The sequence below is a fragment of the Cervus elaphus genome, chromosome 10 (assembly GCF_910594005.1).
Source record: "Cervus elaphus chromosome 10, mCerEla1.1, whole genome shotgun sequence".
NCBI lineage: Eukaryota > Metazoa > Chordata > Mammalia > Artiodactyla > Cervidae > Cervus > Cervus elaphus.
In genome coordinates this window covers 50,748,509-51,033,617 of record NC_057824.1, presented here as the reverse complement: position 1 = coordinate 51,033,617, position 285,109 = coordinate 50,748,509, and the positions used below count along the sequence as shown (strand labels likewise).

Here is a 285,109-nt window from a genome sequence, read left to right as displayed (position 1 = left end):
GCTTCTATTCTGACACCTCTTTGTTTCAGAACAAATTTCGCTTGTGCCGAAAGAGGCCCTGAAGCTGTCTCACAGCCTCAGATGACACCTCTTCCTTGATCAGGACTCAAAGTCTGCCCTGGGGACATTCCAGGTCTGCAGTAGAGAAGAGGGTAGGATGAGGAGGGGGATGGAGGGAAGACGGCCCACACTTTTCAGCATGTCCCGAGGTTCAAACCTGTGGCTTACACAGACTGGAGACCAATCCCAATGTTCCAACCTGGGCCAGCTTCCCATCCTCTCTAGGGCTGGATTTCCTCATATAATGTCTTCATGTGGGATGCTTCCAGGAGGAAATGGGAGGTACTGGTAAAGCATCAGCCTGGTGCCTGATTATATTATTAAATAGGGTCCCATCTCTATCACCACCTCCCCCAGGAAGCCTCCTCTGACTGCATCCACTGCCGAGACCACCCTCCCCTACAAAGCCACAGCATCTGCTGGCTGCAGCCCTCGTTTCTCTCTTCATCACGGCTGCCTTATTTTATTCCACATTTCATCAGTTGCATGCAGAAAATGCTAATTCTGTGGGCTGGCCCCCAGGGACGGACAACACGCAAGCTCTGAATCTGTGATGAAGCCATTGCGCCTTTGATGGAAACAGAAGATGAAACGCAGTCTGACTCAAATCCCGAGGAGATGGGAGCCCGGCATGCAATATTTAAACAGCCCTTTCATGAAAGGGAGCTACCCCAGCTCTTAACATCAATGTTCGAGAAAGTCAGACTTGATTTCCAAACTCAGACTGATGTTTGGGTGCATTTCGTGTTTTAAATACTCATTTCTAGCGCCTTGATATTTTCATTCATTTCCTTTCAAGTTTTACAAGCACAAAGTGCTATCATCAGATGCTCTGGCGGGAGGCAGGACACAGGAGCGGGGGGGACTCCGCGCATCCTAAGAGAGAATTTTATTGTCCCTGTGAGGGCAGGGACACTGACCCCTCTGACCTGGAGATAGGCAATACCGGGGTATGGTTTGCACTAAGCCCAAGCTAATTGGTGTAAACTGGATTCAGTGTGGGCTATGCACGTGCTCAGTCTTGTCTGACTCTTTGTGACCCCATGGACTGTAGCCCGCCAGGCTCCTCTGTCCATGGGGTGCTCCAGGCAAGAATACTGGAGTGGGTTGCTGTTTCCTCCTCTAGGGGATCTTCCCCACCCAGGGATCAAACTGGCATCTCCCATGTCTCCGGCATTGGCAGGTGGATTCTTTATCACCTGCACCACCTGGGAAGCTCGTGGATTCAGAGCCGCACACTGTTCTTCTCTCTCTCTCTCTTTCCTCCTTTCTTTCCACTTCCTTTTTTCCCCTAACAACTTGATTTTTAATTTGTTTATTTTTTAATCGGAGGGAAATTGCTTTACAATATTGTGTTGGCTTCTACCGTACAATAACCAAATCAGCCATAATTACACATATATCACCTCCCTCTTGAGCATTCCCCCACACTCACCCAGCTAGGTCATCACAGAGCATCAGGCTGGGCTCCCTGGGTTATAGGGAAACTTCTCAGCAGCCATCTATTTTACACACAGTAGTGTAGATACATCGATGCTATTTTCTCCATTCATCCCACTCTCTCCTTTCGACTCTCCTTTAATTGAGAAAAAACTTTCAATTAAGTGGACAGATCTAAGTGCCCAGGTGGGTGGATGTTTATGCATGTGAGACACTTAACTGCCACCAGACGAAGATGTAGAACATTTGTTGTCCAGGAGGGACTTCTAGGTCCCCTCTTAGTCAGCATCCCTGTAGGTAACCACCATCCTGACCTCTGTGGCCTAAGATTTATCTTCCCTGGTTTTCAGCTTCATATAAGTGAAGCTTGACAGCATTTCTGGCACTGACTACATGTTCATAGGAGAAGCTGTGTCAGACAGGTACTTATTGGCAAAGGTGACTGTGTTTAGAGATAAAAAGTTTGCATGTAATTTGCCATGTATCACATTTGAGAATTAAACTCAATACAGTAATTTTTACTGCTGCCCTGAGAACATCATGTGTTTTCTGGAACAAGCTTAGCACACAGGAAGTCAATAAGCCAACCTTCCTTCAAACGCAGGCAAGTATGCAATTTATTGTTATTTCCATTTAGCTGAAATGTTATTACAGTTACAAAAAAAGAATCCTAGACCTTAAGATCTGAGCTTCTTTCTAAGACTTTATTCACTTATTTATTTACTTATTTGGCTGCACTGGGTCTTAATTGCAGCATGTGGGGCTTTTAATTGTAGCAAGTAGGATCTAGTTCCCTGACCTGGGATCAAACACGGCCCCCTGCATTGGGAAACGTGGAGTCTCAGCCACTGGACCACCAGGGACGTCCCTCAAATGGACTTTTTAAAAATCTCAAACCAAATGACATTTTACATTGGAAAAGACTAATTTTCACATAATTTGGTGATCATCCATCTCTGTAGCTCAATACAAATGCTCATTAGTCATTCTGTAATAAGCTGGAGTCAAAGTTTATCTCTTACAGTAAACATTGCAAATGAAAGGGGTGATTTCCTTTTAACAAAATACTCCATATTGCCACACCAAAATTACAGAAATAATTGGGAGTGTGAGAAACACTATTTAATCATGGCTGATGTTCCGCCATGAAACACAATCCTTTTACTGAATTGTGTTTTGGGGAATCCAGCCGACCCTTTGGCACCGGAAAGAAGGATTTGCCATAAATAAAAGCTCCAGGTCAATTTCACTTAGCGGTGAGTGATTTCTTTCCCACGTCACTGGATTATTAAAGCTGAGATTTGTGTTTCATCTCAAGGCAGGAAATTAATCACATCACGTACCAGGACTCCATGTAAAGGAATACTTCGTGTGGTCCCATTTATTTCAAGAAGGAAAATGTAGTTAAGCATTTAAATTAAATAAACGGATTGACGTTACAGCAATTACCAAGGAACGACTTTTGTCACACAGCAAAGAGAATGCATTAAAGATATGAACATCTGTCTCTCAGTTTAAGCACATCATGTGTCAAAATTCAGGAAATGACTTTTTGTGTTCTGGCGAGATTCAAAGAAATGGCAATATTAACAGAACCCACTCGTAAATACAAGTTTCAGAACTGTAAAGAGGTTTGGACTTTTTCACCAAAGCATAAGGTTTTGGCAGACAAGATCCACTTCTCTATAATGCAATGAAAGCAGGCTTCTTGTTAGTTATATATTTTGTGCTAGTAATCATTTGCACTATAAGAGTATCATTTATGTACTAAATCCAAGAGCATTGTTTTGTGTAGCAGTTGAAATTCAGTAATCTCTGGGTTTCCTTTCAACTGCTACACAAAACGCGCTGGGATTTAGTACACAAGATGCAATGAAGTTCACAGGCCAGTGATGACTTTTTAATTGAGCTCAAAAGTCAGTTTTTGAATTGGCTTGCTCGAAATGCCTTATCAACAACAGATTTCTTTTCTGGGGGAAAATGTGATTCCCACCTCCACCCCCTAGGGAAATAGCTTATGTTTATTAAATAGCATATATATATATGACCAGCCTGAGGACCGTGGTCCTAATGTTTACACCTACTCTTGCAATAATTTCACTGGAAAGCTTCTGCCTGCTCCAAGGGGATCCCTGTTCTGTTCCCCACAGTGTCTTAGCCCCCTTTGAGGGATCACTCTTTCCAAACCTTCTCAGCTATTTCTCAGTATTTGACTATTCTCGGCTTTCCTTCAGCATCTCTGTGTCACTGAGGCCGCGCTCTGAGTTTCTCCCAGCACCCTCTTCCCCATTCTAGTCTCATGAGCCCCTTGTCCTTGGGGCTGGGAGCCTGACTATTGTCCAGAGGAGCCTGCTTCGTGCAGTCCCCAGGAGATGAAGGATTATCTCACATACAGACACTTGTGCTTGCTGGCGGTAAAGCAAAGCTGTCCACCAGAGTTTGTTGGAATAAACATTTTCTGAAGCACTGAAGCTTGCCCTTTGAAATGCCTGTGTGTTTAGATCTACTACGGAAATGTTGCTGGAATGTGGTATGTATTCCCCAATAGTCTTGGGACTGTAGCTTAGTCTTGTGTAGCCAACATCTGATTCTTGTCATCTGATTCTTGTGCAAACTTGTCACTGGACCAGCCTATGAGGTGGAGAGGTGGTGAGTGTCTGCTCCAAGCTGAAAACACCATGTGCATGTGACATTGGGTCCTGATTTTGAATTTTCCTCTGTAGGTACCCATCCTGCGGGCAGACATCCCATCTCCCTTGCTTCCCCCCACCATTTTATTTTGCTGCTTCTAATACCTGGGGACTGGGAAGCAAGATAACTGAGGTTTGTTAGCACTTTTTGCAAAAAAAAAAAAAAAAAAGGTTAATAGCATCCACGTAAGATTCTGAGCCATTCTCCAAGACTATTATTATTATTATTATCATCATTATCATCCTTTGCCTATGTACCTTCCTCCACCATCACAAAGAATTTGAAACATTTTGTATCCTTTCACATATTTGTAATTGATATCTAAAATGTTTCATAAACGCAAATGGTTGCAAAGGATAAAATTTCCTATGCATTGTAAATATTCACATTTTAAAAGGAAAAACTGTATCATACTTGTATCATTTGCAATCTGATACTTCCTCATGACCCCAGAAGCCAGGCTTTGGATTTCCCCCAGTGAAGCCTAATGGCCACGGTCCCTTGTCATTCATTTGGAAGATACATAGACAATTTCTATTCTAGCACAAATTTTATAACTTTCATGTCTCTCCTTGAATTCACTTCCACTCCATTTCCCCCACAGAATTGTATTCTAATGTAATATATTTTAACGCTTGAAAGTATTTTATTAATCACCCTATTATAATTCTCTCAACAAAAAGCCAAGAAGTTGAAATTGCATTTTTAAAATTACCTGTGATCATAAAGCTCTGGAGTTTAAAAAAAATTGTTTGATTTCTATTTCAAGCTAATGGTGTAATTGTGAGTAGCGAACCTATCAAAGGGCTTCCCTGGTGGCTCAGACAGTCAAGAATCCACCTGCCATGTGGGAGACCTGGGTTCCATCCCTAGGTTGAGAAGATCCCCTGGAGGAGGACATGGCAACCCACTGTAGTATTCTTGCCTGGAGAATCCCACATGGACACAGGAGCCTGGCGGGCTATAGTCCATGAGGTCACAGAGTCGGACACGACTGAGCGACTAAGCGCGGCACACAGCACAACCTATCAAAACCAATTCACTACACATTTTTATAAGTAATTATTAAGCATAAAAATAAAATTTAGAACTGCATCTCTCAGTAAGTTAGATGGGGGTTGTCTTTTTTCTCCCTTGGCTGTTAGTTCATGTGAACATTACTCTTGCTTTGATGGGCCGGAATTCAGCATCAATTTTTCAATTTTTTTAAATATAAGCTTTAAAAAGTATGTTGGTTAGTCACTAAGTTGTGGCCGACTCTTTTGTGACCCCGTGAACTGTAGCCCACCAGGCTCCTCTGTCCATGGGATTTCCCAGGCAAGAATACTAGAGTAGGGTGCCATTTCCTACTCCAGGGGATCTTCCTGACCCAGGGATCAGACTTGTTTCTCCTGCACTGGCAGGCAGATTCTTTACCACTGAGCCACCAAGGAAGCCCTTAAAAAAATATACAGGTTCATAAATTGAGATGGGAATGGAAGGGGGTTCGTTTGATGATTCGAACTCCTTCAGAGTTGTGTGCTGAAATTAACATCATGATCCATCATCAAAAACATTTCCGTCGGCTGGCGACGTCAAATGGCCTTATTTCAAGCGGACTAAAGCTCGGTATCGGAAGCACTCTGATCTGCACTGTTCTCCCTCTGCACTGAGTACGGGTCCAGGTAGAGGCAGAGAGACTTTGCTTTATGCTGTGAAACGGGAAAAAGTCGTCTTCAAAAGGCATGGCTGATAAAGGAAATCTTCCTTGCAGCTGCCTTCTCAAACAGAACAGTCCAGGAAACCGATTCCCTCAGAGCCCCTACGTGTCCTGGTTAAGACGAGGGTGCAGGAGCTCCTTGAAACTTCGCCTTCGAACACCAGCCAGGTGAGCACTTGGATCGATGGGGGACTGCCTCGCCTGGACCCCGTCTGCTCTGTCTCCAGGGCCTGCCCAAGCAATTCGCCGGTTATGGGAGGGAAGACGTGATGCTGAATGGCGGCGGATTGCTGGACTGGGAAACCCACCATGGCTGTCACCACGCGAGGCCCAAGCTAATGATTAAAGATGGGAGGCCAAGCAGGCGTTGCCTCTATGGTGCCAACCATCAGCTGGCCTGGGTTTTCAAGTTGTTTGTTTCTTTAAAAAAATAACTTTATTTGTTTTCGACTCTGCTGGGTCTTTGCTGTTGCATGGGCTTTTCTCTAGTTGCAGAGAGCAAGGGCTACTGTACAGTTGGGGTGTACTGGCTTCTCACTGCTGTGACTTTCTCCTTGCAGACCACGGGCTCTAGGCGTGCAGGCTTCAGTAGCTGTGGCTCTCAGGGCCCAGAGCACAGGTTCAATAGTTTCGGTGCACGGGCTTAGTTGCTCTGGGACATGTGGAATCTTCCTGGATCAGGGATCAAACCCTTGTCTTCTGCATTGACAGGTGGATTCCTACCACTGAGTCACCAGGGAAGCCCTGGAGATGTTTCTAACAGAGCTGCTTGGCGACTGTCATCAGCAGAGCTGAAACCCATTTCGTGTATCGATTAGCTTATTCACGTGTTCATTTCTTTATTCGTCGTCAGTGGAAAATGGGGCATTCACTGGGTTTCCGCCTCCTATGTTTTCCCCACCTTGAACTGAGCACTGGGGGAAACCAGGGTGAGGACCGAGGGTCCCCTGTCTTCAGGGACCTCACCATGGGGAAGGAAATGCAGGCAGTTTAAACGACAACCCCCACCCCCTCTTTGGCATGGAAATCCAAGTCCTGGACATGGCAGGAGAAAAGGAGATTCAGGATCTGGTGGGCTTCTTGGCTCTTCACAGTGGTTGTTCTAGACAAGGACCCCCGTGTCTTCCCATTCAGACACGGTGGGAGGTTGGGAGATTCAGATCACCAAGGATTCCCCAGACTCTGACCCTCACCTTCCAGGACTGTGTCTCCTTAAAACATGATGTCAGATAAGTTTCAGATGGTTGAGGGGCTCCTCCCCCAGTGTTCCTGACTACGGGACCTCCCCAGGTGGGTGCCCCTTGGCTCCCCACCCTAAACCAGAGCCTAACGCTGGGCTTTGTTAGCTTATGAGATTTACCCAACTATCCCTGTCTTCTTGTCTGTCTGGTACTGGGTTGGCTGAAAAGTTCGAGTTTTTCTGTAAGACGTTATGGAAAATATTTCTGTAAAATAAAGAATTGACTTTAAAAGCTTCAATTAGTTGAGTATTTGCCACCTGGCCCCAGGGTACAATGGGTTTCAATCTCTGTCTCTGTCTTTCTCTCTCTCCCCTCCCCTGCTTCTTCGTTTTCTCCTTTTTTCTTTTCTTTTGAGACTAGACTTATGGAGGCATAATTCACAGACAATAAAACTCGCTCTTCTTCTCGTGCATTTCCATCTTGTGCATTTCTGTGAGTTTGGACAAACACCTACAGTGTGTAACTGCCACAGTCAGGATATAGTATATTTTCATCATACTAAAAAATCCCCCCTCATCCCTCTGGAATCGACCCCTCCGCCTCCCCCGTCCTGGCAACCATGGATGCGTTCTCCAAGCCTAGAGTGTTTCCTTTTCCAGATTGCCCTATAAATGGAATCATACAATATGTTGCCTTTTGGGGCTGGCTTTCTTCACTCAGCAGAATACATATGCGATGTCACGTCACGTATGTCCCACAGATTGTTTATCTCATCCTCTGCTCGGGGATCTTGGGGTTGTCTCCAGCTTTCCCAGTGACGACTAGAACTGCTGTGGAAATCAGAGGACTGAGGCTTCATTTCTCTTGGACAGACGCCCAGGATGGCACGGCTGGGTGGGATGCTAAGTACGTTTCACTTAGTGGTTCTCAACTGTGGGTGACCTTGACTCTTAGGGGACATCCAGGGATGCTGGGGTCACCTATGATTGTCACACCTGGGGGCCAGGGCAGGGTGGGGGAGGGAGTGATGCTAAACATCACACAGCACACATGGCAGGCTCCAAATAGAAAACCACTGGGCCCAAATGTCAATAGAGCTGAGGGTAATAGGGACTTCCCTGGCAGTCCAGTGGTTAAGACTCCACGCTCCCAATGCGGGGGACCTAGGTTTGATCCCTGGTTGGAGAACTAGGATCCCACATGTTGCATGGGTGGCCAAATAAAATAAATTTAAGAACATTTCTTTAAGAAAAAGAAAGATGAAGAAGGAAGTCTAGCTTTAACTTTTTAAGAAGCCTCCAACATGCCTCCCCAAGTGGTGGTATGATTTTGCACCAACAATGAGTGTTCCCATTTCTTCACATCCTAATCAACGTTTGATTGTTTCTCTCTCTATTTAAGATGTGAGCCCTGCTAATAGGTAATAGGAGGTGTGTCATAGTGTTTCCTTGTGGTTTAATTTCCCTGGTGACTGATGATGTTGAGTATCTATTTATGTGCTTATTGGCCATCCATGTACTTACTTTAGTGAAGTGTCTGTTCAAATCTTTTGCCCATTTTTAATTGAGTTGTTTGTTTTCTTATTACAAACATTTTTAAAATTCTTTAAAATTTTTATTTAAATGTAGTTGATTTACAATATTGTGTAAGTTCAGGTACATAGTAAAGTGATTCATACATATGTATTCTTTTTTATACTATTTTCCTTTATAGGTTATTATATGATAATGGATATAGTTCCCTGTGCTATACAGTAGGTCTTTGTTGGTTATCTATTTTTTATATAATACTGTGTATATGTTAATCCCAAACTCCTAATGTATCCCTCCCCCTTCCCTTTTGGTTCATTTCAGTTCACTCACTCAGTTGTGTCTGACTCTTTGTGACCCCGTGGACTGCAGCACGCCAGGCTTCCCTGTCCATCACCAGCTCCCAGAGCTTGCCCAAACTCATGTCCATTGAGTTAGTGATGCCATCCAACCATCTCATCCTCTGTCATTTCCTTCTCCTGCTTTCAACCTTTCCCAGCATCAGGGTCTTTTCCAATGAGTCAGTTCTTCACATCAGGTGGCCAAAGTATTGGAGCTTCAGCTTCAGCATCAGTCCTTCCAATGAATATTCAGGACTGATTTCCTTTAGGATGGACTGGTCGGATCTCCTTGCAGTCCAAGGGACTCTCAAGAGTCCTCTCCAACACCACAGTTCAAAAGCATCAATTTTTCAGCACTCAGCTTTCTTTATAGTCCAACTCTCACATCCATACATGACTACTGGAAAAACCATAGCTTTACTAGACGGACCTCTGTTGGCAAAGTAACGTCTCTGCTTTTTAATATGCTGACTACGTTGGTCATAACTTTTCTTCCGAAGAGCAAGCATCTTCTAATTTCATGGCTGCAGTCACCATCTGCAGTGATTTTGGAGTCTGAGAAAATAAAATCTGTCATGGTTTCCATTGTTTCCCCATCTATTTGCCATGAAGTGATGGGACTGGATGCCATGATCTTCATTTTTTGAATGATGAATTTTAAGCTAGCTTTTTCAGTCTCCTCTTTCACTTTCGTCAAGAGGCTCTTTAGTTCCTCTTCACTTTCTGCCATAAGGGTGGTGTCATGTGCATATCTGATGTTATTGATATTTCTCCCAGCAATCTTGATTCCAGCTTGTGCTTCAAAGGGTAGGTCAAGGTCCCTTTTGGTAACCATGAGTTTGTTTTCTATGTCTACAAGTCTATTTCTGTTTTGTAAATAATCTCATTTGTATCACTTCTTTAGATTCCACATCTAAGTGATATCATCTGATATTTGTCCTTCTCTGACTTACTTCACTTAGCATGATAATCTCTGCAAGTAAAACAAAAAGTGTTAGTCGCTTAGTCATGTCCTACTCTTTGCGACTCCATGGACTGTAGTCTGCCAGGCTTCTCTGTCCATGGGATTTTCCAGCAAGAATACTGGAGCAGGTTGCCATTCCCTTCTCCAGAGGATCTTCCCGACCCAGGGATCAAACCCAGGTCTCCTGCATTGCAGATTCTTTACCATGATAACCTGTACTATAGACATTTTTTTATTTCCTTCCTTTTGAAGTCCTGTACCTGTGAGGCAGATTTGATAACTCATATTTTATATATGAGGAAATGAGACTGTGACATCACAGGCCACGTGGCTGGCCCCAGGTTCCTCTCCCCCTCCCCCGGACCCCTCCCCGCACCCAGGCCTGCTTGTCGTCTGAGCTTGTGCTCTGAACCAAGATCAGCATCCAATTCCTTCCCTCCCTCCCCCTCCCTCTTTCCTTCTCTTTCTTTCCTTTTCCCTCCTCTATCCTTCATTCTCTTCTTTCATTCTCCTTTGGAAAACAAGCACTTTCTTTGAAAAAACAAGAAGGAAGGCAAACCAGTTTTTTGTTTTTTTTTTTTAAAGGAAACAAATTCTGCCTACTTTTTGATGAATGCTGGCCTACTTAGCTCAGGGGAAGAATTTGAGAGCAGAAATTTCTTTGCTTTTCTTGGCCAGAACTCATGCCGAGATGTTGGGGGGTTATATTATTATTTTGACAGAGCCAAGAATTACTTGGATGAAAAATGGGCCCCAACTGGAGTGGGTACGTGATTTCATGGCAGGAACCGAGGGGCGAGGTTACTGAGGGCTTGGCTAGACTGGATTCGGATTAATAGCTCAGCTTCTGCTTTCTTGCAAATTTGAGATATTGGCTGTGTTTCCTTGGCTGTGACTTAATAATTGCAACCTGGGTTCTTAGGAAGCCTGCATTCTCCTCTAAATGAGCAACATAAAAAGCTAGTTTCCAAATACGGGCAGCATGAGGTACATTGAGCAGAGTTAGCGTCAGAACCTCATCAACAACAAAAGAAAGAGGGGCGCGCTCGGGCTCCTGCGTGGCAGGGCTGCTGGATCAATTGATTCAATAAATTTCCCAAAGGATCAGGGTCTCCAGTTCCATTGCTCACACGCCATGATGCCACCTGTGTAGGGCCAATGACCCTGGCCCCTTCTAGGAAGAACCAGGAAGGCACAAACATGCAGGGTCGGCTCTGGGGCCTGTTGTTGCATGTCAGAAGCCCCCAGATCTCCCTCCTTCTTTCTCCAATCCACTTCCACATTGTTCATTTGCTGGGACTTTCTAATGGCTATTTTCTTCCTGACATCAAAACCAGATGTCTTTTCCAACACCAGCCAATTCTACAGCTCTCCCCCTTACCAACTGGGTGTCTCAGAGGTTAAGGACCCAGCCCCACAAGACTGCCACTGGCAAATTCTAGGAACCAACTGTACTTTTGGCCAACCGGTTGTATAAATCCAGAAGTTTCCATGCCTCCTCCTCAGATTCAATGATTCACTAGAACAACTCACAAAACTCGGGAGAACACTTTGTTTACATTTACTGGTTTACTATAAAAGATATAAGGAAATCTATGGCTGATTCATATCAATGTATGACAAAAAAATAAATAAATAAAAATTTAAAAAAAGAAAAAAGAAAAAAAAAAAAGATATAAGGAACTGCCAACGGAAGAGATGCACAGGGCAGGTATGGGGGAGGGGCATGGAGCCTCCATGCCCTCCAGGTGCACGTCCTCCCAAAAGTCAACAGTATTCACCAAGCCAGAAGCTCACAAAAGTTTTGCCGAGAGAGAAGGACGGAGGGCCACCAGGCCCACACGGCTACCAAAGGCTGGGACCCAGAGAGTAGAGTCACGAGGGTGGCCGGGCGCAAGGTCAAGAGGGTCGGTCAGTCCAACTGCCATCAGAGGCACCCGGAGTTTGGTCCTGGAGCGCCGCCGTTGTGGCTGACCCTAGGGAAGAGACCGGCGCCTTAGAAGCCAGCGCAGAAGGGCCACCAGGAGCCCTGCCCCTTGGAGGCGGGGCTTCCCGGCTCTGCCCCGCCCCCGCCCCCGCCCCGGCGGGCAGAAGGCTGGAGGCAGGCCGTCACAGTGACGCCTGGGGCCTCTGGGCTGTTTCACCCCGACCCCGACAGAGGCTGAAGACCCCACGGGAAGCATGCAGACCAGGGCCCAGGCGACTCTTTCGGAGCCCTCAGCGAGGCTGCTCCAAGCCCCCCACCATCCAGGCTCCTGGGGAACCAGGGCCTGAAAATACCATGACTCATTAGCTTTTATTTTTAGTTTTATACCACAGAAGATGTGCAGTAAGGAGATCAGCTTAAATGTCTCGCTTTATAAAAAGGCTGATGGGGAGTAAAAGGGCGGTGGGAGGGGGTGGGGGGGTGGAGAGAGGAGAAAGTCAGACAGACCCGGACAGAGATGAGAAAGAAAAGAAGAGACACATCAAGATGTGAGCAAAGATTTCCTCCAAGTGTCAAGATTAGGGATAATCTTAAAATATCTTTACAAAGAATATATATTATTTTTTATAATCAGAAAAGAGTATGTGTTCAGTAAAGACAGAAGGCATAAGAAGGTCTGAGAAAGCCCTCCCGGATCAATGCTGTGCAAGCCTTCAACCTAAGTGACCAGCCTTGCAGCAAAGAAGACCACCTTGTTCTCGGGAATTTCAGAGAAAGTTCTGGAACCACCACGGGCCACAGACATGCCCCTGAAACTGAAGCGGGGTGGCCGTCAGCCTCCAAGATGGCGCCCGTCTCTCTTGCCTCTTGATGTTTATACCGTGTGACCCCTCTCTCCACAAACAGGGCTGATCTGTGTAAACAAGAGACTGTGGAATAATGGAAACAATAATGGAAATAATGGAAAGTGACTTCTGGTTTTTTTTTTTTTTGCTTGTTTGTTTCTGATATTTATTTATTTGGCTGAGCCGGGTCTTAGTTGCGGCATGTGGGATCTAATTCCCTGACCAGGGATCAAACCCAGCCCCCTGCATCGGGAATGCAGACTCTTAGCCACTGAACCACCAGGGAAGTCTCTGGAACATGACTTCTGGGGCTAGGCTATAAAGAACGTTGTAGCTCTGCCTCCTTCATCTTAGATCTCCAACTCCCGGCAAAGTCAGGCATGGTGTCATGAGGCCACCCAAGCAGTCCCTGTGGAGAGGTTGTCGTTGAGAAGGGCTGAGGCCTCCCACCAACGGTCAACACCAGCGTGTCACTCACACGCGTGACTCTCCCAGCTCCAGCCAGGCCTGCAGGTAGACAGCAGGCCTGGCCCGACCACCCGCCTGCAGCCTCGTGAGAGACCTGGAGCCAAAAGCACCCAGCCAAGCGGTTCCCAAGTTCCTGACTCACAGAAACATGATGTAATAGATGTTCCTTTGTTCTTTTAAGCCGCTATTCTGATGTAACTTTTCATGCAGCAACAGATAATGAATACAAATGACGCCTTTAATTGGAAAGGCCCTGGTCACAAGCTTAGACCCAGAGCCAAACCCCAGGCCTGAACGGGAAGGAAGGAACAAGACATTGATACCGATAGATGTTATGGTGCCTGAGGAGACGTTAAGGGGAGGGGAGTGAGGGCAATCAGTGCACGGGTAGGATGCGATCCTGTTTTACATTTTGCTGTCTTTGTCAGTGTGAGTATTTTTTTCATTACTTTTAATTTAAAAAAAAAAAAACTATTGCATTCAAATGTTACTTATCTCAATTGCTGAGTTCAGGGCACCCCTTAAGTTGAGCATCTGAGGTGAGTGCCTCACTCACCAGACCCTAGCCCTGGCCTTCCTCTGTGGTCAGGCCCCACTGCTGCCCCCCACCCCTCAGGCCTAAGTTATCCTCCTCTGTGCTTGCCTGTGGGGGTGGGGAGGGTGATAAGTTGCCCTGTCCGCTCACTGTGGTCACACGATGGCTGATCCTCCGCGCCCTGCACGGCTTCTGCATTTGATTATCAAGAGCTCTGCGGTCAAACGTGGCAGCCGTCGGCCGCGTGAGTCCACTGAGCTTGTGAAAAGTGGCCCGTCCAAGCTGAGAGGTGCCCTAAGTGTATAAAACACACCCGCGGGACTTCCCTGGTGGTCCAGTGGCTAAGGCGCCACCTCAGTGCAGGGGGCCTGGGCTCAATCCCTGGTCAGGGAACCAGATCCCACGTGCTGTGACTAAGAGCTTGACTGCCACAACGAAACATCCTGCATCCTGCAACTAAGACTCAGAGCAGCCATGTAAATAAATAAATATTTTTTTAAAAGAGAGAAATTTCTGATTTCCAAAGAGTTGTGGCGTCTGCATTCATTGAAATGGAGCCTATATCCAGAAAGCTACAGCAGCTCCTACGGTCTCCTGGGAACCACAAGAAAAGTGAAACAAAGTCATTTCCACATGCCCTGCAAACAGTGTGGTGTCACTTTTGGGATCTATGAAGGTGGCATGTGGGTGGCCCCCTGAGTCGTGGGGAGGAGGGCTCCGTCCTTCCCGATCCCCCGCCCCACTGAGACCCTCCCCGACAAGAGCCCCTCTCTGCGCATCCACGTCTCCAGCCCTGAGCCTTCTCACTCTTCTTTACCTTCGGGACTGGGGGAGGTTGAGTCACACTGAAGGAGCTTGACAAGATGGCTCACCGATGTGTTTTATTTTAATAATCATCCGCACCAGACGCTCCACCAGTGAGACTGCTCGCTTGAGTTGTGATCAAAACAGCAACTGGAAAGTCACTTTATTAAACCATAGATGTGCACCACAAATCACCACTACATTAGCCCTCCGCGGAAGCTGCGCAGAACCCTGCCTGCTGCTTTAACTCGGCGAGGAAGGGAAAGGTAAGGACACACTTGGAACACTGGCTCATCAGGCTTTAAAAACCCCAGCGCGTCTGTCCGACCTACCCCGTTAGGCGTAACTGACACATGTGAAGCTGAGAGCTGAGGCTGGAAGTGAGAGGCGCCTTCGGTACCCGCCCAGGCTGTGTTGGTCCCCGTCACAGCCCGCCGGTCCTCGGGTCCTACTGCTGGAGACCAGAGTCAGCCAGTCTCAGGACTGGCCACATCAGGATGCCCATGTGCGTAACACCTGCCTTGGAGCAACGACCATCTGCAGACCTACGCTGCAGACCAAGCCAGTAGCCCTTCCCCAAGGTGTTCTTGAGAATTCCTTCCTCTCTATTGGACTCAGTTAATTTAGCTGTAAAATGGGGGGAAATCAGTGGTTTTCAAACTGCGCCCCATGGAACCTTAGCAGAGGCACCTCAGCATCTCCTGTGGTGATCCAGAGGCTCCAAGCTCTCCACCTTGATTTCCACCCGAACAATTATCATCATTTTTAATGTTTACTTTTATCTATTTATTTGGCTGTTCCAGGTCTCAGTTGAGGCACACTGGATCTTGATCTTCATTGTGGCATTCAGGATCCTTGAGCTGCAGCATGTGAACTCTTAGTTGCAGCATGTGGGATCTGGTTCTCTGACCAGGGATTGAACCTGGGCCCCCCTGCCCTGGGTGTGGAGTCTTAGCCACTGGACTGCCAGGGAAGTCCCCCACCCAAACAATTCTACCTTTATCTGTTTTGTACGTTGTGGAGAAGGGAGGGAGAGATAAAGGGAATCTAAACCAAAACCCAAAATACACTCGACTTCATTGCTTCTGAGGACGTTTCTGGTTCTCTTCTCCAGGAGATTGTGAATCCGGGGCCTTCAGGACAAGAATATCAGGGGAGGGTCACCTCCACTGCTGGTGGTAGTGTCCTGTGACTCGTCTTGCATCCTGGTCAGCCCGGCGCTTGTGGTTTGTTACCATGTCTGACCACTCGTGTTTTCCCTGCAGAGTCTGGCAGAGTGATGAAGGTGCTTCTATGTCAGTCTTCAGTCCCACGCTCATGGCAGACATCACCAATCAATTTCCATTCTCGATTGCTGAGCCCAGATTTCATTCTTCTCATCCCAATGCTCCAGACAGCTGCTGCCAATTGACATGCAAAGGCATGCAAGATACAGCCTATGTGCCTTTCTCCTTGCCTTCTTGGTAAAAAAAAAAAAACTCCCTGAAAATGTGAATACTGGCCTTTCTGTGACCTGACATGATGCTCTTCAAAGCATCTCCTTTCTTGTTCAGAGATAAGCTTAGGGAAGATGAGTCTGTGCTGGCCAGTCTCCAAGATGGCCCTAGTGGTCCTCATTCCCTTGTATTCACATCCTGGTATGGTGAATAGAGTGGAACTGTGCAACCAATAGGATGCTGCGTAAATGACCCAGTGACTTCAGACTCCAGATCATAAAAGGTACCATGCCTCCCACCGTGCTCTCTCTTGGATCCCTTGCTCTGGGGGAGACCAGCCGCCATGTTGTAAGGATACTCAAGCCACTCTGTGAGTGAGTCCATATGGCAAGGGACTGATGCTTCCACCCACACCCAACTAACTCTTCATTTACCTGCCATGTGACTGGGCCTCCAGGGAGCAGATTCTGCAGCCCCAGTCAAGCCTCCAGACAACAGCATCACCAAAAGACTTGTTAAGTGAAGCTCGTGAGAGACCCCAGCGCCAGACTCAGCCAGCTAAGCCACGCTCTAGTTCCTGACCCACAGAAATTGTGTGAGATGATACCTATTCCTTCTTTAAAGCTGCTAAATTTGGGGATAATGTGTTATGCAGCCATAGGTAACTAATACCTGAATTCACACCTGCTAAGGAGACCCCAGCACAAAGAGGGACACCGTGGTGACACCCTGCCTGATCACGGACTATCACAGGACGATCTGGCCCCAAACAAGGTAGGATGTGAGTAAGAACACAGAGTTTTTTGTTTTGTTTGTTTTGACTGTGCTGGGTATTTGTTGCTGTGCCCGGGCTTTCTCTGGCTGGGCAAGCGGGGGCTGCTCTCCAGTTGCAGTAGTGGCTTCTCATTGCGGTGGCTTTTCTTGTGGAACACAGGATCTAGAACTCAGTAGTTCTGGCTGTTGGGCTTAGTTGCTCCGAGGCAAATGCAATCTTCCTAGACCAGGGATTGAACCTGTATCCCCTGCATTGGTAGGCAGATTCATAACAACTAGGCCACCAGGGAAATCCAGTGGGAGTTTTTCAACACAGCTTCAACTTACCCAGTAATTTCTCACTGTGGTGTTTCTTTTTCCTTCTATCCCTGCCCAGACAAGCACAACTCTGACTGTATTTATTCATCAAAACCAGAAGTCTCCCACCCCAAGAACTAATCATCTAAAATCACAGTGATGACCTCCTCCCCCCTCAAAAAAAAGAAAAGAGACTGAATAAAAGCAAGAAAAATACACATTTTGGTTTCTCTTCACCCTTTCCCTTTTTATTAAAACACTTGTCCATCACGATTATGAATCTTGAACTCTAATGAGCCACTGGTATTACCATTGTTTATTACTTTTATGTGAGATCTTTTTTTTTATTATTTGTTTGGGCTGAAGCCCAGTCATAGATTTACTGCTTTCCTCATGACTGGTCTTAAAATATTTGATTTCAGCTGTCAGAATGCAAATAACTCCAGATATCCTCGTTAAATGGAGACGCTGAGGAGGGTTTTATTGTTGGGAGGAAAATGGTGAATAAAGAATGATGCTGATAACATTAAAATGGTCTCAGTTTTAACAAAAGAAAAAAGAAGAAAGAGGCTGGAAAAGAAGGAGCAGGGAGGGGAAAGTGGTCGTAGCTAAAAGCCTGATCCATTTCATCTTTAAAATCTAGAGAGCCTCCTCCGTTTAGCCCCCTTTTCATCTGTCCTTGAAGTTTAATTCCCACCTTTCTGGTCTGTCTCTAAAATGTCTTCCCCACAATAATTTTACTTGGAGAGGGAGGACCCACCTGACCCCACAGTGTGTTCAATCAACAGACTCTCTGACAATTTCGGGGGATTCTCAACACCCAGCAGCCAGATCTGTGACTGCCCTCTCACCCCCGGGAAGGATTGCATAGGCCATAGATGCTACGCAAATGTTTGCCAAGTAACAAGTGACAGTTTATCAGCATGTCACCAACACGACCACGTTGGAATCCTGCCTGGACCTGGCAAGGGAGATCTTACGCCCATTTCACAGATGAGGTTATTGAGCTTCCCTAAATCTCCCAGCATCACAGGCCAGGTGTTCTTACCCCAAGTCCCGGCCCTTTCTTCTGTATCACAACAAAACCGGAAGAGTGAGGATGGAGTTGAAGATAAGGTGCGTTTGACATTGAGAAAGTCACAGAGAGGAAGAGAAGCAGGTGCAGTCTCTGTGACTGGTTGGTACAGCCTGGAATCTACGGACATCCTGCAGAAACACCCCGTCAGCAGCATGCCGCCTCTTCCGGACGCCTGCCTGCTCTAACGTCAGGGTACGCTGTTGGCTTCCTCTGATGGCAGCGTCTTCGATGCTGACTGCTGGGGAGGCAGGGAGAAGGCAGCAGGGCCCCCTTCCAAAGGGTCAGCCCAATCACCCACTGCTCCCTGCCCGGACGTCTTCCCCCCAGCACCCCAGGCAGGGTTGCTCCCAGCCTGGCAGCACACTGGGCTTACCTGGGCAGGTTTAACCGAATACTGACGACGGGGTTCTGCCCCAGAGAGTCTGGGATTCAAACGCACAGCAGGGGTTGGGGGGAATGTCTGCCCCCAGGGAGAGGTGGTCACCTCATGAAGCTGGAAGAACATTCCAGCTTCATGACCCCTGGGAACCCTCATCTCCTGTGTGTCCTGAATTGGCAGGCGCATCCTTTACCACCAAGCCACCTCTGAGTTTTACCGTATTTCAGTAATTTTCACATTCTCGCATTAGTCAGGATAGGAAAGGCTTTGCGCACTAACAAACTAATCCTCATGTCTCTGACGTCTCTGACTGAATTAAGATTTTGCTCAGTCGTGTCCGACTCTCTGCAACCCCATGGACTATACAGTCCATGGAATTCTCCAGGCCAGAATACTGGAGTGGGTAGCCTTTCCCTTCTCCAGGGGATCTTCCCAACCCAGGGACTGAACCCAGGTCTCCCGCATTGCAGGCAGACTCTTTACCAGCTGAGCCACAAGGGAAGCCCAAGAATACTGGAGTGGGTAGCCTATCCCTCTCCAGCGGATCTTCCCAACTCAGGAATCGAATCGGGGTCTCCTGCATTCCAGGCGGATTCTTTCCCAACTGAGCTACTAGGGAAGCCCAGGCAGGCAGGGCCAGAGGAGTGGCCAGATGAGCTTTGCTCCGCGCAGTCACGCAGGGATCCAGGCTGACAGAGGCCTCCCAGTCACTGAGATGGGGAGGAAGGCAGACTGGAGAGTCACCCCATCTTTTCAGGGCCTCACCTTGGAAGCAACCCCCGCCACTTCTTTTCCACCCGGGCTGATCCTACAGCCCGGCCTCACTACAAGAACGCAACTTCCGAGAGCTGGGACAAAGAGATGAGCAGGAGATTGGTGAACTCGCGTGTTGTCCACCCCACTTCCTCACCCCCTTTTCCTTTCTAGCTAGAACATGGAACCAGCCAGTGCACCCCACTCAAAGTACCTGCTGCAGTCAGGTGGGTCAGTTTGGCAGAGATCCAATTTGAACCTTTCTGCTCCTTCTCATTTCTTCCAGGGGGACTGACTTTTGCCTGAATGAACTATTTCTGTAGCTTATAGCATTGCTGGCAACAAATGTTACAGATTTCTGTGGACTTTGCTACACTCCTTATGCTACGATTTTATATCCAGACACGTATTCATTTTAAGGTTCTTTATTTAACCAACTTTATGGCTATACCTACAAGTTTGAATGGGGATGGGGGGGTAAGTTAATCTGATGACAGTATCTTTGTTTGATAGTATACTGGTGCTTATACCATCAGTTGAGCTGATTTAACAGAATTTATAATGTATTCAGCAGTTGATGGCTTGAGCCTAATTGAACACAAATTTATAATGCCATCCAGTGTTGTAATTAAAATGTAAAATTAGCTCATCAGATACAGTGTACACACACTCTCTCACAAGGCCATCGGCGGCCTTCGTTTTGTCTATGGTCAATTACATTTTCAAAGTGGAATCCTCAGAAGACTCCACCAGATGAACGGACAGGAAAGGAAATCAACCAAGGACTTGAGCTGGCTCTAAATTGAGCAGGAAACACTCGGAAAATTGTTTTCAAACAAGGAAAGACATTAATTTTCCCGAGGTGGTGATTTTGGAGTGTGATTAATCTTCCATGCTATTTGGGTTATCACAGAATTATGGGAGCTGGCCACAAGGGGTGGGGCAGGGGTGGAGGGATTGAATGCATTAAAAAAGAATTGTCCGTGTGTCTCTGTCCAGAGTCCAGGTCATGCAAGAAAGAGAAAATAGGACCTTCCCCACCCCCCCCCAAACAAAACAAGTCCTCAATGATGATCTGCAGACATAGATAATCATTAATTCCAATTGGTCTTCTTGCTATGTGGTGATTTACCTGTCGTGAGGGCATCTTCAGGCTTAAAATTACATTGTGAGCCTAGAAACACCCCTTCTGTAAATATTGTTAAAGAATAATTAGAGATAGAAGGGAGCGATGCTGGTGATGAGGAAACCATTCTCACCACAGGGCTCATGTTTGCCTTCTGCCGTGGTAGAATAAAGGAGCCCTTTCTTCAACTCGGGAAAAGCACAGGAAGGGATAAACTAGTCGTGGGACTTCTTGAGTGTTCCCTTTTATCTGGAGGCGTGAACACCTGTCTGTTTCAGGAAGGGGCTCTTCCACCCCAGCCCGTCCGCGCCTCTCTCTCCACTGCCCCTGGTGGTGTTGGGTTGTACCTGGAGCTAGCCAAGCTTAAGGGTAAGACCCCGAACTTCAAGTTCAGGGGATTCCCTCAAATCTCCCCCAGGTTCTATAATTCACTAGAACAAGTCACAAGACACAGGAATGCACTGTACTCACAACTACAGTCTTATTGGCACAGAAGGATGCCCTTGAGAACAAGCCAAACGAAGGCTTTGGCTTTGGCCAGGTCTGGGAGGTGTCCAACGCTGAAGCTTCCGCCGCCTTCTCCCCAGAGTCCTGACACTGTTAACCCTCCCGGCCATGCTGTGTGACATACTCTGAGTATATTGACAACCAGGGGTGCTCATCCAAACTTCCACGTCCAGAGTTCTTATTGGGGTTTCAATATGTAGGCGTGATTGAATCCCTGGCCACAAGATTGAATTTCCAGCCCCCTCCTCAATCCTCCGAGGTCAAGCTGATTTTCATGTATCAGAGCTCCAAGCCTCTAATCGCATGGTTAGTCTTTCCATTTGGCCAGTACCCACTTGGAGTCATCTCTGTATAACTTAAACTACCCTGGGCCCCCCCCCACACTTCACCTCATTAGCATAAACGATCGCCAGGTGTGGTCTGAGGACCCCAGCTTGAATCCCAAAGAACCTTCTCTCACTTGGGAAGCTCCAGATGCTGAGACGTTACCTCTCGGGAGTCAGGACAAAGGCCGACCTCTCTTTAGGGGAGACAGAATTTCTTACTACACAAAGTGGCATCCCCCACAGAGGGAAGAATAGCTGTGTCTGATCTGGGGTCACCTTTGAGCAGACCCACCCAGAGATGCCCAGATATCCGGACCCATCTCCCCAGGACCTGGATTGGTCCACATGCTCACTGGCTAGAACCTGCTCCATGCCAGGTGACAAAGAGGAGCCTCCAACTCTTCACTCGGGGGCTCCTGAGATGCACGTGCTTCCCCTGAGAGCACCTACTCCCTGGAATGGCTGGGCTGGGTGGGAATGGGGTCTCCAGTCTGCAGTGGGGCCTTTCCGTGGGGAGCCAGGCAGGGCATCAGGGTCAGTGCCCAAGTCGGAAGCCCCCTTAAGCCTCAGTGGGCATCAGCTTGGTGTGGGGTGTCACCTGTCACTTTCGCAGTTGATACAGGTTTCAGGCCTCCATAGTGAGGGTAACTGCTCCAACAGGAAGCCCACCGGGGGTGTTCACGGTAAAGGGGCAGCCCCCGGCTGGGGGCGCCCTCTGGGTGGCACAGGCTTGCAGAGGGGACACCCCACCCGGGCTGGCTCACACAGAACTGAGGAAGACCAGACCTCACCAAGGAGAACAGCGCCACTTCCCTGGGGAGACTGGTTCTTGGTTATCTTCACCCTTCTCTCAGCTTGTCATAGCTTTTATTTTACACAAGCACATCACTCCCCTGTGTGCGTGCCAGGAGAGACGAGGGCCCCTGTCAAACGGACCTCACCCCAGAGGCTAGTGCCACGATCCACTAGGACTCAAGTCCCCTCCCATCACCAACGCCCCACCAGGCCCCCAGCAAGTCTTCATCTCTTACAGATCCGTACCAAGGTACCGCAGACTTCAGCTGCTTAAACAACAGAAACTCGCTGTCTTAAAGCCCTAGAGGTCTAGGTGTCAGCAAGGTTGAGTCTTGGGGCCATGAGGGAAGGATCTGTTCCAGGCCTCTCTCCTAGCTTCTGGAAGTTCCAGCTTATGGTGATGTAACTCTACAGTTTCACGGGCTGTTCTGTGTGAGTGTGTGTGTGTGTTGGGGCGTGTTGTGTATGCCTGTGTCTCCATTTTCCCCTTTTGATGAGGCTACCAATCACATTGGATTAGAGCCTACCCTAATGACCCTTATTTTAACTCTGTAAAGACCCTAAGGATTTCAAAGGTCACATTCAGAGGTAGGGGACTTAAGAACATCAACATGTGGGTGGGGGAGGGGAGCCCAAATTGAACCCATAGCACAGTGGTCCCCAGCCTACATCGCAGCCTCCCCTGGTGGCGACTGGAGCCCTTCTTCCATGGAATTGCCTCTCCTGTGAGGCTCCTACGTGCCTGCAGACAGTTCCAACCTGCCCCGTGGAGAGGCGGGCGACATCAGACATCAGGGCTTTTATCCAGGCCATTGTTACAGATGGCGCCTCTGAGAGCTGTGTTTTAATGCCTTCTCAGCACCATCCCCCCCACACTCCCCACCTCTCTCTGACCAGAAGCCTTGTGTAATCAGGGGCTCCACCAGCTGCCAACCCGGAGGGAAGGCGGGTATCTATGATCATCTGAGATGCGGGGAATGCGGGGTATTAATGGAGGAGGGCACACTGGCAGAGCAGGGGGAGGCGCCAGGTGGCCAGTCTGCGTCCAGCCTCGGACGTGCCTGCAGACACGGCAGCAGTTATGATTCAACCAGAAATCAGGTCCCTACTCTCATTCTTGAGAGCCCCCTGGACTGCAAGGAGATCAAACCGGTCAATCCTACAGAAAATCAACCCTGAATATTCATTGGAAGGACTGCTGCTGAAGCTGAAGCTCCAATACTTTGGCCACCTGATAAAAAGAGCCAACTCCTTGGAAAATATCCTGACGCTGGGAAAGACTGAGGGAAGAAGGAGAAGGGGGTGACAGAGGATGAGGTGCTTGGATGGTATCACCGACTCAATGGACATGAGTTTCAGTAAACTCTGGGAGACAGTGAAGGACAGGGAAGCCTGGCGTGCTGCAGTCTATGAGGTCGCAAGGTATCGGACATGACTTAGCGACTGAACAACAACAAAAAAGCCCTCAACAATATGGTTATTCTTTCCTGGCCTTTTTCACAGGTGATATGGATGCATCCTGTGGGCACATCACATGAGTGTGTCCCGCCCTTATTCCTTCTTGATTTGCAAATACACACGCAGCCAGCCCTTGCTTCTGCAGACCATAGCTTGGAATGGCCAAGAACTGTACATCTGTTCCTAGTACTCACCTGAAGAGTAGGTAACTGTGTTCTTTTAATGCCCCACATTAATTTCTTGCTCCTCAGATCGTGGGCTGAATGATAAGAAGATAAACTAGACGACTTATATTTTCCAGCAAACACGAGTACCTCATGCCTTTGAGCCAGGCTCCTCGGCGCCTCTGAAGGGCTCTGAAGGTCATGGGCCCTGAGGACTTGCTCTGACGTGGCAGCCAGTCGTATAGCATGTCCCCAAATCTGGCTGGGATAAAGCCACTCCCCCCACCCCACCCCCAAGCTATGAGGATCAAGCTGAAAGACAATCTGTCAGGCAGACCAAAAAAAGTCCTGGCTACCGCCAGTGCTGGGTCAAGGGCAGCCTTGGGCGCGAGGAGCCCCGGCCCAGCAGCTGTCCGGCACGTGGGTTGGGGTGGAGGGAGCAGAGGATGGACGGTGTGAGTACAATGACAATTGTTGTACTATCATCACCGCCGTTCCTCACTGAGGGTCTGGACCAGGCTGAGCCCTCCATCCTCATCAGCAGCACCTTATAGACGAGGAAGCTGGCTGGGAGAAGTGAAGTAACCAGCTTAAGGGCAAGGTCAAAGCTGCCATTCACACTTGGTCTTGTCTGTTCCCAGCCTGGACTCCATCCCGCATTGTGCTCACAGCCTCCCGCCGGGAGTCCAGGAAGAGCTGAGCCTGTGACCAGCTTCCTAATTACTTTTCTCCCACCCCCCCACCCCCCATGCGTTGTAACAACATGCACGAGACCCCATCTGCGGCAATGTCTCTCAGCTCCCCAGCACGCCCTGCACCACATGCCTTCATTAAGCAAGCTAATTACTTGCCAACTTGAGAGCCTGATCAGGCCTTCTGTGGGGGATGCCTCTGGGTCTGCTCTGACCCCAGGAGCCCCAGGGCACCCCTGGCTCCCATGTGGGACCCAGCCTGGGGCTGTCTGAACATCCCATAACCCCCCATTCATCATCTGGCTGCAGACCGGCTGGCAGAAGGAGCCTTAGTCTGGGCAGGGATGTCCGTAGAGCCCAAGCCGCCAGAGAAGGAGCGTGTCTGAAAATGCTTTCAACAACAGACATGCCTCCTCTGCCATGGAAATAGCTCTTCTCGTTTGCTTTGCACCTACCGTGTGCAGGCCGGGGTTGGAGGCAGGGGCCTCCGAGGTACCCATATAAGAGCACTTGGGTTTGGCTCTAGACCCCAGACAATGCCATTGTCCGTTCCTTGTAATTCCACCCCCCACCCCAGCAGGCTCAACCCTGCTTCACTTGTCCAGACTCCCGAAGTTCCTTCTGTAATAAGGATGTATGTGATGTCTGCCCACAACAGTCACTCAGCACTTCGCAATTTACAAACTCTTTTATATACTAACTCACAGGACTCCTCTCTGAACAATCGCGCACCCACTTTACAGATGAATACACTGAAGTGGAGAAGAAGGAAATATATTAGAACTCTTCTGGTAGCAAGTAACAAAGAGACTCCTAGGTCAATTAGATTGGGGGGAAGTGTTACAGCTTGGGTTGCACAATTGTAGATTGAGGAGTAGGGTAAGATGGCTTCAGATAGAGTGAGATCCAGGTGCTTAAATGAGCCATCAACAGTCTCTCTGCCCTCAGTTCTTGACTCTAGGCCCCTCTGGGCTGGCTTTGGTCTCAGACAGGCTCTGTCCTCACCATGCAGAAGGACCAGTGGCCACTCCCGGCTTCTGTCCCATCAGTGATTCACCATGCTGGCCCCTGCCTTCCTGCCCTCAGCACCTTGTTTGAGGACTCACAGAGACCACCCCACCCCCACTGCTGACCTGGCCCAGCTGAGCTTGCTGGCCCAGGCTCCCTTAGACCACCCTGCCAGACGGGGCAAGACCTGAGGCTCTCTAGTCCCCAAGGATCCCTCCCTCCCACTGCCCACTCTGTCCACACCACCGACACTTTCGCTCCATGCCCCGCCACTGTGCTCCGCTCTGAGTCCTGCAAAGAACTTGCACGGAACCCTCCCTGACTGCAGCCGAGGCCTGCCGCCTTCCCAGCGACGTCACAACAAGCACCACACAGCCTAATGTCCTCTGTGCATGAGTCTACGCTCCCCATCAGGGCCCAAGAACTCTCTAGAACACGCCTGTTTTGAGCTCAGCTCCTGCACCCCCTCGAAGGCACTGGCACTCAGCCTTCTGAATGAACGGGCTCATGGTTGATGAGCGTGCCGACAGAGGCAGCTCTGTGCACACACTTGAGGCCACGGGCAGGACTTCAGAGGGTGCCAGCCAGCTGGGGCTCTGCATGGCTCCATCTGGGGGTGGGGGGGGGGGAGTGGGGACCTTCCAGCTCACATGTGTGCTCAAGAGGCACCTCCATTTGCAATAGCTCCCCAAATCCTCCAGCCAGGAGCCCCGAGTGCATGGTGAGTGTCAGTCTGCAGGGTGGTCTCCGAGCACAGAGCTCCACTCACAACGGAGGGTGAGCCAGCAGCCTCAGCAACAGGGGGCACGGGAGCCACGTGTAGGCTGAGGACTGCACTCAGGGAGTGGGGGCCCTTCCCACAAAGGCTGTGAGCTGCCTGCACCACCCCCCATCCCCACCCCCATCCCCAACACCCCCCCATCCCCACCCCCATCCCCAACACCCCCCCACACCCCACAGGCAGACCCTCCCTGAGGCTGGAATGTCTGGCAGACAGCAGCTAACACAACAGTTTCTGGAATGCATTTGCATTTGTCTGTCCCTCACCTGACCCTCCTGCCAACGCAGGACACATAAGAGAAGCGGGTTCCATCCTTGGGTGGGGAAGATCCCCTGGAGGAGGGCATGGCAACCCACTCCAGTATTCCTGCCTGGAGAATCCCATGGTCAGAGGAGTCTGACCGGCTATAATCCATGGGGTCTCAAAGAGTTGGACACGACTGAACCGACCCAGCACACACACACACACACACACACACCTTACACACACACACACACACACACACAGCCTTTACCCAGAACGTGGAAGAACTTGGGGACTCAAACTCGGCTCGCGGCAGAAACCCGACAGATGTTCGTGGAAGCCAAAGTGCCCCCGATGTATCGGCCCTGGCCCCGCCTGTAACACCCACTTCTTCCCCTCCCTTGCGGTTTCCCCCACATGGTCATGAGGCCAGAGGCCGCAGCACAGGCCGGCGTGGCTGCCATGGCGTGGGAAGCAGGCAGGCTTTCCCACTGGCTGCCCCGCTGAGATTCGATGGTGTGGACAGAAGTGGACATTAGGAAATATTAACGCCGCGATCGAGGGTACTGGGGCGCAAGCAGAGGAGGTGGGATTCCGGACGTGCTCTGAAGGGGGCGCCCTTGAGACTTGCGGATGAATTCAGGGAAGTCAGTTGCCGTGAACTCTACTTCGTAGTCCTTTGGAAGACAAACAAGGGAAGGAGTCAAAAAGGCAGGGGTACCCGAGAGCCTGCAGTTCCAGGTCCGGTGTGTGTCAGTCGCTCAGTCGTGTCTGACTCTTTGCAACCCCTTGGACTGTAGCCCACCAGGCTCCTCTGTCCATGGGATTCTCCAGGCAAGAATACTGGGATGGGTTTCCGTGCTCTCCTCCAGGGGGTCTTCCCAATCCAGGGATCGAACCCGGGTCTCCTGCATTGCAGGCAGACACTTTACCGTCTGACCCACCAGGGAAGCCCCCCCAGGAGTTGAGGGAGGATACACTTAGAGGTCGCTGATGAATTGATGGCTTTGAGACTCACCGAGGCAGGGGCGAGTGTGGGAGATCCTAACCCTGAGGCCCAGTTACGAGGTCCGTGGGTTTGGGGAGAGGTGGGGTCAAGACAGAAACCAACCCGAATGGTGTACTTAGTCGCTCAGTCCTGTCCGACTCTGTGCGACCCCAAGACAGAAACCAACTCGAATGGTGTACTTAGTCACTCAGTCCTGTCCGACTCTGTGCGACCCCATGGACTGTAGCCCACCAGGCCCCTCTGTCCATGGGGATTCTCCAGGCAGGAACACTGGAGTGGGTTGCCATTTCCTTCCCCAGCGGATTTTCCTGACCCAGGGATCGAACCGGGATCTCCTGCATGGCAGGCAGATTCTTTACCACTGGGGAAGCCCCAACCTGCCTGGTGGGAGGCAAGCAGAAGAATGTTTTCCCAGGAGGCAGAAGTAAGCTACCGTGTGGCTTCAGAGTGGAAGCTGGGGGTGGGGGTAAGGCAGGAGTTAGGGTGGGTAGGGGGATGGGGATGAACACATTGGATTTAGCAGCGGGGAGCTCCTGGGGCTTCGGGGAGCTGCTCCCAAGGATCGGCGTGGGCCAAAGCTACCTGGAATGGGTATAAGAGATGGGAGGGGCGGGGGTTGGTGGGGAGAACCCGCGCCTGGGGAAATTTTGTTGCAAAGCGGAGCCAGAAGAAGGGCCGGAGCTGGAGCAGGAAGCCGGGCTGGGAGGAGAGGCTTTTCACACCGCAGGAATCCCGCGCCCCCGACTCCCCTGCGCATCCACAGCGCGGAGTGCGAAGTCGTGCTTTTACCAGACTCAGAAGTAACTCCAGACGGCCTACGAGCCTCACCAACGGCCACCCCCGGACAGATGCCGCTCGCCCGCCCGCCCGTGACTCCCTGGCGCAGATGCAGGGCCTCCTGGCAAACCCGCGCCTGCCCCCCGCCTCCCCCGCCCTACCTAACTGAATAATTTAGGCGCTATTCTGAGTTAAAACCAAAGAAAGCAATTAGGAGTGACTAATTCCTCGAGAAATTTATGTTCCCCCAAACGTCTTGCTGGTAACAATGCTGGAAGCCATTTATCCCCTTAATTTCAGAGGCGCTGCTTCTGGAAGGAACTCTCCGGCTGAGATGGTCTCCTTTGTTTTTTTGTTTTTTTCAGGCAGACCCCCCCGGGGGAGGGGGGACAGGGTGGGCCACACGACCCCTGGAGGGACGTCCAGACCAGCCTCGGGGACAGGGGCTGGTTCGTGAGAGACGGCATCACCCATGGAGCCATTCACAAGGCCCCCTCAGAACTTCACAGTTGGAAAGGCTGGAGGGAGGGAGGGTGCTGAGCTGAGCTCGATGGAAGCAGTGTGACATCTGAGCAGGTCCGGAAGGACCAGGGGTTTCAGAAAGGTGACAAGAAACTGCAGGGTCTTGAGGTGAGCATGAAGGATGTTCTGGAAGAACATGAGTGGGGCAGGAAGAAGAGATGGAGGGGTCAAGAGGGGAGAAAGACTGCTCCCCCAAGCCCCATCTCTGACCCTGCAAACCTGCCCCAGCTCCCCAGAGAGAGCCCTCACCTACTCTGGACCCCCAGCCCCTCATCCTTCCCTGACCCCAGCCCTGTCCCGACTGGACTGGGAGCATCTGGGTCCCTGATCCCAGCCCTGTCCTGACTGGACACTGGGAACATCTGGGAACATTGGCCTTTCCCTGGCCTAGACACTCTCGCCAAGTGGGAGTCTGGGCGAGGTGGTATCTAACAGAGGAACAGCTGGTACAAAGGCCCCAAGGTCCCACATTCCTCCATGTGTTCCGACAGCGAGGAAACCAGCGGAAGTGGCAGGACCTGGGTCTGATCCATGTGCTCAGCAGTGGCCTGGCACACAGTAGGAGCCTTAAGGATGGCAGGTGAATGAATGGGGAGGGCGTAGATAAAGAGGTACAAACATGTGGGGAGATGGCCCCTGTCTATCACGGTGGCTGTACGATGCTCTGGACCTGAAATGTGCCCCCTGCCCTGCTCTGAGCATGGGGTGGCCATGGCGTCTGGCCTTCATCCTGCTGAGTTCCCTCCGGGACTGTCGGGAGCTGGGTGTCAGGATCCTGATGATGAACCCAGGCTGGTGGCACCTGCCTGCCTGGCACACAGGCACTGCTCCCACCCAACACGGGGCCTCGGCCTCCTCCTTTGTAAGATGGGGAGGCAGGGGGCATTCCAAAGTGAAGTCTGAGGTGGGGAGAGGGAAGGTCTCAGAGAATCTGGCTCTTGTGATAGCCCTGTGGAGCAGAGCACATTTCCTTTCAGAAGAGATGGGGGTGGCAGGGACCTCCCTGGAGACTCCAGAATATCTTGGGGTCACCCTAGGGAAAGCACTAGAGACAGAGACAGGAGCCTGGGAACCCCGTCCCCAGTCGCAGGCTCTGAGCTGGGGCAGGAGGCAGAAGATGGACCCGCCTCCATCCCGTGTGAGAAGCAAGGGCTGCAGAGATGGACCGTGAAGGCTTCCACCCAGCTGATCTAAGGGCTGCTTCATTCTCTCCAAGAAGAACCACGTCCCAATCTGCGAGGGGCCCATCGGGAGGGAGGGTTTGATTCCTCAGTAAATGAACCACCTCACCGTATGGAGCATCTGTTGCATGCTGGGCACACCCTCACAGGCCTCTTCATTAATTCTCACGATCCTGAGGTAGGCAATCTGTTTCTATCTTTAAAAAGTGGGAAATAAGCTCAGAGAGGTAGTGTGACTGCCCAAAGGTCACACAGCAAGGGAATGACTAAGTTGGTATTCAGTCATTCTCTGGCTCCTAGTGGATTCTACCAACCCACTGCTTGATATCTGCTCCTGAATCCTGATCTCAAGAAATAAAAGTTTTGAGGTTGGAGAAAATATTCAATTTTCACCTTGAAAGAATGAGTTTCCCATCCCCAGAGTTCAAAAGGGCTTCAGTTACTCTTCCTACTGTCATATTTCCCAGGAGGAATCAAAGGTGCTAAATTTATTATGTCTAACGTGAAATTTATGGTGTTTAAAGCGACTTCTCGAGCATCCCAATAAAGGCTCTGATTTATAACTAACGCATTGTTTTAAATGCATTACAAATGATAAAAATCGAGCCTGCCAATGCACCTCAAGAGAAGTCATATTAAGGGAGGAAAAGAAACGGTGAGGTTAGATGTTGCATTAAAAGATAGAGTGATGGATTAAGGCCCAGAGTGTGAATTTAGTGTGACTCTCCAGAAAAAAGTTGGGGGGCAATAAATCCAAAGTGACAATCTGTGTACAGTGGACCAATATTTGTCACTTTTATTATACTTTGTTCAGAATTGGTGATGGGTCATTATTTAGACACACACACACACACCCCAACAATGCTCAATAAAGCTCCGAAGTGGAAGCTTCTTGTGCTAAGGATACAGGCTAACGGACTTCCCTGGCAGTCCAGTGGTTAAAACTCCATGCTTCCACTGCTGGGGGCACAAGTTCAACCCCTGGTCAGGAAACTAAGATCCCACATGCCCTGCAGTGCAGCTCCGCCTGCCCCCCCAAAAAAGGGGAGGGGGATACAGGGTAAAACCTCAACTCCAAACCACCGTATCAGCTCAGAGGACATTGCATAATGGAAGATTCTCCCTGTCATATTCAGAAAACATCCCAAACCCAGAAAATGTGGGAAAGGCTCTCAGAGGGTCCCCAACCGTTCTCAGGAAGCAAGGGGAGGGTGACACCCACATCTTCCGCGTGGTGGAGCCCCACCCCCACCCATGTCAGCATCCTCCTCAATAGCAATAACAGTGACGATCATTGGAGGGTCTGACATTTCTCCTGGTCGCTTGTTCAAAGAGCTTCTGAGAGCAGAGGTGGCTGGAACCCAGGGGCATGCTGGCTTTTCTTCACCTTGGGAGGTCACAAGTCCATGTCTCGATCAGAGATGCTGGGCTAGATTGGATTATTGTTCCCAACTCTCTCCTCTCTGTAACTGGATAACAGATTCATGCTCTCTGCTCTGTGACTTGCAGTATTTTTCACTGTGGGTGGGATACACGTCCCTGCCGGAAAGAGACAACCCCCTTAGTCCCAGTCCCAGCCCCCTAATCATATATGTCATGTAGGTAGCACCCCACTCTGCTTTCTATTTTAGGGTAACTCCAATCACCTCCTAATCCACCCCAGGCCTGGACCTCCCAAGAGGCTCACAGGAAACCTCCTTCCCCCAAGGATGTCACTTTGATTGACTATATTTCTGTTCCCCCAGATTCAAGCTTCTGTCAGTTCTGTCAAGTGAGTTTCTTTGTCCTAGTGCTTTTAAAGAATCCTAGAATTTCTCTGCCAAGGTTCCCCGTGGAGCCCCAGACCCAGACCGTCTCATGAGATGTTTTTAGAACCTACAGAGACCTGTGGAAGTGGGGCAGGGCAGGGGAGACGGAACTGGAAACCTAGCCAAAAAGTTGTCCCTTCTCTTTCATTCCCTCCACTCTAGATTGGCGTGTGGCTAATGAGAAGACTATTTCCTGGGGGCTCCTTGTGAGCCCTGCCCCCAGCATGCTCATTTTCTGTGTGGTCTCCTCCCATAGACTCTGGGCTTGGTCATGCGACTAAGCAGAGTCTTGTAGATTAGGGCTGGCACTCTTGGATGATTCCCTCTTGAAACCCTAACCTATCCTGCAGGCAAGAGAGATCTGCCCAGCTAGCCCTCAGCTGTTCCAGACATCCCAGCTGACGCGCCAGGCATGCGGGTGAAGCCACCTGGAAATCTTCAACCCCAACCAAGCAGCTGCACGAGGAATCTCAGATGAGATCAGCGGAAGAGCCATGCAGCTGAGCCCAACCCAGGTAACAGGATAAATGATGCTTGTGGGGTGGTGTGTCACACAGTGTGATGGATTGAAGTATGTCTGTGAATTTTTCGACATCCCCTTGTCCCACTCATCCTCAGGCTTAGCAGAGGGTCCTCACAGGTCCTCTTGAGGGTCCCTTCTTAAGGGAGACCCATGGTCTCTCCTCCCATCCCTGTCCTCTTAGAGGGGACAGTAGACAGGGTGGTTTGCGGGGAGGATGTTTTTCCAGATATCCCTCTAGTCAACAGGATCTCTTGGGAACTAGAGGGCTCTTTGATTCCACCTTTCCTGGAGCCCCCCTACCCTACCTACTCATAAGCAGAAAAGATCTTGCAGACAAATGCATGTACACCCATTTTCTTTTCATCCCCCGCTTTGAAGGATTTATTTCCCTGCTGGCAGAGGGATGTCCATCGGGGCATCACAGAAACAGACTCGGTGTTGACCCATTCCCCCCGCCAAATCAGTCACTTTCATCCGTCACCAACGGGAAGGTTTTCATACAAACCTTCCAGGGAAGGCATTCTGATCACAGTTCACAAAACTTCAGTCGTTTTCCCTGAACCCAGTCATCCCACTTCCAGGAATCAACCCTGAAGATACACGTCCAACAGGATGACAGAGAAATTCTGGGAATTGCAGCAGTGTCTGTGGAAACACTCACGGAACAGAGAGCTGTTGAGAAACCTATGGTCTGTTCACACAGTGGACGCTATACAGTTGTCAAAAAAAAAAAAATTAAGATCTCTATGTCCCGATGTGGAGAGAGTTCCAGAATGCATTGTTAAGTTAAAAAAAAAAAAAGATAAGAAAACAGTATGTACTGTGGAGTTATTTTTTGTGTAAGAAAGAAAAGGAAAAGAAATACATGTACACTCGTATCTGCTCATTTTTGCAAACAGAAACACCGGAGGATATCCTCAAAATTAATGAAATTGGTTACCGACGGGGCAGCTGTAGATCGGGTACTTCTCTGACTGAACCTTTTAAATACAGTTTTCACTTTTGTGTCAAAAGTTAACAAGGTTGGGGGAGCACGAAATGCCTAAAAATAACTAGGAACATAAATGAACCATACTGTATGTCAAACTGATAACATAACTGTACAGTGGAGATTTTTTGAAAAAAATATTGAATAGTTCAGTTACTCTACGTTTTTAAAAAATTCCTCACTAGCTTCTTTAATGGACCAGGCAAGCCTAGTCCGTCACGGACATCCAATAAAAGCTTTCTGGGGTGAATGAATGAATGAATGAATGAACGGCTCAAGGACAAAGCCAGGAAGCTAAGAGTCCTGCTCTCCCCTCAACTCGGCGGTCTCTGCCCTTCACAGTTTATATAGCAGGGCTTCCCAGGTGGCCCAAGTGGTAAAGAACCTGCCTGTCAATACAGGAGACCTGGGTCTGATCCCTGGGTCAGGAAGATCCCCTGGAGGAGGGCATGGCAACCCACTCCAGTATTGTTGCCTTGAGACCCATGGACAGAGGAGCCTGGGGAGCTACAGTCTATAGGGTCGCAGAGTCGGACGCGACTGAAGCAAATTCGCGTGCACCCAAGGTCTATTAAAAGCAATTTCATATCGCAAAACCGAGCCACAGGTGGTTTCTGTGGCCCACACTCCTGCGCACCCTGCCCCCAGCAAGATTTTAAAACCCTCCCCTTGCTGACTTCTTGGTTCCCCTCCTGCCTTACCCGCCTCCCATGGAAGACTTTCCTTAATAAAACACTTGCCGTTTTATGTGTTTGCTGGGGCTGCCGTCAGGCTGACAGCTTCCACAACGGACATGTAAGTCGGTTGTGGAGGCTGGAAGTGTGAGGTTGAGGTGTCAGCTGGGGGGTTCCTTCTGCAGCCGCTCTCCTTGGCTTGTGGACGGGGGTCCTCATGTGGCCTTTCCTCTGCGTGTCTCTGTGCCCAACTGTCCCCTTGTTGGAAGGACACCAGTCGTCCTGGACGAGGGCCCACGTTCATGCCCGCATCACAATCATCTGCAAAGACCCTATTTCCCAGTTCACAGGGACTGGGGGTCAGGACCTCAACATCTTTTGGGGACACAATTCAACCCCTAACACTTGCATATGACCCTGACTTAGACCAGTGCATTGCTGACTGCTAGCCAGGACTGTTGCAAGAATTAATTATCAATACACATCAAGCATGAACCACAATACTGGGGACAAAGCAAGTATATGATTGTTTTTATTATTATGATTGTTACATATTGAGGCATGGTCTCCACTCTCATGAACATCCTACTGCTGTGTGGTTGAGACCATTCACTATTCACCTGAAACGACCACATTGTTTATCGGCTATACCCCAGTACAAAATAAAAAAAATTTTTTAAATACCCTACTGCTGGCCCCTGAGTTGGTGCCATCCCACCTACCAGTCAGTTTTCATCCTGTCCTCAATTGTGAGTGCTTACCAGGCTCGCCAGTCCCATAAAACAAAGCGAAGGTCTAGTTTTGTGTCTCTGAGCTTGGAGGAGGCAAAAATCACTTAGGAAAAGATTAAAGCCAAGGAAGAAAACGACCCACGCCACAAGGACAAAGGTTACCTCGTCCTCAGAATGCCAGCAGCCTCACCCCTCTGTCAGTAGATGCGATCATAAAAAGTTACGACCCTCCAGAGCCTCCTTGTCATATTACAACTATGCATGGGATCTAGCACCGAGGAATGCCCAAGGAGGAGGCGCACGTGCTGAGTTGGCAGGTATCAGGGTCTTAAGGGATGGAAGCAGCGAGCTGGCGTTTTCTACGCTGCTCTGAAGTCCGGTGGGGGTGGGGGGGAGTACAGCTTAGGAGGAGGGATGGGGGCAGGGAGGGCTCCCCTTTGAGCGCAGGCAACACACGAACTCGTGGCCATTTTTGCAAGTGGCCCAGGCAGGTGTCCATACGGGTCCACCCAGCAGGCACGTGTCCTGGCCCCAGCATTCAGTCGCGGTTTGAGCACCGTGGTGGAGACCGTTCTGCTTTTCCCCTGGTCAAATATTATTTCAAAGTCGCTGGAGAGGCGGGGCGGGGGGTGGGCAGCTCTGAGCGTGCGGCAGGCGGGGCCGCAGCTCTCGGCTTAGTTCAAGGTGCAGAGGTCCCCCCGCGCCCGACGCCAAACGAAATAATGCATTTGTGCATAAAAAGAGAAGCTCAGAACAAAAGACCGAGAGCACTGCGTGCCCCACTCTTGGCCTTGGTGATGCTTGACATTTCTGGGAAATGAATTTAGCGCAAAACCCAACAATTCAAAACGTTGCGCTAAACAACCGATGCAAATAGAAGCGGTGGGAGAAGAAACAACGGTGAAGACGAAGCGCGGCCTAAAATAGTCCGCGCGGGCTGCTGCGTCCACGCGAGCAGGGGGAGGCGAGTTGTCAAGGGAGCTTTATTACAGCAGAGACAGAGGCAGGCGCCAGGGCGGGCTATTGAGAGAAGTGTGTGCGTGCGGGGGCGGTGGGGGAGGAGGAGTCGTTCTGAGGAATTCAGATGTATCATGCGTAAACTTCCGGAGAACGTCCAGATTCCACTTCCGATCCCCCAGGGCCTGGCCGCTGGCCAAGCCGTGACCACCCTGTCCCACGGCCGATCCCACGGGCCCCGCCTGCTCAACCTGTCCAAAATGGACTCAATGCCCCCAGCACAGCCGATCTCACTGCCTTCACCATTCCCCACCTCCCCCTTTCCCCACCCCCATCCAACCTGCTTCCACCTAGAGGCAGCGTTGGGCCAGGAGGATGGATAGGCTTGGAAGCCGCCCTACCAGGGGTCTGGGTTCAGATCCTGCCTCTGACACTTACTGGGCTTCCAGGTGGCCGTAGTGGTGAAGAACCCGCCTGCCAATGCAGGAGACGTAAGGGACACAGGTTCCATCCCTGGGGCGGGAAGACCCCCTGGAGGAGGGCATGACAACCCATTCCATTATTATTACCTGGAGAATCCCATGGCAGGTTAAGGTCCTAGTCATGTCTCCTTGAGCAGGTTCTTTTCTCTGAGTCTCAGTGTCCCCTTCTGTGAAATGGGTGTAACAGCCACACCTGCTTCCAGTGACTTCAAACTTGTCACAGTGGAGAGCTGCACCTGCTCAACACAAACTACTCGAAAATCGTTGACTATTGCTATCGTTATTATTAGCACCTCATTGCTCTCAAATAAGCCCTGTTTCTCTGTCCCCGCTGTGCCTTCCTGCAGAACTGCTAAGACCACCTCCATTCATTCATGCATCCCTCCCCTCTCCTCCCAGCAGCCAGGGAAGAGGCCAGCAGGTGGGGTCCAACCCTGGCCGGGGCCATCCCTACCCCCCATCTCAGAGGGCTGAGGGACGGCCCATGCCCTCCTCTTAAGACCTTTCCAATCCTTCCCAATCCCTACATACTCTCACCTTGGAGGCTGTAGTTTATTGAATGTGTCCCCCCAAAATTCAGGTTTACCCCAAACCTCAGACTGCGACCTTACTCAAACACAGGGTTTTTACATGCGTCATTAAATTAAATTCAGCTCACACCAGATTCACGCTCAGGTGCTCAGTCGTGTCTGACTCTTTTCCGACCCCATGGACTGCATGCAGCCCGCCAGGCTCCTCTGTCCATGGGATTTCCCAGGCAAGAGTACTGGAGTAGATTGCCATTCCCTTCTCCAGAGGATCTTCCCAGCTCAGGAATTGAACTCTCATCTCATGCATTGGCAGTGGATTCTTTACCACTGAGCCACCTGGGAAGCCTATTAGGGTGGGCCCTAAATCCAAGGACAGGCATCCTTATAAGATGAGGAGAGGACAGAGAGAGACACTCAGAGAAGGCAGCTGTGCATGGACACAAAGACGGGAGTGATGCCGCCACCGGAAGCTGGAAGAGGCCAGGAAGCGTGCTCCCGTGGAGCCTTTGGAGGGAGCGCGGCCCGCCCACACCTTGACTTCAGACTTCGGGCCTCCAGAACCATGAGAAAATGAATGCCTGTTATTTGAGGCCAACCAGTTTGTGCTTGTTTGTTCAGCAGCTCCAGGAAACTAAGACGAGGCCATTGCACCTCATGAGCACCCGTGTCCCTCATTAAATACCGTTTACAGCCAATAACATAGGAGTCAAACCACGTCCCTGCCGACTAGCAGCCCTCCATGACATTTTGTAGATGTTTCATTAAATTTGTATTGATTACGATTTTGCAATTTCTTTTCTGTATTTCACAGCCAGTGATGGCTTTTGCCAGGTTTCAAATGTTTTCTCAGCCTTTGAAAAGCCTACCGCCCGAGGGCCCCGTGCCCCTGAGGCCTGGTGATGGAACACCCCACCCCCCTCACTGCCCTCCCTCCTTCGTGCCCTGAGGACCACAGTCAGGTGCCCGGGGCCTGACCCCTGCAGAGCCCCGTAGAAGTTTGGCCGAGGGGCATGGGCTGCAGGTCAGCGGAGACCCTCTCTAGCCCCGCTGGCCTCCTCCAAGCCTCTGGAGTATGGTGGAGATGGAGACACTGGGAGAACAAAGGTCAATGCCTGACCTTGGGGGCAGCCCCCAGTCTGCCCTGCCTCCCCTGTGTTGATTTCCCTCCCCCACCCTTGGCTCAGCAGCCCCCTCTTCGCAGCTCTCCCGGGCCCCCTGAGTTTCTGCCCGGTCACCATGTGGAGGGCCCCTCCCGCCCATCACCCCGCTTGACACTGACTACGTTCACGAGATCCTCGGGGAAGCTCCAGCCACATCCCTGCAGAGCAGGGTGGAGGTGCACGGTCTGGCCGCTCATGGTGCTTCCTTCCCCCCCGGCAGCCGGGAGCCCGGACCCACTCTGCAAGAATGGGGGCAGTGTGGTTGCAGCACCCCACTTCCTGCTGCGGTGGGAGGACCCCAACCTCTCCCCTGGGAGGTCAGGAAACAAAGCTGGGGGTACGCCTGGAGCCATGAACACCTGCTCAGGCAGAATGGAAGCGCACCCTCGGTCTGAGCCAGGGAAACCGATGGCAGCCCAGGCGATGAGCCCAGCGCGGGCTCCGTGGGCTCCCTGTCTCTTCATAACGAAGTGTTCTGGCCTGGCCTGCTTCATAGGTGGCTGAGCAGGGATCAAATAGCACCTGGAGTTAACTATTATTTGGCTCCCAAGCCTTCTCCCCTTTCTCCCTCCTGTAGCCATAACTCTCCTAAACATTATCTCACTGTCTATGTATCCTGGGCGTGCTCCACGCACCCAAGCAGTGATGGAGTCAGGGTGTCCTGGTAAAGCAGAAGCTGCGGGTGAAAGGTGAGCCAGCCGGGTTTGCCTGGTCCTGCTCTTCTTATCCTTGCATCCCAGGCAGCTTTCACCTCCATTCATCCTGCATCCTTCCTTGGGCATCTCGTCTGCCCCCTCCGTGGACCCTGGAAACTTCCCCAGCACCCCCAACACATCTCCCAAGGGACACCTGTCTGCCTGTCAGCAAGCCAGGGCCTGGCATGTGGCTGGACGGGGCAGTTGCCCTTAGATACCTGCAGAGGGCATGAATGAGGAGGGTCCCCACTCCTAGGAGGAGGCCCAAGCTACACCCAGCAAGTGAGCCAGTTTGCTCTCTTCATTGCTGACTTGGAGCCGTCACTGGTGACCCGTGACCTCCCAGAGGGAGACCCAGAAACCCAGATCCCAACGACCTCAGGACTTAACCATCCAGTCTTTCAGGGCATCCACCTGTGTGAGGGCACCCGCATCACCCTCGCGGCCCTGCACTGCAGCCATGGGACAAGAATTACTTCTCTCACCTGGGTGCCACCCCCTCCACCCCCAACCCAGGCCATTTTAATGGATTCCACTTGTAAACATGGAGACAAACAGCACCTAGATGCCCAATCTCTACAGCTCTTTCCACTGTAAAGCCCCAAGACCTCAATATCTACGCTACCTTTTAACTTTCTTTTAACTAAGAATTAGCTCAGAGGCAATTGCTTCCATCAAATTGATGCAAATCAAGGTGGAGTAAATGAAATGTAAAGCAAAATTCGCCCCGAAACCGCTTCCTTGTCGCCTTTGAATAATAGGATGACAAAGCAACTATTTGATCTCTCGGGCTTAGAGTTTTTATTGCTGGACATCTCGAAAGGAGATGCGATTATAGGGCCTGTTTATCAAAAAGATTAAGGAAATCGAGGAATGGGAATTGGTTTGCAAGAGTTCTGGAAATTATATCAACGTGACCCTCTAGGTCTGCATTTTTCATGCTGTGTCCAGCAAGTTTCTCGCATCCTGCAGGTTTCCCTCCTCCCTCCCAGCTCCCCAGATCAATGCTCATGAATAAGGTTGATCCAGAGGGACTGTAAGAGCAAGAGGCCACAGAGAACCCCTGCCTCCCATCCCAGGACAGAAGGATGGAAGCCTGGCCGACCCGAGGCAAGGCTGGCTGGCAGGAGAAAGACTTGTTTTCCTCAAACTGTGTTACCAAGGATACGGCATCCAGTCCTCCAAATCTGAATGAAAGAGCCTGGTTTCCGGTTTTTTTGTGTGTGCATTTCATAATTTAGAATATGTTTGGTTTTCATTTGCAACCCGGCCTGCCGGCCCATCCTCCCCACAGCTCTGCAAACTCACCCGTAATGAACATGAATAAATCAAACCTTCTCAGCTCCAGCTGCCACACGGGGAGGAATTTGGGGGTGTCGGGATGATCAAAGGATTCTCCTGGTTGGGGGTTCTCAAGACTTCCCCGGGGACTGTTACTCCAGGGACTTTTACAAAATGCACACTCTTGGTCCTCACTCCCAGGGTAAGGCCCAGTAGGTCTTGTGGAAGTTCCCTGGATGGTTCCGGGGCACACCCTGCTTGAGAACCAAGTCTAGCACTCCCACTTCCGGTAAGGCAAGGGAGGCCCTATGGGGCTGGGGAGGGGCACGGGGAAGTGTCCGGGGACAGGTGGCCATTAACAGCCGCCCCCGGCAGTGCAGGGGGGCTGGGAGCAGAGGTGCTATTCCTGGCTCTGCCTCTTGTCAGCCCTGTGACCTTGGGCAAGTTACTTGACATCTCTGTGGTCAACTTCCTTAGCTGAAAAAATGTGGGCAGTACAGCTTGTCTTTTTGCTGGGCTGGGGAGAGGCTTATGGGAGATCACACCAGTGTCTATAGGATCCCCCTGCACCCCCGCCACCAGCTTCCAGTGTAACTATGTCCAGCACGTGTCTCTGTTGAGCCTGCACCATAATGAAGTGGGGCCTTGGAAGTGCCGCACCCCAAGTCCCCAGGGCTTCTGCCTTAGCTGGCCACTCTAGACGTCTCCTGGCATGGCCATCTCTGGCCCCATCTGCCCTCCAAGGGGCAGCGAGCCATCCAGGATGCCGGAAGGGCCCTGGCTGCCCAGGCCCCCCTGCTTGATTCTTTCTGAGTCTGGAGATGTACACACAGTTTCCCCGCCTTGGCAGCTAGAAGTGACATCTTTGCACCCACAGCCCCTCTGTCAAAGGCTCTGCAAACCCCACGAATGCCTTTCTGGAAAAGAGCTCCCCACCTTGAAGGCTGTTTTAGTTTCCTAGGCTGTCATGACAAATGGCCACAAACTGGGTGGCTTAAGACAACAGGCATTCACCTTCTCACGGTTCTAGAGGCCGGAAGTGCAAAGTCAAGGTGTCAGCAGGGTTGGTTCTTTCTGGAACCTCTGAGGGAGAATCTAGTCCACGCCTCTCTTCTCTTTGGAGGCTACCATCAATCTTTGGTGTTCCTTCCCCGGCTTGTAGAAGCATCACCCCAATTTCTGCCTCTGTTGTCACATGGCTTTCTTCCCCCGTGAATCTGTCTTCTGTCTCTTGTCAGGACACTTGCCATTGGATTTAGGGTCCACCCAGTGAATACAGATGATCGCATCTTGAGATCCTTCACTTAATTGTATCTGCAAAGACCCATTTTCCAAATACCGTCATATTCACAAGCACTGGGGGTTAGGACTGAATATTTCTTTGGGGGGCTCACAATTCAACCCACTGCAGAGGGGATTTCGGGTTTCCCCAGTGGAAGAAACTGTCTATAATGCAGGAAATGCAAGTTTGACCCCTGAGTGGGGAAGATCCCCTGGAGGAGGGCATGGCAGTCCCCTCTGGCATTCTTGCCTGGAGAAGCCCATGGACAGAGGAGCCTGGCGGGCTACATACAGTCCGTGGGGTTGCAAAGAGCCTGACAGGACTGACGCGACTGAGCATGCCTGCACAGGAGATTTTTAATTCCTGTATTTTCTCAATTCTTCAAGGGTTTCACATTTTAATGTTTACATCCACAAGTACCTTACAAACAATGCAGTATTTCTGCCTGCCCTCAAGCTGCTATTAAATCGGTGGTAGTTGTGTCTTCTCTATCATGAACGGACATAGTGCTGGTCAAAGGAAGCTCTTGGGCCTCCAGGTTGGGGACCGCTTTTGCTGGAGACTGGAGATGGAAGGGCCCAAGGCCAGCCGGGCATCTCGTCCTCTGCCTCAGCACGGCCACTTGCCCGCCAAGGTGGGGCACCCCAGATTGAGACTCCTCGGGGCAGGGGACAGCTTTGCTTTCTCACCACCACTCCTGATGGCTGTTAGTTCTGGGGCTAGCACCCCACAGCCTACAGCATTCCAGGCCCAGGGAGGTAGGGGAAGCAGGGGAGGGCCCTGCAGCAAACCCCGCAGCAAGTTAACTTTCCACTAATTCTCTCATTTGTTCCCATCACCCTTCTCACCCCAAGGGGCTCACTTATGACCCTTTGAACCCCAATGGTTAGAAATGTCATGACCTCAGAGAGGACCCCACTGTCCCAAGCCACGTCCCTCCCTTCTCATCCCATCATGTACACACACAGCTAGTCCTTCTTGACCCTGACAATTATCCTCATTTTGCTAATTTTTTTTGTTGTATGTTTGTGGTTCTTGCCAATCAGGCTCTAGCTTCATGAGCACAGTGCCCCCAATCTGCTCATTCATCTCAATTTCAAGCACAACCTTGACTCTAGAAAGCACCCAGCAAATGACTGAATGAATGAATGAGCAAACGAATAAGTGACTTCAATCCACAAGACACCCCCAGGAGAGATTTCACAGCCCAGGACGCTGAGCTCAGGAAGGTATACCAGACGGGGAGACCATGCAGGTCTTTGAATGGGACTCCAAAGTCTTCCTAGCAACAACCACACAAGCTCATTAGACATGGCCGGCCATGCTGTCAGAGCTGATCCACAGAGGGTCCCCATCAGGAGAAGAGCAGGCTCAGTGTGGTGACACTCAGCCCCGCTCCTCAGGGTCCAGCCTGGGGGTCCTGGACAGGAGACCCCAATGTGACAATCTCCTTGCAGATCACCCCCCCACACACACCCCACAAGAAAGACCAACCCAGCTCCTCCACACCGATGTTCTGGGACTCCTGCTCCCAGCTGGTGACTGAGGGTGACAGGGTAGGAGATGGGGGCTCCAGACCCGCCCACAACAACCTCACAAGCCTCCCTTTAAACCTGCATGGTGTCCCATCAAACCTGCATGGTGTCTAGAACGGCTCCACCCAACTTGCTCTCCTACCCTCGCACCTGCCCTCGGAGTCCACCTTACTCTGTGGACTTACTGCCCTCCAGCCTTTCCTGACACTCTCCCCAATTCTTTCCCCTGGGCCTTTCTCCAATAAAATTCTAGCAGGGTCTTGACATCCACTTTTGAAGGGATCTGGTGTGTATGTGGGGGGGTGTCCCATCTGTTTCTGAGGGGATCTCTAGGGCCAGGGCTCCAACTGTCCTTCTCTGTGGGAGCTGGGGCTGGAGACAGGAAGCCCTGGCCAAGTCCCTCGAAGCTGGCAATGTGCTGGCAACTGCGCTTCCTGGTTGCGGGTGCGAGAAGGGAGAAGCTTGCAGAATTAGAAGCTTTTAAATTGCAAGTGCTAGCATTGGACTCAAACGGGCTGCGGCATTATGAAAAATGAAAGGTTCATGTATTAAAACTGAAACTGGAAAACCCAGGGAGGTTACACTCCTCGCCCGGCTGATGCAGGACTCGAGCCTACACTGGTGCCCGGCGCGGGGCCGAGCAGCCACAGGGAGGCGCTACCTTCCAGTAGCAAGACTGCGGCTTCCAGCTCAACCACTGGGCGGGGCGGGGGAAAGCCCGTGTGACATTGCTATGCTTCTGATTGGCCTGACCTGGGTCACATGCCCACCTCTGACCAATCACTGGGGCTAGGGGGGAATGAAGTGCTCTGATTGGCCAGGCCGGGATCACGTGTCCATCATGGGCCCGCCAGGTGGCGTTTACCTGCTGCAGTCCACGTGGACCACGAGTGGAGTGCAACTACCTATGGGGAAGGTCAGGATGCTGGTGCTACAAGAGGACCTGAAGGATGGCAGCACTGTCAGCCCCGCTGGGGGAGCCCCAGGCCCCACAGGCGCCCATTACATAGGGTCAGGGCTCAGATAGGGGCAAGGACCTGAGCCGTCCCGGTATGTTCCAGAACTTTCTGGAGCCTCGCCTACCTCCCAGATCAATGGAAAACTGTGATCGTGAGGAGAGTTGGGATAGGGGAGGCTGTGGCAGAGACGGGGTTGGGCTTGAGGATACAGAACAGATATGCAGAGTCAGCACTAAGAAGGAAGAGAAAGGGCTTGGAGAGGAAGGGGGTCCGAGCGGGGCCCAGCCAAGAAGCCCCAGAGTGGATAGTGTATACACATCTGTTAAGACTCTGTGAAGCGAATAAATAAACGAGGACCCCTAGTCTAGCCAGCCAGGTTAATCTTGATAAATGAGTCTACACCCCGGGGCTCCTCATCTGCTCAGAATCCACAGCCACCTGATATTAATGTCTCTTTGATGCCTTTCACAGCTGGGTCCTAATATTTCCTGGTTCGGGACAACAGGGCATTTGGATTTTTTTTAATGGCAGAATCTAGAAGCTAATTAGGCCATTACTCTTCAAAGATTTAATTTGCTTTGATGGGCCAATCTATAATTATATTTCCAAACAGCTTCTATTTAATTACTGCACAAAATGAATGAGGTCCTTGAGCAATTTGCGTCTGATAAACTCACCTCCTGTTTTAGTTCCTGAGACAAAGAAAGACAGAGGGTGGGGTGAGGGGGAGAAGACAGATGTATGGGGTTGGGGATGGGGGCTGACACCTCTGGAGGTAGGTATCCCCCAGGAAAAGTGTTGCTGGGATCATGTGGCTGAAACCACAGGAAGGACCGTGGTGGGAAAGATGAGGCCTGCCTCCCTCTGGAGGGAATCAACAGGTGGTCAGGGTGTGGGAGGGTGGTTATCACCAGAATGGAAGCCCCAGGAGGGCAGAGATTTTTATCTGTCTTCACTGCTGTTGTCCAGGTGCCTTGAGCAGAGCTTGGCGGCCAGTAGGTGCCCAGGCAGCACCTGTTTAGCAGGTGCATTGTGTAGACCTAATGGAAGTCGAGGTTCTGTTGCAGAGAAGGCAAGTTATTAATTTACACCCTGGCCCTCTGACAACTCATCACCTAGTGAATCTCACAGCCCCCAGGGCAACTGTGGTCAAACAGCTCAGCATCCATTCCCCCCTTTCCTGGGGATGGCTCTCTCGTTTCATCTTGAGGGGCCACCTTGCCTCCTGAACTCTGTCCTGGTGGGTGTCATGAATTGAATGATGTCTCCCCTCCCCACAGTCACATGTTTAAGTCGTAACCCCGAGTTCTTCTGTGTGTGACCTTTCTGGGAAATAGGGTCATTGCAGCCGTCATTAGTCAAGATGAGGTCATCCTGAACGAGGGTGGGTGGGCTGCAATCCAATATGACCGGTGTCCCTATAAAAAGGGGAAATTTGAACGCGGACACAGATACACAGAGAGAAGGCAGGGTGAAGACTAGAAGGATGCTGCCACAAGCCAAGAAGCCGAGAGAGAAGCCTGGAACGAGTCCTCCCCTAATGCCCACAGGGAGGAGCACAGTGCTGCTGACCACCTTGGTCTTGGACATCCAACCTCCAGAACTGAGAAACAGTGCGTTTCTGGTGGTCAAGCCTCCCAGTTTGCAGTGCTTCTTTAATTTATTTTTTTAATGGACTCTACTTGCTTTATAGTGTGCATTTCTCCTGCACAACAGCATGAATCAGCTACACATATACAAATATCCCCTCCATCCTCAGCCTCCCTCCCCCGCCCCCGCCCCACCCCTCTAGGTCATTGCAGAGCATGAGCTGAGCTCCCTGAGTTTGCGGGATTTTTCCCAGCAGGCCTAGCAAACACCTACAGCAGGAGCGTCAAACCCAACGCCCTCACCTGCTGCAGCCAAGATGCTGGTCAGGGGACCCCCCTCCCTGAAAGGTGACCCCCATGGCCATCCGTGAGCCCTGGCATTCTCCACCAGCTGGGTGAGTCTCCTGTGGGGAATTTCTCTCCTACCTCCCCCCTTGAACTCTCTGGGTTATTCCCCCAGAACCTCCTGAGAACTTTGCGGGGCTTTCTGAATTCAGAATGTTTTTTTATCTTGCTGTCAGTCAGATGCGCCTGACTGACGTCAGAACCAAGAGCTGTCCCTGGAAGCCAGGTCTCCAGGCAGGGACGGGGCGAAATCTCCCTGCCTCCCTGCGCAGCGGGCTTGCTCACGATGGAGTCATCGGCTCCCTCCTGTCCCGACCACACACGTTATTTCGCTCATACAGATCACGTGACTGGACCAGGGGATGCTGCAGTGAGTAAGGCAGCAGGAAGGGAGATGATTAAGTGAGCAATTTCAGTACAGCAGGGTGGGCGTTGTGACGAGAAGAGAGGGCGTGGGCGCTCAGATGAGGGGCGCCTCACTCGGGGTGGGTGGAGTGGGTGGTCAGAAACGATGAGAGAGCAAGGCTGCCAGTCAGGAGAGGATGGAGTTGGGGGGACCCACTGTCCTGGGACTGTCCTGGTGGTAATGTTGAAAGTCCCAGGTGCTGGGAAGCCCCACGCAACAGGGGGAGTCGGTCCCTGAGACAGGGCAACCAGGGGATACTTTGTGACTGGAGTGGAGAGAAGGGGTTAGGTCCTGAGTGGCCAGGGAGGTGCTTCAAGCAGTGAATCTGAGCCTTTCTGGGGTTGGGGGTGACAGACCTGCTCCAAGACCCTGACGAGCACTGTGGACGCGTGCCTCCAACAGGTATGTGTATGTGTATGTGACTGCTCACTCATGTCGCTTTTCTCAGGCACATGGACGCTGTTGGAAGCAGCTTCACGGTTTTTGCAGATCCTTGAGGTCCAGCATGCCTCCCATCCATTAACAGCCCAGCTCCTCAGGCCACCTGTCCCTCCAAGAAGCCCCCCCTGTGCTCAAGGTGATTCCCAGGTCAGCTGCATTCAAGTCAGTTTATACCTATGGCAAGTAGGTAGTGGACCCAGGGTTCAAGCTTGGGTAGATCTGATGCCCTGAACATTGCGTTGTCTACTGTCTCGAGGCCTGATGTGTGTGTGTGAGAGAGAATATGAGAAAGGTATTCATCACACCCCTTTTCATTTGAAGACAATATTAACAGATGAAGGAACAGCCTGCACTTGACTGAAACACGAATGTGTAAGCAACTGTGTTCTATTCCAGAAGCTCCACCGAGGAAGTGGAGCCTGATGTGCCTTGATGGATTCTCAGGGCAGCTGGACAGTGCCCTCTCTTCTCCAAGGGGAGGGAGGTCACCAAGCCTCTGGCTTTACCAGCAGCATCCAGAGCCCAGGAAAGAAACTGCGTCATTAATCGTGTCCATCATGACACTTGGGCTTCCCAGGTGGCCCAGTGATAAAGAATCCACCTGCCAAGGCAGGAATCCCCAGAAGATTCCCCTGGGTCAGGAAGACCCCCTGGAGAAGGAAATGGCAACCCACTCCAGTATTCTTGCCTGGGAAATCCCGTGGACAGAGGAGCCTGGAGGGCTGCAGTCCATGGGGTTGCAAAGAGTCCGACATGATTTAGCAACCAAACAACAAGAACAAATCATGACACTGTCTCCAGGAAGCAGACAGGTTGGAACAACTAGGAAAACACACAGTAAATAACACAACCCAAGAAGGGAGGGACTTTCCTGCTCTCTCTGCAGTGTGACTGGTGGGGGTGGGCGGGGGGCGTTGATTATTGATGGAGTTTCAAGGTCTCTGGAAAAAGAGACAGCAACATTTGGGGATCCCGGGGAGGTGGATGTCACAGGCTGAAGATGCTGGAGGCTGGTCTGGAGTGATTTCTGGGGGTCCTAAAACTGACATGACCTATAAATTACACCAATAGAAATCCCCTAAGGTCAGGCTTTAAAGCACTCGGAGTTTTCGCAGCCAACAGCCAGAGGCCTGGCATTCATCAGCGGGGGCTCGGTCTGGACCGCAGATGGGCCCTGTCTGTGCCAAAATAGTGTCACTGCCCACAGTGCAAACCCACTTGCTGGGATGAGACAGAGCTGATCTGGCCCCAGCCCAGCCTTTGAGCCAAGCCACTGGCCACCATCCTGTGTCCCGGACTCTCCAGGGACCCTCCCTGGCTGGTGCTTCCCTGCCCCGAGCAGGGCCGTTTGGCTCGGACGCCGGCCTGGCTGCCCGGCCGTCAATCTCACTGCCTGCGATGGATGAACTAGGAGGCGGAGGCTTCAATCCAGCCCAAACAGTAACCAGGACCACAGGTGGTGCTTTCAGGGGGTAGCCAGAGGAGAAGCACTTTAGCCACAGGTCAAAGTGGAGGGAGACCCAGGCAGACTCAGCTGCAGCCTCACCAGCCTGGAACAACCCCGGGAAAGGAACGGACCCCGCTGGAGGTAGAAGGGAGAAGGCAGCAGCCGCTGGCTCCCGCTGGCGCTTCCAGACCATCTCGGGCAAGAGTCTGACCTCATCCTCCCCATTCTGAACGTCACCCACCTGCCTGGTCTATTAGAGAGACTAAATGACGGGTGATGGATTATTTTGCTTGGTCCACCATAACACACAAACGCAGACCGAGTGGCTTACACAACAGAAATTTATGTTCGCGCAGGCTGGAAGTCTGAGATCAAGGTGTCAGCAGGGTCGGTCTCCCCTGAGGCCTCTGTCCTTGGCTTGTGGACAGCTGTCTTCTCTCTGTGTCTTCACGTGGTCCTCCCTCTGTGAGCCTGTGTCCTCGTCTCCTCTTCTAAAGACACCAGTCATCTGGATTAGAGCCCACCCCAGTGACCTCGTTTTAACTTAATCTCCTCCTGTCTCCAGATACAGTCACATCCTGAGATACTGGGGCGATAGGACCTCACTGTGCGAATTTTAAGTGGACATAATTCAGCCCGTAACAAATGAGATGCTGCGTAGAGGTGCCGACGCAGTGAAGGTGGTTAATAAACTGAGGCGAGTGTGATCCGGGGCGCCTGAGAAGGCAAGAGGAATTCAGAAGGTTGAAAACTCTGCCGAGGCCCAGCGCCTTAGCCCTTCTCTCCGTGGGAAAGCCGTCCTGGTCTTCTGCCATCTGTCCTTCCAAAACCATCGGCAAGTTGGCGACAATTCTCTGCAGCGGAAACACCACCGAGGCTTTTGGGGTAACATTTCAAAGCTGGATTTCAGTCGACGTGCCCTCCAACCCCACCCCAGGGGCCTGGGTGAAGGAGAGCAGGCGTTTTTTGAGTCCAGACAGTGTGATGCATTTTACTGGGTGCTGCTCATGTGTCCTGCTGTAAGCGGTTTTGTCACCAGTATCTGTTCACTGTGCACAGAACCGGGCTCTTGCCCCGACTAAGCCACCCTGTTGAATAATGGAATTATTTCCCCCCCCGTCCTGCCTGGAGGCTCTCAGTAGCTGCAGGATCTGGATTCTTCAGAATGGAGCAGAGGCTCCCCGCTCCGGCTCTCTGCCTCCCCAGTCTTGAGATTTCTCCCGAGGAGCCTTCGGGTCACGTTGCTACCCATCAGAGCTCCTTTCTTCTTTCCCTTGGAAATCTGATGAGATCAAAGGGTCAGCTTTCGCCAGCAACGCCTGAAGACAGCAAGAAGGCAGACAGGCCTCAGCCAGCTCCACGCCCCCGCGCCACGCGGACGCCGATGCCTCCGGGAGGAAAGGCTGGGCTTCTCCTGCATGGGGCTCCCGCGCCCCTGCAGATGCGCAAGTGGCAGTCCAGGTAAGAGGTGGATGAATGCCTCCAAAATGAACACAGAACCGCCATACAACCCAATATTTCTACTTCTGGATCTATAGCCCGAGTAACTGGACAGTTAATTGCACACACGTGTTCACAGCAGCGTCGTTCACCGTAGCCAAAGCGTGGAGGCAACTCACGTGTCCGTGGACAGATGAATCAAGTGTGGTCTGTCCACCCAAGGGAGTATCACTCAGCCTTACATGGGAAGGGAATTCTGTCGCAAGATAGAGGCACCTTGAGGACCTCATACTCAGTGAAATAAGCCGGTCACAGAAAGGTAAATACGGTAGGATTCCACTTACGCAAGGTCCTTGAAGGAGTCAGATTCATAGAGACAGAAAGTAGCAGGGTGGGTCCCAGAAGCCGGGGAGGGGCAGATGGGGGGTTCGTGTTTAAAGGGGACAGAGGGTCACTTTTACAAAAAAAAAAGGTCCAGAAATGGATGGTGGTGAGGGCGGCACGGCAGGGTGCCGCTGAGCTGCTTACCTGAAAATGGCCAAAACCGTACGTATTCTGTTACGTGTATTTACTAATGGTACAGATGAAGCGGCTTGGAAGTGGTTAAGAGGCGTTGCTCTCCCTGGAGCAGGTAGGATGGCCCAGGGGGCACCCTGTGTCTGGGCAGACCCAGGGCGAGGTCCCAGGTGTCCTGGGCTGAGCCGCCCACTCTGGAATCTAGAAGAAGACCCCCCTCCCACCCCGTCTCAATAAACCCCCAGGCCCAGAGTGCTCTGGGCCCCTGTCACGTGAGATTAAATTCCGAGATCAGGGCCCCAGGGGGGTATTGAGGCCAGTGCCCACAGGGAGGCCCGGTGGCTGCATCTGACCTTTGTGTCCAGCTGTGACGGAGGCCAGTGGAGGGCGTGAGTGGTCCAGACCAGTTGCTGCATGAGGGGACTGAGGCGGGCAGGGCAGGGGACGCGGGGTCTGGGCGGAGGCTCCAAGGACCGGATGTGGCCGTGGAGAAGGCCAGAGCCCCTCTGCGTCCGTGGGGTCCTTTTAGGGCCACGACTTGCAGCTCAGAGTGACCTCGGGCCTGTCCCTGCCCATCCCCAGATTTCCTCCTCTGTCACACGAGGGCGGGAGGTCGCTAAGGACTGTCCCAGAAAGACGACGTTGGCGGATCTGTGTGGAAACAGCGTGTCCTGAAGGTGTGGAACCTCAGAGCCAGAGGAGGGTGGGAGACGCCTGGGTGGTCACCAGGCCAGCGCTGCCCAGTGACCTGGAGAGCTCATCACAGGGACTGTGGGCCCTGCTGCCCTCGAGTTGGCTCTGGGGGCTTTGTGGGGGGCCCTGCTCCCCGACTTTGTGGGGGCCCTGCTCCCAGCTTGAATGTCCCTCGCGACGCTGCTGAGCCTGGTGTCTCCCAACCTCTCACTTCCCAGGTGAGGCCCAGTTAAGATGAGGGGGGTCTCAGGAAAGGTTTCCTGAAAATGAATACACTGGAGGTGGCAGGTCCTGTTGCTTTCATTTCCTGGGATCCAAGGCCAGGCGGGAGGTGGGGGGGAGGGGCACATGGCCGGTCTAGGAGCCATCCCTATCTTCTGTAGCATCCTCGTCGCCATGACAACACTAGCCACCAGCTCAGGAGGTGCTCTGGGCGCCACTGCTTTGCATGTTACTTCGTATCTTTTTGGGCTCCCCTGGTGGCTGTCGGTAAAGAATCAGCCTGCAACATGGGAGACCTGGGTTCGATCCCTGGGTTGGGAAGAGCCCCTGGAGAAGGAAGTGGCAACCCACTCCAGTATTCTTGCCTGGAGAATCCCATGGACAGAGGAGCCTGGCGGGCTACAGACCATGGGGTCGCAAAGAGTCAGACACAACGGAGCGATGAAGACCATAAGACAGCCTTTCTAGGAACTTGCTACTGCCTCCATTTTATGGATGAGGACATCGAGGCTCAGAGAGGTGGAGAGGTTGGCTCCGGGTGACACAGCAGGGAAGAGATGGGGCCGGGAGCTGAGCCTGGGTTAATGCCACACATCGCGTAGCCCCGCAGTTCAGAAGTGGGCATGGCAGGTGGATGACAGGAGGGGGGAGCCCGGATCATGGTGGAGGTCAGCCACCGGGCTCAGCAAACACTGCTGGTTGAGAAGCCCAGGAGCTGCCCCTGGCCCCGAAGCAGGGAACGCAGCCGCCAGCCCCTGGATCCAGCAACCAGCAGGGGTGCCACCTCCAAGGCTGGCACATCCTCTCATGGTGAGCGGCAGGGGGGCCACTCCTAGGGGCCGCACGCTGGGCACCTTCCCTCAGCCACCCCCATCCATCCCTGCTCCCCGTTGCTCTAGGCTGGGGGTCTGTCCTTACCCCCCACACACAACCCCGCCCCCGGAGCTGCTCGGTTCTGCCCACAGGGCTTGGCCCAGTTTCCAGACCTCCCATGGAGGCACAGAAGGCGCTCAGCCGTTCCAGGCTGGGTCTGAATTAGGTTGCTGTTGATGTTATTATTTGGGGAGAAATGTTCATTTCCAGCCCCCACACTGTGCACACAGACCTGGGCCAGAGTTGATGTGACTGATTCCAAGGGGAGGGGGGCGGGAACTTGATTTGATTCCTGTTCCAGGAGGGAGGGGTCGGGCTCCAGCCTGGCTGGTGGGCTCCAGGGGCTCTGGCATGTTGGGTGGGCTCCTGGGGGCTGGGGAGGGGGGAGTCAGAGGGGAGCAGACAGGCGGGCTTGCCCAGGGTGGAGATTTGGAAACCGAAGCAGGGGGTCTGGGGGGGCCACCCCTCAGGTGTGCCTCCCCCGAACCCCGGGCCCAGTGTCAGAGTCCCAGCCCTGGAACAGGCGGTGGGCATGGAAAGTCGGCCTGACATGAGTCCCAGCCACAGGCTCGGGGGGCCAAGGACCTCGGGTGAGAAAGCAGGCAAGGTCTTCCTTCTCCTCCTTCAAGGATGGCTTCGTTCCTCCAGCTCCCCTCCAGGGGAGACCCTGGGTCTGTGCAGGTCTGCGCCCTGGATGCAGAAATCCCCACCCTTCAGTGGTGTCTGGAGTCCAGGGCCCTGGCACCTGCCTCCCAGACACCCAACTGGACCGCACGGCCCCCTGCAGACAGGTTCATGGGCTGGGTGGGCAGTGAGATACACACTCCCTGGCAGGCCTGGCCCATCATACCCTTCTCCACGCTCCCTCCTTCCTCGGCTTCCAGGGCTGTAGGGGAAGATGTGACGTCCGAAGGAAGGAGCCTGGGTCCCTGCGTGACCACGTGGAGCAGAGCATCCACAAAGCCTGCTTCCAGCTGAGCCAAGAGTGAGAAGGAAGCCTTTCAGTGACAGTGGGGAGCCACTGAAGATGGGGCTGATCCGGGAGCTGCTTGGTGCCTCATGGGGGGCCTGGAGGAGGCAGCCGGAAGGAGGGCTTCCCATGGCTCCGGGAGCAGCAGAGGCTTCGGATGAAGGAGAAGCAGGAGGAGGCCTTACGGGGGGCACCTGAGGACCCCAGACCTACTGGGGGGCTGACCAGGGGTGAGGTTCCACAGGACAAGTGAGGCAGGAGCCTGCAAATGGGAGGCCATTGTGGGGACCGGGGACCGGGGCGGGGCTGGGGCACTTCGTCGTCCAGCAGACAGGAGGGGCCCCGATCCTGCAAAGGTTTGTGGGTCCAGAGCCTTCCCCAAGTGTGGCAGGTGGGTGGAACAACTGAAGACCCTCGCCCTCAGTCCCTGATGTTCTAAACATGGGCCGAGGACAGAGGAGGGGTCCTCCCAGGTACAGGCAGCAGGGCCAAGCCCACAGCTGGTCCAGAAACGCTCTTCTCTTCAAGAGCACACATGGGGACTTCCCTAGTGGTCCAGTGGCTGTTCGTGCTCCCAGTGTCAAAGGCGGCCCGGGTTCGATCCCTGGTCAGGGAACTAGATCCCACATGCCGAAACTAAGAGTTCATGTGCTGCAGCTGAAGCTCCCACGTGCCGCAACTGAGACCTGGTGCAGCCAGATTAATTTATTATTTTTAAAAATAGAGCCCACGTTGGCCAGTCCTCTGTGGGGCTTCCTCTTCTGAATCAGGGTCCCTGCCCCAACTTGGGTTAGAAGGGAGGGTCTTATGCTGCCAGGGAACTGAGCTCCTTGGCTCTTCCACCCCACAGCCAGCCTGCCTCACCCAGCATCAGCCTTCGCTGCCCTGCCCCATCCTGACTGAGCCTGGAGAAGGAGGGGTGCGCTGGGGGCGTGGGGTGTGGAATGGGGATGGTACCCAGGTTGGAGGAACAGAGAGCCCTTCCAGATAAACCAGGTACCAGAAAATGAACGTGTCCTCCTGGGAAAGCCGTGGTGACAGCAGGACAGCCCATCACAGAAAGAGATGTTTGAAAGTTTAAAAGGTGGTCTACTTCCTGGATCTGTCACCCGAACATCTCTCCATGCCCAGGGTAACACAGCCCTTGCAACTTACTGCTTAGATGCTCCTAGTGATGAAGCACTCACTACCTCAAAAGGAAGACGTTTTAGTCAAAGAGACAAGACCAAGTTATTTGTCCTTTCTGAAAACAAATGCTTCTTGCCAAGCAGAGCAGGGGAAGTCTCTCTCGGTTCTGGTGAAGAACAAGGGCTCTGGACTCAGACTGGACAAGTCCCAGCTCCACTTCTCACCAGCTATGTGTTGTTGGACAAGCGCTCGATGTCCGTGGACCTGTTTTGGCATCTCCTTTTTTTCAATGGATGTAATAATTGTACCTTCTTCACAAGGCTACTGAGAGGATAAAATGAAATAACCCATCTAAAGTACAAGGCACAGTTTCTGCCACTTGGCAGGTGCTTGATAAATGCTAGGGATTATCACCTGACTCTATGAAATATAAATCCCTTAAGCCTGAAAATAGGGATCTAAATCAAATTGGAGCTTGGCCTTGTGGAGTCTACAGACAAGAGTTTCTGCATTTACTCAGGGAATGAAGGATTCTTGGGATTCCCCCACAGGAGGTTTCCTGGAAAGATATGCGGTGAAGCTTTTCAAGTCTTTATTTTGAGTCACAAGAGTGACCGTTACTGAGCGTTCATCTCCTGCAGGTCAGTGCTCAGCACGCGTTTTTAGAATCCTATTCCATCCTCCATGGGCTACGTGAGGCTCCAGGGCTGTCCTAGCCCAGGTTTTCTAGAAAATAGAACCTGAGGCAAGACTTCAGTGCTAACAGGTTACTGGAAGGTGCAGTCCCAGGGCGGTGAGAGTGAGGTTGGGCAGAGGAGACAGGATGCAGGAGACATCACATAATGATACGCTTCTGGGCCGACCACTGCCTCACCCATTGCAAGAAAGGCCCCAGGGATGTCTCCCAGTAGGTTTACAGCAAGAAAGCCAAGCCTCAGAACGACATCTCCAAAGAAGGAAAGGAGAATTTATCCCCCAGCTTCATCCCATCTCTCCTCTCCTTTAGACTAAGTTGGCCCAGGGGGACTTAAGTGCCCCCCCCACCAGGTGCATCACCAGGTACCTTTAGGTGACTGTAGGGGGAAGCCGGGGCCCTGCTCTCCCCTGCAGGGGGTCAGGACAGGTGACGGAAGAGGTTACAAGGGCAGCAGCTGCAGCAGCAACCTGGGCTCCCTGTGAACAAACAGCGCGGTCCCAGGAGAGCAAGGGGCGGCAGAGACCCAAAGCGGCATGCGCAGCATCCTTCCCGGTGGCTGTTCCACCCTCGCCCCCAACTTTGCCCTTTCTTTCTTCAAAAATGCTGCTTCCCTGGCGGTCCAGTGGTTGAGACTTTGCCTTCCAACACAGGTGGTGTGTATTCCTTCCTTGGTCAGGGAGCTAAGATCTCACATGCCTCCTGGCCAAAAAAACAAAACACACACAAAAAAACAGAAGCAATATTGTAACAAATTCAATAAAGACTTTAAAAATGGCCCACAGTGGGGGAAAAAATCTTTTTTAAAAAGCTGCCAATTATATTCCAATAAAGAAATGTAAAAAAAAAAAAAAGCTGCAGAGAACAGCTGCCACAGGGTCCCTTGAAATTCGCTGTGAAGAAGATGCAGCAGATTCTTGGGTTGGGAGGCTGAGCAATCAGGATGGGAACACCTGCTCCACAGGAAACTCACTTTGGACACCTCACCTTGACTTCTGCCTTCACATGGCTTTACTTGTGTGTATGTGTGCATGTGCGTGCACACATATGTACACACCCATGTGCATCTGGGTCTCTTCCTTTTCCACAAGGACACCAGTGACTGAGTCAGGGGTGAAGTCACGTAACCATCTGCACCCAGCTCTCTCATCCACGGCTTGGGCGCTGTGCAGTGTCCTGAGATGGCCCGGATGAACCATGTCCCCCAGTGTCAACGCCCTCTGGGGGGTCCTTCCCTTGGTGGGATGGCAGCTGTGTGCCGATTCCAGGTCTGGCCTGCCCCCTTTTCCGCTTCCTCCCTCTTGGATCCTGCGCTTTGGGGAGCTCAGGACCACCACCTGAAAGTCCAGGTCCCCCTCCCCAGGAGCATGATGTGGAGAGAGGCCAGACTCTTGTACCACATGGAGCAGAGAGACGCCTAGCCCGGGGCCGGTCTCGCCCGCGGATGGCTCCAACCCAGCCACAGTCTGATGACAACATGAGAGACTTGAAGTAAGATCAGAAGAAGCGCTGCCCTGCGGAGCCCGGCCGGCCCACGGCCCCGCGAGAGATAACAGGAGGGCAGCTTGGGGTGGCTCCTTATGCGGCAACAAGTAAGCGAAACAGCCAATGGGCACTCTGCCTCCATAGGGCTGAAATCTGCAAAAGGAAAAAAACTCCCGTGAAATGTAATGGGAGGTCCATTCAAGAAGCCTGTTTGAGAGTCCAGAGCAAGGCACCGGGTGGGGAACGGGGGTGGGGGGCGGTTTGGGGAGGGGGTGGGGGGCGGTCGCTCTCATTTCCTGCTCCGATCTGCTGTCCCCTCTACGATACTCAGAGCTAAGGACTGTGGGCTTGTTGGAAGCAGCAGGACCCAAAGAGATTGCAAACTTGAGGGCTCCGGTGAGACCCCAAAGGCAGCCCTTAGGAGCGTCTGTAGGGACACAGGGCTGGGCTGGAAAAATGAAGAGGGGCAGCCCCCGCCCACTGGAGCCAGCTGTGTCACAGAGAGGCCACTCGGCCCAGTCACCCGGCCCGGGGCCTGGCAGGGCCGCAGGGAGCGGCCGCAGCCCACACGCAGCCCGGGAGGTCGCTACATAGACCGGGCCCAGAGAGGACACAGTCCTGCCCAAGCTTGCACGGCGAGACAGTGGCATCATCTGGCCTGCTCCTGGGCCCTGGTCCCCATCCAGGGCCCCTCCTGCACCCTGACTTCCCGGCTGAGGTTGTCCAGGCAAGAGGAGTGGCCGCCTGGGGCACACACTGCAGGCTGGACCCGGGCAGAGAGAGAGGCAGGAGGGCCGCCCCCACTCAGCATCCTGTCCCCTCCGGCTGTGAGCGCAGCTGGACGCGGTTTGACTTGCTGTCATGGTTGTCATCTGCCCTGGCAACAAGCCAGGGCTGTTACATGAGTGCCGTTGCCATGGAAACCATGAATCAGGGCCACACTTTGCACAGCCAGACATGCGAGGGGCTCTCGGGGCTGCTTCTCTGCCAACGGGAAGGGGATGCCTCTCCTTACTCGGGTGGGGGGAGGGGGAGGGTAGAGGGAAAGGGAGGGGCCTGCGTGGAGGGGCGGGGCCGAGTGGAGGGAGGGGCGGGGAGGAGGGGGAGGGGCATGGTGGGGAGGAGACAGTGAGAGCGACAGAGCAGCCCTGGGACCGTCTTGGGGGCTTCCACACCCAGACCACAGGGCAGAGGGGTGGCTGCTGCTGAGCGCCCAAATCTGCCACTTACTGTACCCAGGAAGTCAGACTCCCAGAGACCAGAACCTGGGGTTGCTCCCAAAGATGCAGCCTTTTAGCAACGATGGGGAATTGGGGTTGGGGGGGGGGCTCTGGATTGTGGGGTTCCACCTGAGAGGCCAGCCAGCACATCTGTTGTTCCCCCAGGGTGCACAGAGGTTTGGGGACCTGCCCAGGGTCACGTGGTGGGGTCACATGGAGCCAGGCAGCCTCTCCCAGGCTCTCACCATCGTCGGCGGGCCTGCCAGCTCCAGAGGAGCTCAGAGCCACACAGGGTCCCCCCACGTGGCCCGGGCCCAGCAGAGAGCATCCCAACCCCCACACCTGCCCGGGCACTCGCACTGTGTTGGTGAGTGAGCTGCCGGCCTTGCGGCAGGCGCTTGGCCAGGGCCCCAGGTGAGCCCATGCTGACCTCGCCACCATGCCCTGTGTACCCTCCTGCCCCCGGTCCGGAACCTCACCCTTCCTGGAAACAGGGCAGACCCCACCCCAGGGAGGACCCGCCGCCTGCAGACACCCGAGTCCACGGGTGAGCTGGAGGTGAGGGCGGTGGGCCCTGCTCCTCCTGGGCCTCCGTCCTCTCAGGTCTTTACTGAGGCCCCCTGCCAAAGACCACAGAGCTCACAGAAGGGACAGCTGGGCTTTGAGCCGATTGCTTGGTGATGACAGAGCCGTCACAGCGGTGAGCCACCCAGCCACTGAGCACAGGCCGGGTGGCCGACCACCCGAGGGAAGCGTGACATCGGTCCTCCCACATCCGATTCCTGAAGGCTGCTGCAGACTGCTCGGCTGCCGCTGGGACAGGCCTGTGGGTGCCCCAGAGAGATGCAGGATGCCTGGGGCCGGAGGGTGGCCACCAGCCCCTTCTCTGACCACAGGCTCCTTGGCTCCAGAGGTGGGAAGGGGCAGGGGGCCGTGTCCCTGCTTTGGGCTGCAGCCACTCAGCTGGAGGCAGGTGCTCCAGGTCTTTCTGCTGGTTTGCTGAGTGAGCCACCAGAAGTTAGGTGAAACCTTCAGGGTGCCAGGAAAGAAAGCTGAGCGTTGCAGGCTGGCTTCCTGGGACTGGTCTTTATTGCTACTCCTCTAGCCTCAGGGATGAGAAGAACCAAGGGATACTGGAGAGATGGCTGGAGGAGCGCTTTCTCACCGCCCACCCTCCTGGCCCGGGGCTGAGACCTTCGATCGAGGGATGAATAAAGCCAGTGCATGTCCACTGGGTACTCGTAGCTCTTCAGCCCCGGAGCTGGGCAGGCTCCTGGAGCTGAGGGACCCTCCCGCTTCCAGTGCCAGAGGCCTGGAATCGGCAAGCCCCTTCCTTTCCTCAGTAACAGACAACCCACCTGGTCCAGCCCCCGCTGTTCTCCGGGGACACATTGAGAGTTGGCGGGGTGGGGGGGGTTACCCCTGCAGCCTCAGTGGCTGGGGCTGGAGCTGATCCATTCCCCCCCGACCTCCTGTCAATGAGCCTAAAGCCCAAATCGGAAGTTTTAACATATTCCTTAATTAGAACCTGACTTTGTTCTCAGCTGCCCACCCGTGCGGGCCCCAACAAGACCAGGCAACATTGTTGTCTGTATGCTTATGAGACGGATTCCACTGGAAGGGCGCATTCCAAATGAGATTACATCTTATACATGTTTAATGTACTGTTCTCGCCATTTAGAATGCGGGTCTATTAAAATAGCGGGGAGGGAAAATTGACTCTCAGAGCTGGGTGCGGGGAGGATAGATCACTGGTGAAATGAATAATATATTAACAGAATAATGATGTTGCTCCTCATATTAATCGTATAAATCACAGGATTCTCAGGCTGTCGGCAGAAGTTAAAAAAAAAAAAAGCCGATTTCTAGTTTTCCAGAAGACAGAGGCCCATGGGGGTGTGGGAGCTGGCTGCCTGGTGGCCACATCGGATATGAAATTGAGGTTTTCTGGATGCTCTGACGAAGCTCCCAAGGACCTGAGACTTCCCCCTGGAGGTGTGGGAAGGTTGTAACACAGTTCCAGTCTGCATCCCTTACCAATGCCAAGGGTGCAAGAAATATGAGTGAGATGTGGTCCCCTGCCCACTGGGGCCAGAGGGGCAGGAATGTAGACAGAGGGCTCAGAAGTGGGCCAAACCCACCCACCACTGGGCCAAACCCACCCACCACTGACTCACGTGCGTGCGTGCTTAGTTGCTCAGTCACGTCCGACTCTTTGCGACCCCGTGGACCAGATTCCTCTGTCCAAGGGATTCTCCAGGCGAGACTACTGGAGTGGGTTGCCATTTCCTTCTCCAGGGGATCTTCCCCACCCAGGGATTGAACTCGGGCCTCCTGCACTGGGAGGTGGATTCTTTACCATCTGAGCCACCAGGGAAGCCCCACCGCTGACCCACATAGCTGTTCTAACAACTGCCAGGACCACATCTCACCTGGGCGATCACCAGCTGGGTTCAATGCTGGGTCATTGAATGTGCTCAGGGCAGTGACCCCCAGGTATCCATGGCGGGGGCTGGCCAGCATCTGTGGCTGCAGCCTTGCCCCCCTCCCACTCCCATGTTCCTGGCAGGGACCACATCTGAGTGTGGAACTGTGCCCAGCAGAGCCAGCCCCATCCTGGGAAGATGCAAGGGGCAGAACTCAGGCATCAGTGGCCTGTGAGGCAAAAAGGTCTCCATGGCAACCAAACCCCGCCCCCAGAGGGGGGCCACTGGCTTTGGTTTTCCAGACCCTGGGAGAGCAGCTGGAACCCACAAGCTGGAGAAACAGGGGTGCAGACCAAAGGCTTACTGCCCTGGATCACAAGCTCCCCAGGCACCGCTGCCTGCCCGGGCAGCCGTGGAAAGGAGGTCAAAGCCCGGGAACCCATCTCCCCCTTCCTCCAGCGTTAGGATGGCTCTTAAAGCCTAGAGCCCTGAGGAGGTCTCAGCCCTTTGTCCAGAGGGCAGTGAGCTGTGACGTGGCAGGGATGCTAGACTCAGGCAGTGGGAGCAGGGTGCAGTAAGGAATCCTGAGTGGTGTGTCTCCAGGTGGAGGAAAAATGAAAGCAACCCTGGCCTCCTGTAGTTCCCCCCCGCCTCGGGAGGTTTCAAATGCCCATCCCTGCTAGCCAGGGGGGGGGGGGGGGGGGAGGTGCCTGACCATCAGCGTCCCCAGAGATGTAGAATACATCCCAGTGCATGTAGTTCTGTCTCCATGAAAAATAGGGGAACAGGGGCTCAGAAAGGACACCAGCTGTCCCCCGGCGAGGCCAGGGCAGAGCAGGAGGCAGAACACAGCTGTCCTGGTTTCCAGACCAGCCTCATTGTGCTTCGCCAGAGAAATCATCCTGGGAGATTTAAAACCTACCAACGCCCAGGCTCTTCCCCAGGCCAGTGAAGTCAGGGTCTCATAAGTTTCCCCAGTGGCTCAGCGGTAAAGCATCTGCCTGCCAATGCAGAAGACATGGGTTTGATCCCTGGGTCAGGAAGATCTCCTGGAGGAGGAAATGGCAACCCACTCCAGTATTCTTGCCTGGAGAATCCCTTGCATGACGGAGCCTGGCAGACCCCAGTCTATGGGGTCGCAAGGAGGCGGACATGACTGAACACAGACACGCACAGGCAGCAGCGTTGGGATTTTGTCAACGTCTATCACTGGGCAGGCGGGTGGCTCTGCTGCTCAATCACCAGCCTGCCCCCCAGCTGGCCTGATCTCTTGGCTGCAGAGTTCTCAACAGTATTTGAAAACACCGCCTTAGACGAAGCAACTTACAAGCCTCTCCTTGCAGTTTTGTCTACACCAGTCGCTTGCGTGGCAGACTGCCTCTCCATCGATGGCTCCAAGGTCACATCTAAATAATCAGAAGTTCTCTACTAGTGGAGAAACATTCCACTTCCACTTTTTCTGGGCAGCCTTCGATGAGTTACCCCTCCCCAACACATGTACCCACCATCCCCCTCGTGGGGGGTTAGTCTCTCTCCTCCGCTCTTCCCCAGGGCCGCTCCTGGCTGCCCTTCGTCCAGGGCACTGGGCATCTGCGTCCACATCACCTCCTCCTCCCACCCTCCGCCATGAGCTCCACACCTAACTCCTTCTCCCATCCCCCGACCCAGAAGTTCTTGACCAAGTGATGACCATCAGATGAACTTGAGAAATGAAGATGAAATGCTGAGACTTCTCCACTGAGGGCTTTGATGGACTCTGACCTGCCCACCTTGATGTCATTGTCAAAGAAGGAGCTTTGAAAGCTTCTTCTTTGGGGAACTGAAGCCCTGTGCACATCTGTGTTCTGAAAAGCTGTGCGCTCCTACCTTTGGGTCGTTTTAAGAAACGTCTTGGGGGCTTCCCTGGTGGTCCAGTGCAGGAGGTCCCATCCCTGCATGCCACATGGTGAGCACCCCCTCCCCCACAGAAAAAGAAAACACTCCACTTTCCTTCACCCTAATTTACACAAAGTGCTTTAGGGGTGCTGTGGACTAAATGTTTGTGTCTCCCTACCAAATTCATATGTTGAAATCCTAACCCTCAATATGATGGTATTCGAAGGTGGGGCCTTTGGGAGCTCTTTAGGTCATAGGGGTGGAGCCCTCATGAGTGGACTGGTGTTCTTTTAACAGAGACCCCAGGGAGGCTTCTCTGGCGGCCCAGTGGTTAAGATTCCGAGATTCCACTGCAGGGGGCGTGGGTTCGATCCCTGGTCAGGGAACTAAGATCCCACATGCTTTGTGGCACAGTCCAAAAGAAAATAATTAATCAAAGAGATCCCAGAAGCTCCCTCACCCCTGCACCCACGTGAGATGGCCGTCTGTGACCCAGGAAGCAGTTCCTCACCAGACACCAAACCTGCCTTGATCTTGGACTGCCCGGCCTTGGAGCTGTGAGGAATGAACTCACATTGTTTCTAAGCCTCTGGTCTCTGGGAGTTTGTTACAGCCGCCTGAGTGGACCAAAATGATGGGTCTACAGAAGACAGCAAGCAGCTGCGATGCCCCCCAAACCACAGAGGCTGTGTCAAGTCCTCGATGGAAATGTAAAATAGCAGAGGCTTTGAATGGTCATCGGAAACTTACTCCCAGGCCAGCAGTGATGCCGTGGGGCAAGGAGAGCTGAAAGGGCAAGGTCGTTTTTTTAATCCAGTTTTTATTGCATGTATTTATTTACTTTTGGCTGAGCTGGGTCTTGGTTGCTGCCCGCCGGCTTTCTCAGGGTGCGGGAGCGGGGGCTCCTCTTCGTTGCGGCGCGTGGTTTCCCGTTTCAGCGGCCTCTCTTGTTGCAGAGCACGGGCTCTAGGCTCACGGTAGCTGCACCTCCCGGCCCTAGAGCGTCTGAGTGCAGTGGGCATGGCTCACGGGCTTAGCTGCTCCATGGCATGCGGGGATCTTAGCTGCCCAGTCGGAGACCTAACCAGTGCCCCTGCATTGGCAGGTGGATTCTTAACCACGGGAATGCCAGGGAGGTCTTGATTCTGGTTGTGCCGCTTCCTGGCTCCACAGCCCTGGGCTCTGCGTCTGCCTCTGCACTCACACACCTTCCTCCAGAGGCTGCCCGGATGCTTGGGAGTGGGGCGGGTGGGGTGATGGTCTGCATGTGCAATGACTCCAGGGGTGTAGGGGGCTCCACCAGCCAGGATATTTGCAAACACCACCCACAGGCCGGCCTGCTTTCTGGGGAAGAATGAGAAGTGGAAAAGGAAGAGGAGGGTGGCCTTGGGGGCCTGGGCTGTTGTACAGAAAGCCCCGCTGGGATCCAGGTTGCACCTGAAAGTGTTTTGAAGGTAGACAGCAATGGCAACCCACTCCAGTATTCTTGCCTGGGAAATCCCATGGACAGAGGAGCCTGGGGCGGGGGCGGGGGGTGGGGGTGGGGTTGGTGGTTTGGGGAATTACAGTCCATAGGGCCGCAAAGAGTCAAACATGGCTAAAGTGACTTAGCGTGCACACATGCAATGTAACATTCTAGGTCTGTTTGAACATTTCCTGCAGGCTGGAATTGAATAAATGAAGGAGGGGCATTCTATCCCCGTCTCATAAAAAAGCAGCACGAACCAGACTCAACTACTCCTGGACCCATGAAAGGTCTAATTTCCATCCACCTATAACTTTATTAGGCTCCTCCAAGCTATTCATCAGACAAGCCTGTCTTGAAAAATGGTGTGTAGTGGCTTTTATTAAAATGTCTTCCCCGTGGCTCACGCATTAGGTTTTATGGTCCTGCACACAGATCACATCAGCCTTCACAATGGGAAAGAGCCGGCTCCCTTGCGCTGGGACCCACAGAGGTTACAGCAAGACCCTGGGAGACCAGATGTCCGGTCCCACCGTTTTTTCCCCCCATACATGGGCCTCAGTGTCTGGAGTGGGTCCTTGTTGCAACTCCAGGAGTTTGGGTAAAATTTTCCATTGAAGTGCAGCCAGCTGACTCTTATGTAGCACCAACCCAATCCCCAACTCCCAGCTGCCCTGCCCTTCAGACACGCGCTGGAGCCAATGTGTATTTTTGGAAACTGGTCCCTGGGTGGAGCCTGGAGAGTTTGGATAAGGGGTGGCCAGGCTGCTAAAAGACTGTGATGCGTGGGCAAGTCCCGGGAGCACAGGGCTTGGCCAGTTGTGAAAAATCCGGAGGGGGAGCGACTAGACCGATTGAGAGGTCAGTGGTGGAGCTTGGGGGCGCCTAACACCACCCGCCCTGCGTCGGAGGATGGAGGGGCCTTTGGACACATCTGCAGGTCTCTGCCTCCAAAAAAAAAGTCCTGAGGGAGCAGGTGGGAACTGGCCAGCTCTGAGGCTTTGCCACTGATAGAGCAAATGACTGAGGCTGAGCCTCAGTCTTTTTACCTGTAAAATGGGGCTCTCCATCCCACCACCCCCCCGATCCCTGCCCCAGCCATGCTGCTGGGTCATTGGCAGGGTTAAAGCAGACAGATCTCAAAAAGCATTTAGTGACAGGCTTGGCACATTGGAAGCCCGGGGCTCAACTGGGATGTGTTGACAAATGGATGTGGTGTGTTTGAAAGACAGAGAGAGGTTGGTCCAGGGTCACCTGCGGGATTGGCCTGGGACACCAGGATGACGGAGCAGCCATCAGCTGAGATGGGAAAGAGGAGGAGAAGCAAGTCACAGGGGACCGAAGCTGAAAGGAGGGGTCCGTCCCCAGTCTGTTGGGAGCCCATCTCAGGAGACAGGAAGAGGGGTGGAGGGCAGGCGAGTGGGAGATCCAAGGACCACCCCCATGCCCACTGCCAATACCCATCTGCCTTCCAAGCACTTGTCTTCAGGGAGGGTTGCCCAGTGGAACCCCCTCCTCAGAAAGTCAGGGCCTCCCGCTCCTGCACCGGCCCGCGCTCCTCAGCGCATGTCTCAGGAGAGAGGTAGCGCCTTCAGAGAGGTGACCGCCATGATACCACAGCCTGAGCCTCTAACAGCCAAGAACCCCCTAAGGGGGGCAGTTGCTACCTGGTCCTGCCACCCACCTTCTCCCCGATGGGGCTCCCCATCTCCTGACTCAGCCCGAAGCCTGCTTGGTCATTCTGCAACAAAAGCCCAGCTCTCCTGGTAAAGAACCGAACTCCTCTCTCTCCAGAAATAAACTGTATACGTCTGCCTGCCTGTGGCCTCACATCTTCCTCTCCCTTCTCAGCACGAGGCTCGGGCTCTTTATAATTCATCAAAAAGGCCACACAGAATGAGCTCCGCTCTTAACTCTGCAGCCAGGGCTGTCAGCTTACTTTTTAAGAACCCTTACATCTGTGTCATCCAGAGTCAGGTGTGGGGCTGAGTTGGCACCGCCCTCTTCCTGAGGATCAATTCATGTGTAAGGGGCTGGGCTGGGGGCTTCCCTAGAAGCAGTTTCACAGAATCCTCTTGACAGCGCTGGAAGGAAGGTGCCTGCCTGCCCATTCTGCAGGTGTGAAAACTGAGGCACCATGAGGTTTAGTGTCTCATCTGAGGCCTCTTGGCAGATGTCCAGTAAAGAGTCAACCTCATCCAAAGAGATGTCTGGACTTTGCTCTCAGCTCCTAGAAGGTGATCTCTAAGCCCTTGAAATGTCCTGCCCAATAATAAGTGTGTCTTTCTGGGGGGGTCTTAGACCATGTCAGAAAGTCCAACGACATGATTTAGGGTGGGGACTTTGAGCCATCAATGTCAGTTTGACCTCCAGAGGGGCTGGCAACCAAGCTCAGCCACATCAGAAGTCAACCACATCTCGGTGACGGAGTCCCAGTAAAGACCCTGGACCCCCAGCTCGGGGGAGCATCTCTGACGGTGTGTCTGTGTGTGTTGCCATGTCACTGCCGGGAGATGTTAGTACTGTCCACCACCTCACTGGGATGGGGCATCCGCCCGCCCTCCTGGACTCTGCCCTGGGCATCTCTGGCCCTTGGCTGAGCTAATCTGAACCTTTTGCTGCAGTAAACCACTACCACTAGCACACGCACCTGGGGCTTCCCAGGTGGCGCTAGTGGTGAAGAACTCGCCTACCAGTACAGGAGACAGTAAGAGACGTGGGTGCAATCCCTGGGTCGGGAAGATTCCCTGGAGGAGGGCATGACAACCCACTCCAGTATTCTTGCCTGGAGAATCCCATGGACAGAGGAGCCTGGCGGGCTACGGTCCACGGGGTCACAAAGAATCAGACATGACAGAGTGACTTAGCACGCATGCTGCATTCAGGATGCTTTCATCCTGAGGACCTTAACTAATGATGTCTGCACAGGCTCTGTTTCCAAGTAAGGTCACATTCTGAGGTTTGAGTGGATATGAATTTTTTTTTGGCAGGAGGACACTATTCAACCCACTACCCCGGCATCTCCCCTAATAAGATGCGATCTTGATATCTGCCAGTGGACCCGCACTAACACCCCCTCTGTGGGCCGGGCATCATGCTAGATGCTAGAACTATAAAGGTGGACCACCCAGGAGTGGCCCCCAGCCTCATGGGACAGAAGATTTGGGAAGGGGGCAGGTGGGGAGGATCCGGTGGGGGAGGAAGTGTATCGGGGGCACTGGGACCCCCACCTCCACCCCACTTCCCTGCTCCCGGGGAGGGGATCTAGCCCAGAGGAAGAAGCAGCACGCCTTGGCTTCCAGGGTGCACATGTCCAGGAGGCAGTCGCATGCATGAACATGCCAGGGAGCCTCTTCCTCTTGCTGCCTCTCTGGCGCCCGAAATAAATGAAAAAAGAGACATTCCTGGCAGGGTCTGCGGAGGAACTCCACGGCAGGAATGAGAATTGGCTGCAGCCTCCGAGAAATCCTCGCCTGGGAAGGGATTTCTAGGACAGCACACCTCGAGGAACGGAAAATGCCAGGAGTGAGGCTGGGGTGGGGGTGAGGCTGCTGCCCAACCTGTCCGCATGTGCCCACACCCCCGCCCGCCACGTGCACACCTACGCAGGTGTGTGCACACCTGTGGCCGGGCGTGAGGGTGCGGGCGAGCGTGGGAGGCCAGCCCAGGGCACACAGCACGTTTGCTTCCGTCTGCCCGCCTGCCAGCCTCTCCTGTCACCACCAGGCCCGCCGACCAGCTGGGGTCACCTTGTCCTGCTACGTCACCACGAAACTGGCCCTGGCCCCCATCCAGGACCCGGGAGGGCCGCCAGCCTCCCGCCGCTCCCCGGGGATTCTCTGCAGGCCGACATGGCTCCGGGCCCGCCTGGCACCGAGTCCCCGCTTTCTCTGAATCCTCCATCTGCCCTGTGCCAGCAGTCCTTCTCCTCCAGGTGAAACGGTTCACACAGCTTCAGGGACTCACTGCCACAGAGGGCTCTTTTCCAGGTTCCACCACGGCCTCAGTTACTTAACATTTTAAAGCAGATCTTTAATTCAGTCACTGGAAGATTTCTCATTGTATTTGGAAGAACTATTTCCCCAACTGTTGTTCGGTCTCTAAGTCGTGTCTGACTCTTTGTGACCCCGCGGACTGCAGCTCACCGGGCTTCCCTGTCCTTCACCATCTCCCGGAGTTTGCTCAAACTCATCTCCACTGGGGCAGTGATGCTATCTAACCATCTTGTCCTCTGTTGTCCCCTTCTCCTCCCGCCCTCAATCTTTCCCAGCATCAGGGTCTTTTCCAATGAGTCAGCTACATTTGATGAAATCTAAGGTCAAGGCGGAAGATGCTTTAGAGGAAAGTACACACACCAGCAAGTGAACACACAGTAGAAAACCAAGAAGGTAAACCACCTCCCTAACAAACGGTATGGATTACATGCTGGGAGGATGATACTGTGTGTTAAAGAAAATAGATGAGTGAAATCATCCGGCCTGCTTATTTCCATTTTTTTTACTGTGGACATTAGAACATGTAAAGGTACACAAGACTGGCTTCTCCGGTGGCTCAGTGGATGAGTCCGCCTGCCGATGCAAGAGGCATGGGTTCGATCGCTGGTCCAGGAAGATCCCACGTGCTGTGGAGCGACTAATTCCATCACCACAACCACTGAGCCTGTGCTCTAGAGCCCAGGAGCCACAACTACTGCGTTCCCACCTCAGCTTGTGCTCCGCAACGAGAGAAGCCTCGGGGTCTTTTCCAATGAGTCGGCTGCACTTTATGAAACCTAAGGTCAATGAGAAACACTCCAACTGCAACTAGAGAAAAGCCCCCACTCTCCACAACTAGCAGAGCGATGAAGACCCAGCACAGCCGCAATAGATAAATAAATAATTCTAAAAATATATATAAAATGACACAGGACTTCCCTGACGGTTCAATGGTCTGGACTCCACGCTTCCACTGCAGGGGGTGCAGGTTTGATCCCTAGTCAGGGAACGAAGATCCCACATGCCACTCGCTGTGGCCAGAAAATAGAAAAAAGAAAAGGTAAAATAAAATGAGTATGTGCCTTGAGTGTATTTCTAGGGCTTGGAGGGATAGAGAGTGAGCTGAGAGGTCGGCAGTGGGTATAGAGATCTTGTTGGCTTGATGCTGGTAAAAGAAAAATTATTTTTAAAGCAAAACAAGAAAAATTTTAAACATGAAATTCTCTCTCTGCCCCTTTGAGCCCCTGCCCTCTCCCTTTTAGTGAGCATGGTGCACCTGTATTACATATTAACTAGGTCTCCTTAGAAGAACAGGAATGCCTACTGACCAAAAAAAAGAAAGAAAAGAAAAAGAAAAAAAGCAATTTCCTCCTAACACCAGCGAGATAACTCCTTAGGAGATAACAGTCCTTTCTCAATTCTGTAAGGGGTCACAGCAACCCACAACTCACCTCCTTGGACTATATAAGTTGTTGATATGTTACTTTGATGCATAACCCTTTGTCTCAAACGCTTAGATAACTGTGTCTTGACCTCTAACTGTCCTAGGAGTGTTCTGAAAGACTGTCCCCCCGCCAGGTTATAATCCTCAAGTTGGCTCAAATAAAATTTTCCATTTCTTTCTTAGATTGACTATTGATTAATTTTCGTGGACAACACAGTTGGAACGTCTGCCTGGGTAATGGGGAGCCACAGCAGGTGTTGGAGCAGAGTAGTGGCAGGTGGAGACATCGGTGCCCAGGAAGATCCCTCTGACGGTCACTTTGGGGGAAGTCGTTGTCACCGAGGTCAGTAGACATGACCGTGGCTTGGATTAGGATGGTGGCTGCAGAGACGGAGAAAAACCGCTTGTCTCCCGTGTAACGGGGCTTTGCAGACATTTCATGAGAAACTTCTGCTCTTTATTTTCTTGCACATTTCCTAAAGATATTTATAACCATCCAAAGGTATTTTCAACAGGAAAAGGCAGGAGTCCTAATTTCCCCTGGTGGCTCAGTGGTAAAGAATTGGCCTGCAATACAGGAGACACCAAAGACATGGGTTCGATCCCTGGCCTGGGAAGATCCCCTGGAGAAGGGCATGGAACCCACCCCAGTATTCCTGCCTGGAGAATTCCCATGGACAGAGGAGCCTGGTGGGCTACATTCATGGGCTCGCAGAATCAGACATGACTGAGCGACTTAGCACAGCACACAATTTCCCCAAGATCCGCATTTTCAGTGTCTCCCAGGGAACTCATCTATCATGGAACCCTCTGAAGACTCAGTCTCTACAAAGTGTAAGCTAACTCACTCGGACTCCAGTTCCCGTCTGCCAATTCCTGGGCTGACCTGCAAATTCCATCTCACTGTTTCCCTTAGGTCTCTGGTTTCTTTTTGCCAAAATGTCTGCTTTTATCTCATCAGCCACCCCCCCAGAATGTACAGGGGACTGGAAAAGTCGCTTGGGTGGGCTTGTGTCTGTTCCAAACAGAACTGGAGCCCTCGTCCTAAAGAAAATGGGAAGAATGGTGAGTGGGCAGACAACTGGTCACCTCCACTGAGAAAGTCCAGGGAAGAGAGGGAGGGAAGGGACCACCAGCAGGGTACCAAGGAGGGAGGGCGGGAACCAAGGAGAAGAGCTTAGGGCTTGTAGGTTTCAGGGAGGACCAGCGGCTGCCCAGGACCCAGTGCTGCTGAGCGCCGGGCGGGATGAGGGCGGAGCACTGGGGGCATAATGCCTGGCTCTCAAAGATGCTCTATAAGTGTCTGGTGAATAACGTGGATTTAGCCACGTGAACGTTACTGATAACCTTGGGAAGACCAGTTTCAGAGGGGAGGGGAATGGGAATTCTTGCGAGAAGTTTGGCTAGGAGGGTGGGGCGTGGGCAGAGCCAGAGAGAGAATGGTGGAGAGAAGGATTGTGTGGTATTTGGCTCTGAATCCTAGCACCTGGCATTATTATAATCACACCAGCATGCACGTGAGAAGACTAAGGCTCGGGACTGACTAAGACCAAGAGGTGGGGCGTTCCAGGTTTCCGGGGGGACCGAGATTTCAGCCCGAGTGGGCACAGCCCAGCGGGTCTCCCCACCCCCCAACTCTCTCCCTTTCCCACTCCTTCCCTGCACCCTATGTTTCTTTAATGAGCAGGCACTTTGATAATCTGGCCTTTTAGGAGCTAAACAAACCAAAGCTGCAGAGTTTTATTTTGTTTTGTTTTTAACAAAAGAACTCATTGAATAAGCAATGGGCTTTTCTGCAGCTATTTTTAAAGATGGAGCTGCAGGCAAGGCTTCGAGGAAGATCACAGAGGGCGACCTTCTGAAGGTCACCCAGCACTTGGGGGGTTGGAGGGGGTGGGGAAGCCAGAGGTGACCCACAGGCTGGGGCCCATCAGAAGGCGGAGGTCCTGAGTGCGGCTCCTAGAACGCACCTCCATCTCGCGTGGCCCCCGGTCCTTGGCAGTGTCCCCAGCCTGCTCCTTTCCGACGGACTTTGTGACCTATGACATCGCTGACCTAGCAATGACCAGCACCCTGGGCTGCCCGTGATCCAGAAGGGGGGGCTGTAACCCCACCCCCTCCACTGTCTCCACACCTTCCTTCCTCCTCCGGGCCCCCACCTCTACCCCACAGATGACTCTTTTTATCAATTCGCCCCTCACCTCTGCCCGCCCCCCCACCATGGACATTGCTGCACGTCCTGGTACCTCGTCACCGCACGCACATCGGATGCCCTGTCCCACCCTGGGAACCAAGACCTCCGACCTGCTCCCTGCCCTCCTGCAGTTCCAAGGTCGGGGTCAACGTTCCTGGGAACAAAGGGCTCTCACACACATCCCCACATTTAATTACCAACTACTTCCAAGACATCATTTCCGGGGAAACGGAGGCTCAGAGAGGTCAGCGGCTGCATGTGCCCTGGTGGGATGCAAACCGGAGCTCCTTCCATCTTCGTGGTTCCTTACGCGGTGCGAGGTGCTCCTTCCCCCTCCACAGAGCTCTGGTCCAGGGGACTTGGAAGGTTCTGGAACTCCTTGTGAGCTTATGTCTGGGATGTGCTGCCAATGGTGTATTGAATCACATCCAGGTGGGGAAGCATCACTCCAGCTTCTGTGTGCCCATGACCCTGACTCCCTAGGCCTCAGTTTCCTTGGCTGTAGACTGGGTTGATAATATACTAGTAGTAGTAGCAGCAGTTACTGTATATTTTTAAAGTTCATTTTACGCTGGAGCGTGTGTGCTTCCCAGCTGGCACTATGGGTAAAGAATCTGCCTGTCAATGCAAGAGAGGCAAGAGACTCAGGTTCGATCCCTAAGTTGAGAAGATCCCCTGGAGTAGGAAATGGCAACCTGCTCCAGTATTCTTGCCTGGAGAATGCCATGGATGGAGGAGCCTGTTGGGTCACAGAGAGTCGGACATGAATGAGCGGCTGAGCGCGAGCACGTAGCTGATTTAGAATGCTGCTTTAATTTCAGGTGACCAGCAAAGCGATTCAGTTATATTGAATAAGTATTTGTTGTTGTTGTTAACTTGCTAAGCTGTGTCTGACTCTTTGTGACTCATGGGACTGTAGCCCGCCAGGCTCCTCTGTCCATGGGATTTTCCAGGCAAGAGTACTGGAGTGGGTTGCCATTCCCTTCTCCAGGGGGTTGAATACGTGTAGCAGTTACTGTTTCCTAGGTCCTAACCACGGGGCACCGGGCGCAGAGTCCCCTAGGTTGGCACCGTTATTTCCCCCAAAGGAGACAGGGAAACCGAGACTCAGGAGAGGGAAATGACTTAACCAAGGTCACACATTTGCAAAGATTTGAACCCAGGCAGCCCCACTTGGATGGTCTTGCGGGGCTGTTGGGAGGATGTGAGAACCTGGGAAGGGGTCTTGAACCCCCGTTTCCGCTCTCAGTCCAACTGCAGGGCCTTCCCCTCCCCCTCCTTGGAGCCCTGGCGCCCCCTGGTGGTCGGAGAAGCCATTGCGGCTCCACCTCCGTCACGGCCGCACCTGGGACAGGTGGGTCCCTCTGGAAGCCCGAGGACTAGCGGCTGGGGAGCCCAGCAGGACGGGTGGCAGCCGACAAGCCGGGAAGTCAAATCCCAGCCCTGCTGCCTCACCCTGGCTCTGCAACCTTGGGCAGAGATATCACTCAGGCAGGAGACACCACTGAGTGATCCATTTACGTGTCCTTTTTGTTGCATTTTCCCCTTCCGGGTTCCCAGAGAAGAGCAGGCCTCTGAGTTCCTCTGCCTCCAGGTCTTTGTATCAGCTAATCCTGCCTTCTGGCTTGTATGGTGAATGCTGACCTAGAGGCGATCACTCAGGGCCAACCATTGTGGCAGCCGGGGCGGGAGAGGGTGGATACTATCCAGCGGTGCCGTGTTCCCAAGAGCCCAGCCTGTCTGAACACAAAAGCACTTTTCCCAACAACGTAAGCTCCCGTTTAGAACCTAAGATGGGCGAGTAGGCTTCTGACATCACCTGCTCAAGACCTCCTGAAACCTACATTGAGTCATCAGCAACCGTCTCCCAAGAGTGTTAAATAAAGATAAATCCAGACTCAGGAAGACAGACTCTATTCAAAAGGATCAGCCAGTGGAGACGAGCAGTTCAGGTCGTCATTATGAGTCAAAGAAAAGGATTTCAAGCATCTGTGTCTGGCCTTGGGTTCTCATGGGCAAACACGGGGGGAGGGCGAAGAAGGGTAATTCTTTGCAATAAGCCATCTTCCTGAGTGCAAAGGAGGTGGGGGAGGGGGCGTCCCATTAACCTCTGTTGTTTCTTGGGAGCTCAAGCCTCAGGTTAAAAAATCCAACGTTGTCAAGAGTGAGGGCACTATTGTCATTTGTGGGTTGAACCTGAAGGGAGGAAGAATGTTAATTGTGTCCAAGGTGAAATATAAGAATAAATGGATCACAGGCAATAACCTTTTCCCCTCATACGTGTTAAAACCTGGCAGAAGTGTGTGGGTTGCCCTGGGTAGAGCTGGTGGTGATGCTACAAAAAAGCATTCCATGCCCTTTGTAGCTCCCCTCCGCCTCTCCCACCTTGAGCTCAGAATCCCAGAGCATCTCCCGGGGAAGCCTGGGGATCTTCTGCCAGAAGAGCCGCCCGTGGCCAGCAGGACCCTCGCAGCTGTGGTCTGGGATGCTGGGCACTGGCCAGGTTTCAGGCATGTTCCCCAGGCAGAATGTGAAGAAGAGGCACCAGCTCCTGACAGCCCATGGCTCTTTCTGTGTTGCCCTGGGAGCCCTTGAGTGTTTTAGAACCGATCCCAACCTGTTTGGGGCCAGGAGGCTGTGGTTTCTGTTTGAGACAACACGCAACACCTGCCCCACCCTCCTGGGGGTGCGGGGTGGGGCCAGGAGTGGCCCAGCTCCCATCAAACACTCGTTGGGGGTCTGGGGGTCTGGGGGGTATTGGGGATCAGCTGGAAAGGACAGCCAGAGCTGGAGCCACAGAGCCTTCCAGAGGCCTGGGCGTCCATCGCTTGCTCTGCAGCTGGCTTTTAGCACCCCCTGCTGCCGGTTCCTGGAAGCACACTGGACTTTGGGGAAGAAAATGAAAGGAACGCAAAGATGGCATTCAAATTAGCCGTCTGCAAGGGAGGCAGGGATGCAGGGAGGCTGCTTGCTGCCCCGGCCTCCACAGTCCTAACTCACCACTGACTTGGACTCTGACATGTGCCCAACGTGCTGGGAAAAAAGGACATGTGTTTCCGGGTTCTTCTGGGCCCCTGTGCTGGGCTTGTCAACACTGCCCGAACATTCTCTGAATGACTGCCTGGAAAATGCTTTTATTTTGTTGGGGAAAAAAATGAATGAAATTCACATAACATTCAATGGGTCACTTTAAAGTGAACAATTCCGTAGCATTCAACGCATTCGGAATGTTGTAAAAACTTTCTGTGGTTTCAAAACTTTGTTCACCATCCCCACCAATGCCCACTACCCATTAAACCCGGGGTCCCCAACCTCCAAATTCTAATGCTTGATGATCTGAGGTGGAGCTGATATAATAATAATAGAAATAAAGTGCACCAAAATGTAATGTGCTTGAATTATCCCGAAACAACCCACGCCCCCCCCTCCAACCCTGGTCCATGAAAAAATTGTCTTCCTCGAAACCTGGTGCCAAAGAGGTTGAAGACAGTTGGATTAAATAATCCCTTCCCCAGCAAAAAAAAAAAGTTTATCCCAATATATGTCCCAGAATGTGGTGACTCGCCTAACAGAGCTCCCAGCAGAAGACCCTGTGATATTAATATATTAAATCATGTTTACCATTAAGTCAGAAACATGTCTCCTGACCCTAACTAAACGGTCCCCTAACCCTGTTGCCAGTTGTATATGTACATATAAATATAATAAATGTTATTCCCCATATTTTAAAAAAAAAATCCCTTCCCATTCCCTCCTCTCCCCTCCAACCCCCAACAGCCACCAATCTGCTTTCTCTCTCTATGAATTTGCCTGTTCTGGACACAATATAAATGGAATCATGACACATGTGTAGCCTTTTATGGCGGACTTCTTTCACTGAGCATAATATTTTTTAGGTTTATTCTTATTGTAGTGGCATCTCATTAGTTTTGAAGGCCGAATGCATTCCATTGTGGGCCTCCCAGATGGCGCAGTGGTAAAGAATCTGCCTGCCAATGCAGAATACTCAGGAGATAGAGATTCAATCCCTGGGGCAGGTTGGGAAGATCCCCTGGAGGAGGAAATGGCAACCCACTCCAGTGCCCTTGCCTGGAAAATTCCATGGCCAGAGGAGCCTGGTGGGCTACAAAGAAGTTGCATGGGGCTGCAAAGAGTTGGGCATGAGTGAGAGACTGAGCATGCATGTGATATTGCGTTGTATGCATGTAGCACAGTTTGCTCATTCATTCCTCTGTTGATGTATATATGTGAGCTCTTTCCACCTTTGGGCTCTTGTGAATAGTGCTGCCATGACCATTTATGAACAAGTATCTGAGTCTCTGTTTTCAGATCTTTTAGGCCTATACCTAGGGGTGGAATTGCTAGGTCATATGGTAATTCTAAGTTCAGTCCCTGGGTTGGGAAGATCCCCTGGAGGAGGGCATGGCAACCCATTCCAGTATTCTTGCCTGGAGAATCCCATGGACAGAGAAGCCTGGTGGGCTACAGTCCATGGGGTCGCAAAAAGTCAGACACAATTGAGCACACATGCATACATGGTAATGTTGAACTTTTTGAGGAACTGCCAAAACTGTCTTGCAGTTTACATTCTCACCGGCAACGTACGAGTATTCCTGTGTGTCCACATCCTTGCCAATACTTACTGTTTTCTGTTTCGGTTTGACTGTTTTGTTTTCAGTTACAGCCATCCCAGTGGGCATGAAGTGGTTTCTCATTGTGGTTTTGTGTTTCCCCAATGACTAATGATACTGAGCATCTTTTCCTGTGTTTATTGGCCATTTGTACGTCTTCTTTAGAGAAATGTCTATTCAAGTCCTTGGCTCATTTTCCATTTGCGCGGTTTGTCTTATAGACATTGAGCTGTAAGATTTCAGTCTTTATACAAATTGTGCAACACACAGACCCTAGAGCTTGGACAGGTTAAGTCGCTTGCCCAAGGTCTGGGAGCCAGGCCAGGACTCAGGTCTACACCTCACCCCTAAAGCTAAGTCGCTTTAGTCATGTCTGACTTTTTGCGACCCTATGGACTGCAGCCTGCCAGGCTCTTCTGTCCCTGGGATTCGCCAGGCAAGAATACTGGAGTGGGTTGCCATTTCCTTCTCCAGGGGGTCTTCCCAACCCAGGGATCAAACCGGCATTTCATTATATCTCCTGCCTTGGCAGGTGGGTTCTTTACCACAAGGGCCACCTGGGAAGCCCACCTCAGCTGCAGTTAGATTATTTTTGTGGCTGGAGCTGTTGGCTTGTGCTGACCTGCGGACACCTCAGAAAAGCTATTAGGGAAGGAAGAGATGAGAAAGAACAAAGCTGTTCCTCTTCTGAAAGGACTTCTCAAGGGCAAGTGTCCTGGGGATGCCGTCCGTCCCGGAAGGGGTAGGATGTTCTGGAAGCTGATTCCCAGGTAGGCTCCTTCGGCTGTCAGTGTGAACATGCGCTTATGCATGTGGCGTGTGCCTGTGTATTCACAGCTATGTGGGTGCCACAGCTGCCAGGACCCACGCCCTCCGTGGCCCTTGTGTTCCTCTGGTGCCGACAGGCTGCCCTGGAAGGAGCCAACTGCAGAAGCAAGGCTGAGAAGGGCTGCCACCTGCTGGTCGCCTTGGGCACTGCAAGCAGGTGGCCCATGGGGACCTGACACCTGGTCTCCTGGGTCAGACGCCCCCCGAAGGATCCTTCTCTCTGGGACAAAAAAAGCAAAGTCCCCTGTCACCCCTGTGGCCCCTGAGGACTGCCCCAGGGTACAGCTACAGGGGTCTGGTAGCCTTCTTGGCACCCTGAGCTCCTCTGCAGTCAGATCCAGTCATCAGAATAAATCAGAATGTTTTTGAAAGCATAATAGTAAATAATAGGATTCCAAAGGCAACCAGTTATCAAAATAGCAGTTGTAACGTATGTGCTCAGTGAAATAAGATCCAGCGGCAAGTCTAACAACAACTGTAATTCTGAAGGCATAATCAGCATAAATGTCGTTCTGAGAGATTCACAATTGGAACGCGATGTGAACGCATTTGTGGCTGTCACTGATGGCAAAGCCACAGAAACTGCTGACGACAGTTTCGGGCCTATATTTATGACCTCGATTTGATTAAAGGTTTCTAACAGCGGAGGTGTCATTTCTCCCATCCAGGCTGGTGAATTCTCTCCATGGGTCCCTTGGGAGTCAGGCATCCTCAGGTTAAGAGCCCCTGAGTGATCCTGCCTGGTGGTCCCAGCTGCCCCTCAGCCCCTTAGCCAGGTTCCAGCCCAGCTGTGGCCCCTGCTGTACCCTCCATGAACAAGACCTCATCTTAACCTGATCACATCTGTAGAGCCTCTTTCCACAGAAGTGCCCATTCACAGATGATGGGTGGATATGAATTTAAGGAAAGTCACTATCCAATACTTTGGCCACCTGATGCCAAGAGCCAACTCACTGGAAAACACCCTGATGCTGGGATAGATTGAAGACAGGAGGAGAAGGGGATGACAGAGGATGAGATGGTTGGACGGCATCACAACTCAATGGGCCTGAGTTTGAGCAAGCTCCAGGAGTTGGTGATGGACAGGGAAGCCTGGCGTGCTGCAGTCCATGAGGTTGCAGAGTCAGATACGACTTAGTGATTGAACAATAATAACAACAGCTATTCAACCCAGAATAGATGAATTCATCTACCTTGCCTTGGAAACCCGCTTTAATTCTATCAGGCTTAAACTCTCAGAAACCTTCTGAGACACCTGGGCATGTCTGGGGTGATGGGCTTCTTCAAGGAAAACATGGCTCTTAACAGGTACCGGCAAGAATACATTCAGTTGCTTCTGCTCCTGACATGCTGTGGTCACTAGAACCCGCAGCCTCTCATTAGCCATGGTGAGGTCCCTCCTAGAACTGTAGGCTGCTGGGAATAGCTGCCCAGCCCTTTTGCCACCTGGGGCTGGGGAGCAGGTGTAGGGTGAACTAATACAGAATTCTGACAGTTCTCAGACAGAGAAGGAGAAATATCATGAGACATCCCTTATATGTAGAATCTAAAAAGAGACAATACAAATGAACTTACAAAACGGGAACAGACTCACAGACTTAGAGAACGAACTTATGGTTGCCAGGGGGGTGGGATGGTTAGGGAGTTTGGGAAGGTCACGTACACACTGCTATATTTAAAATGGACAACCAACAAGGACCCACTGTATAGCACATGGAACCCTGCTCAATGTTATGTGGCAGCCTGGATGGGAGGGGAGTTTGGGGGAGAGTGGATCCATGTATATATATATATATGGCTAGTCGCTATGCTATTCATCTAAAACTATCATAACATTGTTAATTGGCTATAACCAGGTGCTCATTTGCTCAGTTGTATCCGACTCTTTGAAACCCTAAGGACTGTAGCCCACCAGGCTCCTCTGACCGTGGGATTTTTCAGGCAGGAGTACTAGAGTGGGTTGCCATTTCCTCCTCCAGGGGATCTTCCCAACCCAGGGGTCTAACCCACATCTCCTGTTTCCTGCATTGCAGGGGGATTCTTTACCTGCTGAGCATCGGGGAAGCCAGGTGGCGCTTGTGATAAAGAACCCGCCTGCCAATGCAGGAGACATAAGAGACATGGGTTCAATCACTGAGTGGGGAAGAGTCCCCTGGTATGTATAGCAACTCATTCCAGTGTTCTTGCCTGGAGAATCCCATGTACAGAGGAGCCTGGTGGGCTACAGTTCAAAGGGGTGCAAAGAGTCGGACACAACTGAACGACTAAGCATGCAAACTTAATCTCTTTTCTCAAACCTACCCCTAAATTCTAGTGTTTGAACAAAGTTCAAGAGGCCCTGCCGGAGACAGGAAGCTCTCACACTTGAGGGTGCACTGGGGCTGCCCCCCTCCCAGGAGCTGTTTCGGGTGTGGCACGGGGCCCAGGGAGCAGCATTTCCAAGTTCCCAGGTGCGGCCTATGTCCCACCCTGACCAAGAGTCACTCCCAGAGTCTCAGACTTAAGAGTCACCTGGGGGCGCCTGGACCACCTCCGGGGGACCCTCAGGAGCCCGATCGTCTGTGAGGCAGCCTAAGTGGCAGTGTGAGGACCACCGGTCCAAACCCAGACCGGAGCCCCGGACAGCGGCTCCATCCAGTGCACCTGCCGAAGAATGTGATGGGGACGTCCTGCTACATCCAAGAACCTCTCCTGCCACCTGCAAGGCGCAAACGTCCAGGCACGGAGAAGGAAGAGACTCGGCCACCCGCCCCGGGCTTGGCTGTCGTCGGAGCACACAAGCTTTATTCAGCAGTAACGGCAGTAGTTATGAGTGTGAGCTGTACAACAGTGGGGACGCTGTCTTCAGCGCAAAGTCTCAGAGCAGACAATTACGGCGACAGAGCTCGGCCTCCGTGGCCCTGCTCCCTCCCCAGACAGGCCCAGGGTGCTCCCCACTCCTGCATGGTTGGATGGGGACCCGATCGTGGGCTCCCTCTGTACCCATGCTCTCTGCACATGACCTGACTCCCCCAGGCTGCTGGGCCAAAGGGAGAGGGGTGGACTGGTCCCCCACCCTGGGCTCCATCCAGTCCTCTTCCCTCTCAAGGCCACCCTGGGAGCAGTTAAGGGGGCGAGAACTCTGTCCCCCACACAGGGTACCCAAGTTCCCCCCATGGCCTGACTCTTTCTTCTGCCGCAAAGCCTCTTTCTCAATGCAAGTTGAAACAGACTCAATAAAAGAAAGTGCTGTCTACGAAGCACTTCACACTCACAAAGCATTAGCCCTGCCCCCCACCCGACCCCCAGCAAGCAGATGGGGAACAGGGTGTCCTTAGAAGGGGACCCAGGAGCCCCTGGGAGGGGGAGGAGCCAGGCCCCGGAGCTGTCAGGGCCACGTGGGAAAGGTCAGGCTTCCTTTTAGCTCTGATCAATGGGACGGCTCAGCAACCAACTCACTGAGAGAGAGGAAGTCGTCTGAAACATCTGGGTGACGTCATGCACGCTTATCCCTGTATGTAAGACCTTTCGTGATGTAGCCCTGAATTAACCATCTGTGAGCTTTCTCCTAGCTCTCTGACCTGGGCAGGGCCACCTGGGGGAGGGAAGTGTGAACCCCAGATGGACGGCGAATGTGCCAAATAAGGGAGGAATCGGTGAGGGGCAGCGGGCACTCCTAGGAGAGAACAGGGACCGAGTCCAGTGCTGGAATCCCACTTGGGGGCCTCCTCAAAGGCAAGGGGTGGGGCGGGGCTGCCCGAGAGGGGCTTCCGACCATATAGATGGATGGAATGGCTGGGAGGTGGGACTGAGCCGGTCTTGTGGAGGCGGCTAGACTGTACAGATGGATGACCAGTCAGGGCGGACGGCCCCGCACTCATGGCGTGCACCAGTCTGCCCCCGACACTGCCCCAAATTCCCGGGCAGCAGTCAGTTAACACTGAAACTGGGTTTGGGGGCGGGTGGCGCTCAGACCGTGTAAGTTTTGACGGACTTGTAGAGGGGAGGCAGCAGCCCGTGGTTCTCGCGGACGACCTCCAGGTACTCAGATGGCGTCTCCAGTAAGAAGGGCCCACAGCACATCTGGCAGCAGCACTTGACCCCAGTGGGCGGCTCCGGGTTCTTGTCAGACATGGGGGAAAAGTCAAAATCAGCCACCTATGGTGAACAGAACCCCGTGGGCCAATCGCCCTCCCACCCACCAGGAGCCCCGTGAGGTGGCCTTATGAGCTCAGCAGCCCACCTGGGCAGCCTCTTGCAAGCTCAGCTGCCTGGGTGCAGCACGCACAGAAACACCTTTCGGACACTATGCGGTGCTTCCCTGTGCCCTTGGCTTTTCTGCAGTCTGGGTTGCCCCTGCTTTTGGCTGCCCTCTCCTTTACCAGTTCGTGGGCATGGCTGGCGGGCCACGGGCAAGTGGAGTAGGAGGTAAGTGACATGAGAAGCAACCAAGTTTATCAATGGGGCCCCAGTCATGGGTGCTTCATGGGTACGTCAGCCCCAGCCCTGGGGTCTTGCTCTGACATCCAGACCACCTCTTAGCCCCCCACATCTGGCCGCCCCCACCGCCCGCCCTCTCTGCAAATCCTCTCCTGTGAAGGCCAGGAGTCCAGCCCCACCCTCACCCCACCCCCACTGAGCACCCACCTCCACCATATCCTTCTGGTGAGTAGCATTCCTCAGGGTCATGTACATGATGAAGGCCAGCATCATGGTGATGAGCGTGGCACACGGGAAAGCAAAGACAGCCGGCTGGATGCCTGGGAGGAAGAGAGGGTGAAGTCATGAGCTTGGGCAGTCAGTGCTGAATACCAGCTCTCAGGGTACAGCCTCGGGGAGAGAACAGAGCCCGCCAGAGCCTCTTCCTTCTTTGTGCACGTGCATCCCAGTAAGGCAACTCCAATAGGCAAATCCAGGATTTCACAAAACCCAAGGAAGGGTCTGTCGGGGTTTTAAAGTGATACTTGGCAGTAACTTTCAAAGGGTGCAGCTGAATTTCCCCCCAGAGTGTGGGCTGGACTCATAGTGACTTGCTCCTAAACAGCGGCAGAGGACAGGGGGATGACGGACAACTTCCAAGCCTAGACCACGAAAGACCCGGCCGCTTCCTCCCGACTCTCTTGGGTGACTTGCTCTGGGGAAGAAGGCCAGAGCGTGAGGACACCCAAGCACCCCTGTGACCTCCGGCAGCTCTGGGCTTGCTCGCTTAGATCCTGTTGCGCGGAAGCCACAGGGCAGAGCAAGAAGAGCCCAGCGGGTCCTGGGTTCAAATCCTGGCCCTGCCCAGGTGACCTGACGGTCATGCTGACCCACGAGGCGGCCGTGGAGATGCAACCAGGTGAGGCGGGCGCAAGGCAGGCGACAGCACGGGTGGGTTCCTTCTCACCCTTCCCCCGCTCTCCTTCGGGTAGAGACACCACCATACACCAAAAGGATCTGTCTCCGAGGAAAGGCGGCATGGATTACCTGCAGTGCCAGGTAATCCCCCTTCTCCGCAGGATTCAGAGGATTCCAGGTGATCAGTGCCCAGGAGATGCTGGGGGAGTCAGGGCCCAAGGCCCCCAGAGATGCCTGCAGGTCAAAGCGTCTGCCTGGCACACAGGGTCAGCCAGGGCCCAGTGCAGAGCATGGAGTCGGCTCAAGTAGGAGGGACTGGGGAGACAAGGGGGCGGTGATCACGTCTGTGCATTGCTGGGCCAACCTTGGGGCAAGTGCAGCTGGCAGGGAGCATCCCCTTTAGTTCTGCACAGGGTGGGACCTGGCTGAGCATCTGAAAGACCATCCCTAAGGCCTGGGATCCTTTCTCCTCTGTGTAAGAAAACCCTCGTCGGGGGTCATAGAGGAGGAGCCCCTGGAAGTGAATGCGAGGACCTGATGCTGTCATCAGCTAACCCCATGGCTGCAAGTCAGCGGCTGGACCGTGTGACTGTTTGGGGAAGAGGACGCCAGGGGGTTCGGCTGGGTGCCCGGATAAACGAGAGAGGCTGCACCGCACACATTCTGAGCTGCCCGCACTCCCTGGGAGACTCCCGACAGCCCAGTGAGGCCAGCACGGTCGCCAGCGGAGATGCTTGTTTTTGGTAGAAGTGAAAACACGGAGACGCAGGCGATGGGGTGGGTGTGACGGCAGCGAAGGACGGAGGGCTCGTGCCAGGGACAAGGGTGGCAGAGGTCACGTGTGGGAGGGACACCGCCCACCGCCAGCGGTGGTGGCAACATGAGAGCTGAAGTTGGGATGATCCCGGGGCAACACGGCACGGATGGCGCCGGTCCAAATGGCGGGTGCCGGGGCTGGGAGCAGGGGCATCAACAGCGGTGCTGATGGCGGCCAGGGTGGTTGCTATGGCAGCGCTGACTCTGGCTCGTGAAGATGCTGGAAGAACGGTCCGTAGTGTGTGGTGATGGTGGCCCTGGTTTTGGACAAGTCGCCTGGCGACAGCTGAGTTTGCTGTGGTTACGGCTAGTGGTGCTGGTGTTGCGGGTGGTGTTGGTGGGACTGATGGGGGCTGGTATGGGGGGGCTGGAGCAGTGGCCGATGGCGCTAGAGTTTGGTGGTGGTGCTACGGGTGGTCAGCCATGGTGTTGATTGGGGCCGGCAGGGTTACCAATGATTCTAGTAATAGTGGGATTGGCTGTTGATGGCCACGGGTGGACCAAGGGTGACTGGTTTTTGCTGGGAGCAGAGGCAAAGTGTCACTTACTAGAGGGCCACACCTGGACCTTGTGGTACTGGTGCGTCTTGCTGATGACGTTCTCAGCCTGGATGCTGAAGCAGTAGTCCCCGGGATCCCGGAAGATGTGGGTCAGGTTGTAAGCTGTGCTGTCCACTGCCACCGGGAGGCATTCCCCTTCCTCCAGCGGGAGGCACTCGGGCTTAAGACGCCAGCACACATTCAGAGGGGGGCTGCAGGGAAACGGGGGGTGTCTTTTCAGCAATGGCTTGCCAAGGGGTGTGAGCACAGACCGAGTCCGAGAAAGGTCAGGCAGTCATGAACTTCAGTGTTCTTTCTAGGAAAGAACACCCAGGTGCCCAGGCCTCCAGGGAACATTGTAGTATATAAGAGATGGCCTGAGACTCCAAGAGGAGGCCAGGGCAGTGACAGACAGAGGGACATGCGCAGACTGCTGGACGAGGCGGAATGCATGCTCCAGTGACGCCCTTGGTGTGTCAAGGGGACAGAGAAGCACGCTTTCAATGAGGAAGTCAGGGAAGGCTTCCTGGAGGAGGTGGCGTTTGAGTAGGCTCTGAAAGGATAAGTCGGCTTTCTATAGATTTGAAGGGGTGAGGGCATTCCCACATTGCAGACAGCCCCACAGGGCCAGTGCTCCCTCCCCTGGACGTTGAGAATGGAGTCATGCTGTGACTCTCCCACGGCCCAGTTAAGGGTGGGCTCATCACTCCATGTGCTCCCTGACTTGGGGCCCCTCAGGGATGAAATCCAGTGGTCATGTGTGGATGTGAGAGTTGGACTATAAGGAAAGCTGAGCGCCAAAGAATTGATGCTTTTGAACTGTGGTGTTGGAGAAGACTCTTGAGAGTCCCCTGGACTGCAAGGAGATCCAACCAGTCCATCCTAAAGGAAATCAGCCCTGAATATTCATTGGAAGGACTGATGCTGAAGCTGAAACTCAATACTTTGGCCACCTGCTGCGAAGAGCTGACTCATTGGAAAAGACCCTGATGCTGGGAAAGGTTGAAGGCGGGAGGAGAAGAGGACGACAGAGGATGAGATGGCTGGATGGCATCACCAACTCGACAGACATGAGTTTGAGTAAGCTCCAGGAGTTGGTGATGGACAGGGGAGCCTGTCTTGCTGCGGTCCATGGGGTCACAAAGAATCAGCAACGACTGAGTGACTGAACTGAACTGAACTGAAGGGATGAAACAAGGTCAGGAGCCTCTGAGAGGGCGTGTGGACAGGACCACAGATCAAGCACAGTGCGTTCAGGGCTTCACTCACCTCCCCAGGAAGTTCAACGTCACTACCATCTTTTGGAAGGTCTGAATTAGGGTGGGGCCCAAAACTTGGATGCCTCGAAGGGTTTCTGAAAGGCAAAGAGGACAACCTCGTTACACCTGGTGGCTGACGACAGCTGTCTCAGGGCTCCCGGGGTTCCCAGGCTGTGTGACCACCACCCTGTCCTCTTGGCCCTCCCGAAGAGCGGGTCACAGGTCACATCCAGAGTCCTGCTCCCAGATCAGCAGCAGACACTGGAGCCGCTTAGACTGAGACCGCTGGGGGAAGCCAGCAGGACTCTGGTGAGCAGGACCTGGGGCTGGCTTAGGATAACCACCTGCCTCCCCATCATCTGTGCTGTGTGGGGGGCACGGGAGCGCACCCCGTTAGCTTGACTGAGAAACAGGCTGCAGCTGCCCCAGGGCCCCGTCTTGACAAGGCCAGGAGTGGCGGGCCTGGGGGCTCCCTCCCGGTGTAGCCAACTGGGGCCGTCCCATCCCCGACAGGACGGTCCTTGACTAGAGGCCGATGTAGCCGGAAACAGAGAGTGATGGGGATGCGTCCGATCATGGCACAGGGTCTGGGCTCTGCCACTCGGTGCCCCCTGACCTCCTCCGTGGCCTTTAGCGCCCTCTTAGAAGTAGGGAATGACACACCCCTCTCAGGGCTGCCAAGGGACCTGAAGAGGGGCTGTGCCAGCCACTCTATATGTGATCCAGCCCTGGAAGGAGTGGTACCCAGGGCACCTCGACGAGCCAAATGCTCAACCCACACCAACCCCCCGAGACTCACCCTGCAGCTTCAGCGAGGTGGAGAAGTCACCCGTCTTCTGCAGAATGCCCCTCCCGGCGTCCGATGTGACCTGCTCCCACCCTGCCACCACCTTGACCTTCACGGTGAAGGAGCCGATGATGGAGTAGTTATAATAGACGGTACCATCTCTGGTCACCATCTGGGTGCTGTAAGAGGTCGGGGAGGGGAGAGATGACGGAAGTGATCCACGTGACTTTTTAGGGTCAGCGGTTGGGTGTACAGTGACACATTCAGACCAGTGTCATTTTGCGAGCAAAAATGTCACCTCAGCAGCAGTCCCCAGGGCCAGCCAGGGCATGAGGTCAGCTGACCTGCATGGGTGGGGTGGATGCTGGCCATCTTTGGATTTGTAAGTTACAGGTAAGAAGACCTCTTAGCAACAGGTACCTGTCACCTGCCAGGAAGTGCCCTGTGGCCCCAGCCAGACCAAGGGAAGACCGTGTGTTAGATAGAGATGATCTGGGAAGGGGAGAAGTACGAACTTTGGAGCTAAGATAAATCTGGCTTTGAATCTCAGCTCCAAATTTCCTATCTACATAACTCTCAGCCTTACTTTTCACATCTGTAAAACAGGAAGAATCATGCCTCCATCATAGGTTATGACTTTTTCCTCTACAATTACCCGAATCACTTTGAAAGAAACTTGAGTAACAATAAAGAAAATATTTCTGTTGATTTGTTGATGCTCTTTATATATGAAGTTCATCGAACCTTTACCTATTATATATCTTCCAAATATTTTCTTCCAGTTTAACCATTATCTTTTGGCTCAACTTGCTTCTTTCATTTCAAATTTTAAATCTGATGATGCCAAACTTAGCATTTTTTTCCTATGCAGTTTCTACCTTTTATTTGTATTCTTAGAAATGCCTTCCCCCACTGCCAAACTATTCAATTGCAGGGGATCATTGTCTACATTGCAATCTAGTCCTGGTTTGTTATGTTTACTGTTTACTATTTTAAATCTGTAAATTTGGAACAGGTTTTGTTAAGGGTTAGACTGGCTCACACTGGTCCCCAGGGACCCCGAGTTTGACACAGAGCAGGTGTGCAAGGCATGTTCGGAGTGAGAGTGAGCAGGTGAAGATGACGGAGTACACAGCACTCCGCACAGGCCAGGACTCTAGGGCGTCAAAGGGGGTCAGAACATACCCGTCTCCGAAGTCCCAGCTGTAGAGGAATGAGGCGTTCTTGAAGAAGTTGCTGGGGTCGTGGAGGACGAAGGAGACTTTGAGGACTGTCTTGGTGAGGTAGGAGCTGGGCCAGGGCAGGGAGGTGTTCTGGGTGACCACAAGGTTCCCCACGAGGAACTCTGGGAGGGAGAAACCACGGGAGGGTGAGGCCCCCGTCCCCAGGGTGGAGGAGGGCAGAGCCATGTGCCAGCCGGCAGGGCCGCCTCTCCCCCACCCCGCTCCTGACTGTCACCGTTGTGGTAACAAGAGGGGACCCTGCAGGTCTCCGAACACAGAGCCATGTGCCCCCTCCGAGGCCCTGCCCCAGGCCAGTGGGTGCTGGCGAAGACTCACTCCCTGTTACACATACAGTTCCGCTCCTGTACCCCCTTCACCAGGACTCTGAACTTTCTGGCACAAGAGATGCCCAGGACTAGAAGGAAACGGGCAAGCTTTTAAATCGACTCTTGGGAAATATTTCAAAGTATTAGATGAGCCTAGGAAAAAAATGAGCATTTCTACTGACCACATTTGTTGTTATTTAGTCACTAAGTCATATCCAACTCTTTTGCAACCCCATGGCCTGTAGCCCACCAGGCTCCTCTGTCCCTGGGATTCTCCAGGCAAGAATACTGGAGTGGATTGCCATTTCCTTCTCCAGGGGATCCTCCTGACCCAGGGATGGGACCACATCTCACACACTGCAGGTGGATTCTTTACCACTGAGCCCTCAAGGAAGCCCATTGCCAAGTACACGTGTGTACGTACCACATACATTAAACAGAGTTGATCCAATTGGTCATAGAATTTCATTTTGATGTTTAAAAACTTACAAGCATGAGGACTCTCCCAGGCTAAAACACACTCTTTGTAAAGATCATTATTATTATAAATTATATGAGTATTCTTATGGTTGCATACTTAGTTTGTCTCTACTTTCCTCTGTTACCATAGAAACTGTGATGAACACCTTCGTGCATAAACCATTACCCGAATGGAGGTTTATTACTTGAAGATAAGTTCTTTAATAGATTGTAGGGACTTCCCTGGTGGTCCAGTGGCTAAGACTCCACACTCCCAATGCAGCGGGTCTGGGAACTAGATCCCACATGATACAATTAAGAGTTCCCATGCTGAAGCTAAAGATCCTGCATGCAGATAAGACCCAGTGCAGCCAAATAAGTAAGAAGAAAAAATAGACTATAAACTCTAAGAAAGCAGGGAGTTCTTAGAAAGAAAGAGAAGGGAGGGAGGGTGTGAGGGAGGAAGGAAGGGAGGAAGAAGGGGAAAGAGAGAAGGGTGGGGGGATAGGGAAAGAGAGAGAACGAGGTGAAGACTAAAGCAATTTACAGCCATTGACACATATGGATCAGCTCCTCTCCAAAAGCGTTGTATTAATTTACAGCCCAGTAGCAAATATGCACTTTGTGTCCATTTTAGCACAACTCTGCCAGCAGTGGGTATTACCATTTTCTGACCCTTTGTTAACTCAACTGACAGCAACTGAGAACATGGGTCTAATCTGCCTGTGTGTGATGGTTGTGATGCCCATTTTCTCTGCCCCAAGAGCCTGAAGGCAAATCAGTGAGGAGGGAAGGTCCTCACCAGTGATGGGGAGGACGAGGAGGCTCCTGGCCACAGGCTGGCACATCCCACAGTCGGCAGCGGTGACCCAGACGGAGACTGGGAAGTCCCCGGGCACGCTCCCCACGACGCGGATGGTGGAGCTGAAAGCCTCGTCCGCCTTCCCCGTGAGCAGCAGCGGCGTGTGGATCCAGTGGAAGCGGTAGAGGCTGGTGCTGGCGGGCAGGGCCAGGCTGCCGTTGTCGTCGGCCACCAGGCTGGCCGTGATGGTCACCTCTGCGCCCGTGGTGGCAGGGCCATCGGTGGTGAGCTGAAGTTCATACAGGCCTAGGAACCCAGAAACAGAGACTGTGTTTCAGGTAGAGGGCATGGCCAAGAGCCCCACTGCCCCACGCTGGGTGGGTGTCTATTCATCTTACGGGTGGAGACACTGAGGCAGGTCAAGGGACAAGCCCAAGGATCATACATTGCCACGTGGAGATTCAAACCCAGGCCCGGCTGACTCCAAACCCACACTCTTGCCAGTGTCTCAATGTATTTTCTTTTCTCATGCCAGCCACGCAGGGCCTTACAGAGCGTGAGTCTGCTGACCCAGCCATGCTTCTCAGCTATAAAAATGACCATCAGTCCACGTCACAGGAGGAGCCACTGCAGCTGCTGCCCAGAACGCACCCCCCCCCATCACCCACTCTTTGGGGCCGAGCTTTACATGTGAAACAAAATTCCAAGTTGAAACACAGAGCTGAATCTGGACCCCCTTAGAGGCCGCACGCCTTGACATGGCAGAACGAGCCTTGGGAGGAAGGGTCACCGTGATGCACCCTTCTCTTTGTTCTCTGTCTGCAAATCCATAAACTGAGAGCCTCTAGATCTGAGCCACCTGATACGGTTCCACTAGCCACGTGTGGCTCCTGAAGCTTCAATCAAAAGGAAACAAACATCAAACCCACTTTCTCGGTCACACTGGCCACGTTCCAAGGGCTCAACAGCCGCATGTGGCCAAGGGTCATGAGAGTGGACACTGTGGATACAGATCTTTGTTATCACAGAAAGCTCCACTGGACCACACGCTCTCAGGGACCTCCAGGGTCTCGGCCGGGGCCAGCGCTGGAGCTGTCTGATTCCAGCTGGGTCCGCTCCTTGGGGAACTTGAACTGACATATTGGGGATACAGCTCTTACAGGGAACCTGGGAATTAAGACTTGCAGGTTGCAAGCAGAGAACAGGGCCTGGGGACTTCCCTGCTGGTCCAGTGGCTAAGACTCTGCACTCCCAACGCAGGGGGCCTGGGTTCAATTCCTGGTCAGGGAACTAGATCCCTCATGTCATAACTGGAAAAAAAAGATTCCTCATGCTACAACTGAAAAAAAGATCCTGTATGCCACAACAAAGAAGACAGATCCTGTGTGCCTCAGCGAAGACCTGGCATGGCCAAATAATATAAATAAATATTTTTTTAAATAAACAAATATTTTTTCAAAAGAGAGAGAACAGGGCCTGGTGGGCATGGAATGGAGTCCACATAAGAGGCCTTTTAAATAATACTCCCCAGCCAACCAAGACCATTCAGTCTTACACTGAAGGTAAGACTAATTATAATCTGAAAATACAGAAAGGTATAAAATTTTAAAAAAAAGAAAAGTTTTTAAATAGTCAGCAATGATCCCTCTTACTATATTTGGACATTTCCTACTATTTTTTTCAAATGATGCTTACTCAGAGATTATTCCACTGTTGTTGCTGGTTTTCCATATCAAGCATCTTCCTAAGTTATTATTCTTCACCTGCTCTAGATAGCTGCAGATTTTTATCATACTCATGGGTAAGATTTTAAAAATCAGGTTTGTTTCCATCATAAACGTTAATCCAGGGACCTCCCTGGAATCTTCAGTGGTTAAGATTCCATGCTCCCAATGCAGGGGGCGTAGGTTTGATCTCTGGCTGGGGAACTAAAATCTCGCATGCCACACAACACATCACAGCCACACACACACAAAGTAATACATACGCATAAAGAGTATTAGACGTGTCCTATTACCCTACCCACCCCCTCCCAAAAAAAAACAACAGCTGCTAACAGATTAAGGTCCTCCGGCTCTTTTTCATGCACTGAAGTTTCAATTTCGTCAGAATCACCCTCTGCACACAACTCTGCATGATTTTATTTCCACACGGCAACACATCAGAAGGATGTCCGCGGGCATCCTAACGTGAACTTCAATGGTTGCAAGATAATCCCTCAAGCAGGTGTATCTGAATTCCCAGAACCCTTCCCTCTCGCCAACAGCACTACTGCATGTCTTGCAAACTCTTTTCCTGCGATTTGGGTTTTCCTCTTCAGGTGCGATGTCTGAAGGGCTTGCAAGGTTAGAGACTGTCCAGCCTGTGGCAGGGCAAACCTGGGCAGGTGAAGTGACAGAAGGAAGGGAGGAAGGGCCACGACACCCCCCCATCATTTCAGTCCCTCCCACCTCTCCCTTTCCCGGCCACATGCACCCCCTCCCTTGGCTTCTGGTACCCCATAAATGCTGACAGAACCCCGGAATAGTGACTTCAATTCTACTAAGCAGTAATGTAGTAGCTACTAACCACATGCCATTACGTTTAATCACTTAAATGTAATTAATACTAAAAAATTCAGTCCCTCCATTGCACCAGAGCTACATTTCAAACATTCAAGAGCCATAGCTCTCCCGGACAGCACAGATGGAAAATATATCCTTCACCATCCAAAATTCTGTAGGCCAGGAATGCAGCAGCAGTTCCTAGCCTTTTTGGCACCTGGGGCCAGTTTCGTGGAAGGCAATTTTCCCACAGAGCTGGGGAGGGAGCGGGATGGGGATGGTTCCAGGATGATTCAAGTGCATCACATTTATTGTGTACTTCACTTTTATATTTATTACATCAGCTCCACTTCAGGTCATCAGGCATTAATCCCAGAGGTTGGGGTCCCCTGTTCTAGACCCCCCAGCTTTCTCCCCTCCCAAACCTACCATTCTCATTACCTGTCATTCTCTGTCTGGCTAGAGGGTCCAACTGTTTCAAGACCCAGTCCCTGGGCCCCTGCCACTCTCGCTGCTCCTCTCCATCACTTCGAACACCACTTGCACATGTGTGTGTGTGTGCTCAGTCGTGTCTGACTCTTTGCGACCCCATGGACTCCCAGGCTCCTCTGTCCATGGGATTATCTAGGCAAGAATACTGCTGTGGGTTGCCATTTCCTCCTCCAGGGGATCGTCCCAACCTAGGGATCGATGCGTCTCTTGCGTCTCCCGCACCGGCAGGCAGATTCTTGATTACTAGCGCCACCCTGGGAAGCCCCCGTCTGGTGGATTACTGCTCCATCCTGCCCGCTGACCCTTGGCCTCCAGTCCTGCCCTGGTCTCAGCCACCCCGGCAAGCAGCTTCCGCACAGTTCATCTGACCACGGGCCAGCCTCCGGGTAGAGGGAATCCACGTTCATGTCTTGGCACATCCATGCTGTAGATTTAACACTTGCTCTGTCCTCCATAGCCTCAAGGCCTGTGCAGATGCTGTCCCCACTGCTCTTCTTCACCTAGATGTCTGTGGATATAACTTCTTCCAGGAAGCCCTCCCTGACTCCCACCCCCCCCCACCTCCTCTTCAGCGCTCTCCCAACAGCTTGGCACACAGCATACCCTGGGTTGGAATAGACATTTCCTCGTCTCCCCTAACTGCACTGCAAGCTCCTTGAGGGCAGGACAAGGGTCATCCCCATCTCCTCCGGGCCTAGTCAAGCACCAAGAAGGGGCTGGACACTGCGCTGGGAAGCGGCACCTGGAGAGAAGGGTGTGGCAGAGGGACCTGGCACTGTCCAAGGAAACTCTTCATCCAGGACTGAGCCCCTTCCTTGGGCCACACCCCACAGCTCTGGGGGGACCCAGAAGTACAGGACGTGTCCCCTGCCCTTAGGGAGCTCGCGAGAGACCTGTTGATTCAGCCAAACTGGGAGGTGAGCTGGCGGGTCCTCTGCTGGATCCCATTCACCCTGCGACACTGTGTCGCTGCCCCCAGCACGGACTCTGTCTCCAGCCTTTTGGTCACTAATGTTATATATCTGTTCCGAATCCCTTTTAGTGAGGTCATACTTTGAATTATAAAGTCATCTGGGCTAGCACTGCAAAAGGGACCGGCGGTGTCTTAATCCCAAAGAGAGAATTCCAGACATAAAAGTCTCTCCAAGAAAACACAGTGTATGGCTGAGTCCCTGTGTTGTCCACCTGAAATCATCACCACGTTATTAATCTGCTATACGCCAAGATAAAATAAAAGCTAAAAAAATAAACTTTCAAAGATTCTTTAAAAAAAAAACAAACCACGGTGTAGATTTTACACTGGGGGACCTGAGACCCCAGGGGATAACGCTACTGCCTGGGGTCACAGAGTAAATCCACACTGCCCCAGGCTAAGTCCCTCTGGCTGGGGGGCAGCCTTTGGCCAGGCTGCCACAGACAGAGGTGCTGAGATGAGAGGCCATCTCCACCCCTCCCCCTCAAGGAGAATCTCCGCCTCTCCCCCTCCCAAGGAGAGGCACGTGGGCCAGAGCGAGGCTGGCAGGTGGCAGGGACATTTGGCTGCAGCAAGACGGGCGCATGTCAGCACGATGATGACTACGAGACGACGCAGACCGGTTGCCAGGGGAATGGAATCAGGGGGGCAGCCAGCTCAGCTGGGAGGAGGGACAGGGTGGGGGAGGGTAGGGGATGTGGCTCCAGCAAACAGTGGCCCGGCTCCTGGGAGCCAGCCCCTCCACCACCTATCCAGATGCCTAGACTCCAAGGGCAGTTTTCTCAGGCTTGTGTTTCTGTTTTTGTTCTTTTAAGCAGGTACTTCACAGCCCCTGAGTGATGCTGGCCCTCATCTTCAGGGTCTCAGAATTGTCCCAAATCTGAAATGGACCACGAAGGCTTTGCCACCTGTGGCTGAAGGCACCAAGCCCAGATTGGGTAACCTACCTGTCGAAATCTACATTTCCCGTTCGGGAGCCCAGGTGCCCTGGCCTTGGAGTCCAGAGCAGCCCAGGCCAGGGTTGAGGGGCCCCACAGGCACCCCAGTGGCCCAGAGCTGAGAAGGCCACAGCAAGACGTGAAGTGGCAAGAGCCACAAAGCTTGACCCACGGAAGAGCGCCCACCAGCAGGCTCCCTTGGATTCCACCTGGAACATGTACATTTTCCCTGACCACACAGCCTGCAAGGGCCCCAGAAGCTTCTAGAAAAGGGCTATGTCGGCCTTTGCACCTTGCACATGTTGTCAGCCCAAAACACTTCCCAAAGTACCTCTGAAGTGTGAACAACACAACCTGGAATTAATGAACGGTCCAGGACACAGACTTCTGACTTCAACCCTTGGTACAGGAAGCATGCCTGAGTCTGACCCAGATCTGGGGAAGCTGCAAAAGGGCTTCTGAATCTTTCTCTCCTGTGGGCTTTCCCCAACTGCATCTCAACTGTTTTGACTATATCATGGGTTCAATAGGCCAGGCTGGGAACCACATATGATTTCCAAAGAATTAATCCCCTCCTACTTTTTTTTTTTTTTCCTGGCAATTTAGGCCACACTGATCATTTCTGAACACCTGTAAACCTAATGGACAACAGACCTCATTTCTATGTGAATAACCAGGGAGAAGCAGATTATCCTGACAGAGCACAAAATTCTCTTAACATTCACTCCTAAGATGCAGGGTTTTTACCTTCCCTTGTGGCTTTCATTTCACAAGTTAGGATTCAATCTCTTCTCTCTACCGTATTTTGAAGGGGGGAGGGGGCATGATGAACATATTGGATAATATTGAATAGCTGCGTTCAATAACATTGAACGCACCCAATAGCTGCCAACTGTCTCCTCCAAACTCTCCAACCTGGGTCCCCTTTATTTTGTCGCCAAAATGGGGCAGAAAAGTGGGGTGCTGGCCTTCGGGCGGTGAGGAAGTGGGGATGCTAGAAGCACAGCCCCGGGGGACACGGAGTGGAACCCAGCGGAACCAGCTCGGGGTCCATTTTGGAAACCATTCCCCGAGAGGAAATGGCAGGCTGGCTTCCCAGGCTCTGAAAATCGCATCCCCCCACCCACCACCCCGAAGCCGACACGAGCTGGGTGGCAAGCCTCTCCCGATAAGGCAACATTTGGAGGCAACCTGGCGGCGCTCCTTGGGGGCTGTGGCGTGACGACCGACCCAAGCATCCTCGGTCCTCCCGCAGCACCCTCCCCCACCTCCAGCGGCTTCGAGGTTCCCAGGCTCCGGGATGGAGGCCCCGGCCACCGCGCCATTCCTAGGGCAGGGCCGATCTGGAGGGAGCAGCAGAAGCGAGGGGCGCGGGGACCCCCCAAGTGCCAGCGACTTCAGGGGACGGGGTGAAAGGACAGGCCCGTCGGGCCGTGCTCCCCTCCGCAGCGAGCAGCCTCGGGAGAGGAGGGAGGTGAGCGCAGGGCGCACGGCGCCACCTCCGCAGCGCCGGCTCCCGGCGAGGCCGCCGGCTCCAGGCCGCCCTGAGGCCCCTGCGCGCAGCCGACCAGGGAGGGCGGCCGGCCGATCCGCGCAGCGCCTTACCTGCGGCCACCCTAGCCGGGGCCAAGGGCAGGAGGCAGGCTAGCCAGAGGATGCGGCCGAGGCGCGGCCAGAGCGCCGGGGCCATGGCGGCGCCGGGAGCCGCTGGAGCGCCGAGGGGACGCGGCTGGACTCGACTGCGGCGGCGGCCGCCGGTGGGGCGCGCGGCGAGGGCGGTGCGGGGAGGTGCGGGCGCGGCGCCGGCTCGTCCTCGCCTCGGATCGCGGAGTCTCTGCGCGTCGCCGCCGCCCACAGCCCTCCGCGCCGACCCCGGCCCACGTCAGCCGCGTCGCGCCCCCTCCCCGGCCCGCGCTGCACCCCGCCTCTCTCCGCGATCCTCCCGACTCCCCCCGGGCCCCAGCTCCTCCAATCTGCGCCCCCTCCTCCCTCCCGCCGCAGCGCCCCTCCTCTCCCCTCGATCCCTCCCGCCGCCGCGCCCCTCCTCTCCCCTCGATCCCTCCCCTCCCCGGCGCCGGCTCCTCCAGTCGGCGCCCCCTCCCCGCCCCGCGTCCGTGCCCGCGCCGGGCGACTCTGACTCAGCGTCCCCAGAGGCGCGCGCGCCGCTGCGAAGCCTCCAGAAAGGTCCTTTGGGCTCTTTCTCCAGGTTCCCTCGCTCATGACGCACACGGTTTGGAGATGCTGCCCTTCCTTCAAGAAACGCTGAGGAAACACCGTGTGCCCGGCGCTGGTCGGTGGACCCGGGAACGCCTGTGTCCGTCCAGAGAGAAGGACTCGAGCGCAGGGGCCCGGGCGCAGGCGCTGGCGCTGGCCGTTCCTCTGTTTACCTTCTCCGCACCTGCTGAAAAGTGAGGCTTGTGTCCCTGGGCCCACAGCGCTGTCAGAAGCCTTGCCACACTCAAGACAACCGCGATGAGAAGAGACCAGGCCTCTCCTTGGACACTCCTTGGCCCAAGCAGGCGCTTCCATCTGCCGTAACAGGAACAGAGCATGTGTTTTCTGCTAGAAGGTGGCCAGCCTGGCTGACCTTAAAGGCTGGACACCGGCAGCCTGAATTCTGGTCCCAGTTGGGCCTCCCTTCACCCTTGGCAAAGAGGGAGAGTTGGGTGGCACCAGGGCTGCAGAATGCGGGCCGCAGGGGAGCGAAGGCACTTCCCCGGAGTAGCTGCGGGGTCCCCAGGGGATGAGGGGGACAGATTTGAGTGAGTCCCCTTAAGAAAGTTGAAAGTGCTAAACAGATGTCACTCACTGGTGGCATCAGTCACCATCGTGGGGACAAATGCCGGTAGACTTTGCATTCTCCCTGAGAGCTCTGTGACCTTGAGAAAGTCACATAACTGTCCTGGTGCCTCAAGTCAGTTTTCTTTAAAATAAGAAAAATAATACCCCATGAGACTGCAGTAAGGGTAAAATGAGTGAACACATAGAACAGTGTTTGGACATGTGTTGTTGTTTAGTCGCCAAGTCACATGTGACCCTTTGCAGCCCCACGGACTATAGCCCACCTGGCTCCTCTGTCCATGGGATTTCCCGGGCAAAAATACTGGCCTGGGTTGCCATTCCCTTCTCCAGAGGATCGTCCTGTCCCAGAGATCTCACCTTCCTCTCCTGCTTTGGCAGGTAGATTCTTTACCACTGAGCCACAGAGGAAGTCTGCACTTGGACATAGTTAAGTGCTCGATCAGTGCTGGCTGTCATTATGAGAATTGCTTAAGGAATTGGGGGAATTTTGCTTGTCCATCAGGAATTGAGAAGAACAGTGTGCTTGAGAAGAAAAGAGTATGTTAAGGTTATAAATTGTTTCAAATATTTAACTATTTCACATTATTCAAATGTCTGGCTGTTAGTGGCTTTTAAAATGTACTAACTGCAGAACTTCCTTGGTGGTCCGGTGGCTAAAACTCCATGCTCCGGAGGCCTGGGTTCAACCCCTGGTCAGGGAACTAGATCCCACATGCCTCAACTAAGGGTTTGCATGCTGCAACTAAAGATCCCACATGCTGTGGTGTAGCCAAATAAATGTTTTTTTAATTTAAAAAATTAAACTGACAAATATGTTCTTTAAAAAAAGTAAAATTTACTAACTGTATAAAAGGAATAATAACATTTATTACTTTTAAAAATGTGTAACATTACATTGGGTAACTTCACAGCCGCCATAGTCAGAGAAACCACCTGGGAAGGCCACCCTGAAGCTGATGTTGATCTGAGTCGTCTTTGTCTAACTTCTCACACGTATCACCTCCTCCAGAAACCTTCCTCCTTCTGGGCTCTCACAGCACCTGTCTTTTTTTAAGTGTTATTTTGATATTTATTTCCTTATTTCTGGCTGTGCTGGATCTTCATTGCTGCACAGCCTTTTCTCTAGTTGCGGCGAGCGGGAGCTACTCTCTAGTTGAGGCGCACGGGCTTCTCATTGCGGTAGCTTCTCTGGCTGCAGAACATGGGCCCTAGGTGCACAGGCTTCCGGAGTTGCAGCAGGCAGGCTCAGAAGTTGTGGCTCATGGGCTTAGTTGCCCCAGGCATGTGGGATCTTCCTGGACCAGGGCTGGAACCCACGTCCCCTGCATTGCAAGGCAGATTCTTAATCATTGGGCCACCAGGGACACCCCCTGCACCTGTCTTGAGGTACATTCTTATTGCTGAGAATTTTTCTAAAGCAGGTGTATTGGTCTGTTGTCCCTAGCAAAATAGTATAATTTTGTAACAGAAGGGCAGCAGCCATAGTGTTCATCTTCCTACCACAAACCCTCATTGTCCTTCATTGGAAATGTAACTGTGGGAAGTGGGGGCCCCTGATCTGATAACAGTCACCCTAGATCGGCTCTGGAGAGGCTTTTGGGGTTAAATCCTATGGTAGTTTGGAGGGGGCAAAAGGGAGTTCAGGGTGATCTCTTTGTTGAATTCATAGTTCCAGGCCTAGACCTCCACTCTGCCAGATTTTCTGCTGGAATTTTTTGACCTCAGGACACCCAGTCACCCTGTTGAAACTCACACAAGACCTAGGGAGGATTTATTGATTCATCGGGGGGAAGGTTCTTCATAGGGGTGGGACCCTCAGGGCCAGTCCAACAGGTAATCGGGGAAGGAGAGAGAGGAAGAATGGGTTCTTGGTGACTCTCAAAATGCCAGGCTGGGGCCCTGACCCACTCCACGCGGGGACCACTTCTGCAGACTGCTCATGCCCACCGACTGAATATTTTGGGGCTCCCTGTATTCTCTGTAGTGTCCCAGCTGATCCTGCCCTATGGGTTCATTCAGGGTACAAATTTATACATTTGATTATGCACTGAACTGTATCCCTTGAAAAATTCATATGTCAAGGCATAGCCCCCAAAGTGACTGTATTTGGAGACAGCACCTTTAAAGAAGCAACTAAGGCTAAATGCAGTCATAAGGGTGGGGCCTAATCCAATATGATTAGTATCCTTATTGAAGAGGAACAGACACCAGAGATTGATCTCTTGAGAGAGCACACAGTGAGATGATGCCACCACAAGCCAAGAGAAGAGGCCTCAGAATGAAACCTACCTTGGTGGCACCTTGACCTTGAACTTCCCAGTTGCCAGAACTATGAGAAATAAAGTTCTGTTGGGTAAGCCACCCAGTCTGTGGTAGTCTATAGTGGCAGCTTAAGGAGACCAAGACAACATCCAATGGGCAACAGAAATACATTGGTAAAGAGAGACAGGAAGGGAGCCTTCCGTCTAGGAGGGGGAAACAGATGATAAATGAGTAAGTAAGAAACTTCAGGTTCTAAGGAAAATTCCAGTATAATGAGAGATTGGGGGGCAGGGGTGATGGTCTTCCTACTGGGCCTTAAGAAAGGCCTCTCTGAGGAGATGACATTTGAGCTCATCAAGGATGACAAACAGCCTGCTTTATGCCTTTGAGGGAAGAATATTCCAGGCAGGAGAATCAGCTGCCAAGGTCCTAGGTGGACAGGATGCACAGCAAGGCCATTGTGGCTGGAACACGAAGAATAAGGTTGGAAGGTGCACAGGGCCAGGGGCTGAGGATAAGCTGAAACGGTTATCCTTTGGAGGGTTTTAAGCAGAGGAGGGGTATGATATCATTTATTAATATATGATAGAGATGAAGTTGACACTGTCCCCAACTGCTAATTCAGGAGACAGACAAGAAAACAGGCAAAAATCATAGCAGCATGATGAGTACTTTTAAAGGAGAAGCTAAGGCCATGGGAAAGTGGAGGAATTTTGCCAGTGTTATCCCTGACCTAACTCTAGGTCTTTATCACATGCAATTAAACTGAAACTTATCAAGGGATTTGTCTACAGCTGCTTCTTTCTTGATTACCACCCCCTCTCCCTCCTGCAAACAATATTAAATGACCTTGGCTAGCACACTGGTTCTAGCCCTTAGATTTTTCGACTTTCCCCTACCTTTTGGGGGTGGTGGTGGTAGGAGCAGAGAGGATTTTGCTTGCAAGTGGGCAACTTCTTTCATGGGGGAAGGAGTGTTCTAACTCACTTTATTTCTCCTGGGGCAGAAATAATTGGCACTAAATACCAATGCATCTATTTACAATCCCAGGTGCTTCAGCTAAGGTTTGTTCTTAAGAGGCGACATTAAACAAAGCAAGAAGTGTGTCTCTGAACAGGATATCTTGCAGGAATTGCAAGCTCTATTTATTACCAGGTGTGAAATGTATCTGTCTGAGAAGGGAACACAAAGATTTTGGTGAGTTAGTGATGATAGTTGGGGGTGGGGGGGAGTCACGGGGAAGTACTGTCAAAAAAAGGAGGTGGAGCCAGGTCATGGAGGTCCGTCAGATCATCCCTTGGCGCTCTGTCCATCTAATACGCTAACCACACGTTTCCAAGAACAGCTCATCATTCAACCACTCTCAAAGATGGGAGTCATAGGTGAGATCCGACGGTATGTATCTCTTCCAGGACCTTTAGGTCCAGCCCACGCCAGGGCGCCAGGGCATCAGGGCCTTCGCTCCCTGTCATCATTGCTCTGGTCCAAGGCCTCCGCCTCATCTGCGGTCTAGCCTCAGGGTGATGGAACTGCAGGAACTGACCAGGCCGGCCACCTCCAGGCAGAACACCTGGGTTGCCCTTTGCTTTCAGGGTCTCCGTCCGTCTGCAGCCTCGGTCTTTCCCAAAGACCCTCCTTACCTCCTCCCCCTCCCCGGGCTCAGAAGGACCCCCAGGACGCCGGCGAAGGAGAAAACCCCGCCCAGCCTGCCACGTTCGGTTCAGGGGTGGCCTCTTCCCAGGCCCGTCCGCCACCTGCTAAGGGTGCCCCCACTTCCCCCGCAAGCGTCCCTCCTCCCCAGCTTCCTGGCTCCGGAGAAGACATTCAGGGCAGAAAAAGCCCAGAGACGCCGGTCACCTGCCTGCCCCTCCCTCCCCGGCCGGCAGCCCCGCCCCAGCGGACGCAGGCTTAAAAGCGCCCGGCCGTGCCCACCCGGGCGTGACGCCCCTCCCCGCTCCCGCCGCCCGCCCAGGCCGCACCCACTGGAGGGCGGTGCGCCCGGGCCTAGTCCTCGGGCGGCCGGCGCGGCGGCTTTAAGTGGGGGCGGGACTGCGCGCCGCGCGGCGCGACCGAGACGAGGGCTCGGTCGTGGGGCCTCTTCGGGCCGGGGCTTGCGGGCGGCCGGCCGCCGAGGTCGGGGTAAGTGCGGGAACCAAGGCGGGGCTGCGCCAGAGGGCGGCGGAACTGCCCCGGGAGGCGCGCGCGGCGGCGGCGGTTCCGGCGGGGCCCGGGCGTGAGGAGGCCTCTGCGGGCGCGGCGGCCAGCGGAGCGACGGAGAGAGGCTTCGAGCGCCCCTGGGGTCCCTCCGCTCCCCACACCACCACACACCGGGGCTCAGGCCGGGCGGCGCGGCCGGCCCGGGAGCGGAGCGGGCAGAGCGCGGGACGGAGGAGGGCGAGCGGCGCGGGAATTGGCCCTCGGCGCCCGCCGTAGCCCAGCGCTGGGAGGCGGGCGCTGGGCGACCGGGGGACGGTGACCCAAGGAGCGGGGCCGCGGGCCGTTTGAGGCCGGGGCGATAAGAAAGGCGGGCTTGGGGGGGCCCCGTGTCCCACCCCTGCACCCCCGGGCCGGCCGGGCTGCTCTCGGCCTGCACGCAGGCGCCTGGCTCGCCCCGGCCGGGCGCACGGAGCGAAGGTAGCGCCGTCGACAGCGCCCCTTCTGGCCCGGCGGGGCGGGGCGGGGCGGGGCCGTTTGTCGCGAGCGGGCGCGGCGGCGGCGGCAGCTCGGGGGGCTCCCCCCCACCCCGAAACACCCCGACCCCCAGCCCCGAACGTGGGCCGGGACGCGGCGGCGGGACCCGAGCCAGGCTCGCACCCTCGGCCTCCGGCTCTTGGAGCTGCTCTCCAGCCTGCAAGGTGGGGATGGGAGGTCTTCCCCTCAGGGGCGCCCCCCAACCCCCGGCCCGGGCAGAGAGCGAGCCTGGCCCCTCGGAGTCCCGGAAAATGGGAGAGTTTGATGCCTTCGGTGGAAAGGAGGGGGGATTCGAGCCTTTTAAGAAGTTCGGGCACGCACGCCCCCCCCCCCCCGCCCCAGCTCCCCAAAGTTTCTTAGGCAAGGGGAGGGCATGACCCCGAATCTTGGGTCCCCTCGGGGGTGGGATTGGGGTGGGGAGTGAGGAGGAAGCCTGAAGTCGGGTCTCGTCCAGTGCGGCCGGCGGGATCCCCTCCGGTTGGTTCCGTTTAGTGCCTTCTGCCTGGAGCCGGCGGGCTACGCGCTGGGCCGGAAGGGGCTCTCTCTTGTCTCTGGGCGGGAGGGGGTGGGGGTGGTCCCCATCGCTTGGGGATCGCAGAAGTGGGAGCTGCTGGGTAGCGTAAGCTGGGAGGCAGGGCCGTGGAAGAGCCTGCAGAGGAGTTCGTGCTGTATTTGTTGAAGGAAGAAAGAAAATCGAGTCCTGAAACTGCGCCTTCGTGCAGAGTGAAACGAGCCGGGTATTCACGCAGGGAGGATGGATAAAAAGTTGGACCAGGTTCTTAGTAGGGTTCTTAGTACAGGAACCAGGTCTGTTTCTCCACCTGGAGTTGCAGTGCTCAAAGTGTGGTCATCCACACCTGTTTCCAACTCGCTGAGATGCTCTTTGGAAGCACCTGTGCATTCATCCCAGGAGCGTTTCCTGAGTGCCTAAAGTGTGCCCAGGTGGGGACAAAATTTACAGCTTCCCAGGGCTCCTCTCTGCCTGGTGCTTGGGAGTCCACCTTTGGTACCTGGTGATTTTAGTGCACTGTGAAGTTGGGGTCACCCAATGCAGAGAGGGTCCAACCACAGTCAGCAGACCACATACAGCCTGGTGGCTACTTTTATGCAGCACAAAAACTGAAAATGGTTTTTACAATTTTTTTTTTTTGATAGTTGGAGGGGCATCAAAAGAGGAATAATGTCTCATGGTACAATTCAAGTGAAATTCAAATTTCAGTGTCCATAAGTCAAGGTTTATGAGTTACAGCCACACTCATTTATTTGCAAGTTGTCTATGGATGTTTTGTGGCTATAGCAGAGCTCAGGAGTTGTGACAGACCACAGAATCCAAAATATTTACTATCTGGCTCTTTACAGAGAGTTTGCTGACCCCTTGCCTAGGAGAAGATGGACATACTCTAGGAAAGAAAAGCATCTGTGTATAAAAGTCATGTTTAGAAATGAATAGAATGGACTTAGTAACTTTTACTTTCCAAAAAAAGCAGAGAGAGTCATGTGGTTTTCTGAATTAATGGCAAAGTATTTAGATTAACACAGGCATTTAGGTAAGATTTTCCTAGAGACTGTGAATTTATGCCCTCAATAAGTTAAGCTAATCATGTGCTTCTTTTCGTAGGCTGGGCGAACTTATGGACATGATACTTTTCTCTTGAGAAACAAACGAACTCAAAAGAAAAATGGCGTTTGTTGCAACACAAGGGGCCACGGTGGTTGACCAAACCACTCTGATGAAAAAATACCTTCAGTTTGTGGCAGCTCTCACAGATGTAAACACACGTGAGTTGATGCTTTTTGTCATTAAGAAATGTGTTGATGTGACACCTTCATCTCAGTTTAGATGATGCCCACACTGAGATAAGTAGTCACATTAACTTTTTTCCTAACTTCCCCTTCTCTGGCTTGTGGAGAAGCAAACTGATGAGCATTGCTGGCTGGAGCTCCAAAGAGGCATGTGTGTGTGTGTGTGTGTGTGTGTATGTATGTGTGTCCTTGTCTGTGCATGCACACGTGTGTGTCGGAGTACGAATGCGTGTGACTGGTTTTAGGGAACTAGTTATATGCCTGCTTTTGGACCATGACAGTCAAACTGATAAGATCTGATTGCTTCTCTTAAATTATTAAATCCAGTAATTCTTAGGAACACCCTTAACATAATTTCAATTACCTGATCATTTGTTTTGTTATTTACAGCTGATGAAACAAAGTTAAAAATGATGCAGGAAGTTAGTGAAAATTTCGAGGTATGAGCTTTATATTTTATACCTTTTCACTTTGAGATACATACTCAACATGTACTTTCCTACAGTTTCCTTTGTAGTCTTTTCGCTGGTCACCGGAAAGTCATATTCTTTGTTAATGTAATGTGTTGTATTTCAAAATTGAAATTTGAAAATCTGTACAGTGCTGTCCACTGTCTTCACACTAGTGATAGTTGAGCCCCAAACAGTGTTGAGAAATGTTGTTTTGTTTAGGTATTTGGCCTTTTTTTCACTTTTCAAATACCGTATACCTCTTCTAGGCGTATGCTTTCAGAATACACTCAGACTTCTGTTGTAGATTTGTTACGTTAAGTAATGGATGTTATGTTACTATGTGGAATGAGTGCTGGCTTTCAGTTTTGGCTCTCCTGTTTATAACTTCTTCGAGACTCAGTTTCTCTCTTCTGGGTCTTACATTCTACGATTTTATATTGGTTGCTCAGATTCTATTCATTTTTCTTGTCTTTTCCCTCTTTGTTCTGTGATCTGTCCTCAGATTTCAATGGCTGTTTTCTTGTCATTTCCAATCTGCTATGCTATTTTTAAATTTCAGTTTATTTGTATTTTTTAATTTTAAAGTTTTAGTCACTGTTCTTTCTATAATTTCCATTTGCTGCTTCTTTAGATGTCACTTCTGTGCAGAGATTCCTCATTTTCATTTATTGAGACCATATTTTCCTTTTATACTTTGAACATATTTATTATAGTAAGTCTCTGCTAAATATAAAATCTGGGCTCTATCAAGGTTGATTTCTGTTGACTATAGGTCACGTTACCTTGCTTCCTTGTGTGTCTGGTAGGTTTGATTGTAAACCAGACATCGTGCGTGAAATGTAGGGACACTCGGTTCTGTTACCTCTCTTGGAAGAGTTGATATTTGTTCTGTAGTCAGCAGTGCAGGTGCTGGCCGATCTCAATGAACTTGCGGAGGTTTGGTTTTATGCTGTGCTAGAGAGGGTCTGTGGGAAGCCCAAGGGGTTTCCCGAGTCCCTCTGACTTGGTAGGATTCAACCTCCGAACCCCATCTCTGTGTGGCTCTCACTGGAGATTGATTTTAGGCTTTGTTGGGTTGGGGCTAAACTAGGCCTTCCTCGGGGGCGTGGTCCTTCGTCAGCTGAGTGTCTGAGGTGTCTCCAGGCGTTTAGGTCCCTGCACTGTGTCGAGGCGGGACCCGCAGTACCCTCTAACTTTGCTAGACCTCTGACGTCTCTTCATTTCTTAGTCCTCAAGCCCCAACTCCCTGGCAAGCCTCAGGTAGTCTTACCTTCCCTCACCAGAAGTACAGCCCAGTGGTCTGTCCGGGACTCTGGGGAGACCATCCACACCCCCATTCTGTAGTTCCTTCTCCTCTGGGGCTTTGCCCTGCAGATTCCAGCCACTTTCCAGGTGCCTACCCTGGGCTCCGGCCTCCTGAGCCCAGTCGGGAAATGGGACCCAGGCTGAGAGTCGAGGTGGGGCGCGGCTGATGAGTTCCCCCTCTTCTGGAGATCACGGCCTTGCACTGCCTCTGGTCCAGTGCCCAAAACTGTTACCTGTATTTTGTCCAACTTGACGGTTAGTCTGGTGCCAGTCAGCCTCATAGGCCAAAGAGAAAGTGACTTTCTTGTTTTTAATGCGGGGATGGTAAAACCTTTCTCAAAGAGCTAATGTGATTGTTAGGGACAAAATGTTTCCTGGCCTCTGTCATTTGCATCACTAAACATGAGATGAATGTGAGTGGGATTGAACCCGATACCTTACTATCTATAGTAATGGATGGTATTTTTGTTTGGTAGGGGAATTGTTTGGTTTTGTTCTGTGTTAAATAGATGTTTTTAAGAACGTGTTGCCTTGTACTGAGGTGGAAAAAAAAATCCTGAGATATTTAGAGATTGAGCAAAAGAGCTTTCTCTTCCACCCAAGCTATTAGTGCAAACTGTTTAAAAAAAACAAAAACACAGCACTTAAACACTGAAAAAAGAGGTGGGAGTAGAACAGGAAAGGCCTGCATTCTGCATTTTATTGACAGAACCATGGCGCTCAGAGGTTTACCTGAGAGGCTGAGATCACAGCGCCGCCTGTGATGCTGGAGGAGTGGCAGGTAGGCCAGGCCTCCTGGGTGCAGGGGGCTCTTCCAGTGAAGTGTCTCACCCCTTCCTCTCCTGTTGGCGAGAGTCTGGCAGTTAGCAAGTCAGTTCCCTCTTCGGTCTCAGATGCATTGATGAAATTAGCAGAATGAAAAGCACTTGGGGCTTTTCCAAATAGTGACTTTTGAAATCTATTTGATAGACATTTAGCTTAAATGAAATTCAGAGAACTGAGTCCTTCGAAGAAGGAAACACTTGGAATGACCATCAGAAAGTAATTCTAAATTAGCGCCACTCCTATCCCAGAACTAAATATTTAAATGAAATGAGTGAAATGAAGACTGTGCAAGGGTTTGAGGAATCTTAGAAATTCATTTCATTAACCACTTAGGGATAAGATTCCAAGCCAAGTAAGTATCATAGGGGCCGTCTCTCCTGACAGAAAATAGAGAAACGTTCAAGTTAGAAATCACGGAGAGAAAAAAAAAAGAAATCATGGAGAAAATTCCTGTGGATCGAAAAGCTGTGGGCTGAGTTGGAATCCTGGCATAATAACTGAGCAACTTGTTGCATCTGTCCTGTGGGGGAAATTTGACACTTAAGATGCTTTGAAAGCTGTGGAATCTGGATGGTGTGTGCTGACGGGTCGATGAGCTGGCTTTCTAGATAACCTTGATAGTGTTCCAACTTGACTCTTACCCTCTTTTCCTTGAATCCTTGAATATTTCATAAAAGTTTCATAAAAGTTACATGTTGGGGATGAAAAGTGACAAGCTCAGTTCTTGTCCTCAGTGATTCGCAGGCAGCTGGGGGAGGGGCTGCCAGCTCCTGGGGGTGCCCCCTTGCCCAGCGTGCTGTGGGCTCAGAGCCCCTGGAGTTGAACTTGGCCCTGGGAGACCAGTGCTCGCGTGTGTATTCCAGGAAATGGCGGCTCTTTCTTTGTTCCTGTGGCGGCACACAGTTTTCTGGGTTTTGCCTGTATTTCCTCCTTCATAGATTCTCAGGCAGCAGGCAACCCTGGACCTGTGTCCTCTGCCCAGATCAGCGTCTGCAGCGCCAGACACATTGAGTTGCAACCCATGGGCTTCTCAGACTCATGACAGTAAAAGCTTAGCGCCTCCCTCTTGTACTCCCATCCCTGCCACATGGAAACTTTAAGAAGTTCAGTAAGTGCCTTTGACACTCACACGTTCTCATCAGTTTGTGCCTTCACACGTGCTTTTCTTAGAACCTTCCCGCTTTGTCCGTGTTAACCCCTGCTGGCCTCTTAGGTTTTCACATCCACATCCCTTCTTCGGAGGGTGTGCTCTGCCATTGGTTCCATCCACTCAGTCAGGCCTCGTTGTTAGGTTCCCGTACCCTGGCGCTTCCCCATCATAATTCTGTGTTACCAATCGTTTCTTGATTACCTGTCTTCTCCACCACACTGCTGCCTCCCCCGACTCCAAGGACATGAACTCTGTCTACCTTCGTCCTCGTTTTATCCCCGTTGAGCACGTGATAGGAGTGCAGTTGTGTGTGCTGAATGTGCAGGTGAGGCCTTCAGGGGGAAGAGGGAGGAGCCCTTGGGTGTTAGATCCTCGTAAGCGGACTCCACTTCCCAAAGCTTTGTGACTAACAGTCAGCAGGCTCCGAGCTTTTTTTTTTTAAATCTGTGAAATGGACAAAATACTTAGTGAGTCATGGTGAGGATTGAGTGAGGAAGAGTAAAAGGCACAGTGTCTGTGAAGCACAGGCGAGCTGTAAGTAACAGTGAGGGGACGCTGAGCATTTACCGTGGGCAGCGCGGAAGGCTTTCCGTGTACCAGCTCATGTGCTGTTCACACCGTTACCTGAGGCAGGAGGTGATAGCCTCTTCACCGGTGGGACCCGGAGGCCCAGGAGGCCAGGGGCCTGTCCCAGGTCTACACTTGCTGAGTTGGGTCTGGACCCTGCCCTGGTCACCATCTGACTTCACTGTCTCCAGAACGCAGTTTCATTTCCTAATCTCCTTTTAACACCCGTGATGTTTGTCTAACTCATACTAACCTAGAGTTTTCCATTTTAGTGTGGTCAGGCTCCTCATTCTCCAGATGAAGAGATTCAGACCAAGTCCCCTTAGAGGGTGGCAAAGTCAACCCCGACAGGCTCCAAAGTATACGTTCTCCACAGCATCAGCTTTTCTAGGCTGAGCAGTAAATTTTAGCATTTAGTTCTCTTGAATTGGATTTCAGAAGCAGCAGTCAACTTATTTCAAACTATGTTATCATTAAAGCATCTGAAAGTTTTAAAAATGCTATCAGCTCTCCTAAAATGTTTCTTGAGATGATTGTAATATGTGAATTTGCAATGGAATTATACGTACATAGACCTTAACAGCGGTTTTCTTTTCTTTCTGCATGATTAGAATGTGACTTCCTCTCCTCAATATTCCACATTCCTGGAACATATCATCCCTCGATTCCTTACGTTTCTTCAAGATGGAGAAGTTCAGTTTCTTCAGGAGAAACCAGCCCAGGTAATCTGTTCAAGAGAAGAATGTCCTGCTGTAGGGGTCCCAGCCCTTGTGATTGAAAACAACTCAAAACGCTTAGGGCTGCCCTTAAAAATGAGAGAGGTTTTGTCGGATAAGGGTCACTTTGCCCACGGCCATTGCCTCCTCAGGCAGCTGTCTTGGTTTTATTTCCCCATGGCCATCTCTCTCCACACTTGCCGGCCAGTGCGCGTGTGTGGGCTGCGTGTTGTAGCTGAGTTCACACATGTGTACATGTGGGGGGAGAATTCCACCCCATGCCTGACGCCCAACTCTAACCTCACACTGTTTTCAGTTCCTGTAACTGCCCGCTCTTATCTACACCCCCACCTCCTCTTTGCACCTCCCCCACACACTTTGACCTTGATCATTTTAAAACAGCCCCATCTTTTTTTTTTTCCTATAAATGTTTCAGCTTGTATCTCTTAAAGAATTTTAAAAATTACCTCAGCACCAGTGGAAGTGAATTGCTAAATGAAACATTCTCGTGTGGTGCCAGCTTGAGCTGTACCTCTGAGTTCCGTTTGAGTTCTTGGTTCAGTAGACAAAATCACGAAAGCCTGGCACAGCCTGCGATACGGTCAGTCGTTCAGTCCGAGGTACCTGGAGAGCCCGTCCCGGGAGCTGAGCTGAGACCATGCAGGGAGATGGCCGATGAAGTTTCATTGGTGTTCTGCTCTTTCTGTCTTAAATTCACACCCCCGCACTCGTTTTTGTCCTTCTGCTGGCAGTGGTCATGAGGTGTGGAAGAAAATTTGGCTTACTTGACTTAGTACACAGCTACGGAAATACTGAAAATACCAGTTTGTAGTACATGCTTGGGATTACATTTAAATAATTTATAGGACTGTTTGTAAAATGGGCTCCATCTTGTAGCACGGTGGCTCCCAGTGCTGGGTGCAGGCGTGTGTGACACTTGTAGGATGCAAAAAATTATCTTGGAACTCTTGGAAGGGTTTCATATTTACCCTTTGTTTCTCCTCAACAGCAACTGCGGAAGCTTGTTCTTGAAATAATTCATCGGATACCAACCAACGAGCATCTTCGTCCTCATACCAAAAATGTTTTATCTGTGATGTTTCGCTTTTTAGAGGTAACTTTGGAGAGTTCTTTTTATTTAGCCACTTTCAAAGCTTTTAATGACTTTCTTACAGTAAAATCCTGTGTGTAAACAACCGTTTCCCTATCAGTGAAGTTCTGTTTCACAAATAGAAGTTGTCTTAACTGCCTGTTTTCTCCCACTTTGCCAGCCAGATTACTAAGAAGGATTATTTAATGAAGATCTTCCTTTGAGTCACTGGGGGCTTGGCTGACATAGTGGGTGGTGGCTGACAGAGTTCGGGGGTCTGAGCTCGGGGGTCATTGGCTTTGCGCCTCTGTGTTTGTATGGCTGTCGTGAAGAGTTGCTCAGATTCTCGGGGTTAATCCATGTGGTACCTGGTAAGCTAGCCTCTGGCATCGTTTCCTTGCTGTCCTCAGTCTTGACATGTTTAGCGTTCCATCGTGCTTCTGGGCCCCTTGGGAAGATGAGCTCTGGGGGGTGTAGCATTGAGCGCAGGCCCTGGCTCTGCCCGTGTGCGGGCTCCGTCACATCAGCCTCATTCCTCTCGCCCTGAGCCTTGGCTTCCTCTGTTGGGATGTGGATGGCACCCCAGCTCCCATGGTGTGTGCCGCGTTAGCACGTCCAGTGCACCTGGGGTGCTCAGCTGTTATTCTGGCAGTCTTTGCAAGCAGTGAGACGTGTCTGTCGTTAAGACCTTGGTTCATAGTGTGACTTGCTGGTTACTCATCTGTTGACTCTGGCAGAACCTACAGGTGGGAAATCGTCAGCTGGTCCACCGGAGGCCACCAACACGTCCTGTCTGGGTCGGCTGTGTTCTGCGGGTTTATCAGTTTTCTGCAGATCACATCTAAGTGGGTTGGTGGAGGGTGTATATGTGAAAAATGCTGAGGAAATACTATTTAATCTTTTTAGTAAGATAAGTTTTCAGTAATATAACTCTTCTAAATGTATTTTTTTTAAAGACGGAAAATGAAGAAAACGTTCTTATTTGTCTGAGAATAATTATTGAACTACACAAACAGTTCAGGCCGCCCATCACCCAGGAAGTAAGTGTTTATTCTGATGGCATTTATGAAGTGCACTGATGGATTCCTTCTGCTGTGTGAATTTTTCACTCTGAGTTTCCTTTCTTTTTTCCCACCTTACGTGTCTGTAGGTTTTATAATTCAACTGTGGATAGCATATCACATCCTGATTGTTTCCCTTCACTTTGTATGTATGTTTCCCAATCATGAATGTTTTGTAAAGTTAATTTGTAATAGGTATATGATAATCTTTTACAGTTTTGGATAGTTAGGGCATTTCAGAGTTTTTATCTTATGACCGTAACCTAGTATTTGTTTACAACTTAAATTACCTTGTAGACTGAACGTTTAGAAGTAGGATCCCCAGGTCACAGGGGTCACGTTCGAACGCCTCTGAGCCCACTGGTCCCCTGTGTCCAGAGGGCTTCAGCAGCTTGCGTGCCTCGGTGCGCGCGAGTCTCCCTGGCTCACTGCCTCCAGCTTGTGGTGTTACTACTTTTTGAAAGGCAAGACGTGGCATTTATTATCATTTTCATTCCTTTGCTCTCCCTGAATTAGAAAACTTGTTTTCTGTTGATCAGTCTTGGTTTCTTTTTCTTTTTCTGATCTGTGTGTTCACATTCATTGCCTATTTGTATCTTGAGTCTGGCATTTTTCTTGCCTGTTTCATGGGATCTTATATATGAAGACTATTGGTATTTTTCTTACTGTAAGCATTTTCTGTTTACAGATATCTTTATATTGTCTTTTTTTTTTTTTTTAGATTCATCATTTTTTGGATTTTGTGAAACAGATTTACAAGGAGCTTCCAAAAGTAGTGGTATGCCGTTTTTTATATTATTTGAATTTATCATTTATATTCCTTCCTTATTCCAAAGGATTAAAGGAATAATTGGAGGGGTACTGATTTTACAACAAGGAACATTTAGTCAGAATCTAGGTTGATAAATTGTTGCTGTTCATTTGCTAAGTCGTGTCCAACTCTTGAGACCCCATGGACTGCAGCATGCCTGGCTCCTCCGTCCTTCACCGTCCTTTACCATCTCCCAGATAGCGGTTTATAAATTAGCCACTTGAAAAAGAGTCCTTTTGGTTTCATTGTTTAAATACTGTATTTTTACATAAAAGCAGTATATTCTTGTAGAAGTTTTGCATTGAAAAAAAAGGAAAACAAATTGTCCATAATTATCTTTTTACTTGTAAGCAACCATTGACGTTGCTGTTTCCAGTTTCACTTTGTGTTTTGTAGAGATGGTTTGCACTCACAGTCTTGAAGGTTTTTGGGGAGTGGTGTATACTTGCAACATTTTTCTATGTCATTAAAATTTTTCCATATCTTGAACTATTTCTGAGCAGGGCCACTCGTTCAAGTGTGTGGAGTGGAAGAGGAGCGCCCCCTCGCTCCCCGTCCCCCCCTCATTGCTGGGACTAGCCGTCACAGTGGGGAGCGTCCTCCAGGGCTCTCTCTGGCAGTCTGGCTCTCTCTGGAAGTTCTGAGTGACCGATAATTCTGCCGTATTCGTGTACTCTGACCTTCTCCCTGGTTCCCCCCATTTTTCAATTCATTGCTACCACAAATAATGCTGTGGTATAAGATCATTGTCCATAAACGTGTTTGTTTCAGAGTTTCTACTGTAAAGGTTTTTTTTAAGCTTGAATTTTTTAAAGAATTAACACATGGGAAAATTGACCTTTTGTTTTCTAAGGATTTTAGTCTGCTGCTGCTGTTCATTTGCTCAGTCGTGTCTGACTCTGCAGCCCCGTGGACTGTAGCCCACCAGGCCCCTCTGTCCTCTGCCGTCTCTTGGCGTTTGCTCCGGTTCATGTCCATTGAGGCGGTGATGCTCGTAGTGTGTAAAACTTACATTGCCTCCCAAGTTACCAAATTATCAACGTGTCAGCTACCATTTTGATCAAAGAAGAGCTGTTTTTCTTACGAAGCTGTCTTTTTTTTTTTAACATGAAGCCCAAATTCCACTGAGAACAAAGCATGCCAGTGAGGTCCTTCCTGGCTTTTTATTTTATTTTTTTTTTCATTTATTTTTATTAGTTGGAGGCTAATTACTTTACAATATTGTAGTGGTTTTTGCCATACATTGACAGGAATCAGCCATGGATTTACATGTATTCCCCATCCCAATCCCCCCTCCCAGCTCCCTCTCCACCCCTTCCTGGCTTTTTAAGACGTCTTGTTCTTGGCTTCTGTTCCATATCTGACCTTATTTAGGAGACTGGGAAGTTAATTCAGTAGGGACCAGCTCCTGGTTCCTCATCACTAGAGAGCTGGGCTGCATCCTCCTGCTTCACTGAGGTAGCAGTCTCACGTGGCACGCCTTTCCTCTTCCATCGGCCAGGAAAAACTAGTGGAGAGTGCTGTGGGCAAGTCTGTTCTCCGCTGGAGGTGGAGAATGTGTCGTATTATCTTCATGGTTCTGAGAAAAGGGGGGCTCCTAGTACTGTGGGGTTGGTGTTGCATACGTGGGCAGGACATTGAGCACCCCCCGCCCCACGTCAGGCGTGTTTTATTAAGAGGAATGTTGTGTTTGACTTTGGGAAAAATGACTGCTATTCTTTTTCTGTAGAACCGCTACTTTGAGAACCCTCAGGTGATCCCCGAGAACACCGTCCCTCCCCCAGAGATGGTCGGAATGGTCACGACGATCGCTGTGAAGGTGAACCCCGAGCGTGATGACAGCGAGACGAGAGCCGTGCGTGTCTCCGTTGTTCCGCTCCTAGCTTTGCTTTTATCCGCGTCTCCTCCCCCGATAGAGGAAGCCTGAGCTCTTGACTTTTTAGACCACTAAGCTTTTTGTTTTTTTTGTAAAAATTACACACATGGAGACGTTTAAAATAAGCAAATAAATGTGTGCGCACAAGAGCCTCACTGATTGTGCTCTGTAGGTGTGCACGTGAAGTCGCTCACTATTGATGCAGAGACGCTCAGAATCGTGCTGGAATCGGGAACCAGAAGGAGCAGCTGACCCTGCGGGGGGCCCTGGTCTGTCCTTAGCTTCAGCAGTAGTGAGGTCCCTTTAAACTACATATAAGCCTGTAGTTCAGTGCCTGCCCATGTGGGCTCTGGGCATGGAAGTTCTAGAATGTTACAGCCCCGCCACTTGCATTTTCTCATTGTAGGAAAGTTCATGAACCACGAGTTTTGTGAAGGTAACACTGTTATTTTCTGCAGCTCATGTGTTAAATCTGTAGCACTTGCCACAGAGGGGATATGTATTGAGTATGTACTATGACTGTGTTCTATGATTAAATCAAGACAATCACCTGTATTTGTTCTACTGCAGTGTTTTGCAGACTTTCAATATGAGCTAAGATAAATAGGAAACTGCACTTTAGTTTCTAAGGAACAAAGCTTTCATTTCTTCGCTCTTCCTGAGTTAGGAACTTCTGTTTATCGGTCTCTGTGTTTCTTTTCTCACTCCCCTTCTCCTATCCATTCATTGTCCATTTGTGTTTTGAGGCTGATATTTTCCTTACCTATTTGAGATTTTATGTATTAAAAGACTTATTTTTTTCTTATTTATTTTAAGTATTTTTCCTGTTTATAAGTACCTTTGAATAAAACTAGGTACATATTTCTTAGTGTTTTTCTTTTGAAAGTGAAAGTCACTCAGTCGAGTCCTACTCTTTGTGACTATGTATAGTCCATGGGATTCTCCAGGCCAGAATACCGGAGTGGGTAGCGTTTCCCTTCTCCAGGGGATCTTCCCAACAGAAGGATCGAACCCAGGTCTCCCACATTGCAGGCAAATTCTTTACCAACTGAGCTATCAGGGAAGCCTATAACAGATTAAAAAAAAAATTTTTTTTTTTTAATTTCTCCAGTCAATTGAATGTCTTTTTTTTTTTTTTTTTACACTATTTCATTTAATCCTCAAAAGAATCAGCATTTTCATTTCACACAGAAATAACATGGGCAACACCCGCTGAGCACTATGGTAGCTACTTTATATAAGCTGCAGCTGCTACTGCTGCTAAGTCACTTCAGTCGTGTTCGACTCTGTGCGACCCCATAGACAGAGCCCACCAGGCTCCCCCAACCCTGGGATTCTCCAGGCAAGAATATTGGAGTGGGTTGCCATTTCCTTCTCCATGAATGTCTTTTTGACACATTTTCTTGAGGATTTTTCTACAAGTGATGACGCTGTAAAATATAAAACCCTTTACATTGAATGATAATTCTTTGCTTTGTTTTCAAAATATTTTGCTGCTTTCACCACAGATAATTGCAGAGATGAGTCAGTGTTTTCCCTGCCCTTTATTATGACCGGGTGGTGCTCAGCAGTGGGACAGTGATGGGGGCTATTTTAGGTGCCAAGGTGGTGACCACAGTCCTCTGTATTCCTCTCTTCCAGCATTCCATCATTCCCAGAGGATCACTTTCTTTGAAAGTGTTGGCAGAATTGCCCATCATTGTTGTCTTAATGTATCAGGTATGCGTATTTCCAGTAGTTTCTGGGTTTTGGGCTTCTCATTTTACTGCACTTTACACACCTGCTTTACTGTGGCAAATAGATGTGTATGTTACACGTGTGCCGAGTAATGAATCTCAGTGTTTTTGCTATGCCAAATTAGTTTGCTGTAATCAGAGTGAAGAAGCATAAGAATCTGATGTGTTTGCTTTTAGCTCTACAAACTGAATATCCACAATGTCGTTGCGGAATTTGTGCCCCTGATCATGAATACCATTGCAATTCAGGTATCTGCGCAAGCCAGGTGAGATTTCTCGGCCAGTGACGTGGCCGACCGCCGTCGCTCTTTAATCCAAATGGCTCTATACTTCTCGTCGTCATTTGTGAAACAAGAAACTTAGATAAAATTTTGGTTTAACTTGTATGTATTTGTGGCTTTCTGAACTTAAATTTTGATGATGATAGTAATGGTTTTTTTCATTCCTTGTTTCGGAAAGATGACATGCCCCCTTTGTCCTTGGTGTCATGTAAATTTAGAACTGTCATCAGGGCTTCCTGTCCTCGATTTCAGCTTTGAGATGTTCCAGGCCGCCTCACCTTCAAGCCTGTTTTCCTGCTGCCCCTCTTGGCATGAGGGCTCGGAGGCTCTTTTACCCCATCACCCTTAGTCACTGCCCGGGCCAGGCCCTGTGAAGCCTCTCAGCAAAGCATCCTCCCTGACCTCACGGCATTCCTCCTCAGACCCTTATCACTTGTCTCTTGACTTGCAGCCTGGACTGGCTCTGGGTCACTTGAGTGCAGGATCTAAGGGTGGATCCGCTCTGAGAACCTCTGTGGCACAGGTCTTTCATTGCTCAAATAGGTGCCTGCCTTGGGCAGCAGGCGGGTCGGTCTCCCGTTGACTGTTGGGGTTCAGGTTACCCAAGGGCCTGGTAGAACGGCCTGCTTTATGTCTTTAGGGCCTCCTTATGTTACCCAGAACTGCGTAAAAGTGTGGGCACATTGACTGTTTCTGCTGTGTAGAAGTCTACCTTTTGGGCTTGGTAATTACTGTAGGTGATATAATGTCACCTAAAGAACTGAGAGCTAATGTTGTCAATTTTACCACTTCTCACGTAGGCAACATAAACTTTACAACAAGGAGCTGTATGCTGATTTCATTGCTGCTCAAATTAAAACGTTGTCATTTTTAGCTTACATCATCAGAATTTACCAGGTAAGCGCATTGACTTCTGTCTTAAATCAGGTTTGCTGAGATACAATTTACAAGGAGTAAAGTTTACCTTTTGTGGGTGTATAGTTTGCTGAATCAACAAATACATACCTAACCACCAACCAGTACGTCAAAATATAGAACATTTCCATCCTCCAAAAAATTCCTCTTATGCGTACATGGTCAATTTTGTCTTCCCACCTCCCGTCTGTGGCAAACACTGGTTTGTCTTCTGTCCCCATAGTTTTTGGCCTTTCCCAGAATGTCAAAGAGATGACATTTTTATATTAGTAAAAAATCTGAATTAGATGCCCTTTGATATTTTGGTCAGCTTGAGTTATCGTGAATAACTTCCTGAGATGCCTCAGAAGGCAGATGTGACTTGAGCTCATTCTGAGCTGATTAAAGGTGTCATTCGTGACTCACGTCGATGGGATGACTGAGTGAAGAATTTCGTTTTTTAACTTCGAGGTTTATTTCTCCCTCCTTCCCTGTAACAGGGACATTGTTGAAGGACGGAAAGACGCAGAAAACAAAAAGGGCCTCCGTGATCCCATTGAACTACTCCTGTGTCGCCGCCTCTCCCAGCAGGGCGGCAACACGCAGACTGACCAGACTTTTGGGCTAATGCTTGTTTGTTACTTTCTGAGGGTCCTCTGAGCCAACTGTAGTCCTACCTGAAATTTTTTTTTGTTTTAAAGTTTGTAAAACTTGGGTTTTTCTCAACAGCTGCCCACCGATGTAACTGCGTTGCTTTCCTCTCCCTGGTGCAGGAGTTGGTGACTAAGTACTCTCAGCAGATGGTCAAAGGAATGCTACAGCTGCTTTCAAACTGCCCGGCGGAAACCGCGCACCTCCGGAAGGAGCTGCTCATCGCCGCCAAGCACATCCTCACCACCGAGCTGAGAAACCGTACGTGCGCCCGGCCTCTGCCTGCCCGTCTGCACGTGGGCTGGGCCGTCGGCCCGCTCAGCGTTCTGGCTCCGTTGACCTCTGCCTTGCTTATTGCTGCTCTGACTGTGTTTTCTCTCCTGTGTCTCCCCTCTTCCCCTCTCCCCCTCGTTCCTCTCTCTCTGAAGGCCTCTCTGTTTCACCTGCCCCCAGGGTTCTTGCTTTATCCCTTCAACAATTTCATAATTAATGTGACAGTCTCCTTAGCCCAGTTTGCAGTCTGAGGAGCTCTCAGTATGTTTCTGCCTTCTGACTGCCTATCTTTTGACACTGCAAATACCCATTTGCTTTTTCTGACTCACAGCCAGCGAGTTTTAAAAGGTGAGAGGAAGACAGAGTTTTCTTTTTCCATGCTGTGAAAATGATGAACAGTTTTACACAGAATGTCTTAAAATCTGTTTGCTGAAGTGACTGAGTCGCGTCTGGAGTGACTGACTTTGGGTTTTCCGCCATCTGAGTAATAGCGACTTTGGAGGTGTGGTGGGGAGCCACGCAGTGGGAGGCTTGTCCGTGCTGAAGTGCTGACGGATAGAAACCTTTCTCATGTTTGTTTGGTCACCCCCGACCCAGCAGGCAGGGTGGCTCTTTATCAGGCACTCTTTTGGGGCCGTGAAGCTTGGTTTCAGTCTTGTTAACTCTACAGAGATCAACAGGTTTCCAAGACACTACTCTCTGAAGTTAGGTTAGATGTTTGACTGGTTGAATTCAGCTTTTAGAGGCTGCTGTTTTTTTTCTTCCAAACAAGATTTCAGATATTTATTTTGAAGCCCATTGTTAGTTTACATAAAGTATCCTTATTTCTCCACGATGACCAACTTTAAGATCTTTAAGAAGGACAACTTCAGGGCAGTGGATAAAGGGGCATTTAGGGACTACCGCCCCCTTAGGTGGTCGGTACCAGCTTTCAAGGACCCTGGACTGAACTGCCATGAAGCACTGGGGCAGGTTCCCCGCCAGGGACACGAGGCGCACGGCTTATCTCTGACACTGATGTGTGTGAGGCCCGTGGCTGGCGTGGCCCAGCGAAACCAGCATCTTGGACTGAAGCATCGTGTGTGCACTCCTTCCCGCTTTCCCAAGTCTGGGTGGCTGGTTGGCGCAGAGCTGCTCCTGTGGACGCACCGTTACGGGACTTGCTGGCCGCCTGACTTGTTTAGTGATGTAGGCCATGAATGTTTGTGTTCCAGAGTTCATTCCGTGCATGGACAAGCTGTTTGATGAATCCATTCTGATTGGCTCAGGATACACCGCTCGGGAGACTCTCAGGTATGATGGTAAAGCCAGCGCTGGGGCCAGGGATCCGGCACTGTGTCAGGAGCGCCTACGAACGTGGGCTGTGGGCTTTTCCTCTCCCATTGGATCGAGAATTGCAGGAAGTTTCAGAGATGCCTCGGTTTGCTATGTGCCTTGGCTGAATCAGAGTCGCTGTCTTGATTTACACTGTAGGTAGAGCTGTTTGACTAGTGTTGTGTTTTTGTTTTGTAAGTAGGAGATGTGACACATGACCTATAAGGTACTAATTGACAGGCTGTTTGTATTTGAGCAGCAGAGCCCCTTCGGGGCAGGGCCCAGCTGTAGGTGGTTCTGCTCAGGTTAACCAGGTGTCACGGTATGAACATGGAGGTGCGTTTATGTGCAAGAAGGCAACCATCTTTTTCAACTTAGAAAAGATTTGAGCAATAAGACAAGACTGGAGCCTTTCACTCCTACAGCCGGGAGGAGGAAACGGGGAACGCGGGACCGGGTGCAGTGTGCCCAGACCAGCCGTCCCGCCGCCGGTGTCCCTGGGGCGGTGGAGCTGGTGGCCCGCAGACGGGGCCAGGGCACGCCGAGACGCGCTAGCGGAGGTCTCTGCCCGCAGGCCCCTCGCCTACAGCACGCTGGCCGACCTCGTGCACCACGTCCGCCAGCACCTGCCCCTCAGCGACCTCTCCCTCGCCGTCCAGCTCTTCGCCAAGAACATCGACGACGAGTCCCTGCCCAGCAGCATCCAGACCATGTCCTGCAAGCTCCTGCTGAACCTGGTGGACTGCATCCGCTCCAAGAGCGAGCAGGAGAGCGGCAACGGGCGCGACGTGCTGATGCGGATGCTGGAGGTGCGGCTCCGCCGCGCCCCGCCCCGCGCGCCCCGCGCCGCCCAGCCCCACCCCGCGCATTCTCCCCCTCCCCGCGCTGTGTGTTCACCGAGCACTTGACCCGCAGTTCACGGCCGCCTGGTCGCCCAGCTGGGGCCTGGGTGTTTAGACTCCCTGGGTTCAAGTCCCCACTCCCTCATCAACTAGCCGAGGGTCCTGCGGCGAGATGCTGGACCCTCTCTGCTGGCCTGCTCGTCCCCTGCTCGGGACAGTCACGGGCCACCTCCTAGGACAGTCAGGGCTGAGGGAGGCAACCACGGGCGTGCTCAGCACTCTCCTGAAGGACAGTCTGGAGTGGTGTCTCCCGTGACGCTGTGTAGCCCAGCGCTCCCTTGTCCGTGAACATCTCTAGGGAGGTGTCCAGTGCCAGGTCAGGGGTGGGCAGTGTGGGTCATGGAGCGCACCCAGGGCACGTCCCAGCCCTGCTCATCAGCCTGGTCACCCCCTGCTTCTCCCTGGGGGAGGTTCCTCTAGTAACTCGGGAGGGGAAACAACCGACTCCAGCAGGTGGCTTCCGAGAGTCTGTTCTGTCCTCTGGACAGGCGCTTGGCCTGGTGAAGAGAGTGACTTGAGTCTGCCTTCCACCTTCCCTTCCTGACAGGTGTTTGTTCTCAAGTTCCACACCATCGCGCGGTACCAGCTCTCTGCCATTTTTAAGAAGTGCAAGCCTCAGTCTGAGCTCGGGGCGGTGGAGGCGGCCCTGCCCGGGGTGCCCGCAACCCCTGCAGCCCCGGGCCCAGCCCCTTCCCCAGCCCCCGTCCCCGCCCCCGCCCCGCCGCCGCCCCCACCGCCCACGCCCGCCACCCCGGTGACCCCAGCCCCCGTGCCGCCCTTTGAGAAGCAAGGCGAGAAGGACAAGGAGGACAAGCAGACGTTCCAGGTCACGGACTGTCGGAGTCTGGTCAAAACCCTGGTCTGCGGCGTCAAGACCATCACGTGGGGCATCACGTCGTGTAAAGCTCCTGGTGGTAATCCCGCTCCTGAGTCGCTTAGATGTGTTCGTCCTGGGTGGGGTGTTGCTCCCGGCGACTCACTGTGCGCTCTTTTTTCCAGAAGCTCAGTTCATCCCCAACAAGCAGCTGCAGCCCAAAGAGACCCAGATTTACATCAAGCTCGTCAAGTACGCGATGCAGGCTTTAGACATTTACCAGGTGAGGCCACGCCCTCAGGCCAGGCTCCTCTGAGGATTGAGGTGCTGGTGGCAGCAGGAGTCTCACCAGGGTGGTCTGCTACTGATGTTCCCGGGCTGAGTTTGTTCTGTAGCACAGGGTTGCGTCGACGGTGAGAATTCTCATGTCAGTGTATTTTGAGGGGCAGGTGGTATAAAGGGAATGCAGTAGAAATGAGATTTAATTTTACTGAATTTGTTACTGCTAACAAAGGTTTTGGGGTTTTTTTACAAATTTTACTTGAGAGTAGAGAATTTAGAAGATGGGAGCGGGTGGGCAGTAGACATTTGTCTTCTAATTCAGGTACTCTTTAGTGCGCAGCTGATCTGGTCATGAAATGGAATATGTTCAGACTTGGTTTTGATTCCCGTGTGGTTTTTTCCTCTGTGCAAGGTTCAGATAGCAGGAAATGGACAGACATACATCCGAGTAGCAAACTGCCAAACGGTGAGGATGAAGGAAGAGAAGGAAGTACTGGAGCACTTTGCTGGTGTCTTCACAATGATGAATCCGCTGACATTTAAAGAAATCTTTCAAACCACAGTCCCTTACATGGTGGAAAGAATCTCAAAAAATTATGCTCTTCAGGTATGACTGACGCTCCTTTCTTATGTTCTTTCAACATGTGTCGAATACTTGGTATCCCTTTTATTTCTGAGTAACGTGCCTAAAGATAGTGCTTGTAGAGCAAAATTTATAGAGACCTGTTCATTTCAGTCGCTCAGTCGTGTCCGACTCTTTGCAACCCCATGGACTGCAGCACACGAAGCTTCCCCGCGCATCACCAGCTCCCCGAACTTGCACAAACACATGTCCATCGAGTCAGGGATGCCATCCAACCAGCTCATCCTCTGTCGTCCCCTTCTCCTCCTGCCTTCAATCTTGTCCAGCATCAAGGTCTTTTCCAGTGAGTGAGTTCTTCACATCATGTGGCCAGAGTATTGGAACTTCAGCATCAGTCCTTCCAATGAATATTCAGGACTCATTTCCTTTAGGATGGACTGGTTTGATCTCGCAGTCCAAGGAACTCTCAAGAGTCTTCTCCAACACCACAGTTCAAAAGCATCAATTCTTTGGCGCTCAGCTTTCTTTATGGTCCATAAACAGAACTGTTAGGCCGTAGTAAAAAAACAAAAGTGTTTTCAAAAGCTCAAGGTATTTTGGACCAGTTCTTTTCATAGTAGAAATTAAGTATGTGCTAGACGTAGGCTCTTGGTACTTGACAGTGAGGGTGAAATGACAGATTTGAGTTCTTAAAGTGAACTGTTCCACGCAACGCTCAAATCAATTTTGGTGGGTTTTTTTTTTTTTCCTTTTGGTGGATAACTCATTTCTGGAGTGTCTGATACAGATTTGATTTTGTAATTTTGAAAAGTTGATTGCTTTTTCTTGCAGCTGCTTTGTGGACGGGGTGATTTTTGTCACGTGCATTTCTCGTTTTGACAGATTGTTGCCAATTCCTTCCTGGCAAACCCTACTACCTCTGCTTTGTTCGCTACGATCCTGGTGGAGTACCTCCTGGACCGCCTGCCAGAGATGGGCTCCAACGTCGAGCTCTCCAACCTGTATCTCAAGCTGTTCAAGTTGGTCTTCGGCTCCGTCTCCCTCTTTGCAGCTGAAAATGAGCAAATGCTGAAGGTAGAATCAGACCCAGGCCGTGCGTTATGTTTGGGGGGTTTTTTGGTCGTTGTTGTTTTTTAATACTTTTCATCTTGAGCAGAAACTGCAATGGCTCTTTATATTTCCAAACCCAATAATATTAAATTAATAAATGTTTACAACTAGTTGGAGCCAAGAGTGGGAAACACTGCAGGCGTTTCAAAGCAGAGCTGCTCCTGGTTGTTTGCTGACCCAAGATGAACACGTGAGAACTCTCACCAGCAGGGCTTGTCAGTAGTCTCGGCACCACTGATTTTTCATTTTCCAAGTCATTTCTTACATGAACCACACAAGTAGGGTAGGAGCACATCGTGTTCTTTTAAAAAAAAAAAAAAAATCGAATGACACAAAAGACTTGAAGAGGAAGGAACATCCGACCTCTCAGATCTGACGAGAAGTGGTCGGCTATTGAACAGTTCCCGTCATATCCCCTTCTTTCCCAGCACATCGTGTCGTCTTGTGTTCGGCACACAAACACCCCATTTCAGGACTGTTTGTTCGTTTTTCCTCTGAATCAAGGACTGCAGCCAATTTGTGTCCGTGTATTAAGGCCATCTGGAGGGGTGTGTTTCCTGACGCACTCTTCAGCACAACTCACCCTGTGCGCGTCATGGTATCTCGTCAGTTACTTGATGCCAGCAAATGGCAGAAGCCAGTGCGTGCTTACAGCAGCCACTGAAGGCAGCGCATGGAACAAAAAACCTTATCAAAATTCTCTTCTGCTGATGGCAGGATGTTTTAGTTTCTGCAGAAAGCTGAGTATTACCAGTTCTGTCTGAAGAGAGATGTTCTCCTGTAGGGGGAAGTTTGAGAATGTTAAGGAGATCCATTTTCTTCTGAAGTAAATGTGACATAAAGCACCAGTAATTTGTGCTTGTGTGAGACATTTTCCTCCACTTTTTCTGTTACGTAGTTACCAGTTATCAACAACCTTGATGTTACTTCTGAGTTGGTATAAAAAGACAAACTTTCAGAAAGATATAAAATATTTGTGTTTTTTGTCCACATAGTTCAATATCTTCAAATAATTCAGTTTTTGCCTGTATTAAGGGGACAACTGTATAAACCAGCAACCAACTCTTAGAAAAGAGAATAAAGCCTAACAGACAAGTCTAATGATGAGGTGTCTGAATATTGTTCAAGAGATGTTCAAAGAATAATTTGATGGAATGCTTTGTCTTGGGACTAATTAATAGAGATGATTTATCTGTAAAAGAAAGAATTCATGCCAGATACAGTTACAAATGACTATACTGATAGTTTGCAGTTAATAGTTCACTTTAAATGTGCCTGCAGAAAACCTCACATCAAACTTAACCTGTCGCATGTCAAACTAGGATTTGAAGTACCAGATAAAAAGCTAACCTATTTTAAGCTGTTCATTAAACTTTAAGCTAATAAAATGGTTTCTTAAATAAATACTCATGAACAGAGTTTTTGATCAAGTCTTCTAAAACATTAAGATCTCGAACGTCTTTTGAGGCTTTTCCCAACTTTACCTGTGCAGCATGTGATCGGTAGTGAAGTTTCTATGCCTTGGGGTTGCTGTTTGTGTTTCGATAGTTACTAGGAGACCAGCTTCTTTCATCTTGTTTGATTATTGAGTCTTAGGAAGGAGGGACTGTTCACAAGAGCTGCAGAGCCAGCAGGCCCTCCAGGTCCTGCTGCAAAGTGTCTGCAGCATCGCCTGCCTACGTGTTAGTGGTAAGATAGGAACCTAGGAAATGCTGCTTTCACAGCCAAACTGGGGGGAAAGCTACCTGTATTTTAAGAGAAATTAATTTCGATCAAATGAAAGTTGGAAAGATTCTGTTTTGTTTTTCTTTTTGGAATAAGTTCATCAAGATGACCTTCCATTCCTCCCTTTGTGCAGTGAACCCTCCTCCCTTCGGAGCCTGTTAACCTGCTTTTTCTCCATCCTGCAGCCTCACCTGCACAAGATTGTCAACAGCTCGATGGAGCTCGCCCAGACGGCCAAAGAGCCCTACAACTACTTCCTGCTGCTTCGGGCCTTGTTCCGCTCCATTGGGGGCGGGAGCCATGATCTCCTGTATCAGGAATTCCTGCCTCTCCTCCCCAACCTCCTGCAAGGTCAGAGCAGTGATCCGGTTGCCGTTGAGTCTTGTGTGCTTGCGTGAGTTTTGGCTGACCTTGTTTGCTGGGGTTCCTCCTCTGCACCTGGTCATGGTGAGGGGACGTGTGTGTGTCTGTCTCTGTGTCTCCAGCTTTAAAGGGGTGGGTACGGCTCCCTGCTCAGAATTGACTGGGAGTGGGAAGGTCTTCGTTAACCCCAGTTAGGACATTTTTGTAGCATTTGGGAAGCAATTTTAGAGAGTGGTTTAGTAAGATCAGGGGATCCCTAGATTGAAAGAGAACAAGAAGGCAAAAAACAAGTTATAAAGCTGATATAAGCCATATATATAATATATAAAAATATGTTTGTGTTTTTATTTACTTGCTAAAGTGCGTAGACAGGATTCTTTCATTCCTGTGGATTAGGAATGCTTTCAAGGCTTATAGCTAAAGGGGATCTTGAGTCCAGTGAATGTTCACAGGTATGAACTGAGTAGACACACTGTCCTAGGAATTTTTTTTCGGTTTTTTTTTTTTTTTTTTTTTTGTAATGGTGAGCTTTTGGCAAGGGATTGAATCTTCTTCTGTGTTTTCTTTATAAATTCTTTCAAGAGAAGCCATTTATGGCGTAATGTGCCCAGAAGGTACCTGGGAAACCCTTGAGCACCTTGAAGGTAGTGTTAGTCACTCAGTCCTGTCCGACTCTTTGTGACCCCACGGCCTGTAGCCCACAAGGCTCCTCTGTCCATGGGATTCTCCAGGCGAGCATACTGGAGTGGGTTGCCATGCCCTCCCCCGTGCTGAAGGTAACGTGGCCCTGAGTCCCCCCGGAAGTGCTTAAGGAGGCCCGTAGGCGGGCTGTGTTGTCTGTATTTGACCTGACTCCAGGCCCCCCCAGCCTGCACCCTCTGCTCCGGTCGGTCTCACGGCCCTGCCTGCAGTCTCCCCAGCCCGCCTTCTCTCCCTCCTGGGAGCGGGGCCTGGCCCCTCCCTTGTCTCCCTGCCCCTTTGGTTCTGAGTCTGGTGCCGCCGCTGTGTGCTGCCCGCCTCACGGGCCGTCTTGCTGCAGCCTCGGTGCCCGGGACGCACCCTGTCCAGGGGGCGCTGTCACCTGCTTTTCTCTTCCCAGCCGTCTCTCAGGTTCTGTGGGCAGGTCCACATCTGATGTTTTTCAGGAGAGGGCCTCAGTAAAGACTCCGTTACCTTCGTGAAGCCTCGTGAAGAGTGTATGGGGCCCTGAGTTTGTAAGAAGGAGGCTCCTCTCATTTACAAAATCCAGAAGTGTATTTTTTTGTTTATCTTAAAGCATAAACATCAGCTATGGTTTACTGGAAACCTGAAATGACATGCAAGCTTGTAAGCCTCAGACTTGAGATGAACACGTCACGTTGGAGTCTGTTTCTTTCCAGATTGGGCTTATTTACTGGAGAACATAACGTTAAATACCTTGTGTAGCATTAACTAGTCCTACACGTTAGTTCAGTCAATGTTAAGTAATATTCATCACAACCTAAACTGATTACATGCAGCCTGCTGTTGTCACACGATAGACGGAAGAGGCCTTGGGTGCAGTTACAGAATGGGTGCAGCAAATGTAACTCTGGGTGGAGTTGTGTCTTGAGGCGGATGTTTACAGAGAGTGGGCCGGTGGCTCTGTGTGTCGCCTGGGTGCCCTGGGCGGTACCGCCCCCCTCGTGCGGGGCTCAGCGTGCTGCCGTCCCCACGCAGGGCTCAACATGCTGCAGAGCGGCCTGCACAAGCAGCACATGAAGGACCTGTTCGTGGAGCTGTGTCTCACGGTGCCCGTGCGGCTGAGCTCGCTGCTGCCCTACCTGCCCATGCTCATGGACCCGCTGGTGTCGGCGCTCAACGGCTCCCAGACGCTGGTCAGCCAAGGCCTGCGGACGCTGGAGCTGTGCGTGGACAACCTGCAGCCCGACTTCCTGTATGACCACATCCAGCCGGTGCGCGCAGAGCTCATGCAGGTGAGCACGTCCCCGCCGGCAGAGGGCGCCCCGGGCCCCGCCTCCTTCCCGGGGCGCCGGGCCGATTGTTTCAGAGGGGTTCCAGAGGCGAGCTGGGCTGCCGATGGAGCCTTTGCCTGGCTGCGGGAGGCTTCTGGTGTACAAAGTGGTGTGGAGAAACACCATGAGTGTCGAGTGGATACTTGTTTTGCAGCATCGCTCCCCTTTTGGAGGGCTCCCGCAGCGTCGCGTTCTCTTGAGGTTGATGGCTTGGGAAGGCAGGTGTTACATGGCTACCGCTGTTTCCAGGGAGACGCGCGCTCTGTCTGAGGGTTCCTGAGTTACACAGTGCGGAGGTGCACGCTTGTAGAGAGAGAGAGCCATCTGGCCGCCCCCGGAGGGAACAGCAGAAAAGGAGGGTGGGTTTGAACCCATGTTATGTTTTGTGGTCATTAGCGCTCTGTGTGGGGTTGTCCCCGCGTGTTTTGCTGATGGTGATGGATTGTACTGCGGTTGGTGAGTGTTAGAGGTCAAGGCTGCCTGTTGCTTGCTCACCCACCCGTTTAGCGGAGAGTGTGTGGCCCCAAGTCAGGGTCCGATTGCCAGCTTCTGTGATGGGCATGTAGTCACTCCTGAGATGCAGGATCTCTGGACGGTGGACAGAGCAGTGACCTGCATGCGCTTGCCAGCGCCGCAGTTTAAGTCTCAGGCTCCATCCAGGCGGGAGAAGACAGTGGGAGGTTGGGTGGGAGCTGCCAAGGCCAGTCCTGTGGAGGCCTGGCCAGAGAGCAGGACTGTTGGTTCTGCAAGGTGAGCCTGGGTGAGCACCGTGTGGGAAGAGGAGGCAGGGCTGGGTTGGGGACCTCCTGCCCGTCTGTGAGCAGAACAGGCTGAGGGAGAGACCGCTTGGGGCCACGGCTGGCTTCTTCCCGCCTGCTGGACCGCTGGCAGAGGCCCGTCAGCCCGCCGAGTCCCTGTGCGGGGGTGGGAGACTGGACCCCCATTCCCAGGCCACCCCCTCCCTGGAGGCAAGCAGACGCCCCTCTCCTGCAGTGCTTGGGTTTTGGGTGGGCCGATAGGAACATAAGAGAAACTGGAATTTTGCTTAAAGAAGAGTTCCAAGATTTTATATTGATGATCGCTAGACACTTAATACCTGGCCTTGTTACAGAGGATGTGTCAGAAAATAGATTTAAAAAGTGAGCTGTGGCCGCTTTCAGGGTTTATGATGATGTCAGTGAAAAAAGTTGGGAAAATCACAGTTATTTGAAACAGTCGAGTGCCTCTCTCCTTTATACTAACTGTGAGCACGAGGCGCCCAGTAACTCGTTTCTCTTGTAATGCCGGTCCCGTTACAGTCCCAGTGTGCCCTCCTCAGCATCCTTTCTCACAGCAGATTTGAAACATAGAAGGAAATTTGTGTGTCATGTTTGAGTTATAAAACCTGATAGCAGTATAATCCTGAGGACACGCCGTCTAATCCAGGGTCGAGGACTTCACGGCAAGTGTGTTCCTGTCTGCTCCCCTGGCCCGTTGTGTGTGTCCATCCAAGCAGTGTGCTGTTTCGTTTCCTTGCTTTGAGCTCTATGCTGTTGACGACTTGCTACCTCTTGTATTCCAGGAACACGGAAGAACATTTATATGTGTATTTTCTGTCGAGGCATTCAGTTTCTTGGAAGGACACACAAAACACTAATACCGGTTCCCCCCGAGCCGAGAGCTGTGTGTCTGGGGGGCCGAGGGGAGGGGCGTCTTCGCCGTGTCGTCCCCCCAGAGCTTTTGCGTCGGGGCTGGGGGACTGTGGGGGCGCCCTGTCTGCTCAGAGACCGACAGACGCGCGCTGACTTGCAGGCTTTGTGGCGCACCTTACGTAACCCCGCGGACAGCATCTCGCACGTGGCCTACCGCGTCCTTGGGAAGTTCGGCGGCAGCAACAGGAAGATGCTCAAGGAGTCCCAGAAGCTGCTGTACGTCGTGACTGAAGTTCAGGGCCCCAGCGTCACAGTGGAGTTTTCTGACTGTAAAGCGTCCCTTCAGCTCCCGATGGAGAAGGTAACTGCGTGTGTCTCTGGGAGCGTCTTAAAAAAGAGACTGCAAGTTCCATTTTAAAACATTTAATTTCTGTTCAGAAACATGGAAATAGAGCCAGTTCCTTTGGGGCGGGAATTTCTTAACCCAAAGAGCAACAAAGTTTGCCAGGGCCCAGCTTGACTGGCGAGGGCTTCTGTGATGCCCAGAGGCCAGTGGGGGGCACTGCCCCCGAGGACCTGCACCCTGGGCAGGGCCGTCCTTCCTGACGGGCGGGGGGTGCCACCCAGCCAGCCTCACCCTTGCCCTTTGTCCGCTCTTATGCCCAGCGGGTGTCACGTCACGGGTGATGTAGAACCAGGCTGATGGCGTCCCTGTCTCACCCCTCGCTCCTGGGTACCCACTTTCCTCCCAGGCTCCCTCCAGGGGCAGCTCTGTCAAAACCAGCAGACGGCGCCCAGCGTGTTGCAGAGCACTCAGCCGCTTCTGCCTGACCCTTACTGAGATCTGATCCCCTCACCTCACTGACCCCTCTGGGCCTCGCACACTCAAGGTCGTATTTATCACGGTCCGTGTGGTCGCATTCGACTTTGCCTTTTTATTACAGGACTCGCCCTCACCGCCTGCGTTGCAGCTTTTGATACCACGTCATTTTGGACTACTTAGCTAGCCGTTAACATGGTGGGCATTTTGGGGAAGGTTTTACCGCACGCTTTGGCATGTGTCCGAGTGACAGCCGCCTCGGTGAGCCGCACACTGGCTGCACGCTGAGCTCCCTGCAGGCCTGGGCCTGGCCGTGCCCTGTGGCCGGGACCACTCAGCCCTGCCCGAGCCCGGCTCGCCCCGCCCCGTCCTGTGTATTAGAACTCCGCTCTCCGTGTGGGAAGTGGACGCACAGCAGCAGTGTCTGTGATTTTTTTGTTTGGTTTTGAGCCAGACTTCACCGTCCGTTTGTGAGGAAGGATGCCCACTGTGGGTAGCGTCTCTCTGGAGCTGTTTCTGGTGTCTTCTCTCCGTCCACCTGCCCCCAACCTTCTCAGGCACACGCATTGTCTCTCCACTCCCCCAGCCCTGCCCCGCAGACGTGTGCCCTTTTTAATCTCAGCTCCTATCTCAACCTTTATCAAAGTACTGGTCACTAGTTTCCTTGTAAGAAAATACAACTAAAATTCTGTCTTTACCTTGAAAATGACCATAGTGACCGTTCTGTGAACCCACCAGTTCCACATCTTAAGTAATTTCCTTAAGTTAGGACTCTGTTTTAGCCCTGTCAGTGCAGGGTTGGCATTAGAATGCAAACGATGATTTTCACTTGACCTCTGCACAGACTAAGCAGAGCTAAAAGATCCCTTTAGAAGTAGTTTTTCCCCCAGGCAGCTAAAGCAGGGAAGAAACCAGATAGTGAAGACACGCCTCCCTGGTCCTCAGGAATCCCATGCTGCTCCTGGGACCCTTCCCAGCGGGTGGCACCTGAGGGCCCTGGCAGCTGGCGGGGAAGGGCCAGGCTCAGCGCCTGGGCTTACAAGACAGCAGTTGCTTCTGGCATACCGTCCGTCCTTTGGTGGGGAGGGGACGGTGATCAGCTTGTAGGTTCTGTTGATAACACAGTTCCCCCTCCATGGTTTATGACTTGATGCTGAGTGGGTCAGAGGCCACAGGAGAAGAGCTGGGGGCGAGGTAGCCAGAGGCCGGCCTCACGCCCTGCCTGCGTCTGGAGGGTGGGCCTGTCCCCGTCAGCCCCTCCCTGGCTCCTCACTGCGTCTGGAGGAGACTTCAGTACAGGTTAGGCCTTTGATTTCTAGGTGTGTAAGTACCTTTAACATTGGCACCTGAGCCGTTAAAGACTTAAGAGTGTTTTTGTGCGTTATTCTTCCTTCCCTGCCTTCCTGGCCCACCTATAGGATAGGATAAGACGTGTATGAAGCTGTGTAGGTTTTCTGAAAAATTGAAGTAAACCCTTTCTGAAGAAATTAGTTAAACCTTAGGAAAGTCATCTCAGTTTTGAACTGAGATGACTCAGACTCTGGTTTAATCCAGCAAATCTACCACAAGAGTCCTTCTGAGCTCACTTAATTTCTGGAATTTCCCATCAGCCGTTTAAGCACAAAATCTGTAAACCCCGCTTCACATTTCAGTTTGAGCCACATCTGTTGCCTCCCCTGGAGGCTTCATTTGGTGAAACCTGCTCGCCTGTCTGCAGACCCACTGCTGTCTTCAAGAGTAGACCTGCTTCGAGCTGCTTCTGGGTGCTGCTCGTGCCTCCAGCAGAGGCTTTTCAGAATCACGATCGCAGCACAAACCCCAGTTTCTGTGCTTCTTTGCCACAGGCCATTGAAACGGCTCTAGACTGCCTGAAGAGCGCCAACACCGAGCCGTACTACCGGAGGCAGGCGTGGGAAGTGATCAAGTGCTTCCTGGTGGCGATGATGAGTCTGGAGGACAACAAGCACGCGCTCTACCAGCTCCTGGCCCACCCTAAGTATGCTCTGCCCGGGGACGGGTTGTGTGTCTTGTTTCAGAGCATCAGGGGTGGTGTGCCTTCCAGATCTCTCAATGTCGGAAGTGTGTTCTTTCAGGTCAGAAGGACACGCTGTCTGCTCAGCCATGCTTCTCTTTAGAGACAATGGAAAGAGCTTGGCTGCTTGAGAGGTGGTTTCTCTCAGCACGTTGAACGTGCTGCCGTTCTGTGGTTTGCCTGAGTCGTTGGCCTGTGCTCACGTTAGGGGAGAGCACGTGTGGTGTCTCTTGACCCATTGGCTGAAGCCATGCGTCGTGAAACTTGTCACGTTAGATTCCATGTGTTGCCGAAATTAAAGCAGAGAAGTCACTCAGGCCCGTGCAGTTGTACGTAAGTTCCTTGTGGTAGGATCGTCAGCTCTGGACTCGAGTGTGGTGACAGTGAATTTAATTGTTGCACAGCTTTACGGAAAAGACCATCCCCAACGTCATCATATCACATCGCTACAAAGCGCAGGACACCCCAGCCCGGAAGACGTTCGAGCAGGCCCTGACCGGGGCATTCATGTCTGCAGTCATTAAGGATCTGCGGCCCAGCGCCCTGCCCTTTGTGGCCAGCTTGATCCGCCACTACACAATGGTGGCGGTCGCCCAGCAGTGTGGTAAGTGACCCCAGATGAGCCGGGTTGAGGTCTTCAGGGACTTCGTGTTTCACAGGAGCTGAATTTGGCTGATTGGTTTTGGACTGTTTGCTGGTTGTCCACTCAATCCATTGACGCAGAGAGTTGGTGTTTCAGCAGTGGGTGCTGTATTCACTTGAAAATTGTCACCTGGTTTTACGTATAAAATACTAATACAGTGGCTTTAATGTTTTGGCCCTCTGTTTTTCATCTCGGGGGCTGAGTACTTTTGGACCCTCTGCATGTAGAGCGGTGACTGTGTGTGGTCGTGCCCCCTGTCCCCAGTGGTGTTTGCCAGGCCCAGTCCCATCACCGCTTGCTCCGGTCCCCCAGCTCCTCCGTCTGCTCCTGGACCCTCATCCGTGCCTTTCCCCTGCCTGGCCACTCCTCCCCTCCGCTCCAGGCGTTCCCAGCCTCTGGGTGCCGAAGGACCTATTCTGTTAGTTTCTAGTCCGTTGCAGACTAGCGGTTTGTAAAAGACAGTAATCCTGTCACTGCACCGCCAGCCACTGTTCCCGAACACTCAGTCTGTTCTGCAGCCGCTCCCAGCCCAGCGCCGGTCAGCGGGCGTGACCTCTCCAGTAGCACTTTGTGTCCTCAGACCTCTCACCCTGGGACGAGTAGCTTTCTCCCAACGCTGCAGAAGCCCCCGCCCCCACCCCACCTTTTAAACTCTTCCTGTCCGAGCAGTCGGCGCCGTACAGTTGAGCGCTGAGCTTGTTTCCCAGGGTCTGCAGACCCGCACGCCTCGGTCACTCCCACCGCACCGCGGGCCGGTGCCTGCCAGGTGGGGTTCATAGCTGGGTGCCCTTGCTTTTTCCTATTTGTGCGTCAGGAGCGTCCACAGCATAACCCGTAGTCATGCCCACGTTGTGCTTCTTGACCTGGGTAATGACTCTCTTCAAGGAAGATACCTGATTATGGTTCTCACTTTAAACAGCTCTGTCCTTGAGTTGTGATTGAGAAAATCTGAAAGTTAACACTGTGTAAGGGAGTCAGTTACATTATAACTACTTAGTTTGTAAATAGTTGTGGTTTAACAGAAGTTGGTCAAGTACCATGGCTGGCTTTTATTAAATTCCTAACCTCAAGGGAAACGGGTAGTTTGCAGTTGGAGGCGCTAAACCCAGCCCTCCCGCCTGCCGTCCGCTCTCCTCCCAGGCCCCTTCCTGCTCCCGTGCTACCAGGGGGGCAGCCAGCCCAGCACCGCCATGTTCCACAGCGAGGAGAACGGGTCCAAAGGGATGGACCCCCTGGTCCTCATTGACGCCATCGCCATCTGCATGGCGTACGAGGAGAAGGAGCTCTGCAAGATCGGGGAGGTGGCCCTCGCCGTGATCTTCGACGTGGCGAGCATCATCCTGGGCTCGAAGGAGCGGGTGAGGAGTACAGTCTGGGTGGGGCCGTCTGTGCCCGCGGGCAGCCGCTCTCCGAGTCCCGGGACCTGGGGGCACAGCGAGCGGTGTGCGTCTCTTCCAGGCGTGCCAGCTGCCCCTCTTCTCCTACATCGTGGAGCGCCTGTGCGCCTGCTGCTACGAGCAAGCCTGGTACGCGAAGCTGGGCGGCGTGGTGTCCATCAAGTTCCTCATGGAGCGCCTGCCCCTCACCTGGGTGCTGCAGAACCAGCAGACCTTCCTCAAAGCGCTGCTCTTCGTCATGATGGACCTGACAGGCGAGGTAGGCGGGGAGGGGTCGGCGGGGCCGGGGGATGGCCCCAGACCCGACCACATGGGTGCAGGACGGTCACTTGCCTGGGGAACAGTTAGTTTGAGACAGTTCTGCAAGCATGCTCTCCAGGAAGCTTAGATTTCACTGCTGTTGCTGTTCCGTCACTAAGTCGTGTCCGACTCTTTGTAACCCCCATGGACTGCAGCAGGCCAGGGCCCCCCGTCCTCTACTGTCTCATGGTGTTTGCTCAGATTCACATCCATTGAGTTGGTGTTGCTAGCTGACCATCTCGTCCTCTGATCTCGCTACAGCATCTTAAATGAAAGGACAGATCACGGCCCTCAGGTTCACTTTCTCTGAGACTCTAAATACTGGTCAGTCTTGATAAACAGTCGCTGGCCAAAGGACTTGACACAGTGGTCCGTGAAGGGAAAACCACTTCTCAGTTCTGCCACAGGTTAAACACTATGCATGCCGCAGAAGTTCCTTTAGGAGCCACATTCTTTATGAACCTTTGTGTGGATGTAGCACAAACAAGTAGAAGATGGCGGGCATCGCCTGTTTAAATTTGTTTGGTAAACATGAGGATCAAGTCTACATACGTATTTTCTTCCTGAATGACAAACAGCTGATCTCTAAGCAGCAGGGTTAGCTACCGGAGTACCTTGAGGACGACACGAGGCAGTCTTGACGCCTTAGCTGGTGTGTGAGGGGCATGGGCCCGCAGTGGCCGCGTTTGGGGCAGGCGGGCGGGCTGATGTGGGTGCTGGATGCAGCAGCGCCCGTCTTTGGTACTAAGGAGTCCCTGGCCTGCAGGTTTCCAACGGGGCGGTCGCCATGGCCAAGACCACCCTGGAGCAGCTTCTGATGAGGTGTGCGACACCCCTCAAGGATGAAGAGAGGGCGGAGGAGATCGTGGCGGCCCAGGAGAAGTCCTTCCACCACGTGACCCACGACCTGGTGCGGGAGGTCACGTCCCCGAACTCCACCGTGCGGAAGCAGGCCATGCACTCTCTGCAGGTGCTGGCCCAGGTCACCGGGAAGAGTGTGACCGTGATCATGGAGCCGCACAAGGAGGTGAGGCGCCGTCCCAGGCGCAGCATCTGCAGGCTTTTTCCTCCGTCAGCTGTGGGTGTTCATGACACGGAACTTGTCGTTTTGTATCTAGTGAGCTAAGTGCTGTTACACGTGCTCATTCTGATCTCAGGTTTGCAGATGGCAACGTCCTTATATTAACGCCTGTGTTGGTGACTGTCAGGGGCAGAGGCTGGTTTTCTGGGCCTGATGAGCATGGCCTGGTCTCATCCTTGTTTTGGTTTTTGCTGTTGTAAGAGCAGTTGCTCTGGACCCCGAGGAGTGGAATGTGTCTGACTGCGTCTCTCTCCATGACCCAGCGTCAGCGTTTGAAGTAGCTCCTCCCTTTCCTAACTGAGGGATGTCTAGGATTACCTGATCTTAGTTACGGTTTTTAGGTTGCTAACTGGCTTAGGGTCTTGCAGTGAGAGGTGTTTGCTTTTTGAGGGGCGGCCGGTCAGCGGTGCCTCCTCCATGCCTCCCCCAGGTCCTCCAGGACATGGTCCCCCCTAAGAAGCACCTGCTGCGACACCAGCCCGCCAACGCCCAGATCGGCCTGATGGAGGGGAACACGTTCTGCACCACGCTGCAGCCCCGGCTCTTCACGATGGACCTCAACGTGGTGGAGCACAAAGTGTTCTACACAGAGGTAGGGGCCCGGCCTGGGTGGGGTCGCCCACGTGTGTCTGGCAGCCTGTCTGTGACGAAGACGGGTCAGGCAGCGTCCAGCGGAGGCGGGGGCAGTGGCCGCAGGGAGCCGGCCGTCGCCTGGCTCAGCCCCCTGCGCAGGTGTGTTACATCTGAGATGGGGGAGGCAGGCATGTGTCTGAGATGCCCAGGGAGGTGGGGGCTGCTGAGTCCTTGGAGCGCTGTTTGCCTTTGCAGGGAGCTTGCTCTTTAGGACCTTGAAGTGCGTTTTAGAGCCAAGACTCTGCCATCCTCCTCTGTCGCACATGTCAGCAGGCCCCCAGTTTATTGAGTTTATGAGACTTGAGTGTGCCACGCCCTGCTGAGAGCTGCCTTCACGTGAGCGCCCGTACCTGGCTCCGGCAGTACCACGTGAGGTACAGACCCTGAGCACTCTCCTTCCGAAGGTGCCAGACCCGGGCCTTAGGGTTTGTTAGGCACCCGGAGCCCAGAGCAGGTGAGCTGGAGAGCTCAGGCTGGAGCCGCCGCAGCGCGTTAGACCTGGCCCCTCACCACGGCGCCGCCCTGCTGGGCTCTCGCTTTGTCTGCTGGACTTGACTTGCCCCTTGACCCCAAGATAACAGGCAGTGATGGATGGTACCTTCCACGTATTTGTCACTGTCAGTATTACAGTGTGGGCTGGTACTAGACAGTGCTGAATAGGAGCTCAACTACAGATGCAGTCAAATCATAGATATTAACTTAGACTCAATAATGGGCTGTTGATTAGCCTAATTTGAAATGGTTACAAGATGTGACTTATTCTGGAGGCATTGTCAGACTAAACTGAGCCAGAAGTCATAAGGAAGCAAGTTCCTTCCTTGTCCACACCAAGTCTGAATTTCCAGCTATGAAAAAACTTGCCTCTTGATTCTTTAAGTCCCTTGTTTTTACTTGGACATGAGGTCATTGATCGTGTGTTCTAGCTTTGATTTTTTTTTTTTTAATACCTTGGTTATAGCCCTTATGTAAGTTGTCCAGGATGTCAGTAGAAGGGGAAAGTAGTAATAGAACACCATATGTAGTATTTTAGGCAGTAGATATATAAATGTGTACTAGTTTGGCGAAATGTCTGGAAGACTAGCTGCTGGAGTATCTGCGTTATATAGTATTTCCAATAAAGTACTTCCTTCTTATGCTTCTGTGTGCTTGAAAAGAGAGAAAAAATATTACTGCTCAAACACTTGAATTACAGCGTGTTTATTTCTTGGGCCTTGGCCCAAGGCACTGGGAAACGTCTGTGAGCAAGGCATTGTCCCCCAAAAATGGAATTTGCATTTAGATAGAGTGATCCTCTGCGTAAAGAAAAAACAGGATGGTATCAGAGCCCGTGAGAGACTGCCAAAGAATTTATTTCACAGAGGTTGACTGAGTTTTGCTTTAGAATAAGGAAGTCCAGTGACATTTTGATACTGAAGTGCTTCGGGATTTGGGTTAGTTGGTTAATCGTGTTGTGTGTGGCTGATGGTCGCGTCCTGTTACTTGCAAGGTCTTCTCGGTGAGAGCAGGCCGTGTTAGGTCATTCTGTCTCTTGCAGCTCTTGAACTTGTGCGAGGCTGAAGATTCGGCTTTAACAAAGCTGCCCTGTTACAAAAGCCTGCCATCGCTTGTGCCTCTACGGATCGCAGCCCTAAGTAAGTTCACGTAAATCTGAAACAAGTTAGTGGGCATGGAAGTGGGGGGGACGACGGCCTTTTTTGTTGTCTGACTTTTCTGACTCTCTGTGGTTTCTAAGGGTAAATTTAAAAAAGTTGTTGGTGTGTTTATTAGGCTGCATAGTGAGATGTCATTGGACTGTATAGATTGCTAGGATTTAAGTAATTATTTTACTCTCTAATAAACTGGACTTTACTGTGTTGTAAACTCTTTGTAGCTCTTGAGGGAACTGAACATTTCTCTAAGGTGTGTCTCTTAATTTCCTGGTTTAAGAGTGTCATCACACCACTCACATCTTGCCATTTTCATCTGAATCAAAGTATTTAGATCTTTTTAGACTTTTTAATGATTTAGGAGCATTTGAGACTCCTGCTGTCTCCAGGCTTTCATTAAGGATGTCAGTCATCATTGTTTAGCACAGGAATTGTACATAATTTAGGAAAATACACTACTTGCCTTCATACTTAGAACCAGTCATTTCCTCCTCTTTGGTAAATCCCAGTGGTTAACTTTGTCTCTTGTTGACTTTGATACACTTAAGACTTAATGAAATATTGCCAGAATCCTCCTTGAATTAGAGGTAGAGGAGCTGAGAGGCAGAGCTCAAGACACGGCAGGCCAGGGTGAGGGGGGACGCAGGGGGTCTTCTCACCCCTCCTGTTGGGGCTCCTCTCTTTGGGGCATCCCTCACGCATTTCACGTGAGCTGGAACATTACTGCTTAACTAACCTGTAATATACAGGCTCCAGTATGTCCTTGTCCTGAGAATATTTGTGTTTCAAAGCCTTTGATCCCCCCCTCCCCGCATGCTGGGGCACGGATGATGGAGAGACACTGAGCTGTGTGTCCGTTTCTTCATCACAGAGCCTGAGGCTCAGCCCTCAGTGTTAACACAGCGTGCGTGCGCCCATGGGTCTGCCGTGCCCTCACCTGTGAGACATCTCGGGGGCGGGGTGTCGTTGGGGACCCCCCTCACCCTTGTTTTCATATTGTTTTCCTTTTCACGCCTCCATTTATCTGGACAATAAGATTGACCGTGGGCTTTCTGGCAGGCTGTTACCTTCTTAGATCATAGTTATAGGTAATAGTGACCCTGTGTAGAAGCCCATGCATTCTTTTGTCTTTCATGAAGCCGGGTTATTAGGAAAGAAGTCTAATGACCTATGTGTTTGTTGGTTGGTAAAGCCTTCAGACCAGGACGTTGCTGTACGTTTTTCAGGTAAATAATGAAAATAATGTTGATTTCTCTCTCTAAAGATGCGCTTGCAGCCTGCAATTATCTTCCTCAGTCCAGAGAGAAGATCATTGCTGCGCTCTTCAAAGCCCTGAATTCAACCAACAGCGAGCTCCAGGAGGCCGGAGAAGCCTGCATGAGAAAGGTGAGTGGGGCTGGGCAGGTGGGAGTTCCACACTGAGCTCATCCTGCTGACCTTGTCTGTATCTCGGGAGCCTGCCTGTGTGGTTCATCCCACCCCGGAGTGTCATAGCGTTTCTATTTCATAGCCATCCTGAACCCTTGAAAAATTAAACAGGAATGCCCAGTCCTCCTCATTTCATCATAAACTTCTAGGATATATGTGGTTAATGCTGCATTTTCCCGAGCAAAGCAGAAACTTGCTGCTAGACTTGACTGTGAGTTCCGGGTAGTGTGAGGTGTACTCTGGTACCTTTTTCCCCTGTAACCTTTCTCTGTTAATAGTTTTTAGAAGGCGCCACCATAGAGGTAGACCAGATCCACACTCACATGCGCCCGCTGCTGATGATGCTGGGGGACTATCGGAGCCTGACGCTCAACGTCGTCAATCGTCTGACCTCGGTGACCAGGCTCTTCCCAAACTCCTTCAATGATAAATTTTGTGATCAGATGATGGTAAGCCAGACGTGTATGATGAACCTGAAAGATCAAACTTTTTTAAAAAGTGAATTACACTCACATGACTTACAGCTCAGAAGGTGTGGAGGGTGTCCTGTGAGCAGCCTCCCTCCCATCCCCACCCTCCAGCCTCCCAGCTTCTCTCCGGGAGACAGCCAGTGGGAACAGTCTCCTGTGTGTCCTTCTAGAGGTGGTTCCCGTTTGTCATGGGACATACGTCTCTTTGATTACTTCCCACAGAGGGAAGTGGGATCCATCCATTCTTCTTTCTTTTTACATTTACTGCCCCGTCATTCAGACGGGTATGCGAAGCACCTCTTCATCCTTGTCTTATGGCCACACAGTGTTTCATGGCGGGGACGTGCCAGACTGTACCGCATCTTTCCCTGCTGGTGGCCATCTTGATTGTTCCCAATCTTTGACCTTTGTCAACAGTGATGTAGTGAAGAACTTGTAAGGGCTTTAGAAATCCTTTTGAGTTTTTACAGTTAGCAAGGAAATACAAAAAAAAGATCTGTTTAAACAGTGTTTAAACCTGAGGAGTAAACAGATGGAGAGTTTCAGCTATTAACTGTGTTTTGCATTCTGTAAATAAACACTTATAAATAATTTAACTTTACGATTTTGCAGTATGTTACTGCAAACACGCATGTTTTTTATGCAGCTTTTAAGCCTCACATGCTGGTTTATTCCTGTCTGTAGATACCAAAGAAATGAACCATGGCCCAAATACCTACCTGGGAATTGATTGGTCCTAAAATTTTTAAGTGATGCCCTAATAGTAGAGTGTAATGTAAGTGAATTCTCCAAATTGCAAGGCCCCTTCCCTTTAAGCTTCCATGTATGATACAGATATGTACCTACCGGTCTATACGCATACGACCTGGAACGCTCTTCCCTCTGCTTCCCTGTTCTGGCCTGGCCGCCTCTGCGGGGCCCTCCCGTCGCTGGTTCCAGCTCCTGTCACGCGGCAGGTGCCTGAGTTTTACCCCGTTTCCCCTGCTGTGAACCGGAGCTCCACAGGGTAGGGTTGCTGTCTGTTTGGTCACGTCTCTGCCCCGACGCCTCGCCTGGCTGCGGGCTCTGGGCAGGCTCGGGGGACCGCCGCGGCACCGAGTAACTCTTGTTGGAGTGACCGGTTGCAGGACGTTTCCTGCTGTGTCAGGGTGAATTCAGCCTTCCTGTTTATAGAACATAAGCAAACGTCAGTTACTCTCATCACTCATTTGGCCGCGCTATTTCAGTAATTAGAAACACTGCTGTTCTCACGTTGAGTAAGTTGGGAATTGATCACCTATGGGTTTTCACCTATTTTGGAACTGAGATGCTCCCGTTGTCAAGAAAAAATGTCTAAGGATGTGTTTTTTTCCAACAGCAACATCTGCGAAAGTGGATGGAAGTGGTGGTCCTCACCCACAAAGGGGGCCAGAGGAGCGACGGAAATGTGAGTGACTCGTTTGTTTCCGGGGGCAGCCCCGCCACCGGGCACTGCCGTTAGTGATGCGAACGTCGGAGCCATGCTCTTAATTAAATCCCGGTCAGAGGTTTAGTTGTGTGTGACTCTAGTCCATGTAACCTGTTACACATATTTTGTTAGCATTACATTTTGGCTTTTATTTCTCTTAATCATTGAACATTCCTTTTTGTGTTTCTTTAAAAAAATTTCCCTTTTGTTCACGTTAACACGATGTTTTTGTTGATGAGAATCCTGGGAGGCTGGGCATGTTAGTATTTCACCTTTACTAGCTTTTCTTTAAAGTGAATAAAGTGTGCTTTCTGGACGGTTCTTGGCAGCTGTCGTTTGCACGGGGGTGCAGTGCTCAGCTGCTGTTTCCACTGCTTTCCGCCCTCATTGCCTCACAAGCTGAGCAGAGGTCTTAGGCCTTCATAAAGCACCGAGGAGAACGTGATAAAGCGTCACGTGAACCCTGGCACAGGTGTTCTCTAGGTCTGAATCCCCCACCCCAGTTGTTTGCCCAAAGGCCAGATGGCCCGTACTTAAAAACATGTCTTCTTTTTTACAGTTTGGAGGGAAAACCACTCTAGTTAAATCATTTAAAGGATCCGACGTGGGTCGCTAAAACTTACTTTGTCTGTTACAAATGAATGCTTCTTGCTGTTTTGACTATAATCTTACTCGCAGATGTTAATACTCTTTTAAAATATCTTTTAAGTTGATGTCTGTCCTCTCAGTGGGCTGTGTCTTCCACAAGCTCCTGTTCCGCCCCGTGGAACTGCAGCAGTACCCCGATGAGGGGCTCCCCGAGCTCTGCAGAGGCCTCATTAACGTGGCGTTCCGTGCTCCTGTGCCAATTCGTTGGATGCTGTGTTTCATCCCAGCTTGCATTTTATTTATTTTGGCTTTATTATGCTTTGTGTTAACCATTCTATGTCAAGGTGTTCTTTTTATGTGAGTCTTGTTTCCTGCTGCTTCTAAACAGCCAACAAGCAAAACTGAACCAGGATTTTAAACTTTCTTTAGGCGTGTTAAACCATCCATGACCTCTTTGAAGGTTTGTTATTTATATGTATCGGGGAAGAAAATCAGGAAATCCTCATGGGGGACAAGCGGAGTGTATTTGAAAAACCGAAGCGCTTGGGAGCAGGCGCTAGTGCCTCTCTACTTCTCTTCCCCAGCTGTCATCTGTTAGGCGTTTTTGCTCTAAATTTTATACTTGTGTTTACTGTTAACTGTTAATTCTCTGAAACATTAGGCAATTTTAGAATAAACGTTAAAGCCCTAGCAGGTAGATGAACAACTTCCATTAGATCAGAAAGATCCCACAGACTTTCAGTGAAGCTTACATGGTGTGGGGGTCAGTTGCACAAGGAGTGGGGCATGGGCACTGGGAGTTCGCTCAGCAGTGAGCGTGTTCCCGAGAGCGTCTCGCTGCTGAGGGACTCAGGCTGTGCACTCGGGGGCCGCGGTGTCTGCGGTCCCAGGCAGAGTGGCTGTGGTTTCTGGCGTCAGCCCAGAGCCGAGCTTCCTGTCTGCTCTTGACCCTGAGGGCTTTCAGTGGATGCGCCACAGACTGAGGAGCAGTTTATTTGGTTGGATTCCCAAGTAACATTGCCCAGTTGAGAAACTGTAACTGATGATGTGCTAGAAGTTGAATAAAAATAATCACTCCCCATGACACCTTTACCCCTGATGATCCGAGCTTTGCATTATCTTTAGGAAGGTTTACCACATTAGGAAGGTTTACCTGTTTGGCGTTGAACTTACAGGGGAGAGCTCGTGACCACCTGTTACACACACGTGCACATGCACACAGCTTCACTTTACAGGATAACCCAGATGTCCATCCAGTGGGTGGTGTCGTGGCCTGTGGGTTCTTCTGAGCGTGCAGGCCTGAGACATGCCTAATTGATGGGGATTAAGCTCCCTGGTTCTTTTCCAGCTTCAGCTTAAAATGTCTTAGCCCTCACAGAAAATCTTGAATTACTGATTCTAAACAGAACAATTTTTTTAAATGTATTTGCTTACAGCAAAGTCTTACAGTTTCTTCCCCGGACAAGAATTCCAAAGCCCTTTGTTTGTTAAATTTAGGGAAGAGTACACTCCCCATGACGCCATCAGAAGAGACGTTTTGACATCTGAAGGGTGGAAGGTGTCTGTTTTGCTGTTGTGCATCTGTTAACTATTGTGTGCTTTCTTGACAATTGTGTCTTCACTGTCTTGTTTCCCCCAATAACCCTGACTGTGTTTTTGAGTGTGCGGGAAGTTCTGTGTAAATAACATAAATAGAAAAAAGATGATTTTCCTCCCCATCCTCAGGAGAGCATTTCAGAGTGCGGGAGATGCTCCTTGTCTCCATTCTGTCAGTTTGAGGTGAGAACAACCTATTAACAGTCAGTTTATGACTTGCACTGTGAAGAACAGTGTATTATTTTCCTTTCTTTTTTGTTCTGTTTACCTTTGCGTTGCCTTTTTTCATGCTGTAATTTTTGTTTTGGTTCAGCCTGCCGTGGAAGGGGTAGAGGTGAGAACCAGTGGAGGTGCAGGAGGGGTTGTCCTCGTCCTTGGTTTTGCCGTGACTTGTGGTTCTGTGGTGGACGGAGTGTGTTGTGCCTGAGTGCAGTGAGCGTACTTGTCTGTCTGTGGCGGACCTGTATCAGTACCACCGTTGCCGTGAACTGTCCGGGGGCCACGCATGTTTCCCGTGAGGACCTTTTTAAGCCAGTTTCTAAGTTCTTCTGTTTCCCATACGCTAGAATCGCCACATCTCAATTTTTCTGATTCCCTCGGGTTTTTGCTCTCATGCCGTTTGTATGATCTCACACATCTAACAACCTCTTGAGACACTGCAAAGAATGCAGGAGGCCTGTTAGAAATTGGGAGGCTTAGTTCCTTCTTGCCCACGACTGGCTGAGCAGCTGCCTCACACGGCCCTGCCCACACCCAATCCCCCGTGTGTGTCTCCCGCGCACAGCGCCCTCTGGTGGCTGGGGAAGGCGGCGCAGCCCCGCGCCGCCTCTTCTGTAAAACGGGGGTGGTAACGCCTGTCATTCCTGCCGCCCCTCTCGGCGGCGACGCCAGGGCCAGCAGTGGTTCCGTGACAGGGCTTTGAAAACCAACGCCTTGGAGAGGAAAGTGCCATTTTTAGAAGGTTATTCGAACTTGAGGATCGAACTAACTTATCCTGCCCCCAAACTCAGAAACACTGGAGACCGGCACCCCAGGGGAGGCCGGGGGTGAGGTGAGCTGATGCTTCTCTGACCCCTCACGTTTGGCCTCTTGGCTTAAAGAGGCGTTCTGAGCGCTCTCCTCTGCCGCCGGGACCCGGTGTCCCTGACCGGCGCTGACCATCCCCGTTTTACCGCAGTGGGGTCTGGGTACCCGGCCCCCCACCCACGAGGGACATCAGGGCGTCTTCCGCCCCCGTGGCCCGAATGGCGGACCCAAAACCGTGGGAACTGACGCCGAGAATGCAGAGTCGGGGTGACGGGGACTGGTCACCGAGCAGTCCACTTTTCACGTGGTTCCGGGGAGCAGTTTGTCAGCTTTGTTTCCAGGCCTGCTTGACAAATTCTTAGTCCCACAGTCAGTCACTTATTTCCGCTGATAGTTAATTTCCGGGGTAAAGACTTCCCGTATGTTTTGAGGACTTTGTGGCTGAGCTTTAGGGGCAGCAGAAGTCTGTGCCCTCAGAACTTGCTGCACTGGGGAGACCCCATGAGGTCACGGCCACGTCGGGGACCCCTAACGCTCAGGTCACGGGCATGACCCCCCCCCCGGGGGGGGGGCTCACCTCGGCGGCCCGAGAGGTCACTCCCGACCCTGGTCAGTGTGCGGGCACGCGGACGTGGCAGTGTCACCAGCTGTGACCCCGCCCTCCGCTGAGAGCCCAGGGCAGGTCGTTTCCTCCGGCCACAGCTGGAAGCTGAGGTTGGCGAGTTGTGGCTTTTTCCATGTTAACTCTGCTTCTGCTGACGAGCCTTGCGAACGTAGTAGAGCCTAGCAGGGTCTGTGGTGACGTTGATGCCTCTGGCTGGCGCGATGAATTGGCCTGTTTTCTAACTTCTGGCTTTCTCCATTAGGAGATGAAAATCTGCTCTGCCATCATAAACCTTTTTCATCTGATCCCAGCTGCGCCCCAGACTCTGGTCAAGCCTTTGCTAGAGGTCGTGATGAAGACCGAACGGGCCATGTTGATCGAGGTAAAGACCAAGCTCGGGCTCGTCTCGTTCTTCCTCCGTCTTCGACAGGCAGTGTTTTCAGGGTCATGTTTCAGCTGGGTTAATCTAGCAGGGGAAGGTGTGGGGTGTTCATGCTGGCTTACGGGGCGTGCACTGCACTCACGAGGGGAGAAGGTGCACACGGAGCCGTGGGCGGTCACTGGAGCAGAGACGCCTCAGAGCCCCGGAAGGTGCAGGTTTCACCACGTGTCTTCCAGGCTGGCAGTCCCTTCAGAGAACCTCTGATCAAGTTCCTGACGCGCCACCCCTCGCAGACGGTGGAGCTGTTCATGATGGAGGCGACGCTGAACGACCCCCAGTGGAGCCGCATGTTCATGGTGGGAGCCGGGCTGGGGTGTGGCTTGACAGTCTGAAATTTTTAGTTCACTGTTGAGGTTTTATTTTTCTCTGATATAACTTGAGCATTAGAAACATTGTCGCGTCCTACTGAGAAAAGCTCAGGTCCGGGAATCCTTCTTTGCAGGACTTTGATCGTAATGGACGAATGAGCTGCTCAGATTATGAAAACCAAGTGTCTAAAAAGCACTTTCTAAAGAGAGTACTTTTGTAGTCTTTTTATTTTTTTAGTCTACTTCAAGAGATTTAGGAAGAACCTTAGAGTTTATATCATCTAAAATAGTTTGTGGGTTTTGATTAGCCTAAAGCAGCTCTTTGTTTTGTTTCCAGAGTTTCTTAAAACACAAAGATGCTAGACCTCTTCGAGACGTGCTGGCGGCCAACCCCAACCGGTTCATCACACTGCTGCTGCCCGGCGGCACCCAGACGGCGGTGCGCCCCGGCTCGCCAAGCACCAGCACCCTGCGGCTGGACCTGCAGTTCCAGGCCGTCAAGGTAGCGCGGCTCCCCACACGGCTGGTGCCCCGAGCGTGCCGTTGGGACGCAGGGGGCGTCCTGCCGGTGTCCTCACTGTCTCCTCTCTGACAGATCATCAGTATCATCGTTAAAAACGAGGACTCCTGGCTGGCCAGTCAACACTCCCTGGTGAGCCAGCTGAGGCGCGTGTGGGTCAGTGAAACCTTTCAAGAAAGACACCGGAAGGAGAACATGGCGGCCACCAACTGGAAGGAGCCCAAGCTGCTGGCCTACTGTCTGCTGAATTACTGCAAGTGGGTGCACCCGGGGCCCGGGGCCCCGTGGGCTCTTCCTGTGCCGTGTGTCACGGCGGTCTCTGAGTGTGTGGGCACGGCCTGTAGAGCGCGGGCTGTGGCTCTGAGCGGCTGGGGGGCAGGTCGACGTCCTCGGCAGTGACGGATTGGCTGTGGTGTCACGTGCCCTCTCCTTCGAACACGCAGGAAGAATTACGGAGACATCGAGTTGCTGTTCCAGCTGCTCCGGGCCTTCACCGGTCGCTTCCTCTGCAACATGACCTTCCTGAAGGAGTACATGGAGGAGGAGATTCCCAAAAACTACAACATCGCCCAGAAACGGGCCCTGTTTTTTCGCTTTGTGGACTTCAATGACCCCAACTTCGGAGATGAGCTGAAAGCCAAGGTGGGTCCCTCTGTTGCTGCAGGAGAAGCCACGATGCTTGAGCTCGTTTTCTCGGGAGCCAGGGCGCTCTGCTCATGGTCTGCTGTGTCTTTCCTGACATTGGAGGAGCAGTCTGGGCTGTTTAGGAAGGAAGTTTCATTGTTGAGAAACATGAGGCAGGTCCAGCTGTGAACCTGTGCTGACGAGTGGTGTGTTAGTTCCTTTGTTTTTATAAAACAACTTGTCTGAGGTGAGAAGAGTGACCGAGTCTGCTGTCTCTTTTCCTCAAGTTGTTGACCTGCCTTTGCAGTTGCCACTGGAAGCAGACAAGATTGCTCGCTGCACCCTGACTGAGTTCTGACCGGATGCTGCAGCAGGACTGCGCTGGTTCTGCCTAGTGAGAGCGAGCGGGCCTGGCTTTGTTTTCCCTCTCCTTCATTTTAAAATTTTTTTGTAGGTTCTGCAGCATATCTTGAATCCTGCTTTCTTATACAGCTTTGAGAAGGGAGAAGGAGAGCAGCTCCTAGGACCTCCCAATCCAGAAGGCGATAACCCCGAGAGCATCACCAGTGTGTTCATTACCAAGGTGACATCACAAACCACGCACAGCGTGGTTGGGTTGATTGAAATAAGTTGGGTTCGTTGAAATAAGGTGACATCATGATCCACGCACAGCATAGGAGGGAGGTGTGTGTGTGTGTGATGGGTTCATTGAAATAAGGTGATGTCATGAACCACATACAGTGTGGGAGGGGTGTGTGTGTGTGTTGGATTCATCGAAATAAGGTTATTTCCCTGCTTTCATTTTTCATGATTGCATTCATTTTTACTAGTGAACTTATTAAGGCAACTTCACTGTGGAATCACTTAGCTTTGCCACGTTAATTGATTTCAGTGAGGAGCAGAATATGTCACATTGAAAACTCACATGTCGCGGTGGTTCTGCAGAAATCCCTATTGCCAGTCAGTGGTGTTTTCATGATCTTTTTGCAAAAGAATCTACTAAAAGCTGGTGAGAATGTGAGACTGGACCCAGTTGCCACCGTGACCCTTTGCTGCTAAATTCATGAAACGCTACGGCAGTGGGATGTCTGAAATTAACTTGGGTCTTGGCTCGTGCACAGTAGCGTTTGCAGGTTGCACGAGTGAGGCTTTGGGAATCAAGTGTTCGCTTGAGAACTTCCCATGGTGCTCTGTGGTCAGGCTGGTGCACTTCACCAGCGGATACTGAGTTTGCCTTGAGGCGGTTGGGCCGAGGCCGAGTGTGTGTGCACGGTTGCTGGTTGAATGCTGTGACCATGGACCTTCACTCGTCATGGGCCTTCACTTCATTCCTTGTGTGGCCCATGAATTACCGCCTTTGGGAAGAATAGAGTAGGTTCCTCACCCCCCGGCCTGGGGTCCAGGTACAGGGGAGGCTGTTCACAGGACATGTGGCCAGGCTTTCCATGGTCTTTGTGTCTTAAGACAGGCCTCCTCCTACAGTTTTGACCCCAGCCCCATCCTCCTGGGGGAGAACTGAGCCCAAGGAATGGTTTTTGGTCCACACACTGATACTTGCCGTGTGCTGGGCGGCTGTGGGGATGGAGACCCAGACTCGGGCCCTGCCACGGCCTGCCCTCTGGGCTGCATCCTGGAGTCACATGCTGCCTCTTGGCACCAGTGTGGGCCGGGAGTTCGAGTGTGGATGAGGATCGATGGCGCGAGGCAGGCTGGCGCCCCCGGGAAGGGCCTCTATGAAGCCGCAGATCCAAGGGCGGGAGCTGGGGGCTAAAGGGCCCCCAGTGACGACACAGCTGTCGTGGAAGGCTTCCGGCGCAGGTCTGAGAGGCAGAAGGTTGTGAGGTTCTTACTGGACAGTCTGGTTGGTCTGTGACTCCACTGAGGCAGGTAGAATTTTCCTCTGTGTACATTTCTCTTACATCCGTGAAACACATGGAGGAATCTGTCAGACCCTTGATTGTATGGAAAAGTGTAATTTTTTTTTTTTTTTAAGAATAGAGAATTTGGGAGTAGGTCACATTTTCTAATAATACTAAAAAACAAGTTAATAATTGTTGACTAGGGAAAAAAGGTCAGTTATTGGAAATTGAGAAACTCGGTCTAATGTGTGGGAGGGCTCAGACCCCCCCTGCCCCCTGCATTCCAGCTTCTACACCTCCTCCCTCTTCAACACTGAAATAAATTCAGCAAGTTTGTAATCTGTACGTAATAAAGGAAAATTGATGTGATGTCATTGAGTCCATCCCCATAAAGTTTAATGCTATATGTGTGTAGAGGGTACATGTATATGAGTGAGTGTGTGTGTGTGTGTGTAGGCGTAGATTGCCAGCTGACCCTTGGGGAGGTATGAAGGTAGCGGAATATTATGTGTATAGAGAGCGTGCGCAAAAGTGTAGGCTTGCTGAGTGACTCTTGGGAGGTATGGAGGTAGGAGAATGTTATGTGTATAGAGGGTATGTGGGGGTGTGTGTGTGTATGCGTGCATGTGTGAAGGCATAGACTTGTGGAGCGCTCCTGAGAGGTACGGAGGTAGCAGAATTGTACATGTATAGAGGGTGTGTGTGCACATGTAAGTGTGTGTGTGAAGGTGTAGACTTGTGGCGTGCCCCTGGGAGGTAGGTGTCTATAGAGTGTGTGTGCGCATGTGTGAAGGCGCAGACTCGTGCGTGCCCCGCGAGGTGTGTGCCTAGAGTGTGTGTGTGTGCGCGCGTGCGTGTGTGAAGGTGCAGACTCGTGAGTGCCCCTGGGAGGAATGTGTATAGTGTGTGTGTGTGTGTGTGCACGCGCGTGCGTGTGTGAAGGTGTAGGCTTGAGTGCCCCTCAGAGGTGTGTGTCCAGCATGTGTGTGCGTGTGCGAAAGCGTATGCTATAGTGTGTGTGTGTGTGTGCGCATGCGTGTGCGGAGGCGCAGACTCGTGTGTGCCCCGTGCAGCAGGGGGTAGCAGACCCAGCAGCGCCTCCGGGTGCCCACGCCCACAGGTCCTGGAGCCCGAGAAGCAGGCGGACATGCTGGACTCGCTGCGCATCCACCTGCTGCAGTTTGCCACGCTGCTGGTGGAGCATGCGCCCCACCACATCCACGACAACAACAAGAACCGCAACAGCAAGCTGCGCCGCCTCATGACCTTCGCGTGGCCCTGCCTGCTGTCCAAGGCCTGCGTGGACCCCGCCTGCAAGTACAGTGGGCACCTGCTGCTGGCCCACATCATCGCCAAGTTTGCCATCCACAAGAAGATCGTCCTGCAGGTACCGGCACGCGTAGCCTCCTCCCGGTTCGTCGTCTTCCCCGGTGCCTTTACAGAGGCTCCTCCTGCCGTTGTCTTGTGACTAAATCCTCCCCCATGATTCATCCTCACCCTCCCCCACCCCTGCTCTGTCCGCCCGTTCCTCTCAGCCTTGCTTTTGAAACAACACGGTGTCTGCTTCATCCACCCCCCGCTCCTCTGCCTACTGCTGAAGGTGTGTCTGTCCAGGGCCCCAGCCCACTCGTTAGATGCAGACAGACAGCGGGTATTCTGGGGTCCTCGTCTCCTGACTCTGTCCGGGTGGATCATCTCGAGCACGTTCCCAGTGTTGCTCAGTGGGTTTGGGCCTTGATGTCAGGCAGCCTGGGTTTCTCCTGCTTATGAGTTCCGTGACTCTGACAGAGCTTGTCCCTGTCTGTGTCAGAGTTCAGTGTGATCCTACGCTTGAGTACCTAGCTTGTCTGTCCCACTGCGCAGCCTGTTGGGGGCGGCTCTCATCCTGTCCTCTGAGTCACACTTGAGTGTTTCCTCTGACCCTGCCCTCCTGGGAACTTCTCTGGGCCAGAGACCCCCCCAGGCACCCAGGCTTAGCAGGCCCTGTTGTTTCCGGCCTGTCCACGATCTCTGTGCCTCGGCCGCCTCCGTGCTGGTCACGCTGGAGGAGCTGGGGCTTGCGCGTGTGTGCGTGTGTGTGTTTCAGTCGTGTCCGACTCCTTGCGACCCCATGAATTGGAACCCGCCAGGCTCCTCTGTCCATGGGGGTTTCCCAAGCAAGAGTACTGGAGTGGGTTGCCATTCCCTCCTCCAGGGGATTTTCGCGACCCGGGGATCAAACCTGGGTCTCTCTCAGATTCTTTACCATCTGAGCCTAGTCCAGCACAGGCACACAGCAGGTGCTCAGAAAACATTAGAGCAGACATTTTCATGGATCAAAACTTAATGGAAGAGAAACTCACTACTACGCGCTTTCCTAATAAGAGAGCTCCAAGGAATTGTTTAAAAATTGTTTTTGCAGAAATAACGCCTTGTTTCTGAGTGACTGTTCTCATCTCGCTTGTTAAAGCCTTTTATCTTTACTGAGAATTTCTGTCCTGTCTCAGGTGTTCCACAGTCTTCTCAAGGCGCACGCCATGGAAGCACGCGCCATTGTCAGGCAGGCGATGGCCATTCTGACCCCGGCGGTGCCTGCCCGGATGGAGGACGGGCACCAGATGCTGACCCACTGGACGAGGAAGATCATCGTGGAGGAGGGCCACACGGTCCCGCAGCTGGTCCACATCCTGCATCTGATCGTGCAGCACTTCAAGGTGGGGACGCGCTGCGGGTGGGTGGGTGTGGAGGCCTCAGAGCGGATACTGATACGTTCTCGCGCATTTGCTTTGAAGTTTCCCTCGTCTTTCATTTTTCTGCAATAATGAGGTTGTCCTCATCTTTCAGTGAAGGTATTTCTCCTCTATAGATTAGTATGAGTATGTGTGTGGCTTTACAACATGGAAATTGCTGTAGTTTAGTGGATGTGTCCAAGGTGTACGCTTCTTTCTAAGACAACATTTTTCTTGTAAGTACACTTGATCTTTGAACAACAAGGGTTTGCACTGTGTGGATCCACTCATATGCAGATGTTTTTCACTAAATACATACTGTAATATTACATGATCTGCGGTTAGTTGAATCCATGGCGGTGGAACCATGGATAGAGAGGACTGACTGTAAACTCTATAGTCTAATTTTTGACTTCGTGGAGGGTGGGCACCCCAACCCCTGTGTTGTTCAAGGATCAGTTGTATTCAGTTATCTGTGAATACAGGCGAGTTGTTACTTTAAGGTGGGAAGTAATGTCATTAATTCTTGAAGAGGTCACTGGCATCTCCTTTTCTATAACCAAATCACCTTCTTCTTGTATTTATTTATATGTAGATTATTTTTCATAGATTTTTGGGTGGAGGAGAAAGGATTGAATTAAAAGTTCGTTCTTTTACAGTCAGCTGTTTAGAATTAGGAATTTGCCTCTTGGCATGGCTAACTTTTATGACATCGTCTTAAGTTTAATACATGTCACCAGACTTGCCTACCTAACAAGAATTCAGTAGTTCAGCATTTTTTAAAGATGGTCCTTAAAAGCTAAAACACGCTTTTGTATTGGAACTCAGTGGATGAAGGGGGCGTGGTAAACATACTTACAGAAGGCGCTGAGAGATTTCTTAGCTTAAGTCACGGTTCAGAATGCTCGGGCGGAAGGCTGGGTCGCGTGCTGAGGCAGAGGCGGGTCGCGTGCTGAGGCAGAGGCGGGTTGCGTGCGCGTGCCCGCGCGCGTCTGGTGCGTGCGCGTGCCCACGCCCGGTGCGTGCCTGCGTGCGCCCAGTGCGCGCGCCGGCGGCCCTGGCGTGACGGCCCGTGTCCGCAGGTGTACTACCCCGTGCGGCACCACCTGGTGCAGCACATGGTGAGCGCCATGCAGCGGCTGGGCTTCACGCCCAGCGTCACCATCGAGCAGAGGCGGCTGGCCGTGGACCTGTCGGAGGTCGTCATCAAGTGGGAGCTGCAGCGCATCAAGGACCAGCAGGTAGGGCGGCAGCGCCTCCCGCCGGCCTTCCCCGCGCCTCTCCCCGGAGCGCGAGCGGCCGAGTCAAGCGCGGGTGCGTCTCTTTCAGCCCGATTCAGACATGGACCCGAACTCGAGTGGAGAAGGCGTCACCTCCGTCTCGTCTTCCATCAAGAGAGGGCTGTCGGTGGACTCCGCGCAGGAGGTGAAGCGCTTCAGGACAGCCACGGGCGCCATCAGCGCGGTGAGAGCGCAGGCGCGGCCCACCAGCGGTTCATTCATCCGGACTCGGAATGCGGGCCGGGCGCCAGCACCACACCCCACCAGGCCGCACCCCCGCTTCCTGGGCCTGGTTCCCTTTCAGGGGTGGCTCGGGCCCCGTTCCTTCTCTGTGACAGCTTTGCTCGTCCGTCTGCCGGGGGTGCCCTGGTGTTTAGTACAGGCGCCGCCGCCAGGCCGCGCTTCTGAGAGCGCTCTCCCCGCGTCTCCAGGTGTTCGGGCGGAGCCAGTCTCTGCCGGGCGCAGACTCCCTGCTCGCCAAGCCCATCGACAAGCAGCACACGGACACCGTGGTGAACTTCCTCATCCGCGTGGCCTGTCAGGTGTGGTATCCGCGCGTCTCAGGTTAGGGGCCTTCTGAACGAAGGCTGCCCGGTACACTCAGCGAGTTCAACGGTCTGCCTGTTCGGTCAGAAAAGAAATAGGCAAACCAGGTCTGAGAGCTCGTCTGTAGTAGTTTGTCCCTTTCTTACCAAATTTGATTTGTTTAGTGACATGCTGATGTTCCTGAAATCTGCCTGTGTTTTATAATAGGATTTTTTATAACTTTTTTTCCCATCAGTGTGATAAAATAGTGGCTATGTTACAATTAACAGCATGTTGGTGGTGGTTGGTGACCCTGGGTTGGATTACTTGACTTTCCGGTGGCCTGTGTCCTGAGGGTGTGGGGATGACCAAGCCCACACAAGTAGTGGACAACATTCAGTGGTTCAGATGCCTTGTAACTTGCATTTGTTTTGTTTTTTTTTGTAACTTGCATTTGTTTACCGTTCACATCAGTAACATATTTTCATGCCATTGTTGGCAATCTTTCTGAAACTTTTCCTTTTTGTATTTCAAAGAAACCCTTGTAAATGAGAGTTCCCTCACAAAGTAGTTTTACAGCTATTAAGAAGTAGTGTACACTACTTCACAACACTATCGAGGATCTCTAAGTCCTGGAAACAGGCTACCCGTCTTATCAGCCGATCCGCCCCTGAGCACCGCAGCGTGCTGGGCACAGCGGGAGAGGCCCTGATGCCGCCCCTTCAGTCACACAAATGAGTGCAGGTCACCGCTGACCCACTGTGAGGGGGCGGGGTCCCAGCGGAGGCAGAGGCTGGGTGCGGGGTGGCCAGGGCAGGCGAGCGGCCTGGGCCCTGTGTGCAGGGTAACTCGGACCTCACCCCAGTGAACTTCCAGGTCAACGACAACACCAGCGCGGCGGGCTCTCCTGGGGAGGTGCTGTCCCGCCGGTGTGTGACCCTCCTGAAGACGGCCTTGCGCCCAGACATGTGGGCCAAGTCGGAGCTTAAGCTGCAGTGGTTCGACAAGCTGCTGATGAGTGTGGTAGGTGCGGGGCCCTTGGGACAGGTGAGCCCCAAGCCCGCTCCTCTCCGCTGGTCCGGGCCCTCCCACTGCTCTTCTGGACGCCGGCAGAGGAGGGGAGAGCGCTGTGCTCCCCAGGTAGAGCTAGGAGTCTTGGAAGCAGAGTAGTGCCCTTGCCTTTCACAGACTCATTTCTTAAACCGACCCACCAGCTAGCCCGGAATAAAACATGTTTAACTGACTTAGTCAACAGTCTTTAAAATAAAGTTGAGTTTTTGAATACAGATTGAATAGTAAACACAGCACCGTATAGTTGGGTTTTAAGAGAGAGCCCCAAGTGCCGATCTTTTGATGGCTTTTTGGGCGTTCTTGTTCCTGTAAAAACTGCAGTCCTGTGATTTGTTCGGAGGTTGCAGAAGCTGCTCTCTTGCCTTATCCATCTTGTTACCAGGACACAGTTCAGTTTGTGTAGGTCTCTGGTGAAACCTGAAAGCTTTCCGTTTAAAGATTTTAAAACCTGTGGTAAAGGTCTATTACTTTGTGCTGCGAAGATGAGTGTTGCTGCTCAGGTGTTTTGCAAGGCCCCACAGGTGACCCGTGTTAGCGGAGCTCCAGGGGGAGGCCCGCTGGGCCCGCAGGGAGTGCTTTGATTCCAGCCTTCGGCTTCACTGCTGCATCCTCTGCAGATTTCTTGCGTCTATTTCTCTTTGAAAGGTCAAATTATTTTCCTATCAGAGTTAGTCAATTCTGATTGAGTTGACTCAAGCTCAGCCCCTTCACAGGTTCATATTTTCCAAGAGCAGTGGGTCTGCTCATACTGACCTCTGCCTTTTCCCCAGGGTCCACCTCCGAATAGTGCACACGCAGGGCGTGTGTGTGTGAACCACAGACACGAGTGTCCTGAAGCCAAACTTAAATCTTTATTGTGGACCTTGGTGCTCTGTTCTCTGTTTTATTCCTTTTTTTTGTTTGTTTTTTAGCGGTGACAATATAAGTTGATTTCACTATACACAGTTTCCGGGATACTTCCTTTTGGAAGGATGTATGTAGTTGAACTAAAAACATGAGAGGAGAAAAGCAAAATTCATTGCAACAGTTGCCTTTTTAAGCCAAATACTAATGTTTTTCGTGAACTTTTTGAAGGAAGTTTGACTAAGTACTTTAGGTGAATTTATTGAAGGGAAGATTGTGAAATTCTACTGTATTCACAGAATATGGTGCTCCTTTATACACCTGATGTGCTCACCCCTCCGTGGCTCTGGGTTTTTTTTGGTTTCACCTCCTGAGTGCTCAGTGGCACGGGGCTTGGGTTTTGCCTGCCCCCTCCTGTCGCCGGCATTCACGTGCTGTCTCATCCGCGCATGGCCCGTTTCCCCCGTTGCAGGAGCAGCCGAACCAGGTGAACTATGGGAACATCTGCACCGGCTTGGAAGTGCTGAGCTTCCTGCTCACCGTCCTGCAGCCGCCGGCCATCCTGAGCAGCTTCAAACCCCTGCAGCGTGGCGTGGCCGCCTGCATGACATGCGGGAATACCAAGGTGCTGCGGGCCGTGCACAGCCTGCTGTCCCGCCTCATGAGCCTCTTCCCCACCGAGCCGAGTACGTGGCTGTGGCTGTCTGCGCCCCCCTCTCTCTCTTTTCTTTCGGCCTGGCTGGGTGGGCCCAGAGCTTGTTACTGAGAGTGCTCCCCCCTCCTCTGCTTGCCATATGAGCCATTTTATCATCCAAGCTTTTTTTTTTGTACCACGAAACTTTCTTTTTAAAAAAGGAAGGTTGACATAACTTCACAGTCAAAGTCTTTGCATTACATTTTTTGGTCCACTTGGGAGATAGTTTTTCTTCATCAGCTAAACATTACCGTTTCTGTAAGGTTAAAGGAAAGTTTGATTAAAGCATTTTGGTCAAGCATTGAACAGCTGGCAGGATAGAATTTTGGCATGTTTTTCGTGTGTTTAGGGGGTTGAGTTGAGGCTCAGGGACATGAAAGGTGGTCACTGAGCTCCGTTAACTGGGAGCCACGGTTCCTGGGGTGAGGGTCAGCGCAGGTCCCAGACGACGAAGCTCTGTGCTGGCCTAGGGAGAGTCAGCATCTCTCAGAGCCGGACTGGGCCTGCCAGCTGGACCCTGGCCCCACAGTCCCACTCCTGTTTCAGGCACTTCCAGCGTGGCCTCCAAGTACGAGGAGCTGGAGTGCCTGTACGCGGCCGTGGGCAAGGTCATCTATGAGGGGCTCACCAACTACGAGAAGGCCACCAGCGCCAACCCCTCCCAGCTCTTCGGTGAGTGGGCGTCCTGCCTGGCACATGCCTCTCTGCTCACTTGGACGGGCTTGCCTTCTGGGAAGGGCACAGCATGTCAGGAGTTCTGAGCCAATGTGTTGTTGAGAGTGTCTGCAAGTGGCCGGGTGCACCCAAGGCCATGGTCCCCTGGGGTCTTGGAGATGAAAGACCCCCACCCAGCCTCAGAGCTTCTTCCTGCCTCAGACACACGTGTTCCTCCCCACCCCCCACCTCCAGGGTTGTTTAAGGTCTACGGTATAAGCTTTCATGGGACGTTTACAGCTCACTCTTGCACACATGGGGCCTGGGGCGGCGACCCCACGCAGGCGAAGCAGGGGAAGTCATCTTGTGAGTGTCGTCGGCCTTAGTGTCTCTTGGTGTCGGCCTTAGGGTCTCTCTGCGTGGCCGTCTCGCGTCCACAGGTTCAGCTGACTGAGGATCCTGCAGCGCCGTTGTGTATGCTGTTGGAAGAAAGCCATACACAAGTGGACTCGAGCAGTTCAGACTTGTGTCAGGCTCAACGGCAATGTGACATTTCAGATCAATCTGTACTTTTGTCAGAAACAGCATGTTTTTGTCTAGCATGTTGTTTAAATGTTTTTAGGAGTAATTGACATTTTTGTGAATTACTCAGCTTTTAGAGACTCAGAAACCCCCTGGCGCTCTCTCCCCTCCAGGGACCCTGATGATCCTCAAGTCTGCCTGCAGCAACAACCCGAGCTACATCGACAGGCTGATCTCGGTCTTCATGCGCTCCCTGCAGAAGATGGTGCGCGAGCACCTGAGCCCGCAGGCCGCCTCGGGCAGCACGGAGGCCGCCTCAGGTGACGCGCTGGGCCGGGCCGCCTCGGGGCCGCTGCGATTGGCAGCTCCACTGCGCCCTGCTTTCGTGTTCATCATCATTTGCTCTCAACAGAGAGATTCTGAGCGTTTCATTGACTACCAGAGTCAAGTGCTCTTTTAAAACAAACTGCTTTTGAAGTTTGTGATTGTAAGAATGAAGAGATTTTGAGGAACACTTGCCACTTGATGAGAGTTAATCTCACAGTTTTGCTATAAGCAGAGATGGTGTAATCAGAGCCACTGTTTCTGAAGAATGAAGTCTCAGGGTCCAGACCTGAGCTGTGAGCTCTGGGATTCGGGTGACGTGGGGAGGGGAGGGGAGCTGTGGGAGTTGCACCTCTCGGCCCGCCGGGGCCATGCACGTGACTTCAGGGCTTGGCCGAACCCCCGGTCCCCTCACCTCTGTCGTCCCCTGCCTTGTGAGGAGGCTGTTGGGCCGCCCTGGCAAGGCGGTGCGGTCAGAGCCAGGAGGCACTTCACACGCCGGAGCTCTAGTTTCGGCGAGAAAGCGTCCTGGGGAGGTCGTGGGCAGGATCCAGCCACTTGGGTGGTGGGAATAGCCGGCATCTCTCCCGTGAGCAGGGACCAGTGAGCTGGTGATGCTGAGTCTGGAGCTGGTGAAGACGCGCCTGGCCGTGATGAGCATGGAGATGAGGAAGAACTTCATTCAGGCCATCCTGACCTCCCTCATTGAGAAATCCCCCGATGCCAAAATCCTCCGGTCCGTGGTGAAAATTGTGGAAGAATGGGTTAAAAACAATTCCCCGATGGCAGCCAATCAGGTGAGCTGGGCAGGGGCCTGGGCTCCGGCCTGTGGACCTTCCCGAGTATCCAAGGGAAGAGTCAGCTGTTGCTTTCTAAGTTCTTCTGCAAGTTCTCAAGCAGAATATTTTTTCTCTCCAGTATTTGCATTCATGGGATCTTTTTTTTAAGTTGGATTTTTCTCATTGTGCTTCACAGATTTTAAACAGAAACTTGAAATAACTGGTTGTGTAATGTGGTTTTCAGTTCAGTCACTCAGTCGTGTCTGACTCTTTGCGACCCCATGAATTGCAGCACGCCAGGCCTCCCTGTCCATCACCAACCCCCGGAGTTTACTCAAACTCATGCCCATCGAGTCGGTGATGCCATCCAGCCGTCTCATTCTCTGTCATCCCCGTCTCCTTTTTCTTCTATTAAAATGTTAAATGAGCCAAAAATAACAACGATGAGGGACTATTACTTGGTAACTAAGATGCTTGCAAACTTCCAATTTGTTTTCTAGTTTAGTTGCTTTCTCTCCCAAGTGAGTTGTAGCCGCCGCCCCCCTGCCCCCCCCGCCCAGAAAATTATGTTGGCACCTGTCTTGGTCTTAAGCATCCTAAGGACCATTTAGAAATGACCGTATTTTACCTGACAAGACTTTAGGAGCTTAAAAATCAGTTGAGCAGATGACTGAAATACTTTTGAACATGTTCTTTCTCAAATAATTGACTCTTAAATTTGTGCAGACACCTACACTCCGGGAGAAGTCCATTTTGCTTGTGAAAATGATGACCTACATAGAAAAGCGTTTTCCAGAAGACCTTGAACTAAACGCACAGTTTTTAGACCTTGTTAACTACGTCTACAGGTAATCACCGCAGCCAGACGCATGTCATGTCATCCCTGGTGTGCTGTCTGACCCACTGGTGGTGTGACTTTTCAATTTTCTCATATACAATAAGTTTTAAACACCCGTTTACGTTGTAAGACACGTAGTGTATGTTGGCGTCATTAGTGAGCCTTTTGTTCAAATGTTCCAGGGATGAGACACTGTCAGGCAGCGAGCTGACCGCGAAGCTTGAGCCGGCCTTTCTCTCGGGCCTGCGCTGCGCCCAGCCACTCATCAGGGCCAAGTTTTTCGAGGTTTTCGACAACTCGATGAAGCGTCGCGTCTACGAGCGCCTGCTCTACGTGACCTGCTCCCAGAACTGGGAGGCCATGGGGAACCACTTCTGGATCAAGCAGTGCATTGAGGTAAGTCAGGCCCAGAGCCAGGTGTCCACACCCATGCGGAGAGGCAAACGTCTCCACGGCAGAACCGCCGTCATCTCTAGTAAGAAGGAATTGATGCACAGCTGGGAGGTGGAGCGGCCAGGCTAAGCCGGCCTGACAGCACGCGGGCTCTGACCCCTTGGCTCATGGGGCCAGGGAGCTGGGGGTGAGGGCCCCCGCGGACAGTCAGGCTGTTTCAGTGGACGGTGGGTCAGATGGCCTCCGTTTCTAACTAGCTTGTGGTCAGGCGTCTGTATTCCTCACTATTTGGCTTTATTACCAGCGTGCCACACCAGGCAACCTCGGCCTCCCGTGAGAACGGGAGGTTACGCACGCTGTGCACACAGGCTGTGGGCTGCGCCTGCCGGAGGCACCACTGTCTGACACCCGGGCTGTGAGATTGCCCTTGAGGGAGAGGAGGGACTCGTGGCCGGGCTTCGGGAGAGCGTGTGGGCGCATTCCCACCAGGGCTGAGGTCTGTTCTCAGTGCTGTGAGCAGCAGCGGGTGGAACCCTGACGGCGGCACAGCGGGCAGGGCTCCCTGACGTGCTCTTCATTCAGGAGACGGGCGGGTACCTCAGGCTCTGGGTCAGGTGGTCAGAAAGGCCTTGGAGGAGGGGCTGCCGCTGCTCCTCTGGCCTGCGGTCTGGCCTGTCTCCAGGCGGCACCAGTGCACGGCCCCCGCTTCTCTGCCTTCCTGTCGCTCCTCACGACGACAACGACAGGAGCATCCTGCTAGTGTGAACCCACCCCGTGCTGCCCAGCACAGGCTTCCTGCTGCCGCCCAGCCGTTCTCAGGCCTTTCTCAAAGCGAAGCGGGTCGCACCGCTCCTTGGCTCTGCCCAGCGCACAGTCTAGCCTCCGGGGCCCGGTCTCGCTGGCCCCTCTGTCCAGCCCGCTGAGACGTGGAGTCGGGGGCACCTGAGTGGGACAGTGGGAGGGAGGTGCAGGCTCCTGTCTAGGTGGGGGCAGCGGGATGGAGCGAGCCAGGCGCTGGGGGCTCAGCTGCACGTGTGTGCCGGGCGAGGTGACTCGGAGGTCACCGGGGGCCTTTCCTCCCCTGCGCGCCCCCAGCTCCTCCTGGCCGTGTGTGAGAAGAGCACGCCCATCGGGACCAGCTGCCAGGGCGCCATGCTGCCCTCCATCACCAACGTCATCAACCTGGCCGACAGCCACGACCGCGCGGCCTTCGCCATGGTGACACACGTCAAGCAGGAGCCCCGGGAGCGCGAGAACAGCGAGTCCAAGGAGGAGGTAACGCCCCGCGCCCGCGCTGCCTCCCCGGCCGGCCTCCCGGCTCGCTGGGACGGTGCTGTGTCAGCCGTGGGGTGTTCAGGGCGAGAGCAGCTCATCAGACCCCGCCTCTGCTGGAAGGTCTGAGTGCGGCGCCTGTTTGGTTACTTACTGTTTGCTTTCTTGTGTCAAGGTTCAGTGGACGTACATCCTGTTAGTCCCGGGTGTACAACGTGAGGATTTGGTGTGTTTGTGTGTTGTGAAATGATCACAGTAAGTCTAGTTAACGTGCATCACCACACATAGTTACAGGATTTTTTTCTTGTGATGAGGACTTCTAAGGTTTACTCTCAGCAACTTTCAGATACACAGTGCAGCGTTGCTGACTGTAGTCCCCGTGCTGTGCGTTCCACCCCCGTGATGAGTTTGTTTTATCACCAGCGGTTTGTGCCTTTGCATGTCTTGGCCCATCTCACCTCCCCCCCACCTTTGGCCGTCTGCCTTCTGTGTCTATGAGCGTGTGTCTGTCTTTGTCTTTCTGACGTATTTCGCTGAGCACAGTGCTCTCGGGGGTCTGTCCGTGTTGCAGATGGCAAGATTTCAGGGTAGAATTGATGAGCATCTGGTGTTGCCATTCGGTTTTGAGACCAATCACTTATCACGGGTTGGTGCTGCTGAGGACAGGGTCTTTTACTGTCTGTTGATAGTCCTCTCCCAAGTCAGGAGTTGCCCACATTGTATCCTAAAGCACCGCTCTGGGGAGTGACGCTGTCTTGAAGGAGCCGTGTCTCTAGCTGGTTCCACAGGCCACCTACTCTGACCCTCCTGGGTCTCCACGCAGTCTGGCTGGGGCAGCCCTGGAGCCTGTAACTAACCGTCAGGGCTGAGCCTCGGTCCTGATGGTTGTCAGGGCTCCGTGTGGGAGTGGGAACGCCCCTCAAGGCGTGGATCTGTGAGCGTGTCCTTCAGGCTTTCGGCCCGTGGAAGCTCAAGCTGGCTGGAGCGTTGGGTGTCAGCAGACAGCCAGTCGGTACTGGCAGAGGAAGGCACTCTCTTTCCTCTGAAAGGGGTGGTTTGTACCCCTTCTTGTTTGTGAGATCTCTACTTCATTAACAAATAAGAAATTAAAACTTTCTTCACTTTACACTTGCTAAGCAGGTGATCGTTTGGTGATGGGACCCTCTTTCCTTTCTGTGGTCCTCTGTGGAGTGAGTGGCAGCTTCAGCATGACTTAAAGGCAGCTTTGGGCTTTCCCTGGTGGCTCAGTTGGTAAAGAATTTGCCTGCAATGCGGGAGACCTCGGTTCGATCTCTGGGTTGTGAAGAGTCCTTGCAGGAGGGAAAGGCTACCCACTCGAGTATTCTGGCCTAGAGAATTCCATGGACTGTATAGTCCTTGGGGTCGCAAAGAGTTGGACACGACTTCGCTTTTACTTTCATTTTTTTTATGTGACTCATCTGCCTTCTCAATGGCGCACACCAAATGTTCCATAACCTGACTTAGAGCCCAGTGTGGGGATGGGATGTTGATGGTCACTTCCCAGAAGCTTCAGACAGAACTCCGGTTCCTTCCTCTTTGGGGGCGAGTTGTGTAACACCCTGTGCCCACAGGTGCTGTGCGTTGGCGCCGATGATGGTCTTGATCCAAGTGAACACGCCTGTGCTGCTTTCTCAGGAACGGCGGGCGATGATTCCTAGTAGTCTTTATACTCCTTAAAGTTGTGCTTCTTTATTTTCCTTTCCATAATCCAAATATGACAGCAAAATGCTGACATTTTTATAGCATCAGGTAAGAAAGCGCTAGATTTGGTCTAGTTTTATTTGCTTGTCTTTTATTTTAGAACTCAGGATTATTTAAATTATTATAGACTTCCAGGAAACTGAAGTTTTACTTGGCAAAAATTTAACAAGAAGTTTATGAGAGTTGTGTGTGTTGATTTTTTTTTTTAACTATTTGACCTTTTGGTTTTGCATGTTTGTTTTTTGTATTTAGGATGTAGAGATAGATATTGAACTGGCTCCTGGAGATCAGACCAGCACGCCCAAAACCAAAGAGCTGTCTGAGAAGGATATTGGAAACCAGCTGCACATGTTAACCAACAGACATGACAAATTTCTTGATACGCTCCGGGAAGTGAAGGTTTGTACGAATTTGGGGGAATGATTGTGGCTTTCCTCTTCCCGCCCCAAATACTTTGAACAATCCATGAATCCACGGACTCCCCCATTCATAGCTCGAAGCGAGCATTTCTGTGGGCAGGTCCGTGTCCTTTGAGAGCTTTGGCCTCTGCTGTGTTAACGTGGAGCCAGGAGCCGCCTGCCTGGCAGGCAGGGAGCAGCTGTGTGAGGGCAGCCAGGCTGGTTTCATCTCGGCGTCCCATGCAGGGCAGCCTGAGTAGCAGACAGGAGCATTCTTCCCTGGAACGTTTTCTCCCCCTCCCTCTGGAATGTTCGTATCCTGGGCTTGTGCGTTTTTGACAGGGGCGTGGTTTGGGGTTAGGTCCCTTCCTGCTCTGCCCTTGGGTGAAAGGAACGGCATGATCTTGACACATGTATCTCTGTCTCTGCCGCAGGGCCCACCATGGGCTGGCAGGCATGTGCCCGAGCCCCTCTGCGCTGGCTGTGTGGGGAGGTGGGCTTCAAGCTGCCAGAAACTTGACTGAGAAACTCGCACCTCAGGGACAGTGGAGCTGTGGGCAGAGGCAGCTGCGTTTGTGGATTTGATGGGCCCTTTGGGGCCCCGGTTTCCAGCTCTGGCCCCGGTTGTGGGGTGTTCTGGTCCAGTCCTGTCCATTCCAGTCGCTTCTCCATCTGTCCACTGTTCATTGCAGAGACTCCGACCTCTCATGGTTCCTGATTTCTTCAGAATTACACCTATTGACAAATAACATAGATCCTATGCGTGTAGTTCTCCTGTTTCCCCTGGGTATCTTCAGCCTCTGCTTTGATGGCATCTGTGTATCTCTTGCTTGCCCTTTCCGGGTCAGCGTGGTGTTCGTACTTCTCAGATACGGTGAAATCAGGAATGCTAGGAGGTGGCCTGGGAAGTTAGACGTGCCGTCGTGTCACTGAGCCCCTTTCCCGCGTCCGTGCCAGCCGCTCAGCACGGCAGGCGGGGTCTGTGGTGCCCAGAGCTCGTGTCTGCCTTTGGCACGACATCTGTTGAGGTTCTGAGCGTCAGGCAGTGGGCAGCGTCGGGTAGAGTGGGGTCCTGCGTGGCGAGGGCCGGGCGCCAGACGGGTCTCTCCTCCTGCAGACGGGAGCCCTGCTGGGCGCCTTCGTCCAGCTCTGCCACATCTCCACCACGCTGGCTGAGAAGACGTGGGTCCAGCTCTTCCCCAGGCTGTGGAAAATCCTGTCTGACAGACAGCAGCATGTGAGTCTGTTTTTTTCAAATCCTCTTTCAAAAAGTGCAATTTTAGCTTCTGAGGAGCGTTTGCAAAAGAAACTCTTGGTTAAGTTTCAAAGGCTGAGGAAACTAGTGTTTCCAAGCGTGAGTTATCACACCCATGCCAGACGCCGGGGGAGAGCGCGAAGGTGGGCTGGTTCTCGCACGAGGCCCCGGCCAAACCCAGCCCGCGCTTCGGTTTTAGGCTCTGGCGGGGGAGATCAGCCCGTTCCTGTGCAGCGGCAGCCACCAGGTGCAGCGGGACTGCCAGCCCAGCGCCCTCAACTGCTTTGTGGAGGCCATGTCCCAGTGCGTCCCGCCCATCCCCATCCGGCCCTGCGTCCTCAAGTACCTGGGCAAGACCCACAACCTCTGGTTCCGCTCCACCTTGATGCTGGAGCACCAGGCCTTCGAGAAGGGGCTGAGCCTGCAGATCAAGCCCAAGCAGACGGCCGAGTTCTATGAGCAGGAGAGCATCACTCCACCGCAGCAGGTGAGGCCGCGCCTCCGCTGTTCACAGGTCCTAATGAGCGCCTCCCCGGTGGCGGCAGATGAGGGGCCGTGAAGTCGGCCTGTTGGGGAAACACGCTATTCCTCCCCGAGCACTCAGAGACCGCGTTCTGTTCCAGGAGATCCTGGACTCCCTTGCGGAGCTCTACTCTCTGCTGCAGGAGGAGGACATGTGGGCGGGCTTGTGGCAGAAGCGCTGCAAGTACTCGGAGACGGCCACGGCCATCGCCTACGAGCAACACGGCTTCTTCGAGCAGGTAGCACCGCCGGGGACCCTCCGGGCCTCATGGGCGGTGGAAGGCGCTTACAGAGGTTCCGTGGTATGGGGGCCTCAAGGCGGTTCCTGTCTAAGAAATCTCCTGACTTCTTGGAAGCATGTACCTGCCCCACACAGGCTCTTAGAGTCAAGGCTCAGTTTTGGAGCCGTGAACGCCCTTGAAGCTTGGTTGTAAGTTCTTTACTCAGTGTAGTCAGTGCGGGTGCTCCTCATCCTCGGCCCTCGGTCCCGTTGGGACCGGTAGGGAGATTGTATTCAGCGTGCGAGTTTAGTTCCCTTGCCATCCTTGCTCGGCAGTGGGGTCACTGAGCAGGAGTGGCCGCAGCCCCGGGTTGGACGCCGAGCCACAGAAATTCCAGAAGCAGAGGCATGGCCGTGGCCTGGCTGCCATCGCTGACGGGTAGAGACCTGCGCGGAGTCCTGCGGCTTCTGCTTGGGGCGGGGCCTCATGCACCAGATCATCCACTCTCATTCTCTGAGTGGAGATCCTGAGAGCCTGACACGGCCCCAGGTCTGCGATCCAGCTTGCCCTAAGTAAGCGAGCAGTGGTCGTGCAGAAGTTGCTAGTTAAGCAGCAGTTTGAAAGCATTATTAATGTTTACAGGCGCAAGAGTCCTATGAAAAGGCAATGGACAAAGCCAAGAAGGAACACGAGAGGAGCAACGCTTCCCCCGCCATTTTCCCAGAGTACCAGCTTTGGGAGGATCACTGGATCCGGTGAGCCGAACGGGAATGTGGTCAGGAGTCACGAAGGGAGCCAATGGAAAGTCTGAAATTTCCTCTAACAAGTATTTTTAGAAAGGGGCCTTGCTGCTTTCTTTATGGCCCCACAAAGAAAAGTACAAACAAAAATCTGCAAACAGCTGATAAAGGCTGAAGTACTTGAGTGTGTGTTGGAGAAACTGACCGAGTCCTGCCTCCACTGGGAGGCTCTGCTCTGCTGTGGGGGTGCGGCTCTTGCTGCTTCAGGGGGACCCCTGGTTCAGTGCCCCGGGCACCGTGGCACCCCTTAGAAGCCCACCCTGCTCTGTGGGGGTAACATTTTTTCCTTTCTATGGAAAGGAGTGGTTTAAAATCATGAGCTCAGGGCAATCCTTGGCCTCTAGGTGTTCCAAGGAGCTGAACCAGTGGGAAGCCTTGACGGAGTACGGCCAGTCCAAAGGTCACATCAACCCTTACCTGGTCCTGGAGTGTGCCTGGCGGGTGTCCAACTGGACCGCCATGAAGGAAGCCCTGGTGCAGGTGAGGACCCATCCCGCCCCCCGCCTGACCTGTCCACGCTCAGGGTACAATCTCTGCAGGCACAGGGGACACTTTCTCCAAAGCCCGGAGTCTCTGGGGGTCTCCCTTCACTTGAGTCACGTGGGGCACCTTGGCAGATGGAAGATAGCTCCTGGGAAGTAAGGGTTCCTTTTGGTTTTCACGAACATCTTTCCTGAATCTGCGTTTAAATGATAACTTAGTTTTAATTCATCCTTCAGTTACAGTGAGTGTCAGGTGTGGAGACTCTGGGCTTTATGAGAAACTGGGAAGAACAGAGGCCATTTTCCTGGTGGATTTGGTCGGCAGGTGTGAGTGTAGTGCAAGCGCAGGGCCGGGCTGTCAGTGAAACTGTCGCAGGAAAGCGGTATCACGTTCAGAGCGTACCTTGTGTTACGGAAGTGGTAACGGTGTCGTGTGAGTGAAGTCGAGCCCTTAGCTTGGTTGGGCTGCACGTTTTTCAGAAGTTAAACTCCATCTGGAGGAGTTGAGTGTGAGACAGATGAGTGGGCTCCGAGGTGCAGGTCTCTCGCCCTGGGAGCCTCTGCGGGGCGTTGGCAGCTGGGGTTGACGGCCCGACTCTGCCGCCCGAGCCCACGTCCCGCCGGCACCTCAGCCTCCACTGGCGCAGCCGTGCCCATGGCTTGCTTTTTTCCCTCCTGTGTCTCTCTCCCCCAGCGCCCCCGTCCTGCTCAGGCTTTGACCTTTGCTCTGGTGTCCGTCACAGGGCTTAGGGTTTATACTGCAGTCCTGCGCTCACCTTGCCCCTTCGCCTGGTAAGGGCCTATTTAGTCACACCAGTGGTTTTCCTTATTTGATGTGTAGGCTCAAAGCGCACGGAGGTTACAGGCCACTGTGTTTGAAAGGATTGACTTAAAACTTTACCTGGACTGTGGCTCCCGTGCTTATTTCGCCACTGCTGCTGCTTTTGAACAAAATGTGGAAGGTGCAAGAACCGAAATAGTCACAAACCATTAACTACAGGGAGGTTATAGAGCCCAGGATCTGGACTTAGAAGTTGGGATCTGGGAAATGGCTTCTCTGATGCAGGGAGTTTATGTTCCTCTGAGAAGTAAACCAGTCAGTGTGTAAGTAAACAAAAATAGTTTACTGACAGGTTGCATTTACCATTGGTTATTCTTTTTTTTAATTTATTTTTAATGTCCTTCCTTTATTCTGATAAATATTCCGCTTTATTTTACATCAATATAAAGATATTTATAACTCACTCTAATGTTTCTTTTTCTCCTTTCCGAGGTCTCACTTAGCAGGATATGTGCAGTATCATACTGACCACAAGTCTGACAGATGAGTTTCTTCTTTGACAAGTTCTTGATGATTTTCCCCCAGTTTTAAGGCACTTACTGATTGGAGAAAGCTCAAAGTATTAATGAGCACTATGGGTAATCTGCAGTAAATTAGTTTTAAATGTTTTTGATCATACTAAATTATTTACTCATTTAGCAGTACTTCAAAGAAAAGCTTTCTCGTCTTGTGATTATGGGGCTGCTTATAGTAGTACATTTCTTTATTAGATTTCATAAATCAGGTAATATTTTTCAGCAGAGGAAAAATGAAGATGCTTTTGTTCTTAATGTTCCAGACAGTAGGAGTGATTGAACGAGTCCTGTCTTAATTAGTGTTTAAGTCCAGAAGATGTGAGATGATAGGTTGTGATCAAAAAGGATCCTGTAGGAAGCAGTTGTGTTCCCAAGTTTGCCTCCCTGAGTTTCTCCTTGGGTTACTGAGAACCAGGCGGGGTCACGGACGTGACTGTGCTCCGAGGTCAGATGTCAGCAGACAGGACCGGTGTCAGGTCAGCGCGTTGTTATCACCGTCACTGCCCTTTCCCCCTCCAGACTGAGAGCCATGCGGCTCTGATATCTGTCATTTCCGTTGTTGCTTCCGAATGAATGTCTTACTGATCTTGTTACAGCAAGTCCTGTAAAATTCTTTCAAGAACATCTCTGTGTTCTTTCATCTTATATACAAAGAGGTTATTTTTGAAAAGACTAATTTTTTTTTTGTTTACAGTTTTTAAAATGCTCTGTCAAAGGCTGATAAGATACAGTGAGTTCTAACACCTTCTTTAGAAGGTGGCAGGCAAACGCAGGGGCTTTCCAGGGCCCACCTGGAGCCTCCGCCTGGGCTTCGGGAGCAGACATGATGCTCTGGGCTCCGTCGTCTTCATCAGTAGAGCTGACAACCAGGATACTAGAGCGATCTGGGGAACATTTTATAGTGGATACTAAATGTGGACTTAAATGACAGTAAAGTTTGTGAATGTTCACTCATATTCTTAGAAACCTGCCTTTTGCTTCTGTATGTAATGTGGAGCAAGTTAGACTGATTTCTCAGGATAACAGTGTGAGTTGGAGACAATTCAAAATTATACTTACCAGAGTGGAGATGAGCACGTATTTAAGCCTTTTGAAATTCCCTGGCCAACTTTGTAGGTTGTTCATCTAGTCTGTCATAACAGAGTCTTATCAGTTTCCCCTCTTTGGAACTACAAGTAATCTTAAAGCAAGGAGCTTGTGGTAAGGCCTCGTAGCCAGAGAGATTGGCCATGCTTTGGTGTTTTGGAAAAGGGGAGTGTTCAGAAAAATATGTAATATATGACCTCTCCAGAGAAAACGAGTGTCTGTTTATAGCATAATTGCACTTTACTGCTTTGCATAACTGGCTACCAAAAAGTTGGCTTTTTTGATTCTGCGCCGAGAAGTATACCCACTGCCTCCGTGTGATGCTCTTCCCCTCCCCAGGTAGAGGTGAGCTGTCCAAAGGAGATGGCCTGGAAGGTCAACATGTACCGTGGGTACCTGGCTATCTGCCACCCCGAGGAGCAGCAGCTGAGCTTCATCGAGCGCCTGGTGGAGATGGCCAGCAGCCTGGCCATCCGCGAGTGGCGGCGGCTGCCCCACGTGGTGTCACATGTGCACACGCCTCTGCTCCAGGTGGGGCCCTTCTGGGGGCGGGGGGAGCCTTCTCCAGGGGGGCCCTTCTGGGGCGGGGGCAGCCTTCTCCAGGGGGGGCCCTTCTCAGGGGGCGGGGAGGGGGATTGCCTTCTCCAGGGGGGGGCCCTTCTCGGGGGCAGGGAGGGGGATAGTCTTCTGCAGGTGGGGCCCTTCTTGGGGGTGAGGAGGGGGATAGCCTTCTCCAGGTGGGGCCCTTCTCAGGGTTGGGGGAGCCTTCTCCAGGGGGGGCCCTTCTGGGGGTGGGGGGGAGCATTCTCCTGGGGGGGCCCTTCTCGGGGTCGGGGGATAGCCTCCAGGTGGGGCCCTTCTCCGGGGGTGGAAGGAGGGGAGCCTTCTCCAGGGAGGGCCCTTCTGGGGGTGGGGGGAGCCTTCTCCAGGGGGGGCCCTTCTGGGGGAGGGGGGAGCATTCTCCAGGGGGGGCCCTTCTGGGGTGGGGGACGGGGGTAGCCTTCTCCGGGGGGGTGCTCTTTGCAGGGGGGCCGTTCTCCAGGGGTCCCCTTCTCCAGGTGGTGGGGGGGTCCTTCTGCAGGGGCGTCCCTCCCGGCAGAGCTCCTCCCGTCCAGGCTGAGGGCTGTGAGCAGAGCTGCACAGCAGAGGAAACTCCTTCCCGCCGTCCTCCCCCCCTCATCTGCACTCGGGCTCGGCGAGAGGACGGCCAGAGTCAGAAGGGCGAGGACTGCAGTGTGGCGTCCGGTCTTTGGGGCGTCGGGGTCTCAGTGACGGAGGGCCCCCTTCGGGTGGCTGCGGTGGCCGTCGCTCCTGCTCGGGGAGTGCCCTCTGACGCCCCCCATGCCAGCCTCGTGTGATGCCGCCGTGCAGTCTGAGCAGGGCTCTCCCTCTGAGACCCCAAGGCTGCACTTGGACAGCCCGCACTTGGCTTCTTGCTTTGTGTTCCGTTCTCACTGTTCTGACTCGTTGCCCCACACGGGCCGCCGGGCACTGACTCCCCACAGCCCCTCGTGCACGCTGCCCCCTGGGTGGAAATTCCTTCTTCCCACCCTCGCGGCCCCTGTGTGTGTGCACGCGCACACCCAGGGCCGTGCCAGCGCTCGACCTCTTTTGTCTGGAGTCTGGTGCAGAGCAGCTCCCGGTGTGGCTGAGTGAGGGAAAACTACAGGCTGCCGTTGAACGGTAGTGCAGAATGCTCATGCTTTTTTTCCTCTAGAAAGAGCAGTTCTGAGACTTAGAGAAGCTACATTGATTTGTATAGTGTGGTTTTTTAAACTATGTAGTTATTTATTAATACACTTAGATTATCCTGTCTTTTTCATAGTGAACCAGAAGCTCAACAAAGCAGTTTTATCTCCTTGTTTTGATATTTTCCCTTTTTGTATGTATTGTTTTGGGCTTGAAAGCTAGTATATGTTCAGTAGAAACCATACTTCGATGCTGGATTTGGGTGTTTTTCTGGACCAGCATGCGTGTATGACGCTCTCTGGGCGGCAGCCCCGAGCGTCAGCGCCTGGTCAGCCGTGAGATCCTGACGGTGGACGGCTGCCTGCTGATGGCCATTCTGCTCTTCATTTTCATTATATGAGACAACCACTTCATTATTAAACAGGCCTTGTGTTAGGTAGTGTGAGTGTTCTGGGCACATTCAGGGCGGCTAAGCTAGGGTGTCTGGTAGGTTCGGTGTGTTAAATGCATTCTCAACTTGAGATATTTTCAACTTATGATCAGTTTGTTGGGACATGACGTCATGGTAAGTTGAGGAAGATCAGTGCTAAAAACTACTGAGCCACACACTTGAAAGGTTGCTTTCAGTGGTGTTTTAATTCTACTTCGGTAAAGCTGTTACAAAACAAATACCCCTTAGTTCTGTCTTCAGTAATCTTTTGGAAAGATTAGATTAGATTAAGGTTTCAGAAATTTGAGTGTAATGAACTAAACTTGAAGTATAGATACAGAGGAAGGTGTGAATTCTTGTAGACAATTTTTAAAATTAAGAGCAAACAAAAGGGTACTGTGTCCTGAACTTGGTGCTGTGTTTGGGGGTTTGGACAATTCAGAGTTTAAAAACATTTCTCCTTGAAGAGTTAGGCTGGAGAGAGAGGACATATCTGTAAGAAGCCAAGTTTTACGGGGGCATTTTTGACTCAGTGCCATGTGAAAACAAACACAGATAAACCCAGGATTCAGCGAAGGGAAGAATCCCTGTGGGGAGCGGAGGGTGAGATTTGACAGCGTGGGAAAAGGCTCAGAGCTGTGCCCCAGCCGAGAGGGGCTCCAGAGGGCGCCGCACGTTTGCAGCCAGCAGCATGTGTTGGGTGTAAAGGGTGGGGGGGCCTGGACAGATGGGTATGCAGATGGTGAGAATACACGTGTCAGCCGCGAGAGAGCGTCAGAGCCGTGTTTGAGGAGATTGATGGCCCCGGGGTTCAGATGTTGACGGGGGAAAGCTTGAGGGCAGGAGGCGTTGTCAAAGACCTGCTGAGAGCCGCACCAGCGGGGGCCAGAGGAAGGGCAAGCGTGGACCCCACTGTTCTCCAGGCCCCGGTGTCCCGGCAGGCGGAGGTCTTAGAGTGGGGCAGGGGGTGGCATCCCGAGAGGCCACCATGTGTGAGGCATGGGATGAGTCAGATGTCGCATCTGAGCAGGTCCCAGAGCATCCGCTTGAATCCTGAGCCCTTCACAGGAGACGCTCGCGGTCGGCTCTGGTTTGCCTTCCTCCTGCAATCCTAGCGCCCTGCTCACTGTGGAATCTGTCACCCGGGTCCCCGTAGGCAGCCCAGCAGATCATCGAGCTTCAGGAGGCTGCTCAGATTAACGCAGGCTTGCAGCCCAGCAACCTGGGCCGGAACAACAGCCTGCACGACATGAAGACGGTGGTGAAGACGTGGCGGAACCGGCTGCCCATCGTGTCCGACGACCTGTCCCACTGGAGCAGCGTGTTCATGTGGCGGCAGCATCATTACCAGGGTAAACCCACCTGGTCCGGCATGCCTCCACCATGTAATTTTCCAGACACCCACTGTTCTGGTTTCATGTCTTGGTCGTGTTTTTCTGTTCTTTTTTTGTTTGTTTTTTCTTTTACCGAATCTTCTGTTTCTTGGCAGGTGTGGTAGAGGTGGTTGGTATGACGAGGGTAAAGATGAAGGTGGTGAAAGAGGGGAAGAATTTCCCTCCCTGTTCCCTTTCTCCACCCAGGACAGACTTGCTGCCAAACAACTGCCTGTTGGCACCAGGGGTGTGGACCTCCTGGGATAAGAGCTCTGGGTCGTGGCCCTTCTGTTCTGAAGGCCCCCCCACTCCCAAGACCTGCTCTCGGGGGGCCGTGTGGAGCCTTGCTTAGCTTCCCTGGGCCCCCCTGCTGCTTTCCCTAGACCTGCCAGGCCTCTTTTTATCCAGAGCAGCCTTGGCCAGGAGGGTAACTCTCAGCTGAGGAGTTGGTGCTTCTTAGAGCGTCCCTTTGACGCAGAGTCTGAGGAGGAGGAACGTGGGCCGATGCAGGGCTTCCCGTTTCCATAAGCCACCCTGTGTCTGTCTTTCATTTCTTATTTAAGCCTTAAACTGAGAAATGTCTGACATGGACCGAAGTCTCACTTCTTTCCTCCCCAGCTATTGTAACTGCATATGAAAACAGTTCTCAGCACGACCCAAGTTCAAACAACGCTATGCTTGGGGTTCACGCGTCGGCTTCAGCGATCATCCAATATGGAAAAATTGCCCGGAAGCAGGGCCTGGTCAATGTGGCTCTGGATATATTAAGTCGTATCCACACCATTCCAACCGTCCCTATTGTGGATTGCTTCCAGAAGATTCGGCAGCAGGTCAAATGCTACCTCCAGCTGGCAGGCGTCATGGGCAAGAACGAGTGTATGCAGGTAGGGTGCCGGGTGGACCCAGTGCCCACCCTTGCCCTGACAGTGAGGGTTCCCGGGCCAGCTCCTGGTTCAGACGACAGGGAAAGGGACTGGACCTCTACAGGACTCCTTGGTCTCGGGGAGCAGTCCTGCCAGAAGGAGAAAGGGACAGGAAGCCACTTGAGTATTTGAATTATATGCCACGGTCTCTATTCTGCCATATACTCTTGATAATGTAGTTATAGAACAGAAACTAAAAATTGCAGGACTGTGAGGGTATATGGTAGATTTGGGCTATGTTCAGAGGAATATTAATAAACAATGGAACAGATAAGATAATGTAAAGCTTTGGAAAAAATAATACCATTAAGGTGTCTGGAACTGAATTTGTGTTTAGTGATGCAGTTTAAATACTCTTTGTCAGTCAACAAATATTCAAGGTAGGCAAGCCTCGTCAGTTTAAAATATATTTGTCAGTGACCTTTAGGACTTAACTGCCTGGATCAATATTTTAATGAGGTTTTCAATGATTGTCTAGGAAGTTCAAGAAGCTTTCTGTTTTTACAAACAGGGCCTTGAAGTTATTGAATCTACAAACTTAAAATACTTCACAAAAGAGATGACGGCTGAATTTTATGCACTGAAGGGGATGTTCTTGGCTCAGATTAACAAGTATGTATGTTACATAGGTGGTGGGTGAGAGAAAGACTCATCAGATTATTTAGTTGTTTGTAACTTAAAAGCAATGTGAAGATGAAACTAGGAATTGACGTGAGTTGGCGTCAGTTGTCAGAGATGGTGTTCAGCTTTTGTATCTCTAGCAATGTAACTTGCAACAGGATCAGAAAGCTGAAGGGTGGAGGGAGATGGGTTGGTAGCAATAAAGTGGTAGAACAAAAAAAAAGAAAAGAAAATGTTACCTTCATCAGAAGTGTGTTTAATATTTTTTCTTTGAAAGTGAAAGTGAAGTTGCTCAGTTGTGTCCGACTCTTTGCGACCCCATGGGACTAGCTTACCAGGCTCCTCAGTCCATGGAATTTTCCAGGCAAGAGTACTGGAGTGGGTTGCCATTTCCTTCTCCAGTGCATTTTTTCTTTACTCATTTATAAATTCCATGTTAAGTTTTACCTAAGCCAGTCTGATGCTTGCTGCTGCTGCTAAGTCACGTCAGTCGTGTCTGACTCTGTGCGACCCCATAGACGGCAGCCCACCAGGCTCCCATCCCTGGGATTCTCCAGACAAGAATACTGGAGTGGGTTGCCATTTCTTTCTACAGTGCATGAAAGTGAAAAGTGAAAGTGAAGTCGCTAAGTCATGTCCGACTCTTGGAGACCCCATGGGACTGTAGCCTGCTAGGCTCCTCCGTCCATGGGATTTCCCAGGCAAGAGTACTGGAGTGGGTTGCCATTGCCTTCTCCCAATCTGATCTTAAATGATTTTAAATGTCAACAGTATTAAAAATATAGCTAACATTTTTCTAAACAATTAAAGCTTTGCACCCCTTCATTTTGGGTTTCGCTGGTGGCTCAGATGGTAAAGAATCTGCCTGCAATGCAGGAGACCCAGGCTCGATCCCTGGGTCGGGAAGATCCCCTGGAGGATGAAATGGCAACCCACTCCAGTGTTCTTGCCTAGAGAATTCCATGGACAGAGGAGCCTGGCGGGCTACAGTCCATGGGGTTGCAAAGAGTTGGACACAACTGAGTGACTAAGACACACATTCCGTTTCATTTAATCATGAAATCAAGTCCTTGCAGTTCTCCTACATACCTCTCAAACATACCCACCCCACACGCACTTGCGACTGCCTCAGTTCAAGCCTCCTAACTGCCTCCAATTTCTTCTGTCTCCCACACATTCTCAACATGGTCACGAGGTGGTCAGATTTGTGTCTCAGAAGGATCACCCCACTCTTCTGCTCAAAACCCTGCCCTGGCTCCTCACCGTGCCCTGGTCTCACATTTGTGAGCACAGTGGCCCTCAGTGATCTGGCGCGCACACCCACCTCTCCTGCACATCTCCCGTCAGAATGCTTCACACTAGACTTACCGGCTGTGAGAACTCTCTGCAGGACTCCGCACAGCCCCCCTTTCTCCAGGACCATCCTTTCATCCTGAGTTCTGGTGAACTCCCATCATCCTTCACAACCCAGCTCAAACATGACTTCTTTCCTAAGGCCTTCTTAAGCCCATCCAACTCCAAAATTAATGACTCCCTCTTCTAAATCTTGTAGCATACCTTTTACTTACCACTTGTATTGTAACTATTTGTTTCTATGCTTGCCTTTTCTATATCACTGTAAACATTTTGAGACCATGAAAGCGGTTTTGTGTTCGTTAAACCAAATTGTCTTTGCTTCAACAGTCTGAGTAATTGGGAGCAGGGATGGGATGTTTCCAGGGCAATTCACAGTGGCCGAGGTGCCTCTGCTTCTCCACAGCAGACGTAAACCTCGTGTTTCTTTAATCACAGGGTTCACCAGACCCGCTTGGATTAGCATACATAACACAGCTCTTAAATATAGGTTGAGTGTTTCTGACTTTGTGCAAGATATGTACATTAGTTGCTAAGTCATGTCTGACTCTTTGGTGACCTCATGGACCACAGCCCGTCAGGCTCCTCTGTCCATGGGATTTCCCAGGCAGGGATACTGGAGCGGGCTGCCATCTCCTTCTCCGGGGAGTGAAGTGTTGACCTGAACGTCAGCATGGATGAACCTCAAAAACACTTGAGGCTGATTGAAAGAGTCTAGACACACACAGTCACCCTCTGTGGGTCCGTTAGTGTGAGATGTGCAGTGGTCAGTCCATTGAGACAGAGCAGCAGTAACTCCTTGGGTGGTCGCCGGGGGCTGGGGGCGGTGGCGCTTCATGGTTCAGGGCTTCCTTGGGGGTGATGACAATGTTCGCAGCCTCTGTAGAGGTGGTGGTCACACAGCATTTTAAATGTACCAACTGCCACTGCATCAGTCACTTTAAAACAGTTGGTTTTATATTCCGTGGTGTTCACCATCTCGATCTGTGTCCCACCAGGTCTGAGGAAGCGAACAAAGCGTTCTCTGCGGCCGTGCAGATGCACGACGTGCTGGTGAAAGCCTGGGCCATGTGGGGCGACTACCTGGAGAACATCTTCGTCAAGGAGCGGCAGCTCCATCTCGGGGTGTCCGCCATCACCTGCTACCTGCATGCCTGCCGGCACCAGAACGAGAGCAAGTCGAGGAAGTACTTGGCCAAGGTGAGGCTGGAAGAACTCGCTTTAACCAGAGACCTTCCTGGGAACCTTTAGTTTGCATGGAAGTTCAGCCACCTGCTGGTCTGCGCTGGGCATGAGGAACCACGCAGAGTCCATAGGTTCTGATTAAAGCTGAAAAGTGGAGGCCTGGACGGTCTTGGGGTCAGAGGACTTCTCAGCGGCAAAACCCAGCCTGCAGTGTGGGTGGGTCTTAGGACTCAGGTCCGGTGTGGCTGTGGACCTCACACTGGACAGGGATTCCTGCAGACTGCAAGGGCTCTGCCGGGAGCGCGCCTGCTGCGCGCCTCAGACTCTGGCCTCACCCGCAGGGACCGCGCACACAGGCGGAGCCGGTCGGCTCTGGTCACAGGTGACGCTGAGCCCCTGGGCTCCTGCGGTGGGGGGTCGTCCCGCGGAACCCCGCTGCAGCGCCGGGCACGGGGCTGTGCCCACGTGTGCCCAGTGGGCGGGCGCTCGAGCCCAAGCACCCGCCCCAGCCTCGCACCGTCGTGGCTTCCCCAGGAGTCACATCCGTACAACCCAGAATCCATTCTTGCAGATAACTTAAGAATAGGTTGTTCCGCTTACTTTGCCCAGTAAAGGTTAGGAGTTTTTAGAATTCCTTAATTTAATATCAGAGTTTGGATTGAACATCCCAGTAGTGAAAGCCGACTGTAGACATAGACTGACCGTAATAATGCCAAGAAGCTGCCTCGCTGCCGGAATCCAGGTGTGCTTTCTTGTAGATGAAATCGTTTCAGACGGCTCAATAGAGACCAGACTGCCAGCAGGGGGCAGCCTCACGCTGGAGCGGGGGTGGGGTCCTCTGAGATCTGAGCAGAAGCCCATTTTGTTGTGGGGAGATCGCAAGTGTGGTAACAGGCTGGAGCCCCTTGGGGTCCACACTGACCGCCGCTAGCCAGCTGAGCAGATCAGTTAATAGTTGGCATTAAAGCTAAACCTTGATGAAGACTGTATTTAAATTCTCAGCATTATTTATCTGTAAGCTTTATAGTGAAGTTTCATCATACAGTTGGGCCTTTTGTCCATGTTTTCCCACGATGCCAGGAAAGGTGCCCTGTGTGATGGTTTAACGTCGGGGGAACGTCCCCTGACCGGAACCGGAGACTGGTTCAGCTCTCTGACTTCCCTTCTGTCTTAGGTGCTGTGGCTTCTGAGTTTTGACGATGACAAGAACACCCTGGCAGATGCCGTGGACAAGTACTGCATCGGCGTGCCGCCCATCCAGTGGCTGGCCTGGATCCCACAGCTGCTCACCTGTCTGGTCGGCTCCGAGGGAAAGCTGCTTCTGAACCTGATTAGCCAGGTGGGAACTGCAAGTCCTCTTTGGTCACGAAGAAAAGCATTTTCCTTTCACATCCTTTTGTCCAAGAGAGAAAATGTGCACGCTCAGAGTTTTGAAACCGAGTCAGATGGTGGGCAGGTGGACACAGTTAGCTGTCGCTTATAAAGCACAAGTGACAGCAGCTGAGGACAGCAGGGCTGGCGGGCAGTGATCCGCTGGGCTTACAGCGTCGCGATGCTACCTCTTCCCTTACACAGGTCGCCATGTAAGATACACATAAAGTACGCCTTCTGTTAAAACGCAGGGGGCCTGGTGAGCACTCAGGTTACTGACCGAGCGCGGGTGTGCGGTCATTGCTCACGGCTGACTCCCCATCACGGGCTGTACTGGGCGCTCTGAGCCCCAGAAGAAAGCCCGGTGGGCCGTGGGGCCTGTTGCTTTGGGTCCGGCTGTCCGGCTGCGGCTGTTGGAGGCTGGCAGTCGTGTGCCCTGGGGCAGGCTGGGGGGATTGGGCCTGTAGAAAGGCTGTCGTGACCCCTGTTTGAGGTCGGCTCCAGATTGTTCTCCTCCTGCAGAGAGGCCAAAAGGTAGGGGAGGGGCCTGAACAGGGGACATGTGGATACAGTTCGGTCTGGAATTGGTGCCTCTGATGGTGCTTTGTTTTATAAAAGTATGGAGTCCTGTATGTAACTTTTCACATGTGAACCTGTAACCAAGCGCCCGGGGGCATGCTGCTCACTCATCGTTCACGTTCAGCATCTCCACAGCACCCAGAAATGCTCTCATTCTTGCTTGAGCGCTTGCGGCTGTGTTCTGGGTACTGGTACTTCCCTTGGAGTTGATCTGTCAAAGACGTAGATTCTGTTTGGTATCATCGTTCACTGGACATCTCTTAACATATGTTAGCTAGCCTCCCTGTGGCCAGTGGCCAAGCTGCGTGATGTCTGCTCAGCCCTTCTGAAGGAGCCGTGGAGCTCTAGTTGACCAAAACTGGCATTTCTTACCTAAAAGAAAAAGGCCAGTGCCCTGCATCCTAGAGTTACGCAGAGTGAAGTGACTCGCGAGGGAGCCGCGCGTCAGCCCGCTCTCAGTTCTGGTGAATGAAGGCTGCTGGCATGTTGTGTTCCCCGCACGCGAGTGTCTGTCATCCTCAGGTTAGATCAGATGACAGTGAGGTTGCTCTGCCAGGAAGAGTCTTGGGTGGGCGAGACGGATGGAATACACCAGGCTGCTCTTTGCTGGGTCTTTTCAGGCTAAACTGGACATTGGACTTGCTATTCAGCCTGGTCTCCTGTGTGTACTAAGTCAGTGGCGCCGGCCAGGTGCGGGCCATGTCCCACTCACGACTGACTCTCTCTGAGCAGGTGGGACGTGTGTATCCCCAGGCCGTATACTTCCCCATCCGGACCCTGTACCTGACGCTGAAGATAGAGCAACGGGAGCGCTACAAGAGCGGTACGTCTCCGCGGGGCCGGGTCCCCGGGGCGTCCGGCGTCCCACTCTCACCGGCACACACCCACCGGCAGCTCCCCTCCAGCCCGCGGGCCCGTCTGTGTTCAGACGCTGGGAGGTCACCGGGGCAGGAAGACGAAACCTGACCTCCCACGGGTTGCTGGCTCTCCTTCACCGTAGTGTGACAGGGTGTTCATCCACTCCAGTGATTCCATCATAAGTAGGAAAAATGTGTGAAACCCAGGTCGCTCAGCGGTGAGGAATCTGCCTGCCGAGACAGGAGCCACGGGTTCGATCCCTGGGTCGGGAAGGTGCCCTGGAGGAGGAAATGTAGGCCCACTCCAGGATTCTTGCCTGGGAAGTCCTACAGGCAGAGGAGCCCGGCTGCAGTCCTTGGGGTTGCAAAGAGTGGACACAACTGAGTGACTAAAAAAACAGAAGTTGAACTTATTAGTTATAAATGCATCCCGATAAACAGTACAAATGTCACTTACTGTGTTGTAAGGAATAATACCTCAGCTGTCAGAAGAATCCGCATAGAAACCAGTTTTACCTGGGATTTCCCTGGTAGTCCAGAGGTTAAGACTTCGAACTCCCAGAGCAGCGGTCATGGGTTTGATCCCTGGCCGGGGAACTAAGATCCCATTTCCACGTGGTGTAGCCTAAAGAGAAAAAAACAAATCAATCTTAACCAAGTGTAAAAACATTCAAAATAGAAGTTTTTAATCTGTAACGATTACCGTGGTACATAGAGAAGTAACCTACTGAATGGTTTCAGTTACCCTGTAAGCATGGTGCTCTGTAAACAGTTAAAGCACCGCTTGCTTCCTGCGTCTTTAATACATAGACACGCTCACTGCGAGGCCAGAGCCTTTCCAGGAAGGTGACTCCCTCCTCCAGACGGTGGTGGCAGCTCCTGGTCCTGTAGGGTGGGTCTTCACACCGACCTCCTGGCTGTCTAGGTAGATTCAAGTTTGGGTCAATTGAAAGTTAAGGGTTTTTGTTGTAAGTGAGCTGAAGCTTTAAAAAATGAGCATCGGGGTTCTGTAACATTTCTTACGTAGCAAGTGGCTTTTTTTAAAATGTCATTTTATACCTGTGGTTTGGCTCTCTTAGATGAAAGCATGTAGGCTGACTTGTTAACACTTCTGGATTCTCGGAGCTGTAATACAAAGAATGAATTGTGAAATATTTTGCCAGACCTTAAAAAAAAAAAAAAAAAAAGCTCAGACTCCCACTGCAGTTCGGGTCCGGGGAGCCTGCGCCCCCACCTGGGCCCCACTCACGCGCCCACCTGCCCGCGCCCTGACCCATGTGCCTTCTGCCTGGCCCGCACCCCGGGACAGGGCGCCCGCCTCGCGGCTCCGGGCCAGCAGGAACCGGCGTCCCTCCGGCCGTGGTCCTCGGAGCGCCGCCTCCCCGTCGTCAGCGCGGCGCTGACAATGGCGTTGTGTGTGTTGCTCTCAGATTCTGGACAACAGCAGCCAAGTTCAGTGGGTAACCAGTCCCATTCTGCATCAGATCCAGGGCCCATAAGAGCCACGGCCCCCATGTGGCGCTGCAGCCGTATCATGCACATGCAGCGGGAGCTGCACCCGACGCTGCTGTCTTCCCTGGAAGGCATCGTCGACCAGATGGTCTGGTTCCGGGAGAACTGGCACGAGGAGGTACGCGGCGGGGCTGTGCGCCGCGGAGGGCGTGGGTCTGGGTGCCCTCGCGGCCGCGGCCTGTCCGCACGAGCGGCCCGCTCGTGTGTGTCTGTGGGTGGCCCGGCTGGTGGAGGCTCCAGGTCTGCACCCTGGTGCTGTCGTCCCTGCCGAAGCAGAAGACTTCCAACGAAGACATCAAGGAAGCCCCTGCTGCCCTTAAAACGCTTATTTTGTTCACTTCTCTGAACCTAACCGCTGAAATCCCACCACTGGCCAAGGAGCAGCAGGATGTGGGCAGAGGTCACCCCATGGGCCGTCATCTCCAGGGGCCAGAGCTGGTTCTCAGGCCGCCGCCTCAGTGGTGGTGATGAGTAATCAGCGTTTGTTGTCCGAGGCCCCTGTCGGTGCTCTGTTACCCTGTGTGTGTGCATGTACACGGACGTGATCTGAAACAGGCTTTCCATTGGCGATTCAGCAGAAGGGCGTGTGCGCAACGTGAAGGGTGGGCTTGTGGGTCTCTTTCTTCTGTTAACGTTCGGGACAACTGTCCTTGCTGCTGAGAACGCAGCTCACAGCGTGAGCGTCCGGGGCGCCCCCCGTGCTGCTTCTGCACACTCTGGCGCCCCGATAGCCTTGTCCGTGGTGGGGGGCCGGCTGGGCGGGTGCCCAGTGGGCGGGGGCAGCGTGCTCAAGCGCAGAGCTCTGCTGTGCGAGCCCACCGTGTCTCTGGCCCCCAGGTCCTCAGGCAGCTCCAGCAGGGCCTGGCCAAGTGCTACTCGGTGGCCTTTGAGAAGAGCGGAGCGGTGTCGGACGCCAAGATCACGCCCCACACCCTCAACTTCGTCAAGAAGCTGGTGAGCACGTTCGGGGTGGGCCTGGAGAACGTGTCCAACGTCTCCACCATGTTCTCCAGCGCCGCCTCCGAGTCCCTGGCCCGGCGCGCCCAGGCCACCGCCCAGGACCCCGTCTTCCAGAAGCTGAAGGGCCAGTTCACCACCGGTGAGTCCTGACCAAGGAAGCAGCCCCTCACCTTTCTCCTCAGTCCTACCATCCGGTTAACCGCACTCGTTGGTTTTCTGGACCGCAGCCCTGGGCGGGCGGGTTAGACTGTAAGGAAACGGGACATTCCCTGCCCCGGGATCGCACAGCCTTCCCTCCAGGGAAAAGGCAAAGGGTCGGAGCCGGGGTAGACACAGGGTTCTAGGGTGCAGTCCCTCCGCCTGCCGGGTTTTTTTGGAAGACCAGACAGGGTCAGGTGAGGCAGTGAGACCTGAAGGTGCGGGCCCCGAGGCAACAGGCAGGGATCCCCCTGGTGGTTCTGGCGTCAGGAGGACGGCGGGGGGTGTGCACATCCCGTCCCCGGGTCAGGCGCTCGTGTTTCCAGGACCAGCGGGAGCAGGACTCCAGCCCCACCTCTCTGTGTGGCCTGAGGCTGATGGCCGCTGTCCCTCAGCCCGAGTCCCCGTCAGGGACCCCCATCCCCCGGGTGCATGCGGGCCAGGCCGCACCCCTCAGAGCTGAAGCGCATGTGGTCTCTCCTTCACGGGAAAGGAGGCGTCTGAGATGGAAGTTTTGTGGAAGCCATCACTTGTTACTGGAAAGAAGTGATACTTAGTGTATCCATATCTACAACCAAACGTAGTCTGAAGTAGAGCGTTAGGGGGGGCACACATCTGGATTCTGACGTGAAAGAGTGACAGGCACCGAAGCCTGGAGGAAGGCCAGCCTCGAGGCGCCGACCCACCGCCCGCTGCCTTGTGCGTCGGACGCCTGCATCCAGCCCCGCTACCGCGTGCCCCGGGGACCGCCCCTGTGTCCGCCCCGGGTTCTGCTGTCAGAGCCAGGAGGGCTGCCCCTCCGCCCACAGCAGCATCGCAGCCCTGGCTCCAGCCGCACAGGGGAAGGCGGCTCCGGAGAGTCAGTCCCGAGATGGAAGACTGACCCCCCTGCAGACGCTGTGCCCGAGCGCCGATGGCCGCTTTGTGGCGATAGCCCCAAATGCGAGTCCCCCAGATGCCCCTCCAAGGAGAAGGGACGCAGAGCATGGCTCTTCCACACTCATAAAGCAGGTGACGAGGCATTAACTGACACACACGGCAACTTGGATGAACTTCAGAGAAGTTGTGCTGAATGCTCAAAGCCGCGCTCAGGATTCCTGCCACGCGCTTATAAGTTATGAAGCCTTTGTGAGGTCACGACGGAGAACAGACCAGCGGTGGCCGGCCGTCGGGTGCGGGGGAAGCGGGCATGGCTCAGAGCCGGTGGACGGGGGGCCTCCTGGGTACACAGTGCCCCCCCCCTCACGTCTCACGGGTGCGCACACCACACGCACAGGTCTCGTGTCTGAGTCAGCCCCGTGGGTTGTGCCAGTGCCTTGGTTTTGGGAAGGGGCGTGTGGCCCTCCCTATACATTTCTTGGCGCTCCTGTGAATATTTATTTCAAAATAAAAGTTAACAACAAACAGAAACCCATTCCATGAAGATCAGGCCTGGCCTTGATAACAGCTTCCTGCCCCGGAGTTGGGAAGGTGCAGCCCGGTGTCCCGGCGGACGGAGACCTGCCTCCCTGGTGCTCAGCTCGCTAGTCAGGTGACCGCACGCGAGATGGTAAAGGAAACCAGAGAAATGCCGTGAGGAAAACCCCACGAGAGAAGCGCAGCGACTGTAGTGAAACTGGTGACACGCATGCACAGTTAAACTCACGTGGACCTGACGAGCGGAGCTGTGGGCGCGGCCGTGTGTCGGGCCCAGAGCTCCGTGCCGTGTATTCCAGCCGGCATTTTTATGTGCTGTTTATTGGAGTTCTGCCCCGCGCAGCACTTTATTACTGACTAGATGGAAAACGCGCCTGTTTCCTCCTGGGCCGTGCCAGAGCCGTAGTTGTGCGGTGGATGGGAAATCACCCAGGTGGCCGAAAATGTTTCTAATCATATTCTGTTTTGCAGATTTTGACTTCAGTGTTCCAGGATCCATGAAGCTTCATAATCTGATTTCCAAACTGAAAAAGTGGATCAAAATCCTGGAGGCTAAAACCAAGCAGCTTCCAAAATTCTTCCTCATTGAAGAGAAGTGCCGGTTTCTGAGCAACTTCTCAGCACAGACGGCGGAGGTGGAAATTCCCGGGGAGTTTCTGATGCCGAAGCCGACACATTACTACATCAAGATCGCTCGGTGAGTGCGCCTGGCCGGCCCGGGGTCATTGACACCTTCCTCCAGCAGATGCCCGGGAGCCCCTCCAGGGAGACCGGTCGGCAGTTCACACTGTGATTCCCGCCCCTCTGCCCCCGGGAGAGGACACAGGACTGCCCTCGGGTTGGGGTCGTTGGGCACCTTTCACGTGTCCGTGTCCTGTCTGAGTCAAGCTTGTGTTTGCTCTCAAAAAAACTCTTTCTGAATGCTTGTAGAACTTGACAAAGTGGAGTTCTGCAGTGTTTCGTACACTCTGAAAGCGCAGTATTCAAAACAGAATCAGACTATGGTAAAAATTTTTAGAGCAAGGTGAGTTGCATCTCATTTAAAATGTAAAGCGAGTTGAGAAGTGGCAACCTTTAACAGGGTCCTCCAGATCGGACCCTGCTGCTCCCCTCCGCTGTGAGCGCCGCGGGCGTGCGGGCCCCACGCCGCCCCTCCGCTGTGAGCGCCGAGAGTGCACATGCCCCATCCCAGCTCGTCAGCGGTGGCTCCTCTGTCCCAGGGGCCCGGGCGCTCCTGCTGCTGGGGGCCCCAGCATCCTCTGCCTGCTGGGCCCTCGGCGCGACTGTTGAAACCCCAATTTCGCCTTTTCTTCTTCCCCTTTTGTCCTTCCCACACCGAGGCGCCCCCATACCCGGTCCCTGCGAGGTGGGGCGTAGGTAACCGACCACCCCGTCTGGCCAGCGGTCGTCCGGGAAGCTCCGCTCTCAAAGCAGGGGCGGAGTGGCCGCGGGGCGTGGGCTCAGCGCCCATGGTCTCTGCAGGTTCATGCCCCGGGTGGAGATCGTGCAGAAGCACAACACGGCCGCCAGGAGGCTCTACATCCGCGGGCACAACGGCAAGATCTACCCGTACCTGGTCATGAACGACGCCTGCCTGACCGAGTCGCGGCGGGAGGAGCGCGTGCTGCAGCTCCTGCGCCTGCTCAACCCCTGCCTGGAGAAGCGGAAGGAGACCACCAAGAGGCACCTGTTCTTCACAGGTACGCACCGCCTCCAGCACGCCCCGCCGGCGCACGCCCCGCCCCCCGTAGGACACGCGTCCAACCAGCACCCGCCTGGAGAAGAGGCCCCGACCTGGCGCACAGCCATCTCCGCTCGCCCGGCGGCCTGCCCAGGCTCCGGTGACGCTGGCTGCGCGGGGCGTGCTGGTGGCGCGCTCCACACACAGTTTCTAAGCACAGTCTTTGATCTGTCCTTGGGCTTCCCCAGTGGCTCAGCTGGTAAAGAGTCCCCCTGCAATGCAGGAGACCCTGGTTCGATCCCTGGGTTGGGAAGATTCCCTGGAGAAGAGAATGGCCACCCACTCCAGTATTCTGACCTGGAGAATTTCATGGACTATATAGTCCATGGAGTCGCAAAGAGTCGGAAACGACTGAACAGTTTTGTTTCACGTCTTGATCTGCTCTGGGCACAGCCTGCCATGTGGGCACCGCCTGAGGTGCCCTTCTGGGAGTCGAGGAGCCCCAGGAAGGCCGCTGACATCTCATTCACGCAGCACCCAGCAACCTCGGGTGAGGTCTTTACTGAACCGAGTGGCTGTGGGTGAATCATGAACCTGTCAACGTGGGGTGGGGCCGGGCTGCGTGTGACTGCCCAACCCCGGAGAGAACTGCGGTCACCTTCACGCTGACCCGGCTTCGGAGCCTGTTGCCCTGTGTGGTGTCTGGTCCTGTTCCGAGCGCTCTGCTGGCTGAGCCGTGATCCAGCCTCTTCTGACTTAAAGTCTCTCACCCTTAAGTTCAGACTGCCCCAAAATAAGGGAGTTGAGAAATCCGCTCTGCAGAGCGCTGTGGGTGTTTGAGCGCACACGTGCCGTGCTCCGCCAGTCGGCCCTGCCTCACGCACCGTCCCCCCTCTCCCTCCAGTCCCCCGCGTGGTGGCCGTGTCCCCGCAGATGCGCCTGGTGGAGGACAACCCCTCCTCGCTGTCGCTGGTGGAGATCTACAAGCAGCGCTGCGCCAAGAAGGGCATCGAGCACGACAACCCCATCTCCCGCTACTACGACCGCCTGGCCACGGTGCAGGCGCGCGGGACGCAGGCCAGCCACCAGGTGCGGGGGCTTGGGGGTGGCCGTGGGCTCAGCCAAGGGCCACTCGTTCTAATGGGACAGAGGTACGTTTTCACTCAGCCTTGCAGAGGCTCAGAGTCCTTCCTGAAGAGCAGCTGAGAGATGAGAACTTTAAAGGAACTGCTTGGCAGGTTCATTTGGTTGACAGCCCGGGCGTGGGGGGGTGAGGCTGCCTGCCTGCCTGCCTCCTGGGCATGTTCACAGGTTTGCTGCCAGGCCTCCAGGTCACGCACAGTCTTTGCGCGGTGTGTCCTTGCTGAAATGCAGAATGTGGGGAAGCGGAAACCTGTCAGGCCAGCTGTTTCTCTTGCCTCGGGTGGAGCCACAGAGCCCCCGACGGAGTCCCAGATGCCCTGGCTGCACCTGCTGGTGGGCCGAGGGTCCCTCTGCATCTGCGGGTCCCGCCCTGGGGGCAGCAGGCCAGTGGGAGCGTGGGTGAGGTGGTTCTGTCCAGAGTTGCCTGCGTCACCAAGAGGCGGTTCTGGCCGGTTCTCCTGCTGCCTCCGTGGTCCTTCCTGCGGTCCCCAAGGGCGCCTCCTGGATCTGGGGAGAGACCCCCAGGGCCGGAAGCTGCCTCTGTTGTCCAGGGGCTGGTCTCTGTTACTCTGGCTCCTGAAGGGCTTGGTTCAGGAGGATGGAGCCCAGGGGCGCCCGTCTCACCCCGCGCCGTGCTCGGGGTGCAGGGTCTGGTGTCAGCCCCCACCTTCGTGCCGGCAGAGCGGGTGGGGTTCTTCAGTGCTCAGCGGTCTCCGTGGACCACGGCAGTTTTGAGGTGTTGGTGGGAGGTGAATGGATTGGATTCTCAAGGTTCTGTGTTCCTTGGACTGTGCAAGCCAGTGACCCCTGTCTGCAAATACGTGGCTGCATCGGAACCCCCCTCCTGCTCTGCGAATATGGAGCTGAGCGCGGGTCTGGCGCAGGGGCGGTGCGGGGCCCTCCTGGGCCTGCGGGAGGCGCGGACGTACAGGCCGTCCCAGCGCGCGGGTCTCTTCTTGGTCTTCCTCCCCTGGTTTGCTTCGTTACAACTAGGCTCCTTTCCCCTTTGCATTTTTTACCACACTGCCTGTAAACTTGCTTATTCTGGACGCGTCCTATGAGCAGAACCATACGACACGTCGTCGCTCATGCCTGGCTCCCCTGCACTGCCTGTTCCCAAGGTTATCCGCTTGGCGCTTGGTAGCACGTGTCAGCACTGCTTCTTTTTATTGCTGATCATTCCCTTGTATGAAGAGACCACGTTTAACTTACCCGTTTATTAGTTGGTAGGCGTTTGCACCTTTTGTCTGTTAGGATTAACACTGCCGTGAACACACATGTACAGGTTTCTGTGTGGACCTGTGTTCTCATTTCCCTCGGCCATCTGTATACAAGGAGTAGAATCGCTGGGTTATTTGGTAACTCTTACGTTTAACATTTTGACGGAGCCACAGAGTTTTCCAAAGTGACCACATGTACGAGAGTTCTGATTTCTCCACGTTCTTGCCAGCACTTAGTATCGTCTGTCTTTCTGACCACAGCCACCTGAGTGGGTGCAAAGTGCTAGTTTATTTTGGTCGGTAACAAATGATACTGAGCCTTTTTTCATTTGCTAATTAATTGGCTGTTTGCATATTTTCTCTGGAGAAAAGTTGGTTCAAGTTCTTTGCTCATTTTTTTACATAAACATTTTTTTTAATCTTGTGCTGCACCGGGTCGCGGCTCCTCGGGCTTCTCCAGCAGTGGTGAGCAGGGTCTGCTCTCCAGTCTCCGTGCTCGGCCTTCTCACGGTGGACCCCCGGCTCGAGCGACCCGGCTGCAGTAGTTGGGACAGACGGGCTCCGTTGCCCTGTGGCGTGTGGAATCTTCCCCGACCAGGGATTGACCCCGTGTTCACTCCATTGGCAGCCGGATTCTTAACTACTGGACCACCAGAAAAATCCCTGTTTGCTCACTTTTTATGTTGGGTGATTTGTAAAAAGACTTGTCTTTTTTTTTTTTTTTAAAGACTTGTCTTTTTATTGGTTCTAAGAATTCGTTGTGTGATCTGGACGTGAGTGACGACTCAGGTGACTTTCTTTCTTTGCTGTGTGCATTGTCCTGCTTCTCCACGTGCCTCATGACCTTCTGTTGAAAACAGGGTGCTTTGGAGAACACAGTGTGGCCACACTCACCGTCAGGCCCTTCCCCCTGCGGGGTGATGCTGTGTGTGTGTGTGTGGTGACTTTCCTGGGTTCAGTCAGCCCAGGGGGCCGTTGAGGAACACCCAGAACCAATGCCAGGACCTTCCTGGCGGCCCTGAGCACCCCTCACACACACACCCCGCTCCCCGAGGTGTCTGTCCGGCCTGCCCGTGCCTGACCCACTTGCCGAACTCCCTGTCCCCCAGGTCCTTCGCGACATCCTCAAGGAGGTTCAGAGCAACATGGTGCCCCGCAGCATGCTCAAGGAGTGGGCCCTGCACACCTTCCCCAACGCCACCGACTACTGGACCTTCCGCAAGATGTTCACCATCCAGCTCGCGCTCATCGGCTTCGCGGAGTTCGTCCTGCACCTCAACAGACTCAACCCCGAGATGCTGCAGATCGCCCAGGTAACGCGGCGGGAGCAGCCAGGCCCCCCGCCCCGGCTCAGTCTGCACCTGCTGCTTCCGCCCCTGAGTGTCTGCTTCCAACCTTTAGGACACCGGCAAGCTGAACGTGGCCTACTTCCGCTTTGACATAAACGACGCCACCGGGGACTTGGATGCCAACCGCCCTGTCCCTTTCCGCCTCACGCCCAACATCTCCGAGTTTCTGACCACCATTGGCGTCTCCGGCCCTTTGACCGCGTCCATGATCGCCGTCGCCCGCTGCTTCGCCCAGCCCAACTTCAAGGTGGGTCAGGGTTGTCCCAGGAGGAGCACATGGTGAACCCCTGGGGGATGAGACGTGGCCACACCAGGGGCCCTTGACAGCTCTTTGCCGTGCGCTGGGCTCGGCAGGACTGAAGGGGATGCTGGTCCAGTCCATTCTGACCCCGAGCCTGTCTCTTTGCAGTCAGGGATGGAACACACGCTGTTTACTGTTTTCTTCTGACTTCTGGGACTGTCTGCTCTTTTCCCAGATAAGCAGTCTGTGTCTAGAGAAGGCTTCAGACACCAATTACTTCTGCAAAACATTTACTCAGAACAGGTTTTAAATCATCGAGTCGCCTCCTGACTGCAAACACGGACTTTGTCTGTGTTAACGTCCAACTGCTCTCCTCCCCCCGCCCCCCACCCCCATGTCGCTGCTGCTCCGGGGCCCGTGGTGGCCTCTCTGAAACGGGTCAGCAACGGAGCCCGCTCTCAGGCAGGGAGCGCAGTGACGCTCAGCCACTTAGGGTTAAGACCTGAAATACAGCACGGAGTTCTCCTTCCCTAGAAACGCTCACTTCTGGAGACGGGGTTATTCTAGAGCAGCCCACGATTGGAAACCTCTTTTAAAGACCTGTTATGAGAAGGAAATGGCAACCCACTCCAGTATTCATACCTGGAAAATCCCATGGACTGAGGAGCCTGAGGGGCTACAGTCTGTGGAGTCGTAAAGAGCTGGACACGACTGAGCGACTTCCCTTTCACGACCTGGAAGAACTGCCGGCGTCCCTGCGCGCGGCCCGAGCGGCTGTGGATGGGAGGAAGCTGGGCTTCTCCACACTCGGGGTCGCGCTCCTTCCAGCCCCAGTGGGGTGATTGTCTTTGTGTTAGGTCACCACAGAGACCACCCTGCCTGGGGATCTCCTCCAAGGACACGTGCTGGGGCCTCAGCGTGTCAGTCCAGGTTACATTTAAGCAGCCCCAGCGCCCCTGCCGTGACAGCGGGCTGCGGCCGGGCGTCCAGTTCAGGAGGGTTTGCACAGGGTCTGTCCATCTTGTCGTCACAGCGTCTTGTCAGTCATCCCAGTGGCGCCGCCAGCCTCTGGGTCCCCGGCCCTCCTCCAGTCCCCTCCCTCGGGCGCTCCTGCCGGCCTCCCGCGGGCCCCCCCACCCAGCCCCCACCCAGCCCCCACCACCTTCCCTCCGGACTCCGTTCCACGGCACCTTGACCCGGGGGTGCGGCAGCCATTGGTCCCCCCACCTTTCCTGGTACCCCAGGGGTCATCACGCGTGTCTGGCTGCAGTGTCCCCACCAGAGTGACCGTGGCACGGGCCCTGACTACTGAGGCCCCGACGGCCGCCGCAGCAGAGTGCCTGGCTGGGAAGCTGCCCTCTGGGCCGGCGGTCAAACGCGAACCTTGCGTTCTCACTCCGCAGGTGGACGGCATCCTGAAAACGGTGCTGCGGGACGAGATCATCGCCTGGCACAAGAAGACGCAGGAGGACACGTCGTCCCCGCTGTCGGCCGCCGGGCAGCCCGAGAACATGGACAGCCAGCAGCTGGTGTCCCTGGTGCAGAAGGCCGTGACGGCCATCGTGACCCGCCTGCACAACCTCGCCCAGTTCGAGGGCGGGGAGAGCAAAGTCAACACCCTGGTGGCCGCCGCCAACAGCCTGGACAACCTGTGCCGCATGGACCCCGCCTGGCACCCTTGGCTGTGAGCCCGGCCGCTCGGCGGGGTGGGCGGTTCCCCCGACGGTTGGGGGCTGAGCGTCCGGAAGGCCAGGCGAGTCCAGGCGGGAGCGGAGACCAACCCGCAGCTTTTAAAGCAGCCTTCAGAGAAGCCAGGACTCCCTGGCCTGGAATCTCTGTGAATTCTTTTTTATCGACTTCCTCTGTTGTGTGAATGTACAGATCGAACTGTAGGAAACACTTCCTTGTCGTTTTTAACTTTCAGAAGTGACACCTCCCGGGAGCTTCAAGCTTTTGTACAGAGCTTTGTAACAAGTGTACAGAAAACCCACTTTGTTAGAGAAACAGGAAATTATGAAGACACCGTGCTGGATTTTCTCTAAGCACAAACTTCCAGGCTGTGTAGAAACAGCCTCAGAGCCTCCCCGCGTGGCCGGTGTGGATGGGTCGCCCGCCCCTGCATTTGGAGTCAGATTCCTCGGGGCCCACAGAGCCGAGAACGGGCATGACCCTTGCTGTTCCGCTGCTCTTCGGCTGTCTTCTCGATATTTACTATCACTGTACCTGGGAAAAAAAAACATTTTCCCCTCTTAATTTAAAAAGAAGCAACCAAGGTTTGTTCGTTACCTCGAATCTGTTCTGTTCACATTTTTATAAGTATGAGCCTTGAGAATGTTCTATCTAAATTTGTACAGTGTGATTTTTTTTAGAATAAATATTTTATCGAAGGACGTGTTGTTTCTGCAAATTGTGCCCCGCGCCCCTTGGGTCAGCGGGGCCTGGGCTGCAGGGTGGCCCCACGGTGACCGTGACGCGCACCAGGCTGGGACCTCGGCTGGGACTCGGGTCCGAGCTCCGCAGCGTGAGGTCCTGGTCCCGACCGATGGCGGGAAAGCACGCCCAGGGGCTGGTCCCTCTCGGCGCCCTTCCCGTGTTTCAGGGCTGCGGCCCGGTGACCCGCATGCAGCAGGGAGACGCCCGGAGGCGGCGTCCTGGAGCCGTGTTCCTGGCTGCGGCCTGGCCCATCAGCAGGACAGACAGACTGAACCTTGTCCCCTGGACTCCAGCCCCCGCATGGATGGAGCCTGAGGGACTGGGTTTGGTCCATCTGACCGGAGTGTCCCATCCTTTATTTGGAGCTGATCGTAAGTTATTTTACTAATACTCAGCTGTTTCTGTGAGCAAGCGCCTTGGGTTCCGGAATGACGGAATGCCTGTGTTTCAAACGACAGGTGTCACCGCACAGCCGGCAGGCTGGAAGGGGGAGGCGCCCGTCTGTCCGACAGCCCTCACTGCAGCGGGGTCTCGGGAGCCGGGGTCAGGACGTAGCCGAAACCAGCCGCTGAGTTACCTCGGTCCTGTTGGAGCGGGTGTGGAGCCTGGTGTTCGCAGAGACGCGTGGACAGCATTTGGGCAGAGGGAACGTTTGCTTCTCAGCCTAGCTGCTTAGAGTCGAGTCAGCATCCTGGTGAGAAGCGCCTGGGTTCAAGGCCAGGCTCGCCCGCACCGTGCCCCAAGCACTGACCCTGGTTCCTGGGAAAGCCAGCCTCTCCCCGGTGGAGACACAGCCCCTCCTGTGCATCATCGGTTCGTCCTGGAGTCGGCAGCCCTGAGCCAGCACCTCCGTGACCAGGAGCCTCCGCCGAAAGAATCTGGCTTTGCCAGGACCTGTGTCCGCAGGAGCGAGGAAGGTCAGAGGGCTTGTGTGGGGAGCCACCCCCAGTGTGTGCCCAGTTCTCCTAACACAGTTTCAAGGGTGAGCACGATCATTAAGATTTTCTTAAGCTCTCCACTACATGTAACAGAATTTCTCATTTCTGCCATGTCTGTGTGTGCAGTTCAGTGGCCTTGAATACCTTCCCATCCTTACACAGCCCTCGCCCCCATCGCCTGCAGGACTTTTTCTTCCTCCCAAGGAGAAACTGTTTCCATCAACCCTGAGTCCCACGCTTCTCCCCCGGCCCGGGGCACATGCCCTTCTCCTTCATCTCTATGGTTTGACTCCTCTAGGAATCTCGTGCGTAGAAGCATGTGCTCTTTGTTCTTTTGTGGCCAGCTTAGCTCAATTAGCACAGCAGTGCGGCACGTGACGAACGGCCTTTTCAAGGCTGGATAAGGTCACAAGGTTATACGCTGCGTCTTTGTACCACGTTTTGGGACCGTTGGCTTGCTTTTTGTCTTTCTGCTATTGTGAAAAATGCTGGAACGAACATGGATGTTTTGAGGGGAATCAGCATACCCATTCGACTTCCAACTTTCAATTCCTTGGGGAATATATACAAAACTGAAATTTCTGGATCATGTGGCAGTTCTATTTTTAATTTTTTGAAGAACCTCCATACAGTTTTCCAGTGACGGCACCATTTTACATCCCCACCAACAGTGCGCAAGGGCTCCACTTTCTCCACATCCCTGTCAATACTTGTTTTCTGATAAGAAAAATACATATATTCTTAACTGTGGGATCTGAGTTTCCCTGACCAGGGGTCAGACCAGCACCCGCTCCAATGGAAGCGTGGATCTGAACCACTGGACCGCCAGGCAAGGCCCCCAAACATTTATTTTTTCGGTAACCATCCTAAGGAGTGTAAAGTGCCATTTGTCCTCATTGTGGGTTTGGTTTGCATTTCTCTCACTGTTAGTGAGGTTGAGCATATTTTCATGAGCTTGTAGACCATTTGTATCTTATTTGAAGAAATGTAAATTTAAAACCATTGCTCGTTATTTCTGTAAGTTGTAGGAGTTCTTCATAGATTCTGGATCTTAAACCCTTTTATCAGGTACGTGACTTCGCTATTTCTCTCCACCTCTTCAGCCTGCCTTTTCATTCTGTTGATAGTGTCCTTTCCCGCACAGGTTTTAAATTCTGATTTAGTTCAATTTTCCTGATTTTTCTTTTTTTGCCTGTGCTTTTTGGTTTTATATCTAAGGAATCATTGCCAAATCCAGTGTCAGCTATCAAACCTGCTAGTGGATTTTCTCCTCTCTTTTCAAAGTTACACTTTTTTATTTACTTGAAGTATAGTTAATGTACAATGTAAATTAGAAGTGTACGGTTAACGATTCACAATCTTAAAGGTTATATTCCATTTATAGTTCTTACAAGACACTGGCTATATATTCCCTGCATTGTGCACTATATCCTCGTAGCTTGTTTTATACCTGGTTTTTGTTTTTACCTGTGGCTGTGCTGGGTCTTGGCTGTTGCCGCGGGCTCTTCCCTAGTCGCGGCGAGCGGGGGCTGCTCTCCAGCTGCGGTGCACAGGCTTCTCACGCGGTGGTTGGCCTCTGCGGAGGACGGCTCGAGGGCACGTGGGCTCTGAGGCGCGGGCTCCATGGTTGTGGCGCTCCGGCCGAGCTGCCCCTTCCCGACATGTGGCATCTTCCCGAGTCAGGGCTCGGACCCACGGCTGCGGCACTGGCGGGTGGATTCCTCACCACTGAGCCGCCGGGGAAGCCCTGTTAACCCCCAGCTCCTGCGCTGCATCTCCCCCCGCCGTCCCCTCCACTGGCGACCACTGGTCCCCTGTGCATCTGTTCCCCGTTTTTGTTATATTCACTAGTTCATTTCTTAGATTACACATAAGTGATACCAAAGTATCTGTGTTTCTTAAACTCATTTCATTTAGAATACTCCTCTCCAAGTCCATCTGTGTTGTTGCAAACTTCAGAATATTCTTTATGGCCTAGTATTCCACTGTGTGTGTGTGTGTGTGTGTGTACACACGTATGTATATATGCATGCACACATACATATATATACACCACACCTTCTTTATCCACACATCTGTTGATGGACACTTCGGTTGCTTCCATGTCTTGGCTATTGTTAAATGCTGCTGCTGTGAACATTGGGCTGTGTGTATCTTTTCAAATTAGTGTTTCTGCTTTTCTTTCAGATATAAACCCAGGAGTGGAATTGCTGGGTCATATGGTAGCTCTTGGAGAAGGAAACGGCAACCTACTCCAGGATCCTTGCCTGGAGAATCCCGTGGACAGAGGAGCCCGGTGGGCTGCTGTCCATGGGGTCGCACAGAGTCGGACACGACTGAAGCGACTTAGCGTGGTAGCTCTATTTTTAGTTTTTTGAGAAACCTCCATACTGTTCTCCAAATTTGCTGCCCTCAGTTCCTCCTACTGCTGTAATGGTAAGTTTGCTCCTTTCCTTTAGAAGGCCCTTGCCACTGACTTCCTGTCTTGTAAAAAAAAAAAAAAGCTGGAATCTCTTTTGCACACCAAATAACAGACACCAAAAATGTAAAGTTGTGAGTTTATTGCATATGTAACAAAATGAACCTGACCACCGGGGTCCAGCCTGCTGTAAAGTCACTGTTCTGTGTTTCCAGCTGGTTCTATAACCACATTAAATAGAACTAGTATTCTTTAAATACTTTTGACTTTGACATAAAACAACATTAGTGTACAACTTTCACAAAATAAATCAGCAATAAAAACCGTGGGAAGGATAACAAGGATAGCAGCAGTTACTTAAAATAAATAAAAATACATTATAAAGTGGTTGAGAGACAAAAATAAACAAATTTTAAAAATTCATACTATGTGTTGGGAAGGCTGCCGTGTGGCAACACCTGGCTGCAGCCGGGGGCGTCTTCTCAGATAGCTCAGCCTGGAGGACCGCCCGCCCTGGACACGGACCCTGGGCTGACCGAGCCCCGGGCCTTGTTCCCAGGCGCTTCTCCCGGAGGAGCCGGCAGATGGCTGGCGGCTGCCCCACAGCCCCTCCGGTCTCCAAAAGCACCCAGGAGCGGTGGTTTGCTACATCCCTGAGGGTCGGCTGTGACCGCTGGTGAGGCAAGCCTGGGGGTTGGGCCCTGAAGCTTCCAGGCAGAGGCGGGGGGCAGGGGGGGGGGGGGGGCTCGCCACGATTCTTTGGTGGGGGTGGGGGGTCGAAAGGCCCACTCCCCGTGGACACTAAGGTTCGAGGGGCACCAACAGGCCTGCTTAGCTCGAGTGACCTGGAGCTCTGGAAGGTTCTGCCAGGCTCCCTGACACCAGCTGTGGGGGCTGAGGGGTCCACGTGTCAGCAGGGAAGCAGCCAGGCCCTGGGGAGGTGAAGCTCACGGTTGCCAGCAGCCCACGGAGGAGCGCGGTGGGGCCCCCCTGCTCCTGCTGAGGTGACATGTGACACGGGAAGCAGCCCACCCCCCGCAGAGGCGGCAAACGCCTCATTCCTGCTTCCAGGTCTTCTCAGCCCCGAGACCCTCGTCTCCTCCCTAATTACGGCAGGCTCTGGCCGACACCCCAGGAAAACCAGGTATGTCTTCCCCCCTCGGTCCCCTCCTCTAGGTTTAGGTCCAGGTCACAGGCGGGGTGTGTGTGTCTGTACCCTCACGCCCCAGAGGACGCCCCCGAGGAGCCAGCTCCCAGCACCCCCGGAAAGCGTCAGGGTAACTCGGGCATGGCTCAGCCCACAGCCCGGACCTTCTGAGGGGGCGCTTTTCCTTTTACAGCCACCGGCATCCTTCCTATTCTAGAAGCCCAGCGAGCCGCCCGACAGCATGGCTTTCTCTCTCTGTGCTCCCCCCCCCACCCCCAGGCCACTGACTGCTTCTGGGTCAAGAGAAGAACCACAGCAAGATGCAGAGGGTCAGCGCTCCATAGGCGTCGGGAACAAAAAAGAACAGGTCAGGCAGCCAGAAAGCGCCTTCCAGACCCACAGCCAGATGGATCCCAGCACGGACCTCGGGAACGTCCACAACAGAAGTTCGGCAGGGACACTCCTGCCAGCGAGTTACCCTGCACTCGGCCCCCAAACAAAAACAACGCAAGTCCACACGGGAGACTTTGTTGCCGCTGCTGTTTTTCCACTGAAGTCTAGCTATGAAATTGAACCATTTTAAAATATTTGAACTTTTGTGCAAACTGGGGAACAGTGTTAGAAATTTAGGGTCAGGGCTTTCTCTGGCCTTGCTCATCGCCTGGGCGGGCGAGTCGAGCCGCGGTGTTTGGTGAGTGTTGCCATCGGACGTGGGCCAACGGGTCCAGGGGCCCCTCTGCCTTCGGGTCTCCATCCGTGACCCGCTTTTTGTAAAACAGTGACTTGGGGTGAACGTAGATCATGGGGGTTAGACATTCTCTCTCTCCTTTTCAAGCTAGCTCGCACCAAGCCAGCAGCTACGAAGACAGAATTCTGGCCTGTTAGTTTAGTTCTTAAGCACTTTCCACAAAATGGTTCGTTAGTATCCAGGTGACACCTTCCAGGTGCAGCTGTGGCAGCGGGGCAGGGCTGGTTTTGGTCTGTTTTATAAGCTCTGTTATGTGGTGGTTCTTGCTGGAAAAATATTTTGAACTGGATAGACAATGTGGCTAAAGGGACTCTGAAAAGGAAAGATCATTTTTCTCTGCAGAACAAAGTTTTCAGCCAGGAAACCCTGAAAAGAAACAGCCAGGCCCCCAACGCAAGCCGCCCCGACTCGCGTCCCCTTCCAAAACGGAAGCACAGTCTTGACGCCAGCTTCCTGCAGTGGCAGAACTCCAGTAAGCATCTATTTTACGGTTCTTGTTCAGTTAGAACTTAACCTGCTACCCAGAGCAGGCCGCTGGGATGTGGGGTGTGGAATCAGAACTGCTGAACTCGAAAAGGGGCCTTAGGTGGGCTTTGAGACAGCAGCGGGCCCGGCTGTGGGGTGTGCCCCATGCGGCTCCCTGCCTGGGGGTCGAGACTCCCGTGGAGCCCACGGGCGCCGAGCTGCCACTGCAAGTGCCGCGGCCCGAGCAGAGGATCCCGTGCGACCGAAGCGGTGCTGACCCGGCTGCGTTTATTGGATGGGGTGGATGGGGGTGGTCCTGCCAGGAGGGGGAGGAGAACGTGGGAGGGGCCACCAGCCGTAGTCTGCCCGCCCCCTTGCTCCCCCAGCCAAAAGCAGGGAGACCAGCCTTTCCCTCAGGTGTCTAGGATTCCAGGGCCGCAGCCGGCTTCGCAGAGGCATCCAGAGAGCTGCCGCTCGGGGTCTGGTGGCCGTGAACTCATGTCTGCTCCTCGGGGTGCACCTCACTCCACGGCAAACCCACAGGTCTCCTCCACCGCTGTCAGCAGCTTCTCATAGAGCTTCTCGTACGACTCGTAGGGAGGGATGTCGATCCGGTTAAAGCTGGAAAAGGACAGAGGTGAGACACGCCACCGCGCCTGCCCGGCCCAGGGCCTGCTCCCGGGAGAGGGGCGAGGGCGGCTGGACCCTTGTGTGTACACTTGGGGCTTCTTGGGTAAAGATTTTCAATCAATCAACACACAGCAAAATCTTAAGATCTTTCAAACCAAAATGAAACCACATTAGGACAAAGCTGTCACCTTGTTTGGTTTCTTGTTTTGGGGAGAAGTTATTTCTCAGACCAGGAACACATTTGCAGAGCATCATGGTCAAAACACCACTATCAGTTCACTGCCCATATGCATCAAATCCTCTGGGACTTAGTGGGGCAGTCTAGAGTATTTCCGACAGAAACAGATTGCCTCTCAAAACCAACAAGACGTCAGATCCCTGACGGGATTAGATGAACGGGCCAGCATTTCCTCAGGGATGTTCATTCCCAAAGCTGTGTCCAAAAGCCCTAAGAAGCTATTACCTCACACTGAATCAAAAACTACAGAATTCTGACTGAGAGGACACACAGAGGCCTATTGAATTGCTAGGGGCCAAGCCAGTAAGGACAGTTTCTGAGGAGGAGTCAGGCTACCGGGTGTGGAGTCTTTTCAGAGGTCCTTGACCCCAAGGACATTCTTCACATCCATCAGAGGACCAAGCCTGCTGGACACAGACCCTGGATCCTCACGTGTGGAGACCCACCCCCTCAGATGTCGTGGCCAGCGTGGGACCCCCAGCCCCGGTTCCCAGCCAGGAACCTCCCCCCACGTCACCATGCGTCCCGGCAGCGTCTGGAACAGGTTCTGGTCAACCGGAGGGACACTCCATGCGTGGTTCACCAGGGTGAGTGAGTGACTGGATTTTAAACCACAAAGGAAATAAGCCCACTGCAGGTACTGTTTAAGTGAAGACTGAGGGAGGAAACATTTTTCAGCACGTCTGTCACAGGCAGAGTTCCAAGAAGGGAGAGACCAGTGACTTCAACTTACACCTGCAGTGCTCCCTCCGGACAGCGCCTGTGTGGGCACGCACACGGCCACGTGCGGCCACACATACACACACACGGGGAGCAGCTCCGGGGTCAGTGCGCCTGACAGAGCCGCGTGCTGACCCTGCCGCGGGCGTGGTCCTTACCAGGTGTGGGCCTTGGGCAGGTTGTCCGTGTTGGCGTCGATCAGGTGGATGGTGAAGAGCCGGGGCCCTGCGGCGCCTGTAGAGCCTTACAAGACAACAGTCTAGTTAACACGCTTCAGAGGTGGGGCCCGGGACCTCTGCCACCACCTGGGGCCCCCTGCCAGAGGGGGTCGGGGTTCACATAGCCCTGGGAGCTCTGCGTGGTCTCGGGAGTTGCACATGATGGCCACGGAGTGACTAACATCAGACGTTCTAAAAAATTCACGGGCGCAGGAAGAGCAAAGCCCGAGCTCTCCTCTCACAGCCGACCATGAGCCTGCCCCAGGGCAGGTTTCTGAAAGCAGAATCCTTCAGTCACCAGGAATTTGTTTTTAAAAAAAAAAAAAAAAACCCAGGAATGTCTAGCAGGCAGACCCCCTGTTGGCAGCGGATGGCAGCGTCACAAGAAAAGCAGGTTTTAGAGTCACGAAACCCCCTGTGCAGAGGCCGACAGGAAGAAAGACACGAACGCCAGGACCAAAGCCCCAGGACAGGAGGGAACTTCTCTCAGTCCAGGAGGGCCTCAGGCTAAGGACGAGGCTACAGGGAACGTTCCAGTGAAACCTGCCTGCTCTCTCTAGGAACACGTGAAGTCCATTTACTAAGTTTTAAGGTACTAATATTCTCAACCTTACTTCTGCGAGCTCTCAGGGTTATCAAGTGACAAAACCCCCAGATTTACCATCAGAGCCGGGAAGAGGCCCTTCCCGGACAGAGGCACCGACCACAAGCCCTGCGGCCCCTCCTGAACTCAACCGGCCCCCAGGTGAGCCGGAAGGAACACCCGGGAGGACGGCTCCTCACTGGACCAGGCAGCCGACCAGGCGGGCCCCAGCGGACGAGGGGACTGAGAGCCCGGCCCGCACAGCGCACTCGGGAGACTCAGAATTAACCCGAGTGCGCTTTTAAAGCTGCTTTCCTCCCCCCAAGCCATCCACGCTGTTGGGCGAGGGGAGCCCACGCCCTACCCCGGCTCCCCTGGCCTTTCTGGCGGGATCGTTCCTGGTCCAGCCCCGTGGGGCACCAGGCTGGCCGGCCAGCATCCGCCGCTGCGGGCCCACGGGCTGAGACAGCCCGAGCAAGCGGCGTGGAGGATGCATGCCGCTGACACGGGCTCCTACTGCTCACAGGCGTTTCTCACCCTGGGGGCGGCAGTGGGGACAGAAGAGATCTTGGGCCAAGCGAAAGACCCGATGCCAGGAGACACCCCCGGCCGCCCGGCCGCCACTGCAGTCACCTTGCAGCGCCTTGAAGCCCTGGAGGGGGACCCGCGTGGAGCCCGTCACGAACTGCAGCAGCCGGGCCCGCCGCTCCTCGTCGAAGGTCTCCACCGCCTGCCAGAACCACCGGACCACATTGCTGTCGGCCCCGCAGTGCTTCAGCCGCGTGTTGGACTTCCAGTCGTCCAGGTCGATCTTGTCCAGGCCACCGATGATCAGCTGCGGGGCATGAAGGTGGGTCACTTCCTGGACACGCAACGCGACGCGCCGCCCAGGCTCCCAGGCCGTGGAGAGACCGACCAACCACGCCCCAGTCAACCAGGCAATGTTCAGACAAGGGGACACCCCCCCCAACACACACAGCCAGCCTGAGGCCCCCGTCTGTCTCTGCACTTCCAGGGCGTAGGGTGGCTGCGGACGTGACGTTTCCCCACAACTGAATGCGTGCGTGTGCGTGGGCATGCACGGAGGAGCCAGGCCCCAGGGCCAGCGGGGCCGCCTCCCAGGACCTCTTGGGGACACGTGGGGTGTAAAGTGTGACTCCCCCACCCCGGGGGGGCACGCGCACTCTGGCACCACACCAGGGCAGAAGGTTGGGGGTACTGTGAAAGGCCCGAGCTACGTGGTGCCGGGGTGGACAAGATGTGAGTGGAAGATGGATGAGAAAGGACAGTAACACTCCATCTTGGGCCTGATAACAGCCGGAATCAAAGTCGAGCAGCTGGCTAGCATGGGAGCAGCTGGCTATGGTCACATCCTCGGTGTAAGGTGACCCCTCGGGAGGAGGCACTGGGGGAGCTCTACGCTGGAGGTCTCTAAGTCAGGGGGAGCCTGATGGATGAGCTGGACTCCGGGCCTCGTCGTCCCTGCTCAGGGCTCCCCGACGCCCCTGTCCCCCCACCCTGTCTTTGCTCCTGCAGCCAGCCCAGGAGGCAGCCCACCCCGCACACAGCAGCCCCTCGCACCCCAGCCCCGCACGGCCCACCTCCAGCTCCTTCTGGTCAAAAGGCTTCAGCAAGTGCTGAGGGATGAGCTCGTTGAACCCCTTCTGGAGAGCCAGGAACTGGGCCTCGATGCCCCTCATGAACCTCCAGTTCACATACAGCCTGAGAGGGAAAGGCACACGTTGGAAGCAGCAGCACTCCGCTCATGAACATCTTTCCTCGGTGAGTCGGTCTGACATCAGCTAGGCCCTGCCCGCCCGGCCCCGCTGACGGGGAAGAACGCCCCCTGGTGGTTGGTGACCAGCCTAAGACTCGGAGGAAAGGAAGTCAGCCCCTCCCTTAGATGCGCTGATTCTCTGCTTGAATCGGTCGGATCTGACCTGACCTGTTAGGGATGCCATAATTGAAAAAAAAAAAAAGTTTGAAAATGAAATGTAGGACCCTGAGAACGACAGCCCCACCTGTGTCTGAATACCCCATGGAGTCGCTGGTCAGCGCGGCGGGCGGGGGCGGGGGGGAAGGACAGACCGGAGGGAAGATGCCCTGAGACGGAGCACAGCAAACTTCCAGGCTCCTCCTCCGCCTCCTGGGGTCACCACCGTCAACCAGAACCGAGTGGTCCCTTGCCAGTCCCCCCTTGGGCTCTGGGGTCACGAATCCCCCTTTAACAGGTCAGCCCTCCACTCAGAGCTCCCACTGCTGACACCACCGCTTTCTGGAAGTCTCTGCTGTGATTCTGGTCCAAGTGCAGGCAGGGACGGGAGGCTCACGCAGCAGAGGAGCCTCGACCATCTCACCGTGACCGCTGCCCACCGTCCCAGGATTCCCCAGAACCCTACCTACCGGACATATTCCTTCTTATTCTCCTCTGTGACGGGGACATTCCTGCCGTTGGGTTTCAGTTCGTGCTGAAGAATCCGCCCAAAAGCGTTGTGCTCTACACAGAACGTGTGGTCGAGCACGGGGGTGATGTCGTTCTCTCTGGGGAGGGAGCACAGAGGCGGAGGTCAGGGCGGCCTCAGCCGCCATGAGGCGGCGGTCCTGCGGGCAGAGGCCCGGCTCCCCCCTCAAGAGGAGGGTGACGGGAGCGACACTGCTGGGGCTTCAGGAGACACGGCGCCTGGGTCTCTGAGCAGACGGGAGGGAGCATGATGGGGAAGCGGAGTCAAGGGGCAGAAGATGTCACTGCACTGCCTCCAGGCAGCCTTTCCCAGGGCTTCAGAAGCCCTTGAAAGTTAGAACTGGCTCCTTTGTCCACCATGTTTCTGGAAACACAGCTGGGGCACATGGAAGGAGGCGGATGGAATGCAGGACACAGTTGAGAGCTGGACCTCCCCTTCCTGTGAAATCAGCCCATTCACGAGGACCCCCGACACCCACAGTGATTGCGTAGCTTTTTGTGCCTTTTTTGGGCCTGTTGCTTTTAAGAGTTTTAGGATAATCCTATAACAAAGGCGACTGAATATCTGGACTTTTTTTTATATCCTTCCGGTCCCTCTAGGGGCTTCCCTGGTGGCTCAGCTGGTGAAGAATCCGCCTGCAATGTGGGAGACCCAGGTTCGATCCCTGGGTTGGGAAGATCCCCTAGAGAAGGAAAAGGCTACCCACTCCAGTATTCTGGCCTGGAGAACTCCATGGACTGTATAGTCCATGGGGTCGCAAAGAGTCGGATATGACTGACCGACTCAGTTCACTTCACTTGGTCCCTCTAGAGATCAGGAGACACCTCAGAGTGTTAAAAAAACAAACCAGCAGGCCTGGGGATTAACAGCCACAATCGTAACCTAATAATTCAAGGAAACAACAAAAGAAACTAGTCCATGAAGAGAAGCTGCTCAGACAGTATATGAAATAGTAAGTCAATTAAATATCTTTGTCAGATCGACTTTTATGTTTCGGGTGGTTTGTTTCTGTTCTCCAGTTTCACACCCATCCTCCAAATACACACCCGTGGTGCTCGTGCACACACACACACGGACCTGGTGAACCCTAAGACAGGTGACAGGTGAATTTTCAGTTCCCTGAGTCGGTACTTACAGAATCCACACTAAGCTCTTATGGAGTTCAGGGTCCACCGATTCCAAATCAGAAAGCTGGATGGGCTTCCCCAGTAGCTGCTTGTAGAAAGGAACCGTGAAACCCCCATTGATGTAGTGTCCGTGGAACACAGCCAGACCCATGATCCGACCCACAAAATGGAAGTAAGACAAGTGGTCCTGCAGGGGGCAGCAGAGAACACCGAGTGTTAGCAAGCTGCCGGCCGGGTGGCCAGGTGTCGTTTCTCCAGGCTGCTCAGGAGACCTGTCCCACAGGCAGGAACCTGAGTCAGTGACTCACAGGCTGCGCTCAGGACCCACCCAACCAAAGGTCACAGGAGAGCACGACTCCGGAGAGGTGCTGAATGACACTTCGTGTGCCCTTGGTTCAAACACCTCAAAACTGCTATTGAATTTGCGGGGCCCAGTGCAATATGAAAATGCAGAACCCCCTTTTCAAAAAATGGAGAATTTCAACACAGTGATGGCAGAGAGTCGCCCGCAAGCTGCCCCTCTCAGCGCAGCGCCCGGTGCTGGCAGGAGTCAGCTGGCACCCAGGAGGCCGCCGGCCTCTCCTCCCAGCGCGCCAGGAGCAAACAGAGGTGAAAGGCCATTCCCCCCCCCATCCCACAGGAAGCAGGAGAGAGAGAAATCCAGAGAAGGGGCTGAGGGGGGGACACAGCCCCAAACCAGCGCTGCTGTGGTCTGTAACCAGGGAACCCCGTTTCTCCTCGTAGGTTGGAATTACAATTAGAGACCACTGGCGAGGGTCGCCCTCACTGCCCCTCAGAGCCGTGTGCATGCTGGGGACCACGGGACGCGGCCCCACGCTCCGCTCGCCTCCCCGGCCACATTCTGCTCCTGTTTCCTCATTGCTATGACGAGCAACTAAGAGTATCAGCACGCTGGCCAAAAAGGCCAGTTACATAAGGGAATGTTCCAGTTCTGGCTGGGAGGAGGATCGACCTCGTACCCCACTTCTCAGAATGACACCGTCAACAAATACAGCCATCGAGCCAGAGTCCCCTCAAATGGCAGTAAAGTGCCACGAGCAGCTCAATTTCACTCTTGTCCTTGAAACAACATACTCAGTGATACCAGCCACTGAAGGTAAGGGGTGGAAACCGCCCATCCTAATCCAACTGTGACTCTACCTTCCCATGTTTTATTTGCCACAGACTGAGGAGGTCTACAATGAATGGCGTGCTGCAATTCATGGGGTCACAAAGAGTCGGACACGACTGAGCGACTGAACTGAACTGAACTGAACAATGAATAAACCAAGAATTGAGGTTGAAACTGGAAAGCCACTTAAATTCTCCAACTAAGTTTCTGAACTCCTTATTCATTAATACTTACAGGGTTGATTGAAGAATCTGGGTTGATTTGCAACATGTAAATGTTGTCCGTGGAGTACTGGAAGAGGCCATAGTATGGATTCAACATTTCATGGCACAGTAAATAAAGCCACTCCCTAGAAAGAACAGCAACAAGAAGACATGTGAAAACCCCCTAGTTTTAGATGTTACCCACAGGACTGATCGACTCTGCCCTAGGAAGCCAAACTGGTAAGGCTGCCTGGCTTTGAGAGAAGGTGATTTGTACAGACTGGGCAAATAAGCTTCAAGAAGGAAACAATTGCTTCTAGTGGTAACAGAAATAGATTTTCTGGCTAAAACTTTAGCAGCTCCGAAGCTGAGAACTATCTATGGTTGCCGGGAATCATCACCAGCTTAGAGGCACAGTGTCAGCCAGCCTGCCTGCGCCCCAACGAAGGTTTTCTCTGCTACTTTGTAGAGATAAAATCTCAGGTGACGATGGGACTTCCCTGGTGGTCCAGTGGCTAAGAATTCACACTCCCGATGCAGGGGCCCAGGTTCAATCCCTGGTCAGGTAGCTATATCCCACATGACGAAGCTAAGAGTTCACACGCCATGATGAAAGGTCAAAGATCCCATGTGCAGAAACCAAGACCCACACAGCCAAATGAATATTTTAATTTTAAAAAGCCCCAAATTAAAACCAAACAAAAAAAGCACTCTAAACAGAAAATGTGACTCAACTGCTGTGATCAGGTTTGGTAAAGCCAGGTATGCAGTCTTATACAAACACTTGTGTAACCTTGTCATCTTTCTACTCAAAACTTCTTTAAATGGATGAATCTTATTAAGTTCTAAAATTTCTTACTCTTTCAAACAGAAAACAGAGAGTTGAGAAAATATGGAAGGATAAGCACAAATGCAGATAATCTGTCAGAGAAGCTTGTAAAAATGCCCGCAAAATGATCACACCGACACAAAGTGACATATTGAACTCCAACAGGAAGGAACTGTCAGAGATGAGATGCCCAGTCTTAGGAAGCCTCTTTATTATGAAGGCAGGATTTCCCAACTCTGGTGCTTTGTTCAGCCCCAAGTTTCAGAGTTTGGATTTACAAAGAATTATTTTCATAAGCGCCAAGGACCTGCAACTGTCTAGACAGGAAGTGATTAAAATACAAGCAAACATTCCGACTGAGCAGTGGACGAGGTATAGAGCAGGAGAATGGTCAAGGAAGAGCCGTCCCCAGAGTCAGGAGAGAGAGAGAGAGAGCAAAAGGTTCAGAGCCAGAGGCGGGGAGAGGAGCAGACGCACACGCACGTGTAACACACACACCCCAGCCCTCCACGACAGGTATGGACCGTTCAGACACGGGGAAGACTCGAGAGCTGAAACAAGGGCGGTCAGACTAGCGGCAGAAAAGCAGGGCTTCTCCGCCCCTGCCGCACCACGTTCATCAAGGCAGCTACACCAAGACTCCTCTCCGTCTGGAAGACTTGATAACCATGGAAAGCGCTAGAGAAAGCGAACTCCTTCCAAATCAAACTTCACCCAGCTGTTCACATGCTCGCCTAGGGACCATAACCCCAGCTACGCACGAAACAATGTAAAGTGAAACCATTCAAGATACTGACTCTTGAGACATCCTGAGACTAGAAAGAAAAAGGCAGAGAAGAGAGAATGGAAGTAGTTTGATATGAATTTAGGACAAATATGAATGAGGAAACCGAGGAGTCTCCCTGAAGAGAGGGACGTAAAGCCTAAAGCCCTTGTCTTGTCGGGAACGGGATTCGTGTTTTCAGGGCAAACATAAGTTACATTTGCCAGAAGAAAGATGCTTCCTAGAATCAATATGGGGAAGATCAAGGTAGAAACCTGGGACAATCTAGAAAGAAAAAGCACTTCCGGGGAGAGGCAGTCACAGTGTGAGCACATGGTCAGGAAGGTCCAGGCTCATCCTGCATCCCAGACGGAGGGGCAGAAGGGGAGAGAAGCGGATGCGATTGGAAGAGGCTGGAGGAACGATTCTGATCCCGGCCCCATTTACTTACTTACTTTTGGCGGCTGGAAAAGATCCCAACTTCACCCAGAGACGTAGTAAGACCCCCATATCACTTCTCAGAACCTAATTTTGCTGGTGCTGACTGCTGCAGGGCTGAGAATCTGCTTGTGTATTCTAAACTGTGAGGGTGGGAGGCTCTCCTGTCCCCTGGACCCCAAGACAGGACCACTGTCACACACGACCGCATGTTAACAAGGCCCCTTGCAGCACCTACCAGAGTTGAGGTGTGCAGTCACTGGTGATTTCCTGACTTGTAACCCTGTCAGAGAGGGGACTCCTTCACACGGGATGGGAGCTTCAGAACGGGGGTTCTGCCGGTAAGTGAGTACAGCAAGCCGAAAGAGGAGCAAGGAAGTGAGGAGTAGGTGGGGGGAGTGAGCAGGATGGTGGATCCGGGCAAGGAGGCCTTGAAGACAGGAGTGGGGGAGGAAAACAGGGAAAAGGTACAGCATCTATGGATGATGGATGTTCCTGGATGGGGACAAATAGCGCAGAAGTGACTAAAACCAGACTGTCACCAGACAGTGACCCTGGGTGCAGGGAGACAGTAGAGCAAATTCAAAGTTCTGATTGAAAATGATTTTCTTTCTAGAAGTCTATAAGAAACCAAGCTATCAAAGTGAAGATTATAAGACATTTTCAGACCTAAGATCTTGGAAAAATTAACCCCCCACACACCCTTTCTAAGAAAGCTACTTGAGGATATACTCCAGTAACGTAAGGGAGTAAGCCAAGGAGGAAGTAGCCATGGGACCCACACAACAATGGCTCCGACCCAAGAAAGCAGTGATGTCCCATGAAGACAACTGTGCAAAAGGTCTAAAGAAACCATTATCAGGGTGGACAGGGTCTCCACAAGAGAGAATGGGAGAGGGGGGAACTGGCAAAAGGTGATATTTAATGGAGCAACAAAGACAACACCTGGTTTGAAAAAGAAGAAGAAATTCTTAGAAAAATTAAAATCTGTTCAAAAGGATAAAATAAATGATAGAATACAGAATACCACTTAATCCCTCAGTGAACAATATTTATACTGTCATAATAATATAAAACAATGTATTGACTTTCAACTCTTAACAAATAATACATAAGCACAAGACACTGACTTAATTTTGGTTACAGAACAAAATGTAAATCTTTGATCTTGACACTTATAAAAGTCATACTACAGATGATAGAATGTAAGAGGTAAGAAGTGGAAGGAAGGGAAAGTCAGGAGCGTTAATATCCTTTTCTTATGAAAAAGAGAGGCCAAGAGACAGTCTCTCTAGTGGACAACAAAAAATAATGACAAAAACATATCATGTACAGTTACAAAGACAATGGCAGAAGAACTAAAAATACTGACATTACAAAACCGGGAAGAATTAAATTTGATCCTCACCACAACCATGACCTAGTCTCTGTGCCTACAAACATACATCACCGGATCAGTAGGTAATAAATGAACTTGATCAAGTTAACGATCTAGATGATGCATTCTATTGAAAGGAATAGTTAAAAGAGCCAAAGAACTGTTGTTTCAAAGGTGAAGAGGGAAGATAGGAAACATAACATAATCACAAAAAAATATTACCTTTAAAATCATTTGCATGAATTATTTTGACCCAAACTTCACTTTAGAAAACCATTTGACACAAAGGCAATGTACATGCCTTCCTCCCACCCCTGAAAGTCCTCTTATGGCAAAAGCCAGGCTGCCCCCACATTAACTTCTGGTTCAGAAGTTCCTGAACTGCAAGTTCAGTGAGTGTACTGTCCCAGGCCAGATAGAGAAGGGAGTAATGTTAAAAGTTTAATTCAAACTTTGTAAGAAGTAAAGCGATGATTGGGGCAAGAGCTGGGTCTCAATGGGTCATGGCGAGATGCCAGTGAGCACACGCTTTTAGGAATTCTAAGAACGCTCTCTGATGGCAAGACCCAAGTCCTGACCGCCCCAAGAGCAGCACCAGGGAGGGGCAGAGGACCGCTCGGCAAACATCTGCTCACAGGCGTGCCGACATCCACGCAGAAGCGGGGACACACGAGCCTCTCACCTCGCCACCCCGCCATAGTCCAAGCCTTCTTCTCCTCGGAATTTCACCATGAGTCGCTTTTTCAAGTCTTTTGGTCGCATCTTCATTATCTGGCGATAAGACTCCTGCACATCAAAATTACAGTTTCAGAGAGAAGAACTTGTCTTATTTTTAAAGTTATAACATGATGAAAGGTTATTTATAATGGAGCCCGACTATAAATAAGAGCCAAGCTTATTTTTAAGAATTCCGATCTGAGTCCTGTCTGGTTCCTGTTCAGGATGTTTATTTGGGCTCCGGCTCACTGCTCCTCCTCCACCTTTCTCCCACCATCGCTCCCTCAGAAACAACCAAGCTCACGGCAGCTGACACTGCACCCAAGGATACACACGTGTATCCTCAGCACAATCACGACTTAAGGGTTAAACGTCCCCTCTAGGGTTGATTTTCTCCACACAAATGAATTCCAATGTGTCCTATAAGTTTATATGCTTTAGCCAAATGAAGACCTCATGAGAGAGAAATAGGAAAAGAATTCTGAGCCTGGTTTTACATCTGAAGTAAAAAATCACATTTTCCCACCGAGTCAGAGCCAAGGAGGCTTTAAGTGGAACATGAAGCAGCTTATCAGACACAGAAAACACGTGGTCAGCCTAACGGCCTCAGTCAGCCTCTGGAGGGGAACCAGCGCCGTGTCTGTAGGTGTTTTCAGTGAAAAGGCACTTAAGAACCTTCTCTTGCTTTAAATTTAATGGGATTCAAAGCGACCATCCCAAGAGGCGAGAGGATGTTGAGTGGAAGAGGTCTGGCAGCAGCGTACCCACAGTCCAGCGCCCATCCCGACAGCCGTTTAAGACGCTCGGCGGGCAAAACCCGGCGCTTGGGCTGCTCCCCTCGTGCGGCCCCGGGCGCTTTGGAGAAGGCGCTGAGCGGCCCCGGCTGCTGCGGGCCGGGAGGGCCTGCGCCTCAGCCAGGCGTCCACAGAGGCCCACACACGGCTGAGACTCTACTGATGACGGTGGGCCCGAGAAAAGGGCCCTGCCCGCCAGAGGTGCCCTATTTAGGGAGCCCGATGCCGCAGGGCAGCTGGACAGAGGTCAGCACGCCACCCAGAGCCAGAAGGGAGAGGGAGGCCGCTGGCTTCTCCAGGGAGGCAGTGCCTACGGGGAGGTGGCGGGCGAGGCCCCGTGCGGGGATGCTCGGTTCTGAGGATGCCGGGCCGACGGCAGGAAATCCCATCCATACAGTGCAGGCGCGGGATTTACAGTACCACTTAGTGCTGGTTCTGTACAGATCGCTAGATCTTCACTCAGAAGTCACTGATTTTTAAACCTTGACCACAGGAGGAAATACTGTTCCGTCTCCTGCCTGGGGCTTCAGCCCTGATAAAGCCCTGCACTTTATCCCCGACACACCAGACAGGAAGCAGAACTCACTGTCTGCTGACGAGGGAGAGAGTCGGCCCGACGGCCAGCTGCCCCGAACCCCGTACCTCAAATATCTCCTCTCTGGACACCTCGATGCGGCAGTGGCCAGCCTGGGGCTGCTGCAGGGAGAGCTCGTGTCTGAGGACCTTCAGCTTCTGGACCAGATCTCTCTCGTACCTCTGGGCGGGCAGCTCCTCGTCCTCCACGGAGCCCTCGCTGGGGGGCGGCGGTGGCTGGCTGGGCTCCTTCAGTTGGCACTGGTGACTTGAGAACAGAAGCGCTGCGGTCACCCCAAGGGCAGCGGCCAGCGGCGTCCCCCCCTACGCACACCAAGGGACTGAGAAGAGAGGTCAGGACCCCCACTTCCGGTCAAGAGTGCTTCCCCGGTGACACAACTCTGTACACACATCCGTGAAAACTGGGGGTGGCCACCCTCAGACCATCGTTTTCGTAAGATGTTACCAGAAACCCCAAGTGAACTTTCTGGCCAACCCAACAGATGTCCGGGATATAACAAAGGAGACTCCCATCTCCGTATCTCATACATTATCGTTGCCATAAATAACAACAGAAACTTCTAGCATTCATCGGCATCTAGTGCATATACGAAGCTGACCGATGTGCTCTCAGTGGGGCCTCGGGGCTGAGAATTAAACGGAGGTGACCGGAGCCCTGAAAGCAGATGACACGGGAGGAGGTGACACGCACAAGAGCAAACAAGGGGCGTGTGACGGGGACTGCGCCTCCTCTCATCCAGGAGATCTCCCGTCTACTCACTGGAAGCGGGAGTCCAGGGACAGAGGAGGACCAGGGCCAGCTATCTGTTCTGCTCCAGTTTTGCTGACTTACGTCAGTAGTCAGTGACAAGCATCCCCGGGCTCTCATGTTTGAGGACATGGGGAACCTGGGATGTGGAGTGTGGGATCCAAGGTCATCCCCAGACCCAAGTCCCTCAGGAATGACGGTCTGGGAAGCCAAACGGAGCTCTGGACCAGCCCTTTCCCACAGTGGTGAGCCAGGCCCCAAGGAAAACCTTGCTCCGCTGCTTCCCACTCTGAGGCCACCCATCTTATCAGAGATGCGTGTGGAAGCTACAAGAATGAAGCTGCGCCAGCTCGGGGGGTTGATTAGGCTGCAACTCAGTTACAGGCTGGCTGTGACGCAGGCCTGCAGGACTGCACCCAGCTGGTTTGAGAGTTTAAAACACACGACTGTCCACTCAGTAATTACCCTATTTTGCTCACGCTTATTCTCTGCTAACCCCAATGCAGTCAATAGATGGAGGGAAACATCAGTATTAAACAGGGCACTGTAACGGTAAAGAGGTCAGCGAAGGGCTGTAAGTCTTACGTCATGATGTGGTGTAACCGTGGGTCTGTAAACTGGGTTGTTCGGTTATTATGATCCACAAAATATATTCTCCCGGAAACTGTGCTGCGGACTTCCCAGCCAGGCGGCAGTGGTCCAAGCTCATCACAGTTCACGCTGTTAAGGTCTCTACCAGGAAGGAAGACAGAGAGCGGTGTGTCCATCTGCGCGTGGAGGCCTGAGACCGAAACTTCAGGGAGAGAAGCGGGGGCGCCCCTTATCCAGGGGCTACGAGGGCCAGTCAAGGCGCTACTTACACCAAACACCCACCGAGGCCCGGCCTCTGTGCTGCAAGTGGCAGCAAAATCCCATGGATAAAATCGCAACTCTCAGAGCCCGTGGTCATGACACGGAGCGTGGTCTGCCCGGGAATACCATTCCTTCCACCAAAGAGAACCGAAACATTGCATCCATAACATGCAATGGGGAACCTCGATCGAACTTTTGGCCAGCCCAACAGTACGGGGGATCTGAATGCTGCCGGAAGGCCTCTCTGGGTTCACAAGTTAATGAGATGCTCAAGGTCAGAAGGGTCTCTCCGTGGGAAAGCTCCCAGAAAACACACTTTCTCCAGCAGACAGGAGTATAGGAACATGCATTGGAAATCTTCCCGTTCTAGAGAGCTGCACCAGGATGAGGCCGTCTCATTTTTTGAGCCACTTTTCTTAATCAGCAAGTAGCTCTAAGTCTAACCTCTTGATTAATTATTTCAACCCAATCCACAGTCACCTGGGAGCAAGCATTACTGACCAAGATGCTTTTCTAATGAGCACAAAAGCCTGACCTTCCTTCCTGAGAGTACCAAGGAGATAGCTCATTCATTTGTAGGTAATACTTCCATTCTAATTATAGACACTGAATTGTTAAGTTCAACATAGATTTGGAAAATCAAAAGCAAGAAGCTTGTTCTCAGATGAAACAAATTATGAATAAAAAGGAAATGAGCATTACTAAAAATGTTATTAGGTAGTAATGCTATTCTCAAACAAACAAAAAAAAAATTTCTAAGAAAAAAAAAGAAAGCAAAGCAAAGAGAAAAAAGAAACTTAACTCCATTACAGGCAGGGGAGGGGCAGGGATCTCTCTAACCTGGGCTCAGATGTATGGCCTTGCAGAAGGAATTCGTATAGAAAAGCTTCATCTCCCCCAGGAATGGTCCCCAAGGGACTGACGCAATAGGGATGATAAAGTAGAAGAGAAAAAGGGTGATAGAGTCTTTATATTTCCTGTTTAACTTTTTATTATGGAGAATTTTAAGCATATAAAAAAAAGAGAGAGAGACCATAGTGAATAACCAGCTTCAACAATTACCAGTTCATCACCAACCTGCTTCCAGGGCTCCCCATTCACTCCCCCCACACCAATTATTTAAAGCATCAGGTCAGATATCAGATCATTTTACTCAGCAATATTTTTAGTTTAAAATGAGAGCAACCATATCTTGAAGGTTTTTCGAGCAAGTGCATTTGATTCCATCTAAGGGTCTTCTCCAGTTATGGAACCTGATTTCAAGACCCAGTATCACTCTCTAAACTTTAGCCTAAAGGGCCCAATTGTGTTACAGCAGCTGCTGACCGGCTGGGGGTGGGGGGAGCAGAGCCAGGACTGTCCCCTGCGAGTCTGGGTCAGGACCTCCAACAGCCCCCGCTCTAAGCCTGCATCTCCACGCCCTGAGGGCCGGATCACCCACGGTCGGGGGTGCAGGCCGTGTGGCGCGCGGCCCTGCCGGCGAGCCGCCCGGGAAGCCTACCTGGGTATCCTGGGGTCGTGCCACGTGCTGACGCCCGTCTGCGTGTGCAAGAAGTACACCTGGCCCTGCACCGTGGTCCTCTGCTCTGCACGACACGGTGGGGACACAGTCAGTGACGCTCACTCCAAGGGGTCAACCCTGTCAGCTCGAGGCCCCGCTTCCTTCCCACAGTCTTTCAAAGGACCGAGAGAAGGGTGTGAACGGCAGGGGTGGCCTTGGGCCTGGCTTGCTGGGGTCGGCGTGTGGACAGACCTTATTTCTCCTGTTCCCACCCGGACCTGCCACCTCGGGACTCAGCCTGCCTCCACCCCTGTCCCCTGCATCAGCTCACACTTCCGGTCTGATCTGCTCCATCTATGTGGATCCTCCAACATGGATCTACATGGATCCTCCTTCATCTAGGGGCTTCCTCTGTGGTTGTCAAAAGATTCTGTTTTATCTTTCGTGACAGTGATACGTCTTATCACTCGAACCCAAGGCTGTCCTTGCCATGTTCAGATCCCAGGGCGCTACAAAGAGCCTCATCCAGACCCCCGCCCCACTCCTCCTGGCTCTCTTTGACATTCGTTTGCCTAAATTCTTCACTCAATTGCTATCCTAGAAGCTTGGAGCAAGGGCGGATACATTAAGGAGGAGCAGGATTTATCAACCGTCTCAGGTCACTTTTCTTTACACTGACACAACCGCCATGGGGCAGAGCTCTGCAAACATCAGCGGTTCTGGCAGGTACGTGTTACCAGAAAAGGTCTGAAGGCGGAAAGGGACACGTGGCCGGCCGCACTTGGAAGGGCGGGTGCGCGCCCTCACCGTAGCCTTCGGGCAGCTCCGGGGACTGGTGGCCGTGAGGTCGGTTCTGTGGCGTCTGCAGCGACCCTCGCACCTCAGGGTTTCGCAGTCGCTGGGCCTGAAGTCTTTGGTCTTGACTCGGGGATTCCACAAACCTGCAGTTGCCCCCGCCAGCAGCAGCCCCGGGGCCATCCGTGTACGGGGCTGGCTCCTCCATGAAGCAGCTGAGGGGCCTTCCAGGCCCGGAGTCTTCATACACGGTTCTGGAAGTGGGAGAACACAGCCCACGTGACAACACCCGCCGAAGACAGGGACGCCCCCCAGTTCACACCAGGCTCTCACACCCGTTTAGTCTGCTTCTCTCAGACAATACAGAAGGTCCCCAGGGCTTAGTTTCATAAAATTCGTCCAGTCCTATTTCACTGGAAAGCCAAACTTGTTCACGAAGAATCAATGGCCTAAGGACACCATGTGTTAAGTGCCACTGAGGCCACGGTAGGATTTCAAACTTGGGGATAGCTGAATGGTTGGAAAACACTAACCCTGACCTATAAGAAGTTCAGAAAAGGAGATTTCAATTTTCTTGACTCGGAATCAAATTCAAACATTCCATTCGCCTTGTCATTTTATAATAGAACACCTTGTTACATCAAATATTGCAATGACTTTAAAGTGACTTTTAACATAAATCCTCATCCCCCGAACAACGTTGAAGACAATTTACTTTAATAGGCTATTTTCTCTTTTAAGCAAGTACTTTTGAAAATCATTTTACGTTGAAAAATTTCAGAGACACGCAAAGTAAGGGACTCGTTCAGTGAACTCCCTGGACTCTTCACCCACCTCCAATACCATCCCGTGTCCAGCTCTTCCCCCCTCCGCTGGCTTATTCGGAAAACATTCCCCACATTTTGCCATCTCATCCTTAGATATTTTGGCACATATCTCTGAAAGATAAGCCTTTTACCATTAGCATGATCCCCAAAATGGGTCATAATAATGCCAGTCAGTATTCAAATTTCTCCAGTCCACTATCTCATCAATCAGGATCCAAATAGATCCGCACACTGCATCTAGTAGGTGGGTCTCTTAAATCCTGTTTATTAAATTTACAGGTTCTCTTCCTTCCTTTTTATTCCGTTCTTCTCCTTGCAGTGTACTTGCTGAGGATACTGGCTGTGTCTGCTCCACTCTACAGGGAGCCCCACTTCTGGATGGGTTTGTTATAGGGGGCTGGGCAGCCCACTGCCGTCCCTGGGACCTCCAAGATCTGTGTTCATGTCAAGTTCTCGCTCTTTCCTGATGGTGTCAACAACTATTAATGGCATTAAGAGTTAATTCATTGGGGATCGAAAAATCACGACAGTGACTAACGAGAGCTCTTGATGGTTTTGCGGGCTTGGTTTTTTATAACATTTCTTTCTGTATCATCATGAACTCCACGGACTGGTTTGGCTGTTGCAGTTATCATTCTTGACCAATGCTCTCTGGTCAGAGGGAACCTCTGTAAACTGGACCCTGAGTCTTTGGGGCACGACCCCTCTAGTCTCGACAGCTTCCTTTACAGACAAGGACACTGGATCACAGTTTTGCCCCAAAGTCCCCCCTGGCCCCTCAGGTATTCAACGTGGTGAAAAGGTGTACGGGACGCTCTCCCGCAGCGCGCGCGCCGGCGTCCCGGGGTACGCACCCTTCACTCTCTAGCAGGCCTCTGCAGTCCACCACAGACCCGCCGGTGCCGATCCTGTCTCGTGTCTGTAAACTGACTAAAAAGAAAAAGGACGTCTTGCATTAAAATCCAGAGATATTTTATACAACTGCAATATAGTGAGCCACTACAAATGTATAATTTATATACGATATTATTTTAGAAAGTGAGGCGTCCGTCTCTGCACTCACACACACACGCCTGTGCGTTCGAGTGTGAGACATTTCACTCAGTGGCTCCACGCCACCGCACACCACTCGGGCCCTTCCTTGTGAACGCGGAACAGAAGGAGGTGCTGTGTTTTCCACGCTCTCCATAAAGTAACACAATAGTCACTTCTTCCAAGTTATCTTATTTTTTAAAAAGATTCTGACTTATACTGGATAAGGACACAGACAGCACTGTCTATTTGCACAGTCTAGACACATCTATGTCTCTACTGTCCATCCCTAATACAACCAACAAAGACACTGATGAAGTTGCTTCCAGGTACTGGTTTTTCCCATGTCTCTCCACAAAGAAAAGAAGACATCACAAACAGGCAGTGAGTGAGAACTCTGTCATCAGGAGAGTCTGGGATGGACACTCACTGTTCACTAATCCTGGGTCAGATCTACATAGCCGACTCACTGGAAAAGACCCTGATGCTGGGAAAGATTGAGGACAAGAGGAGAAGGGGGCAACAGAGGATAAGATGGTTGGATGGCATCACTGACTCAATGGACATGAGTTTGAGCAAACTCTGGAAGATAGTGAAGGACAAGGGAGCCTGGCGTGCTGTAGTCCTTGAGGTCGCAAAGAGTCAGATACGACTCAGCAACCGAACAACAACAAGTTCTACGTAAGACAAGACCTAAAAGATGTGCGGTCATAAGTCATTCTGGTGTGCTACTGAAATACTATGGAGTTTTTTTCTGGATTCCCTGCAATGCAGAGTCAATATCTGAGTTACTCTGAAATGCTAGTAAGAATGGGATGGATAACAGGATGAACTGCTTAACCGACAAATTAACTCCCAGCAGAATACATCTAGTCAGCATTTTGTGACATTGGCATGTTTCCTTTCTTCATTCTGAGTAAGTCAATCCTCTGTAAGGTCACATGACACAGAGGTCTCCAGAAATCCCGCTGCCTTCTACGTACACAATGGTCTTCCTGCGGTACTATGTTCAGCTCGTGCATATGTGGCCACCATGTTTACCATCTGTGCTTGGATAACAGGACAAAAGTGAGGACTAAAATTACATCAAAAATTACAACCGTACATCTTTTTGTACCTTAGTCACTTTAACTCCACCTTGAACGACAGAATGAAGAGAATTGGATAAAATAACAAAAGCCACACAGATGAAACTTTTTAGTGCTGGAGAGATGGCCCCCAAATGTGGCTTGTCCTTCGTGTACGTCAGCCTGGGTCAGTGGCTTTGTGTATTTTCTCAGTGATGAAGAGCTGGATGTTAAGTTCTGTAAAAGTTATCTCTTTAGAGATGAGAAAGTTCTTACCCACTATTTGGCCACGAACTGCATCAGTATCTGAGGGGTTTAGTTTGCACAGATCCAAACGCTGGTCTGCAAACAAACAATTCAAAACTTAACCTGGGGAATGTTAACTAGGGAGGAGGGCAGGAATTCTGTATTCAGTATTCAAAAATAATAATAAACAAAATGATGGCTCGTAAGCCCTCCTCAGTGCATTAAGAGGCAGAAAAGCGTTGGGTTCTTACAGCCAGTATCTTTTAATCTGCTGATGGCGTTGGACAGCAGCCGCACACACCCCAGGAAGCCGGCTCCCTGCTTCTTGTGAATCTTCTTGTGGTTCCACACGCTGATGGTTATAGAATCCGTTTTTCCAACGTATCTGAAACCAAAGTGCAAATTCATCTTTAATTGCACTTCTATATTACAACAGCCCACTGGGATTCTATCTGACTGACTTGTTAGTCCAGAAGAATTCTCTGAAAATAATGTTGGCTCTATAGCCACAAGTACAAGCACTCGATGAATATCTGTCCACCAACCTCAACCTCCCTTTGGGAGGCAAAAGGGCTACAGCTGATTATGTGAGAAGCACATGGAGATAACTACATGCTGATGATAATCTTATAACAGGGATTTCCTAGATCTTAATAGTTCCAAAGATAATGGCAGGATTCATAAGCTCCCACCAATTAGGCATCATAGAGAATAACCAGTCTGCAACAAGGGACTCCTCACAAACCCTCCATCCGCCCAAAGCACACGTAGAGCTGAGCTCCGACAGGAAACCCCCTTCCTCTCAGGGCAGATCGGCCACAAGGGAGCTTCCAGGACTTGGACTGACAACTGCTTTCCAGACCACCTCCGGTGCCACAGTGTAACTGAAATAGGGCCTCAGGATCCAGCTACTAAAAACCCCCTCACACCCAGTACAATCCGTGGTAGTAAAACAAACCAGTAATCATTCAGCATTACCTGACAAAAATTTCTTAGCAAGGACATGAAAACAGGGGTGAATATAAAATAGTGATTTTTCAAACTGCAATCCACGTAATGAATGGATATAAGAAGTTGTTGGATGGCGTGCGGGCTTATATACATTCGCTCATACCAAACTTTATTTGCTCTTGCAGAAAATGTGTGTGTGTTAGTCGCTCAGTAGTGTCCAACTTTTTGCAACCCATGGACTGTAGTCGGCCAGGCTCCTCTGCCCGTGGAATTCTTCAAGCAAGAATACTAGAGTGGGTAGCCATTCCCTTCTCCAGAGAATGTTCCTGACCCAAGGATCAAACCTGGGTCTCCTGCATTGCAGACAGATTCTTTACCATCTAAGCAAAATTTTTAAAAATCAACATATATATGTGTGTGTGTATAAAATATTTGTATAATAAACATGTGGAGAAGGAAATGGAGACCGACGCCAGGATTGTTGCCTGGGAAATCCCATGGACAGAGGAGCCTGGCAGACTACAGTCCATGGGGTTGCAAAAGAGTCAGACATGACTTGGCGACTAAACAACAAAAACAACATAATAAATATGTATAATAATGCATTTCAGATAGTCCATTTTACAACTATGCTCATGGGTTTACTGAGAAAACAGTAGCATATAGAGGACCTGAACTATGGCCCCTTTTTCCTGTTAGAGAGGGCCAGGAGATTAAATGTTTGAAGATCATGGTTACAGAGGCAAACCATAAAAAATGTATGAAAACGTCAAATGCAAGAACTTCCAAGTATATGCATTCTAAAAGTAGGCAATATGTCTTTGGCCATCCACGAAATTGGTAACCCTTTTAAAAAAAAAAATGCTTCTCTTACAAGGTAGACACCTACTCTCCTGTCATTCCCAAGTGCCCTGTAGGGTGTTCAACTCACAGGTCGTAGTGCTGGTTCCACTTCGGGTCCAGCGTGTTCTTCACAGTGTCCGTTGAGTGGCACTGCCCAGATCCGTCTACAACAACCTTTGCAAAAGGGTCAGGGAGTCCTGGAGGAGAGGGGACAGCCACACTGGGTGAGACGACACATGTGTCACTGCGACAGAACCTGGTCCCGCAGGTAAAGGGCGCCTCAAGATCACCTAACTATCCTGGTATATTTCATTCTCAAATTTAAGGTTAGTCTCGATCAGCAAAATAAGTTATTTCCATTAAGCTTTCTAAGAAAAGCAACCCAGAATGACATCCTCCTCAGATTTTTTAGACACTAGAAATGAAACTCTAAAAACAGGCTTAAATTCAGATTTCCACTTCTGAAGATCACTTCTAGTTGAATGGAGGAAAAAGTGTCTACAAATAAATGTATTTGTACTTTCTAAAAAATAATACCTAGACATTGCGTTTGCTGGTCGTTATCTATTTTATCTCTGGAAGCAGTATTCACCAAATTTTCATTAAGTAGGTTCTTAAATGCTTGAGTGTGAATCAGACAGGTTTATAAGTTCAGAGAGGTGGCTGGGTCTGAGAGACAGACCTAGATGGGATCCATCCCTCTGAACCTTCTTAGCTCCTTTAATAAAGCCCATGAACCTCAGTTTCTTCACCTGAGAGTGTGAATAATGCCGCTTAGGAACCAAGCAGCATTCTGGTGAGGATCAGAAACAGTGTGAAAATGTTCCTCCTTCGGGCACCTACTTTATAGTAGGTGAGCTTCTTAAGAAGCGATTCCTTTCATAAGAAAATGACTCTCCATTTATTATTTTTACAATTCCTTTCATTACAAGACTTTTCAAGTGTGATTTAATTTATCAAATTTGACTATCAGTTTTACTGAATCTCAGACACTTTACAGAAAAATGTCTCATCTGTATTTGAGCAGAGAACACTTCAGCAGAAAGCAATACACTAATGGATGGAAAGGCAGAGAAAACAGGGTGTGGCCAGAATAGGGAATGAGAGAGAGTTTTTCTTCCTTGAGTTAAAAATTCTGTGCCTTGGAGCTAAGGAGCCTCTGTGCTGTCGTCAACTGGGAAATGAAGTTTGTCAAACCGTGGGTTTCTATTCTTTTCTTTTAGGAGAATACACCTAGTGTTTTTTGAAAAAGTTTTAAATTTCAGAAATATGTGAAGAATATTAATAGGTGAGAGAGCAAAAATGGGTTTTACTTACTGAAGAAGTCTTTCTTTGCAAGATTCTTGGCACATAATACTAAAAACAAACAAAAAGGCAAGGGTTAGCATTTATGGACAAGATTTTCACCATACTTAGTCGCTATGGACAAAACTGTATCCCACTCAAAATGCGTATGTTGAAGGTCCAGGCCCTGATGTGATGGTATCTACAGGTGGGGTCCTCAGGAAGTGCTCGCGGTTAGCTGAGGTCATGGGGGTGGGGCTGCCATGATGGGGGTCCGAGCCCCTATAAAGAAGGGCCCCCCCAAAAAAAAAGAAGGACCCACAGCACATGCCTTCACTCGGCTCTCCACGTGAGGATGCACGAGGTGGCCGTCTACAAGCCAGCAAGAGGGCCTTCGCCCAGACCCAAATCTTCCCCCTCCTTCATCTTAGGCTATGGGAAATAAATGTTTGCTGTGTAAGCCGCCAGCCAGTGGTATTTTGCTACAGCGGCCCAAACTGGCTGAGGCGCTAGCCTATATTTGCAGTGGGGGAAAAAAAAACCTCAAAATTATCTTTGCCATTGATTGTATTTCAAATTAAGTGTTACATTAAACAAAAAACTGACAAGTAACTAAAAAGTGTTTTCCCCTCCAGTTAGAAATAAACTCTAACAAATGCAAAATGGTTTAAACTTAAAAATCTTTCTTAAACACATATGGGTGGATTTATCAATGTGTTCTTAAAACTCCCAGGATCACATTAACACCAGTTGAAATTAAGACCTTCAGTCTGTACCTTCAGAGCACCTGCTCATAAGAGGAGCCATGCATCTTTGCTATTCGGCTAAATAACACAATTTTATAAACGCAAGCTCTGGTACGTTGGAGAATAAAATGGGAGAGTGACAGAAAATATGGGGCCATCATCAAATGTCGTGAAAAACAGATGATAAAATGCATGCTAGGAATTTAGTACAATGTTGGCATATAGAAAGAATGCAATGAATGCCATCGTTACAATTTTATTAATGAGGTGGGTAAGAAATTTTGTCACTAGATCCGTTACATGATTAAAGCTATTATTTGAAGGGAAAATACACAATATATTATACCACCTTACCTGCCTCCTGAAAAACCTGTATGCAGATCAAGAAGCAACACTTGGAACCCAACAGGGAACAACAGACTGGCTCCAAATTGGGAAGGAGAACATCAAGGCTGGGTACTGTCACCCTGCTCATTTAACTTACATGCAGAGCACATCATGCGAAACGCCGGGCTGGATGAAGCACAAGCCAGAATCAAGATTGCCGGGAAAATAGCAATAACCTCAGATATGCAGATGACACCACCCTTATGGCAGAGAGTGAAGAAGGACTAAAGAGCCTCTTGATGAAGGTCAAAGAGCAAAGTGAAAAAGTTGGCTTAAAACTCAACATTCAAAAAACAAAGATCATGGCATCCAGGCCCATCACTTCATGGCAAATAGATGGGGAAACAACAGAAACAGTGACAGACTTTATTTTCTTGGGCTCCAAAATCACTGCAGATGGTGACTACAGCCACAAAATTAAAAGAAGCTTACTCCTTGGAAGAAAAGCTATGACAAACCCAGAGAGCGTATTAAAAAGCAGAGACGTTACTTTGCCGACAAAGGTCCGTCTAGTCAAAGTTATGGTTTTTCCAGTAGTCATGTATGAATGTGAGAGTTGGACCATAAAGAAGGCTGAACGCTGAAGAATTGATGCTTTTGAGCTGTGGTGCTGGAAAAAGACTCTTGAGAGTCCCTCAGGCAGCAAGGAGATCAAACCAGTCAATCCTAAAGGAAATCAGTCCTGAATATTCATTGGAGGGACTGATGCTGAAGCTGAAACTCCAATACTTTGGCCACCTGATGCGTAGAGCCAACACATTAGAAAAGACCCAGATGTTGGGGAAAATTGAAGGCAGGAGGAGACGGGGACGACATAGGGTGAGATGGTTGAATGGCATCACTGACTCAATGGACATGAGTTTGAGCGAGCTCCAGCAGCCGGTAATGGACAGGGAGGCCTGGCGTGCTGCGGTTCATGGGGTCACAGAGTCGGACACGGCTGAGCGAAGGGACAACGACAGTCACGCGTACAGCTGGTGAGAAATCTTGCCACCAGACCCGCTACATGATTAAACTATGACATGAAGGGAAAATACACCAATGTATTATGCATACATAGCTTCCCAATTTTTAAGAATACAGTGTTTTACTGTGACCTTATTTGACAAAAATATACAGAGGAGGCTGTCGGGCTACAGTCCACAGGGTCGCAAAGAGTCGGACACGACTGAAGTGACTGAGCACACAGGATCACTACTAAGGCAATGTACAGGTCGTAGATTTAGCAACTGTTTCAACTACAGGAAGTTCATAATATACCGTTCTGCAAACTTTTAGTACATTTTATATAACAACTTTACCAAGATATAATTCCTATACAATTCATCCAAGCGAAGTGGATGATTTATTGGTTTTTAATATACTCACTGAGCTGTATAACCATCAGCACATGAATTTAGAGCATTTTCACCATCCCATGAAAGAAATTCTGCACCTATTAGCAGTCACTCACCATTAACCGCAAACCCCACCAGTCACAGCCACCACTAATCTACTTGACGTCTCTGGATGTGCCTAGAATGGATAGTTCACATAAATGGAATCATAGAAAATGTGGTATTTCAGGACTGGCTTTTTAACATTTTTTTTTATTTTTTAATTGAAGGATAACCGCTTTACAGTATTGCACTGGTTTCTGCCACACATCACCGTGATTCAGCCAGAGGTGCACACACGTCCCCCCTGAACCTCCCTCCCTCCCCTCTCGGCTGGGCCCCCGAGTCACACAGAAAACTCCCACTGGCCATCAGTTTTACCCGGGGTAACGTCTGTGTTTCCAAGCTACTCTCTCCACTCGGCCCACCCTCTCCTTCCCACCGTGTCCACAAATCTGTTCTCTAGGTCTCCGTCTTTTTCTGTAGCTATGGGGGTGACCGGTCGCTGTTCGTCCTGAGCCTATTGATGATGCTGTTGTACATGAACTGACTTCCAGCGTGAAACCAACCCTGCATTCTGAGCTGAATGCCCCCAGGTTATGGGGCATAATGGATCCTTTAATGTGCGCTGTAAGTCAGCCGGGCCAGGGCTTTTCTTTGTAGAAAGTGTTTCAGTCACTAATCCATAATCTCTTCACAAGTCTATTCACATTTTCCACTTCTCGAATCAGCCTTGGTAGTTTGTGTCTTTCTAGAAATTTGTCTGTTTCACTTAAGTTACCGATTTATTGGCATACAGTTGTTTACAGTATCTCCTGATAATACAAAAATACTACCGACTATACAAAAATATACATTTCCTCTTCGGTATAATCTTTACACTCTTCCTCTCAGTGGAGATACACACACATACAAACTCTTCAGTCTTTTTGTGGCTGGATCATAATTTATCACAGCTCTGGTTAGTGCTTCATTTCTTGTTTCTCTAATTTAAAAAGTAAGGACAAAAGTACTTACAAAAATTGAAAACTTGCAAATGTGTAAATAGGAAATGCATGCCTCCAAAATCTCATTGTTACCCTTTGTTTTTTAATAGCATTTTCCTGGCTATACTTCCTTTTTTCCCATTTAACTTTAGAATTACTTTGAGCAAGTTTTCAAAAAATTCATAAATAAATTTGAGGGGAATTTACTGCTTTACAAAATTAAGTATTCCCATTCTTGGGTGAAGCATATATATCCAGTGATTAAATTCTTCTTTAAATGCCTTTAAGTAACATTTTCATCTACTCACAAATGTTTTCCACATTTCTAATACGGGTGACTCTTACGTGTCTTGGGTTTTGTTACTATGATGAATGGGAGAGTGCCTTTCATCGCACTTTTTTTTTAATCATCAAGATATGTGTTCTTCTATGGTTTTTCACTGCACTTTCTAATAGTTATTTGGGTACAGGTAAGCGATTACTTATCTCATGATAATTCGAGATCTGCCCTCTCTTCCAATGCTCTTCTAATGAGCCTGCGATGTACTGTCTCCTCCACTCCTTGTTTTCCCAAGGTGCCGATGCTGGATCGCTTCTGACTGGAAGATTTCTGGTAACATCTCAAAAAGATTAATACTTGCTCTTCTGCACAAGACTAGTAATTTAAAAAAAAAAAAAAAAGGTATTTATTTCCTTGGCTGTGCTAGTTCTTAGCTGCGGCATGCAGGATCTTGTTCGCTGACCAGGGATTGAACCCAGGCCCCCGGCATTGGGAGCGTGGAAGACCAGCAATGTTCTAATTTAAGGCTCATTCCAGTGGAATTTGGTTACATCAAAAAGTGGCGAGGATTTCAATATCGTCAGCACAAAGAGAATTTTGCCTTGATTTTGTGCAAAGATCATTTACAGTCACTATGCATCTAGTTTAGTTAATGGCATTTGATCTCTCCTACTAGAAAAATTTTGTGATCCTGCGGTAGAATTCTGTTTGTCCACTCTGTGAGATAAGAGATAACTTACTGCACTTAAAATTCCACTCTGTCTGGATCTACCACTCATTTTGAAGATATGTACCAATTTTAAGTAAGATTCTGGAACTACAACAATGAACAACAGAGGCACTTACTCTTTAGAGAAAAAGCAGCTGATTTTTTCGGAGTACACTACCGCATGTTTTCTTCAACGCCAACTCTGAAGTGCCCTCTACTGCGGACAAATCATGTCTAAATCCAGTAATTTCCTAATCATATGCCATAGTTTCCTAATTTGGGGGGTAAAGAAAGAACAAACTACATAATGTTCACTTAGCTTCTGAAAATACATGGGAAGGAAGTGTTTTGCTAACATTCAATTAGTAAGTCAAGCTTCTCTACCAGCTCCCTGACGGACGTATAGGGTCCCCAAAATACTATTTGTGGATTCACCCACTCTCTGAAAGATCATGTTCTTCAGAAGTTTATGCTGTTTCTTAAGGTTTCATTAGTGTTAGCTGGTTGGCACTATGGATAAAAATGTTTGCCTGCAGTTCCAAGCCAGAGGTTGTATGACAGTGAGGGAGAAACATAGTTCATGTTAAAAAACAAGTAACAAAGGCCAGAGGTCACACAGGAGTCAGACATGATTTAGCAACTAAACAACAACAAAGTCCAGAGGGCATCTGGGACTTTTTATTATATTTGGGCTTCCCTGGTGGCTCAGGCTGTAAAGAATCCGCCTGCAGTGCAGGAGACCCCGGTTCAATTCCTGGGTTGGGAAGATCCCCTGGAGAAGGGACAGGCTACCCACTCCAGTATTCTGGCCTGGAGAATCCCCATGGACAGAGGAGCCTGGCGGGCTACAGCCCATGGGGTCCCAAAGAGTAGGGCACAACCAAGTAACTGAGCACAACGCAGGACACTGGAATAGTAACCCTACTGTCTCTCGGGCTTCCCTTGTGGCTCAGCTGGTAAAGAATCCCCCTGCAACACGGGAGACCTGGGTTCGATCCCTGGGTTGGGAGGATCCCCTGGAGAAGGGAATGGCAACCCACTCCAGTATTCTGGCCTGGAAAATTCCATGGACTGTATAGTCCATACGGTCACAAAGAGTTGGACACAACTAAGTGATTTTCACCAGATTTGCACAAAGCCCTCATTCATGAACAGTCATTTTTTTTACATCTTAAGGGATGATTTCCATGGACCAATGAAGCCATTACATTCAAAGAAAATCTATAACTGAAGGGCAGTTTTCAATTTTTTAAAATTTAAATTTTTAAGACACTTTTAAATTTTAATCTTAAGATGTTGCTTTCCTTGACACCTGGATTTTCCCACAGAACCTACAGGGGATGACTTCCTGGGTGGAGGAAAAAGACAGGCCTCACAGGAAGCAATTTCCAAAGCTATCGTTGGTTTGACTTTTTTTCTCCCTTAAGTATTACAGGCTATGCACCTTTGCCTTGCAAGAGAAGAAAAATAGTTTTTATTAAAGGTCTCTGTCACTTAGAGTAATTTCTATCTCCAGATCATATTTCTGTCTTAAATAAAGTAAATGAGATGTTTTTTCAACCATGTTAGAGTGGGACTAAGACAGCAAGAAGAACAGGGGAATTTTCTAGGTAGAAGCATTTTCCCTTGCAAAGAGCTTAGGAAAATTTAGGTTTTCATTAGAGAATGTTTTATCTAAATAATTAAAGTTACATTCCAAAATTAATCAACTCATCGATCAGTTAATTATTAGTATCAATGTTGTCTCCCTACATGTTTTCTTTTCAAGCGTCCTCATTCAAGAGCCATAACGTGGTGACGTTTACTAAACTCCAAAACTTAAAAAAATAAAATAAAACTCCAAAACTTCGGCCCCGATGTCTAGTATCTCATCTCCTGAAAAGCTCCTAGTGATTTTATAACCAGGAACTAAGGAGCAGTTTGCTACTGGTGCTTCCAAAAACCACCCTGGAAAGCAGACTGTCTCCCCAGCAACCATATGACCAGTGCCTCTGCCAAAAACACTCGATGAAATCTATCAATGGAATCACAGTGGGAGGTTTGGAAACTTTGTCATTGTTTTGTGAAACGTTCCAAATACAATCTAATTCCCTTTCACAGACCTAATAACAGCCGCTAAATATGCTTACAAGTTATGAGGCACTACCCTGAGTGTCTGACAGCCTGGCCAGGTTTATCCAACACCACAATCCCATGAGACGGTTATTATCATGTTCATTTTCCTAATGAGAAAACGGGGGCTTAACAAGATCACACAACTTGACCAACAAAAGCCACGGTAAACACTGCTGCTCTGGGCAGTGCATCCGTTTATCCATTTAACAAGCACCCACTGATGACCCACCAGAGGCCAAGCCCTGTTCCAAGCTCAGAATGCTATGAAGAACTAAACAACAAAAAAACCCAAAAAGGTGCTTGTGCTGGGGTACTTCTCAGGCCTGAGGGTTTGACTTTTAAGGCAAGTCAGGTAATTTTTTTTTCCTTTTAAATTGACTTCCTAAGCTTAAAACTATTTTCCTAAGGTAAAATAAAACTCAACTTTGTCAGGAAGGAAATGAATTTTAACCCCCAAAAGCTTGTCATTAAGTAAATTATATTCGATCGTCGCCTTAGAAGGAAAGTGAATGAACTCCACTGACAGGAGATAATCCAGAGTTAACAAGGAGGAGAACCTCCCAGAAGGCCAAACATCCCCACCCAGTGACTCCTGAAGAACTATTAAGATAAAAGGAAGCTGCACTCTACTGACTAAGTCATTTTAAACAAGGTGGTAACTACTGAGGGTAAAAGGGAAATGAAGGAATGTTGTGGGAAGAAAGCTAGAATTAAGCAAGCTCTCCTACAACCTCATAATCAGTCCAGACCTAAAACAAATGGACAAGGAAAAAGTAATAATAGCCAGACAAAGTTCTGTCTGCATTTTCTTTCTGTTACTGAGTTGACAAATGAGGCTTTATTAATTTGATGCATAGAAAGGTCAACAGAAAACTGCAAGGGGAGGCCCAAGTTTTAGCAAGGTAACATGTGCAAATATCCCCACAAATGGCTAAGAAAAACCGATAGTGCAAACTCTTCTCAAACAAAGTCCCTTAACGTGTCTTTCCTATTTATCATTTTATAGTAATACTTTCTATAGCACTGAAATAAACGTATTATTTGGCATAGTTTTATCACAGAAGCGTCTATAATTATGGAGCTAATCACTATTCACATCACAGCATTAGTCAGAATAAAACTATTATGCTCAATTTAGTCAAGAAAAATAGAAGAAAAGGAAATTGAACAACTTGCTCAAGGTGACCTTGGCAAGTCAGTGATGGAGATAAGAACCTGATTTATCCATGAATGAAATGCACAGAGCTCACTGGATTATGCTCCTTCATTAAGACAACTGAGTGTTAGGAACGAAACCATTTGTCACCACATTAAAAATTTTCAGTCTGTGTGGCCAATATTGAATTCATAAGGTCATTTTAAATTTTTAAAAAAATCGTGGCCCAGCCATTCCACCCTCAGGCATGTGATTAACAGAAATACACACATACATAAGTTCGTGTGGTAGAACAATTATAGATGCAGTAAGAGCAGATACATTGAGAGGGAGATCGAATAATGATTAACTGTAAACTAACAGTAACAATTGCTAATATATATTGAGCTTACTCTGTGCCAAACACGATCAATAGCACTTTACAGATTACACCTTATTTAACACAACAAACAAGGAGACCAAGATGAGGTGAGGTTCAATCCCTTGCCCAAGACCATGGAACCTGTAAATTTCTTCCTTGCATCTGACTGACTCCAGAGCCCAAGCTCTCTACTACACGTACCCTGATACAGTTTCCAAAAGGTATAATTACGGTGACAAGTTGACATACAACATAAGGAAGTCAGAATACTCTAGAGAAACACATATTTTTGTAAAAGCAAACAAATATGACTTAAAAAAATAAAAAGGGAACTAACTCTGCTAGATCCTACTTCTAACTAGAAAATGAAAAAAAAAATTGTAAAGCAGTGGTACCTCATTAAGCATACATTTTAAAATATAACAACTTGCTGAGATATAATTGACAAGCCATAAAACTCATGCTTCTAAAGTATGAATACATTTCAGTGGTTTTTAATTATATTCCGAGTTGTACAACCATCACCATCATTTAATTTCACAACATTTTCGTAATCTCCCAGAGAAGCCTTGTACCATTAGTGGTTACACACCCCTTCAACCCCTGTCCTAGCCTCTGGCAACCACTAATCTACTTTCTGTCTCTGTTTATATTTGTATTGATGTTTGCCTACAGTGGACACTTCCTGTACAGGGTCATGCAACATGTGGCCTTTTAAGACTGGTTTCTTTCATTTAGCATAATGATTTCAAGGTTCGTTCACATTGTAGCAAGTGTCAATACTTTATTCCTTTTTGTTGCCAAATAATACTGTTATATGAATATATCATACTTCATTTAATCCACTCACCAGAAAATAGACATTTCACAGTTGTTCCCACATCTGGGCTACTGTGCATGATGCATGAATATTCATGTAACAAGGTTTTATGTAGAAACATGTTTTCAGTTCTCTTGGGTATCCACCTAGGAGTGGAATTACTGGATCATATGGTAACTCTATGTTTAACATTTTGAGGAACTGCCAAACTGTCTTCCAAAGTGGCTGCCCAGTTTTACATTCCCACAGCAATGTGTAAAAGTTCCAATTTCTCTGCATCCTCGCCTCTGAGTATTTTTATCTGTACCAGCACCATGAGAAACAAAGACCTCTCTTTCCCACTTCTAGTTGTCTTGACATCACTGCTGAAAACCAACTGAATGAAGACATGAAGATTTTATTCTTGACTCTCAATTCTGTTCCATTGATCTATATACTTCTATTCTTCTATACTTCTATCCTTGACAGTCTGTAACGACTACCATGGCTTGGTATTAATAGTAAGTTTTGAAATCAGGAAGTGTGAATCTCCAATTTTGTTCTTGTTTTTTTAAGACTGTTTTGGTTATTCTAGATCTCTTGCATTTCCATATGAATCTGAAGATCAAACTCTGTATATTCCCCAAATAAAGCCTCCTGAGATGTTGACTGGCTCTCTGCTACAGGGAAGCCTGGCGTGCTGCAGTCCGTGGGTCGCAAAGAGTCGGACACGACCGAGCGACCGAGCTGAACTGCTACACATGCAGACGCATCCAATTCATGAGCATGGATGCCTCTCCATTTACTCAGGTCTTCAGTTTCTTTCAATGTTTTATGGTTTTCAAATATTTATTTTTCTGTTTTTGATGCTATTTTAAAAGGAATTGTTTTCAGTTCTCTTTTTCAGTAGATTAACGGTTACAAAGGAGGTTGAAATGAGGGGACCCAGGGATGACAGCTAAGGGGTACAGGGTTTATTTTGGAGGTGATAAAAGTTCTGCAATTGTGGTGGTGGCTACATAACTCTGTGAACATACTAAAAACCACTGAATGATACACTAGAAATGAGTGGATTTTATATTATGTGAATTCTACTTCAATAAAGGTGTTATTCAACAGAAAGAAAGAGAGAACCCTATTGAGTACATAAATGAAAAAGTACAAGATGAAAGGAGTTTATCTCTATAGGAAAGACTATAGGGTTCATTTCCCCAGGCCAATGTCAAAAAGACTGTTTAAGACTGATGATTTATTTATAAATTAGTTAAATCATCTGAAGCAAAGTTTGAATGCCATGATATTAAACTAAGGAAATAAAAAAACTTCTGTTTACTTTTATAAAGTTGATCAAGTCCATTTTAGATGGACAAATGACCTGCCCATTAAACAAATCAGCTAAAGACTGCTACAATGATTTCAAAATTATTAGAAGAGTCACAACTGAAATCCCTGCTTCCTATGTTGAGTTAAACTCAAATTATTCTCAAAACATTATCAAAATCCTTTTTGATAATATCTCAAGGATCTCCACTGTCTACAGACTGCCCCCTTTGGAATTCAAAACACAAAATAAAATTTCTCTTGATCTACTTAACCAGCTTTATCACGCAAGTGTGGTTTACTTAACCGTTCCCAGACCACAACATAGCAATTTTTACCACTGGGCCTTTCTTCCTGTTGCATGCTGACCTCTCTCTGTGATAGTTAAGCAAGTTTTTTGTTTCTGTTTTTTTGAGCTAGAATGTGGGTCCAACAATAGTATATGATTTACAATAGCCAAGGCATGGAAGCAACCTAAATGTCCATCAACAGATAAACGGATAAAGAGGTGGTGTGTGTGTTTGTGTGTGTGTGTTTGTGTACATATGTATGTTATATATACATATATATATATAGGTACAATGGAATGTACTCAGCCATAAAAAATAAAATAAGGCCATTTGCAGCAACATGGATGATGCATCTAGAGATTAACATACTAAGTGAAGTCAGACAAATATCATATGATATCACTTACATGTGGAATCTTAAAAAATTATACAAACTTATTTATAAAACAGAAACAGACTCACAGACATAGAAAACAAACTTATGGTTACCAAAAGGGAAAGTGGGGAGAGGGATTAATTTGGAATTTGGGATTAACAGATAAACACTACTACATACAGGGAGAACTATATAGTCAGTATCTTGTAATAACCTATAATGTAAAAGAATCTGAATCACCCTGCTATATACCTGAAACACTGTAAATCAACTACACTTCAATTTAAAAAAATGTCTTTAAACCCATAGAGTAGGTGTTCAGTCAATATCTGTTGAGAGCGCCACTTATTTCATGCTCGACTCTGTCCCAAGCACTTCACCTATGCACCTCCAGTAATCCTTCCACAAACCCCAGGAAGAAACGAAGGGTCTGAGGAGAAACTCAGCCAAGGCTGCACACGTGGAAACACTTCAGTCACTGCAATTCTACTCATTCTTTCAGTTACAGCTAAAATCTTATTTTTTCCCTGTTAGGCCAACAGCGATTTCTCCTTTCTCTGAACTTGTAAAGGACTTTCTAACTTTGACATATACCACCCTGAATTGTTTTTTCAAAGTAGACTTTATTTTTTAGAGCAGTTTTAGGTTCACAGCATAATTAAAAGGGAAGTAGGGAGAGTTCCCTTATTCTCCCTGACCACGCGCACAGCCTTCCCAACGATTAAGATCCCTCACCAGAGTGCCATCTCTGTGACAACCAGTGAAGCCGCCCTGATACATCCTCAGCGCCCCACGCCCGTAGCCGACCTGATGGTTCACTGTCAGTGCTGCACCTCCTGCAGAGTCTGACGTATCCACAAACATAGTGTCACACAGAATAGTTTCACTGCCCCGTAAGTTGTTTTGCTTATTCATCCTTTCCTCCAAATTCCTGGTAATCACTGATCTTTTAAACAACCTCCATAGTTTCATCTTTTTCAGAATATCACATGGTTGGAATTAAACAGTATGTAGCCTATTTAGATTGACTTCTTTCACTTAGAAATATGCAGTTAAGGCTCCTCCTTGTCTTTTCATGACTTGGTAATTCATTTCCTTTTATTTTTTAAATTAACTTATTTATTTTCATTGGAGGCTAATTACTTGACAATATTGTAGTGGTCTTCATTTCCTTTTAGTACTGAATAGTATCCCACTGTCTGGATGGACTAGAGCTGCATTCTCTAGTTTTGGCAATTATGAATAAAACTTCCATAAACATCTATCAACAAAAGAATTAATCATCACATCAATCTAACAAAGAAATGGACAATTTTGAGCCAACCTGAGGATTATAACCCAGAAGACAGTCTTTCAGAAAGCTATAAAGACTGTTCCACCTTTTAGGGGTCAAGGCACAGTTATGTAAGTTTTTGAGAGTAACATATTGATAGTGTCATTGTCCCACAAGGCCAGTAGTGGGCTCCTATGACCCCTTTACAGGGTTGGGAAAGGAATGTAATCTCCTAAGGAGTTACCTTGCTGGCACCAGGGGGAAATTGCCTTTTATTCTGGCAAGGAGGCATTCCTGTGTCTTCTAAGGGGATCTAGCTAATATGTAAAGCAAATGCATCATGCTCACTAAAGGGGAGAGGGCAAGGGGCTCAAACGGGCAAAGAGAATTTCATGTTTAAAAATTTTCTTGTCCTGTCTCGAAAATAATTTTATTTCATCATATCCATGTGCAGGTTTTTGTTGTGGACTAAGTTTTCATCCCCTTTGGTTAAATACCAAAGAGCACAACTCCTGGATTATGTGGCAAGAATATGTTTAGTGTTGGAAAAAACTGCCAAACTGTACTCCAAAGGGACCGTCCCATTTTGCACTCCCACCAGCAGTGAACGAGAGTTCCTCTTTCTCCGCAGTCTCGCCAGCATTTGATGTTGTCAATATTTTGGATTTTGGCCCTTCTAATAGGTGTGCAGCAGTATCTCATCATTGTTTTAATTTGCATTGCCCTGATGACGTATGGTGTGGAGCATCGTTTCATAATGCTTTTGGCCATCTGTATATCTCCTTTGGTGAGATGTCTGTTCAAGCCATCTGCCTATTTCTCAGTTGAGTGGGTGGGCTGTTTTCTTACTGCTGAGTTTTAAGCATCCTATGTATACCTGAAACCACTACTGTAAGTCGACTAAACCTCAATTAAAAAAAAAAAAAGAGTTATTATTTTGGACTAACAGTCCTTTATCATACATATCCTTTGCAAATATTTTATCTCTGGCTGTGGCCTCTGCATTAATTTTTTTTTTCACATTTTTATGCCTTACAAAATTGGGCTTAAATATATCAAAGTTATTTTGAGTAGCCATACTGCCTTCCCTGGGAAGTAATATCACCTGATGTTTAAAGTAACTTCAATGGAAATTCACGTTATCCATATAAAAGATAATATGTGGCCTTTCTGTTTACTGGCAGCTATCATCCAGACGAGAGCACATGGGGGCGATGGAGGACAACAAGGCTTCCCGCTGCTCACCAGCGCCTAAGCCTCTGGAACCCCAGCCTTTCCCTGGAAAGCACGCGGTGTGGATACGAGGCTAGTCCAGGTTACGGATTTACTGGATTCGTGTCCACTGTGGTGGATCCAAGTGCCCAGTAAGTGTGAAACTCTCGGCATATCCAGCCATCATGGAGTCAACCACCTGCGGGACACATGGAGCTAGAACCAGACGCCATCAGCTCCTTTGTTGTTGTTTAGTCTCTAAATCACGTCCAACTCTTTGCAACCCTCTCAACTGCAGAAGACCAGGGCCATAACCATGAACATCAGGGAGACACATAAAAACGACAAAGAATGGGAGATCCCAGCCTGCCAGGGGCTCTGTCCACGGCATTTCCCAGGCAAGAATACTGGAGTGGGTTGCCATGTCCTTCTCCAGGGGATCTTTCCAATCCAGGGATCAAACCCACATCTCCTACATTGGCAGGCAGATTCTTTACCACTGAGTCACCAGGGAAACCCATTAGCACCCTCAGAGTCCTGAATTCTTAATAGGCTGGTTAAAATTCCAAACTCATGTTCTTTGAAGTTATCCTCATTGAAGCAATCCATAAAGTTATCAGAAGAAATCAGTGGTAACAGCAAGCCAGCCCATAAACATAGGGAGCTTTGTGCCGTGACAGCTCCTAACTACAGTCCTGTGGTTTTGGAAAGGACCGTGCGTTTCACGGCATTAACAGTGGTTCTCATGCTGTTGCTTCAAAAAGCCTTAGAAATGCTCTCCAAATCCACACCACCACTAACTGAAGCAAGCTCTGCAAAATTCAAGCCCAATAAAGCCAGTATGTTAGAACAATAGATGTCTGGGCCTTATTTCATGAATGTATTGTCAAACTCATGAAAATTCAAATTTAATAGTGGCGCCAAACCACTTCAATGGGAAGACGGCAGTCTTTTCAATAAATGGTGCCAGGACAACTGAGTATCCACATGCAAAAGAATGAAGTTGGACCCCTAATCTCACTCATATATAAAAGTTAGAAGAAATCATAGGCCTGATTAAAAAAATCTACATCTGGGACAAAGCAGTGGTTGCTTAAATGTAGTACCAAAATCACCAGCAACAGGGGTGTCCCGGGTGGCTCAGGTGTAAAGAATCCACCTGCCAACGCAGGGGATATGGGTTTGATCCCTGGTCCGGGAAGATCCCAATGGCCCAGAGCAACTAAGACCATGAGCTGCAACTACTGAAGCCTGGGAGCCTAGAGCCTGTGCTCCACAACAAGAGAAGCCACTGGAATGAGAAGCCCCCACTTGCTGCAACTGGAGAAGGCCCGCACACAGCAGCAAGGACCCAGCGCAGTCATAAATATAAAAAATAAATCATTTTTTAAAAATCACAAGCAACGAAAGAAAAAATAGGTGAGTTGGACTTCGTTGAAGTTTAAAAGTTTTCTGCTTCAATAGATATTATCAAGAAAGTGAAAAGATGACATGCTAAAAGAATGGGAGAAGATATACATAAGTTAAGTATTTATAAAATCTGGTAAGGGACTTGAATTCAGAATATGTAAAGAACTCTTACAAAGCAACAATAAAAAGACATCCCAGTTAAAATATATAGGCAAAGGATCTGAACCAACATTTCTCCAAAGAAGATATACAAGTGGCCAACAAGCCCATAAAAGATGCTCAATACCATTAACCATCAGGGAGATACACATAAAAACTACAAAGAAACACTTCACACCCACTAAGATGGCTAAAATAAAAAAGACAGACAAATGCGAGAGTTGGCAAGGATATAGAGAAATTGAAACACTCATACACTGATGGTGGGAATGTAAAATGGTACAGTCACTTTGGAATAGTCTAGAAGTTCTCAAAATATTAAGCAGAGAGTTGCCACATGAACTAGCAATTCCACTACTGGGTATGCTCAGGAGACTTGAAAATATATGGCCACATAGAATCTTGTACATGAATGTTCACGGCAGCATTATTCTTAATAGCCGAAAAGTAGAAACAATTCAAATGTCCATAATCTGATGAATGGATAAATAAAAAGTGGCACAGCCATTACAGTGAAATGTTATTTGGCCATGAAAAACAAGAGCTGATACATGACATATGCCACGGCATGGATGCACCCTGAACATTTTATGCTTAGTCAGAGAAGCCAGACACTCACTGGACCACATATTGCATGATCCCATTTACATGAAATGTTCAGAATAAGCAAATCCACTGCTATAAACTGAATGTTTGTGTCCCCTCAAAATTTACATGCTAAATCTTAACACCCAGTGTGATGGTATTTGGAGGCGAGGCCTTTGAGGGGCAATTAGGTCATGGGTGGAGTCCTCATCAATGGGATTAGCGCCCTTACAAAAGAGAGCGCCCTTGCCCTGGTGACCACAGAGAGACAAAGAGAAGAAAGCCATGTATGAACCAGGAATTGGGGCTTCACCAGACATTAAGTCAGTTGGTGCCACTTCCAAGCCTCCAGAATTACAAGAAATAGATTTCTGTTGTTTATAAACCACCCTGCCTATGACATTTTGTTATAGCAATCTGAACAGACATCTATAGAGACAGAAAACAGATTAGTGGTGGCCAGAGGCTGGGGATAAAGAGGAATAGGGGGTGACTGCTCAAGTAGGTGGGGGTTCCTTTTGGAGGTAATGAAAATATCCTGAAATCAGCTGGCAATTGGTTAAACTCCATGACATACTGAAAACATTGAATTGTAACTTGAAAGTGTATAGTTTATGATATGAAAATCATATCTCAATTAAAAACTAAATGCAACAGTGATTCAAGGACTAATGAAAGTGGTGTTTGTTTCTCATAAGACACACCCTTCAGTCTCAGCTTTCTCTTGCTAGGGAGTTACAGGACACTGTCTAAAATGTCACGTTGTGTGGAATAATAAGTGTCAATACATTCTTTAAACTGGAATAAAGAGACAATGGGCACCTACAACAAAAGAGAGTAAAATATAGCGTATCTCCCAAAGAGCTTACAGTTTGGCTCAACAGACACCATAAACCAAGAAAAACAAACAATAGTGCAAAGCAGATCCCTTTTGTTCATGACTCATCAAGTCATATCAATTCATCCTTTGTTGTATCTTTGAAATCTATTCTTTCCAGGCCCACTATGGTTGCTCAATTCCCGGCCACTCTCGTCTCCTGAGTTATGACAACAGGCTCTGGCATTTCTTTTCTCGAATTCATTTTAATCATGAAATAATTATTTGTTGGCTAAATGAATAAAATGCTATTATGTAACCCCCTTCACATAAATCTCTGAGTTCAGTATCACTTACAAAATAAAATGTAAAGTCATCCCTGGCCACCACCTTCCCCCCTCCAAGAAACAGAGAGAGAGAGAGAGAAAGTATAAAACTCTTAGCATCTAGCACATAAACTTCTATAATCCTGTCCCACTCACTTTCTGGCCTTACCACCCACCCTGGCCCATAAAGTGCTGCCTCTCCAGTCAGACTCCTACACTGTCTTCCAGATCTTTCTCACACTTTTCTAAAAATTTTATTGAAGGGTAATTGATTTACAGTGTTGTGTTAGTTTCTTCTATATAGCAAAGTGATTCAGTTAAACATGTGTATACATTCTTCTTCACAGTCTTCTCCACTGTGGTTTATCACAGGATATCGAATACAGTTCCCTGCGCTATATACAGTAGGATCCTGTTGTTTATCCATTCTCCATAAAATACTTTGCATCTGCTAATCGCAACCTCCCAAAGCATCCCCCCAATATCCCTCCCCTCTCATGAATTAATTCTCTCCTTTGCTCAAGAGCCCCCACCCACTGCCCTCCTCTTCATCATCATCCTTCCAGATCAAGCTCAAGACTCCCCTCTCCTATCATGTGTCCCCTATCCTTTAGTGCCCTATAGAATTACATTTTTTACTAGTTACTTATACACCCCTCCAAACAGATTTTAAACTGAAAGTAGGATCCATGACGGAAATGAATCTAAGATTAACATCTTGCTCAATAACCACCACATGGAATCAAATTTCAAAATGAGCTGTACAGGCAGATCAGAAGAATCCAGAGAAACACAATATTACTGTGGGAATGCTTAGAAAGGGTGTTTTGGTTTGTTTTTGTGTAAATGAGACAAGTTGGATTTCAAAGGCTGGGTAGGTTGTGGATTCATGGAGAGGAAATACTGTCAGAAATCAGAGGAGGCGGGCAGGGGAGGGAGGTAAAGCCCAGGATCCCTGTGCTAACTGACTGCATTTTACTGAGAGGACTGAGACAAAGATATGAATTAAAATTTTAAAATATTGTTGATTAGTTTATCTTCAAAAGCCTTTAAATTTTTATGCTATTTATCAAAATAATGTTAGAAAGTAAACTGGCATTGATCCACACAGTATTGAGGTTCCTCAAAAAACTAAAAATAGAGCTACCATATGATCCAGCCAACCCACTCTTGGGCATATATCCAGACAAAACAAAAATTCAGAAAGATACATGCACCCCGTCTGTTCATAGCAGCGCTATTCACAATAGTCAAGACATGGAAACAACCTAAATCTCCATCAACAGAGGAATGGATAAAGATGTGGTACACATATACAGGGGAATATTACTCAGCTATGAAAAAGAATGAAATCCTACCATTTGCAGCAACATAGATGGACCTAGAGATTATCATACTCAGTGAAGTCAGAAAGAAAAAGACAAATACCATATGATATCACTTATATGTGGAATCTAAAATACAACAAAATGAACTTGCTTATGAAACAGAAAAGACTCGGACACAGAGAACAGACCTGTGGTTGCCAAGACGGAGAAGGAGTTGGGGAGGGGTGGTTTGGAAAGTTGGGATTAGCAGACACAAACTCCGAGTCTTTGAAGTAGAGCTAATCCCCATTCCTCAGGAATTCGGTTTTCACAGACATGCCTACTTGTTAACATGTGCTTGTATCTCCAAAATCAATACTTACAGCACTTTTCCTGTCACTCATAGACCCATGCAGAGTGACATGAGCACTAACCTGTCACCCAACGTGCACACTCCCAGCTGTGGTTGAATGCGCGATACTGTGCCTTCTTGTTTCAAGTGTCACACCACATAAAGTGTCCTTTTTATGGTCCATTTAGTGCCACGTTTTCCACATTTTTGTGCTTTTGCTGGTGGTTCTGCTATTTAAAATAGGTCCAAAGTACAGTGTTGAAGTATGACCTACTGCTCCTAAACCAAAGAAGGCTGTGATGCGCCTTCCAGAAAATTCATGTGTGTTAGGTGAGCTTCATCCAGGGTGACTCACAGCGGGGGCTGGCCATGCTTTAAATGTTAATGAATCAGCAACATACATTAAATAGGGTGTCTTTTAACAGAAGCATGAAACAAGCTTATGTGTCGATCAGCTGACAAAAATATAGCAGAGGCTCATGGGAACAGAATCCTGTATCCCTTTAGAAACCATGGTTCTATGTCCACTAATTTAGTTTGAGGGACTTTAGAACATAGTCACCATGGATTAAGAGGAATCAGCTGTAGAGTCTGCTTTCTACTGACAGTCAGATCTGGTGTTATCCACACCTCAGACATTACAGACTCCCACTGGAAGTTTCCAGTGCATCGCCAACTCTGCACCATCCATCAGGCACTCACGCGAGCCAGGCAGAGCACTGGCAAAAGAAGGAACAAGAACAGAATGGAGACAGCAAACGTGGTGTCCCAGTGATCATACTGCTCAAACGAGGACAGGAGAGAACGCAAGCTTTACACTAAAAACATACTCTGTTCCTCTCCGCTCCTCCCAACTTTCAGAATGATAAGCAGCTTTGCTAGTAATCTCCAAAATCCCTATATTCAGAAAATGTTTCCAAAATTGAATTACAAATTAATTAATCAAATTGAAAGCTGCCTTCAGTCTGGCATTCTTGATAATTTGTCAAATTTTCTTTCCTCTCATCTCAAAGCCGCTGTTTTCAGTTCTAGCCATAGAAATTAGGTGAGAATGTGGACAGAATTATCTCCACAAAGATTTAGTGTGTTTTGTCCTAGAAAATAGAGATTCTCTTGGAATCTACTGCCAAAAACGCAGTCAAATGTAACACAGCAACCACACCATGATGATATTAATTATTGCCAAATTGCCAGAGCCCTACAGAAATGGTGCCCAAATCCTGAGGAGGTTTGCAGTTTCATTGCTAAAATTTTTATGCAAAAGTTATTTTATGCCAAGTTAAATATAGTTTATGATTTCTTTCCTCCTCATATATAGGGTTGTTCTTTAAGACATTCTCTTTATTTAGAAAAATATCAATGTGATCCAAATTATATCATCCTACATGTGCAGTCTTCTGTATATATATATGTGTGTGTGTGTGTGTGTGTGTGTGTATAAAACAATTTAAAATAAAAGCTAAGTATATATCCCTAGGTTGAATTAGGGTAAGTCAATTTTTCAGTTATGAATTGATTAAAAATAATTTGCTAAAATAAAAGCTTTTCAGTCTAAATAAATAACTGGGCTTTCTATATTATAATACATTAATGTGAATTTTAAAAAATAACAGACAACAAAAGTCAACTTGTAAGTTTCATTAGTATTAACTCAGTTGAAATTTATAGACAAGATTTTAAAATAAATGATAGAAGTTATTTGAAACCCAAGTATAAAATATCTCAAAATTAAAATCTAATCATTATTACCTGAAAGTAACCTTAGATATTACAGGGCAGAAAACTAAAATACTAGAAATAAAAACAGAATCAAACTAAAAATTCATAAATAATCCCTTTTATAAGAAAGGAAATCAACTGGAAAAATGAATAGCCTTATATTAAACAGATCATAAAGAGAATCATCTCCTACTAACTGAAATGTCAAAACTGACCATGTTTAGGGAAACAATTATCAACTTACTTTTTAAATAGCTGCACAACTAATTTTTAAAATACAACAGTGGCTAAACCAACATCTTGTAAGTCACTTAAACTCTCAGTTTAGGCTAGTCCCAGGAGGCAGCATGCTGGGGGTAGGAATTCAGGCAGCAGCCCACCTTTGTATCAGTTGGTACCCAAGAAAATCTCAAGTCTTAGTTCTGGATTACTACAAATGACTTTCAAACACAAATGTCTAGCATCTCTGATCTATGGGGTAAGCTACCAACCAAGCTTCAGGTGGCTACTAGCAGCACACAAGTCAGACACAGACAGCTCTGAACAGGTTTTGAAACAGAGCTGACATTGAACCACCATGTCCAGAGGGCTACTTAGAACACAAACTCTGAACCCAACTAGGTCAGTGACAGTGAAAACAAATACGGCTGGACCTTGAACAACCTGGGGGTAAGGGACACTGATCCCCAACCCCTGCAACTGGTCAGCTCTCAGGATCTGCAGTTCCACATCCAACCACAGTTCAAGCAGTACTGCAATACATATTTATTGAAAAATATATTTAAGTGGACCTGAGCCACTCAAGCCTGTGTTGTTCAAGGGTCACCTGTACAATGACATTCTCCATAACATTTAAACAAGATGCAGTCTCATGACACAACACTCAAGATGTCCAGAATTTAAACCTAAATTACTCAGCATACAAAGAACCAGGACAATTGCAACTTGTGTGAGGATACGCCATGCAAACACTAATCAAAAGAAAGCTGGACTCACGCTATCAGTATGAAACAAAGCAAACTTTAGAGCAAAGAATATTCTAAGGGATAATGAGGAACATTAACTAATGATAAAAGTGTTAATTTGCCAAGAAGACTCAACAGCCATAAACATGTGTGCACTAACAGAGCTTCAGAACACCTGAGTCAAACACGGGCAGAACTGGGGGCTTCCCTGGTGGCCCAGTGGTAAACAGTCTACCTACCAATGCAGGAGACTCGAGTTCGATCCCTGATCGAGGAAGATCCCACATGCCTTAGAGCAGCTAACCATTGAGCCTGTGCCCTGGAGCCTGGGAACCGCAACGATGGAGCCCACGTGTCGCGACTGCTGCACGCAGTGCCCTTGGGCCTGAGCCCGCAACAGAAGCCGCGGCAGAGTGAGAAGCCTGCGCACCCCACTGAAGAGCAGCCCCGGCCGCTGCGGCCAGAGAAGCCCGCAGAGCAAGGGACCCAGCACAGCCAAAATAACTTAAAAAATGACAGAACTGAAAAAGACAGAACTACAGCTAGACCTCAACACTCCCTTCAGTAACTGGTAAAAGGAGCAGACAGAAGAGAATCGAGAGAATAGAGAATAGAGAAGGATGGAAGGCCATCAACTAACTGGCTCAAACTGACATTTACATTACATTCCACACAACCATGGCAGACTTACACTCTCTTCTCAATTACCCACAGAATTCGTGAAAAACAAATTAACAAACCTAAAAGAATTGAAATTGTACAATCTGTGTTCTCTGATCATAATGGAATTCAACTATAAAGCAAAACAAACAAATCTTCAAACACATGGATAGTAAATACCATACTTCTAAATAATCAGTGGATAGAAGGAAAGGTCTAAAGGGAAATTAAAGAATATTTTATTACACTGAAAGAAAAATTTTTTTAAAATATACCAATATTTGTGGAATTCAGCTAAAGTAAGGCTCAGAAGGGAACTTAAGAGATTAAAATTTTTTAGAAAAGTTACAAATGGATGATCTTTTATACCTTAAAAAATTAGGAAAAGGTCAAAACAAACTTACAGTGAGAAACCCTAATTATAAGTTTAACTGAAGTCCCAGAAAGAGAAGAAAAAGAGTGGGCAAAAGCAACAATGAAAGAGATCCTCACTGAGAATTTAAGAAGTAATAAAAAACATCAATCCACAAATTCAAAAAGCCCAAGCAGAATAAATAAAAAGAAGCATATCTGGTTATATCAAAGCAAAACTGTAGAAAATGAAAGACAAAGAAAAATCCTAAAAATAGCCATAGAAAAAGGAAAGACTACTGGGGTTCCCTGGTAGCTCAGTGTTAAAGAATCTGCCTACCAATACAGGAAACACTGGAGAAGCAGGTTTGATCCCTGGGTTGGGAAGATCCCCTGGAGAAGGAAATGGCAACCCACTCCAGTAATTCTTGCCTGGAAAATTCCATGGTTATAGGAGCCTGGCAGGCTACAACCCACGGGGTTGCAAAGAATCAGACATGACTAAGCAACTAACACGTTTCACTTTCTAGAATTCTCTACCCAGTAAAAATAGCTTTCAAGAAGCCAGATGAAATGTCCACCAACAGATGAACGGACAAAGATGTTATATATATATATATATATAATATGCGTGTGCACACACACATATACATGCATACACAGTGGAATACTACTCAACTATAAAAAAGAATGAAATCATGTCATTTGAAACAACATGGATGAACCTAGAGATTATCATATTAAGTGAAGTAAGTCAGGCAGAGAAAGATAGATATTATATGATATCACTTATATGTGGAATCTAAAACAAATGAACTTATTTACAAAACAGAAAAACTCATAAACATAAAATAAAATTAATGGTTAAAAAAATAATAATGGTTACCAAAGGGAAGGGGGAGAGGGAGGGAATAAATTAGAGGAGTATGGATTAATAACACATCTAACAAGGATTTACTGTATAGCACAAGAAACTATACTCAATATCTTATAATCACCTATAATGGAAAAGAATCTGAAGCTGTATACCTGAAGCTAACACAATACTATAAATCAACTATAGTTTAATTTAAAAATTAAAAAGTTTCTATTTTAAAAACATTTTAAAAGATGAAATAAAGATCTCTTCAGAAGAAAACCTGAATTAGCTACCAGTGAAATTTTCATTATCACCATCAAAAAATGCTTTTATTTAAAACATTCTTGAAACAAAAGACGAAAGTTCTCAACAGTGAATTTTATAATTATACAATAAACTTAACTACAGTTGTTGTTTAGTGGCTCAGTCATGTCCAACTCTTTTGTGGCCCCATGGACTGTAGCCCACCAGGCTCCTCTGTCCATGGAATTCTCCAGGCAAGAATACTGGAGTGGGTTGCCATTCCATTCTCCAGGGGATCTTCCCAACCCAGGGATCGAACCCAAACCTCCTGCATTGCAGGCAGACTCTTTACCATCTGAGCCACCAGGGAAGCGAGATACAGTACCTTAATTTATATAATTAAAAGCTATACGGCCAATATCATTCTTGCTACTTTCCTGGTTTCCCCATTTATGAATTGAATAAATCTTTGACCCACGCTGACTCTAACAGTTTGAGATGGCCTATGTTTAGAAAGGGTAACCAGTGAAGTCCTACCGTGTAGCACAGAGAACTCTGTTCAGTGTTCTGTGGCAGCCTGGATGGGAGGGAGTTTGAGAGAGAATGGGTACATGCATATGTATGACTGAGTCCCTTCACTGTCCACTGGAAACTATCACAACATGGTTAACCAGCTATACTCCGATATAAAAGAAAAAGTTTAAGTAAATAAAATACCAGGGAGGAAATGCTCCCCCAGGCCCTGTGCCTGGAGAAACAGATGACCGAGTCTCTGCCTCTTTAGCAGCAGCAAAGACAAGGAAATGAATAACACGAGTAAGGTTCTGAAGACACTGCTGCAGGAAGACGAGAAGGGGACTGGCCTTTGTCTAGCAGGACGGGGCTGGAGTAGGTGATTCTACAGAGAAGGAACACACATGAAGGCGTGTTTGAGAGGCATCATGCATTCAGGGAAACTGTGCTTCTGTGGGATGCCTGGTTTGGGAGCAAGAGAAAAGGCTACAGCCAGACTGGAAGAGGTCTTATCTGCAAGGCTCAGGAATTTGGACTTTACCCCCACACCCCGGGCAACCAGGAGCCAGATGACTTTGTTAAGAAGATAGGAACTCTGTCGCTGGAGGAGAAAATGGGAAGGAATGGGGAGAGGCTGGAGGCAAGAAGACTGACGTTATTTGGAGACTGTTTCAAAAATCAAAGGAAGTTTTCTTCTCCTTTCTCCTCCTCCTACAGCAGCTAGGGCAGTGCCTTAGGTGTGGCAAGAGAAGATAATGTTGAACTAAATGGACTCCAAAATAAAAAGACCTAAACTTCTTACAAAGTGATTTCTTGCTTTCTAAGGCAATTTCTTTCTCAAGATAGAGGAAGGGGGGGAAAAAGCCACACCATGTATATACTCTGATAAGACCACCAATTTCTTTCATACCGTTCTGTAATATACAGCTAAGACCTTAAAGAGCCCTGGTTCTCCAAATTTTGTCTCTCCTTGTCTTTATCACAATTTCATTGATCTCAAAACATTGGGGGGGGGGGGGGGCGGGAGGACACTTCCCTGGTGGCCCAGTGGTAATGAATCCACCTCCAATATAAGAGACACAGGTTCGACTCCTAGTCTAGGAAGATCCCACATGCCATGGGGCAACTTAGCCCGTGTGCCATGACTGCTGAAGCCCATGTGCCCTAGAGCCTGTGCTCCACAACAAGAGAAGCCGCTGCAGTGAGAAGCCTGTACCGACAACCTTAGAGCAGCAACCCGCCACTCACCACAACTAGAGAGAGGCCGCTCACAGCAAACACCCAGCACAGCCAACAACAAACAAATAAATATAAATATTTTTTAAATGCTAAGTGAAAACTTAAAAAAATGGGAAGAATAAAATGCCTGCAAAGCAAATACTCTGACCAAAGGATGCCACATCTATATTTTCAATAATGAAACCAAGGAAAGAGTTTAATACAAAGATAATGCCAGTTCAGTGTTTCTTCAAAAAACTTAGTTTTGGACTTGCATTGTTATCCACCAAGACACAAATCTCCTATGCACAGTTGAAATAACTGAGACCTGTTGCAGAGTTGAATACAATCTACTATCAATTGCATTCCTACTAAAATTCCAGCCGTTTTGTTTTTTTTTAAATAAATTGACAGTCTGAGCCTAAAATTCCTATGGGGATTCATTGGACTCAGAAGCCAAAGCAACCCTGAACAAAGCTGGAGACTCACACCAGTATCAAAACTTATGACTAAGCTCTCCAAATAACATGCGGAGGGGTGTGGAAAAAGGGAGCCCTCCTACACTGTTGGTGGGAATGTAAATTCGTGTGGCCACTATGGAAAACAGTATGGGGGCTCCTCAAAAAGCCAAAAAGAGAACTGCCATGTGATCCAGTAGTCCCACTCCTGGACATATATCCGGACAAAACTATAATTAAACACATGCCCCCTATGTCCACAGCAGCACTATTTCCAACAGCCAAGACACTGGAACAACCCGCACTCCCAACAGGAGAAGGGACAAAGAAGGTACTGTGTGTGCACATGGGATTCTACTCAGCTACAAAAAGGAATGAAATAACGCCATCTGCAGCCACATGGATGGCCCGAGAGATTACCATACTAGGTGAAATAACTTAGCAAGAGAAAGACAAATACCATGTGATATTACTTATATATGGAATCTAAGATATGACACAAATGAGCATATCTATGAAGCCGAAACAGGCTCACAGATACGGAGAACAGATCTGCGGCTCCCAAGGGGGATCGGGAGGGATGGATTGAGAGTCTGGGATGAGGAGACGCAGACTCTTAGATACTGAATGGATAAGCAACAAGGTCCTACTGTACAGCGCAGGGAACGATACAAATTCAAATTTGTACTCAAATCCTATAACAAACTATGAGAAAGAAATATACATATATCTGAGTCACTTTGCCGTACAGCAGAAATTAACACAACATTGTAAATCAACTACACTTTAATAAACACAAATTTTAAAGACCTTATGACTAAGCTATGGTAATCAGAATGGCGTGGTACTGGCATAAGGCAGACATAAATATAGATCAACGGACTAGAACTGGGAGTCCACACGTACACCCGTACATTTACATCAGTTGGTTTTGGACGAGTGCCAACATAATTCAATAGGGAGACAACAATTTTTTCAACAAATAGTGCTGGAATACCTGAATATCTACATGCAAAAGAATAAGGCTGGAGCCTTACCTCACGCCATACACAAAAATGAACTCAAAATGGATCATGGACCTAAATGCAAGAGTTAAATTATAAAACTCTTAAGAAGAAACTATAATAGCGAATCTTTGTGACCTTAGGTTTTGGCAGTGCTTATCTAGATATGATGCCAAAAGTATAAGTGATAAAAGATATATAAATTGTACTTGATCAAAAATAAAAACTCTAAGTAAAGGGACAATCCACAGAATACTTCAAAACTATATGAAAATACACAAGGAGACCTGTATGCAGAATATAGAACTCTTATAGATGAACAATAAAAAGACAATCAATTAAAAATGGGCAGAGGATATGAAGAGACATTTCTCAAAAGAAAATATACAAGTGGTCACTAAGTACAGGAAAAGATGCTTATCAGAGAAATGCAAATCAAAACCACAGTTAGACACTATGTCACACTCATTAAGATAGGCAACATAAATATAACATTAACAAGTTCTGATGAGAATGTGGAGAAATTGGAGTCCTTAAACATGACTGGTGGGATTGTAAAATGATTCGGTCACTTTGGGAAACAGTTTGGCAGGTCATCAAATGTTGAACACAGAACTGCACATGACCCAGCAATTCCACACGTAAGGTGTGTACTCAAGAGAATCAAAAACATATGTCTACATTAAAACTTGTGCATAAATTTTCATTAGCAGCATATTTATAATAGTCCCAAAGCAAAAACAATTCAAATGATGAATGAATAAAATACGGCATATCCATACAATGGAATATTAGTCTATTACTCAGCAAAAAAATGAATGGACTGCCGATACAAACATGAATGAACCCTGAAAACACGCTAAATGAAAGAAAAGATCACATCTTCTATGATTCCCTTGATATGAAATGTCCAGAATAGACAAATTCATCAGTTCAGTCGCTCAGTTCATGTTCGACTCTTTGCGACCCCATGGACTGTAGCATGCCAGGCCTCCCTGTCCATCACCAACTCCTGGAGCTTACTCAAACTCATGTCCATCGAGTCGGTGATGCCAAACAAATCCATAGAGACAGAAAATAGTAGATTTCAAGAAATGAGGGGAGGGGATATCGGGATACTACTGGGTACAGAGGTTTTTTTTAGAGTTATGGAAATGTTCTAAAATAAGACAGTGGTAGGGACTTCCCTGGTGATCCAGTGGCAAAGACTCCGCACTCCCCATGCAGAGGGCCCAAGTCTGATCCCTGATCAGGGAACTAGATCCCACATGCCACAAATAAGAGTTCAAAGATCCCATATACCGCAACTTAAGACCCAGCACAGCCAAATAAATAGGTAAATAAATAAAGATACTGGTGATGGTTGTATATAATACCATGAAACACCAAAGGCCACTGAACTGTCATGCTTTTTATTTCTGGACTTTAAGTCCATAAAGGTGGACTTTATGTTATTGAATCATATCTCAATAAAGCTTTTTATATATATATGATTGCTTATGAAATAAATTGGCACCAATATTGATGGGTTATTTTCTCTTCTATAAACAATCAATTTAAGATTTATTCAGAAAATATTGAACCAAAAAAATCATCACAAAGGTGAAGTAAACAGCAAAAAGATATGACTCTGAAAGATTTTTACCCTTAAATAATGCCAAAATGTTATATGCTTTCTAAATATGTAGGATAAACTGTCAAGCTAATCTCTTCAGTTAAATGAACAGTCCCTGTTTTTACCAAGTCCAGAGCTATTCAGGCATGCGGGCTAAATAGCAACAAAGCAGGGGAAAGTACTCGGCAAAGACATGGGCTGTAACAAGTTAATCTGTTTGGACAGAATGGAAGCCCAGGCATTTATTTCCTGTGAGCAGGTTTGAAGCAAATTACGCTCAAAACTCAGAGTCTCTGCCTGTTATTTTAAACAACTGGTCCAGGATCATTATTAATAACTGAGGCTTACAAATATCACACATTCACTTAAACACACTGAGGTTAGCAACAGGCCAGACAACAGGTAATCTATGAATTTAGTCCTGGAAAGATGTTGCACTTTACTAAAAAAAAAAAAAAAAAAGGAAGAGAGCAACCAGAGCCTCAATTACAAAAAGCAAATTGCAAGTTCTGAGCCCAACTGTCTATAGAAATATAGATCCTGTCTTCCCAGGTGATGTGTATAAGAAGCACGTTTACTTGAATAAGGTCTGTATCTTTGTTGGAACAACAGTCATTAACTCATAGCCATGGTTCAGAAGTTAATACTAGAAACATTCTATCAATGATCTAACTGAGGCTGAAACGGAGACTAGAGAAGCGAGATTTCCTGACGTGCGATGGAGAAGAGGATGTGGGATGCTTCACATTGTCAAAGTGAAGTCGCTCAGTCCTATCCGATTCTTTGCGACCCCATGGACTGTAGTCTACCAGGCTCCTAAGTCCACAGGATTTTCCAGGCAAGAATACTGGAGTGGGTCGCCATTTCCTTCTCCAGGGGATCTTCCCGACCCAGGAAGAGTTAGCTAGAGAGAGAAGATAATCCCCATCAAATTTTAAACCCATAGCCAAAAAACAATGGCCAGAGATAAACCTGGTAGGAGAAAGAACTCTTTACTCAGTAAAGTGATTTAAAGACTTTAAAAAAAAATAATTGGGGCTTCCCTGGTGGCTCAGATGGTAAAGAATCCGCCTGCAATTCGGGAGCGACCTAGGTTCGACCCCTTGGTTGGGAAGAGCCCCTGGAGGAGGGCATGGCAACCCATTCCAGTATTCATGCCTGGAGAATCCCATGGACAGAGGAGCCTGGCAGGTTACAGTCCATGGGGTCGAAAACAGTCAGACACAACTGAGAGACTAAAAAAAACAGAGGAAGAGGTAACCAATTTTTAATCTCAATCAATTTTTCAACTGTTTATTTCCATTTTAGAATTCAATCTTCTGAAAAGGCACTTGTGAATTTGATTCTTGTTCAGGAGCAATGCTATTGCTATGTCCTTTACAGAAATCTGGGGTCTGAGCTGGGGGATACTGATAAGAATGTCCCATCAACGTAACATGCAGTTTCTACTAATTTAAAAACTAAGATACTGTGTTCCTGGCTCATGTTTGGACTGGAGATTAGAAATACAAATAAATACACTACAGGAGACATGCACAATTTCAAACTGTAACACAACACTTATGTGCAATCTGTTGTATGATGTGCAATCGATTTCTGTAAATGGGGGTAGCAATTCCACTTTTGAAGATTCAGAGATTTTAATCTCACAATGAAGGGGAAAAAATGATATATACAAAAATACAGAATAATTTCATTTTTCTTATTTTGCATTTCCATATCTAGTCAAACCCAAAGACTTTTAATATGATACTATGGGGGGGGGGGGTTAAATAAAATATATTATGATGTGCATTTGAAAATTTTTAATAAGACATCGTAAATTGCTTTTTACAGGCACAAACTAGGATTCTCATTTTTCAAATCCCATTTAAATCTACATTCTTTTTAGAGTGATGAAAATGTTCTAAAATAAGATCCTGGTGATGGCTGTACAATTTTTATTTGCACAAAATTTAGGCAAAATAAGACCTACTATAAACAGTAACTTGAAATTTTTATATCTAATTCTAAAATCTCACTAATGTTTTAATGGATTCATCTCAGCATTTTTCGGTTCTTTGTATGTATTAGTACCATCCTATACATCTGTCTCTAAAGAGTTTTGAAAGACAAATTATCTACTCTATAGTCCTGTCAATATTACAACACAGGCATGCCATATGATGGGAACGGTGTTACATTCCTGGATTCATTGGTTAAAGAAACCTAGAAATAGAGACTTAAAGGTTGCCAGAAATTCAGTAATGAAGCAGGGACTACACCCTGGTCTTAGGAGCAGAAGTGACACTTGTAAACAAAAGTGGGTGGAGGACAGTCATGCGGTCTTCAAACAGAATCTACCTAAACCTGAAAAGTTCTTACATGGTAGCTACACTGTTCTGCAAAAGTAAGTAGACACTGAGAAGTATATTTGTATCATCTGGAGTAACCAAAGGAACCAAAAATAGCAACTTTGGGGAGTGGAGAAAGGAAGGCAGAGATATTGTCCATTTTTCAGCTTACTCTCTTCTGTACTCCTTCTCTAATTTATTTATTACCATAGGCAGAGTATTAAATTTTTTAAAAAGAAATTTTAACTGAGAATAAAATAAAATGAAGTTGCTAGGTCTCCTTCCATATAGATGTTTCTAATTTGAAAAACAAATTAGAATCGTTAGTATGATCCCATGACAATGGAATATGATGAGGATAAAATGATAGCAATAAATGTGGATACAGGCCTAGAATGAAATCTGCAGGCTCACGTTCCTAACTCTGGAATCAATAGCTATCTTATCAGTTAATAGCAAGGGAAGGTGGGGAGGGGTATAGGATAGGCAGTCAGCTTTCACTGTCTATAGCAAACAATTCTCTAATTTAAAAATTTGTCCGGCACAACACAATACAATGATATTTCAAATAAATAAGAGAAAGAGTGGACCACTCTTCCAGAACAGTTGCATTGCCAACTCTCTTTATGGCCTAGTATAAAAAGACACAAATATTGTTGATTCTGGGTCAGCTGACTCAGAAGAGGTGAATCCTGAATCTGAGGTTGTTTTAGGGATTCTTTCATCTACTTTACTTATACTTTTTAATTATAACTCAGAAGAATACTACATGATTTAAAAAAAAACAAACCTATACTTAAACAAGTCTATCCTCCAATAGTATAAACAATATAAATCACATTTTCTTTTTAGTACTGCATATAATGACCTCTCACAATCAATGTGCTTTGATATTTGAGTTGAGACTTGCTGAAAAGGATGAGGAAACAGGAGATGTCTTGTTTTTAATTTTCTAATAACCATGAACATACCACCCAGCACTATATATATATGTGTGTATGTATATGTATACATATATATGTGTGTATTATATATATATGCCTTTGTGCATATACCCATGGGCCCCTTCCCTCACTTTCTGTGAAAGAGAATATCAACTTTCATTCCAAAAAATTTTTGGAAAGAAATAAAAAACATGGGGCAGAATATTTAAAACTAATCTCATTTTTGCCAATTCAATGTTTGCTATTCCAAGTACCATAATAATTGCATGGCCTTCAAGTTAAGGTATGACAAAGCAGAAATCTGATATAGATATAATATCTATTACTCATTTGAATCCATGACTCAGAGTATTTTAAATATACATATGGAAACCAGAGTCTCTTCATAACCAGACTACAAACCAGAAACTCGTGCCGAGACATGACAAACATAAATCTTAAAAAGCTTCACAGATTTAAATCTTCCATTTAAAACACAAGCTGTGTTATCAGTGCTTTGATATAATCCTGAAAATGCAGCAACACTGAGTTTAAAATCCCAGTAACATTTTCCGGTTGTGATGATGGTAATCACTTGTTCCATTAACGGTAAACACATACTGTATAACACATACAAGTTCAAGAAGAGAATTCATATATTGATGGAGATAACTTTTGAGATTTCTTGTTACATACTTAACATATTTGCAGTGGATATCTCTGGACATGTAACTGGAAGAAAAATCTAAAACTTTACATTTTTACAGTAACCTCAGAATCTGTTTGGTCACTACAGAAGTAATACATGCTCATCCAGAAGTCAGAGTAAGTAATAAAATCACCCATAACCTCACCACCTGGCCATAACCCCGTGACTGCTTTCAATCAGAGTGTGTCTTTGTCAGAGCATGCAATAAAGTGGCTAAGTGCCTGGTTCTGAACTCCCAGGTTTGAATCCCGCCTCTTCCCTTTATTAGCCCCGTGACCTTGAGCCGCAGTGCATCCCATTACATGGCTGTTCTAGAATGTATCCTGGCCCTCATCACCAGGCATGTAAACTGTCTCCAACTTTTTGCTATCATAACGGGGCATGAGGAGATGTGAGGGTTGGAAGGAGGATGTCCTAAACCACAGCGACGCTGACCATGGCTACACCGTCCAGGCTATTTGCCTATGAAAGGGCTGTCATCTTCCTGGACGGCCAGGCCACTCAGTTCCTGCCTTCTCTCATGTTAGGTGCCAGCCTTCCAGTCGTTCTAGGCGTTCTCAGCAGCCTTCACATAAATTATCTGATGCTCAGATTAGCCCAAGTCAGTTTCTGTTACTTGTAACCAAAACACTCTACAGATACGCACGATGTCATTCTCTTTTAATTCCACTGCACACACACAAGTGACAAGCTACACAACCAACTGACCTTCACAAAATAGGCTCCGTCCCAGGAAGCAGTCAGTAGCTAGACAACCGCAGTGCAAAGGACTCAGGTTCTCAAGACAGACATTTTTTTCTTCCAGTGAATAAAAACGCCACAGGAGCCTTCATGCACTTACAGGACAAGGATGTTACAATTTCACTAATGCAAAATTACACAGACTGTATCACCTACAGAAAGGCTAATCTAATCGTTCTCAGAGGAAAAAAAATCAAACTGCACATTATACCCAAATACTAACCACTACTACTACTAACACTCACTACGATCACAGTTGCTCACACTACATACCATTCTACTATGAGGCTAGGCACTGCCATAAGTGACTCACAAGTGTGTCAGTCACTCAGTCGTGTCTGACTCTGCGACCCCATGGACTGTAGCCCACCAGGCTCCTCTGTCCATGGAATTTTCCAGGCAAGGATACTGGAGTGAGTTGCCATTTCCTTTTCCAAAAACTTGCAATAAACTTGTAAGTAGGTACTATTATCCTCATTTATATGTGAGGAAACTGAGGCCTCAGAGAGACTGAGTAACTTGCCAAAGGTCACAGAGCAATTCAGGATTCAGGTCCAGGCAACCCAGCTTCAAAATCCTGTGTCCTTAACCACCCGATATACTGTGTCTTGATTTTTGTTTTATAATGACAGACATTTGAGTTCTGCTCAAAACATTATATTGTCCGTGCCTAAAGGGCAGGACAGCACTGCCCACAGGCACGGACTCGGATAAAGACCCCATTTTCTGTTGCAGCTTCTCCCCCTAAGACTACGACCCCCGCACACAGAACAGCTCATCATACCCCTTCCCCCAACAAATGCCAAGTGCTGTTTCACTTCTAAGCCTTCACTCAAGCTATTTCCATTATTTAATTTTTTTGTTAGGTGACTTTATTGTTTGGCCGCAGCACATGGGGTCTCAGTTCCCCAACCAGGGATCAAACTCATGCTCCCTGCACTGGAAGCTTGAAGTCTCACCCACTGGACCACCAGGGAAGTCCCCAATTTCCATTATTTTAAATGTCCTTCCAAACCCTTACCCTTCTTCCTATTTCCATTCAATAACACAACACCAAGTCAAATGCCACATCCTCCACAAAACTCGCCCAAGCGCATCCAGATGGAGTGAGTTTGCTGGCCCCTACATCCTCGTGATTCTGCTTACCTCCAGTGGAGTGTGTACTACAACCTGCCAATTTCCTACTCTCCCAGTGGAAGAGTCCAGAAAGCAGGGACTATATCTGATCAATTCCCTTCTTTATTTGGTATCCTTCACTGCATAGAAAAAAGTCATTGCAAGAAATAGTTGCTTGATTAATAACCATTGAGGTTAAGGAAATAAATCCAGGCTGTAAAGACTTCTCCATCAAGATGGATTATCAAAGGAAGCAACTGGAAAATATCAAAGATTTAGAAAACCTTAGGCTATCATTAAACTACTCTAAGCCCCAGTAAATCTAAGTCTAAAAACCTATCATTAAGAGACACTATCATTTGTGAAATTTTAACATTTATCTCAAAAGAGCCTTTTATGGTCTGAATGTGCGCCCTGGGGGAAATGAAGGAGGAAATTTTGGGGAAACTATTTCAAATATTTGGTAAATATTGGGAACACAAGGTCACATGAACCACAAGGGAAAAGCCTAAACTCTGGCTGCTGCCAGAGCCAGCCAGCAGAGGGTCCGAACCACAGGCGAGTCAGGCTGGGGCCGGCCTCCTCCGGGAGCCCACTGCCTTCTCAGAGCTCTTCCTCCTCAGGTGGTTTTCCTCAAGTGATTTACGGGCTCAATCAAAGCTAAGAAGCTGTCTGCATTTTTCTGAGTTACCTGCTCATCACTGCAGAGAGGATAAAATATCATTCCCTTTGCACTTTTCTCAGATCGGATACGTAATTATAGAAAATGGGAGGGCGAAACCCAAGTGGATCTACGGTGATTAACCAAGTGCAAACACTACACTTAGATTCCGTGATCGGTTTACAGGAAAGGTGCGATCCTGGGCCACCAACAGGAACAAGATTGAACAAAGACTCACTGCCCCTCCACCTGCAGATCCACACAGAGCCCCCAGACTGGGGCTCCTGTCTAGAGCCCCTGCTCGGCACCAAGGGAAGCCACCACAGGGAGAAGCCCGAGCACCACAACTCGAGGGCAGCCTCTGCCCCCAGAACCGAGAGAAAGCAACCAAGAGCCAGCGCAACCAAAAACAATGCATCAACTCTAAAAAAGGAAGAGCTCTAGCTCCCCCAGCCTCACTGGGTGACCCATCAAACCCCTTGTCATGAGGAGCCCTTGGTGGGAGCGTCTCAAAGCATGCACTCCTTCCTAAACACTATAAAGCCTCACTTAAAAACGTATGAAACCTCAGGACTTCCCTGGTGGTTGAAGGCTAGGACTCCGCGCTCCCAGCGCAGGGGGCCTGGGTTCGATCCCCAGTCAGGGAGCTGGAGTCCACAGGCCTCTACTAAGGGTTTGCACATCGCAACTAAAGATCCCGCCTCTCACAATGCAACTACAACCCAGAACAGCCAAACAAATAAATTAAAATATATATTTTTTAAAAGAATATGAAAAAAAAAAAAAGAATATGAAACCTGTATTGTGATCTTTCTGATTGGGTTTGCTTGCTTTCCTCTTGGTCCAGACTTATCAGGAGCTCTTGGAAATCCCTGGAACTGAATGCAACAACAGGAAAAGAACTGTTCTCAGACATAGAGAGGTGGGTAACCGCCCCCGGTGGAAATGATCTTTGTGTTCCGGTTGCAGGACTGCCCTGTGCCAAGCAGCATACAGTCACAGCAAGGAAGCAAGGTTAAATGGTCCTAGCCTCCCCTAAGCCCAGTCCTAAGTGGCACCAAATGGCCTTCCCAGAGAAAAGGGTATCCTCAATGGAATATCACTTCTCTTGACGGTTAGTAACTACAGCAGGGGAGAGGGACATCCTGTTGTTCACCTCAACAGCAAACTCATCTGCATTTATCCATGTGTGACCCAGAAAACAGACAACAAATATCCATCCCAACCCTGTGAAAAGGAGCAAAAGCAAGGCTGCTAATCTTATTTGCCTATATGAGAACACTTTCCAAAGTCATTTTTCTCGTGGCGGGGGAGGATAAATTAGGAGCTTGGGATTAACGTATATACACTACTGTATGTAAAACAGTAAATAACAAGAAAACAAGGACCTACTGAATAGCACAGGGAACTTTATCTCGTAATAACCTATAATGGAAAGGAATCTGAAAAAGAGCATGTGTGTGTGTGTGTGTGTGTGTGTGTGTATGAATGGGACTTCCCTGATGACTCAGCAAGTGAAGGACCCACTTGCCAATGCAGGAGACACAGGTTCCATCTCTGGTCTGAGAAGATCCCCTGGAGAAGGAAATGGCAACCCACTCCACTATTCTTGCCTGGAGAATCCCATGGACAGAGGAGCCTGGCGGGCTGCAGTCTCTAGGGTCACAAAGAGTTGGACATGATTAAGTGACTAAGTGCATATGTGAATGAATCCCTTTCCTGAACACTTGAAACTAAAACACTGTAAATTATAATATAAAAAAAATATATAATATTTAAAAAAACATTTTTTTAAAAAAAGTCATTCCTCTCTCTAAAAAAATCATTGAGAACAGACAACCCCAAACTCACTGCAAAGTTTAAGAGAAACCCTTGAAAACATGTGAAAGGCACCAGTGGAGCAGACCCAGTCGAACCATAATGGGACGCGGGACGCGCACCCTGCTCACAAACTGAACAACACTGCCCATTGTTGCTGCAGACAGTCTTCACAACTGGCCCATACCAGGCATTCCCTGTTACTCCCCTGCACTCAAGATGTTCGATTTTTAAAAGATTTACAGGATTTCTTATCTTGAATCATTCCTTTAATAAAGAACAACCCTGCAGACACGGGAAGATCTCGTTAGAGATGTGCGTGTATTTGGATGTGCGGATGTGTGCTTGTGCTCGGTCGTGTCTGACTCTTTGCAACCCCACGGACTGCAGCCCGCCGGGCTCCTCTGTGCATGGGGATTCTCCAGGCAAGAATAATGGAGTGGATTGCCATGCCCTCCTCCAGGGGATCTTCCCAACCCAGGGATCGAACCCAGGTCTCTCCCACATTCCAGATGGATTCTTTACCGTCTGAGCCATCAGGGCAGCCCAAGAATACTGGAGTGGGTAGCCTATCCCTTCTCCAGGGGATCTTTCTGACCCAGGAATCGAACTGGGCTCTCCTACATTGCAGGTGGATTCTTTACGTCCTGCCAAATCACGTATTTTGAAGACCTTGCACATGTTATGTCTATGGATCTACACATGTCTTCAGTCTCAGGCCTTATGTTAACCCCGACCCCAGACTTTAGCCTCTCTCTGTGTGAATGTTCTTCACATGGTGACCTATGACACAGTTGGACATCTGAGCAGCCAAGTTTCAGAATTTCTAAAGATAGAACAATACCAGAGAAACTAGCTTGAACAATAGTCAGTTAAGTTTTATATCAAGTGACCAAATCAACCAAATGGGAGCCCTTTTTAGAAAAATAAAAAAAGGTCCTCTTATTAACTATGCCAGGACAATAGGGTTAAACAAAAGGTTAAACAGAACTGTTCCAGGCAAACACTGACAGCATGATTACTCTAGAATATTCCCACCAGATAAAACTTGCTCCCAGTTGTAAGGCATCACTTATACTGTCCTATAGACGCTGAAACACTGGGCAGGTCACCTCCTCTTAGGCATGCTGCGGCCATATCTTGTCTCCCTGGCTTTGCTTTGTGGAACTTCAGATTCCGCAGGTTTTCACACTCTGAAGGCTTGTGGCAGCCCTGTGTCAAGCAAGTCTATAGGCACCGTTTGTCCAACAGCCTTTGCACACTTTGTGTGTCTGTCCTATCTTGGTAATCCTCACAATATTTCAAACTTTTTCATTACTCTTACATATGTGATGGTGATCTGTAATCAGTGATCTTTGATGTTACTATGATTCACTGAGGCTCAGATGCTGGTTAACATTTTTTAGCAATAGAGTCGGACATGACTTAGTGACTAAACAACAACATCATCATGACATTATTTAGACAGCATGCTACAGTAGAGCATAAACATAATTTTTATATGCACTGGGAAACCAGAAAGTCCATGTGACTCACTTTATTCAATATTCACTTTAATGCAGTAATCTAGAACCAAACCCACAATGTCTCTGAGGTATACCTGTATTTGATAATGGCAGAATAATAGGAACTGGGCGGGGGGGAAGGAAGGTAAAATATGGCTGAGACTTGAAATGCATTGTTTGTCCAGTAAACTAATGAAGGAACTGACAGCATCTTGTTCATCCTTGATTTGAAAAAGGACACAGTAACAGTAGATGCACGGCACTTTCCAGAGTCATTTTTTTCAACTGCCACAAAAGACACAACTGCAAGCCTAACATAATATTCACACCTTGAATCACAGGATGAGGTTGGTAAGAACCATGCATGGGATTCAGAATCACAAGATTAACAAATCTGTGCTGTGAACTGTAATTTACAAGAGCTTGATCTCTCCTGATATGATATTAAGAAACTGACTGGGGAGAGGGGATCAGGATGGGGAACACATGTAAATCCAAGGCTGATTCATGTCAATGTATGGCAAAAACCACTACAATATTGTAAAGTAATTAGCCTCCAACTAATAAAAATAAATGGAAAAAAAAAATAAATTAAAAAAAAAAAGAAACTGACTGAATTTTAAGACACTGGAAATAAGATGTTGAGAGAATTTGATGACTTCTTATGTGCCACTGTTTACCCATCTTCTATCCTCTCTACGCTCACTCTGGGAGGCTGGGGCTGCAGCTCTACAATCTATATTTCCAGGACCCAGTGCTGGCTGGCTCCCTGTTCATTTCTGCCAAAGGGAAATCCTAGAGAGAGGCTAAAAGAGGAAAGAACAATGGGCTTCTTCCTTGTTTTTCTGTTTCTGTCAGCATCACTCCTGCAGCAACTGGATCTCCAGGTGTGGAGATACGCACCATGACACGTACTCAAGCACATCCGGGGCAGAGTCATGGGTAAAACCCTAAGACTAGAGGACCTGCATGTCCATCAGAGAAGTCCAGCCGATTTAACACAAACAAGGCAGCGAAGGAACAGAGCAACCCAGAAAGTAGCAAGACACACAGACAACAAATATCAAAATGCAGAAAACTTTATCAGCAAGTACACAAATGTAAAAGTGCTTAACTCTCCAATTCAAAGGCAAAGATGGACAGAGTGAACACCAAACATGATCCAACTAGATGCTGTCCACAAAAGACTTTTCTTTCTGGCCATGTCACGTGACTCGTGGGATTTAGTTCCCCGACCCTAGATTGAACCCAGGCCACGGCAGTGAAAGCACTGCGTTCTACCCACTGAACTGCCAGGGAATTCCCACAAAAGAGACTCATACACAAGTAAGTGGAAAGGGAAAGAACAGAAAAAGGTCATCCATGTTAACAGTAAGCAAAGACATCTGGAGTATCAGCTATGTCAACACCAGACAACATAGACTTTAAGACAAAAAGTTGTTAGACTGGACAAAGAGAGACCTTATATAATGCTGAGTCAATTCATCAAGAAGATGTAAAAATTATAAATATATGCACCTAACAATGGAGCCACAAATAATATGAAGGAAGAAATGACAAGAGTTGAGGAGAGAAATAGTTCTCCAACGATAGCTGGAGCCTCAATATCCCACTTCCAATAATGGAAAGAGCAGTAAGACAGATCAACAAGGAAATGAAAGACTCGACACTGTAAGCCAACTAGACCTAACAGACATACATCAAATATTCTAGCCAAGAATGGCAGAAAACACATTCTTCTCAAGTGCATATGGAACATTCTCCAGGACAGTCCATATATTAGGACAGAAAACAAGTCTCAATAAGTTTTAAAAGACTGAAATAATTCAAAGTATCTTCTACAATCACAGTGGAATGAAACTGGAAGTCAATAACAGGAGGAAATCTGGAATTCACAAATATGTTGAAACTACACAACACACTTTAAAAAAAGAAAACAGTACATCAAGAAAAAAATCGCAAGATAAATTAGAAAATTCTTTGAGATGAATGAAAATGAAAATCCAACATATTAAAATGCATGAGATGCAGCGAAAGCACTGCACAGTGGAAGACGTAGTTCTGAACGCCTACACTGAAAACGGAGGATCTCAAACTAATGACCTCACCATCCATCTACAGGAACCAGGAACAGAACAAATCAAACCCAAAGCAGGCAGAAGATCAGAGCAGAGACAAGCAAAATAGAGAATAAAATAGTAGAGAGAATCAACAAAGCCAAAAGTTTGTTCTTTGAAAAGATCAACAAAACCAACAAATCTCTATCTAGACTGGCCATGGAAAAGAGAGAGATGACTCAAATCGCTAATACAAGCAATGAGCCTGGGGTCATTCCTAACAGTCTTATAGAAATAAAAGATTATAAGAGAACATGCCCTGTTGCTCACCAGGCTTCTCTGTCCTTGGGATATCCCAGGCAAGAATACTGGAGTGGGTTGCTATCTCCTTCTCCGGGGAGCTTCCCAGACCAGGGATCTAACTCACATTTCCTGCACTGCAAGTGATTCTTCACCACTGAGCAAAACCCCAAAGACCGAATGATTTCCCCTAATAGCAGGAATAAGACTAGAATGGCTGCTTTTGCCAGATGAAGGGCATCTAGATCGGAAAGGAAGAAGTAAAACTCTCTATTCACAAATGGCATAAACCTCACATACAGAAAACTCTATGAAGAATCCATATAAAAACTATTAGAGCTAATAAATGAGCTCTGCAAAACTGCAGAATACACGGTCAGCAGTCTAATATCAGCTGTATTTCTATACACTAGCAATGAATATCCAAAAATAAAATTAAGACAATTGCATTTACATTAACATTAGAGAATAAAATAGTTTGCAATAAATTTAGCCAAAGAAGTACAAGACTTATACACTGAAAACTATAACACACTGTTAAGAAATTTTAAGAAACCTAAATAAATAGAAAAATAAAATCCCATGTTTATGGACTGTAATATTTAATAATGTTAAGATGACAACAACCCCCAAATAGATCTACAGGTTCAAAGCCATTCCTATCAAAACTTCAAACATTTTTTTTTTTAATGGAAATGGACAAGCTCATTCTTTTAAAATTCATATGAAACTGCAAGGGACCCTGAAGAGTCAAAACAATCTCGAAAAAGAACAAAGGCAAAAGATTTACACTTTCTATTTCAACTCACTACAAAGTGATAATTATCAAAATAGTGTGGTACTGACATAAGGAGAGACGAAGACAATATACAATTGAGTCTAGAAATAAAGCAAAACATTTATGGTAAAATGATTTCAACAGGTGAGGGGAAAGTCTTTTTCAATAAATATAGTTAAGCCTTAAATAACGCGGGGGTTAGGGACCTGACCACCCAGGCAGCTGAAAATTTTCATGTAACTGCATTCAGCCATACCGATACGTGCTTCTGCATCTGTGGATTCAACCAACAAAGGATTGAGTAATACTAGAGTATTTACTACTGAAAACACCTATGTATAAGTGACCCTGTGCAGTTCAAACCCATGTTGTTCAGGGGTCCACTGTAGTCTTCTCAACAAATGATGCTGGGACAACTGGATATCCACTCACAAAAAGGGTATGTTTGGATCCCTACTTTGCAGCATATACAAAATTACTTCAAAATGGATTAAAGACCCACAGGTGAGAGCTAAAACTATAAAACTCTTGGGAGAAAACATAGGGGTAGATTCATTATTTTTGGATTAGGTTACGGCTTCATATGACACCAAAAGCACAAACAAAATTTAAAAAGAAATGACTTCATCAAAATTAAAAACTTTTAAAAACTTTTGTGCAAAGGAAACTACCAAGAAAGTGATAAAAACAACCTATCCATGGAGAGGAACTATTTGGAAATCACATATCTGATAAGGACCTAGTATCCAGAATACATAAAGAACTCTATCAATTCAACAACGAAAAGACAAACCAGTTGACAGGTATTTCTCTAAAGAAGATACACAAGTGGCCACGAAAGCACACGAAAAGATCCTCAACATCCTAGGGAAACACAAATCAAAACCACGATAAGATATCATCTCCACAGTCATTAGGGTAGCTGTAATAGTAACTTTTTTAAAAATGGAAAGTAACAAATGTTCACTAGGGTATGGAGAAATTGGAACCCTCAGACACTGCTGGTGGGATGGTAAAATTATGCAGTCACTGTGGAAAACAGTTCACTAGTTCCTTATAATTTAAACAGAATTCCATGAGACGCCACCATTTCTACCCCTAGGTATAACCCAAGAGAACTGAAACATGCCGTTACACAAAAACCTGGACACAAATGTTCACAGCAGTGTTAGTCATAATAGCCAAAAAATGGAAATAATCCCAATGTTTATCAACTAACGAGTGGACAAACAAAATGTCTATATCCATACAATGAAATATTATTCTGCTATAAAAAAGAATGAAGTATTGACACATACCATAACATGAATAAACCCTGAAAACATTATGCCAAGTGAAAGAAGCCAGACACACAAGGTCACATGTCGTATGCTTCTATGAAATGCCCAGAACAGGCAAAGTTCTAGACAAGAGCAGAGGAGTAGCTGTCGGGGCGAGGGTGGGACAGTGGGGAAGGACTGCTCAGCAGGTTCCTGGTTTCTTACGGCAGCGAGGAGATATTCCAGCTTGACAGTGGCGATGGCCGCACACCCCAGGAAGGCACTAAAAGTCACTGGACCGCACGGGGAATTTTACTTCCATTAAAAAAAAGAGGCAGCTCTCTCTATACTGATATTGGAAGCACTCCAAGATCCATTATTTAGTGAAAAAAGCAAGGCATGGGATTGTGAATGATATGATCTCCCTTAAAAGGGGGGCAACAGGTCAAGGAAGGCTATACATACAAGCATTTTTATCTAACATTTTAACAAACATCATAAGACACTGTTTCTGGTGAACTGTCTCTGGGGAGGAGAATCTGATGGCAGGTAGGTATAGAGACTTCCTTTTCAAAATAAGCCCTCTTGAAAAACCTAAAAGTATGTATGTGTATATTATCTCCCCGACCCTGTCAAAAAAAAAAATTAACCTTTTAAAGAGCATAAATAAAGAGATGCTTATATAATGAAAACATGCTTACAGGAAGGTATGTTAAGTATGCGGATCCATACTGGGTGTGGAAAAACACTGGGAATGAGATTCCACAACAATGTCAGATATTGGAATACTTTTTAAGAGTATAATTACACATTTCCCAACTAGAAGACTGTATAAACAATGTGATGCTTGCATAAGAAATTGAAAGGCTCTCTGAGTCAGTGACAACAAGCAAGCCATCCTTAGGATCCAACCCCTCGGGCAGGAAACCTGGGCTCCTTTTTCCTCCGAGTTAAGATCTCAGTCTGGAGCCTTCAGGCACTAGCAGGTAAGGGCGTTCTCCATACTGAAAAGGAGCTTGACTTAAACCATCTTCTGTAATTCTAGAAGACAGAGACTGTACAAAACACCCATGACCACCATTACAATCCAAAGGCCTATTTTCAACTTTCTCGTGACTCTGAAGATCTTCCAAATGTATCACTAACCGCCCAAAATAAATATATTGCTTTAATTCATGGCTAGTGAGTCCCCAGGCACACTGACACGTCAGGGAAAAGAGAAGTCCTTTCGGTGTCCGCTGCTACCTTTTTGCTCTTGTTCAGTCGCCAAGTCAGCTCTGACTCTTTGCGACCCTGTGGATTGCAGCACGCCAGACTTCCCTGTCCTTCGCTATCTCCCGGCTGTTGTTGTTTAATCACTAAGTCGTGTCCAACTCTTTGTGACCCCATGGACTGTAGGCCACCAGGCTTCTCTGTCCATGGGATTTCCCAGGCAAGAATACTGGAGTGGGTAGCCATTTCCTCCTCCAGGGCATCTTCCTGACCCAGGGATCGAATCCAAGTCTCCTGTGCTGCAGGCAGATTCTTTACCTCTGAGCCACCAGAGTTTGCTCAAATTCATGTCCATTGAGTTAGTGATGCTATCTAACCATCTCATCTTCTGCCACCCCCTTCTTTTGCCTTCAATCTTCAATGCTTCAATAAAAGCATCAGGGTCTTTTCCAACAAGTCAGCTCTTCACATCAGGTGGCCAAAGTATTGAAGCTTCATCATCTGTCCTTCCAATGAATGGAAGGTGAATGAATATATTCACCTGAATATTAAAATGAATATTCAGGGTTGATTTCCTTTAGGATTGACCAGTTGGATCTCCTTGCTGTCCAAGAGGCTCTCAAGAGTCTTCTCCAACACCACAGTTCAAAAGCATCAATTCTTCAGCTTCTTTATGGTCCAACTCTTACATCTGTACATGACTACTGGAAAAACCCATACATTCAACTATACAGACCTTTGTCAGGATAGTGATGTCTTTGCTTTTTAATATGCTGTCTCAGTTTGTCACAGCTTTCCCTCCAAGGAGCAAGCGTCTTTTAAATTCATGGCTATCTACAACCTGCAACATGACCCAATTAAAGTGTTTGTCTCACCCACACTCTCTCAGGCTCGTGACTGTTTCCCATTTCTGTCACATTTACCACTAAATCTTCCCTCCTCATCTTCAAGTTCATTACAAAAGTTGCTAGTGGGTTCCGACTAAAACAGGAGAACCTCTTGGAGCAGCTGGGAGTAAGAGTCTGTCCTTCCTGCCTGGCTTCATTCGGAGCAGAAAAAAATAAAACCTGGAAGCCCCACGCAGCAGGAGCTTTTGTAGTCTGTGACTTCATTTAAGGAAGTATTCTATGAAACCTCTGAAAAGCAGCTAAATTTAGATTGAAGTCTTTCACCATGGATGCCAGCCTCTTCAGCTAGAGAACCCACATGCCCACCAGCACAGCGGGGGTGGGGGCGAAATCAACAACTTTAAAAAGTACATATAAATGTGTCATCATTGAGGGAAGTGAAGCTGGCACGATTTAGCCCAAAGAAATTTTCTTCTCGTCCCACCAACATCTTAATTCTCGATAGAGGAGGAGTGACTACAAAAACTTTTAGGGAAAGAAACAGTGAACTAAGGGAGACGGGTTTTCTTTAGAAGATTTCTACTAAGAGAGCAAGGAATTATTCTATATACCAGGATGTCTGTCATGACATCATCTGGCATCAAGGTACTGAAATCAACATACTGTCTGAAAATGAGTTCTCTACACTGAGTCAGACAAGAAGGAAAAACCATCTACTTTCTTATGGGTACTATTTCCCCAACACCTTACTCTTCCCAAATGTGTTGATTTTAGACCTTGAACTCTAAAATGAGACACACAAAAAAAGAAAACAATGCCCCCCCAACACACAAAAACCTGGTATGACTTGAGATTAACAACAATTAACAGGGAGATAGGGGCTTCCTAGGTGGCTCAGCAGTAAAGAATCTGCCTGCAATGAGGAGATGCAGGTTTGATCCCTGGGATGGGAAGATCCCCTGGAGAAGGAAATGGCTACCCAACTCCAGTATTCTTGCCTGGGAAATCCCATGGACAGAGGAACCTGGCAGGCTACAATCCACGGGGTCTTAAAGAGTCGGACGGGACTTAGTAACTAAACACTGACAACAGAGAGATAATGCTCTTTTCTATGCATTTTTTTTTAACCTTTAAGAGTAAGCCTGAGCCATTTAAAAGCTAATCTTCTCCAATGTTCCATTCCCAAAATAAAGTTAAAATATTATATATAATTTTAAAATTAACATTTAACAGTCCCATCCAACTTCATGCTCCAAAACTGGTTCTATTCTGCAAGCCGTCTCTCTAGACAGATTCTAGCAGATGACTGCATAAGAGACAAATAGTGAGTTTCCTTGTTACTGAAGACTTGTCTCCTCTTCTCCCTGCCCCCCAGCAGCTGGGAAACGGTCCCAGATTCTTCCCAAGCTTAGTTTGGAAGTAAAGCTCAGCCTTGATAAACACTCAACCCAGGAAATGCTTTGGATCGTAGACCATTTAAAATACTCAGTCTGTCCTTTCCCAAGAGGTCTCTCTGCAAACTCTGTTTGATAGACGGTTTGGCAGTTTTGTATTTTCACTAAAACTTCCTGGAACATTGCTGACAGATAAAATCACAGCAGGCTGGAAACTATACAAATGGTGGAGGGGAGCACCACACCCAAGGAAAGCTCCTTACACCTCAAGGGAAAAGTATTGTTCAAAAGAACTTCCAAAAGAAAAAATGGGGCGGGGGGGGGCGGTAATTTCCTAGTGGTCCAGTGACTAAGACTCTGAGCTCCCAATGAAGGGGGCCCAGGTTCGATTCCTGGGCAGGGAACTAGATCCCGCATGCTGCAATTTAACGGTAAAGAATCTGCCTGCCAAAGCAGGAGACACAAGAGACTCAGGTTTGACCCCCTGGGTTGCGAAGATTCCCTGGAATAGGAAATGGCAATCTGCTCCAGTATTCTTGCTGGAAAATTACACGGACAGAGGAGCCTGGACCCTACAGTCCAATGAGGTCGCCAACAGTCAGACACGACTGAGTGATTAAGCAGCTGCCTGCCACAGCTAACGATCCCACACGCTGGCCCATTTTGGGCCCAGCCAAAATCATCGATCAATTGCTCTCCCAACAGGACCTACTACTCCCCGGGGGAAGGGAGAGCGGAAGGGGGAGGGGAGAGGAGGGGGAGGCGAGGTGAACAAAGTCTCCACTCTCTGTGCCACTGGGCATGTTTCTTTTCTGGTGTCACTTCAAACTGCTTGATATTGTTAGGCCACAATGAAAACAACTAGAAAGACCTGTTTTTAGTATTTTTGAAATGTCCTGGTTCTTGCACTACTAAAAAGGCTGACAGTCACATTGACACTCCACATCCACCTTTTTTACACAATCACCATTTCACATCCTTTCTCTTGTGTCTTTTGGACCACATTTCACGCTTTTGTTTGGGTGCTGTTCAAACTGTCTCCCAGACCACACAATTATCGGTACTAGCAAACTCTCTCCTAAACTTGGTTCCTGAGTTCAAAGACAGATTACATGGAGCCACAGAACACTTCAGCTCATCACACTGAACAGAATACCAAGTTCTTTCCCAGAGAAATGGTGGTGGGGAGACCTGGTGTGGTGGGGTATGTGGGCTGTTGCTCAGTTGTGTCTGACTCTTCGCAATCCCATGGACTGTAACCGGCTAGCTCTTCTGTCCACGGGATTTCCCAGGCAAAAATACTGGAGTGGAGAATACTAAAGAATACATGTCCTCCCTCAGGGGAATCTTCCCAACCCAGGGATCAAACCAGCATCTCCAGCACTGCAGGCGGATTCTCTACTGCTGAGTCACTGGGTGAGCCCCGGGGCGACCGAATGGAAAACCGAATGGAGAAGCAGCCTGGGGTTAACTTAAACCAAGAATGTGCGAGCGTCTGAAAGTCACTGAGATTTTATTTTTTTCTGTGGAAGCGTAACAACAGAGTAACATTTCAGTAATATACATGTGATAACAAGGCATGGTTGAATCTAATTTTTAGTAAATAATCAATAGGGGTATAGGCCAAGTAGGAAATAGCTAATACAAAAAAAAAAAATCTGAGGTTGGAAAGAGATGGTGAAAATCTGGGGAGAACAAATATCCTCTTTCCTTTTTGTATTGTTAACGCATCTGTGTCAGGCTCACTTCCCTCTCCATATAACAACCCTTAAAATGCTCACTCTCTGGGAAAGTCGGTTGAACCTGGGAGTTCCTCACAAAATGATGTTGAATAATTCGGAGACAAAAAGGAAAAGAACCAGATTCAGAAACAACGTTGAGATCAATTTATAAAGTAAGATGCAAAGTTAACAAAGCAATTCAACTTCAGTCCACTTACAAGATCTTCAGTGAAGTCTTGGGCGAGGGAGCCCCTACTATACGCTGCTTGGCGTCTGGTTACTGCGTTTATTCCTGGCAACAGCCTTAGGAGGTGGGTACTATTCCTGGCAACAACCTTAGGAGGTGGGTACCTTCTGCAGCTTAAAAATGAAACATCTGATTTGCCGAAGGTCACTGGTATGTAGTCAAACTGGGTTGGCCGACTCCACTGTGCTCCACAGTCTCCAGGATGGGGACAAGACTAAAACTTCCCTGGTAAGTTTATTGAGAGGAGGAAACAGACCTCAGGGAAACTGCTTAGACTAGCGTCTGTCTGGCAAGTAGTAAAAAGTCAATAATTGACAGATACCTGATTATGATTACCTAGAGTCACCCAGCTCCTGGGCAGCAAAGCTGGAACTGAAACCCAGGTCAGCTGTGCTCCAAAATCCATTCTCTATGCACAGGGGTGGCCTTGGCTCCACTGCTCAAAGTCTGAATATAAAGGGCTCCAGGACAGAAGGCGCACGCCAATGAATGACATCCCAACGCTGAAGCTTTAAAGCGGGCACTTGGCAGACTCCCATTCTAGAGTATTTGGGGAGAGATCCCAAACTTTGGGAATGAAGGCTGCCAACCCCAGCCTGTGTGATGTGGGGCAGAGTGAAGGGAAGGGAAATGGGGCAGGGCCTTCCACCAGCGAGTCTGCCTCCCACTGGATGCAATTCCCTCCCTTGCGCTTAGAAGTGACCTCTTTTGCACAAAAAAGGATTTTAAACAGCACCTGATTGTAAATGGAAGGAGGCCTGGTGTCCAAAAAACAAACACCTTTTTTTTTTTTAATAAAACCCACTACACAAACACCAGCCTACCATCAAGACTGGAGGGGCCCCCTGAAGCTCCAATTACAACTTGTAAGACAATTTGAAATAAGCACATGGCTGGTTTATCCAACACAGGCTGGGGCTGGGGCCGAAGGGGACCCCCAGCTTCACACAACTATTCAGGGAGCCAGGCTGATGGAGGCTGCCCGCTGTGATACACAGTTCTGGGTGCTCCACGGCAGGGCGGGAGGCGTGACAGCAGCGGCCCCAGGGTGGGCGAGGTCACCGCTCCTCACTGCTCACCAGCCTGAGCCGACCACGCGGTCCCTCCTAACTGAAGCGCACGCGGTCGGTCAGTCACCCAGCAGCGCCGTCTGCGCCACCACAGAGGCAGCTCTGGAGTGCTGGGGCACGGAGGAGGCTATCCTCTGTGTTAGCAGGAGGGAGAAAGGGAGAAAGGGGGACAGAAAACCTCTGCGAGAACACTACGGGAGAAACTAGGAATACCGTGGTAAAAACAGTTACCTCTCTGGAAATGCAAATCAAAACTACAATGAGGTACCACCTCACACCAGTCAGAATGGCTGTCCTTACAGACTCTACAAATAACAAATGCTGGAGAGGGGGTGGAGGAAAGGGAACCCTCCTACACTGGCGGTGGGAATGTAAGTTGGGGCAGCCCCTGTGGAAAACAGTAATGAGCTTCCTCAGGAAACTAAAACTAGAGCTACCATATGATCCAGCCAAACCACCCACCCCCGGGCATATGTCCAGACAAAAATATAATTAAAAAAGACACATGCATCCCTATGTCTATAATAGCACTATTCACAACAGCCAAGACATGGAAATAACCTAGATGTCCATAGACAAATGAATGCATAAAGAAGACATGATACATATATACAATGAAATAGTACTCAGCCATATAAAAGAACAAAGTAATGCCCTTTGCAGCAACATGGACCTAGAGATTATCATATAAGTGAAGTAAGTCAAAGACAAATACTACATGATATCCCCTATATGTGGAATATAAAATATGACACAATGAACCTCTATCTGTGAAACAGAATCACCAACAGAGAACAGGCTGGTGGGTGCCAAGGAGGAGGGGGCGGGGGAAGGGATGGAGGGAGAGGGGGGTGTTAGCAGCTGCAGACTGTTACATATAGGATGGATGACGAGGTGCCTACTGTGTAGCACAGAAAAACACGTCCAATGCCCTGTGATAAACTATAATGGAAAAGAATATTAAAAAGGTACAAATAAATAAGCAGAATTTTTAACATCACATGAAAACAAACAGCATTAAAACGTTAAAAACCAATAAAAAATTCTAAAATCTGTAAAACATTTTAAAAACTAGCTAGCGTCTCTGGAGGCAAGCTGGTTGGCAAAGGACAGGGAGGAGGACAAGGCTTTTTTTTTTTTTTTAGGACAAGGCATTTTTAATGGGTCCCCTTTTATATCACACACACGTGCAATCTATTTTAAAACTAAAATAATTTTTAGGCTGTGATTTATACACTTCAAATTAATCGGTTGTTTGGAGGGTTTTTTTCTGAATCAAGTCCAATCTATTCTAATATAAGAAACACCAAGTTCTTGACTCATACAGCCTGAAATTAAACACCTGGAGTAACACTGACATAATCACATCCCTTTGTAAAGCCTTGCTGAGAGATTTTGGACTGACTTCTCTCTGTTCCAAATATAAACATCACTACGATTGTAGGTGATGAGAAAAGTACTGAAGCTGAGCAAATGTCTGCTCTTGGAAATAATTTTTCCTGGTATTTCAACTTCAGTACCATTTATTCTCTAAAGAAAATGTCCTTTTCTAAAATAAAAGTGTACTTCTAGCACTGTTAAGTTTAATCTTCTGCAAAATCTAAAAAAAAAAAAAAACCAAAACCAGCAAAGTCTCCTGGGTTCTCCCCAGAAGAGAAATGTTTCAGAACGCATTAAAATATGGCCTGCGCTGAGATAGAGCCTTTGCCAAAATCATGATCAACATCCCTAAACAACACTTAAATACTTCACGGCCAGATGTGCCAGGGGCCTGCCTCCGGGCTTGTGACAAGGTAACCCAACATGTCTGCTCTGCTCACTCAGCTGTCAACAGAAGTAGAATCCTGCTGACATTCAGCTGATGAAGGAAGCCATAAATAATGCAATAAGTAAACAGTTAGGTCAAGTCCCAGAAAACTCTTCCATCATTCATTTCAATTTTAATATCAAAAACAGGCCTAAAAAAAAAAAAAAAAAAAAACAGGCTTATACGATCCCATTCTCAGCACTCTAAATACCAGAAAATTTCCAAGAGAAATAGCACTCTATCGAGTTATGTGATATCCTTACGGGTTTTCCTTCTAAATTTATGCTAAGCATATTACATAGCCACTTTTACTATACCAAGTTTGTACTTAAATAGCCTGTAACTATCTCTCAAGTTCTACAATACACTGTCCGCATTTATATTTTAGGGGAAAATCAACTGCCATGCATTTCTTTCAAATAGCAATACTATGCTTTCTAAACTGAACGCATTTGGGTGTATCAAAGGCGCTTTTCTAAGTGGGCTTTCTGCCAACAACTCTAAAAGGTTATATGCACTATCATTTAACCTGCCGGGAGCCTCCAAATAGGTTTATTCGACTAATATTAATGAATTCCTTAAATGTATCTCAAGCTTCTTTCTAGATCAGTGAAGAAACGCAAAGAACCCAAGTTTGCCAAGCCTTTCATGGGACTTACAGGATCCACTACTCAACGTACATAATGAATTAGTAATTATGAAATTGCCAATATCGCAACACATGAGGCCAAATCCAATATAAGTTCAGGACAAAAACACAAAGGAAAGGAAACTGCAGATCCCACTGTGTTATGTTTAAACTGAAGACAGATGGCATTAATTTGTGGGTATGCAAACAATTTCTAGGACTTTAGAGTCAGAGACAGCCATAATACCACGTATCATTGATGCTAAGACACATTTCTTCATATTTTAACATCTATGAAACTGTCAAGTGAATCACATTGTAGTATAATTACTGATGTTTCTTTTCTAGTGGTCCATAAAAGAATGGTGTGACTTTCAACTCAGAGTCACTGAAATATGACAATGCTAATATTAGCTAACAAGTATTAAACATCTACTGTATACCAGACATTGCTTGTGGATTATTTTATTTAATACCCATGATACTCTGAAGTGGCTCCAATTATTTACCCCATTTTTATAGCTAGGAAAACTAAGAGATGAGGTCACTTGTCTAAAGGCACAGGTTGGCTCCAGCCCAGCTCTTAGTCCTACCCCTCACCCCCACCCACTGACTCCACAGAGGAGGAGCCTGCTGGGGGTCTGAGAGAGCCAACTGTTCCTTGGAGCATGAGTTCAAGGCTCAGCCAAGCATGTTCTAAGCACTTTTGGGTTTTTTTTTTAAGGAATATATTAGTAAAAATATAGAGTTCCAAATATCAAAAACAGATATTAATTCAAAGCCTTTAAGGAAGGGTTGGTAAGAGTTTGCATACCGAAACTAAAATCCTGCATGCTACAACCAAGACCTGGTACAGCCAAATAAATATTTTTTAAAATTTTTTTAAATTATATTGTGGCTAGAGAAGTGACATAAGAACGTATTCCTTTACTCTGTAGCTAAATGTTGTTTAAATCAGTGTTGAAATAGCCCCAAATGAAACAACACTATACATCAACAATGAAATTTATTAGGGTGGTTGTTGTTCAGTCGCTAAGTCATGTCCGACTCTTTGCAACCCCATGGGCTGCAACACGCTAGGCTCCTCTGTCCTCTACAATCTCTCAGAGTTTGCTCCAATTCATGCCCATTGAGTTGGTTGTTGGGGTAAGTTCACATATAAAACTACTATTCCTAACACTTGGCAAAAATGTTTGGGACTTTTACAAAAATACATTTTTTAATTCACACTAGTACAAAGACAGTATTTTTTTTTCTTCAAAGTTCTTTAAATAGTATCGTCTACTTATTTGTTGGCTGCCTTCCTCGTATTTATTTTCCAGTTCCCTCAAATGTTCCTGTCATATATGCTGGGAGACTAATACCAGTACTAGATTCCAAAATGGACCCTAATCCCCATCACCCCAGCCAGTGGCTAGTTCAGAGATGGACACGTGGACCAAAAAAGGCCAATCAGACAAGAAGATTCAGCTCCAGGACTTCTACTCCAGGAAGAAGCCATTGGGGAAGTGCTCTCTTAACATCTCTGCTGATTAAAGCTAGACCAACAGCCATGGGAGCTGCCGGCAGCCACCGCCTACCTTTCGAACACAGTGGAAGCAGCGGCCAAGCACGTCTGCGCTCACAACACCGAGAGGTGGGGAAGCAGGCCCTTGCCACGCTGCTGGAATGAGTTTTGGGCTTTTCAGTAAATTTACGGAAGAAAATCCTTTCTGTTGAGCCAATTTAAGCTAGATTTTCTGCTACTTCCATCTGAAAGCATTCTGCTTTTTTAAACTAATAAAAAATTGGAATCAGGAAGTGTGGTATTGTAAATACAAGACAGAAGTAAAAATGTGAAATTGGTTAAAGAAAGGAAACAGGATGAAATTCGATGAGCACCCTACGATCTCAGCCTGAGCCTTTAACTGTCTTTACTCTCTAAGAAAGAACAGTCAGACTGTGGCCTCATGTGCCCGCCAAGAGGACAATACAAGGAGCATGAAGGCACTTAATAGGAAGACTCAAGATAAGGCAAGGTTCTGACTACTGCTCGCAGTATCTGTAAGGCTCCATGAGGAGACAAAATGAAAAGGCAGAAAAATATGCCTTTGCTAAAAAAGGGTCTTTCTGCTTCAAATTGCAATCCAAGGGGACCAATAGGTGTGAAGAGAGGAAACAGGATAAAGAAAGAGAGGGGAATGGTACCCTGGGCAGGAGATAAGACTTCAGGGTAGGGTGGGCATAAGAATCCTGACCCCCAGGACACCCTCAAACATGCTTGTTAGGTATTCTCAGCCTGAAAACAGGAAACATCATTCAAGATGTAACTGCAAAGCATCCCCTAGGCAAGGGACAAATTAATGACATACTTCCATCTAACTACTTTTTTCCAACAGCCCTGAGGGAGCAGCTGAGGAGAAAACCGGGAAACCAAAGGTTACGAAGATGGGCCAAATTTTAGACTTGACAGTATTTCAGGCTTTGGTTCAAACCTGTGGAACCGCCCCAAGTCCAGAGGCAGACTAGCTTTGGGGTGTCATATGGCCACAGACATCCTAAGCCTCGCTGACCACAGGCTGTGACTGCCCAGTTCCCAGCCCCAATTCACCCTGCGGCCCACAAGAGGTGGCCTACCTCGGCAAATACCGCCTTCGAGAGGGGTGTTCCTCCAGGGCCATGGAACACGATCAACAAGAAGGTCATTAACTCCCTCAACCAACGGGTATGTGTGCGCACCGCTGTGTGCCAAGCCGCCTTCAGTGAGACAAGTGACATAAACAAGACAGCAAGGCCAAGGGCTTCCTGTTGGCAACAGGCTCTCCAGCTCCACCACTGTACACAACTCAGCTTGTCACTGGCCACCCCTCAATCATCAGACCGAGGGGAGCTCCATGTCACCCTGACAAGGACAGCTGGCCACCTCACCAAGGCTCCTGGAACTGCAGCTGGAGGCAGTGAACACTGAAGGAGCTGCAGGAGTGAAAGCAGCTTTCCTGGTTTCCTCCTCAGCCTCCCCCTCAGGGCAGTGGGAAATAAGCAGCTGGACGGAGGGACGGACGGAGCCAATTTCTTTCCACCCTACTTGAGGATTTGCCCAAGTGAGGACTTTTTTCATGAATCCTTTAACATCTCTGAAAGAGAAATAACTAACACTGCAGCGGATGGTTCTGGTTACAAGTAACACTGAAACACAAAAGGGCAGGCCGCAGCTGTCCAAGCAAGAGCGGATGATGGCAGCTGGAACCAGGACGGGGTCAGTGGACACGAAGAGAAGACACATTCCAGACAAAACGTGGTGACAGAAATGAGGACTTGAGGCTGAACTAGATATGAAGAATGACAACGAGGCTTGTTTTTTGTTGTTTTTGGTTTGGGCAACTGGGTAGATTCAATGACATGAGAAAGACTGTAGAGAGCAAGGTTTCCTGGGAAGGGGATCGGTTAAGCTTAGTCTACTCAGCATTTTGTGGAGGAGAAGAATGTCATGTTTCCAACCTCGAATAGTTACAGAGAAAAAACTGCTACCTTATCTTCCCCCCCAAAAAAACCTGTCTAATTTTGTGAGTGTAGATTATCCTCAGTGTAGCCTAAGTCAAGTCAACATCCCATGAAAACACGCAGGGCTTCTCCTGCACGTGACTATTGATTATCACAAAGCATGTGTGTGTGTTAGTTGCTCATTCATGCCAACTCTTTGAGACCCCGTGGACTGTAGCCCGCCAGGCTCCAGGCTACACGTCCATGGAATTCTCCAGGCAAGAAGACTGGAGGGGGTTGCCATTCCCTTCTTCAAGGGATCTCTTCCTGACCCAGGGATTGAACCTGGGTCTCCTGCATTGCAGGCAGATTCTTTACCATTTAAGCCACCAGGGAACGCATCTATTATAGCTGCCTCTGAGAATTTTTCTAAAAGCCCATGAAATGATTATCCATTTAGGAGAAAAGAAACTATCTTTTCTCGCCCATTAAATGTGTTTTTAAAGAATAACACAACAACAACAACAAAAAAGAATAAAACAAATTTCATGCTTTTTTTTTAACCTAGAAACAAAAACACAATTAAAAACAAAAATCAAAAAAAGCTTCTTTGGGCTGGCTTGCATCTTGCCTCAAGTGTCGAAATGCTCATGAGAACTCTGGAAACTATAAGACACCGTACAGATATAAAGGCATTACTATTAATATTCATATGTACAAACTCTCATCAAGCAATTCTCAAATCTATGATCTGTAGGTAATATATGTAGAAATACAATATGGTAAAACTTAAGGTTTTTATCCCAAAGCTCTAAGAGAACAAAAAAACAACAAATTACATGTGGTGATGACTTTTTCCACATTTAGAGTCAGTTATCAATATTTCTTTTTTAGGTACCACTAACATTAACAAACAGGCCTTTTTAGAGGTTCAAAATAAATTTATTGATTACAAATATGTGGGGAAATACCAAATTTACCAAATTATTACAGCTGGTTTATGCAAGTTAGCATTTTTACCCCACTTCAGGGAGGAGGTTATTTTACAAAAATAGGTCAGTGATAACCCCAAATGACATTCCAAATAAATGATATGAACCAGCGCTGTTATTCAGAATCGAGACTCCAGTCTTTCAAAGGACTCTCTATAAAAAAGTAGGTCTAAGGAGGATTAGATTCCTGAATCTGCAAAGAATCATTTGGGCTGGAATAGCTTTTTAATATTATGCTAGAACAGGGCTTTTGAGCTTCTCCTTGTTTTTTTTTTTTTTTGTTTTGGGTTTTTTGGGGGACTAGGGGACAGGTTCTCAGTATCAGAATGAACATAATTTCTGAGGGAAAAAAAATCTATTCAGACTTACAAAGTATGCAATGCATTTTACTCTCTAGAACCCAGGAATCTTCCTAGTAGTGAAATACACATGACATGGATATATACCCTTAGATGCTATTTCAGCCCTTTAAAATACATTTGGCACAATTACTTTGAATGTCCAGAACATATTTGAAAGTAATTACTATTAGCAATTAATGTACTAGTTGCTCTAAGAAACTCTTTTTGCTTAAGAGTTGATTCTTTTGTTGTTTGTTTTTACCATTTTTGTTGAAAAGCAATACATGCTCAAAGCGGGGACAAGAACTGGGGTGGGGAAGAGATGAAATAGTAAAAGAAATACAGTGAAACAAAGTCTCTCTCTTTCCCACTCTGATCTGCATCCTCAAGTCCCAGTTCTCTTCCCCAGAGGCCATCACAATCAATATTTCAACAGGACTCTTCCAGTGATATCTACACACATACATCATACATTTCCATTTTGTTTTATTTATTACTCAAACAGTATGTACAATTTCCAGTCTTCTGAATCATGCTTTTCTCCCCACTCAATAACAGACCTCGGAGAATATTCCATCTCAGAATATAAAGCACTAGCTTATTCTTTTAAACAGCTATGTATCCCTGGGGATATGCCATAATTTATTTAACTAGTTCTCTATTAATGCAGATTTAAGTTGTTTTTAGTCTTTTATAATTTTAAGCACTACTGCAACAATTTTGCATATAGGCTTTACATAAATGTGTGAATATAACATCAGTAAGAAAAATACCTAAGGGCAAAACTGTCAGGTCCAAGGGTATACACATTCATTGCGCGTGCTCAGTCACTTCAGTCGCATCTGACTCTTTGGGACCCCAAGGACTGTAGCCCACCAGGCTCCTCTGTCCATGGGGTTTTCCAGGCAAGAATACTGGAGTGGGTTGCCAAGCCCTCCTCCTCCTGGAGGAGGGATCAAACCCATCTCTCCTGAGTCTCCTGCATTGCAAGTGGATTCTTTACCTCTGAACCACCAGAGAAGCCCCATATACTTTTCTTATCTGATATCAAACTGCCCTTCCTACTCGATTGTACCAATTTATATTCTCAACCACAGTGTAAAACAGTTTCTGCGTTTCCACACCTTTGTCATCATGACATACTGTTAAACTCTAGTCACTGCTGATCTGCTAGACAAAAAGCTGTTTCCCCCTTAGTTTTAATCGGTATTTTGTTTGGCATGAATAAGACTGCATGTTTTTTCACATGTTTGAAATACATTTTCATCCTTTTCTGTGAATTGTCCACATCCTTTGCCAAATAGGTTATTGGCCTTTTTCTAATTGATTTTGAAAGCTCTTTATACATTAAGCAAGCTAGACTTTCATAACATACAGATTACCAAGTGTTTTTCCTAGCCTGTCGATTTTTATCCATTTTATTTTCCATGGAAAAATTTTCTATCCAACTACTAAAGTTTTGCTTGTAACTTTTTCAGCTGATTCTTTTGGACTTTAAAAGATAAATCATAACTGCCTGCAAAGAGGGATTTTGCTTTCTGATGCCTTTCTCTAGCTGACAGAACTGTGACAGTGCACCCCTGCGTTGGTCCTGATTTTGACAGGAATGCTTCCAAGGTTTCACAATTTAAAATGATGCTGTGATACCACTTGGCTTATGATACTATTTCTCTAAGGAATTTTCTGAATGCATGGAGAATTCAGCAATTCATTCTTAAGTGTAATTTTTCCATATTTATCTGTAGATTCCATAATTTTCTTCAGTCATTAGCTTGAGCACTTACATGATTATTTAAGCATAAGAAATAACAGGAATCGATGACTTTGTATTTACACTGTGCCCCTCTAGGAATAATTCACAACTACTCGTCCAAATATTGAATCCATATCAAGTCCTCGCCTGATAGAAAAAGGCAGGTACCTCCATTACCGACTAGAAAACTGAGTCACAAATGGATGATAATTCCACCACCCTCCTTCTTCACTGCAGCACTTCTGTGTGTTAGAAAGCAAAGTCGGACCTTCTGATAGCCACTCCGGTAGTTAAGCCACAAGGAAGCACCAAGGCCTTTAGAGAATTTAGCGGATGCCCAACAACAAGAAGAAAGCAAAGCAGGCTGCTTGCTGTCTGCAAGGCCCGCTTCACAACATTCCCTTCCAGACTCCCTGCAAGCAACCTTCAAGTTGGACTCAGGAGCCTAAAACATCTGAAACGCATCACCCGGCAGCCAGCATAACAGGTCCGTGTTCTGTGATACATGACGCTGCCGACATTCCTCAGCCAATTAGAATTCCTTTCAGCTGCAATGGAGGTGAACACAGCTGGAATTACAGAGTGGGGCCATCACCAGACGCACTGATTGTACATTATTTAAGCCCTGTTTTAAAACAATAAGAATTTTTTCCCCTTTAATCTAGAAATACGGAAACAACATTTCCCTCAGTTTAAGTATCTAAATGGATTCAATTTCATCTATAGACACAACAGGAATTCTAACGTTTTAAAAAGAAGACATGCCTGATCCACAAGGCTATGAGCTTTTTTTTTTTTCCATGAGAGAGAGCTCAGCAGCTCTTAACTAGAATGGCCTTAGGGAGAGCGGGCAGCTAGATGCGGCTGACAACAAGACAATTTAAGTGAGGGGCTTTCTCTCAATAAAATTCATTGACAAAACAAGCTAACTAGTCATTTAGGTTGTTCAGTGACCAAAAAAAAAAAAAAAAACCACAACAAACCCACATATTTTTTACATGCTCTTTGTTTAAAGACATTTAACCACTGACATGGTTCTGAAGGAACAAAAACATCGGTTTGAGAATCCTAAAAGTTAGGGTTTCTCACCCAGAAAATCAGAGAATGGTATGAACACTCAATTATTTCATCCATCTCAGAAGGTTTTTTGAACTTCCTTTTTGCTCTTAGCACTCAAGAAAATGCACGATTCAGCTATTTTAACTTTTAACCAGTGCCCACAAGCATGTTACAAAACAGCCAGGCTAGTGAACTGAATCAGTGAGCTGATGTTGAAATATTAAGGGTCAGTCTTTGTTTCTTTTTTTAATTCATTAGGAAATACTTCTTCACAAATGACTCAGTCACCAGGACCTCCCCCTCACCCAATGTTCCACATTAGAAACAGCCAATGTGACCGAACATAGAAAAGGAAAATTTGGAGAAGAGAAAGAAAAACTGAAGTTCAGACACGACTTTCATGGTTGCAAAAATAGGAGTTCTGAACTGACAAAGAAATAGGCTTGAAGTAAAAAATTGTAGTTTGATAAATCACAACTACAATCAAAATACAGAGAGAAATAGGGCATATGGACAGGTTCATTTCTCAAGTCACTTAGGTCGGTCAAAGTTTTGTTTTTTTAATGAATTTGAGGGAAAAGATTTTTCTTAACACAGCATGGATGTGACCAAATCAAAAATAAAGTCAATACGAGAACATGTATTTGGCAGAAAGCGACTGCTTTTAAAGTGTAACTGCAGTTTAAGTTTCGAATAAGCATTTAATCTAAGCCCACCACTCATCCTTAGATAATTCAATTCAAAAAAGTGTTTTGACTGTACCTTCATGAACCCGAAACACTGTTAGGTAAACTCAGGTGGAGGGTAAATACTGATGACTTAGTCCCTCATCACAGTTTCGGCTAATTAAAACAAGAGTTCTGCCTGCCTTACATAATTCAGGTTCTTTGCTGGTACAAACTGACACAGGCAACGTCTTCAGATTTCTTCATCTTTAAGAAAAACAACTATTTCGAATCACTCAGGTCACCTGTGGTTGATCAATTAAGGTTATTAACAGCTAATAACTACAACTGCTTTTCTCCAAGCTGGATCATCCAGATACCAAAAAAGTCAGCCTTACCTTACACATGCTACAACTCTAAAAACAGCTTCTACAACCATAGGCTATCAAGGAAGGTCTCTTTCCCCTTCTCTACTTGGAATTAGAATTTTTCTCCCTTCCCAGCACACAGTCACGCTCCAAAAGATATAAAAACACGAGGACATTTGAGAGTGTTTCAAGGCATAAAAGCCCAAAAAAAAAAAAAAAAAGTTTGGGCATTTGTTTTTTTAAACTAACTAGGCTTTCCAGGTGGCGCAGTGGTAAAGACTCAGCCTGCCAATGCAGGAGACACAGGAGACTCGGATTCAATCCCTGGGTGGGGAAGATTCCCAGGAGTAGGAAATGGCAACCCACTCCAGTATTCTTGCCTGGAAAATTTCATGGACAGAGGAGCTTGGCGGCCTACAGACCATGGGATCACAAAAAGTCAGACACAACTGAGCACACACACCACACTTTAACTCACTAGCTAACAGTAGAATAAAACTGAATTTGTTTGAAGAGCACTGTGGAACCCTGAGAGCTCAAAATGTCCATTCTTTTACCAAAGTGGCCTAAATAATGTATCTGGGATTCATTTGTGTACCACGTAAGAACAAAGTCCTTGCAAATTCTGCTGAATTTAAGATAAAAAGTGTTTCCAAAGTATTTGTCAGAGGACTCTAAAATGTCTACAAAAAAAATAAATGTCTACAAAATAATGCTCTTCAACCAAGATCACTCGATTTTGTACATATTATGCTCCAAGCCTACTGAAACCATTTAAGAATGATATTCCTCTTAAGATATCACAAACACACACATTAAAATCATATTCTTTTCAATATAAAGACTTACACGTTCTACTACTAATTTAGGCCTGCTTTCCAAAGAAGGCCAACATGCGACCCAATAGTTTTCAAAAACAAAAAGGGTTCCAGAGAAAGGAGGGGCGGAAATCATAAATGTAACCATTACACAAAAGTAATGCTTGGCATAAATCAAACAGAGGTGTTGTGTTTTAACATAAACTCTAAATACCAGGACTGAGATTTAACAAAAGTATAAGCAAACAGTAATTTGGAACAAGTAGGCAGTCAGAGTGATATATCCTCAAGAAGGAAAAGAAAACTATAACGGAATTGAAATCTTATTTTATATATTAGGAAACAGAGAACCCAGAAAGGTTAAATGATTTGTTCCATATCATAGTTAATGGTAGATCTTACCAGAATCAAGTCTTCTAATTCTAAACCCAATGTTCTACTCAACCACCAAAAATAACTGTGGACCCCGAAGTTCTAAATGCTCTTTTATAATCCAGTTCTTCGTGCTTTTCATTTTACTGTGCCCTCTGTGTTATTCCCTGACTGGTTAGAATAACCCTCATTCTAAAAGAAAAAATCACTTTTTTCAAATATCACACAGGGAAACAAATTTTTAAACAAGTAACAAAAGTGCACACCTCTTGAAAGATGACTTCCCAAGTTTCCAGAAGAGATTTTAACCTCCCTCTGACAAGCTCAAAGATGGGGCCAGAAACCTACCCTCCCACTGCCAACAAGGTAGCTCATTCCTACGTAAATTACGTAGTTTCCACATAATTTACGTAGTTTCCAGGTAAATTAACGTTCATCAGACAACTGGCATCATGTGCGTCTGCAATCAACACTAAATTCTCAACCTCTCGGCAAGGAAGACCACAGGTCCCTCAGATCAAGAATAACATCAGCAGGGCGAAAGGGAAAAAGCGTTTTGGAAAGAACGTTCATAACTTGATTCTTCAATAGCAAGAACCATCCAAAAACTCTTTGAAGCATTTCCGCATCTATGACATCTCAATTCCTGAAAACTGGCTTCCCTGGTGGCTCAGCGGTAAACTATTGAGCCTGTGCTAGACAGCGGGGACAGCATCTACTGAGCCCACCCGCGGCAACTACTGAAGCCCAAGTGCCCTAGAACCCCTCCCCCTGGGCTAGAAGAGAAGCCAGGGCGATGAGAAGCCAGCGCAACGCCCCAAACGAAATAAAAACAATAGATTCCTGAGACTGAAAATAATTTGGGAAGAACAAACTCCCACTCCAGACCTGCTAACCTTGATTAATAATATACACCTGACACAAATGTTGTAATTAAAACCTAGTCCTTCTAAAACATTAATCACACTTTTATCCAACTCACAAAATCAGTTACTTCTGCTCTTAACAAGAATCCTGAAACCAATCTCATGTTAATTATAGATTACACTGCAAATGAGAACCAAATGAAAGGTGTCAGTCATTAAAGCTTTACAAGTATTACAAAGCAAAAAACGTGGCTTTTATGTAACCATAAAAATAACAATGTATATATTGCATCTACATAGTGAGAGTTTCCTACCAGCCCTGGAATAAAGAATTGTATCTCTCCAGAAACAAAGATCCCTGGGACATACCTGTTACTGACAAAACCAGGGTCTGGATTTGGGTCCAAATCATTGTGATCTGATTGTGTTATCTAATCATAACCTGATCTGATATCGTTCTACAAAAAAACCATCTCCCTTTCCTTGAAACAAAAAGTGGATCTTAAAATATACTTTTATCTTATAAAATAAAAAAAAAATGGATCATACAACAACTAAGAACTCTCAGAGGAAATTTTAATTAAAAAAAAAATCACTCTCTGTTGTTTTCAGGGATTTCACCAATAATTGAGGGCCATCCCAAATGCTCATTCTCTTTTTTAAAGAATCTGACCAGACTGACTTTGAAGTCATCATCAGACCAGTCACTGAACAGAAAAATCCAGGGGAAAACCCCTAACAGGGATTAGCCCGAACTTTATATTTCCTTTCCAGAGCTGGAAATAATTGCGTTTGGAAAGTCCCCCAACAGAACCGTATTTGCAACACTACAATCCAGCCTCAGGTGTGAATTTAAACCAGGAGACGGGGCAGTAGTAGTGGGGAGAGCGAGGAAAAGACAGAAGGGGGTGCACACTGGTCCAGGATCTCTGGAGCCCGCCAGCCGCCGCACGGCCGGCAGACACGACTGGCAGCTACGCACACCAGAACCACCACGTTGCAGGCCGAGAACAGAGCTTCGCGCTCACCCTTGAAGGTGGCACTACAGAGCCACCTAAGAGACACGGGCATTTCATTGAAGACTCAATGAGAGTGAATCAAGAAGCCTGCGCTAATGCAGCTCCCAAAGCTTCCAGAGTGTGCGTGTGCGCGCGTGCGTGCGTGTGCGTGTGTGTGTGTGCGTGCGTGTGTGTGTGTGTGTTGCGGGGGGCGGGGGGGGGGGCGGTGACGTGGGTGGGACAGGGATGAAGGTAACGCAAAGAACTGAAGCAGCAGCGTCCAGAGTAGATAGTGGCCTGGCCTGAGAGAGAGGAAGCGGCCCAGACTGAAGAGGTCTGGACCAGAGGGGAAGTGAGGGGACCGGGACCGGCAGAAGCAACGAGACTGGATTGAGGAATTAAAGGCTGAAGGAAAGGGTGGAGGCCGCCAGACAGAGGCAAGTGGGCGGGGCTGGGAGATAAGCGAGGGCGGGACAAGGTAGAAAACGGGGAGCGGGATTGGGGGGGCGGGGAGAAACCAGTGAGGGGGCGGGGCTCAAAAGGGGCGGGGCGCGGAGGGGAGCAGCAAGGGGGCAAGTGGGGGGTGGGGGGTGGAGAGAGGAAGAGCACGGATGCGGGAAGGGGGAGAAACAGGTGGGGGGTGTTACCAGGAGGGAGAAGCCAGGGGGCAGGTGGGGGCGGGGGGAGACAGGGAAACGCCAGAGGATGGGAAAACCTGGCGAGAAGAGAGGGGCGGGACCAAGAGGGGAAAAAGAGGGGGGGCAGGTGAGGGGGGAGGGAAGAAATCGAGGGGGACGGAGGGGGACGAAGCGGGTGAGGGGCGGGGGCGGGGCCAGGAGGGGAGAAGCAAGGGGGCGAGGGGAGCGAGGAGGATGGGGGGGACGGAAGGGGTCCAGGAGGGGAGAAGTGAGGGGGAGAGGGGAGTGGGGAGGATGAGGGGGGGACGGAAGGGGTCCAGGAGGGTAACGTGAGCAAGGGGGCGAGGAGGATGGAGGGGGGAGAGAAACGGAGGGGCAAGGAGGAGAGGGGCGCATGGAGGATGGAGTGGGGGGGACGGAGGGGGTCCAGGAGGGGAGACGCGAGGGGGCGGGGCCGGGAGGGGGGAGCGAAAGGACCGAGTGGGGGGCCGGGGAGGGGAGAGAGAAGGATGGAGGGAGTGAGACCGAGGGAGGCCAGGAGGGGAGACGCGAGGGGGCAGGTCATGGGGGGAAGCAGGGAAGCCGGGGGGCGAGTGGGGGCGAGAAGCGAGGGGGCGGGGCCGGGGGCGGGGCCGGGAGGGAGCTGCGAGGGGCGCCCGCCTAGGGGGGCGAGCCGGTCCCGGGACGGCGGCCGGCGAGGGGGAGGGCCACCTCCCCGGGGCGCCCTGCGGGAAATTCCGGGGCTGCCGGAGGGGCCGTGCGGGCTGCGAGCGGGCGCCGGCGGGGGCCTCCTGCCGGCCGTACCTGTCAGACGGATCTTGATGCTGGAGCCGTTCCTCCGCGTCCCGGGGTTCGACATCTCCCGCCAACGATCGGGCAGCCGCGGATCCAGCGCCGCCGCCGCCCCCCGGCCCGGCCCGGCCCGGCCCCGCCGCCGCCGCCGCCGCCTCAAGGTTACGGCTCCGGGCTGGGCGCCGGGGTCCGAGCCGGGACACAAACTCCGCGGCCCAGGCGTCCGGGCGGCCGGCAGATGGTCGAGCCGGGGGATCGGCGCTCCACCCGGCGCCCCCGACCCTCGCTCGCTCCCAGCCGAGCCCAGTCCGGAGCCGCCGCCGCTGCGCACCACCACCTTAGAGCCGGACGCCCGCCGCCCTCGCCGCTTCCGCCGCCGCCGCCTCCCGGAGCCGCGCGCGCGCCCGCCGCCTTGCCGGCCCGGCCCTGCGCGCGCCCGCGCCGTGCGGCCCCGCGCCTGCGTGTGTGCGTGCGCGCGCCCGCGGGGACGGCGGGGCGGGGCTCGGAGCGCGGCCGCGTCGCCGGCCCAGCCCCCGGGCGCGCAGGGTTCCAAAGCCGGTGGTTGGGGTGTCCCGCACCGGGACGGAAGAGGGGAATCGCAGGCTGCCACCGAGCTCTCCGAAGGCCCTGGGGACCCGGCACGACGTGCGGAGCCTTGGCGGCCGGGAGCGAGCGCCGGGCACGCCCCGGGGCGGGAAGGACGGCGAGGCCCGCGTGGGGTCGTTCTCGTTCTCCGCCACTCTCCCACGGAACCGGTTTGCAGATGGGGACGTTGAGGTTCACAGAACGGCACCGATTTTCCAGGCCTCTCACTCAAGGCTCCGAGCTCGTGAGAGCTGTTGAAGGGGGGCTTACAGCAAACCGAGGTCTGTGATTACACCAAGCGCTTTGCACGAATAGGCGTGCAATTCCAGTTTATTTACTTTTAGTAAAGAGTCTCTTAAAAAGTGCAATTCAAGGGAGGGACTTCTCAAAGAGACAAAGTCCCCTAGGTGTGTTCTGGGCAACTAGTGCTCTCTCTTGACCCGTAACAAAGTTGCCAGAATCGCAGGAAGTGCCATATATGGGCAAGGTAAATGAGATGCGAGAGGCGGATAAAGAGGTAGATGTTGTCACCATCCAGTAAACAGACACTTGAGCCAAACAAAAAGGTAGCTTTAAGGCCCGCGTTTCCCTGCCTTCTGCTAACACTTCTCCCAGAGTTTCAGGGTGTAAAGCTCATTATGCTTTCTTCAGCAAACAAGCTCCTCTGTTGACCTGTTACAAAGAGGAAATACGTTGATAAGGAAAGCTGTGTTTGTTTATCAGACTTATATTTGACCAACTACCTGATTCTCTGGATGCCTTCTTTGGTCTTTGTCTTAAGGAAACCCTTGCAGCCATCCCCTGCAGCCGGGGACCTTCCTTGGGGTCACAGTCTTCAGAACAGAGCCCTCTTCCTAGAGCCCCTTGACATGCCCACCTGCCCTTGCTGAGCTCAAGACTCCCGAGCTGGATTCAAGGCTGCCTCTCCCAGCCTCCATCGGTGACTTAAAAGGACAGACCTAGGTCATTTCTATGGCCCCTTGCAGCTCAGACTTTGAGTGAGTCTAGTGAAATATCCAAGAACACAAGCTATGTTGAAGCAACAGAGCAGTGGATCCAGTATCCAGCTCTGTTTCTCTTTGAGACGATTGTCACTGAGTCCCTGGATCTAAATAAATCCATTTAGAGTCTGCAGTGCCTCAAGGTATCCCCATTCTACTTTCAGTCCAGTCAGTATTTCTCCCTTCGCTCGGTTCCCATATTCGAGGAGCCTCTTCTCTGTAAACTACACTAAATGTCTTCCTTTCTCTGCTTACCTGAGTGCTAGACCCTGTTCTTACGCCAGCTGTTTCTGACCTAAAAACCTTTCATTTCTTAACCTCATTGTTTTCTTTCTTTCCTGGATGTCCGGGCCTTTTCTTAATTGTTTCCTCAACTCCTGAGTCAGAAGCCTACTTCTGGAGGTTACTGAATTGCATTTTATTTACTCATTAGCAAGTAACAGGTGACTAGAGACAAGAAACATAAATAAGTCAGAGCTACAGCACTTGCAAGGCTCTGCTGAATGGCTGAAACAGACAAGACACAGTGTCAGAGGCGAGAACATAGATTACAGGACCACTCTGCCTCAGAGGAGAGAGATGGGGGAGAGCTCAGAAGAGTCACAGAAGATCTTGATCTAGGGATTTAGAGGCAAATGGAAGTCTTTGGGGCCAAGAAGTGGGGAAGGGCACCGTAGACAGAGGGAACAGCTTGTGCAAAGTGAATGCATTTTCTAGTGCAGGGTTCAGCGGCGGTGCAGTCACATAGCTTCTGAATCTTCTCTCCTTACACCAACTCGATTAAAAGTTGATGAAGATGATAGAAAGATGTTTGCCCACTTAAAAATCATCACCCACAATTTTGTGCTGAGGCTGTAGGCCAGCCTTATATCAAACTTAAGAGGTACCTTGAAGGACTTCCCCTGTGGTCCAGTGGTTAAGACTTCATGTTTCCAGTGCAGGGGACATGGGTTTGATCCTTGGTTGGGGAACTAAGATCCTGCATGCTGAGTGGCAAAAAAAAAAAAAAAAAAACCCAAACATCTCACTATACAAATATCCTCAATGTGTTCAATGTGCTTCTCAGCTCCAAATTAAACCTTAAAAAAAAAAAGTACCCTGATACCCAATCTCTGATCAAAAATACTCATAAAATTCCAGAAATTTCCCAAAAGCAGAACTTGAATTTGCCCTCTATACCACCAGCTATTTACATAGTATCTACATCTAGAGATGATTTCAAGTCTATAGGAATGTTGCTGATGCTGCTAACTCACTTCAGTTGTGTCCAACTCTGTGCGACCCCATAGACAGCAGCCCACCAGGCTCCTCCGTCCCTGGGATTCTCCAGGCAAGAACACTGGAGTGAGTTGCCATTTCCTTCTCCAATGCATAAAAGTGAAAGTGAAGTCGCTCAGTCTTGTCTGCCTCTTCGAGACCCCATGGACTGCAGCCTACCAGGCTCCTCCGTCCATGGGAATTTCCAGGCAAGAGTACTGGAGTGGGGTGCCATTGCCTTCTCCGATAGGAATGGTAGGTAGTTAGAATAGGGAAACAGGTTCCAAGATGGCAGTCAGAGGAAGTGGTAAGAAGTATGCAGAGACCAGACAAAGGAAAGGAAGGAGACTGAGAAAAGGAAAACCGCAGCTGGGGGTGAGAACCTGTTGGGGAAAATATGCCTAACACACCCCTTTCCCTGATGGGCCTTGAGCATACACCCTATCTGCATTCTCTTTCCTGATTGGTCTTCCGTGCAAACCCCATTTTACATGGGGGAATAGCAAACTGAGCCCCAGGAACCTCCAAAGTATAACCTCCAAAAAGTATAAAAAGCGAAGCCGAAACGGGTTGAGGTCACTCCTACCGGGGTTGGTCTGCTCTAACATCTCAAGCGTGTACTGCATGCCACTTACTTAATAAATCCTGCCTGTTTGAGCTGTCCTGGTCTGTCCTTTCAATTCTTTGCTACAAGACAAGAACGGAGGGCAAAAAACTGACCCAACAGGAAGATAGCTTAGGTTATATGCAAATACTATGCCATCTTATATAGTAAAAGGGACTTGAGCATCCAAAAATTTTGGTATCTTCAGCAGGTCCTGGACCAGTTCACCACGGATAGGAAGGGATGTCTACTCTCTCCTAAAGCATCTTGACAAATAGACAGGAAATGCCAAACAATTCTGCTGAGACAGAGACAAAGTTCAGTGAGTTTCTTTGAGTATCCTCTTTGCAATGACTTTACAGAAAGCAGTCTTGATCCAGCTTTCTGTGCAGGATTTGGCAACTGATTTTATTGCCCCCAGACGTTATCTTCCCTGACTCAGTGTTATTGGGCATTTGAAAGGTTTTCCAGTGGAAGAAAAAAAATCTCTTTGGATCTGACTACAGTAGTTCTTCTTTTTTGAGTCCCAAACTCTTTGAGAATCTGAGAGCAACAATGGAGACTTTCACCAGAAAAATTGATCTGTGCAAGTACACACCGAATTTTGCATCCCATTTCCGTGGATTCATGAACACCTGAAACCATTTATGGTTCCTGTAAGATCCCATAACTCCTAATCTAAAGGCAACGATCAAACGGACAGCATTGGGAATATCCCATATGTATGTGTTCAAGAGGACTTCCCCGGTGGCTCCGTGGTAAAGAATCTGCCTGCCCTCATGCAGGAGATGCAGGTTTGATGCTTGGGTTGGAAAGATCCCCTGGAGGAGGAAACGTCAGCCCGTTCCAGTATCCTTGCCTGGGAAATCCAATGGACAGAAAAGCCTGGCAAGTCAA

The 285,109-nt window shown here is 49.8% G+C and overlaps 3 protein-coding genes and 1 long non-coding RNA gene across 14 annotated transcripts; 2 read left to right on the top strand and 2 right to left on the bottom strand.

Annotated features, from left to right (window-relative positions):
• Positions 1 to 78,458: 78,458 nt before the first annotated feature.
• On the bottom strand, positions 78,459 to 94,172 carry TMEM130 (transmembrane protein 130). Its single transcript, XM_043915305.1, has 8 exons — positions 93,780 to 94,172; positions 87,229 to 87,534; positions 85,604 to 85,763; positions 84,431 to 84,597; positions 83,642 to 83,726; positions 82,382 to 82,584; positions 80,328 to 80,440; positions 78,459 to 79,802 (listed from the first exon to the last, which is right to left on the bottom strand). Exons 1-8 carry the CDS (start codon positions 93,862 to 93,864, stop codon positions 79,650 to 79,652), a joined length of 1,272 nt encoding a protein of 423 aa, XP_043771240.1. The 5' UTR covers positions 93,865 to 94,172; the 3' UTR covers positions 78,459 to 79,649.
• A 5,050-nt stretch (positions 94,173 to 99,222) lies between these two features.
• On the top strand, positions 99,223 to 187,838 carry LOC122701884 (transformation/transcription domain associated protein). 9 transcript variants are annotated; one of them, XM_043915302.1, is made up of 71 exons: positions 99,223 to 99,377; positions 101,548 to 101,708; positions 102,123 to 102,172; positions 106,643 to 106,753; positions 107,757 to 107,861; positions 108,794 to 108,877; positions 109,620 to 109,676; positions 111,439 to 111,528; positions 113,227 to 113,304; positions 113,499 to 113,587; positions 114,403 to 114,499; positions 115,270 to 115,408; positions 116,635 to 116,713; positions 117,309 to 117,543; positions 118,184 to 118,550; positions 118,636 to 118,733; positions 119,145 to 119,339; positions 120,198 to 120,389; positions 122,336 to 122,501; positions 124,212 to 124,468; positions 126,299 to 126,499; positions 128,803 to 128,954; positions 129,395 to 129,594; positions 130,774 to 130,991; positions 131,092 to 131,289; positions 132,097 to 132,357; positions 132,842 to 133,003; positions 134,579 to 134,675; positions 135,955 to 136,076; positions 136,397 to 136,567; positions 137,946 to 138,014; positions 142,112 to 142,231; positions 142,468 to 142,587; positions 142,937 to 143,101; positions 143,195 to 143,376; positions 143,563 to 143,761; positions 144,198 to 144,326; positions 146,723 to 146,989; positions 148,089 to 148,295; positions 149,393 to 149,551; positions 149,640 to 149,774; positions 150,022 to 150,132; positions 150,992 to 151,138; positions 152,502 to 152,715; positions 153,270 to 153,395; positions 154,073 to 154,219; positions 154,821 to 155,020; positions 155,729 to 155,850; positions 156,023 to 156,236; positions 157,329 to 157,508; positions 159,480 to 159,626; positions 160,743 to 160,862; positions 161,080 to 161,367; positions 161,504 to 161,641; positions 162,266 to 162,378; positions 162,768 to 162,903; positions 165,687 to 165,878; positions 168,623 to 168,851; positions 169,458 to 169,723; positions 170,274 to 170,374; positions 172,735 to 172,936; positions 174,096 to 174,260; positions 175,604 to 175,694; positions 177,159 to 177,358; positions 178,078 to 178,339; positions 180,286 to 180,511; positions 181,297 to 181,514; positions 182,400 to 182,584; positions 184,968 to 185,171; positions 185,260 to 185,454; positions 186,852 to 187,838. In XM_043915302.1, exons 2-71 carry the CDS (start codon positions 101,609 to 101,611, stop codon positions 187,134 to 187,136), a joined length of 11,547 nt encoding a protein of 3,848 aa, XP_043771237.1. In that variant the 5' UTR covers positions 99,223 to 99,377; positions 101,548 to 101,608; the 3' UTR covers positions 187,137 to 187,838. The 9 variants fall into 9 exon arrangements, with proteins under 9 accessions (XP_043771237.1, XP_043771235.1, XP_043771233.1 ...); XM_043915300.1 differs by having other exon boundaries at positions 111,439 to 111,564; positions 118,184 to 118,547; positions 119,151 to 119,339; XM_043915298.1 differs by having other exon boundaries at positions 111,439 to 111,564; positions 118,184 to 118,547.
• Positions 187,839 to 191,365: 3,527 nt separating this feature from the next.
• On the bottom strand, positions 191,366 to 281,171 carry SMURF1 (SMAD specific E3 ubiquitin protein ligase 1). Of its 3 annotated transcripts, XM_043915294.1 has the most exons (19): positions 280,778 to 281,171; positions 216,604 to 216,642; positions 215,375 to 215,483; positions 213,744 to 213,877; positions 213,523 to 213,588; positions 212,002 to 212,077; positions 210,333 to 210,574; positions 209,526 to 209,610; positions 208,865 to 208,942; positions 207,758 to 207,904; positions 206,473 to 206,671; positions 205,002 to 205,105; positions 200,943 to 201,057; positions 199,585 to 199,763; positions 198,391 to 198,528; positions 197,589 to 197,709; positions 196,621 to 196,822; positions 195,345 to 195,429; positions 191,366 to 194,219 (listed from the first exon to the last, which is right to left on the bottom strand). In XM_043915294.1, exons 1-19 carry the CDS (start codon positions 280,830 to 280,832, stop codon positions 194,120 to 194,122), a joined length of 2,274 nt encoding a protein of 757 aa, XP_043771229.1. In that variant the 5' UTR covers positions 280,833 to 281,171; the 3' UTR covers positions 191,366 to 194,119. The 3 variants fall into 3 exon arrangements, with proteins under 3 accessions (XP_043771229.1, XP_043771227.1, XP_043771228.1); XM_043915292.1 differs by lacking the exon at positions 208,865 to 208,942; XM_043915293.1 differs by lacking the exon at positions 208,865 to 208,942 and having other exon boundaries at positions 195,345 to 195,420.
• LOC122701883 lies at positions 194,107 to 199,432 on the top strand. Its single transcript, XR_006343141.1, has 3 exons — positions 194,107 to 194,235; positions 194,861 to 197,769; positions 198,219 to 199,432. It is a non-coding gene; the product is annotated as an uncharacterized LOC122701883 (long non-coding RNA).
• Positions 281,172 to 285,109: the final 3,938 nt, after the last annotated feature.

Excerpts from the sequence above, each read along its gene's own strand:
- TMEM130 (XM_043915305.1), bottom strand. The coding sequence starts at position 93,864 with ATGGCCCCGGCGCTCTGGCCGCGCCTCGGCCGCATCCTCTGGCTAGCC. Across the intron at positions 87,535-93,779 it reads CCCGGCTAGGGTGGCCGCAG|GCCTGTATGAACTTCAGCTC; the intron begins GTAAGGCGCTGC and ends CTGGGTTCCTAG. Across the intron at positions 85,764-87,228 it reads CCTCGTCCTCCCCATCACTG|AGTTCCTCGTGGGGAACCTT; the intron begins GTGAGGACCTTC and ends TCTCCCTCCCAG.
- LOC122701884 (XM_043915296.1), top strand. The coding sequence starts at position 101,609 with ATGGCGTTTGTTGCAACACAAGGGGCCACGGTGGTTGACCAAACCACT. Across the intron at positions 119,340-120,197 it reads CAAAAAATTATGCTCTTCAG|ATTGTTGCCAATTCCTTCCT; the intron begins GTATGACTGACG and ends TCGTTTTGACAG. Across the intron at positions 185,172-185,259 it reads AGATGCTGCAGATCGCCCAG|GACACCGGCAAGCTGAACGT; the intron begins GTAACGCGGCGG and ends TCCAACCTTTAG.
- SMURF1 (XM_043915294.1), bottom strand. The coding sequence starts at position 280,832 with ATGTCGAACCCCGGGACGCGGAGGAACGGCTCCAGCATCAAGATCCGT. Across the intron at positions 208,943-209,525 it reads CACGACCCCAGGATACCCAG|TCCCTTGGGGACCATTCCTG; the intron begins GTAGGCTTCCCG and ends CTATTGCGTCAG. Across the intron at positions 198,529-199,584 it reads AAGAGCTTAGTGTGGATTCT|AGAGAACGACATCACCCCCG; the intron begins GTAAGTACCGAC and ends CTCCCTCCCCAG.